The sequence below is a fragment of the Mesoplodon mirus genome (genome assembly GCF_964341445.2).
Source record: "Mesoplodon mirus genome assembly, chromosome: 5".
In the NCBI taxonomy this organism is placed as follows: domain Eukaryota; kingdom Metazoa; phylum Chordata; class Mammalia; order Artiodactyla; family Ziphiidae; genus Mesoplodon; species Mesoplodon mirus.
The window spans coordinates 154,013,921-154,302,278 of NC_138980.1; the positions used below are offsets into that span (position 1 = coordinate 154,013,921).

The 288,358-nt window shown below is 35.7% G+C and overlaps 1 protein-coding gene and 1 pseudogene across 3 annotated transcripts; both read right to left on the reverse strand.

Moving 5' to 3' along the window:
- Nucleotides 1–4,689: 4,689 nt before the first annotated feature.
- Nucleotides 4,690–202,913, reverse strand: NIPBL (NIPBL cohesin loading factor). 2 transcript variants are annotated; one of them, XM_082621433.1, is made up of 47 exons: nucleotides 202,588–202,913; nucleotides 121,212–121,354; nucleotides 118,844–119,009; nucleotides 116,932–117,059; nucleotides 111,390–111,489; nucleotides 110,717–110,868; nucleotides 105,712–105,872; nucleotides 104,712–104,808; nucleotides 101,366–101,992; nucleotides 93,885–95,510; nucleotides 76,980–77,162; nucleotides 72,181–72,375; nucleotides 71,869–71,940; nucleotides 71,682–71,771; nucleotides 70,033–70,136; nucleotides 66,640–66,726; nucleotides 64,180–64,411; nucleotides 63,224–63,375; nucleotides 62,580–62,660; nucleotides 62,131–62,231; nucleotides 60,331–60,469; nucleotides 58,679–58,761; nucleotides 57,958–58,090; nucleotides 56,745–56,888; nucleotides 54,496–54,585; nucleotides 53,189–53,403; nucleotides 52,975–53,077; nucleotides 52,259–52,357; nucleotides 52,011–52,157; nucleotides 49,418–49,552; nucleotides 48,560–48,658; nucleotides 47,673–47,726; nucleotides 34,388–34,496; nucleotides 32,750–32,886; nucleotides 28,184–28,324; nucleotides 27,968–28,061; nucleotides 27,375–27,529; nucleotides 26,822–26,912; nucleotides 24,708–24,881; nucleotides 23,905–24,095; nucleotides 21,866–21,973; nucleotides 21,186–21,386; nucleotides 18,008–18,154; nucleotides 15,837–16,111; nucleotides 13,580–13,754; nucleotides 6,232–6,420; nucleotides 4,690–5,670 (listed from the first exon to the last, which is right to left on the reverse strand). In XM_082621433.1, the coding sequence occupies exons 2-47, from the start codon at nucleotides 121,273–121,275 to the stop codon at nucleotides 5,305–5,307; spliced, it is 8,412 nt and encodes a 2,803-aa protein (XP_082477559.1). In that variant the 5' UTR covers nucleotides 121,276–121,354; nucleotides 202,588–202,913; the 3' UTR covers nucleotides 4,690–5,304. The 2 variants fall into 2 exon arrangements, with proteins under 2 accessions (XP_082477559.1, XP_082477560.1); XM_082621434.1 differs by having other exon boundaries at nucleotides 5,529–5,670; nucleotides 6,191–6,420.
- A 67,787-nt stretch (nucleotides 202,914–270,700) lies between these two features.
- On the reverse strand, nucleotides 270,701–272,650 carry LOC309805241 (zinc finger protein 410-like; annotated as a pseudogene). Its single transcript has 2 exons — nucleotides 271,981–272,650; nucleotides 270,701–271,766 (listed from the first exon to the last, which is right to left on the reverse strand). The product of its transcript is annotated as a zinc finger protein 410-like (transcript).
- Nucleotides 272,651–288,358: the final 15,708 nt, after the last annotated feature.

The window sequence follows — 288,358 nt, forward strand, 5'->3', positions numbered from 1 at the left end:
CATATCCATTTATCTAACAGGATGGTAGGCATCTCAAAAGTTACATTTAGTCATCAAGTAGCCTTCATTCAGATCTCAACGGGTGACTGAAGAATGACCTGACAGACGAAATCTTCCTTATTAAGAACATCTGGAGGGTTGCTCTTGGCTCACTCTTGGCTCTAAGTAAGTATGTAGCTTATAGGTAACAAGTCACCTCTTTGAGCTTCAACTTCACCTTAAAAAGAAGGGTTTGGATTAGAAAGTATCTCTTAACTTGTAACCCATAGATTTTCAAGTCAGGTCATTCATACATAGACCTGGGTGGGGTAACCATAAATCCCTTGAAATTGTATGCACAATTCTGGATATAAATTTGTTCAGTTTTCTAAGGAGAGAGAGTTCATGGTTTTCATTAGGTTCTCAAAGAAGTTCATGAATTACAAAGTGGTTAAGAACATCTGGATCAAAGGATTTCTCAGATTCCTCATATTGTGTAATTCTGTATTTTTAGAACTATGGAATGTGCAGGTCCACTGTTGGTTTAGCTTTTATGACAAACTTAGATTATAATGACTTTTCCCTTTCCTTTATTTCAGAATCTAAATCTAATAAGGGTAAGCCTAAATTAGAATTCTAGGCAAGTTATGATCAAGCCAAACTTACAGGCATGTCTTAGCAGAAGAAAGGCTAATGTCAAAGGTGAAGACCCTAGAACTACTTGACAAAGTAACACAAAATAACTTTTGATTTCTAAGGGTCTAAGTGACTGAGATTAAACAATGACTGAAAAAAGTAACAAATACAAACCCAGAGGCAAAATTCCATTCAGCAAAAACTGTAATGCCTATGAACTATAGAGTAAAAAATAATCAGAGTTTGTAGTCCACTTATTTCAAACAATAATTAACACAAAAGTTTCTAACAGAGGGACTATAATCCTAGAGTATCCTCTGTTATCTATTTAAACCTCTGTTTCCTTACTTCAGTTCTTTATCTCCAATTGCCTGCTTGGCATTTGCCAAGTAGAATTCAAAGGATGTTTATCACCATCTGTCTGAAAACTAGACCTATCTCCTTACTTCATTCTCTCTGTAATGGTACCTCTGTTCTAGTTATCCATGCTCAAGAATAAATACATGAGTTTAGATGAGAGACAATGACTCTCAAATGTACAATAAATTCAGGTAAGAAAAATGATTACAAACCAGAAAATAACTGTTATCCCTCTATTTAGAATTAACTATTTTCTTAAGAATCCAAAGACTTTCTTCATGAAAAATTTGCAAAAGGCAGATGAAGATACATATAAAAACTAAAAAAAGACATTTTTTGAGGAAAGTGAACATATGAACACTTACTGGATACTTGAGGTCAAGGAGTATTTAACATTTAAAGATATTTTTATAGATGAAATAATATGATGCTTGGGATTTGTTTCAGAAAAATGAGGGAGTGTATAGGGTATAATGCAAACAAGCTTGATCAGAAATTCAGAATTGATTGAAACTGAGTGGTAAATACATGGTGGTTCCATAACAAAAAGTTAAAATAGTTAAATTCTGATGAGAAAAAAAACTGTGTGCATATGGCATCACTATGAGCAACGAAGCCATACACAACAGGAATCTTAAAAAGGAAGGGTAGGTTGGTGGTTTTCTCTTGGTTGTCATGCAAAACGTATGAGGATTTTATGACCACTTGGTCAATAAACTATACAAACTGGAATTTGGTCAGTGACCTTTCTATCATACCAAATTTACACACAAATGTTTCTCAGATGGGACCAATAGGACAACTGAATAAAACTTCACATATATAAAAATAAAATCAATTTGTGTAATAAGTATCTCCTATGACAAAAATTAGCTAAGGGTTAAACAAAGTTTTAAAATGAGCAAGGCAAAAGGTTCATACAAGCAGAACTTTTGTAGAGCAAACATTACTATCGAATGTTTCAAATTATTATTTTAAATGGGTCATCTGATGCACTTTATATTTGCAAAAGTAATCTTATTCCAGTTGATATCAATATTTCTAAAGATGCAGACTACCTGGACATTAAGATAGGAACCAGGATGAGTGTTTTATGCAACTAAAAATGGTGTGTGGAGGAGGGAGAACCATACACCTTCCTGGTTAAATTCACTTTCTAAATGAACGTATGATAAATTTGCTTGCTGGTCATGAAATCTATTGGGTTGGCCAAAAAAGACTTACCTGTCTTCAAGAAATAGACTACAGTTGTTAAAAATTGCTGTGTGCTTCAGTTTACCTGCTAACAATTCAAATACTCAACATATTAATAGAATAAGCATATACTACTTTCCCCTAAAAGTTCAGTATTTCTTCTCCTAGAGATTACTAAATTCTATTTTCTGCATTTGTATCTTGGTATGGATTTTTAAAAAACGACCCATTCGTCAAAATAATAACAAATAATTTAAATAATATTAAATTTCATATTAATATAAAAAGTGAAGGCATACTTAGAAAAGTTCATTTCAAATATAACCTCTTTTCAATACAAATCAATAAAACATGGTACAGCTTACTACTTATCAACAAACTATAGATTGAAATTTGTAAATTCCCAATACACTTCAAAATTTTGATTTTGTACAATTGACTGCCAAGGCCTTAACTTATTTTAGTGTTAAGACCTAAAATCACATTTGAGAAATCTTTTTGAAAACCTTGGTTTGTATATTTAAGGGTTTCATCAATTATATCAATATTAATATATTAATAGCTAAAATATTGGAGCTTAGAATAGATGGCAAATTCCTGAAGACAGCAATTCATCTATGACCAAGCTAACAGAAGCAATACTCTAAATAGGATCCCCAAGTATATATACTCCAAGGATCCTTTAAGAACTGATTTACTTTCAAAAAGTATCATCTCCTTTAATGCTTGATGTTCAATTAGCTTAGAGTAGTGAGATGCAATTACTCCAACTCCAAATTTAAATCCTTATTATAACATTTAATTTAAGCAGATTACTGAATCCTGCTGAGCGTTTTCCTTATCTACAAAATGGGGAAAAAAGATTTAACTAGCAGAGTTTTTGTAAAAATTAAAAGACACCATGGGGACTTCCCCGGTGGTGAAGTGGTTAAGAATCCACCTGCCAATGCAGGAGACACAGGTTGGAGCCCTGGTCCGGGAAGATCGCACATGCCGCGGAGCAACTAAGCCCATGTGCCACAACTACTGAGCCTGTGTTTCTAGACCCCGCATGCCCAAACTGAAGCGCACATGCCTAGAGCCCGTGCTCCGCAACAAGAGAAGCCACCTCGATGAGAAGTCCATGCACTGCAATGAAGAGTAGCTCCCACTCGCCCCAACTAGAGAAAGCCCGCACGAAGCAACGAAGACCCAACACAGCCAAAAACAAACAAATAAATGTTCCTTAAAAAAAAAAAAAAAAAGACATCATGCATCACTGAATGTCAGCATTCAAAACTGGCTGTTTTTTTTTTTTTTTTTTTTTTACCCACAACTCTATTCTTTAAAACTCTAGAGGCTGGGTTTTACATTCTACTTTTCCTAACTGGTATATTACTCTTATTGATATATCATTGTTGTTTTCAAAAGCCACCTCAAATCTTTTGCTGATAAAACAAACTCCAAAGGTGAAAAAACCCAATCTATAATAGTTTTTCCCCACGTAGTTCATAGCAAAAAGGAAGAGGAAACATGCAATTAAGTGGAAGAAAAAGAAGAATGAGAAAACATTTCCTTCAAGAAAATGTTCTGAAATAATTCCACATAGAAAATGGATCCTGTAAAGGTATTTTCATAGTGGTTTAATAGGTGTTCACAAAAAGGTATTTTATGGCAATGTCACTCTTCCTCACAAATTGAGTATCTTCATTTATTGGCCAATTTCATAAAACTTAACATTCTAGAGGTCAGATTTTAAAAAGCTGACTTAAAAATAGTACATATTTTTAAAAAGACTTAACTTTGAAACAGACCTCATCCCCTGTAAATTTTAGGCATTACTATTTCTCAGCATCAACTATGCAAATCAACTAATTAAATACCCACCTCCCCATCTGTAGTAACAGATAAACGACAACTGCTCCCAAAAGATGTATAAAACATTTAGAATAGAAAATGAGTAAACATCTCAACTAGTAAAATTACTCCTTTTTCAGCATTAAAAAATAACTTGTGAAAAATGTAATGTTATCATGAAGTGTCATAGTCATCTCAATTCTAGTTTGAAAATAACACATGGCATAATTTTAACTAAGAGAAATGCTAGTTTTCCAAAATAGCATGATTGTTCTTTCCCGAAGACTGTTACCTTTTCCCAAGGTTTAAAAAATAAATATTACCATCATGACATTACTAGAAAGAAATTGAAGCATACAAGGAATAAACTATAGTTTCTTTTTATATCAAAATGTACTCTTGAAAATGTGTTTGGCACAGTGCTAAATCATATATAGTTAATACTAAATATTGCAGGATACAATAAAACCCTGGAATTAATTGTTTACACCCTCTTATGGGAATGAAAATAATAGATACCAATTATTCAGAAGTCAGCCTATACAAACTGTATAAACAATATTTTATGTTTTGTTTTGAAAACCAGTGATATAATAAATTTTACATAAAAGACTGCAAAATAATATAAATGGATTTAAACAGATCTTTACAATAAGAAATTCAAATGGAAACAGACAAGTAACAAAGAGAAGTAAAAAAATTTATTGCAGTATTCGCTCCACCAGATTGCCTGGGGATCCCTTTTCTTGTATTGTTTTCAGGGTGACCTAATACATCAAAATCTACATTTACAAAAACTCCTTCTGCAGATAGGTCATAGATACTGCATGCTTTTTTTTTTTTTTTCCAACAGAATAAATTATATATCCAGGAGATTCTGCCATTTTACAGCCTGGAAAAAACAATGCTTCCCTGGAAACTGGGCTAAGCTAAAGAAAGCCATCCGCTGCTAGGTTAAACTCCAAGAACACTTTATTAAGAACATTAACAGACTAATTTCCAACATTCACTTGTTTATTTTTTAAACAGAAAGTTTTTTTTCCAAGATATAAACAATTTTTGTTAAACTATAATACAGTGGGAGTAAAAATGAACTGAGAATCTGTTTCTGCTGCACAACAGCGAAGGGAGCTCCCACAAAAATGTTTTGCCCAACATTTCCTTCTTTTGTTCCTGCATCCCAGGTTCCATTCTTACTCTTCATAAAATTGATTTTTTTTTTTGCCAGAATGTTGATATTTCAAGTTTTTCTGCCTTTAAAAAAAAACTCCTGTAAATTTGGCTGCATGTACAAATTCATTAGCTGGAAGTCCCGTCCTTGGCGGCATACAGGGATCGTAAAGTCTGAACAACTTTATTAGTCAGCTTATTAGCACTCGTTAGAGCAATTTTTTTGTAAATAATGTCTGACTCTTTAATAGTGTCTACCCAAGGCACCAGTTTGCGGCCATCACGGCGCTTAGCCTCAGTCCAGGAGCCACTGTAGGAGCCTGCCATCCACTGAACACTGAAGCCATTGCTGGTTTTCTGTACTACTCTTGCAATTTGTGGTCGATCTTTGTACTTTGGACAGCAAATAGCGATGACATCCATGACGTCAACACTTTCATTCATCTGTGCTGCCAACTCCGTAGAGTCTGAATTTCGTTTTGACCTTCTCAATGACTAAAACATTGGGAGGGGGGAAAAAAGACCAAGTGTTACACAAAATAATTTTAGTGAAATTATTGTTTTTATTGCTTTTAATCCCTTGACGCCGGGAGTTGGGATTTCCCAGCACACTTCCATTGCCGGCAATGAGACGCACCGTGACCGCCAGCGCCAAGGGGTTAACATATACTTGTAAAACCATGTAACTCTTAATTTGTACCCGTGTCTTTACTCTTATTGATATATAAAATTATATATACATATGAACCATAAAGCTACATAAAACTTATCAACAATAAAAAAGGATAACACACATTAATACAATCCAAAGAAAAATTAATAACCCTTTATGCTGGATAAATCTCATTTCTGTTTTTTCTTTTTTATTGTCTTTTATGTTAAACTTTCTACAAAAGGATGTATAAATGGATAAGTAGAGAATTTCTATCTACAAAATGTTTTCTCTCATAAGTATTACATTACTTGGTGTACATTTAATAGACTGACATATATAAGCACATAAAAATCATTTTACGTAATACGCTGCGAAATACGTTGACTCCTCCTCCGCCTCACCCCTGAAGTGCCTCCTCCTCTATCCTCCCCATCACTTTCATCATCTTCTGTCTCTGCTGCTGCATTATTTTTAGGGCTGCCTCCTCCAAGCAGCGAGGTAATTGCTTTGTTCCGAGCATTTGTGCTAGCTGACACCTCCCCTTCTTCTTCCTCTTCATCAGGGTCCAGATGTTCCATGAGAAGTTTGAACTACAAAAATTAGATATTAATTTAGAATTTTAAGTATATTTTTTCAAACAAGACTGACAAATTCCTAAATGTTTCCTTTATTTAAAAATTTTTTCCTAAATGTTTTCCATGGTAGTTGTTTGGTGTGGGTGAAACAGACTTTAGCTATTGTCCAAGTTAGGGGCTGGCAAACATTTTCTGTAAAGAGCCAGATAGTAAGTATTTTTGGCTTTGCAGGCCAAAATGCAATACAAAAATGAATGGGCATGGCTGTTTCAATGAAACTTTATTTTACACAAACAGGCAGTTGGCCAGATTTGGCCCATAAGCCAGATGTTGCGGACCCTGATCCAAGTTATCAAGCAGCCAAGTGATTACTAATTATTGACAGACTTTTAAACTTTTCTGTCCCCCATTTTCTGCTCTCCACCAAGATAAGAGGATACAACAGGAAACAAAAAATGCTAAAGAATTTTAAAGAACTAAAATAAATGTCAAATTTAGAGTACAAGGTTTGCAGTCTATGAATAATATGAAAATCACTGTGTACATTACATTCTTGGTCAAAAAAATCATTATTAGTTGTGTTCAACTACCAGCTTTAAATAGATTAAAATTAAAGACTTTATTTTAACTTTTTAGGACAATCTCGAAATTTTTTTTAAAACGTTAAAAAATTTTTATTCTGGTAAAATATATATAACATAAAATTTACCATTTTAAAGTGTTTAATTCACTGACAGTAAGTATATTCACACTGTTGTACAATCATCACCACAGACATTTCAAAAGCTTTTTCATCATCCCCCAAAGAAACTCAATCTGTACCCATTCAATACTCCCCCCCCCATTCCTGAGACAGTGGATGCAAGAAGAACTACAATCCTGTAGCCTGTGGAATGAAAACCACAACCACAGAAAAGAGAGACAAAGTGAAAAGACAGAGAATTATGTCCCAGATGCAGGAACAAGATAAAACCGAGAAAAACAACTGAATGAAGTGGAGATAGGCAACCTTCCAGAAAAAGAATTCAGAATAATAACAGTGAAGATGATCCAAGATGACCCTGGAAAAAGAATGGAGGCAAGGATTGAGAAGATGAAACAAATGTTTAACAAAGACCTAGAAGAGTTAATGAACAAATAGAGATGAATACAATAACTGAAATGAAAAATATGCTAGACGGAATCAATAGCAGAATAACTGAGGCAGAAGAACGGATAAGTGACCTGGAAGACAGAATGGTGGAAATCACTGCCATGGAACAGAATAAAGAAAAAAGAATGTAAAGAAATGAAGACAGCCTAAGAGATCTATGGGACAACATTAAATGCACCAACATTCACATTATAGGGGTCCCAGAAGGAGAAGAGAGAGAGAAAGGACCAGAGAAAATATTTGAAGAGATTATAGTTGAAAACTTCCCTAACATGGCAAAGGAAATAGCCACCCAAGTCCAGGAAGTGCAGAGTTGCAGGCAGGATAAACCCAAGGAGAAATATTCCAAGATACACAGTAATCCAATTGACAAAAATTAAAGACAAAGAAAAATTATTAAAAGCAACAAGGGGGCTTCCCTGGTGGCGCAGTGGTTGAGAGTCCGCCTGCCGATGCAGGGGACACGGGTTCGTGCCCCGATCCCGGGGGATCCCACGTGCCGCGGAGCGGCTGGGCCCGCGAGCCATGGCCGCGGAGCCTGTGTGTCCGGAGCCTGTGCTCCGCAACGGGAGAGGCCACAGCAGTGAGAGGCCCGCGTACAGCAAAAAAAAAAAAAAAAAAAAAAGCAACAAGGGAAGAACAACAAATAACATACAAGGGAACTCCCATAAGGTTAAGAGCTGATTTCTCAGCAGAAACGCTGCAAGCCAGAAGGGAGTGGCACAATATATTTAAAGTTATGAAAGGGAAGAACCTAGAACCAAGAATACTCTACCCAGCAAGGCTCTCATTCAGATTCCACAGAGAAATCAAAAGCTTTACAGACAAGCAAAAGCTAAGAGAATTCAGCAACACCAGACCAGCTTTGCAACAAATGCTAAAGGAACTCCTCTAAGTGGGAAAGAGACTAGCAACTTAAAACAATCTTGTACATATACAGACTGCTATATCAAAACCTCATGGGAACAGCAAACCCAAAAGCTACAATAGATACACACACAAAAAAGAAAAAGCAACCCAAACACAACACTAAAGATCGTCATCAAACCACAAGAGAAGAGAACAAAAGAGCAAAGAAAGAAGACCTACAGAAACAAACCGAAAACAATTAAGAAAATGGCAAAAGGAACACACATACCGATAATTACTTTAAATGTAAATGGATTAAATGCGCCAACAAAGACACAGGCTCACTGAATGGATACAAAAACAAGACCCATATATATGCTGTCTACAAGAGACCCACTTCAGACCTAGGGACACGTACAGATTGAAAGTGAGGGGATGGAAGAAGGTTTTCCATGCAAATGGAAATCAAAAGAAAGCTGCAGTAGCAATACTCATATCAGACAAAATAGACTTTAAAACAAAGAATGCTACAAGAGACAAAGAAGGACACTACATAACAAGGAATCAATCCAAGAAGGTATAACGATTGTAAACATATATGCACCCAACTTAGGAGCACCACAATATGTAAGGCAAATACTAACAGCCATAAAGGGAGAAATTGACAGTAACACAATAATAGTGGGGGACTTTAACACCCCACTTTCATCAATGGACAGATCAGCCAGACATAAAATCAGTAAGGAAACACAAGCCTTAAATGACACATTAGATCAGATGGACTTAACTGATATTTATAGAGCACTCCATCCAGAAGCAGAAGAATACACATTTTTCTGAAGTGCACATGGAATATTCTCCAGGAGTGACCACATCCTGGGCCATAAAGTGAGCCTTGGTAAATTTAAGAAAACTGAAATCATATCAAGCATCTTTTCTGACCACAACACTGTGAGATTAGAAATAAACTCCAAGAAAAAGACTATAAAAACACAAATACGTGGAGGCTAAGCAATATGCTACTAAACAACCACTGGATCACTGAAGAAATCAAAGAGGAAATAAAAAAATATCTAGAGACAAATGAAAATGAGAGCACAACGATCCAAAACCTATGGGATACAGTAAAAGCAGTTCAAAGAGGAAAGTTTATAGCAATACAACCTTACTTTGGGAAACAAGAAAAATCTCAAATAAACAACCTAACCATACACATAAAGCAACTAGAGAAAGAAGAACAAACAAAACTGAAAGTTAGTAGAAGGAAAGAAATCATGAAGATCAGAGCAGAGACAAATGAAATAGAGACAAAGAAGACAAGAGCAAAGATCAATGAAACTAAAAGCTGGTTCCTTGAAAAGATAAACAAAACTGATAAACCTTTAGCCAGACTCATCAAGAAAAAAAGGGAGAGGGCTCAAATCAATAAAATGAAAAATGAAAAAGGAGAAGTTACAGCTGATACCACAGAAATACAAAGGATCATAAGAGACTACTATATGCAACTGTATGCCAATAAAACAGACAATCTGGAAGAAATGGGCAAATTCTTAGAAAGGTACAGTCTCCCAAGACTGAACCAGGAATAATTAGAAAATATGAACCAATTACAAGCACTGAAATTGAAACTGTAATTTAAAAACTCCCGGGCTTCCCTGGTGGCGCAGTGGTTGAGAATCCGCCTGCCAATGTGGGGGACACGTGTTCCAGCCCTGGTCTGGGAAGATCCCACATGCCGTGGAGCAACTAAGCCTGTGCGCCACAACTGCTGAGCCTGTGCTCTAGAGCCTGCAAGCTACAACTACTGAGCCCATGTGCCACAACTACTGAAGCCCGCATGCCTAGAGCCCATGCTCTGCAACAAGAGAAGCCACCACAATGAGAAGCCCGCACACTGCAACGAAGAGCAGCTCCTGCTTGCTGCAACTAGAGAAAGCCCACATGCAGTAACAAAGACTCAACACAGCCAAAAATAAATAAATAAATCTATATATTAAGAAACCCCCAAATGATCATCTCAGTAGATGCAGAAAAAGCTTTTGACAAAATTCAACACCTATTTATGATAAAACTCTCCAGGAAGTGGGCACAGAGGGAATCTACCTCAACATAATAAAGGCCATATAAGACAAACCTACAGCTAGCATCATACTCAATGGTGAAAAGCTGAAAGCATTTCCTCTAAGATCAGGAACAAGACAAGGATGCCCACTCTCACCACTTTTATTCAACATAGTTTTGGAAGTCCTAGCTACGGAAATCAGAGAAGAAAAAGAAATAAAAGGAATCCAAATTGGAAAAGAAGACGTTAAACCATCACTGTTTGCAGATGACATGATACTATACATATAAAATCATAAAGATGCTATCAGAAAATTACTAGAGCTCATCAATTACTAGAGCTTTATCAATTTGGTAAAGTTGCAGGATACAAAATTAATACACAGAAATGTGTTGCATTTCTATACACTAACAATGAAAGATCAGAAAGAGAAATTCAAGAAACAATCCCATTTACCATTGTATGAAAGAGAATAAAATACCTACGAATAAACCTACCTAAGGAGGCAAAAGACCTGTACTCCGAAAACTATAACATGCTGATGAAAGAAATCAAAGAAGACACAAACAGATGGAAAGATATATCATGTTCTTTGCTTAAAAGAATAAATATTGTCAAAATGACTATACTACCCAAGGCAATCTACAGATTCAATGCAATCCCTATCAAATTACCAATGGCATTTTTCATAGAACTAGAACAAAATATCTTAAACTTTGTATGGAGACACAGAAGACCCCAAATAGCCAAAGTAATCTTGAGAAAGAAAAATGGAGATGGAGGAATCAGGGTCCCTGACTTCAGACTATACTACAAAGCTTTAGTCATCAAAACAGTATGGTACTGGCACAAAAACAGAACTACAGATCAATGGAACAGGACAGAAAGCCCAGAACTAAACCTACCCACCTATGGTCTATTAATCTATGACAAAGAAGGCAAGATTATACAATGGTGGAAAAACAGTCTCTTCAACAAATGGTGCTGGGAAAACTGGACAGCTACATGTAAAAAAATGAAATTAGATCATTCTTTAACACGATACGCAAAAATACGCTCAAAATGGATTAAAGATTTACATGTGAGACTGGACATTATAAATCCTCCTAGAGGAAAACACAGGCAGAACACTCTCTGACATAAATTGTAACAATATCTTTTCTGATCCATCTCCCAGAGTAATGGAAAAAAACCCCAAAATAAATAGGGCCTAATTAAACTCAAAAGCTCTTGCACAGCAAAGGAGACCATAAACAAAATGAAAAGACAACCCACAGATTGGGAGAAAATATTTGCAAATGATGTGATTGACAAGGGATTAGTCTCCAAAATTTAGAAACAGCTCATGTGGCTTAATATCATCAAAACAAATAACCCAATCAAAAAATGGACAGAAGACCTAGACATTTTTCCAAGGAAGACATATGGATGGCCAAGAGGCACATGAAAGGGTGTTCAACACTGCTAATGATTAGAGAAATGCAAATCAAAACTACAATGAGGTATCACCTCACACCAGTCAAAATGGTTATCATAAAAAAATCTACAAACAATAAATGCTGGAGATGGTGTGGAGAGAAGAGAACCCTCCTACACTGTTGGTGGGAATGTAAACTGGTACAACCACTATGTAGAACAGTATGGAGGTTCCTTAAAAAACTAAAAATAGAGCTACCATGTGACCCTGCAATCCCACTCCTGGGCATATACCCAGAGAAAAACATGGTCCGAAAGCATACATGCACCCCAATGTTCACTGCAGCACTGTTTACAATAGCCAAGACATGGAAGCAACCTAAATGTCCATCAACAGAGGAATGGATAAATAAGATGTGGTACATATATACAATGGAATATTACTCAGCCATAAAAAGAATGAAATAATGCCATTTGCAGCAACATGGATGGACCTAGAGATTGTCATACTGAGTGAAGTCAGACAGAGAAAGAGAAATATCATATGATGTTGCTTTATGCGGAATCTAAAAAAAATGGTACAAATGAGCTTATTTACAAAACAGAAGTGGACTCACAGACTTAGAGAACGAACTTATGGCTACTGCAGGGGAAGGGTAGAGGGAATGGATAGTTAGGGAGTTTGGCACTGACATGTACACACTGCTATATTTAAAAAGGATAACCAACGAGGAACTACTGTATAGCAAAGGGAACTCTGCTCAATGTTATGTGGCAGCCTGGATGGGAGGGGAGTCTGGGGGAGAATGGATACATGTATATGTATGGCTGAGTTGCTTTGCTGTGCACCTGAAACTATCACAACATTGTTAATTGGCTATACTCCAATACAAAATAAAAGTTAAAAAAAAATCTTAAAAAACCCCACGCAACTAACCATTCCTGCCCCCCCTCCCCCCATAACTTCTATTTTCTGACTTTCTGAATTTGCCTTTTTTTGGGCGGTGGGGGGGGCTACACCACAGCTTGAGGGATCTTAGTTCCCTGACCTGGGATTGAACCTGGGCCCTCGGCAGTGAAAGAGCAGAGTCCTAACCACTGGACTGCCAGGGAATTCCCTGAATTTGCCTATTCTTAAAGACACTTTAAAAGCACAATTTATACACTCACATACTCACTCACATACTTCTTAGGTGGGTCTATATGTAACAGATACACAAATACACACACACACACACACACACACACTTGTACTGCTTCTGTAAGAATACATGAAAAAGTAGTCATATTGGTTGCCAGAGGGAAGAGGAATAGAATGGCTGAAGAAGGCAGGAGGATGACTTTTCATGGTTTTTCCTTTGATGAAATATAAACCATGTAATCCACTGAATTAAAGAAATACATATATGGGCACAGCTTTTCTCTAAAACTTGCCTAAAAACTTTGCTTTTCACTAAAATAAAGTTAGTGGTGGGCTGGTATTTCCTAAGAAAAAACAATTGTAGTGCAATTGTAGTGGGTGAAGTGGGAAAGATAAGCTTAAAGTAACTCATTAAAACTACACAGACAAAAATAATGAGTGATGGGTCGCGAAGCATACCTTCAATGAAAGGAGGTAGCTATCTGTCTCAAAAGAATTTACTTTTTAAAAAAGCCGTTATCAAAATGAAATATATTTTGGTTTTACTACTCACATCTAGATACTGTTTTACTATACTCCTCTTCACATCTTCAGTGATTTTGGAATTAGCCATATCACTCCGCAGGAAGTCCAGTGTTTGTTTGGGATGAAAATGAACTCCTGTTTTTCGGTTTATCGCTTTATCATACACTTTTGCAGATTCAGATGGAGAGTATTTCTGAATTTTACTGTTTTGGGAAAACAAAACCATTAACTTAAAAAAATTTTTTTAGGCATTTGCATTTAAATTGATTCTAGTTAAATTTTATTTAGTTATAATTAAACTTTTTGTTATACAGATTTTAACCAGTGAAATTGTATACAAAATAAATATAATTTTAAAAAGGGAAGTAAAGACACAAAATCAAAAGATTAAAAAGAATAATATTCTCTTGTTTCTATCAGTATTTGTCTTGAATAGAGGCATCATTTAAATGAAAGTAGTTTCTCATGTCTATTTCTTAGCACCATGATTGTGACTGTAGGACAGTTTTAACATAATTACTCAATACTACCTAACTGGTTTACCTCCTTCTACTGTTTTGTGCCCCAACTATTCATTCTCTACACAGTGACCAGAATTATTGCTTACAAACCTGTTTGACATTATTAACAACTGTTTCAAAATCTTTCCAACTCCTTAGCACTGCCCCAAGACTTTACAAGGTTTTAAATTATTCCGAATTACAGGCGTATCTTGGAGATGTTGCGGGTTTGGTTCCAGACCATCGTGATAAAGCAAATATTGCAATAAAGCAAACCACGTGAATTTTGTTTCCCAGTGTGTATAAAAGTTACGTTTACACTATATTATAGTCTATTAAGTGTGCGACAGCATTGTCTAAAAACAACGTATGTATCTTAATTTAAAAATATTTTATTGCTAAAAAATGCTAACTATCATCTGAGCCTTCAGTGAATTGTAATCTTTTTGTAACAGTAACATCAAAGGTCACTACAAAATATAATAATAAAAAAAATTTTAATACCGTAAGAATTACCAATGTGACACAGAGACACAAAGTGAACAAATGCTGTTGGAAAAATGGCGCTGACAGACTTGCTTGATGCAGGATTGCCACAAACCTTCAATTTGCAAAAAATGCAGTATCTGTGAAGTGCAATAAAACAAGGTATGCCCGTGGCTGCCAATATTTAACATCAAGATAGTTCTCATTAAAATCTGGATTATCTAGCTTCTCTTGAAAAGATGGAAGCTCTGGCCACATTGTTCCCACTCTCTTCCATGGCAACAAGCTGATGAACATCTGAGTAATATCTAAACCCTTCAGAAGAAACATGTTCTTTTCATTTTGCCACTGACCTACCAGGTCTACTTTACTAATTTCATTATCTGTCCCTACGAACATGTGACTTCATAGGGTTTCAATGAATGTGAAAAATGTCCAAAATTCCATTGGTACAGGCAGAAGACAGATACCTACAGTGATTGACAATGGGTAAAATTATAGGGCAGTCTAAGTTATTAGTACTTTTCTATCTCTTACTTGATAGTGTACATTAAAGACTGCTAGACTGTTAGAACTTAGCCTAGTTGGTCTGCATCTATTCTTCATTCATAGCTCTTTTTTTAAAAATAAATTTATTTATTTTAGGCTGCGTTAGGTCTTCATTGCTGAGCGTAGGCTTTCTCTAGCTGAGAGCGAGCTGGGGCTACTCTTCGTTGCAGTGCGCGTGCTTATAATTATGGTGGCTTCTCTTGTTGCAGAGCACAGGCTCCAGGCACGCAGGCTTCAGTAGTTGTGGCATGCGGGCTCAGCAGTGGTGGCTCGCGGGCTCTAGAGCGCAGGCTCAGTAGTTGTAGTGCACGGACTTACTTGCTACGCAGCATGTGGAATCTTCCTAGACCAGGGCTCGAACCCATGTCCCCTGCATTGGCAGGCGGACTCTTAACCACTGCACCTCCAGGGAAGTCCCCACAGCTCTTTAAAAACTTGAATTTGTTATCTATTTTTAAGGTTAGCCTAATTCTCGAATATCTTTTTAAAGATATTAAGGATTTAAGTCCTCTAATTTATAGTTCATAATGCATTATCTCCAATTAGAGGAATAGTTTTCCTCTCTTCAATAACAGAATGGACAAATTATGGTAGATTATACAACAAAATAGTATATAGCAATTAAAAGGAACAAACTACTTTTTTAAAAAGAGCATTTTTAATATTCAGCATGCAATCAAAACTGGGTTTCACATTTGTTCATTATTTGAACACAGCAAGTTTTTTCTCTCACTGCTTATGCAAGCTTACCTATCAGAAAATCCACAGAGATTCTTCAAATGTTGTTTTAACATCAGAAGCAACAAAATACCCTGGGAGACATTTGCAAACTCAATTAAAGGAGCTGAATTTTCTGGCAAACATTTCATCACTGAATTTATATCATCTTCTGAATCTGAATCTGAATCTGAATCTACACGTTTCCGTGACTTCCGAGGCCTGCAGACTTCTTCTTCACTCTCGCTTGACTCATTTTCCTTACCAGGAGATGATTTTCTCTCTTTCCTTTTGTCTTTTACCATAGACTGAAAAAAAAGAGGAAATTATTCTGTCTGAAAAATAATAAAACAAAAATACCACTACAACTATACATATGCTCCATTTAACAGCTTCTAAAGTATCCTTATATTAATATTTTATATATTGAAACCCTCTGATTTTCCATAAACAACTGGGGACGCAAACCTTGGGGGAAAAAATTATGTTCCAAGACTAAATAAAATCCACTCCTTCAACCACTGTGCCACCCTCCCTAAACCATTCTGAAATATCATTCAAAGGGAAAGAATCTCCTTATAGTAATGAAAGATAAATTAGTTATAGAAGTAACAATTTGATATACAGGTAAGCCATTATAGAGGAAAATAAGTAATTATAATTTTTTTTTTTTTGCGGTACACGGGCCTCTCACTGTTGTGGCCTCTCCCGTTGCGGAGCACAGGCTCTGGACGCGCAGGCTCAGCGGCCATGGCTCACGGGCCTAGCCGCTCCGTGGTATGTGGGATCTTCCCGGACCGGGGCATGAACCCGTGTCCCTTGCATCGGCAGGCGGACTCTCAACCACTGCGCCACCAGGGAAGCCAGTAATTATAATTTAACTGGGGAAAATATAATAGGCTTGAATTCTCCCAGCTTCTATCAAACTCTCCCTTTTAAGAACTTTTCAGCAAGATAATGTGCAACTTTCCTTAAATACTTAAATTCTCATTTTTTGTACTTTATGAAAATGTTAGCTTTTAAAAAGAAACAAAGTCAGCTGGTTTCAAGGTGGAAAAGACCAGATTACAAAGCAATATTCAAAATGTAACTGCTAAGAAATAAAACAGGAGAAACAGATACAAGTATATGTACAACAGTAAGTGAAGTAAAATAAGATAACATGATGGATCAAGTTCCTGGGAAATTATTAACCTCTCAAACTTTAATGTGCATATTAAACAACTAGAGATTTTGTTAAAAATGCAAACTCTGTTTCACCAGGTCTAGGGTGGGGCCTGAGGTTCTGCAGGTCTAACAAGCTCTCAGGTGAGGCCAGTGCTACTGGTCTTGGTCTGCACTTCAAGTAGCAAGGGTTTAGATACTTCTGTAATTCCAACCCTTAGGTATTAAAAAGATCTCCCTGATTTACGAGTTTGACCAGGCTGAGTTTTGAGCACTACGATATTGTAAAATGAGATATATACTTATATCATCAGGTACATGAAAATACTCCAATTAATTTACAAAGAATGTAAATTACTGAGTACACCTACTATGCACCCAGGGCTATACCAGGTGCTTTTACAATGAAACCAATTATATTTCCTTCTTAAAAACCATGAAAGAAAAGATACAAAGTTTATAACAAAAAATTTAGTGAAGATTTTGGGCATACAATATGCCAACTCCATTATGATGCTGGTGTTCAGGGATAAGGAAATCAATAGTATAAATTTTCTGTGTTTCCTTGTAAGTAAGCTACTTATATTTATTCTGTATTTCTTCAAGTGTACTACTATTATCTACACCATTACCAAATTTATAAAATAGCAAAGTGTTTTAAAATGGGGTTTAAAAAAATATATGAATGAACACCAAACACTTAAGGTCAATGCTTGAAGTGAGATAAATAAAGAAGTGGGATGGCTTATCAAGAGAACAATCCACATGTGTGTGTGCGTGTGCGTGTGTGTGTGTGTGTGTGTGTGTATATAAATTCCACCTAAATGATCTGGAATGAAATGGTTTTAAGATCTTTCTTAATGGAAATGAAATGGCAACCCACTTCCTCTCCCCAATTCAAGCACTACCCAGATTTCAGTTAAGTTTTAGAAAGACTTTATATACCTATGAAAAGAATAAAAAGAACAATGAGAAACAAAACAGTGAAAATAGCATGCCTGTACTTTGAAAGATTAAGAATAGTAATGTGTGTAACTTACCTCCTTGAATGACTGCAGTAGGTTACTACCAGAAACTGAGAGTGTAATGTCTATATGATGCATTATAAACAACGGCTCTTCCTGTGTCTGGTATGGAAAACAGGCTAGATTGTCTGCTATATACAAGAGCATATTCACTTCTGTTTTCTGTAAATTTTAGAAGAAAAGGTACACACGTTTAGTGGATAATCTAGAAATCCATCACAAAAGCCTTTTTAGAAAAAATATTACAGGGCACTTTCACCTCAGTTAATGTTTCAGAACGAGAGAGAGAGAGTTGGGGAGAGGGAGAGGGAAGGAAGAAGAAGGGAGGAGGTGGAACAGAAACGGATTTTACAGAATAATCTTAAACCCATTTTAAGAGATTTCATAATGACTTAAACCATGGTACCTTAAGAAGGGAAGGGGTGAACTTTTTTAGTGCACCCAAGTGGGAGTCCCTGAAGTTTTCTTATAGAGTATATAGAATCTTTATGATAAATCCATACCACATCAGAAAGTATACATATGAATTCATAATTATGTCATTGTGCCTCTAAAAGTTTAACCCATATGGAGATCAGTTACACACAGTTACTATTCTGCCTTCAAAAGTAAGTGGTAATTATAGTACTAATATGTGGGTTAAAAAAAAATCAAAGTTCATGTACTCATAAAACAATTGTCAGTTTCCTATGTGTACATAATTTAGAATATCAGAGTCATTCTGACGGTGTTACCACAGTTTCACACCAAAAAACTCTAATGCTGGCAAATTATGATTACTACTAGTTGTTTGCTTTAAAAGAAGTAACAAACTGAGATTTTCAGCATTTACATGATGATACAGAATATAAACAGAAAGACATGTTAATGTTTAAATTCCTTTAAAACATTTATAGCTTAAAAAAAATAGGCAATTAAAAAACTCCTTCCTGCCATCTCCCTTATCCTGCTGTCCAAACAACATAAAATACAGTTATCAGCAGTAGTAATAACAAAAATTCCATAGGACAGATGGAATGAACTTGCTATTAGTATTCATGAGACCCCCACGTTTTTATTTTTAAATATGTATCAATACCTACATGTTAAAGTTGGAAAAATACAGACAAGCCACCCTCATCTCCTTCCTGAAACGTTCTTCCTTAGTTTTCTCTTCCTAGCTCTTTGACTATTCCTCTTCTATCTCCTTCTCAAACCAACTTCTTTTCAAACTGCTTTTAGCAACATTCTGTTCTTTTAGGTGCTTAGGACAAAAATATTTCAGTTACCCTTTGACTATTCTCACAGACTCTCATTTAATTTATTCCTTCCTCACAACATTTCTTCTTTCCTTTCCTACTGTCCATTCTTTTCTTTCCAACTTTCACCATAACAGGTCAATCCCTTATTACCTTCAATGTGAACACAATGCTAAAAAATATGTGTTCCTAAAATGCTCTCTGTCACCTGTCCTCATCACTGAATTTAACACTTTCAACAGTTTTCCACTGTCTACAAGATCCTCCATTAACCATGCCTCATTATGATCTTGCTGCTCCAGTTAAATAACATCTATTCATTATTTCCCACACATTCCTTTTTTAAAAAATATTTATTTATTTATTATTTATTTATTTTGGCTGCACCAGTCCTGGTTGTGGCATGCGGGATCTTCGCTGCAGCATGAGGGATCCTTAGTTGCAGCATGCATGCAGGATCCAGTTCCCCCACCAGGGATTGAACCCAGGCCCCCCACATAGGGAGCATGGAGTCCCACCCACTGGGTCACGAGGGAAGTCCCTCCCACACATTCTTATCTTTGTACCTTTATTCATGTTTTTACACCTGCCCTGCCTTAAGAGTAGATCCATCTCATCCCCTAGGCCTTCAGTGATTTGTTCCTCCTCTGACATCCACTGTGTTATGAGAGATGGATTTCCAGTTTAGCATTTCACATGCTGAGGTGACAGAGCATCCAGCTAATGATATGTAGCAGGCAATGAAACCACGTAGGAATGAAGCTCAGAAAGGAGATAAAGACTAGGGCAGTATCGATACAAACCACCCGGGACTCAGATTATGCTAATCTTAACTGTTAGTTTCTTTATTTAGTGTCCTATCCCTCCAACTGGAGGTAAGATCCAATGAGGAAAAGAGCACTATATCATTTTGTACTCCTATCTAACTATCTTACACACAGTGAAAGCTTAATACTGATGACAGCCCTGATGATGACTAAATTATGGTCCAAGTATTTCTAAAATAGAAGTTTGTTATATTTATTTGTTAGATAGTATATCCAAAAATTCCATGTTGTACTTAAAAAGAAGAGGTCTAATAAGACATCTACATTCTGGTAATTTAAATTTTACTTTATTGAAAAAATCTGGTGTTGGAACAGCAACAAAGTCAAGCTATCTAGTGATTAAAATAAGAAAAAAATATTTTTTTTTTCTTTTTAAAGTTTTACACAATACACTAATTGGTAAGCTCTATGTGGAAAGATACCACATCTGTCCCATTTACTATCTTATCTTCATCTCCTAGCACAATGCTACCATAACGCAAATAGATACTGAATAAATATTGATATAAAATGAATGAAAAAATTAAGAGATAAGCTTAAAGAACAGGATGTTTTATTTTCTTGCCTTATGGTCCTGGCCAATGCAACTTGTGCAATAGCCCCCTTAAGGGTCAAAATTGTAATTACACAGAAGTGGGCTCTTCATTAAAGGCGGTCAGGTTGAACAACCAGGGATCTCAGCAGCCAAAACCCTATTAGAATAGTTACTCTAACAGCATTCAAGTCTGACAGAAACAAGCAAAATTCCACTTCATCCATCCATCCATCCATCCATCCATCCATCCATCCATCCATCTATCTATCCCTGGAAGTGACAGATTAGTAATGTAGCTTATTTAAAGGTATGCTTAAAGCAATTGCTATCAAAGTTTGTAAGACACACAGTATGGAAACACAATTATACTTTATCCCTCAATTTTACTTTATCCCTCATTGTGTTTATTCTCACGCAAAATTTCCCCTTCAATTTTGACTGTATACCTTGCAATTAACATAGACCTAAATAAACACATTTAAGATAGCCTCTGTTATTTACTAAAATGGTAATATTTTTAAAATGTTGACTACTTTAGGCATAAAATTTATAGAACACTTATTTTCTTAAAATAATAAGTTTTTAATACTTACTGCTGTGTCATCAAACAGGTTGAGTAAAGAAATTAGAAAGGCTCGTCTGTGTTGGCGGTTTCCACGGATCATGGAGTAAAGGTGTGAACACAAAGCACTAGAGGACTCATCTTGTCTGAAACCTCTTACAGGATCTTTTAGGCATGTATTGATTGCCTGTTGTACCTGGTAAGACATCTTCATACCAGCCACCGCTTTCATCTGAAATCAATAAAAGCCTTATTTTTGCCACAGAAATTAGAAGAGTCAAATTAAAAATATAATTTTGAGTATTATAGTTCGAGGCAAACTTCATTGTTTGGTTTTCTTTAAAATAATAAAAATCATAGAATGCAAGTGCTGGAAGGAATACTGCAGATCATCTACTGCAATCTGCTCATTTTATAGAAGAAACAAATGGAGACTCAGAAGAGCCATCACTGCCAAGATACATAGTAGGGACTAGAACCCATGCATCCTGATTTTTATCCTGCGTGCGTGCTATACTGTTACCTCTAGCTCAATCTTAAGAGTTAATTTTAAACTAAACACCCTGGGGGACAAACTTAGTTGCATGTTTAAAAGTAACTACTAAGCAAAATATTTTATTCTAATATGAATCTGAGCAGAACATTTGCTAAAGAAATGGTTTACCAAAGAATGATGTTTAAATTTAGGTTGCACAATTTAAAAATACATACATGAATAAATCCAGCATATTTTTTGTCTATTTCCACAAGCTGCTGATCAGCCTTGTTCCGCATAGCTGGTTCTGGGTCTGTGCCCATAGCAATTAAATATGGTACACACTGGAAATAAAAATAAAGAATTCATAAGACATCACCGTAGTAAAAGCTCTATATGTATCTTGACATATGTTAAAACTTGCTATATATCTGGGACATATGAATTTAGCTTTATAGGCTAAATTTTATAGGCCTTCCTATAAATGCCATGGTTTAGTGTTTTTTAAAAAACTATTCATCTTCCCTTAAATCTTTCCCTTAAAGCAAAAAAGCACTGGAGTATCAGCAAGAAAATGATGTGGTGAAATTTAAGCAATTTCAGTGTGATTTTAAGGTTCTTTAAAACTAAAGGGCTCCCAGACTAAGAATATCCACTTAAGATTATGATATATACTACAAATGTATAATTCAATAATTTTTCAAGCCTGACTGAATTTTCTATGTAAAGATAGTTGAGGGGAAAAAGTAATTTGTCTTCCATACTTAAAACTAGAAAAATATAATTTTTTTCTCACAAAGTTGATTTTAAATATGGCTTCAACGGTCAGACAGTTGGATAGCTAGTAATTTGGTAAGAGCCATACTCACTGTACACTTCTAAAAGTCAGGAAACACCACTACTATGTTAAGTGAATCTGAATTAGACAGAGGTGAGGAGGTGAGAGAAATAACAACAAACAAACAAAAAACTTAAAAAAAGTAGACACAGCACTAACTGAAATGGGTCATCACCAATTAAATCCTGAATTGGGGTGGGGTGGGGGGGAGAAGTCCACAAAGAATATTATTAGCTTAACTTACAAAATATGAAAATGAACTATATATTAGATAATACTGTATCAATGTTAAATTTCCTGAATTTGATGACTGCATTATGATTTTGTAAGAGAATGTCCTTGTTCTTAAAAAAATATACGCTGAAGTGTTTAGAGGTAAAGAATCATGATATGTGAAACTTACTACCAAATGATTTGGAAAAAAGTGTACATATGAAGAGAGAGAAAGCAAATGTGGCAAAATGTTAACAAATGGTGAAATATAGGTGAAGAGTATAAAGAAGTTTATTGTACCACTCTTGCAATTTTTTTATAATTGTAAAATTTAAAAGAAAAGCTTAAAAAAAGAAGATATAATAAAAGCACAACCACCTGAGACCATTTAGAATACCAGCAAAGAGCCCTAAGTATCTAAAAAATTCAAGAGTATCAACATAGTACTGTATACTTTATTAAGTAATCTTGCCCTGAATCATGAAGAATAGGCTAAATACACATTACTGTGTTTTGTTTCAGGACACAGGGAAGAACACAGCATAACAACATAGAGCATATTTTAGAAAAGTTCCACAAAACAGAGCCAAAATAAAAATCTTGAGGGTACAGGCTTTGGTTATCTAACAAATTTACTTTTGCCCCCTATGGCACTCTCCTGAACATGTCAGATGGTGAATACTACAACATCAGAAATAGCTGCCAATCCCTTGTAGTACTAATATGTCTTGAGTACATCATCTAGTCTACACATCGGTGTTTTGAGGTGTTGGGTACTTGACATTACTTCCAATTCAAGATGAAGAAACTGAGTTCAGATTATATAGGTTATTTTTCTGTGGACTAAAATCCACCTTGTTTAAGATAGATTATACTCTTAACCCCAGTTACATTACATATTTGACAGTATATACGATTGGTTCTTAGAGATAAGAGTCAATGTCAATTAAAACATATCTATCATTTCAGAAGAAATAATTTGGAGTACGTATTCTACAAATATAAATTGGAAGTTTGTTTAATAGAGACGTTATGAATATATGGGTATTTTGCAGTAAAGACAACCTAAAAGATGGACTAAAACTTGTATTCTTAAGAGTTTGGGACAAAAAAAAATCAACAACTAAGAGGAATAAAGAACTATTTATTTTCTAATCACCGTGTCTTCAAATGGCAACAAATTTGGCTCTTTTGCTAAGTGCCGCTGCTATAAAACATACTTACCTGAACTGGATGAATAAGACCTTGGTTTAGAGTCAATGCAATGACATTTAGGGCAAAGTGGCGTACACTTGATTGGGTGTGAAAAAACGCCTCGAGCACCTGTTTGAGGTAAAGCTGCATGATGGAACTACTCATCCCTGAGGAAACATCACCCATTTCTTTTAAATCTTCCTGTTTTGCAACCTTCTTCCCTACAAAAGGAAGTAAACATACTAAGAACGTGTATATTAACTTTACTAAATACTCTAAATTAGGCCACAACCAAAAGCACAAAATGTTATAGCTGGCCCAATGGTTCTCAAATTTTTTTTTTTTTTTGGTGGGGGATCTGTTAGAGACTCCTTTGAGAACCTGATGAGAACTATAATCTCTCTCCCTCCATCAAAATGTTAACGTCTGGGCTTCCCTGGTGGTGCAGTGGTTGAGAGTCCGCCTGCCGATGCAGGGGACACGGGTTCGTGCCCCCGTCCGAGAGGATCCCACATGCCGCGGAGCGGCTGGGCCCGTGAGCCATGGCCGCTGAGCCTGTGCGTCCGGAGCCTGTGCTCCATGATGGGAGAGGCCACAACAGTGAGAGGCCCGCGTACCGCAAAAAAATCAACAACAACAACAACAAAATGTTAACGTCTGCACATATATTAAATTTTATAAACTACTTCAGGGAGTTTATGAAGGATTCTTCTTTAACTGAACTCCTTTACCTAAAATTCCTTATCTATTAGATATCTGGATTAAAAAAGAGTCATAGATGGTATGCTAACTGCAGCTACACTGTGCATGTTTGAAAGTATGTTTTTACTTACAGTCTCTATCTGCCTGCTGCATACGTGTGTCTTCTTCTTGTAGGTAGGTCTGGAGGTTTTTTAACACCTGTATTTTTAAATTTACTGAGGAGTTTTTATCAGATAAAATATTATTGTATAGATTTTTCACCTCTTGCTCAAACATTAGACTTGGATGCTGAATAAAGGCAAATCCTAAAGAAGAGAGAAAACAAAAATTCTCTTGATATATTCATATTAAAATTAAATATAACATTTAATAAAAATGTTGATAAATTATATAAACAGCTCCTTATTTCAAAAATTAAAACTTAAAATGACTGGAAGAATATGCTGGTGGCCTTACCTAGAGAAGTATTAGAGCAGGTACTTCTTTCCCCATGAATTAAAAACAAGAAATTGTATTTCAAAGGAGAATTTCACACAAGAGGAAACCTTGAGGAGGGAGCAGGGCCTAGTGGCTAGGGGAGTGGATTAGGAGTCAGGAGTCTTGGGTTCTATTCCTGGCTCCACCACTGACTTGTAGTGTGACCTTAGGTGAGTCACATAATATCTCTGTGCCTCAATTCTCCATCTGTAAAATGGGGACAATAATATTTACCACCCACCTAACTCAATGGGATATTTTCAGGATTTAAGAGGTAATGTCTGCAAACATTTTTTAGATCCCTAGCAGAAGGTACCACCTTGGAGCTATTAAAAATATATATATTGAAATATATTCACTTGATGAAATGGAATAATTCTAAAATAAAGCTTAAAATCTTCTACTTATTTCTCATATGTCATTATAATTGAAGCCACAATGCTGAATTCTACAACCACAAGCTAATAAGCAGCAAAATTATATTGTCCATGTTTATTTGTACAAAATGCTTACTTATGTGAGATAAAATGAAGATCCTTGATGATAGCAAGTATTATGGATGCCAAGTAACAAACTAAATTCAAAGCACAGAGTGATCAGATAACTAGCCCAAGGTGACACAGGATAACTATGGCCCAGGCAAGATGTCTTTTATTAACTAGTCTAAAGGCACTATTTTCTGGACAGTGCTGCAAGTTAAAATTTACACTCTTTGTTCTCTGAATTAGATGTAACACTATTAGCTTTTGCCACTTTATAGAATGTATGTCCAGATTGAATATTCAAAGGTATACATTTGACTTAAAAGATAATACTCTATCAATATAACTCTCTAGTAAGTGATATCTGAATTTTTACTATATTTGCTATATGTAATTTTCTGAAAGAGACGAAGAAGGAATAAGATATTAAGATTTAAATTTATTTAACGAAATCAGTAAACATTTAATGAAGTTTGGGTGACTTAGAAATATCAGCAACTGTCCATGCATATTAAATTATAAACCTTGCTAATGCTGCCAAAATAAAATTTCTAAATAAGTTGTTAACCTTACTGAGTAGCTTTACATGTATTTGTACAAAACAAAACAAACAACAACAACACGAAAACCTGGAGAGAGTGCTCTTCTTCTAATTTTTTTTACAGTGCATTCATTTCAGGCACTTTAATTCTACCCTTCTCATATTTCTCCCATATACCAATATCTTTCCAGATAAGCCACAAAGACCTAACTTTCTGCAAAGACATGTATTTATTACATCAATGATCCCTGAACAATAATACAGGAAAAGTATACATCCAAATTGTTCCTGTGGGGTTGTTTACCCAGTGCTTCTAAATAAATAAAAGTTTGGGTAGACTGCCCATTGTTTTCACCTTAGAAGAGGCAGACACATATAATGACAAAACTTTGCAAAGAAAAAGAACAATTTAAAAAATATGCAACAGCACTAATTCTTCTATATTACCTTTCTTTATTAAAATATTTTAATGAATGTTTCTATGAAACCCTATGAATTAGGGGTAGAAGAATGTATTGTCATCTCTATTTTACTAATGAGGAAACTGACAAATAGAAGTTACATGACTCGCTCAAAGTCAATGGAACCCAGTTGTTTTAATCCGCAGACTTATATTCAAGATACCAGATCCTACTTTAAACAGAAACATACTTAAATAACTCAACAATTTAAATTCACTACATTTTAAAATTTGTTCAACCTCTCAAACAACTAAAAAATATGAAGAAATTTAGACTTATCTTACCTAGACCAATGATAGCTTTTGTTTGTACTTCTTCATCTGAATGCTTTGTAAAATACATCAATAGTTCAAGTACCTTATCCTTTATGTTAACCTAAGGGGGGGGGGAAACCATGTTAAAGTGTATAAGGAAGAGTTAACTTAGATTGGTTTTCAACTATAAAGGAAAAAAATACCTAAAAGCAAGCAATGAGAACTTCCACATGTGAACTTTACTAAAGAATAATTCACCAATACATTTATAAATCCATGAATTTTAGAACAGTGGCATTCATTGAGAATGTTAAAAAAAAATGAACTGCTGCTGACATAAGCAGTGTGCCTACTAACACAAAGCTGATATAACTTGTGTAAACTTATCTTATTATGGACCGGTAACAAAGAGTTCATGGATCAGACGCCAGTCTGAGGACCATGCTTCGAGTAGCACTGTTTCAGAATTAAACCAGACTACCCTAATGCCACCTTCATCCTGAGTCATTATAGTCATTTTCAATGCCCAGGGTCACACAGTTGTTTTTAAAGCATACTAAATAATTAATATTAGGATCTTTACCTTACTGTTGCCTTTAAAATCTTCCAGATCAAAATCAAAATGCCGACATAGTGCTCCAACAGTGAAAAGGGATCTAAGAAGTGCTGGTTTGTTTGTGAGCAGTGAAGTGTTATTTGGGTCCTCTTGGTGCTGACTTTTTAATTTTGAAATGGCACCTAATAAAATAAGTAATATTTATTTATAACAAACCCTGTATCCTTAAATTGTTATGTTCAAATAATTACTGCTAATAAATTAAAATTAAATTTTACTAATGGTTCTAAGTATTAAACGTCTAGAAATATAAGGGCATTCCATTGAGTCTAAAAGAATTAATGTAAGAAAAAAATGACATTTAAATTTTATTTTACATAGTAGGCAAAAAACTTACCAACATTTACTTATGAGGAGATAAATTTCTGAAGTAATCATACTGGGTTATTAAGAGAATGTAAGACACCAGAAAATATTGCTTCTGAGAGTAGACCGGAGAGGACAATCATCACACCTCTTATAATTCCCTTGATACTACCTTTTATCAGATGTGTTAAAAAGGAACTGTATACACTGCAGGATCTAGCAGAATAATTTTAAAGCCCAGGCACTGAACTCACCATAGTATCTATTGAAACAGGCCCACACAAATTTAAAATTTTGTGTCACTTTATTTACAACTGCCCCAAGACAGCTTACACAATGTTGCACTACCTAAAAGAGAGAAAATGTTACTGTTTAGACAGAAGTTAAAGAGAAAGGTAAAAACACATGATTAAGTTATCATTTGTGAATTATACACTGATCAACACAGAGATGGTAAAGTAAATGCTTACAGTCATGCCATATTTGATGATGAGCTTCATTAGATCTTCTTCAATAGTGGCAAGGAAAGTTTCACTCGGATGCTCCATCAGTGGTACAACCAGCTCTAGGATTTTTGCAACATTGCAGATAACCATGAAATCATTTTGTGTCTATAAGGATAAAATTAGTGCTTTATGAAAAACAAAATCTGAAAACAAACTATATACAGCTTTACGTAGTTGGGAGGTTTGGTATTATTTATATATATGTATATTTATATAAAGTTTTTTTTTTAAAAAAAACCATTATTAGGAAAGAACTTCTTTAAAGAATGAAGGGAAGAGCAGCAGATAGTGACAGGAACCTGGATTCTAGCTCTGTCACTAACTTACCATGTGATCTTTGGGTCACTTAATCACAATGCTACAATTACTCTTTTTCTTCCTAAAATGCACTAACAGTCAATTCTGAACAATGGGGTTTAACTAACAGAGTATTTTACCAAGACTGGTATCGTTTTCAAGATTAGTATTTTTCAAACTAGGGTATGTTAACTCAGTAGTTCTCAATTGAGGGTGACTTTGCCCCCCAACGGATATTTGGCAATATATGGAGACACTTTTGGTTGTCACAACAGGGGCACGGGGGTGCTACTGGCATCTGGTGGATAGAGGCCAAGGATACTGCCAAAAATCCTACAATGCTCAGAATAGCTCTTGACAACAAAGAATAATCCGGCCCTAAATGTCAACAGTGCTGAGGTTGAGAAGCCCTGTGTTAACCCTTCTATGATAGATGAAAATGTGGAATCCCAGAACTAGGTATAAGGCTCCTTTATTTTAAAATTTAAAATATTATATTACAATTATTTTTTAATTTTAAAAGTTTTAAAGCTGATTAAAAACTAAGCGGTTTAAAAAATAGGTAGAACATTAAGAAGCAAGAAAACCAAAAAACAAAGGGGACTTCCCTAGCGGTCCAGTGGTTAAGACTCTGCATTTCACTGCAGGGGGCGCGGGTTTGATCCCTAGTCGGGGAACTAAGATCCCACATGCCAGGCGGCACGGCCAAATAAAACATCTTAAAAATAAATAAATAAAGTAAAAGCTAGTGATTAAAAAAAAAAAGGTATTAAAGGATTTACAGTAAAAAGTCTCTTGCCTACCCTTGTCCTCCAGTCACCCAGTGGTGTCCCTGCCCATAGGCAAATAAAGTTACTAGTTCTTTCTTTCCTTTCCTCTTCTCTCCCTTCCTTCCTCTTTCTAAGGTTTTAACATATGTTTTTTTTAATCTAGCCAAGTTATCATTCCTTATTCTTTTTTTTTTTTAAAGATTTATTATTTATTTGTTTTATTTATTTATTTTTGGCTGCGTCAGGTCTTAGTTGTGGCACGCAGGATCTTCGTTGAGGCAGGTGGGATCTTTCATTGTGGCGCACAGGCTTCTCTCTAGTTGTAGTGTGCAGGTTTTCTCTTCTCTAGTTGTGGTGCACAGATTCCAGGGTGCGTGGGCTCTGTAGTTGTGGTGTGTGGGCTCTACAGTTTGTGGCATGCAGGCTCAGTAGTTGTGGCACGTGGGCTTAGTTGCCCTGTGGCAATGTGGGATATTAGTTCCCTGACCAGGGATTCAACCCGCATCCCCTGCATTGTAAGACAGATTCTTTACCACTGGACCACCAGGGAAGTCCCTCATTCCTTATTCTTAGCAACAGGTTTTTAACACTCATTTTGAACTCTTTGAGCTTATTATTACCTCACTGGTTAAAAACTTTCTGACCTTACATTCATCCTTCCTTTCAGGATACACAGAGGATTAAATAAAAAAATAGGCTAAGATGAATATTTTATTTCTAAGTAACACAGATATCCTATTGTTCTCTACCATCTCCCACTCCCACCTCCTTTAAGCAACAGGGGATGAGTTAAAGTGGGTGTAGGGATAAATCAGTTTTTGTCAAGTAAGATAAATTCATTTGAGAATCACTGCAGAAATTTTATTTAAAAATATGTAGTAAAAAATTTTTGAAACATAACTGGCTTGAAAAATCAAGTAAATGAAGTAGCTTAAATTCTGGAAGGAAAATTTAAATGAAGACGTAAATCATGAAGGAAAAGAGGTGTAGAATATAAGAAATATTTGAAATGAATATACATAAGATAGTTCAGTATCTTAAACATTTAAAGAGTTTTCAAAAAAAGGTCCACAATTCAAAGGTAAAATGGGCAAATGATAACAACAGTCAAATCACAGAAAATCAAGTCCAACTGGTTAATATCATAAAAAAGATGCTCAACCTTCTTAGAAATCAGGGAAGGGAAACTGAAGCAACAATGAACTATATTCTTTTACACCTGTTAGACTGGCAAAGAGTACAAAAATGACACAGATTGTCATTTACTGGTTTCCAAAGAGGCTATGAAACATGTCCACCAGCAATCTGGAAAGATCTATTCAAAACCAAAACCAAAACCAAAACTAAAAAAAATTCCTTCAATCTGGGAAGTTAATTCTTCAGAATCTATCCCAAAAGAAAAAAAGCACCAGTATTTAGAAGTATATGAATAGGAATGATTATTAAGGAATTGTTTGTAGTGGCTATCAATAGGAAACAATGTAAATAAATACCTGCCAAGATGGGAAATGGTTAAATAAATCACAGGACGTCCATAAGATGAATAATATGTAGCCATTCAAAAGGATGAATTAAACATATATCAGTTGTTTTGAGATTAGTAAAAATGCCTAACAGATATGTATATAACATGACCTGATTTTTTTAAAAATCTGGTCAACCATTTGTATATGTGTCTATGTGTGCCTACAATTATAGAAACATGGATAAAGTGGCAAGGATATTCCAGATTGCTTATCTTGAGAAGAGGAGGAATAAAGATGGGGATAGGATATAAAAAACAAAAACAATTTTAAAATGTGTCTATTATATTTATGAGATGGCCTTATTTATATAAAACTTTACATTGGTGTATATATAAAATATGTATATATGCATAACAAATTATACAAAACGTTTTCAAAGTAACCTTGCTTTAAAAAAATATTGACTGAAATGAGGACAATTTACGAAGGTTCCATTATAGTTCAGATTCTAGAGGCAAGCCATGGTGTTGAATTCTAGTTTTGGGACTTGTTAGCTGTGTGACACTGGGCAAGTTAGTTATATTCTCTAAGCTTTTGTTTCCTTATCTGTAAAACTGAGATAATAATGGTACCGACTTCACAATGTAAATGAGATAATGTATGTAAAATTCTTCAGTGTTTGGCACTGCGCTCAATAAATATTATCTATTATTATTAGCCACAGATTACATATTAATCAATTTATTTCTGGATCTAACACCAAGATCTAAGCCCTGAAGATAGAATTAAATGTTGTCTTAAATGTTGTTTTCAGAAGTACTATATATTGTTTTTTTTAAATAAATAAATTTATTTTATTTTATTTTATTTTTGACTGCATTGGGTCTTTGTTGCTGCACACGAGCTTTCTTTAGCTGTGGCTAGCAGGGGCTACTCTTCATTGCGATGTGTGGGCTTCTCATTGTAGTGGCTTCTCTTGTTGCGAAGCACAGGCTCTAGGCATGCAGGGTCAGTAGTTGTGGCTCACGGGCTCTAGAGCGCAGGTTCAGTAGTTGTGGCACACGGGCTTAGTTGCTCCGCGGCATGTGGGATCTTCCCGGACCAGGGCTCGAACCCATGTGCCCTGCACTGGCAGGTGGATTCTTAACCACTGCGCCACCAGGAAAGCCCTATATATTGTTTTATATATTGCTTTTAATGTATTTATCTTCTGGTACTTTCCTCAGTCTTTAAAATTTTTCAGGACATCCTGAAGACTTTCACCTAGAATTTGTTAATTTAGATTGCCAAAAAAACCTGACCGTGGCAACAAAACAAATTTAGTAAACAGTTCAAATTAGCTCCTTAGGAACACTGGGAACATAGTAAGTAAAAAACGATTTACATTTATAGGTTTTTAGAGTATTTTAAAATTTAGTGTTATAATAAGCCACTTAACTCACCACACTGTCATGTTAAGTTGCTAGATTATCTTACTCAAGTAATATTTAATCTTCACATTTGATTTTAGGAAAACATAGTATGTGTAATATTAACTTAAAATAACAGCCTAGCATCTCTGATGATCCTAGGTCTTCCATATTCAATATACTGATATGTTATAAAAATAAATAAAATATATCAAAAATGACAAATGAAAAGCAAAATCAGAATCCAAAAGACAGTAAATTTCTCAGTGACAGGAACTCTGTCTCATTCACCTTTTAAGTCCTAACAATAATTACAACGGTTATTAAGCATTACTGAGGATTTAGCTTGAGGAGTTCACAAAGAAATGGGACTTGAACTTTATTTATAATACATCAGAAAAATGATGTTTGTAGATAACTTGCCACAAATATTAGAACATACATTTGAGTACATAACCCAGTTGATCTGTCAGTGAAAATGACTGTCATCTGTCAGTGAAAATGTGGATGACACAATGTGAATTTTAAATTTAAAATATTTACTACATGGTTTATATAAGAGAAAAATAGGACAGCTCTAATACTTACACTACATTTAGTGGTAAGATATGGCTGCATAGTCATGGCATGTTTAACCATGAGCTGGGGTCTTATTTTGCTGAATAAGAACAAAGTGGTTATGCAAGCTACCAATCGTCCAGAATTCACACCTTTATTGTCAGAGTCTGGAAAAACAAACAGAGAAATAAGACACTAAAATATGACAAGGCAATGGAAATTATACAGAATATTATTTAAATTACTCAATACTATCCCCTGAACAGATTCAGTACATGCCTGAATACAACAGATTAGCATTTCTTATGATGCTAGACTTCCTGCATTTCATTTTTTCTTTGTTATATAAAATTACATATATTAAGGATAAAGGACAAGGAGGCTGCACTAGGGAAGGCAAGTTTTACACTGAGGGGAGTAGGACTGAAGTTAAAAAGTAGAATGAAAAGTTGGGAAGTTTAGAGATGGAATTTTCAGAATAAACATGGTGTTGATTATATCTAAAACTGGATGGAAATGAGTATGGGAAAGAAAATTAGCAAAGGAGGACAAAGACAATTTAGCTGAGGTGATACTGTGTTTAAGGGTACTGGGGAAAAAAAGAGATGCTGTGGGAGAATAATGTTAGAAGACAGGAATGATAAGAAGGTGGGCCAGTGCTATATTAGAAAAGTAAACAAAATGCTGTTCAGGTGAGAGGAAAATGTTGCTAGTTAGGAGATAAAATGTTTCTTGGTTCTCAGGAGTTTTTAGAGGAGATTAGAAACTTTTTAACATTAAGTGACAACAGTATCACCCTTAAAATCTAGGATAGGGAAAAGTAGGGGAAACAACAAAATATACAAAGAAAAAGAGGTAAACATGGAAAATGAAAAAAAATTAAAGAAAAAAAACTGCAATAAAAATATAAAGAATATCAACAATTTTACCATAAATGATACCTCTGTATAGAGGCAACTGGCCCCCAATTCTCAAAACTGACTGAGGCTGACTATTGTTCCTCATTAACGTACATTAGGGTATGGGAAATAATGTTAGTCTTGTGTGCTTTTAAGCAATAGATATCCATTATGACTTTTATAAGTTTTATATAATTATTTATATTTTCATTAACTTCAATTTTGTGACAGTGTGATAAATAATATAAAATATTAAATATTTAAGGAATTTCACAATTAAAAAAATATTAACAGCTTTCTAGGTCAAGATTAAGCACATTTTATATAATAATTATAAATGATATTAGGTATATACTAAAAATCTTTTAAAAACATTTTTATAATAATTAAAACAATTTCATTTTGATAAAAATTTTATATAATTTAAAAGATATTGAACAGTTTTTGGATGAGTGCATTTAGCTAAATACATATTAGCCCCTGGACTTACTTTAATTCCTGTTCATTATGACATCTAAAATTATGTGCTATTGAAAGATATGTGGAAGAGATAAGTCCTATGCTTTTATTGTACTGCTCTAGATAATATTACTCAACCATAACAATATAACCTAGGATTCAACACCAAACAAAAAACAGATTTCATTTAAAAGTGAAGTAGTTAATTATTAGGCTAAGCAGAGCTAGAGGCAAAAATGAGAAATGTGCCCAAAGTATTTTAAAATATCTTATAAAATCAACTTAACGACCAATATATAAAATGTCTTACCAGCTAGAGATTCCTCATATTTAAGAATGTGCTCAACTAGGTTATCAACAAGTTGAGTACAAGCTTTCTTCACAGGTTTATATGAGGAATCCTCTTCGGACTTCAACAACTATATATGTATATATATAAAAAAAAAAATCCCAGTATAATTATTCATTAGACAATAATAATATAAACGCATTAAATGTGTCCATAAGTAATAAGCTTTTCAATTGGTTATTAACAATTTAATACTGAAAATGCAAATTAATAAACAAAAATATGTAACAAATATTTAAAAATATCTTATAAACCAGTAATTTATAGATACTTTCAAACAATTTTAGTATGAAGTTATTTAAATTGCTATGTGTAGGACTTAAGGTAGAATATGAGAGAAATAAGAACGGTGACTTTCCCTTAAGAGTACCACTCAATGTTAGTTGGAATGATTTTAAAGAATGAGAATTCCATTCCTTATTATTTCAAGTTCTTTGATGTCTCAAAAAAGTATATTATGGGTTAATTACATTTTAAAAATAATTGTAACTACATCTGAATTGCACCTTATAATTCACAATTATAAAACACAAGGCTGGATTTCTTCCCTGTGTTATCTCTTACCAAGTTATTAATAAACAATGTTAGAAAAGTGTTACGAATAATGATATGAGGAAAAGAGATCAGTCTAACTATAGCCAAAAAATAAAACCAATCCAATCTTTCATAATAATCAGAGGTCAATGGTAAAGTCATCTAAGGTATATCTGTTTTGTTAATAAAGAATAGCTAATACAATTCTGGGGCTATTAAAGAAACTGAAATGTTTAATTTCTGTCAAGAGTTCCAGTGCTGTCCAATGTAACTTTCTACAATGATGGATATGTTCTATATCTGTGCTGCCCATTATTGCTGCTACAAGCCACATGCAGCTACAAAACACCTGAAATGTGGATAGTATAACTGAGGAATTAAAAGTAAATAAAAATTCAAGTTAATTTAAATGAAAAAACACGTGTGGCTAGTACAGGACAGCACAAGTTTAAACTTTCACTACAATATGCGTGGATGATTAAAACTGATAGCAATCAGAATAACATATCACACACATTTCCCCTGCTCCCTCCAATTTAAAGAAATAAATCAAAGCAAGGAAACTTCAATTTACCCAGTTACAACTCTGAACAGCAAATTCTCCTTGTTCTGCTCTATAACTCAACCTTAAGCAGCTATTAAAATTATATGCTAGTCTGGTCTTTTTCAGGCAGGAGTAGAAAACAATCTCCTCGCCCGTTTTTTCTTTCTGCTCTCCAAGACATCAAGTATACATAAAAGTATTAACCATAAATTTTAGTTCATGGCATTGCCAATACTGGTTATGTACCCTTTTACTTATAAATATAATGATGCACTATGAACCTAACTCAAGGATATTTCCAATAACTTATATTTCCCAATGTGCTCCTTCCTTTATCCTATCTTCCTGTTTAACTTTCAAGGTACCACTTATCAGGAATTTTACCATTTCTTTGCTTTAAAAAAATTGTCTAAGCTAAATACTGTTTATAGTTCTGCTGGATTTTCAACTTTCTGAAAGGTATCATACTGGATGTAGTCTTCTGGGATGTGCCTTTTTCACTCAACATGTCACTAACTGTAATCCAGGTTGTTGCATGAAACTACTTTTTTCATTTTCACTGCTATACGACAGGCCGTTGTATGTCTATACTGCAGTTCATTTATCCATTCTTCTGAAGATAGGTAAATTAAAATTTTAGTGGCATAATGAACATTCTTGTCTCCTGGTGCACATATGCAAGATTCTCTTGGGTATATACCTTGGCGTGGAACTACTGGGTCATAGGATATATGAATGTCCAACCTTATGAAATAATGCTAAATTTAAAAACTTTTGTTGTAATATTTTCTCAGCACCAGTGTTTAAGAGATGCTATTTAATCCACCTTTTCTCTGTCATTTGTTATCATCGAACTTCAACTTCTGCCAATCAAATGGGTGTAAAATGTGGTCTTGATTTGTATTTCCTATATTACTTATGAGGCTGAATACCTTATAGGCCATGTGTGCTATCTCCTCTATGAACTGCCTATTCATGACTTTCTCCTGTTTTCCTGCCAGGACTCCTGCCTTATACTGGTTTGCAGGACAGGAGTTCTTTACATATTTTTAACAATGATCCTTTGTTAGTTATATGTGTATCAAATATCTTTCCCAGTTTGTGACTTGTGTTTTCTTGATTCATAAATGTTCCTCATTTTAAGGCAGTGAAATTTATCAATCTTTCCAGGTTAATGGCTTTTGTGACTTAAGAAATTCTTCCCTAAGAAAGGTCAAAAATATATTCACACATATACTTTCTTCTGTAAGTTTTAAAGATTTCCTTTCATCTATATGGAATTGACTGCTGAGTTGAAGAATTAAAAAAAAAAAAATCCTTATGGATAGCCACTTGGCCCAGTCTCATTTATTGAAAAATCCATGCTACCTTAATTACTGTATCTCTAAAAATAAGTCCTGATATTTGTTAAGGCACATCAGTGTCCCTGCATTTTCAGAAATGACAATTATTTTCAGCTCTTTACTTTTCCATATACATTTTTTAATCACTTTGACATGTTTGATGAATACTTTTTGTTCTTGATTTTGATGAGATCTTTTAATATCTTTCCATTTTGCATGATTTTCATTTTAGGTTTTATAGTTTATTCTCTGTCAGATTTTATTCCTAGTTTACTAGAAGTTGTCATTCAAGGGTATTAAATTTTATCAACGATTTCTCCTGTATCCTGACATGATTATTTTTTGTTTAACGTTAAATCATACACACGTGTGATGTTAAACCAGCCCCATGATATGCATGCATAGATATATGTATATGTGTGCATATGTATATGTAAACATATACACATCTCTATCCATCTTTTTGATGCATTTCAAAGTAAGCTGCAGACATCAGTGTATTTCCTCGTTTTTCTTTTTTTTTTTTTTTTCGGTACGCGGGCCTCTCACTGTTGTGGCCTCTCCCGTTGCGAAGCACAGGCTCAGCGCCCATGGCTCACAGGCCTAGCCGCTCCGTGGCATGTGGGATCTTCCCGGACCGGGGCACGAACCCGTGTCCCCTGCATCGGCAAGAGGACTCTCAACCACTGCGCCAGCAGGGAAGCCCTCTTTCTTCCTTTTGAGATAAAATTTACATGAAATATATACAAATCTTCAGTGTATACTCGCCCGGTTTTGTTAAGTGTATTCACCTATATGTCAAACTCCCTATCAAGATAAAGGACAGTCTTTCTCCATCTTTAACTTATATCAGAATCATCTGGAGACTTTGTTTAGGTGGGCCCCTACTTCAGAGTTACGGATTAATTAAGTCTGGGGTAAAGCCTTAGAACTTCACTTCTAACAAGTCACAGGTAATCTTGATAACTTTTAGAACCACTGATATAGATTATTACCATCGCCCCTGAAAGTCCCCTCATGTTCCTTTCCAGTCAATCCCTGGCCCCCTGCAACCACTCTTCTGATTTTTTTCCAATATAGATTAGTTTAGCCTCTCCTAGAGCTTCATATAAGTGGAATCATAATATGCATTCTTCTGTGTAAGGCTTCTTTCATTCTGCATGTTTTTATTATTTACCTATGCTGCTGTATGCATCAATAGTTTGTTCCTTTATGATATGGTATACTATCAAGTTGTATGGATACATCAGGTTTTTTTTAACCCATTCACTGGCTGATGGAGACAGAGACAGTATTTGACTGTAAACTCAGGCAGGAGAAAATCAAGCTGCACCTTCAACACTTTGCTTAGAAATCGCCTCAGCTAAACATTCGGTTTCATCACTTGAAGGTCTACCTTTCACAAAACACTGGAACAGAAACACAATTTAGCCAAGTTCTTTGTCACGTTATAACAGAAAGTCACTTTTCTCTGTTGACTGATAGCATGTTCCTCATTTGCATCTGAGACCTCATCAGAATGGCTTTTAACCATCCATATTTCTACCAACATTCTGTACATGATTATATATATGCTTTAAAGAGAAGGAAGCTTTCCCTATAGCTCTTCTCTTTCTGAGCCCTCATCAGAATTGCCTTTTAATGTCTTCACAGCAATATCAGTTTTTCTCTAGTATTCACCTCAAAAATCTTCTGGTGTCTACCAACTACCCAATGCCAAAGTCACGTCCACATTTTTAGGTATTTATTTCAGCAGCACCTCACTTGTTGATACCAATTTCTTAGTATGGGCTGCTTTAACAAATACCATAGACTATGTGGATTAAACAATAGAATTTATTTCTCATAGTTCTGAAGGTTGGGAAGTGCAAGATCAACGTATGGTTGGTTTCTGGTGAAGATCCTCTTCCTAGCCTGCAGAGATGGCTATCTTCTTGTTGTATCCTCACACAGCAGAGAGCAGACAGGTAATTTCTCTCATGTCTCTTCTTAGAAGGACACTAATCTGATTCATGAGGGCCCCACCCTCGTGACCTAATTATCCTCAAAAGGCCCCATCTCCTAATACCATCACACCGGGGATTAAGCTTCAACATTATGTATTTTGGAGACACGAACATTCAATCCACAGCATTCTTTGAAGAATCCTCTTGAGGAAGGAGTTCCATGCACTACTGAAAATTTATACTGTTAATCCTTTCTCCAACCTTCCCTAAAGGAACCTACAGTCTTTTACCAGGTTAACTGTGCATTGGGGGAAAAAAATTATTAGACCTTTAGGGATTACCAGACACTGGCTCTGAACTGACACGAATTCTAGGAGACCCAAAACATCACTGTGGCCCACCAATCAGAGTAGGAGCTTATGGAGGTCAGATGATCAATGAAGGTATAGCTTAGGTCTGTTTCACAGTGAGTCCAGTGGGTCCCCAAACCCATCCTCTGGTTATTTCACCAGTTTCAGAATGCAAAATTAGAATAGATTTATTCACAGGCTGACAGAATCCCCACATTGGTTCTTTGATCAATGGAGTGAGGGCTATTGTGGTGGGAAAGGCCAACTGGAAGCCACTAGGACTGCTTCTACCTAGGAAAATAGTAAATCAAAAACAATACTGTATCGCTGGAGGGACTGCTGAGATTAGTGCTACCACCAAAGACTTGAAGGATGCAGGGGTTGTGATTCCGACCACATCCTTATTCAACTTGCCTATTTGGCCTGAGAAGACAAATGGATCCTGGAGAATGACAGTGAATCAGCATAAGCTTAACCAGGTCGGGACTCCATTGCAGCTGCTGTACCAGATGATGTATCAGTGCTTGAGCAAATTAACACGTCCTCTGGGATCTGGTGTGCAGCTACTGATCTGGAAGATGCCTTTTTCTCACCCCTGTCAAAGGCCCACCAGAAGCAGTTTGCTTTTAGCCGGCAAGGCTGGCAATACACTGCACTGCCCTGTCTCAGGGGTACATTAACTCTCCAGCCATACATTATAATTTAGTTTGCATGTTCTTGATTATCTTTCCCTTCAATAAGATATCACACTGGCCCATTACATTGATGACATTATGTTGATTGTACGTAGTAAGCAAAAAGTAGCAACTACACTAGACTTATTGGTAAGATGTGCGTGTCAAAGTGTGGGAAATAAATCCAACAAAAATTTAGAGGTCTTTTACTTCAAAGAAATTCCTGGGGGCTTAGTGGTGTGGGGTATATTGAGATATTCACTGTAAAGTAAAGAATAAGATGTTGCATCTGGTCCCACCTATAACCAAAAAGGAGACTCAATACCTAGTGGGTTTCTTTGAATTTTGGAGGCAACAAATTCCTCATTTGGGTATATTATTCTGGCCCATTCACTGACTGACCTAAGAAGCTGCCAGTGTTGAGTGGGGCCCAGAACAAAAGAAAAGGCTCTGGAATAGGTCCAGGCTGCTGTGCAAGTTGCTTTGCCACTTGGGCCATACGATCTAGCAGATCCAGTGGTACTTGAAGTGTTAACGGAAGACAGGGATGCTGTTTGGAGTCTTTGGCAAGCCCCCGTATGTGAACTGCAGTATAGGCCCTTAGGATTTTGGAGCAAAGCCTTGCCATCCTCCATAGAAATAGCTCTTGGCATGCTACTGGGCCTCAGTAGATACTGAATGCCTAGCCACGGGCCACCAAATTATCATGCATTCCGAGCTGTCATGAACTGGGTGTTTTCTGACTCACCAAGCCATAAAGTTGGGTGTGAAAAGCAGTACTCTATTATCAAATGTAAGTGGTATATACATGATTAGGTCAGAGCAGGCTGAAGGGCACTTGAAAAAATGGCCTAAATGCCTGGGGTTCCCACTTCTGCTATACTACCTTCTCTCTCCCAGCTTGCACCTATGGCCTCAGCTGACCATGGGGAAGACCCTAGGGTCAGTTGACAGAGGAAGAGAAGACTTGGGCCTGGTTTATAGATTGGTCTGCACAATATGCAGGTACCACCCAAAAGTGGATAGTTGTAGCAATACAACTCCTTTCTGGGACATCCCTGAAGGACAGTGGTGAAGAGAAATTTTCCCACTGGGCAGAACCTGAAGCTGTGCATCTGGTTGTTCACTTTGCTTGGAAGGAGAAATGACCAGATGTGTGATTATATACTGATTCATAGGTTTTGGCCAATGGTTTGGCTGGATGGTCAGGGACCTGGAAGGAACATGATTGAAAAGTTGGTGATAAGGAAATCTGGGGAAGAGGCATGTGGAGACATCTCTGAATGGGCAAAATCCATGAAAATATTTATATCCCACATGAATGTTCACCGAAGGGTGACCTCAGCAGAAGAGGATTTTAAAAATCAAGTGGATAGGATGACCTGTTCTGCAGATACCTTCTCTGAGGATATCAGCCTCTTTCCCCAGCCACTCCTGTCATCACCCAATGGGCTCATGAACAAACTATCCATGGTGGCAGAGATGGAGGCCATGTATAGGCTCAGCAACATGGACTTCTACTCACCAGGGCCACACTGGCTATGGCTACCACTGAGTGCCCAACCTGCCAGCAGTAGAGACCAACACTGAGTCCCTCATATGGAATGATTCCCTGTGGTAATCAGCCAGCTACCTGGTGGCAGGTTGATTACACTGGACTGCCTCCATCATGGAAGGGGCAGCATTTTGTTCTTACTGGAATAGACACTCTGGATACAGATTTGCCTTTCCTGCATGCAATGCTTCTACCAAAACTATCTCCTGTGGACTTACAGAATACCTTATCTACCATAATGGTACTCCAAACAGCATTGCTTTTGATTAAGAAACTCACTTCACAGCAAAAGAAGTGCAGCAACAAGCCCACGCTCATGTTCCTGACTATTCTGAAACAGCTGACTTGATAGAATGTGGAATGTCCCTTTAAAGAGTCAGTTACAGCACCAGATAGGTGGCACTATCCTGAAATGGCTCAGGCAAGATTCTCCAGCAGGCTCTTATGCTCTGAATCAGCATCAATACATGGTGCTGTTTAGTCCATAGCCAGGATTAGTCCAGGAATCAAGAGGTGGAAATTTGAGGGGCATCACTCACTATTACCCCTAGTGACCCATTAGCAAAATTTTTGCTTCTGTTCCAGCTACTTTATGCTCTGCTGGCTTAGAGAGAGGTTCTAGAGAGGGAACGCTTCTACCAGGAGACACAACCATAATCCCACTGAACTGAAAGTTAGTACTGTCACCCAACTACTGTGTGCTCCTCATGCTTCTGAATCAACAACAAAGAAGGGAGTTAGGGTCTGGATGGAGTGATTGATCCTGACTAACAAGAAGAAATTGGAGTACTACTCTATAATGGAGGTATGGAAGAGTATGTCTGGAATACAAGAGATCCCTTAGGCCATCTCTTAGTATTATACCAGCTGTGATCACGTTACCAGTTATAGAAATAAGGACTTTAATTGCCATGAGTATTTCCTACTTATTTTGTCATGAATACATTTGTGTGTGTGTACATGTGTGTGTATTGTGTGTACAGAGGTGGGAGAGAGGGAAAGGGAGAGAGAGATCGAGAAGGAAAGTGAGAAAATATCTTTCTCCCCCCCCCATTCCTTTATCACATAACATAAAGTGTACTGACTTCATATCATAGTATTTAAATGTTGTTAATCTGACATCACAGTACTTAAATTATGGGATATCAAGAAGAGTAAACATCACTCAAGGACTTCTTCTGGGGAATGGGTTAGTGCATTTTTGGTTACATGCATGATAGTTGTATCATGTTAGGTAGAATCATGACCTTGTTATTGTCTTTATTTGGAGATTTAGTATGGTTTAAGGAGATGTATATGGGTACCAAGTTAACAAAGGGTAGAACTGTGACGGTTAATTCTAAGTGTTAACTTGACTGGGCCAAGGGATGCCCAGTTATCTGGTTACACATTATTACTGGACGTGTTGGTGAGTAAAGGTGATTCTAAATGAGATTAGCATTTGAATTCGTGAACTCAGCAAAGGAGACTGCCCTCTCCAATGTGGGTGGGGCTGAATAGAACAGAAGGTAGAGGAAGGGAGAATCCAACCATTCTCTGAGTACTTGAGCTGCGACACTGGTCTCCTCTCACATTTGGACTGGGATTTATGCTATCAGCTTCCGTGGTTCAGGCCTTAGGACACAGACTAAACTACATACTAGGGGCTTTTCTGGGTCTCCAGTTTACAGACAGCAGACTGTGGGATTTAAGAACCTCCATAATGACATAAGCCAATTCCTTATAATAAATCTTTTCTCTGTCTCCCTTTCTCAGTATCTTGTTGGTTCTGTTTCTCTGGAGAAACATGACTAATACATGTCCCTTCTGAGTCAATCCCTGGCCCCCTGCAATCACTCCTCTGATTTTTTCCAATACAGATTAGTTTTGTCACTCCTCGAACTTCACATAAATGGAATCAGAGTATGTACTCCTCTGTGTAAGGCTTCCTTCATTCTGCAGTGTCTTCATTAACCGTCTATGTTGCTGTATGTATCAGCAGTCTGTTCCTTTAAGATGTGGAGCACTATCAAATTGTATGGATATATCGGTTTCTCTATTCATTCACTGATTGATGGCAATAAGAGTATTTGATTGTAAACTTCAAGAAGTAGATCTTGTTCTGGACTACAAAGGCCAGGAACAGATGAAATATAGTTTATTCAAGTTTTTTCATTGCCTGCATTTTCTTGTAAACTAAAAAAAAGGCTGTAGTCTTAGATCATAAGCGATGACAATGAGTGGCTCTGTAAAATTAATTTTGTGTACCCACCATAGGCTATGATAGTGGTTTAAATTAATTGAACCACTTTTTAGAAATAAAAAAATGTAAGGACTTTCATGATAGAACTTTTTCTTTCACATACTACTGAAAAAAATCACAAAAAAGCTATGAATTCATTAAGTTATAAGGGAATTGAATTTCCATACATTTACAAAATGTGTATATGTAGTTTAGTGGACAGAGTTTGATGCCTGTGTAAATATGAAACTATTTCATGTAGTACTTCAAGTTTCCCTAGGAAATCATATTCCATGAATTGGGAATCACTGATTTATACAAAGCCGACCCAACATAAAAATAATAATGAGAAATATCTGAAATTGGACAGAATGGAATGTGTGTACATGAATCCATGTGGAAACAGTAAGAGTGCTAATTATTTTTGCTTCAAGAATTTCCAACAATTCCAGTAGTCTCTTCTTTGTATCCTTCCCAGCTTCTCTTAAAATTTATGCACAGTGCTGTTACTATAACTGCTAAGACTGGTTATATCTCCATCAGATGTATTTATATAAATATTTTTTAGTTTTCTTTATTTCATTAAACTAAACTCTGCTGGTCCAATGACTGTATCAGAAAGTCACAATGTCATTTTGGTAAACTAAATTGTTGGCAGAAACTAAAGTAGGAAAGCAATGAATAGGGAGCAACAGAAAGCAATGAACTAAAAGAGGACTAGAGAGTAAAGATATAAAGAATATAAAACTACTGCTAAGAGGTTATAAATCTAGTGTTCTCTTTTCTACTTCCAACTTGCTAATAACACGTAGGGATATTATCTTAGATTCTTTTTATTAATACTAACTAATGACATTTCTGATAGCTATACTTAATTCTTACTTTAACATTTATTACAATTATCACATGAAACATTGTTGTAGAGCTTTCTAGAAATTATTATGCCCCCTTTGGAATGGCTGACATAAATATAACTAAGATGGTCATAAGGCTCTATAATATAGAGCTAATTATGTGACTTAGGAGGGAAAGGATGTCAAATATATCATGTAAAATTATAAAATGGAAGATGATTGATGAAGAGAGTCCAAGATATTACAGACTGGATAACAGAGGCAAATACCATGAAGATGCTTAAAAAAGGCATCTTAAAAAAATTTTAAAAGCAACATATTACTACATACTACCAGAGGGCTAAAGTTAAAAAGAATGACAATACCAAGTACTGAGGATGTGGAGCAACTGGAATATTGCTGGTGGAAATGCAAAATGGTTCAGCCATTTTGGAAAAACAGCTTGGCAGTTTCTCACTCACCACATGACCCAACAATTACGATCACAGGAATTTACCCAAGAGAAATGAAAACACCTACCCCCACAAAAACTTGCACACAAATATTCATAGCAGGATTATTCATAACAGTCCAAACGGAAAACAACCCAAAAGTCCATAAATTTGTGAATAAAGAAATTATGATACATCCATACTATTGACACTACTCAGCAATAAAAAGGAATAAAACATTAATACACCAGCAACATTCTGCTAGTTAAAAGAAGTCAAACACAAAAGACTACATGTTGTATGATTCTATTGATATGAAATTCTACAAAAGGGACAACTGTAGTGACAAAAAGTGAATCAGTGTTTTCCAAGGACCAAGGGGAGAGGATCAACTACAAAGAGGCACAAAGAAGCTTTTAAGAGTGATATTCTTTACATCACTGTAAATAATTATTAAAGTTAATAAAAATGTACACCTAAAATTGGTGAAAATTTTTGCATGTAAATTATGTCTCAATGAAATAATTCTGATTGATTGTTAAAAATATTGCTAGGGTTTCCCTGGTGGCGCAGTGGTTGAGAGTCTGCCTGCCGATGCAGGGGACGCGGGTTCGTGCCCCGGTCTGGGAGGATCCCACATGCCGCGGAGCGGCTGGGCCTGTGAGCCATGGCCGCTGAGCCTGCGCGTCTGGAGCCTGTGCTCCGCAACGGGAGAGTCCACAACAGTGAGAGGCCCGCGTACCGCAAAAAGAAAAAAAAATTGCTAAATACAGTTTTATTACTAAAAGTATTATTAAAAATAAAAAAGTAAACAAATAGACTTAACAGATAGTAAATTGTTGACATAATCGAACAGAAAAAATTACTTCATGATAGACTTTTAATGGTATATGTTTAGTGAGCTACAGATAAAAAGAAATGCAAAAAAAATCCTAAACTGTATCCAGTAATCTTACTGTTAATATAGTAGGGCAAAGCAAACAGGAAATTATGTCCATTTCCTTGGAAATAAGATTTTTAGCCTAAAGGAAATAATAAAATCAAAGAAGCAGAATCTCATAATCTTAAATTTGAATTAAAAATATCAATATAAATTCTTGATTTATTTTTTTCTTTCTAAGAAATATGTATCTTTTAGCTCTATCCTCTGAAAAGGCCCAAAGCTATGATAACCCGTTAGTAATGAACATCCACAGCACCCAGATTATTCCCACCAAAGGGATTCAAGGCTCTTTGGAAAAACGGTTGATTTCAGGTTTGGGACAGAAAATGTGTAAGTTGAGTCTAGGGCATCTTGTAGAGGCAGAAAGTAATCAGGCTACAAAAGAGTAATGAGTTTATACCAAAAAGATACAAGATCCATTTGAAGGGACTACCACTGGGCAAAGATGGGACAATTTGAGCTCCAAAAAGAATTATGATTGCAATAAATTAAAATACAAAGATACAAAAATCTTTTAGTTCACACTGATATTGACAGGAAAACTCATTATTCTGAAACTTGATTAAGTAATGGAAAGAATAAAGTATTTCCCCTGCCCTTCCTGTACAAACTATATTTTACAGTAGCCAAATATTACGACAAATTCCTCTTTAAAGAAGAATCCTTGCTAATTAATATGGAATAAATAAAATAACTAGAAAAAAATCAGTATTTTGCAACTTCTAGTGAAAATAATGAATCTAGGTAATGATCATTTAAAACCAGTCCTGAAAGACTGTATAATAGATGTACCAGGCAATCAAAATCACTGAAAATGTAACAACCAAACATTATGTGCCTCTTTATGTGAGGCAATAATATTTACCATTGCCTGTGAAGTATTTCTGTCTATACTCCTAAAACTGAACTTCAGTATTAGTAAACCTCTAGATCTAACTTAAGAGTTTACAGAAAAAAATGGTGGACAGAGGAACAACTTAAATGACACCAGAAAGAAGAGGTCTATGAAATCCAGAATGTGGGACACTCTACAGGAAAACATGTAAGTGGCATGAAAAAAGGAGTGAAGGGTTGACTATTATAGACTAAGACTTAACAGTCATGTCAGCCAAAGCAACTGCAAACCAACTATAAAAATACATTTTTGAGACAATCAGGGAAATGTGAACATCGACTAGGTATTAAATATTAGGAAATAATTTTATTAATATTTATTTTGATATAGATGATAAAGATATTCTGGTTATTTTTTAAAAAGTCATTTCTGTTAGAGATCAATACTAAAGTATTTATGGGTGAAATGATACAAAGTATGGGATTTTCTTTAAAAGTATTACAGCCAAAAAAAAAATTAAAAAAAAAAGATGGGGGAGGGATAGAGATAAATAAGATATTAGGAAAGTGCTAACAATTTTTGAAGCTGGGTGATGGGTACTTCTATCTATCTGAAAATTCTTAAATAAAAAAATTCATATTTCAACTTATCAAATTTTTAAAGAACACTAATTGTGGTTTAATCCTGTACTACTATAGGAAATTCTACATATTTTATAATATGTCAAATAATGTAAATATATATTTAATGCAATCTATATACCTATTTATAGATCTCATGTCTATCATCTAGATTAAAGGGATAAAAAAATTATCTAGAAGGATGGGAAGACAGAATATCAATATTAGTGATTTAGAAAACTTACTTGTAGCAAGCAATTGAACAATTCATTAAACAGGGATATTAACCAAAACATTCAGCCTAATATATTGAAATAAATTTTCCCTACCACAAAGTATATACTTAAAAAATAACTGAAAAACTTCTTTTAAATCATAAAGTCTACAAAAACTCACATTTTGAAGAAGTTGCTCAAACCAGTCATAGCCAGTATCTCTGCATGCTGCAACCTAAGGGGAGAAATATGGTGAAACTATCAAAGTTAGAAATTTACTTTAAAATATACTTTTGCTATGCTATAGCCTCAAGTATATAAATATCTAAAGTCCTAAATTAAAAAAATTATTTTTAGAGTAAACTATTTTTTCAGTGAGCCAATAATTTACCATGTTAAAGAACTTTATTCTAAAAATATCTTAGAAGACATTCAAGAAATTAGTTTAATGCATTGAAATTTTAAAAATGGTATACATTCTGAATGGTATTATTGAATCACACACTATCAGAAAAATCTGTAAGGTCTAAAAACAATAAAAATGGAAATGTTTGCTTCTTATTTTCCTTCGAGATAGAAGATTTAAAGACATCAGTGAAACAGAGTTGATCATGTAATCCATAATATAAAATTTCTTATGTTCAAAACATGAACAATATTCTGGGTCAAGAAAAATTGTAGCTTATGTGTATAATTAAACATAATGAAACTAATCTTAATTCATGTTTTCTGAAAAAGGTAGAAATTACTATCTCATTTCAGGCTGCCATCCATGGGTTATTGTTATCTTTTTATCCACTTCTCCTTTCCCTTTCAGTTTTCAATCATTGGAAGAATCTGGAGAATTTTAGTATCAGCGCTTTAACTCAGTGGATGCCAAAAAGTGGGGCTAGGTGAAAACAACACTCTCATCTTACTTGCATCCCTTGAGTACATCCATAAATATAAAGGAAGGGATGTAGTAGAGAATAACCAAATATCTTGTCATTGTCTCTCCCTTTGTAAGACAAGGCAGACCTCAATGAGGTTTGCATCCACAGGGACCACCCTTGTTCCAGTCCTTCTTACCACATCAGTGATATTTAAAATTTTCCTTGTCATTGCTTCTTTGTCATTGTGTGGAGTTGGAGTAAACCAGAGTTTTTGGAATGTTTCATTTACTAATTTCTAGAAGAAAGAAAAATTTCAAACTAAGTAACTACAACGAATGTGGCAAAATTCGTAACCCCCAATTCTCATTAAAGCCCAAAACAGATTAAAAAAAAATCTATAAATAACTAAACAAAACACAAATTACCAGAAACTATTGGTATGACATCCTCAGTTTTTTTTTTTAAAATCAGCAATTAACTTACAAAAATTATAACCTTTTTCAACTTGGCAATGATTTTAAATGGGTAACACGATGCCTAGTATAGAACTTCTGGAGAGTACACATTCAAATGCTTTTAATCAAACTAAAAACACATTTTTTTCTACTTTTGGGGGAGAAGTTGTTAAAAAACAAAAGAAAAAAACCCCCAAAAGAAATATAGGGACAATCATATATACATAAATTCACTAATGAACTCAGGATTAAACTTTCAACAAAGTACTTACTAATTTAGAAAACCAAGCACATACCATTTGAAAATCAAAATAAATTTAATTTGATAATAAACTTCCTATATACAATGCAATCTCTACAATGATATTAAATATTATAATTGCTAAATTGGTTGGGTAAGATCAGAATTTATTAATTAATGCAAGATATGGAAATAAAAATACCTAAGTATGTCTTTTTCTTGAATTTATAATCTAAAATGATGATTCACTTGTAAAGTTTATATATATGTAAATTAACAAAATTTATGTAAAATAAACATTTAAATTATTTAAAACATTAATTAAAAAATTTTAAAGTAGTCAACGTTTTTATCTCACCTTAATGCCCTCTTCATCATTCACTCTGCGAATCATTTTTACACACATTTCTGTAATTTTTGGAAATGTTGGTTGTTCAATACAGATGTCTCTTAGAATCTTTATTACCCTTTTTCTGACACTGATACCAGTATCCTAGGAATAGAAAGGTATTTTAAACGTCAGAAAAATTGAGATGCTTAGGTGTGTGAAATTTGATAAAATGAAATCAGAAAATACCAACAAGCAGTATATACACTATTTATTAACATGGTAAACATGGTCTATATATTTCCTTTTTATATGCTCTTTTATTAATGTTACTATAAATTTAAGTTATTTTATTATGTTGTCTTTGCTTTTAAAATATAATATCTAATATATGGAAAAATATAAAATAGCACTGAACACAAGACTAGAGTATACGCTTGCCAAAATTAAATGGGATAACAAACATGAAACTTTTAGGACAGTGTCTGGCGCTTAAACAGCATATGAAGTATATTTAACAAAAATGTTTAACCTAACTCTTTCAAACCACTGTCACTATATTATGATTTATAGTAAATATAAGAAACAAAGGAACAGATTAAATGAAAAAAAACCATGAGGAAATAACAATATTGGCTTGGCCATTTTATTTTATTTTTATTTATTTACTTTTTAATGATATTTTCCTTTTTAAGATTTTTTGATGTGGAGCATTTTAAAATTCCTTATTGAATTTGTTACAATATTGTTTCTGTTTTATCTTTTGGTTTTTTGGCTCCAAGGCATGTGGGATCTTAGCTCCCTGATCAGGGATGGAACTTGCACCCCTGCATTGGAAGACAAAGTCTTAACCGCTGGACTGCCAGGGAAGTCTCTGGCTTGGCCTTTTTAAATTAGTCAATGTGGATGTGTGTAAAAAAGAGCTAGAGAATACTCTAAATAAAACAGAGATGAGGGACTTCCCTGGTGGTGCACTGGTTAAGAATCCGCTTGCCAAAGCAAGGGACACAGGTTCAAGCCCTGGTCCAGTAAGATCCCACATGCTGTGGAGCAATTAAGCCTGTGTGCCACAACTACTGAGCCTGTGCTCTAGAGCCCACGAGCCACAACTACCGAGCCCGCGTGCCGCAACTACTGAAGCCCATGTGCCTAGAGCCCATGCTCTGCAACAAGAGAAGCCACTGCAATGAGAAGCCCACGCACCGCAATGAAAAGTAGCCCCCGCTTGCCACAGCTAGAGAAAGCCTGTGTGTAGCAACGAAGACCCAACGCAGCCAAAAATAAATAAATTAATTTATATATATAGAAAAAAAGGTGAAATATTGTGGTGGATACTTGGGTGTTCACTGTACTATTTTTCTTTAACTTTACAAATTTTCATAATTCAAGCATTTTTAAAATAAATAAAAAGCATTGAACACTTATTGTGTAAAATTATTTCCATTATGCAATTTAGCAATTGTGAAAATATTTTAGGATACATTACTAAGGCAGACACTGTCGGAGTTCATTATATCTGAAAATCCTGAGGAGTTTGTCCTTCACTCTTGAAAAGAGTGAGGCACTAAAATGGAAAAAATTATTCCACTCTTTCCTTAAAATTCTTTGTTTCCATCAAGATTTTATGCTAGCTGAAGATGAAATTATCTGTAACTCTCAGTCCCACTGTATTCTAATACTGGGCTAAAGGTGATAAAATAAACTCTTGTCATTTCAGAAATACCTAATCCTGTACCTAATGCATCTCTGTTGAGTTATAGAAGAAGTCAATATGTCCGCAGTGGGTGGTATGAAAATTCTACAGATACTTTGTAGTGCCAGTGTTTCATTTTTTCATTCTTTCATTTTCCAGGGAAGAATTCAATGACATAGAAGAAAAGAATATCTTAGAATAGTGTTTATTAAGTTTGGTCTTAAGACTCAAATGACTTTCTTGTTTAACTTGCAGGTATCTGAGCTTGTCATAATTCAGCTTTAAGGAAACGTGAATATATAATGGCCAAAAATACTGTCAGACACCAAAGTTCTATACCTAGTTCTCACTGAAACAATTCTTCCTGTTTATATACATACATATATAATTACTCTAGATTCCTGTCCAAAATATTTAACTATGCCATGTAGCTCCTATCATTTACTCATTGTAAACTGGTATAATCAAAAGGCAAGAGTAAGTGTAAAAAGGAATCCAATTTTTGCCAATGATTTGTTTTACAATATTGAGCAGCCCTCCTCTTGAAATATGTCCTTCTTTAGAAAGTTGCTATAGTTTACAGATTAGGTAATATAAATACATAATTGATATCTACATTTCTAGCTTAACATTTTTTTTTTTTTCTTTTTTTTTTTTGCGGTATGCGGGCCTCTCACTGTTGTGGCCTCTCCCGTTGCGGAGCACAGGCTCCGGATGCGCAGGCCCAGCGGCCATGGCTCACGGGCCCAGCCGCTCCGCGGCATATGGGATCCTCCCAGACCGGGGCACGAACCCGTATCCCCTGCATCGGCAGGCGGACTCTCAACCACTGCGCCACCAGGGAGGCCCTAGCTTAACATTTTTAAAAGTGACATTAGGAAGGCAAAATTATACTCATAAATGACAATAAAAATGACGTAACAAACATACCAATATTCTTTCAATCAGCATATCATAATACTGCTCAGCAAGCTGAGGTCGACAAAGGACAAATCGACCTAGTAATTCTACTGCTGCTTCTCTGACACTAGTGGAGTTATCCATCAGTCGTCCATGAACTCCTCGCTGCATATCCAGCTAAAGAAAAATAAAGCAAATGTAATTTATACTAAGTAGAACTAATATCTTAATTTGAATAGAAAACTCAAATAAAAAGAATCATCTGTGCTCCTCTTTACCCTTGCTAGAATACTGGGGTCTACAGCAACAACTTCAGATAAACACTTCATGGCTTTTGTTCGAACGGCAATTGCGTTTTCACCAAGAACTCGAAGGATCTGCCAAGCAAATATTGACATTTTCATCAATTTTAGAACACATAACATTTAACAAAATATAGAAAGAAAACATGAAAAAAGATTAAAATAAATATCATACTCACTTTCCTTTAATTTTTATATAAGTGAGTAAAAGATCTGTTATCTTACTGATCCAAAGCTTTAACTTAAAACATAGTAAGGCATTCTACGCTTTACGGACTTTCCTTTATCCTGGCATTCTCAATTAAACCTGTTTTTTATTGCTATGTTTCATCTGCAAGAACCTGTAGCCCCACTGAAACCTTCCTATCTGTAACTTTAATCAAGGATATTTAGTATCATTTAAATAATAACTTGGAATTGAATATTTTTATTACATCAATCACTCTACCTATATACCATCACTCTACCTGTACCATACAGATACATATCCATTTATCTGTAAAACAAGAATCAGTAGGTAAAAGACATGCAGAACAAAGATATTTTAACAAATATGGAACACAGAAACAAATGTTACTTTCATGATTTTTTAAAATATCTGTTCTCAATAATGATAGACATCATACTCAAACGCAAGTAACCAGAATTAGAAAAATTAATTTCATTGTATAAGGAATTCTGGTCCAGTTTACCTGTGTCAAATAAATATCAAAGCTCTGGGCAAACGGCCTCATAGAGGCCAAGTATCGAACAATCAAACAAGCATCATCATAGTCCACAGTATCAGAGTTCATCCTGCAACAAAAAGTCATTAAATTTTAATTTATTTAATTATTTTGTAAAGTAGGTAAATAGATATCAAAGAGATAACTGAAAAAGTAAAGATGTTTTCACTTTGGATCTTACTTTAACGTGCTGAACTGAGAAGGTGTGGTTTTGATAATGCTTCTAAGGAACTTTTTCCGATTTTCAGCTCGATGCATAATTTGACCAGTTGTCTCAACTTCCTTTGCATGATGTGTTCCTTCAGATGATTCTTCATCTTTTTGTGATTTCATTGCTTTTTCTGTTTCCAGAGTTGTATCACGGAACCACTGGGCTATATAGAATTTACGAGAAAACTGGAAAGAAATTTGGTGAGATCTGAGTTTGATGAAATTAGTAACAAAATTTCCAACCTACTGATAAAGTGCTCACAATCAGGAATACAAATATCAAGGTTTACTTTCAAAAAACTTCCATCAGATAAAGACAGATTTTAAGAAAGCTAGAACATTTAGAATATCTAAATGATAGAAAACTTATTATTTTACTTTGTCCTAACAGTTATATCAATGATGTCAAAAGATAATTTTATAAACACAACTGTATTAAGTCTACAATACTACTATAACTACTTAACTAAGGACGGTATCACACAACGAGTCAGTAAAATTAGAGAGATGATGGGTCAACTAGAAAAGTTTAGAACACATGGATAAAATGCTGAAGGTAGAAGACTATAGTTATTTTCAAAATTTCACCTTACGTCTTCAAGAAATACATAGCCAATTATTATTGAAATACATTAACACTAAGGCACACCTATAATCTGTTCCTTTTAATCTGTTCCTGTTTTTTTTCACTTTTATTGAGAACCAATTGACATACATCACTGTATAATCTGTTCCTTTTCACAAAGACTGAAAACCTGCAGTAGTTGGCTGAACAGCTTAGTTATCTCCAACCTCTTTAGATGCATATCCCATCAATTAAAAAAAAATTAAAAAGTGCCCCAATATAGTGTATAAATTTTACATATAAACTTCTTTTACTAATATTCTGGATACCTTATAAAAAACAGAATTAAGGATTATAGTTAACAATAAATATAGACATAAAATTCTAATATTCTTTTTATATGCTAACAGATCATCTCATGCACCACCTGGACAAATGATCTCATTTGGTCTCAAAGATAACCTATGGAAAGATTTCCAAATATTTCCCATGTCACACAATTTTAGTAAACTATCTACAATATCTGTACCAGAATTCCATTTAAGAAAAATCATTCCATAATCATTATTTTCTGTTTAGACTATCATGCACCTGTTTTAAAAATCAAGATTCCAATACAACTTTCCTCTTCACAACACTTCTCAATTTTCTTGCAGAACAAGTTTGAAACAAACATGTAAACTCTCCAAAAAAAGGGGAGAACAGAATCCTACCACTAGTGAAGGATCAGTCTCAGTGTTTTCATCCAAGTAATCAAGCAATGCTTTTTGCAACTGCTGGATTTCATCTTCTCCTCCTGAAACCTACAAAATAAACCAAGTAGTAACGAAAAAGATATTACTAATGTTCTTTAACAAATCATCCAGTGGCATACACAAATTTGAGGGGAAAATCTGATAAATGATAAAAATAAAAATATAAGTATAGGAAGAAACAGAAGAATACTATTTTTGAAAAACATTATATATTGATAGCTGAAGTGTATTAATAGCTGAGGTTAGCCTTTATTTTTATGAACTACATGTTAACTTTCTTTAAAGAAGCTCATAAGTAGCTGACATAATAATTATTAGAACAACATGTATGTAAATCTTCAGAGGTAGGAAGGTCCTAGCACTAGTTTTCTGTTTGGTAAGAGGTAACTCCAAACTTTTAATCTAGCAAATGGAAACTAATTATTGTCTGAATTATTATGTGTTACAGGTGTCTTTGGGATATTATTTTAAAAAAACATTCTGAAAGGGAAATATTTTTACTTGCAATTAACATAAAATAGTACTTTATTTCATGTAGGATATTAAATATACAGTAGGTATATTTGAGCTGTGCATTTGATCTAGAATCAGAAAGGGACTGAGTCTTTGGTTCTGTCAAGAACAATACAGAAGCAGAAATTAACTCTGAGTTGACATTAATGTCTGTAGCTTATTCTCTGGTTTACCATGTGAAATGCCAAATATATGGTTTAGAATATATCTAAGTAGAAAACAAAGATTAGAATAACCTATGTTCTTGGAGTATAGTGAAATGGATACATTCAGAAATTAGTCATGGAACTGTAAACTAGTACACTATAAAGTTCCAAAAGGCTTTTCGAAGTATGTCATAAGAGTCATAAAAATATTTACCAAGGATCACTCCCCTCAAGTTTTACAGTGTACGATACATGGCCGTATGTGGCAAATAAGAGGTCCTAGGTCTACTCTCAGAAATACTGAAAATCACCTAGTTACCATTCTTGAATGAAAGGAATCAGCAATACTTGGAGAAATGGCTGATTCCAGGGCTGGCACAAGGAAAGTAAAAGATGAGTCTGAAACATCTTGTGCCACAAAGTCCTCTAGGAAAGATGGGAAGATATCAAAAAGATACAAAAGGCAGTTTAAAGGGGCTCCCACTGGTCAAATCTAGTTCAATTTGAGTGCTACAATAATGATAGCAACAAATGATAATCTATCAAATACAACAGGAATGGTAATATTCCATTAAATGGTAGTATTATATTAATGGTAATTTCTTGCTTTTTCATAGCTGTGCTGTGGATATTTAAGTGAGAGTTCTTGTTTATAGAAAACATACACAACGCAGTGGTTCTCAAACTTCAGCATTCAACAGAATCACCTGGAGGGTCTGTTAAACCAGACTACTTGTCCCCACCACCAGAGCTTCTGATTCAGTAGTTCCAGAGAGAGTCCTGAGAATTTGCATTTCTAACAAGTTCCTAGGTGACGTAAAAGTTGGTGCTGCTTGTCCAGAGAATCACACTTTGAAATTCAGGGGTCATGGGGGCATCCTGTCTGCTCAAAATGGTCCAGAAGAAAATAAAAATGCATATACAGATACACATGCGTGTATATTTTGAAAAAGAATGATAAAGCAAATGTCAACCACTAAGGGATCTGGGTGAAAGATTAATGGGAGCTTTTTGTACTATTCTTAAAACTTTTCTGTAAGTTTAAAATTATTTCAAAATACAAAGTATAGTAACAAGAAAAAAAAAATAGAGGCATTTGTCATGGCCAGCAATGGATATGGTTATGGACATTAAAAAAAGAAAAAAGAGTAGAAAGAAAATGAAAACATTGTGCATTGTGCATGGTAGGATTAGAAATTATTTACCTATCAATTTTCTTAAGTTACTTTTAGTACTACTACCATCTCGTCCATAGTTTAAAAAAAAAAAAAAGGTATTGTTAAACCAAATAGAAAATAGCATCATACATTCATAACAGTAGTTCACCAAAAGTAAATTAAGGATTATATAAATCATCTGAAGGTTCCTGTTACACATAATTCACCCTATGGTATAAATTTTCTCAGTGGAGCTTTCGAAAAAGCCCATTTTTAGGAGTAAGATTTTATTCTGAATCTACAAAATGAAATGCAACACTAACATAAGAATATCTAAAAAAAGTACTTAACTATTACTTATCCCCAAATTTCAAATTCTTTATCTCAATACCTGTTTTAAAATTCGTTCTATAGACCCTTGATCCATTTTGCTTGTAACAGCATCTTTCCTCAGTCGTGCAGCAACAGTTCCAAGGTAATCAAGAGATGCCACTCTTAAAGCCATCTCTGTTGACTTGTTACTGAATTGATGAACCTACACATGAAAAATAATTTTGTTTTAATTTAACCAATTCATACTATTTTTAATAGCAACTTATAAATTCCAAATCTATGTTGTATTATTTGAAATTTAAACACTTTTTTCCCCTGTGATATTGTTCCACAAAGTAATTGACTTTTAAAAAATTTTTACTCTATTTTATTTTTTTGGTTTCACCCCAGTGTATGGGATCTTAGTTCCCTGACCAGGGACTGAACCCAGGCCACGGCAGTGAAAGCCCAGGATCCTAATGACTAGGCCACCAGGGAACTCCCAGTAATTGCCTTTTGAGTTTCTGGAATTTTTAACATTTTTATTAAAAAAATATATCTATATCTATATCTATATCTATATCTATATCTATCTATCTATCTATAAAATTAAACCTTCCTAAGAACATAGCCACTTTCTTTAAATGTAGGCTAAACTCTATAAAATGGGATTATTACTGAGTAAGAATTTGTTAGGCTGGAATTCTGATGCCTATGAAAAATTATCTTGGTTTCAGAATAGTATTAAGTTTTCCAGCTGACAAAAAGTAAGGTCCCCAAAACTTTGTAACAATTGCAGAAGTCCAAATGTAGTCTAAAGATAAAAAGAAAAATCACAATAGTATTTCTTTGCATTTCCCTAATACAATATTACATTAGGACTAAAACGTGTCATGTTTTTAGAAATACTCTTAAAGATGACAGAGTTCACATTAATCAGTTTCATGCTTTGAAATGAATTAACTACAATAACTTATGACTCAGTGTTGAGATGCTTTTAACTAACAATACCTCCAAACAAAACAAAACAAAACAAAAAACAACAACAAAAAAAAGTTTTTTAAAGCACTGTTACCTTATGTAATGAAATGAAAGCACCGAAAGTCACAACATTTCAAAGTTTCTACAAGGTACTGACAGTATTGTGTACAGTTATGCACATGCAAAAAATAGAGATGCAATGGTCATATTTCCTTACACATTTTTAAAGAATTCATCATCTGTGAATCAGAGTACATCCTCATTATGTTGTCTTCTAGTAATCTAATAATCTTTAAATGCTATACTCTTACCAACAGTCTCCCTAACAAACTAAGGAGTAGTTCAGCAGCTGGCCATTCAGGCTTATTGACTGTTGAAAGAAGGTCTTGAACAAAATTTTCAAATAGTGGTCTGTAATCTTCTTCACCTTGCTTACTACCACATCTGTTCAAAGATAAATAATGGAAAGGCTGTGAATTTAGATGACATGTTCACCAATATGACTAAAACTTTGTTAACTAAGTTTTCCTCTTCTCTCATATCTAAACATGGTATAAGACAGTACATTAAATAAAATATGGTTTAAAATGAATCTGTTTCTCAATCTTCATTTTTCCCCTACTACAAGGAATTCATTTATTGACATTAACATAATTTTCTGGCAAGTGTAACACATTTTAAATAATGACCACTGTTTTTCTATGAGATTACTATAAATTCTTATAAAAGTTAAGGAAACTTCTCTCCCCAAACTTTCCTATTCAATTAGAAAGTCCCAAAATTCACTGAAAAAAAATTATAGAATTTCAATCTAGAACTTTAACTTTGGTAGTTCAACATATGAGCAAGTTCATAAAATTTTAGATTTTTAATATTCTAATTTCCTCATTTTAAAGATAAGGAAATCGGGGTCAGTGAGATATAGTCAAGGTTCAGATTATGGCAGGAAGTTGGATTAATCTTTTACATAAAATAAATGAACTATTCTCTATATTGCAAAAATAAAAATCAGATTATGTTAATTTTACTCACTTTTTAAGGAAGATGGAAAGGAAGTTTTGGGCTGTTCGCATGGCTGTTTCATAAGAATTGGTAATGACAACATCTTGGTCAACCTAGATTGAGAAAAATGAATTTATACAGATGTAAGAAATAACCAACATACAAATTATTTCAGTTGCTATAGCCATGTTATTACTGAATATAGGGGCAATACATTTAAATACTAAAAATCTTAACTATTATATATAAAAAGAGAAGCTACAATTAGCCCACTAAATATATTTCAATACTTCATAGAAACTAAATAAAAATATTGATAGAGTCCATTTTTATTTATTAAAATATGTTAAGAGTGACAAATGTGTTTAACAAATGAAATATCAACAGTTGTTTATCACGATCAGAACAATTTTGATTGAAAATATCAACACAAAAAGAATTTCAAAAAAAGTTGGAAGCTCCAAGCTTATGGAATGCTAGAATATAATACTAAAAAAATTCAACTCCTTCATTAGAAATTTAAAGACCAGGATATAAATAGTTAATTCAAATTTGTGGAAACCCCAAAAGTGAATAAATATATGAAAAAGTTCACTAGTAACCAGAAAAATGCAAAATAAAACATGGTATCATTTCATACTAACCAGACTAGGCAAAATCAAAATGTAAGAATGTAAACTAGAACACCACTTTAGTGAGAAAACTGACAAGTTCCAGTGAAGTTAAAAGTGCATGTACACTATGATTTAATATTCTATTTCTAAGTATATCTAGAGAAACTTTTGCTTCAAGTTGTTGTATGTCATATATGATGTGTTTAACCTAAATCAAAAAGAATCTAGCATTAGTTACATGTATTAAAAACAATGGTGAGTGAAAAAATTAGCTGTAAATATGTCACTATATCATTTATGTAAATTAAAAAATTCTGTATCAAATTTATACAGAAAAATAAATAAATAAATGGATGAAGATAAACATTCACCAATGGTAAGGAAAGAAAAACTGAAAAGAGAACAGTAAGATTAGGAGAAGGGGAGAACAGGGACCTCAACATTTTTGATATTCATTTTATACTTTATTAACCAGTCACTTTATTATTTATTATTATACACACAGCCACGACTATAACAGAATTAGGAAATAAAATTATCCCTCTTTCTTTTGAACTTCTTTGAGGTAAAACTATAAAACTTAGAAAAATTTTAAGTGTTGATGGGTAAGAGCTACAAAACCAAAAGCAAATCTTAGCTATAAGTTACTCAATAGTGAGGGCATAAACTCATTTTCTGCATGAATTTAACATTAATTATATTAACGATTATTTACTGTATGTGATTATAGATACTACATATTATAATTATAATATTATTCACTTTCACATTCAATATCTCACTTGAGTCTTACAACTTGTAATAGTAGGCTTGTTAGGTATTATCATTCCCATTTTATAGCTGAAGAAACAAACTCAGATTAAAATGATTTGTATGTTTCATGACTGGTGGATATAATAGTCAGGACAAGAACTCAAGTCTCCTAAAACTTAGTTTAACGCTCTACAACGATCTGTAAGCCCAGTCATGAAGGCCTAATTAAGAACTTCAGTTTTATAACAATGGCAGAGAATATAGTTGCTTCCTCCTATAAAAATACAGTTATAAAACTTACAAATGATTCCTTACTTTTTTATTTGAGTCCTCTTCTGAATTAGAGTCCTTCTCTGATGATGGTAAGTGTACCACACACTGAATTAGTTGTAAAACCAGTGCTGTAACCATCTGAATATACATAGGCTCTCCATCCATATCACTACTGTTTAACCTTTAATGGAGAAGAAAATACTTAAATCTTACAGAGTATGAAGAGAATTTCATTTTACATGTCATCTATGATCTGAAAGTTTCAGGATGCTTTCTTTACCAATATTTCTAGGCATTGTCTTTACTGCTTATAATAGTGTCCTTCAGTCTAATTATTTCTAACTTATCAAAAAACCAACTAAATGCCTATGCATAGGTAATTAAAATAGTCAAAGGAAAAATGCAGTATTTAATATAAAATTCTATACTTTATATATGTACTGCAGATATTCTGAAAAATATCAATATTTTTCAAAATGATTTTTAAAATGAGAAGTCTTCAGGATTTCCCAATGCCCAGGCATTCTGGTATTCATTTTCTTATTAAAATCTGCTACACAGGGGCTTCCCTGGTGGCGCAGTGGCTGAGAGTCTGCCTGCCGATGCAGGCAACACGGGTTCGTGCCCCAATCCGGGAAGATCCCACATGCCGCGGAGCGGCTGGGCCCGTGAGCCATGGCCGCTGGGCCGGCGTGTCCGGAGCCTGTGCTCCGCAACGGGAGAGGCCACAACAGTGAGAGGCCCGCGTACCACAAAAAAAAAAAAAAAAAAAAAAAAAAAAAAAAAAAATCTGCTACAGTCAGCTCCTGATCATATGTTAGAGTATGAGTGACATAGAATATATTGTATGCTATAGAATATTTTATGACATAGAATATAAAATATCAACTTTTAAATCTTTTTGTTTAAAAAGATAGTTAAAAACGTAAGAATTCCTTTAGATGTTGACAGCTTTTCTTCAGGTTTTAATGGACAATAGATGTTTATCAATACACAGTCTAAAAAATTAAGATAAAAACAATTATTTTACAGAAGACAGCCTTCAAAGCAATCTAAATATAACCGTATATGCTAGGTCAACACATTTAATCAGCCAGGAATATTATAATGATAGTTATGAAAATGATGATGATTACCTATGCCAACAAAGGTAATAATGCTGACCACAGCAGTGGATAACATTCCTTAGTTACTCTGTGCTTAGTGATTAAGAGTGTTTAATCATCATGTCTATTTTCTATACTTCTGTTAGAGTAATTTTTCAGCTCTCTTTTTAAAATATTATGTAATGACTTACTACTGTATAAAGGATTAAGTTCAAGTTCCTTCGTAAGGCTTATAAAATCCTTGAACTGCCTCTGACTCTGGAGCCGTATTTCCTATTGCTCTTCTCACAGGCCAATAGTTCTTAACCAGGGATGATTTTGCCCTTCAGAGGACATTTGCCAGTGTCTAGTGAAAATTTTGGTGATCGTAATTTGAAAAGGTGCATTTCTTTTGGTATCTATTAGAGGTCAAGGATGCTGCTAAGCATCTTACTATGTACAGGACAGCACTGCAAATAAATTATTATCTGGCCCAAAATGTCAATAACGTCAAGACTGAAAATTCTTGCCCCAGATCTTTACACTTGAGAATCACTGAATCTTTTTTAAGTCTCTAAAATGTGCATTGTTATTTCTCACACCTAAGGTATTCTTCACGCTGTTCTGAGACTGAATTGCCTCTCTTTTATTTGATCATTAAAATAAAAATCAGACAGAAATGATAAAGAATTAAAATATGATGGCTACAGTACAATGGAGTTCTTCATTATACTTGGACTTTGCTATAGTTAGTTACCTGAAGTTCCTTAAGCTCCTCTTGCTGGTAGGTAATCTTGCAAGTGACGTAAAAATTTCTTCCAAAATTAACTGCCTATGTTTTTCATATCTTGAGAATACCTATTTAGTAATTATAAGATTCCAAATTAAGTTTGTTATAATTATTTGAAAATAAACAAAAATGATACTATACCATGTGATAAAAAATATTATCTGCCATTTAGAATGAAAATGTTTTCATCATTTTCGATGGCAATGACTTAATTTGCTCAACTTTTCTATCATTAATTATGACATTCTTGTAGAAGTCATAGTATGCTAGTTTCATCTAGAGGAATACGATATCTTGGGTATGAAATGTAAGCCAAGATTTAAATGATTTAAAATAATTGATTTTATAGTAAATATTAATAAATTATTAACTGAAATATTTTAAAATATTTATAAGTGTTAACTGATTATACTTACTGCAGTGACTAACTTAATGGCACACAATTGTAATTCACTGACATTTTCCACAAAAAATGGTGTTATTCCCATTGATGATACCTGCACAGACACAGACAGTAATCAGTACACATCTGTAATAGATTTCAGGACCATTCTACCTTACTAAATCCCAAAGCATTCATAAACTTCTGGAAAACACTGAGAGCATTTTCTTTTCCCTCATCAATCAGCACCTAGTTTTTCCTTTTGTTCCCTTTCACCCTCAAGCAAATTAGCACAGACCTTCCTTCATAGCTGCCATTCCTCTGATTTCTAACTTCTGGATTGATAAATGTCGCAGGAATGTAAAAAACAAAAAATAGTTCACTGTTCTGGAAGAAGCATCCTGACACATTTTAAAGGAAATGATCATTTATCTTTCAAATAATTTACAGTTTAGAATTTATACTACATTCACCTGTCTTCTGCCCCAAATGTTTCTTTTAAAACTGCCCTAGACTCTTATTTCTTCCATTTAGATATAAAATACTCTGAATGGAAAAAATTAACATAGTGCTGGTATTATTATTGAGTGAGAGAGGTTATACTGAACTCAGTTAGGTCCCTTATTCTCCTTTATTTTTTTGGTCTAGAAATATGGAAAATGCTTGAAAAAAACTTACCTGAAGAATTGTTGTGTCTGTAAGAAGCTGTATTTCTAGTAGTTCTGATAAGCTGCTAACAATGTCACAAACTTTATTATAAAGCATTACTATTACTCTTTGCTTATGGGTAGAACATTTAGCCCGTTTTGCCTTTGAACTTAATAAGCCTCCTAAAATGAAAAAAATTCAAAACAAGGAATATATCAACTTTTAATAATGTTTATTAAAAAGTAATAAAGCTGCTTTCTGAATTAAAAGAACACACCTTTCCCCCCCCCATATAAAAGTACAATCTGGCAAATAAAGCTGTCTATTTATTAAAAGAGAAAATTATTCTTTAGGGAATATTCAGTTAGAAAGTCAACATTCTTATAACAGATAATTCATGGTACATTTCAATGGCTATTAAATTCTTGTATCTTAAGGATTACTTTATTTCTATTTTTTTCCACTGACTGGAGCAGGATATTAAGATTATACTTCCCTTGAAATCAACTTGCAATAATTAAACAACAGGTAATTAACGGTAGGTATTCGTGATCCACGTTTACCCTCCTCTCTTTAAATGTATACATGTTAATATACATGACTAATTTATAAAGATTATAAATAAGAGAAAGAATTATATATCTTTAATCAATCCATTTTGTAGATAATATTTTGGATAAAATTTGGGGGGAGTGATAAATGGAACCAGAAGCTACTATTATCTGGGAAAATCTCAGACCAGTAGAAATTACTTCTTATTATGTGTAAATAGTTGCTAAAGAAATTATTACTGAACAAGTACTGGATTAAAACAAGTTCTATATTCTAGTCAAATGTAAGTCAGTGTTTATTACAATTTATATAATCAAACAATTTTGGTGCCATTTTAAGTCACTGCATTCTGACCCATCCGACGTGGTAAAATTATATAACAGGTAATTTTGATATTATACTAAAAAACTATCAGTATAAAAGGGCGAACTAACCTCCATGAGGATCTAATCTGTAAACAGGATCATACTGAGGATAAAGTGTATTCTGCAAATGAAATTTAGTGTACTGTATAACTCTTTCGATTACATCCTCAATATATACAGCTTTTGGCATGTTAGGGGATGTCATAATGTTGATAGTCGTAAGACAGGCATCTGCTGATTTTGTCACTCTCTCCATAATAAGGTCTCTCCATAACCTTTCTTCTTCTTCAGTATCATTATTCTATAAAACAGTAGATTGTTAATGAAATGGAAATAAACACATTTATAGGTTAAAATATTTTTAAAAATTATAATATATTTGATTTTCACAGTTGAAAACTTGGTGAGAGTTATGGTGTGTGTATATTTAAAGAATATCAGGAATGAAGTACAAATACTTATATTACATTAAGTATGATTTTTGTTTCAATGTTTTCAAACATAATGTACTCTTATCTCCTAATTTCACCACTAAATGACATTCCAATAACAAACTTATAGTTATGTTTATCTTCTGTGTAATTTATGCAAATCTACGATTTTAGCTAAAGATCATAATTATACATAAATCATTTTGTGTTTGGGGTTAAAAACATTATGATAATATTAAAGCTTTTTAGTTCTGCTTGCTCTTGTGAGACAAAAACAAAAATTAACAACAAAGGATAGACCCTTATTTAAAAGTAGTAAAATGTTATCGACTCAATCACTCCTAATAACTGTTTTTCAACAATACTGTATTTTTGAAACTGAGATTAAAAAGTGGTGATTATGTAGACTACTGAAAACATAATTTATTTTCTAAAATAGGTAATTCAACAACTGACAGACTATATTTTAATTTACACATCAGCAACCTGCATTACAATTGGGAAAAAGTGCCTTTAATCTTACTTTTAAAGTGAAAATTCTTCTATCACATCCTTAGTTAGCAACTTTATGTTCTAGGAATACTTGTGTATGCATGCTATTCAAAGCTTATAACATTGGGAAAAGGAATAAATAAAAGTATAATATTTGTAAAACAGAGAAGGGCTTTCTAAATCACTAATGCCTAAAAACTCTATCTCTAACTTTCTTTCATTTTACTACTTACATACCTACTTAAAAAAATAAATAACTTTTCTTTGATATTGAAATTGCCATTTCAAAGAGTCAGTTTAGGAGGTTCATCACTCGTATCAAACATTAAGGCTTAAATGCAACACACTAAATAGTGCTCAGGTTTTCAGGAATGAAAATAATTTCATTAAAACTGAGTCAGCCAGTTCTCCAGAACTGTAGATTCTTCATATTTACCACAATTTCTTGCCAAAGTGTTTTAAATAAAACTTGCCACTATAGGTCCTCTAATCCCTTAGTTTCTATGATTCAAAAACTAATTTAAAAAGGGCACTGGAAAAATATGGATATATTTAATAAAGCATAGAAATACCACCTGAGATTATTTCTCTACATTTTTAAATTCCATGTAGATCACTTAGCACTCCTGTGGCTTCTGCAAACATCAAGAACATTTCCCTCACGAGATATAATCCAGTGCATGTGCTAAATACATATAGTATGTATGTACATATGAGAATGGAAGTATTATCTACCAAAACTGTTAACAGTGGTTACTGCTGGATGAAAATTGAACCTTTCTGTTTTTTGTGTTTTGAAAATTTTCTATAATACACTACTTTTGTAATCAGTCATTTAAAAATAAAGAAATTTCATTAACTCAAAACATTCCCAAATCCTTATCTCTTACATTAAATTCCTATAAGCATTAGTGTTTGAATTCATTAATGTTAGACACCAAGATCAATTCAAATGCACATATGATTTTGAAAGTCTGCTATAATGCTAGGAAGGTAGATCCCAGTTCATAAATCATTATACCACGTTGCCACTGCTTTTGATAAAACATACTAAAATGTAACGACAGTTGCAGTTAACATTTATTGAGAACTTATAATGTGCCAGACATTGTTAAGCAGGTTACATGAATTAATTTATTTAACATCCTTTCAACAACCATTTGAGCTAGATATAAAAACAATACATAAGGATTAACATTTTAGGATACATTAGGAAATCACCATAAGGTTTCCAGCTATTTATTTCTCCAGGGAAGGTCAATGAAAAGAATTACTACCTACTAACATTTTATAAATGAAAAGACATTTTAAACACTCATCCACTTACAAAAGGATTAAGATTAAAGAATGGTCTTTTGAATTGAATGAATTTACATCTGTTACTATTCTTATTTGTATCAAAGCTGTGAATTGATAATGTGTAACATTAATTTTAAACAGCTAAAAATCCAATTCTAACTGCAAGGCTAAATGTGAACTAGTAAATGTGGTAACAAGCTCAAATTAATGAAATTTGGAATTTTCCCTATAAATCAAATTCCATATGAAAAATGTTACATCTTAACAATAGAAAGGGTAAAATTAACAACATGGATCTTAAACTTACATGATTTAACAAAGTGGAGAGCTTTGACCCATCTTGAATATTCTTCTCCAAGATATTTAGGACTTTCACAGTTTTGTCAGTGGAAAGCTAAAATTGAAGCATAAATTCTTTCATCAATCATTGGTAAATGTAATAAATTATTCAAGAACTATTCTGTACAATTATTCCCTTTGGCCAATGGAATATACAGCATTAACACCCTCTTAAAGAGTGGAAAAATAAAACTTTCCTACTTAGATCCTCTACTAAAATGATTGTGTAGAGAACTTAATTACTTGTTTTCGAAAGACAGATAGCAAACACAGAATGGGCACGTATGTATGTTATTAACTCAAATCTTACCACATAGCTAGTTAAGACTGAATTTGTTCTGATGTCTGGTCCTTTGCTCTTATGAAAGTGACACTGAACATGCATACGAACACACAGGCACAAACACACACTCTCTAAACATTTCATCTGTTGAATTAATTATAACATGGTTTCCACACTACAATGTTATTTAGCGGGTGTCTTAAAATCCCAGGTAATATTTTGAATAACAGAAGCCTGAATCTGAGAATGAGAAAAGTTACAAATGTGATAACACTGCTTTATTTGGTAGAAATTTTTCTTATTTTTAAAATATCTGTTTCATTTCTTACAAATAATGTTTTCTATATTTAAAAAATTAATAGTTGATTTAGAGGTTCTGTGAGGAAGCAACTGTTACTCATTCCCTTGATTGAATACGTCTCCTTTTAGACTCTTATCATGCAGCTAGGACACTTACTGGAATGAGCCAGGAGAGTCAAATGGGAGCATCAATAGAATAACCTGACATTAAGTACATTTTGATTATTCCTATGCTGGCTTCCAGAAAAAATTTCCCCCAAATATTGCTTTAGATAATTTCACAACAGATTAAACTACTGAGACTTTTGGTAAACTGTCCATGCTTTGAAAATATTCAGCAAATTCACCTTTTGAAATAGAAATATTAGCTACATGTAACTATAGAACTTATGAAATAAAACCTAAGATTGGCATTGGCACTTCAGAAAACTGAAGCCATATTCCTGTATACAAAAGAAATCAACATGTCCCTCACTGCACACAGTAATAGCAATGTGAACTAATTGTACATTAATTCTTGGTTAATTATGTGATATGTCTGTATAGCTTTAAAAACCAAACTCAAGGAACCTTTGTGCATGGTTGGTAGGAATGTAAATTGGTGCTGCCACTATGGAAAACCAGTATGGAGGCTCCTCAAAAAATTAAAAATAGAATTACCATATAATCAAACAATTCCACTTCTGGGTACATATCTGAAGAACACAAAAACACTAACTTCATAAGCTATATGCACCCCCATGTTCAGTAGAGGATTATTTACAATAGCCAAGACATGGAAGCAACCAAAGTGTCCACTGGTAGATGAATGGATAAAGAAAATGTGGTGTGTGTGTGTGTATTCATTCAGCCATGAAAAAGAAGGAAATCTTGCCATTTGCAACAACATGGATGGACCTTGATGGCATTATGCTAAGAGAAGTAAGTCAGACAGAGAAAGATAAATGCCATTATGATCTCACCTATATGTGGAATCTAAAAAAAAAATAATTCAGAGATATAAAGGACACATTGGTGGTTGCTAAAGGTGGGAACTGGGGGTGGGTGAAGTTGGTGAAGGTGGTCAAAAGGTACAAATTTCCAGTTATGAGATAAGTAAGTCCTGGGAATATAATGTACAGCACAGTGACTATAGGTAATAATACTGCAGTTTATATTTGCAAGTTGCTAAGAGAATAGAACTTAAAGGTCTCATCATAAGAAAAAAACTGTAACTATGTGTGGTGAAGATGTTAACTAGATTTACTGTTGTATCATTTTGCAATACATACAAATATTGAATTGTTACCTTGTACACCTGAAACTAATATAAATGAATACAAAATGAATAAGTGATTATATCTTAACTTTGGAAAAAAACGTTCAAATATTTCCCAGTCTACTTTAAAACTCAATAAATAAGTTTAATTTGTTAAGAGGATAAATTCTTCAGGTAAATATAGTCTTCTATTAATTCTTTTACTATTCTTGGAGAACAAATCATTATCTCTACATTATAGACTAAGAAACTTAAGACAAGTAGATAATTCTATATAAGAGGAGCCTGATTAGAAGAGGAGGAGAGAGGATTTGTCTTGAAATTATATTTGCATAGCAATCATGCAGTGGTTTAGGGGGTGACTGGTAGCTCATAAAGATTATGGGAAGCTAGCCCTTGATGCTGCACTATTGTTTAAAGTTATTATTAATGAAAAAATATTCTGCTATTCCATTAGTGTAATGAGACTACTCAGCAACACAGAGCTCAGAGGAAAGACAACTCACGAAAGTTATTATAAAGCCTACAGCAATGAGGTTCTGTGCTTATTAACAATTAATGTGTTAACAGACATAGAGAACAGACTTGTAGTTGCCAAGGGGGTGGGGGAGTGGGGAAGGGAAGGACTGGGAGTTTGGGATTAGCAGATACAAGCTATTATATATAGGATGGATAAACAACAAGGTACAGCACAGGGAACTATATTCAATATCCTGTGATAAACTATAATGGAAAAGAATCTGAAAAAGAATATATATAGATGTATAACTGAATCACTTTGCTGTACAGCAGAAATTAACACATTGTAAATCAACTATACTTCAATAAATAAACTAAAAAAAACTCCAACAATTAATGTGTTAAAACCGTGGCTTTACTCTTTCACCAATGTAAATGGCTAAAGGAAATGTCAAAGAAAAATTTAGTGTATTTCTGCATTTAAATCATCTAAATACGTAAGACAATGAAAAAAATAAACAGTGACAAAAATCCAGGACTATGCCTCTTTCAATGCAAAAATGATTTTCTTTCGAATGATTGCAGAATATTTCTTTGATTCAAGCTTTGTTGTTTTTTTTTTTTTTCTAAGAAATAATTCTGGGGACTTCCCTGGTGGCACAGTGGTTAAGAATCTGCCTGCCAATGCAGGGGATACAGGTTCGATCTCTGGTCTGGGAGCTGTGGAGCAACTAAGCTGTGTGCCACAACTACTGAGCCTACGCTCTAGAGCCCGAGAGCCACAACTACTGAAGCCCATGCACCTACAGCCCGTGCTCCTCAACAAGAGAAGCCAGTGCAATGAGAAGCCTGTGCACCACAAGGAAGACCCAATGCAGCCAAAAATAAATAAATACAATAAATAAATTTATTTAAAAATAGTAATAATAATTCTGTTACACTCTCAGAAGGCAACCATGAATTTTCTTTTCATCATTACTTACTTTATGTAAACTTTGCAATTTACCTTTAAAACTTTAATTTCAATTAAGTAAAGTTATAAATTTTACTTTAGTAGATACCTTATCCATTATACCCATTGCTTTAATTTTAGCAGATTCACTGCCAAGTTCGTTAAGCTGATGTTTTCCTAACAGCAGTTCCTGAGGAATTTCATCATCATCACCTGAAAAACCAATCCAAACACACAGTTTAGGTAAAAGAAACAGCTCAAAATAGAAAGCTTTACTTCTTAATAATTTCTGGATATACAAACAAACTAAAATAACATCCTAAGATGCCTCTGTAAACCTCAAGCAAACCCTGAAAGGGGGCAGAGGTTAAAATTAGAGCTCTGGCTAAGATGGGAAGATGAGATATCTTATCTTTACTACTTTATGACCCTTCTCAACCAAACTGTCTGCCCCAGGAGGCTGACCTGTATGGACTACATCAACAGTCTCCCATGCCCTCTGGCTTCTGTTTGGGTTCAGCCAGTGGGTTGCCCTGTCAGAAGATCAAAGAGAAGGAGAGTGAGGTCAGGGTATTTATATCCCTGACTCCTTCCTTGCAAGGTCTGCTCACGCTGCCTATGTCCTCTGACCAAAAGATTACTTCTTTTTTCATGGCAACCTATTCTACAACTTTTTTTCCTTTTCCTATTGACTGAGTTCTGTTGATTTCACTTTACCCTTGTTCCTTTGGGTGTAGGGATGGTAAAAGTTCCAAGTCTGGGTTTTGGCTGTATTCTGCCCCCATCTTTGTAATCAGTCTCTTTGTAAATAACTCCTTCTCAAATTATCCTAATTTGAGAGTGCCATATGACATCCTGTTGGGATCTTAAATGACATGGAAGACAGTTTCCCAGCACAGAATTGGAAAGTTTTAGAAATGATGAGACATATATTTCAAATAATGGGGAAATGCATTAATGATACTTAGGCAAGTAACTGTCACAAAAACAAATACTTTTAAAATAAAGGGTAATATACCTTTTAATGCATTTTCAAATAGATGTACTAATATCAGAATTATTGTACGCCATCTAGCTTTTGTATAAATTAGTGTTTGTATCTACTGAAAGTGGCATAAAATTGTTGAGAGTAGCTCTAAACACTGTAAGCAGTGTTTATTATAATCCTAACACCTTTAGATCTATAGATATGACCTTTACATATTACCGTAAATGTAATATTACATTAATCCTACTGTATTCTGATTGTTTTTCTATTTTGTTTTCCATATTAGATTCTGTATTATTTAAAGCCAGGGGTTGGGGTATTTATCTCTGCACCTCTAGCACTTAACATACTACTGACAAACAGTAATTATTTAATAAATATTGGCTTTTAGAATAAATTAAATATGTTCCTATTTCTGCATCTTTGCTCATATTAGTACCCATCTTATCTAGGGCCCATTCAAGTTTCACCTGCATAAAGGCTTCCCTAATTATTCTAACCTACTGTGGTAGCTGCACTCTCAGGACTCTTAAAAAAACACTATCAACACTTAACTAGTTTAATATTTGATTTTTATATCAAAGTTTTCAGTTACTTGATAACAGACTAGACTTGACTCCACAGCTAGGTTTCAAGTTTCTTAAGAGCACAAACCATGCCTCTGTATCCACTAGAGTAACTGGCAGAAAGCTTAACACATAGGTAAATAAATATATCTTAAATTCAGTTTATATTTAGAGGTAAATAAATATATTTTAAAATGATTTTACCAAATGCAGTAAAATCCATATCTTCTAAGTTATCCAGAATATTCTCTATTGAGGCTGTGAATCTCTTAAAAGTTGAAGAATCCATCATTTCTGGAACAGAGGGAAAAAAACCCCAAAACTTATTATCCACATTCCAAGTAGAAAACTGAAGTTGAAGACTATGAATAAAGACAAACTAAAATGTTACCTTCAGGTGTTAATTTTGGTTCATAAGCTTTCCGCTTCTTCTGTTTTTCTTTTTTCTTCATTTTTCTAGCAACTAAAATGAACAAAAAGAAATACTGAAATGCAGTAATTACAACTTAAAATATATGTATTTGTTTCACTTTCTTCCTGAACATTAAATACTTTAACAATAATCATTGCCAATCCAAACTTTTGTCTTGATTAAAAATTAGTTGTTAATTAGTCCATAAAAAAGGTATAAAAATTCTTCAAAGTTAAAGCCCTAAATTTAAAATCAGCTTATGTAAGAAATCCGTTGACACTGATGAATTACCCTCACTAAGGCTGGGAGGAGGAGAATAATCTTCCATGTCAGAATCTGACGGGCTTCGGTTTCGATAACGACCACCTGAACTCCTTCTTCCTTCATGAGAATGGCCACTTCTCCTATGATCCCCAGAGCTTCTTCTGTCACGCTCTTCATATTCCCAAGCTTTATCATCATCTTTTTTATGTCGTTTCCTAGAGGCTAGAAGCAAATCCCCATGACAAATAATTTACCTCATTTAAAAGACTATTAAAACTTGTACTTTAAAAATGAATTACATGGAAGAAAAAATCTTCATTGTGTGGGTCTAGGAAATTCTGAATCATTCTGTTTAAGCAGAAATATAAATTATGGTACAGAAATGGTATCACTTATTTTAGTATTTATCTAGATTTAGAAAATTTTACATGAAATGGGTTTGCTAATAAATGTAGATAGGAATGTTCTGGGAATTAAACCACAGTGCTCATTTCAAAGAGGTATTCAGTGAGTCAGTAAACATAATATCTGAACTTCAGGGTTAATTAAGACATATAAAACAAACTTTATCTAGAGTTTGGATAAAAACCAGAAACACCTTTAAGCATTTGGATTGTTGATGGGGAGTGGGGTTTGGAGGAAAAGTAAACTTTTGAGAAAGTGTTACAGAATGTGGGTAACCGTGCATACTGTCAATTAACAGCCAAGTTAAGCCCACAACTCTGCTATAAATTCAACAAACTCTGATAACCTAACATCGCAAACTACAAAGACAGAATAAACCTGTATAGTTGTAAATACTCACATATTGAATTCAGTTCTCCAACAACATACTTGCTTAAACCCAAGGAGACAACTTGTAAGCTTATGCGTGCTAGGTAAGCATATTTATGTATGTTACCTTCAATCCCTTCCCCATTCTTCCAGAGGTATAAGCATTCTGCTAAAATCATCAGTACTGACAGGAGCCTCTAGGCAGAACTGGCAAACAGATCTCATCTGACACATCAACTCTGATCAACTGGTAGTAGCTGCCTAAAGCATAATGTTGAGAATAATTCTGAGCCCTGAGACAAAGCACTATATTTCAGCAAGAAAGACTGATTAAAAAATGCCTGTCCGGGGCTTCCCTGGTGACGCAGTGGTTGGGAGTCCGCCTGCCGAGGCAGGGGACGCGGGTTCGTGCCCCGGTCTGGGAGGATCCCGCATGCCGCGGAGCGGCTGGGCCCGTGGGCCATGGCCGCTGGGCCTGCGCGTCCGGAGCCTGTGCTTCGCAATGGGAGAGGCCACAGCGGTGGGAGGCCCGCGTACCGCAAAAAAAAAAAAAAAAAAAATGCCTGTCCAGTGAGAACTGGAGGGAATACAAGTGAAAAATATTTACTATATCTGCTCTAGAGTATAAGCACTACCACGTTAAAACCAGGATAGAGAACTGATATGTTCTACATCTTGGGATCACACACTGGTTGTTGGAGTGACCACTTGTTGCTGACAGTGAATTACTTTCTAGTCTGTTAATCTGAATCTCACTCCCTTGCTTTCTTGTGACTCGCTTCTATTCTGAATCCTTAACTATGATCAATACCCAAGTAATTAAGACAAAACTCTTGCTTGAGTCCCTAGTCCCCCACTTGGCTTAGATTTAAGGATGCCAACCTTTGGCCCATGCACTCTATGCTTATGTCGATGTCCTTCTGTGTGGGTAATGTGTCTATACCTTGGCTAATCTTACCTTTATATGCTGCCCTAGCTATTCCTATTCAAGAATCTACTGACAGCATGGCAAAGATAATTTTGTTTTTTCTTCTTTGCAGTCATAGGTTTGGCATAGCAAGAGGACGAATGTAAATGGATGTATTTAAATCTTCAGTGATTTTCTTCATAATTAGGCAAAAATTTGACTATGAAATATATGAAGGAGAGGCAGGATTTCCCCCCTTTTATGATTAGTGTACCCCGGAATATTCTCTTAGTGAGGGGTTGTCTCATATACTAATAAAAGTAGGTGTGTATGCATGTGTCAGAGAAACAGGTCATTTATGTATAGCATTCACTAAACTTTTTTTCAACAATTACCGAAATACCTACTTTGAGAAATGACAACTAACAAGCAAACTTGTTCAGAAGGTAGTATTCTATGACCTCAAATATGACTTAGTTAGTCTTTTTGAATTTTAATTAATTTAATAAGAAATCTATCTCAATCCTTTAATTCTATGAGTAGAAAATGCTTGAAAAATCTTATAGTTAGCAAGTACATACAATATGCTGTATCGGTGGTAATTTTTATAGGTCTTGGAGATTTTTTTTTCACATTCATTAAACTAAGCAATTTGAAAGAAAAGGAATGGCAAATTAAGGGAAAAAAGAAACACAACTTCTATGATACACTGTATGCTGCAATAAGGTTCTATCAGGATCCCAATTCATTATGACTAGTCTGTTCATTCTCTATATGTCTTGTTACCCTGGAAGAAGCAGGGGAAGAATTCAACAGAAAGGTATGTAAAATATGACTTCGGTGTTTTCCACCCTAACCCTTTCCAAATTTCACCTGTATGTCTCTTTAGCTTCTTATATCTCCCCTCCTTCTTCCCCAGCAACCCAGAGACTTTGTAATTGTGCTATGACTATCCAAATCTTTGTGGCCCAACTTTCAAAGTTAACCCTCAATAGTTCCCCCTTTCAACAAAACTATTTCCATAGTTTTAGATTTTTAGGAAGCCAGCTTGATTAAACTGCAATAAAATTTTGTTTCAAAAAGGTCTCTCTCCCTCAAATCAGGATAATGCTTGCTACTTATGTTCTCATAATATTTTTACATTTTGTATTGTACTCTATCTTTATTACATTGTTTTTGTTGTGGTATAATGGCTATTTGGTTGTTTATGTCAGCTTCTTTCATCACTCATTTCAGTGGCCTCAGAGTCAACTTTTCTATAGTTACTTGTACAGAAATAAACCCCCCCAAACCAGGGAACTATATTCTAAGGTCTCTTGAAAAACCCAGAGAAACTTCCGTTTTTCCTAGCAGGGGCTGAAGCTCAGGTTCCCTAACTAATATTAGCTTTCAATATTTTTGGGCATAGATCCATGGCTTTTAAGATGAAATTATGTGCTCCCTTAAGATAAGACAATATCTCTCATCACAGAAAGCAAAGAACAGAGGTTGCAATGAGGACAAACATGACACATGTGTGGCTCTCTCCTCTATTTTACATTTGGTGGGCTTTTTCTGATTATGCTACCCTTTTTACTTAACTGTGAGGTAGCTACAAAATTCTCATCAGCTTAGCAATGCAGGCAGCCACTCTCAATTAACTGGAGTTGAAGTGTGATTTGAAATCAGTCTGCAATTAAGGAACTCCTTTTTAGTTATCCCCCTTTAGAAATGGGTGAGGTATCAGGGGAAAGGAAGGAAAGTGAAGCAGAGGCATGTATATAAAGGGGAGTGAGTTTCTAGGACACCAGATCTCCTTCCTCCTCTCTCTTTCCAGATCGTATGTTCCCGTATGAACAGAATGTCTGATTATAATAAAAATATTAGCTTTAGCCATTGAAATATACTGCATGTAAACACATCTCATGATAATACAAATTATAACACTAATACATATAATTAAATGTCAGATTAATTTTGCCATATTTTATTTCAATTTTAAAACTTTGTTCAGATTTGTTCAGTATTCATAATCTACTGCTCATAGCTCAAGAGCTCACAATTTTGAGAACATCAGAGTAAATGAACATAGATTAAAAACTCTGGAGGTGAAGGGCTTCCATCAGCGATATACATTTTAAAATGGCAGCATGCATCTGTCCTTCCTGCCCTTGCTTGTCACACCTCAATCTACGGACACTAGGTGGAAAAGGTAGAACACACTGGCAGTCTTCCCACTTCTTTTGGTCATAATGACTAAGTCAGTTGGCACACAAGTGAAGATCTCCCATAGTCTGTTTCCACTGAATGCCGTTTAAGTCAAACAAGGTTGCTGACCCCTCTTGGCTAGGCTCAATTCTCTTGCTCCAGTAGAAGGAAGATAGGGATAAAAGAGAAGAACTTTTTCAGTGGACCAGTAGGAAGACAGGCGAGGTATAGCAAGTCTAGTGCAAAGACAGGTGATCACAGTGTTGTAGAGAGGTAGCTGTGTAGTGAAGAAGCCAGCTCTGGAAAACAGTGAAACAAGGGAGGAATTCCAGGACACAGCTGGGCAAAAAGGAGAAGCCAGGTCCAAACCACACAGATAATTAGCAATGTGGCTAATCCATTCACAATTTAGTGATAGTATGGTTTAAAATATTTCTTCATCTGGCTATCTCCTACGTGTCCTTCAAGACTCAACTCAAGTGTCACCTCTTCCAGTAAGCGTTCTCTGAACCCCAGTATAATTTTGATGCCAATCCAATGTGCTCCCACAGCACCCTGGATTTACTATTATCATTGCACTCTTCTCACTGTACTACAATTGTTTACATATTTCCCCCATTAGACTGAAGGCTCTTCAAAGATAGGGGCCACATCCTATTTGTTATATTTTTATTCTCACTGCCTAGCATATAGTAGGAGCTCAATAAATGTTTGCTAAATGCATACAGAGGCATACCTGTGTTATCTGACACTACTTATAAGTCATTAAAAATTTTTTTCTTGGTGCCAACTGATCTCATCTTTCACACATTTTTAAGTATAAAGAAAAAAACTTGCTATACTATATTATTAAGAATTGTGATCACTGTACTCTTGCTAACCCCCCAAATTAAAATGAAACAAACATATCAATCTGCTTTTTAATTCTAAAGTAATAATAAAGTTATATGATACTTACATTCAAAAGCTTCATCACTATCATTATCTTCATCTGAACTGATTTCAGCGTATTTTGGTTTTTCATTAACTGTGCTACGCTTGCGTTTATTCATTTTCACACGTTCACAAAGTGGCATGGTGGATTCAATTTCTGCCAGGAGTTCGGGGGGTAATTCTTTTAACACTGATTGATCTATACTACCTATTAATAAAAGGTAAGAAAAAATATAAATCTGAAGATAAAAGGGAAATTTTAACTAAATTAAGCACAATGAAAATGAAATACTAATATTTATGTAAGTTTTCTAAGTCACCTTTGTATTTTAATAAAACATGTTCACATTTACAACTGTAACAGTCTTAACCCTAAACTGATAATGCAGCTTTTAATACATATATCATCATATAGCAACTTTAAAAATATATACTTATTATCACAGCAATGGAGGGTAGTTATATCATCAATTTTTGCTACAATTAGTGCCTTCATTTGTCTTCATTGACTAAAAACTTTCTGAAACTAGAGATCCACTTGCATTATAAGGTGTATTTGTAGTTGGGGGTATATCTCACGTTCTTGGTAACACCCAGATTTGTTTTATAGAGGTCTGGAGCAGTTAATTTGAAAGCAATGCTATCCATCAGTACAGATGAGAAGAGTTGGAAGACACTTATCACCTCATTCTCTTCTACTTAACACCTGCTTCTCATCTGCTATCATCCTGGTGGCCACGTGTGGTGGCTGGGACAAGAGTTTTATATGCTTTTACCCATCACTGTCTATTTGTGAGGCACGGTAATGCCTTTACTGTTACGGAAAATTTCCTCAAACAGATAAATCAAAATATGCATTTAACTGAACATAACAGGAACATGAAAGGCAAGATAAATGGAAAACAATACTTTAATATATAAATGTCAATAACTGAAAAGAGTAAATTCAAGCCTGTTATGAAATAAATTCATATTTTTCCATGGAAGAGTAAAGACAGGATAAACATATATCAACATAATATAATTAGAACTATTAATATTAACTATTTAATCCTACACACATATACACAAACACACAAACAGCTGCTATGAAGAAATAAATCCATAACATCCTGTTGAGAGCTTAAAAATAAAGTAGAACTACAAAAAGTTATTTATTCAGGATAATTTGTCCTTGATGACTACTAAAGATGACGATTAAAACTTACCCATTCAAATCTTTGAGTAGAAGTATAAAAATGATGTCTTATCTGCTAAATTTTAAGAACTGGGAGCAAAGAGTACCTTAGTGGTTTACAGCAGGAAGTATTAGTAACTATAATCAACATTAAGACTAGGACATTCAAATGATAATAAAGAATAAAAATAAATCATTCCAAAAATAAATGGGTACTGATTAAGACAATTTAAAAGCCTCAAGAATATACAATACTAATAATTTAAGAATATGAAACATAAATTATTAATCTCAAATGAAGAATAATCCTTTTTTTATTCATCATGAAACTTTTATTCAACATCATGAAGGAGTTATTTCAGTAACTGTTAACCTCTATTCTTCTAAGGACACGCATAGCAACAATTTTACCCAACAAAGATGTAACATTCGTGACTAGTAATATTCTAAAGACTTCATTGCTTGAAATTGTGACACATTCATGTTGAGTTTAACTTATCTGTGTCATTTTCAAATCATGTTACATTTCTTTGTTCTGTCTTTCTTAATTTAGCTGTATCTTATCAGTGAGCTCCACTTTTTAGAATATTAGTAGAGGTAAAAAATCAACTTTAGCTTTGGATCATCAGTATCTTCAACCCCCAAGGTAAACACACTCTTCATCTCATTTAGAAGTCCTTAATGCTCTGAGCACCGCTAACTAAATATGTGGTTTTTTGATGGAAGGATCATGTCTTCTAGTATGTATCTTCCCCTTTCCACATGACCTATAATATTAAGTATGTATATATAGATGGTCAATAAATGATTTCTGACTCTTTGGTTCACAATTTCTTATGTTCACTTACAGATTACTTCCTGTATAATTTCAGAATTGCTATATTTTATACAAATGAAGACAGTTCCAAATTTTTTTAATGGAAATTCTTTTTTGTACTACATGAAATATAACCTTTTGGGGTCTATAAATATGGACAACCCAAAGTATTTGGCTTTTAGTTCACCATGAGATTTTTTTTTTAAGAAGCAGATTTACCTAATTGTTATGTTTTGCTTAAACTTCCATTCACAAAGATATGCTGACTTGATAAAATATCAAAGAATTATTCTGCAGATAAATATACAATAAATAATCAAGGGTTAAGATATGTATGGGTACTTGCACTCTCTTTACAGTGGTTTATTATATCCCAAGAACAAGGACTCTGCTCTCTTCATTCTCTCTTTAAAAAAAAAAAAAATCAGCACAATAGCCAAATATAAAAATTTATGTCTTATATCTGATAAAGCAGGTAACGAAGTTTATTCATTGTAGTTTACCATTTCTTATTCCCTAAATTAAAAATAACACTATCAGATTTAAGAGCTCTACTATTCTGCACATCATTTTAACCTCTGTACAACTCTGAAAGTTATGGCGGTATAATTCAAAGACCAACTGTTCCACTTCTAAAGATGACCAACTTAAAAAAAAAATCCAGCAGTGGTTAATGTCTCTCAGCATACTGTCCTCCAAAAGTGGACTGCCTCATTTTGAATAGAAATATCTCTTCCACGGTTTTATGTATTTTCTGTATTTCTTCCTTTTCATAAAACACTTTATAAATTGACTCAGCCAGGTCCCTTGATTATAAAGGGTAAGCAATAAAATGCTTGACATTCCTATACTCACACTCAGGATCTTTAATACATGAAAGTTTGGATAACTGACTCAGCTTCAACAGAAATGAATAAAGGTGAGTACTGTAAATGATCCCTAGAACATATCTGGTTACATTCTTTTCCCTGAATTAGGTAGGAAATAGTCCTTTAAATAATGCAAATACAGTGTTTAACTGGCTACCTCTTAATACGTTGATGATTTTCGAGATTATTGTTGTTTGCTGAGCTATTTGTTCTTAAAACCTTCAGACTGCTAATACTTTATGATTATCTTTCTCACCTCATTTCTCTCATCCCAGCTACTTTATGCTTTAAATCAGGTTGTTTGAAATACCACAAAATTTTAACTTACTGGCTTGAGGGATAATGCCATTTAGTCACAATTTTGTTTGGCACCACACTTCTGTAGATATATATTCCATTAGATACAGTGTATCTCTGTTTTCTGGCTCTAATAAAGCTAAAGAATACATTTAATTCTAGATGTGCTACATTTTAGCAACCTTGGTTTTCCAGTATAAATCACTCATACTAGCTAGCACATTTATCACATTATTAAAACCAGAAGTCATCAAAAGACTTAAAAGTCCCAAAGAGTCACTGATTTGATAACACTGTGTTTTGTCTGTTTCTTTAAATGGGGAAACAACCCTGAGATTAAAATAAATCACTTCAATCAATGAACTCTTTAGGACTGAAGCTTCAGACAATGGAAGCCAGTCCTGTTCAGAAACAAACCAAGAAACTCACATAAACCTCCAAATTTGGTAAGTCATAAAAAAACCTTAAGTAGGCATAATGTAGTTCAGTGACAATCCTTCCAATAACCTAGCACAAATGGATCTTTTACTTCAATCAGGGGCAAAAAGAAAAAAAAAGTTCAGAAGTGCAGGTTGTCAATCTGCCCCTCTTGGAATCCTAAGTTAATATGGTTTGAAGACACATATTTTTTGGTGCAAATGGTTTCTAAATGCAAGTCAACTTCTTTATTTGCAGCCACTGATAGGAAGTGCATTCAAAGAGTATGAAATGCTGATGACACAGCCTTGAAAAAAGTTAACATTTGGGAGGCAGAAACAAAGGGAGGCAACGTGAAGAGAAGCCGAAAAAATGTGGGGCTTAACTATGAGACCAGAACACTGAATGTTCCTTCCACAGGCACCCCCAAGGTTACCTAACCTGATGCAGAACAAGGGGTGAAGAGGAAGACTGTGCACTAGGAGCCAAAATCCAAAGTGAACATAGGGACACTGAATATTGATGAATAAAAGTTTTGAGGTCACAGAACACTGACCTTAGACGAAGAACTCTGACGTGTATTTTATCAATTATTTGGAAAGAGCAATAGCAAACTAGGAGAAAGGAGATATGACTTTTTGGTGCTAAGGCTCCTTGGTTGAGTGAAAATGAGGGGAGTGAAATTTACATCTTCTACAGTAGATGTTAACAGTCATCGGGATAATAAGGGGGAGGGATCTGTTTATAACTGAAGAGGAAAGAGGGGATCAGGTAGTCTACACCCTCTAGAAGAAGAGGGTCAAGAAATAACTGAAAGGTATGTTTTTTTGTGATGGTTCAGGATAAAAAGAAATGATGCATAATGATAATCAGGTTTAAAGTTGTCATAATTTTGGTAAAGAGGCAGAAATCCTAAGCATTAGCTAGAAGCTTGTTCAGGATTACATTTTTTTTTTTAATTTAAAAAGAAAGACTAGTTATTCATTTGTGGCTATGGAGCAGTCATCAGGGTCAAATTTGAAGCTATACTCTTCCTGATGGTCTCCGAGAAATACTCCTGAAACTAATGTAAATCATCATTATATAATCACTATATAAAGAATGCTGTAACCTAAGAACTGGCAAGTCTCCCTTTAAATTTTAGCCAGCAATTTTTCAAGATGCAGATTGTGACCCATAAGCAAGTTGTGGAATCAGTTTTGCAGGTGTTGACTAGCAATGTGTTTAAAATGAAATAGAAGATGTTAGTGTTATGCCTGTAGTAAAGGTAGGTGTTGTTATTATGTGTTTGTATGTGCATATTAGGTCACAACATGCATCTTATTTGTCTTAGGTCACAATCAAAAAAGTCTGAAAGCCTTTAAACTTTATGGTTGCCATATTTCTCAAAACAGGAATCAATTCAAATTGAAAGGTCCTTCTAACTTAATCTACCCAATGTTTCTTTTTTTCTTTTTTTTTTTTTGGCCATGCCAGGCAGCTTGGGGGATTTTAGTTCCCCAACCAGGGATTGAACCCATGCCCCCTGCAACAGAAGCGTGGAGCCCTAACCACAGGACCGCCAGGGAATTCCCAGCCCATTGTTTCTTAAACTACAGGTTCAGTGAAAAATAAACTATAATTTAAATAATATACTCAAATCAAATTGATTCTACTCATTATAAGCTGATAGAATATTCACTACCTTGTATCAGAGAACTTAATTATCTACATTTTTAAGTCTGATATAAAAGTTGCCAATACTACACTTTTGAAGCCCTGTTACAATAAAACCTTGGATTACTCAGAAATTACTCTTTTAATTATTTTTATGTAAACCTTTCTAAAAAAGCACTTTATGCATCTTTTTTTAACAAGACAAGTTTCTTGACTCATGATCATCGTTGAAAAGATCAAGTTTTCCACTATGCTTTACATGGCAATGCCTTTAGGAGTTAACTGCTATGCATAAGACTGTTCGAAATGATATAAAATGATCTATGCTTCCTTCTGAGTTCTGTAGGTCTACTTGCAATTTGCTGAAATGTGTACACTCAGATTCTGCTAACAGTGTAGAATATATAACACACAGCAAATGGTGTTCAAATCCTTCAACCCATTTATACCATTCTTGGAAATTTATTCCAAGAAAATTTGTATAACAAAAGGTTCTATGAAGAAAGATGTTTAGATCAGTTTTATCTATTGTAATATCAAAATGTCCAACAATAGGGGATCACAGTGGAAGAGTAAATCATATTAAGTATAATTATGAAAAATGTTAGTACAGAGATAGTAAATGTAAAGAAAATAGAATGCAAAATGATAGGTATACTACACTGCACCTTTGTAAAAGATATTTGTAACAGGAGTTGAAGGAAATGAATGCTAATATACCAACTTGAGATGAATTTTCCTAAAGAAATAAAAGTTATACTTTATGGAAACAAGAAAAAGGTCAATGATTATTTGTGAGATTAGGAGGTATTTCATGAACACAGTGGGTTTTCAACAGAGATGAGGTGGAGTGAGGTGGAGGATGGAGAACAGGGGACAAGCACTAGGAATTGGTAGCCATTTTAGAGCATTCCAGCTCTGTCTGCTCTGGACAGAGCATGATATTCAATAGGGAGAAAAAGTAGGTAAGTCCATAAAAGTAGGTAGGGTTTAGATGTTACAGTCTTTTTGAGGAGGGACAGAATCAGAATGTACTTTAGAAATGTTACTCTAGCAGTAATTTGTGGGATGGACTGGAAGGGGAAAGACATTAGAAAGGAAATCTTCTAAGAGATATTCAACATGTCTCAGGAGAAAAGTAAGTAATGCCATGAATTTAACCATTTTCGAAAAGTGGTAATGTTACTATTATATACTTATCATGCCAAACTTTAGAAAGGAATATTTAGCTCAAAATAATATTAACTATTTAACATGTTTAAGATCACGAAGAAACCAGAAAATATGAAATCAAGGACAACAAAATTCACTGTTGATATGTTATTTAAATATTTTAATCAATTTGATCAAGTATTAAACTATGTTTATTAGGTATTCAACTAACTATTATTACATTAGGTTGAATATGTAGAGAATTTTAGCAACATTTATTTTATAATATTCTAGAAAAACATTTTCTAACAACACTAGGAATGGCATATTTTCTGATTGTTTTTACTACTAATGGCTGTAAAACAATGTTTAATTTTAACTAATCTACTCTTACCTTACTTCTTCCACATTGTACTCTAAATGAGCCAAATGTTTAACTTCTCTAAACTTGTAGTGCTTTTTCCTTCTACCCTTGTGCTAAAAACACATGTGATTCCTTATTCCTCTGGATTCATATACACCTTTTTTCTTAAGAATATTACACTGTCACTGTATCTTTAGTTACCCATATCCTCCATGAGATCATAAGCTTGATAAAGTCACAGACTTGTGTTCCAGTTGCATCATCTAGCAGAGTGCATGGGATGTTGAAGATGGCCATAAATATTTATTGAATGATTAGTGTAATCATTAGAATAAATTTGTGAGATTTTTCAAGAAATTTTTCCAGCTGAAAATTCTTTTTTAAATCCTGAAAGCAGTTCTTAGTTGTTCTATATTGACAATTATAGAGAAGTTATCCACAAAATGAAAAGATGGGAGAGAAGATTTCATAATTGACATGCAACAAGTATAAAATATTTAAAGGTAATTTCAGCCTGTATACACTTGTTATATGTTTATATTTAATATATCAATTACATATTAATATACTAATAACATATATAATTCTACTACATAAAAACTAAGTGCTCAGTATTAAATATCCTGGCAAAAATATTATATTTGGCTAATTTCATATTACATTTATAAATATTGGATAAAAAATAGGAAAATAATTCAAAACTCTATCTAGATCAGTCTTTTTAATACTCAAATGATAGTGTGAAATACAAATTTTGAGTCTCATTTGCTACAGAATAAGGAATCTAGTTATCAGATGCCCCTATATAAAATTTCAATTTTATATTTATATTATGTTCAGCAAACTAAAGCCTGTGAGTCAAATTTGCCCTATCACCTGTTTTTGTATATAAAGTTTCATTAGAATACAGTGACACACAATCATTTACATATTGTCTATGCCTGTTTTCGTACTACAATGTTAAGAGATAAATGGCCTACAAAGCCTAACATATTTTACTATCTGGGCCTTTACACAAGAAGTTTGCCTACCCCCAATTTATATCCTGTTATACTTTATTCAATATGAAACAAAGTGCCACCCACCCTGCAAGTGCAGTCATTATATATTTATATTCTGCACAGTTTAGGCCATTGCAAATTGGCTTATTTAATGAAGACAAAATACCAAGGAGTTGGTTTAAAGCAACTGAAAGAAAGAACACTGTTACAAATGAAGAATGCATAAGAAGAGATTTAAAGAAAACTCTTGTTTTAAGCATCATGGTTTTGATATTGTGCAGTTGTCAAATTACCATGAGGAGGAACTACAAAAGGAAACATTTTTTTTAGAAGTTTTTTATGTAAATGACAATTTACTACTACCTAATATAGAAACTAGAAGCAGGGATCATAAGATCCTTTCCTTAATATATATACACAGTGAGAAAAAGAAATGATAGAAGCACAACCTAACTTGCTTCAAGGAACTAGAAAAAGAAGAATAAAGTAGAAAAAGAAGAATAAACTAAGCCCAAAGTTAGTAGAAGAAGGAAGGAAATAACAAACACCATGGCAGAAATAAACAAAAATGACACTAAAAAGAGAATAGCAAAGATCAATGAAAGTAAGACTTGGATTTTTGAAAAGATAAACAAAGTAGACAAGCCTTTAGTTATGCTTACCAAGAAAAAAAAAAAGACTCAAATAAATAAAAATGAAAGGTGAGACATTACAACGGATACCACACAAATACAAAGGACTGTAAGGGATTACTATGAACAATTATACACCAACAAATTGGACAACCTAGAAGAATGAATAAATTCCTACAAATATATAATCTACCAAGATTAAATCATGAAGATATAGAAAATCTGAACAGACCAATTACTAGGTGACTGGTCCCAAAAACCTCCCAACAAAGAAAACCCCAGGACATATGACTTCACTGGTGAATTCTACCACACATTTAAAGAAGAAGTAATGACCAATTCTTCTCAAACTCTTCTAAAAATAGAAGAGGAGGAAACACCTCCAAGCTCATTTTACAAAGCCAGCATTACCCTATACCAAAATCAGACAAGGGCACTACAAGAAAAGAAAATTACAGGGCAATATCCGTGATGAACAGAGATCCAGAAGTCCTCAACAAAATATTAGCAATAAAAAGATCACATACCATGATCAAATGTGATTTATTGCAGGGATGCAAGGAAGGTTCAACATCCACAAATCAATCAATGATACACCACGTTAACAAAATGAGGATAAAGATCATGATTATATCAATAGATGCAGAAAAAAACATTTGACAAAATTCAACATCCATTCACAATAAAAACTCTCAACAAAATGGGTACAGAGGGAATATACATCAACATTATAAAGGCCACATATGACAAGCCCACAGCTAACATTATACTCAATGGTGAAAAGCTGAAAGCTTTCACTCTAAGATCAGGAACAAGATAAGGATGGCCACTCTTGCCACTTTTATTCAACATAGTACTGAAAGTCCTAGACAGAGCAACTAGGCAAGAAAAAGAAATAAAAGGCATCCAAATCAGAAAGGAAGAAGTAAAACTGTCACTATTTGCAGATGACATGTTATTATACACAGAAAACCCTAAAGACTGCACCACAACTGATAGAATAAACAAATTCAGTAAATTTGCAGGATACAAATTCAATATACAAAATTCAGTTCTTTTTTGATACACTAACAATAAACTATCAGAAAGAGAAATTAAGATAATTCCATTTATAACTGCATCAAAAAGAATAAAATATCTAGGAATAAACTTAACCAAGGAGGTGAAAGATCTGTATACTGAAAACTGTAAGACATAGTTGATGAAAGAAACTGAAGAAGACACAAATAAATGGAAAAATATTCCATCCTCATGGACTGGAAGAATTAATATTGTTAAAATGTCCATACCACCAAAAGCAATCTACAGATTCAGTGCAATCCAATCCCTATCAAAATTCCAATGGCATTTTTCAGAGAAATAGAACAAACAATCCTAAAATTTGTGTAGAACCACAAAACAGACAAAGAGTCAAGCAATCTTGAGAAAGAAGACAAAGCTGGGGGCACCACAGTTACTGATTTCAAACTATATTATAAAGCTACAGCAATTAAAGTGGTATGGTGTTGGCATAAAAACAGAGACATAGATCAATGGAAGAGAACAGAGAGTCCAGAAATAAACTCATGCATATATAGTCAATTAATTTACCAAAAAGGCACCAAGAATATTCAATGGGAAAATGACAGTCACTTCATTAAATCATGTTGGAAAAACTGGACAGCCACATGCAAAAAAATGAAACTGGACAGCTATCTTACACCATACACAAAAATCAACTCAAAATTTATTAAAGACTTGAATGTAAGACCCAAAACAATGAAATTCCTAGAAGAAAACATAGGCGGTAGCTCCTTGACATTGGTCCTGGCAATGATTTTTACCAAAAGCAAAGACAACAAAAGCAAAAATAAACAAGTGGGACTACGTCAAACTAAAAAGCTTTTGCATAGCAAAGGAAACCGTCAATAAAACAAGAAGACAACCTACTGAATAGGAGAAAATATTTGCAAATCCAATGTCTGATAAGGGGCTAATATCTAAAACATATGAAGAACTCATACAACTCAATACGTAAAGTAACCAAACAATCCAATTAAAAAATGAGCAGAGGATCTGAACATTTTTCCAAAGAAGACATACAGATGGCCAAAAGTATATGAAAAGGTGCTCAATATCACTAATCATGAGGGAAATGAAAATCAAAACCATGAGATATCACCTCACACCTGTTAGAATGGTTATTATGAAAATGACAACAAATAAGTGTTGATGAGAATGTGGAGAAAAGGGAACCCTTATGCACTGTGGTGGGAATGTAAATGGGTGCAGCTATTATGGAAAACAGTATGGAGGTTCCTTAAAAAATTAAAAACTACCATATGATTGGGCAATTCTACTTTTGGATATATATCTGAAGGAAATGGAACCATTATCTCAAAGATATCTGCACTCCCATTTTCATTGTAGCAGTATTTATAATAGCCAAGACATGGGAAAAAAACCTAAGTTGTTTAGCTCATTGATGGGTGAATAAAGAAAATGTGGCATATATGCACAATGGGATATTATTCAACCAAAAAAGAAGTTAATCCTGCCATTTGCAACAACATGGATGGACTGTGAAGGCATTATGCTAAGATAGATAAATAAGTTAGAGAGGGAAAGACAAATACTGTATGATCTCACTTATACGTAGAATCTAACAAAAACAGAATTCAGAGAAGCAAAGAACAGATTGATCTCTGCAATCTGTAGGAGGTGGATGAAATGGGTAAAGGCAGTCAAAAGGTAAAAACTTCCAGTTATAAATAAGTTCTGGTAATGCAATGTACAGCATGAGATGATGGATGTTAACTAAACTTACTGTGGTAATCATTTCACAATAAATACATATAGTCAGCCCTTCATATCTGTGGATGGGGAACCTGCGGATATAAAGAGTTGACTGTATGATACCATTTTATATAAGGGACCTGAAAGCATCTGTGAGGGGTCCTGGAACCAACTCCTTGTGGATACCGAGAGATGACTGTATATCAGATCATTATTTTATATACCTTAAACTAAAACAATGCTATACGTTAATTTTATCTCAATAAAACTGGAATGAAATAAATGATGGCAGCAATGTTTTCAGATATACACTGAATATAAAGTATGTATACACAAGTGAGACTTATCTTTAAAAATTACTTTATTAGATATATTCAATTAAAAATGGGATGACTGCATTTCTTTATATAAAAAAACTAGACAAATTTTAGCTCTGACTATAAGATTCGCTTTGGTCTTCATAACTGCACAAAGTAGGAAAAAAATTGGTTTCTCTATTTTAAAAGTGAATGAACTTTGAATCAGGGCTTTGAAAGGCTATGATTTGTTGAAGGCTCTGATTCCAGTACTCTTTGAACTACAATGTATAATGGGCTTAACGGAGAATTGTCAAAAGTTAGCACGTTAGTAGTCAAAGAATGCTATTTTTTTGTGGGTGCAGAAGAGGATCCATATTAAAAAATTCTTATTATATTGTATCATATTATATCATAGTACAGTACAGCATATACTGTTAACTCTAATATATATTACTCTAACATACTGAATTCTTTAAAAAACTACTGAAAACCTCCCCATATGAGAACTTGACACAGATATTAAGATAATGAATACCTACTTGATATACTGTAATACATTATAATATGTATTATAACATACTATATTATACTATATACAATAATTTAAAAATATATTAACTATTTAATATAATACTATGATATACATACAATGTTACAGTTATCAAGCAGGTATTCATTATCTTAATATCTGTATCATGCTCTTGTAGGGGTGGGTTTCAAAAGCATTTTTTAGAATGAGAGAGAATTCAGTATGTTGGAGTAATACGTATTTCTTCATAAATAGTAGCGGGTTCTCTCAGAATTAATCATTTGTTTTCTCTCACCCTTCAACCATATATCTATTTCTACAGATAAGAAAACCTTATAGAAGCTATGTCCTTAGCTGGCCTGAGATAATGAACGGGAAGGAAAGAGAACACTGCTAGCAAACTTTAATACATTTAATTTTTATGAAAACTTCTACTTAATGAATCTCTTTAAATCAATATTTATATCAATTATCTACTAAGTAATATTTGAACCAGAGAAATTCTATAAATAGAAATCATGGACAAAATTTTTCAAAGTATTGCTCTAAAATCACAACAGCCAAGTGTGTATTATGCCAACTTCTGTAATAAATATTCTCCAAAAACTTCCTAAAGATATAACTAATAATAAAGTTTTTACGGAAACTAAAAGTTTTATTTTTTTAGAAGAGTATTTTATATATTGTTCAAATGAGCCAAAGTAAATTTCTACTGCAGCATAATTAAGGATTCTGAATATTATAATCATAACTACTTTACTGAGAATTTCTCGATTTAGGAATTCATAAACTATGCCAAAAATTCACTCTCAGAAACAGTACTTTCTCTCAGACTTACGAAGCCTAGAGTCCTAAACACAATCCAATGCTACATAAAATATGAATGCTACATAAAAGGCAAAAACTAATTTTAGTGATCAACAGTTTACTACAGTAGTAACTGAGGTGAAATAACTGCCTCTAATAATGACTGCAATCATTAACTAATCAAATGAGCACTATATTTTAAACACTGTTGACTATTAGAGCTGTTAGATAACTTTTTAGTTTAAAGGCCATGATCTCAAATAACAGATGGTATGTTATATTCTTGAAAGCAGTAAGCGCAAATGATGGAAAACAATACACTATTAAGAAGGAAGTAAGGGGAGGAAGAAGAAAAAGTGATTTCCTTGGATATAAAGCTTAGGTATTTTGAGACACTCAGGAATTGTAAAAAACCAAAATCAAATTGTTATAGTGTGTAATTACAAATAATACACTGTTAGCAACACATACTGCAAATTAGTTGATGATCATGCCCAGACTTAAAGATGGTATAAGTTTATATTTTAATCGGGAGACATACTGTACGTTAGGGTGTATTAGGATAATATTATAAGTAAAAATATTTTAACCATAAAGACATTATTTTTGCATTTAATATACTGCTTGAAGTATATTTTAATAGATAGAAGATTTTTTTTTAATTTAAAGTTTTTACAAAGGTTATGTTGGTTCTCCACTCCCATCTCCCCTTGGCAAGGAAGAAACAAGGTGATGGTAAAAAGACTGGGAAGATAACAGCCCCAGGAAATCAGAACAGAATGGATTCTGAGCCAATCTTGTAACAGCTATAGAGCAAAATAAAGGTAAAGAATAAATTAAACAACATGAATATGAGTAGGTCTCCTTTGGAGCTTAACAAAAACTAGTAGTTGACAGGGTGGAAAGAGGTATTACAAAGTTCAGGGAACAGCTGAAAATTATGTAGCTTTTGAGCTAGGATCTACAGGTGGGAACATAAAAGATAAATATACAATTTTAATCTGCACACAAAAGCCTTTCCTAACATTGTAGCAATACAGTCTATTCATTCAACAGGCATTTAATATGCTCTTTTTATGTACTAGGTATTATGCTAGGTACTAGGGCATACACAGATCCCCACAGAAATAAAATTAAATGTTAACAATGTCACTTTACATTTAATAAGTTCATACAACAGACAAAAATAAGTAACCTATACTGGGAGTCATAAACCTATATCCCTACCATTCAAAATTTACCAGTTTAAAGCATATTCAAGGAATTTAAAATTACCCTAAAGGATGGCTATTTTAAATATGGATATCAGATGAAATTTTATGGCTCTACCAAGAAAGGAAAACCTACCAAGAATTCTGGCCCTAAGAATCAACAAAAAAGTATTCCAGCAATATTCAGTTTTTACTTAGAAAACACCAATATGTCAGAATATGTGATTTTCTGTGACTCTCTGAAGAAAATACCAAGTAATGTGTACTACAAAGGGTCAGTAATCCACAACTGGCCTTCCTATGCATGTAATTTTAAAAATCCACAATTATATACCTCTGCTATTGTTAACTTAGTAGCAGAGATCTAAAATAAAACCAAAATTAGTACATTACTGAAAAGCAGATATTAATTCTATGGTATAAATAAAGCCAAAAAGATATCTACGTGGGATCCTGAAATGAACCTAAGCATTGATGAAAAGGTTCACTTAATATAGTTGCATATATATTGACATATGTGTGTGTATATACATACATGCACATGCATACACACAAACACCATACTCTAACAGGCAGACACACCCAGATTAGTTACTCACTAACATCAACATATCAAGTATATACATTTGTGTTAAAGGTATATTTAGGAAAAACACTGGATTAGTACTAAAAAATTTGTATTCACAAGCAATGAAATTACATGTGGAAAAAACCAGGAGAAATAATACAGCAGTTACTAATTAGGAGCTATATTCATTTCTTGATACTCAGCTGTAAGGATTCTTTGTTAGAACAGAGCTTAGAAAAGCAAGGCTGGCATAAATAAGCTGACAGAGGGCAGGGGAGAAAAAGATGGTCTAGATCAAGGGGACAAGAGGGTACCACTTTCCATCTTTCCATCTGACTCTTCTACAGTTGTGTAACTTATACTCTTTAGTTTATATATATAAGCCACTCCCAAACTTTCAGTGAAAATTAATAAAGACAATCTTTATCTAAAAGACAACAATTCTAGTGCAAGCCACTACATTCTAACAAGCTCTTTTACCTAAACAATTCTGAAAAGATGCATTCAAGTTAAATACTAAAGACTATTAATTAAAGCTAAAATCATAATTAATTTTTATAGATCTGACAGCCGTAATTTAAAATCTGAAAGCTTCATAAAATAGTGCAAATATTAGTGATTCAGAGGCAATCTTTTTTCATTTTTGAAAGACAAAACCAAATAAATTAACAGTGAGACAGTAAACGTTTGAGAAGACAAGAATAAAAACAGATTAGTCGTGACACATTATTTCTTCGAATAGAGTTCTTAGTAGTAATACTATGTTTTCAACGAGCTTTTTTTGATAGAGATGGTACAACGGCATTTTACAAAACTAATAACCAATACACCTTCTGTGTCTCCTAATACGTTAAGTGCAGTTACACAACTTTCTGTGATGATGCAAATGTTCTCTCTCTGCGTTAATAAGTTAAACACTTGTCACATGTTGCTACTGAGAATATAAATTTTTAATTGTACATCGTTTAAACTTAATAGCCTAAAAAGGCTAGTGACTGTCATATTGGACATCATAACTCTAGAGTTTCATGTATTTGTTAATAAGTATAAATCTAAGTTCTTAATGAACTTCTTTCACAGAATGTGAATTTAAAAATCATATAAACTATCACCTCTGTTGCCTTAAAAACTATATCCCAGGGCTTCCCTGGTGGCGCAGTGGTTGAGAGTCCGCCTGCCGATGCAGGGACGCGGGTTCGTGCCCCGGTCCAGGAGGATCCCACATGCCGTGGAGCGGCTGGGCCCGTGAGCCATGGCCGCTGAGCCTGTGCATCCGGAGCCTGTGCTCCGCAACGGGAGGGGCCGCAACAGTGAGAGGCCCACGTACCGCAAAAAAAAAAACCAAACAAAAAAAACAACTATATCCCAATCTATTTATATTGCACGGGCTAAACAGGTCTTACCATACAGCATCATTAAATTTTATATATACATATATAAAAAATAGTATACAAAGGAACACAAAATTATATTTTCTATACAAACTGCCACTGTATTCTCAGCACTTCAGACTTTTTTTTTTCCTCCTGGAAACAATACTATTTATGTAACCGGAGAATTTAACTCAGAACCATGAGAAAAAAACCCACAAAAAAACCCCAAACCAAAAAAAACCCAAACAAACAAAAATACCAAAAAACCTTTAAAACTGATGATTTAACCCAATTTAAGAGGTAACTATCATTCCCTATTACTCTTCCATAGACAAGGGCAAAACTACATATTTTAAAAAATAAAACATTCATAACTAATCACCTCCTACACAAAAAGATGAAATAACCATTTGCATAACTTTCTAAACTATATACACTCAAACTATTCATCAGTAATTAACTCAGAGATAGGTCTGTGGGAAAACAATATTAAGAAACACTTAATATTCTTAAAAGAATTTATAATATTGAGTTTCGTATACCACATAGCTTTACTGAGACTTTAGAAATTAAAACTCAGTCAATTCATTACCTCATTATAGAGAATGGATTCTCTGTACAGTGAAAATAACTTTTTAAAAAGTTGATAAATACATCTATTTCAGTCATCCATTCGAATCATTCACTTGATTAGCAAGCAACTTACAAAAATACTGAAATAATTAAACAGCAAAAGGAACTCTTCTCTGTGAACCAACAGTAAAAATCACAACTACGGTGAGTAGTAGGGGTGGGAGAAAAAGAATTTTCAATGAGAACTTTTTATCTATATTACTGCAAATAATTTCACTGTTGTTTTATACTGTTCTTTTTCCATGCAGTAGTGTTTCAATTTTTGTAAATTTCCATTTTTTTATCCATAGTAACCCTAAAACTTAAAAGAAAACTCACTAGAACACAGATGACATCAGAGTAAGTATTCTTACCTTTATTTGACTTTGATGGTTTATTCTTGACAGGTTTAAGGGAACTTCTTGATTTATCCTCTCTATCTTTAATAAGTTTCTGAACGTCATCCAAAGACAGTTTTTGCAGGACTACTACAGGCTTAGCTCCTTTATTTAGATCTTCAACTAATCCCATTTTTTCTACTTTGTCTTTCTGCTCTCCTTTCATTTCCATTTTCTTTGTCTCCTGAGTAATATTGCCATCTTTATCCCTCTTGATTTTTGGAATGACAAAATTTTTCAATGCACCAGACCTGCCCCCCAACAAATAACTTGGAAATTCTGCCTTATTGTCAGGGTGTGTTTTATTACTGTCTACTTTACTCTTGTTACCCTCTGTCCTTCTGTCATCTTTACTATTTGGTGATTTAAAACCAGGCTTATCAGATCTTGATTTATTAGAATCTCCTTGTTTAACACGAGGACTGTCAGGTCTTGCTTTCTGCTCCCCAGAAGATGGTCTTTCCCGTGAGTCCCCTGATTCATGTCTGTGTTTTCTTTCTATTTTATCAGGTTTTGAACCATCAGATTTAATGCCATGTTCATTTCTACTAGAGGATCTCAATGTTTCTGGTCTTCGAACCCTGGATTGATCCCCCCGATGTCGTTCAGATTCACTCCTGTCATCTGACTTTTGTTTACTATCATGGTCACGTCTTAGTGACTCAGAAATAGATCGCCCATCAGGTCTCTGCTTTAAGGCTTCAGCTCTTTCTGATTTTAACCGAGGTGAATCAGATTTAATGTCCTGTTTATGTTTAGACACTTCAGGTTTTTTCTCTGTTGATGGCTTTCCAGAATCCCTCCTATTTTCATGCCTATGTTTTGGTGTTTCAGGCCGACCTTCAGTTTTTTGCTTTGGAGTTTCAGGTCGGCCCTCACCTTTCTGCTTTGGAGTTTCAGGCCGTCCATCACCCTTATGTTTTGGGGTTTCAGGATGTCCATCACTCTTTTGTTTTGGAGTTTCAGGTCGGCTTTCACCCTTTTGCTTTGGGGTTTCAGGTCTTGACTTTGTTGTTTCTGATCTGCCATTATTTTGTTTGTTGTCATTTAACTTTGTATCAGACACTCTGTTTTCATTCTGTTTAGGCTCGGCTGTGGTGCTCTCATTTTGTCTGGATTCGATCATTCTGTTCTCATTCTGTTTAGGTTCTTCTGTTTGTACCTCAATTTTAGTTTCTATCTTACTTTCACTAGATTTTGTCTCTACCAATCTGTTTTCATTTGGTTTTGACTCCGCCAATCTACTTTCGTTTTGTTTCACTTCACTCTTTAAAAGCTCAGGATCAGACTTTTTTTTAGGAGTCTCAGGATGGTTTTCTGGTGCAGATTTAAGATTTCCAATAATATCTTCCTGAAGAACAGACATAGGTGCATCATTACATTGTTTGATTTCTTCAGGCTTTTTTATGGAGTCTGAATCCTGAGTTACAGAGGCCTGAGAGTCCACTCTTCCTGCCTGATGAAGATCAATGCTAACCATTAATGCTGGCCTTGACCCATTTCCCGTAGAACCCGTCTCCTGAGAAGCTGGTCTATTACCTCCTGTAGCACCCCCAGCCTCCTGTGGGTAAGAATCTTGTTTTCTTTTTTTCAAAGGCTTATCTGAAATTCAAAGATAAATATTCAGTATCAGTAATAGACATATATTCTTATCTTATTAAAAACCATATGGACTTTGACTATTTTTTAAAGTCACATTTTTAAAAAATGTGGTGAATGCAAATGTCAATACGCATATATAAAAAAGTAGGCACGAATGGCATAATACTTTTAAACCAAGGTTTGAGGAAATATTCATGCTTGCTGTACCTCAATAAATATTAGCGAGTATAGTATAAAGATCATTTAAACTGCTAACTGAATAAAAACTACAAAGAGCCCCAAATCTGCCAACATACAAAACAGGGTGCTTTTGTCACATGTAAGAAAAGTATGGAAAATAATAAAACTCAAAAGAAAATAGAAATCATGCCACTGGAAAAAAGGTAAATGAGGAGAGTAAGAAAAAAAAAAGAATAGTTTGTTATTAACCTTTGATCCAGGATTCAAATTCTTCAAGGTGTCAACAGCACAAATGGAATTTAAAAGCTAACACACAGTTAGAAGTATCTTTAGACAAGGAAACATAACTATAAAAATGAGAAGCATATAATAAGAACTTTTTAGATAAACGCTATCTTTCCTAAGCAACTTCAACTGAAGAAAAATGCTTCAGCTCTTCAACATAAAGTTCTAGGGGTCTATATACTGGCTCAATAAGAAATTATTTACAGTATTTATGTGCAATTTAAAGACAAAAATACACACAAACACAAATCTACCACTATAACAAAATGTCATGGTATTTTTAACAGCTATGTATTTCTGTGCATGATTCCACTTGACTCAAGAGGCTCCTAGGTCATTTTCTATAAATTGAATTTCCAATTAGGTCTTGGGAATCATAACATGATATATAACTATAATATTATAGCACCCTGAGACTCTGCCTGCTTTAATGCTACTTGCTGAATTGCCTGGCTGTTTTAAAAGTTATTTTTAATCTTTTTCTTTTATTCAGGAGAATCTTTAGATTCTCTTATACTATTCATTAATGTGATACAGTATCATTTAAGGAAAAGATCACAAGGTGAAAAGTCAAAATGACCACTAAAAACAGCTCCTTAATATTAGGGAACCAAGTACTGAAAAAAATGTTTTTAATAGTAATGATGCTTTTATACACCAAAGTTTCATCATTTTGTTTTGAAAGTGAGAAGTAGCAGTCCCTTACAGCTTACAATCTAATCAAATATTACTAAAATTTACTTCAGATATTTTCCAGTAATTTTTTGAAGAACTAAGCCATTCTGCTTTTTCAGTAATTCAGAAGTCAAATCTATCATCACATATACTCCACTTGCAAAATAACTACATAATGATAATAATAAAGTATATTATCATTAAACTGTTTTCCCTAGTTAAAACTAACCTGGTAAGAACTTATATGAAGCTTTCTGCATCAATACCTAAGAAAAAAGCACTTAGAATACTAATTTATAGAATTTTGCTTTTGAATGTTCTGCCACACAAAATCATCTTTATATCTTGCCAAAGGGCACACCAAATAATTATTACCTCAAAAACAGGATGCTTTGTAACCTTATACTTATCCCTTAAACTTTTATGATAAGCATTTAGAAAAAAAGTTTTAAGGATCTAGAAATTTAAATAGTATAATCTAATCTAAGATTTTTATATTTTTCAATGAAATATGATTCATGAAAGTCATTAAAATGGTAACCTAAGCATACTTAAGAACTATTAATAACATAGATCTCAGGCATCTGAAGATCTCTCTTAGGAGATCTGTGGCTCATCCTTCTATTAATATGAACAATCTGTCTTTCAGAAGAACATTAAAATAACTTGAAGGCTAAATTTTAAAAGATTACAAAATACTTAATAATTAATAGATCATTAACCTCATTCTAATTTATCTTTCATTATTAAAATGGAAATTTAGCAAAGAGTTTAATTTCAAAGAAATTATCATGTTCGATTTAGTTATCTTTATAGACACTATGATTATTTATAATAAAAACATGAAAAGCATTTGCACATGAGTGATATATGAAGATTGGGGGAGATCTTATAATTTTCTCTACTATGCATAAAATATTGCTAAATACAAAGTTTTAATTTTTCAACTATTGAAAGGTACTACACCTCTTCTGTAAAACCTGGAAAAATTCCATTACTGCTGCAAGGACTTTTGGATACGTTAAGAGCACGCAGGTTCTGATTCACTTCATCTTATTCAGTTCCACCATGAACTTATTCCTGTAAAGTGGCTCTGAATCTGCACAGGCCACTTTTGTCTATTCACTTTTGTTATCAGTCTTCATTACATAATAATCTTCACCTAATGATGGAAAGCCATCTCTATGAAGAATAATTTTAATATTTGGGACACTATTACCTGTAAGCCCTCTAAAGCACTGGGAACCATAAAATTAGCTATCAAAATACAGGTGTTCCTGAAGAAAGTGCATACAAAAAGATATAATTTTAAGACCAACAACACTTGTCATCTTGATGCTGGTATTTTGAAAATAATATCTGGCCCTTAAAGAAACTGTGAACTCAGTTGTGCTTGTACGAAACAAACTATATCACTTGCCTAAATCTACAAGTGATAAATGAAAACACTTAAAGCAAAAAGCAGAACAACTGTACACACAATAGCCAATTATAAAAAATGAAAAAGTCCCATCCCTAAACCACAGTACAGGCTAAGTGACTAATTGTCCTATTCCTGTCCCAAATCCCAGTCTCTTATTCCAAATGACAATCGATAATAATTTAGTTCTAATCAGGGTTACAGTGCAAGAATATTTTAACATCATAAAAAACATTAGTGACGCTAGACCATTCCTTATACTTGCTAACATGGAAAGTGGACCTTGGGAAAAGATGAAACAGGCAAAGATGAACAAAGAAACCCCCTCTTTAACAAGAGAAAGCAGGAATTTTCAGCACATGGAGATATTAATGTCTATGACAGCTCATCCCAGAAGCAAAGAAAAAGAGCCTTTTGAAATTAGTTTATGTAATTACAGATGTTAAAAGTTTGAGCAAAAGATTGAGAAGAAGGTCCTTTAGGAATATTATAAAATATTAGGTTGCACAGAATTAACCTATCAGTGTATATAAATCTCTCCAAAGAAGAGAGAACAGGCCAAAGGAACATAAATATCTAGCAGCCAGAAAAGTGTCTTCTGTGTGTGCAACAGAGGTGTATTAGGTTATACCGCAGCCTATGTAAAATATTTCTAAGAGCATTCTATCTCTTTTCCTGAATTCCATAGTTATCTAACAACCATGTCTGCCAAACTTTCTAATCTATTTACAAGGTACAGTTTTTTGATTTCTGGTCTATTGAGGGGAATGCTTCATTCATTCGTAACAAATGAATATAATGGGAAACAAGCTCAGAACCTAGAGCAGAGTGCTCCGTAAAACCATGTATACCACACAAGTAGTCTCGTTTGCTCCTTGCCACCAGCAATAAAATAGTTATAAAAAAAGTACTCCGTGCCAAACCTTAGAATACAGTAAATATCAATCTTACAATATACAGTAGTTCTAAAATGTAGTGGTAACTAGTGATAAATTCATTTCAAAGAAGTATTTCATCTCTCAAGGGCCGACTGTAAGACTACCACTTCAGAAAACTTTACTTTTATTTATGACCTCACCTACAAACTTAGAGAAACATACCAACCCTTTAATCTTTCCAAAATCTCAAGATAACTACTTATATATAAAACACTATCTCATCATACAATGCAGAAATTGAATATAAAATGACAAGATACAAATGTTAGCTGGTACCTAAAATTCCAAAGGTTTTCAAATAAAGCTGTCAGAAGGCAAGTTAGAGATGACAGCACTAATATGAGGTCGGCCAAATCAGCATAACCAATTTGGGAAAAACCATCTAAATCAAACTGAAAATCAGATAGTTCATCTTTTCCCTTAAATCTTTATAGAACCAGATACCTCTGTAAGTCAAATTACATTGTTTCAAAATTCTAAGTCAACTTTGCTCACTCAACCTTTCAATTATCTTTGTTATAGTCACACCATCAGAGATTACAGAGAAAACTGTTAATTAAAATTAAAATATACATAACAAGTGTCAGGAAGAACAGTATGCTGTTTGTCGATTTTGTTTTAATCTCCCAAAGAAAAGTTAGTAGTCTAAAATAAGTTTGCTAGCATGCAATTAGCATCCTTATTTCCATTCAGTTTTTAAAAGTAAAAACTTTGGTTTTAACAAATATGATACAGTAAAGTTAAAAAAAGTAAGAAAAAAAGCTCATTTCCTCTGTTTTCGTTCCTACCAACAATTAGGTCATTAAAAAAAGATTATACTTCTTTTAAAGAATATAATTTTCCAAAACACAGATTAAAACGTCATGCAAAAGTTCAGTTCTCAAGGCAACTAATATTTCTTGGTCAAGAAATTACAATTGTATATGTTTTCTGCAAAACTGTCACAGGACTCAGGAATTTTGGTAAGGTTAATATTATTGAGAGCAGCTGAATAATACTGCTCTCTCCATCTGACATGCATATACTTTTATTAGAGGTTAGAGGAAGAGATATATATTGGAACCCATAGAGTTATTTCCTAAATCCCACACTACTAAGCAAAGAGAAAAAGGGCAAGCAACACTTTATTTCATCTTTAACGTCCATGATTTGCTAGTTAAAAACAAAAAAACAACACCAGTTCCCTAGCCAATAAAATGAAGATTTCTAGCAATCTCTTTATTTGCATCTACCCGTGATTTATGCACTTAGCAAACACTGTAGTACAACAATTACCAAATACAGTCTGTTTTTCCAGTAACATTAAAAAGAGACAAATGATAGGAAACATAATATGAATCTTCAGCATGTTTCTTAGCAGAGGAACACAATTATCTAGAAAGGATCCTGTCACATAATGAACAAGATCACAGATAAAAATGAGCTCTAGTCAACACCACGAAGTTTTGCTTTATAATGACCAAACAGAAACTCTAAGAACTATAAATCAATCTAGAATATTTAACTATAAAATTAAATCTTAAAGTATTCTTTGGTTTGAATGGTCAAATGTGTATATGCGTCTACTGTAGAGACATCAAATTCATAAATTACTAATTTCAACCACTGATTCATTAGTCTCTCTAAAAATTTAAGAGATTGTATACATAATGTTCACCAAATAATCAAGAAATTACAAAACTTACTTTGATTATAATTTTTTATAAAGCACAAAAGAAAGCCCATAAACTCACAGAACAGGTGTCTTGAAAATCCATCCTAATACACTAGTCAGACAAAAGAGAACACTTAACCATAATCACCAACAAAAGATCCCTGATTCTTAAAGCTTGCTATTTCATATTAAAATTCTTTCCTAATTTTTTTACTTAAAAAAAAATTCAATTATTAAGAGATGACAGAATTAGAAACTAAGTGAAAAATCTAATTGCATAATAAACATACAAACTTTTCTTAAATGTACTGATTCAAAATAATTCTATAGTGTTAACCTTGTTTTGGTAGAAAAAAGGTGAAGATGCAAAATTATATTAACATAACTTGTGGAAAACACATGTAATATAGAAATGCTAATGTTCATTTTAGTAGACAAGCACAGATAAAATAACTTGGTATATAATAGGTGACAGATGTGTTATATAGAATTACCATATCTCAGACAGTGGTTTTAGATAAGAAATGAAATTAAGACTAACTTCTGAGGGGTGAGCATTTTAGTAATAAAACCATAATTTTGAGGAGAAACATTAAAAATTATAAAATATAATGAGAAAAAAAGAGTTACTTTAAAAACTTTTTTGACATTATAATTAAATATGTGCCGAGAGCATGAAGTGGTAGTAATGAGACTATTTTACCTTTATCTTGAACTTCTTTTGAAAAGCGCTCCCTTTCAATAGCCGATTCTCTCTCTATTCGCTCAATTTCAGCCAATGCATCCAATTCCACTTCATCATATATAGGTCCCTGTTGTGATACCTGTTGCTGATTCTGTACCACAGAAGTCTGGGGCTGTTTTGTAGCAACTGAAGTGTTCTGCTGTAAAACAGGCACTTGATTTGCTGGAAGGAATGCTGTTTGTTCTTGCTGCGACAAACACTGAGCAGCATTTAGTGGGCGGTTTACATCCTGTGGAGTAATGGGTGTTTTTGAAGTCTGTCCTGGGTACTGCACATTAAAAGGAATATCATTTTCTGAAACATTGCTATTTTCCATACCAGAAAGCATATCCTCTTGCTGGTCCATGTCTGAAGACCTTACTCGAGAAAGTCTTAATGTAAGTTTAGTAGAGTCCTTGGATGGAGAGCTAATGATATCATACATTGCAGCTTTCTCACTCTGGTCTTTTTCATCCTTGCCTAATTTCATTTTCTTTTGCTTCTTTTGTTTTCTTTCTGGAGAATCTAACAAGATGTCTGGTGGAACATCTCGAGGTGATGAGCAAGGTAGAGACTGAGACTGTAGGATTAAAGGTGGTCTTGATCCTAGAAAAACAATTCAACAGGAATGAACAGTTGTGCTAGATTTACATTTTCAGACAATGTGATAAACATATTAAATAAGTGACAATACAGTACCGCTAGAAAAAATGTTAAATTATCTCATCCAAGCTACTTATTTACAGAATATGAAAAGAAAGCCTAAAGATGTGTCCCCCATGGTCTTTTAGCTTGCTGGTAGACGATCCAGGTTTGAATTAAAATATGAGTATTCCATCTTCCAGACCAGTATTATTTCTATTTTTTCACGTAAAAAATATAAATACTTAGCTTGAAAATGGCAAAAGGCTTCACTATTTCTAAAGATGCAACACAAATATTTGGGGTATGATAATCTCTATTCTCTCACTTATTATCTAGGAAAACTGACGTGTCTAAAGTAAAAATAAGACTGTCAAATTACAAAAAAATAAAATAATTAATCCTAGGGTGTACACTCACAGGAATACTTAATGGTATAAGAAAAAGGAAGTGGGAAAAATTACAATGATCAGTCTTCACTTACTTAACAAATTGGTAGTAAAGTATTAATTTATACCTTTATGTGGTCTTCTCTTTCTCCCTCCACTTAACATCATTCACATACTCTCTTCAGCTTGCTAATCCTCCTTTTATTAGAAAAATATGCAGGTCCAGCAAATAAAATATCTTCAGCCCAGATCCCATTAAATTAAACACTATACGATATAAGGAAGTGTTAAAAGTAAGCTAATCGAATGGGAAAATTTTTCCTAGTTAACAAGCTGTCAGTAAGGAAGAACTGCATCAATGTGCTTCAGAAATAAAAGTATAATTGTATCTGAACAATATATACATTTCTTTGAATTAGATTATAAAAATTTAAAAAACCCATAGGAAATTATAAAAATCAGTCAAGCTAAAAGTGCTTTATATGGTTGGCCAAAAAATGTTCGTTCGGGTTTTCCGTAACATCTTACACATTATAACACATCATATTGCCTTTTTATTTAAAGTTTACATGTCACATTATATCTATTTTAGAACAAACTTTAAATTCCAACAATTTATCTAAAAATTAAACTAGGCTAACTGAAGATGCATTCAACCTTCAAAACTAGTTGGAAAACCACCTCACAAACAGAAATAGAGGCTTCTGATGACTAATGTGTTTGTGAGGTTAACTGTTCTAAAGTTTTCTTCTCTTTCTATCTAAAGTTATCTATCCACCTAACAATCCATTCATCCATTCACTCATCTATCCATCCTCAACAGTTAGAGGAAAAATGGTCTGGTTATCTAGAGCAACCAGCTATCCCACTGTTATTCCTCCTTGACACTCTGATTATTTCTTACTCTGAAAATACTTGTGAGATACGTACCTAACTTTGATACCTAAAGTACAAACAGAGTTACTCTGGAAGTTGTTCTCTCTTTCAAAAGCTGGGTTATTTCTATGTCTGGAAATTCATAGAATTATAGAATTAGAATGGCTCATAATTCTAATTATTGTATTAGAATGGCTCATAAAAGTTCGACTTTCACCTCATGAAGAATATCCCTGGATCAAAGAGTTGGAACATAATCTATGAAAAAAAAAATCTTTACAATGAGGCAGACCAGTCCATGTTTTAGACGGCTATAATTAGAATTTCTCACAGCTAGATAAAATTTGTTATCAGCTATATTGCAATTTAAAGCTACTTCTCTAAAGCGGATACAATATTCTCTTCCAACAAACTTGGATGACTCCAATTATTAGACCTTAGTTTTAAGTATTTTAAATAATAGCTCAAACCTGGACTCAGAATTTTTTGACTCTATTATACACAGAAGACCACACAAGGTTCTTTGGGAATTTGAAGATAAATAAAATAGAATTCATGTCCACAAGATAGTACAGGATAAGTTATTAGAAAAACAGAAACTAACGGCTTGGGGAAACCAGGGAAGGGTCCATAGAAGATCACCCATTTAACTTAGAATTTGAAGAATTAATACGATTTTAATAAGCAGAAATGAAAGTAGGTGTAAGAGATCTAGTGAAGTAATTAACATAGAGCTGGCCATTTTGATAAATGACTACCTAAGAAGAGAAGACTTTAAAGATAATTCAGGATTTGGAATAGCATTAAGAGAAACAGGAATGGCAGAAAGAACAGTGAGTACAATTTTGAATATGAATTTGAAATACCAGCTAGATATGAGGAGGTTTTGTCCGGAAATGAAAAATTACAACTTGGGAGACAGGACTGGAAGCAAAAGACATTGATTTGGGAGTCCTGTTCACAAAAGTAACAAACGCTATTACCAAAACTGAGTAAAATAGCCAAGGAAAAAAGTACAATGGAAGATTAAAAATCTAATGATAGAAATCTTGAGAAATGATAGAGCAGAGAAAAGAGCTAATGAAGAAAAAAAAAATCAATGAGAAAAGGATGAGGAAAATAGGTGGATTCAATACAAAATAAGTTTTGGGGGGAGGGTGAAGATTGGGGAAAGCTGATCAATAATTTCAAATATTTAAGAAAGATGAAAAAGATTGTGGTTTGAAAAGACCACTGGATTATTAGTAAGAACGATACTGTATATATCTGAAAACAGTATCAGTAAGTACAGGTTCATTTTTTTCTATAATAAGTGAAAAACAATAGAGAATAATTTTTGGTAACTGAATTAAGAAGTCTGAATTCTTTACTCAATTTGAAATGTGAAAAATTTAAGGAAATTTTTGTTACAATGATACCTTTTGGAGTTCCATCACTTCCAGCAGGGGAACATACTGGCTGTGGAGACCTCAAGGGAAAAGATGCAGCATTCCTCATTGTTGAAGAATCTCCATCCTAGGAATAGAGTATAACATTTATATCTTGAATGATAGAAGAGGTTTTATAGAAATCTTAAAGAGAACCAATAAAAGACATAAATTACTGACAGGTAAAGTGTTGGTATTCAAAAGCATAATTCTTCTGCACTTTCCTGTTTTCTTCGTGGTATATCTTAGAAGAATTGAAATTGTATCCAAAAGAATCAACAGCCTAAGCATAGCAATGAATAAGAAAACTGGTATTACTAGTATGCTTCATTTTTGTTTGCTATTTTCTACCAAAGGAGCTCTGAACATCCCACCAGGCTGTAAATGTAAATGTCTTGAGGGCAGAGTCCAATGTCATCTTTGTTAAACTTAAACACATGTAACTTATGCGATAATACCACCAAACCAATGACAAGACAGATTTCCAGTATGTGGAATATTTCAGTAACATTAAAGCAACATTAAATTTCAGGGAAAAAATTTCTGTACAAGTCTTAGAGGGAAAAAGAGCTAAGCACTAATAAATAAAGGCTCATTATTTAAGAGGACATCTTTGTGTGAGCAAACATTTAAAAATGAAGTATATTTCATTAAGGACCTAAACCTCTAGACCAGAGGTTGGCAAACTTTTTCTGTAATGGGACAGATAGTATATATTTTAGGCTTTATGGATCATATACAGTTTGTCACATAACATTCTTTGTTGTTGTTCTTTTAAACTCTTTATAACTGTGAAAATCAGTCTTAGTTTATGGGTCAGACTACTGGCCAGTTTACCAACCCTGCTCTACAGGTACAGCTAGATTCTCAGACCCAGTATAATCCTCAGTAAAAGGTAGATATCCTTCAAATTACAGAACTGAAATACTAGGTTATGAGACAAATATTAGAACTATTTTATTACCTTAATGATAACTAATATATTACATACGTCACTACTTAGCCTGTGCACCATGTGTAGGTAGTCGTCACTTGAGCCATGTCTAGGATTATCAGCATGATGATTAGCAGAACTGCCAGACAACGAACCAGAAACTTTATTATCATGTAGGTTTCTCAAACCACCTGCAACAATGGGACTTGATACCGATGCTGAAATTAATAAGAATTTTAAAAAAGCTTTATAAAAATAAACTGTTAAAATTCTTACACGACAATAATAATTGTTCACAAGTAATATTTTAGCATACATAAATTACAAAGACTAATATAATGAGCTGGCTGACTATCCAGAGCTTGATCAAATCTTAACACTTTGCCACAAGTCATTCAGATAGATTTTTGAAAAGAAATAAGACATTAGATATGGCTGAAGCTCTCCATATATCTGCATATTCCTCTCCACTATTTCCTTCCCCTTATTCCCTAAAAGTAACCAATATACTGAATTTAGAGTTCACTCTACCTATGAATACCTTTTTACCTTTGCTATAAATCAATACACTCTTAAATAACACACAGCACTGTTTTGCACATTATAATTTTGTATAAATGGTATATGTATTATATATAACCTCCTATAACTTGCTTTTTAATTCAATATTGTGTTGAAATGTGTCCATTTTTATATATGTAGCTTTAAATTCATTTACTTTGAATAAATAATTATATATATTCTGCTGCATAATGTACATACTTTATCCATCCTTGTGTTAGTAGTTTATTTTTTTATTTTTTAAAAATATTTATTTGTTTGTTTGAGCCAGGTCTTAGTTGCAGCAGCCAGGATCCTTAGTTGAGGCTTGCTGGCTCCTTAGTTGTGGCATGCAAACTCTTAGCTGCAGCATGCAAACTCTTAGTTGTGGCATGCATATGGGCTCTAGTTCCTGGGCCAGGGATTGAACCCGGGCCCCCATCATTGGGAGCGTGGAGTCCTAACAAGTGTGCCACCAGGGAAGTCCCTTATTAGTAGTTTAGATTGCTTGAGTATTTTTGCCATCATAAACAATGCTGTAATGTATATTCTTGTATATGACTTTTTTACAAATGTGTCTTAGGAGTGAAATTGCTGGATATTCCTGTTTTTAAACCTTACTAAATATTAACGAATAGCTTTCCAAATTATTTATGTCCACTCTACTGGTAGTAGGTAAGTGTTCATACTGCTCTATATCCTTGCCAATGATTTTCGTCAATTTGAAGATGGAAAATGTCTCTGACAGCCACTTTAATTAGTATTTCCTTCCTTAATTAACAGTGAAGCCAAGCATCTTTTCATGTGTATTAGACATTCAGATTCCCTACTTAACATAAAATCATAAAAATTACTCTGATATTTTCTTTCAAAAGTTTCATAGTTTTGTTTTTTCACACTTAGTCTTTAATTCATGTAAGAACAGAGTATCTTTTCCATGAATGCATGCTAGAACTTGAGATAAAACTGCCTGAGCATTTTTATCCCCACCCCTACTTGTAAGGGAGATAGATTTTTTTTTTTTTTTTTGCGGTACGCGGGCCTCTCACTGTTGTGGCCTCTCCCGTTGCGGAGCACAGGCTCCAGATGCGCAGGCTCAGCGGCCATGGCTCACGGGCTCAGCCACTCCACGGCATGTGGGATCTTCCCGGACCGGGCCACGAACCCGTGTCCCCTGCACTGGCAGGCGGATTCTCAACCACTGCGCCACCAGGGACCCAGGGAGATAGATTTTTAACAACTGAAGGAGGTATATGTATTTTAAACTGGAACAGATATTGTCAAACTGCTCTCTAAAATGGTTGTATCAATTTATGTCCCTATGAAGACTGTATGAAGTTCAAATTTCCCCACACACTATAAAATGTTACTAATCTGATAGATATAAAATTTTATTTCAATTAAATTTTGATTTGCATCTCTTTAATTGTGAGCCAGGTTGACTGTACTTCCGTATATGTATTAAATCTTTCTGAATCCACTTTGCTTTTCTTTTTCAGTAAATTGTTTAATTCTTTAGTTTATTTTTGTCTTATTCTTATCAACCTGCATAAGATCTTGCTATATTTAAATTAATACTTTGTAATAAATATTGAAAAAAATTTTTTCCCTAAATTTACTTGTCCTTATTTGTTCTCTCCTATTACACAGAAATTTAGAATTAATCTGTTTTTTTTTCCATTTCTAGAGTCCAGTCCTGCTTAGAAACAAGGCCTTCTCGACCCTAAGGTACCCAAAATTCACCCCATTTTTTCTTCTTATAATTTCTTTTAAAATTAATTAATTTATTTTGGGCTGCAATGGGTTTTCCTTGCTGTGTGCTGGCTTTCTCTAGCTGCGGAGAGTGGGGGCTACTCTTCGTTGTGGTGTGCGGGCTTCTCATTGCGGTGGCTTCTCTTGTTGCAGAGCACGGGCTCTAGAGCGCAGGCTCAGTAGCTGTGGCACACGGGTTCAGTAGTTGTGGCTCGCGGGCTCTAGAGCGCAGTCTCAGTAGTTGTGGCGCTCAGGCTTAGTTGCTCCGCGGCATGTGGGATCTTCCCGGACCAGGGCTCGAACCCCTGTCCCCTGCATTGGCAGGCAGGTTCTTAACCAATGCGCCACCAGGGCAGCCCCTTCTTTTTATAATTTTATGACTTAAAATACAAATGTAAATAGTTCATCCATCTAAAACATTTTTGCTCTAGATGATCTAGGAATCCAAATAAAATTTCAAAATGCCTAGCCAACCAATCCAACATGATTTATTAAACAATCCATTATCACACACTGATTCAAAATACCATCTTTAGAATGACAAAATTGGAAAATCACCATTTTCCAATGACCAGTGTAAAAACTGATGAAAAGAGAATCATTATTGGATGGTAAACCCTTTAGGATAAAGATTAATAGGAAATAGGACAGTTACATGATCTCAAAATATCACCTGACAGATTGCTCACTGATTGCAAAGAAATATTATGTTCCTTATAAAAGAAGACATGGAGTAGTCATCACCTAAATGTCACTAATAATGAAGCCACTTGCCATTATATGCCCTCTGATGTGATGTAGTATCAAGTGTACAACGTTACTTATTTAGCACCCTTGCCAAAAATATACAACTAGAAACTAACAGAGCCTTTAAAGATAACTTCCAGATGGTAGGAAATATAGGAAGTATATAAGCAAATTAAACAACACAATGAGGAAACAGTGAAGCCTAGAATATGGGATATTCTACAACAAAAGTAGCATAGACTCCTCAAAAACACAAAAATTACTGTCATGGGGAAAGGGTATGGGACTGTTTAGATTAAAAGAGTCAAAAGAAATGTAAAAACCAAATGCAATGTGTGAGAAACTAGATTAGATCATATGTGGGGGAAAAAAGGTTATAAAAGACATATTTGAGGCCAACTGGTGAAAACAATGTAGATGGTATCAGATGATACTACAGAAATGTTCTTAATTCTTTTAGGGGTAAAGTATTACACTTGGTGTTTATAAAGGAGAACTGACTTCCTAGCAGATGTATTTAAGGACAGAGAGGCAGAATGCCTATTGGTGAAATGGTTCACTGTGCTATTCTTTCAACTTTTCTGCATGGTTAAAATTTTTATAATATAAAGTGTTTTTTTTTTTATAAAGTGTTCTTTAAATATTACCTTTCACAAACTCTAAATTCCCACAGACATCTGCCTTATTTCTGGACCCATTTCTGTTCCATTTACCAATCTATTTGTTCCTTACCACATTAAATTTTCTTATTTATAACAATTTTGGTATCTGTGTGGGGCTAATCCCTAGTATTATTTTTGGTCTCTCAAGTATCTGAGAATTTCTAAGAAATGACTCATTACTGAATAGGCCCTCAAACTACATTTTTCTTTTGATTTTGTGATTTCAACTTATTCTTTTGAAAAAGCTGGGTTTATCTTGTTATAAAACAACAACAGTGTTTAGAGTAAAAATTTATGGTTTTTTTCTACACATATTTATGTGGATATTTCCGTATGAAGCAAATGTGTCCTTTCAATATTTTCCCTCTTATTAATTGCATTTAAAATGTTTCACATAACTTTGGCATACCAGAGTAGAAGAGTAATATTTCACAAGTATGAAGAGCCCATATACACGCATACTTCTGTTCAGCACTCACACTAAATTCTATAATTTTGGAGGTGTCTATTCCAAAGGTGTGATTTGTCTCCAAGTTTTTCCTTGACTTACTGTATAAAATAGGCTCAACCTACCATTTCATTATCTAGCTTTGGAAAACCAGAAGTTGGCTGTTTTAATAGATGACACTCAGTTAAAAGTTTATAGGATAAAAGTTTATAAATGAAGCATGTTTTGATCCATGCATAATAAAAAGCCAAGAATACAAACAGGAACTAATGACTGACTGAATGTTAAAAATTTGCTGTTAATTATGAGGGATAAAAACACAGATATCTGTTATATTATCTTCTGTACTTTTCAAAATTTCTCTAAAAAAGTACAATATACTAGGTAAATACATTATTTAATAGCCATGACATAGATCCCAATGCAGTATGATCTTAAAAAGATACCATATTATCAACAATTGACTTCAAATGAGAACTAGTAATCTAATCCCAGAAAATTTTAAATCCAAGTTATTAATTTTCCTCTACCAGTACTGTATCCACTTGATATTAAAATTTTCACACTACATATACTTTACTAATTAAAACGTAATTCTTCTTTGACTTAGTGCTACTGTAAGAAGCCCAATTAAATAAAACAGTTCCTAATTTCATAACTAGATATACTCAGTTGTATAATATAATAAGGTAATCCAAAGAGTCAAATTACACTGATCTTTTTATCTCCCAGATGACTTTCCAAGTAATAAATGTAACATATTTTTAATAATATAAGCCACAGCTTAAAAGAAATGTTCATTGACAAAAAAGTATACAGTTTAGTATTTGTGTTTTAAAATTTATAAAAAGAAAAAAATGAATTTGCTGGGAACTAGAGGCATTCCCTGTAAATAAACAAGCAACTTTCTTACCTTGCTGCATTTGTGGATGTGTTGTATAACTTGAAGGATGGGAATATGGCATGTATCCTGCAGGGCTTTGTGGGGCATATGGACTAGGCACTGGGCTGTTTTGTTGTGGCATAAATCTGTTCCCAGAGCTTGTCTGTGGTGGCACAAACCGGCTAAAACCCAAAATCCAAATAAACAATATCAGGAAATGAAATAAATATGATATTCCTTGATATTTCACTGTCATAAAATTCTCCAAACCCTAATTTGTATAAAATAAAATATATGTACACAGAAAAATTCTGAAAAATAAATAACGTACAAAAATCATTCACAATTCATAATCTAAGAGTTATATTAAGCAGTTTGTAAAAACTGGAGTAATTCATTTATCTCACATGCTCCCTAAATTCTACTCAATTAATTTTCTTATTTATCTCAAACACGCTGGTTATTTTAACACATTCTTTTGTTTGTATGAAATTAAGTTCCTATTTACTTAAATTAGTATATTAGAGCATTTCCACATATAACATTTTAAGGCAAATATTCATGTGGGTTACTATTTAAGGCTAAGCATCTAAACTTTTTAACTACACGTAATTCACCATTACCTAAATGTATGTATACACTGTATATTCCCAGGCATATTCACTACAGAAAACAGTACTTAATAAAATGATATATACATTACCTGGAGGGGCTATGTGAGATAGTGGTTTGTTGATAATTGGAAGATGCAGGACTACTGTGCATGGAATTCTGAGAAAGTTTATACTGAGACATCATCATTCCTACACAACATACAAAAATGGTAAAACGTTATTTTCTTCCAATGGTAAAGCATTCTTTAAGTGATTTATATCAATCATTTTTTCACAAACATTCAAAAGTTCTTTCTGTTCTTTTCTTTTCGACCAAGATGTTAATTTTGAAAAGCAAAATACAGAAACTATAAATTTCAAGTAAAACCAATTTCACCAAAACATCCTTTTAGCATATAACTAATCCAGGGACAGAGATAGAGATATAATTTTTTGTTTTTAAATTTACTTGCTTACCTATTGTCCTATCATTTAGCCTTAGAATTGAAAAGAACTTTCAGAAGTTGCTGTATCTAACCTCTTTCCAAATACTACACACTTCTGTCTACAACAGGCTTTTGGATGGTTTTCCTATTACATGGAATACTTTATTACATACATCTCCCACCTTAGGAGCTTAATTTTACAACTCTATTTATTTCATTGTGATTCAGACCTAAGTTTTTTTTTTTTGTCTTTGTCTTTCTTTTTTTTTTTTTTTGCGGTATGCGGGCCTCTCACTGTTGTGGCCTCTCCCGTTGTGGAGCACAGGCTCCGGACGCACAGGCTCAGCAGCCATGGCTCACGGGCATGTGGGATCTTCCCGGACCGGGGCACGAACCCGTGTCCCCTGAATTGGCAGGCAGACTCTCAACCACTGCGCCACCAGGGAAGCCCCAGACCTAAGTTTTAAAAAGTACTTTACTTAGGGGCCCAAAGTCTGAGGTATTGAAATTACCATCTGAAAGTCTGTTAACGAACAACAGAATGCTCCTGTTCTTTCTTCCACAGTAATTCTTGCCATGAAATAGGATTAAATGAATATTTGTTTAATGAATAAAAGTGTGAGAAGAGCTTTCAGATTCTCACATTTCTTTTCAAGTTAGACATTGTTCCTTCAACTGTTGCATAAGTGGCATTTTGTTATATAGGAGATGCAGGAAAATTCAGCTATTTAGACACTCTAAAATCAAAGATAAAAATCTATGATTAACTTTGACCTTTCTTATGATATGTATAGCCAATCTTTCTGGGAGTTTCGAGTATCACATTATTTCCCCAAATTTCATTTCCTGCTGCTGATATGAAAAGTGTCTTTCACCAGAAACATTCAAACAGAAGTTACATGTTCATTTGCCAGGAACTACAGAAAGGATTCTAGCTCTACCACAGTGGCTGAATGAGATGAGAGCACCTCAAAGTCTAACACTAATAGCGTGTTTTCTATGTAGTCTAAATTTCAATTTACGGATTTTCTCTTCCAACTCAAATTCAGTACCAAATCATATATTCCATGGCTTAATAATTTAATTGCTATAACTACTGTTGCTGAATTTTTTTTTTTGAGAGAAAGGGGGCAAGACTCCATGAGATGTGAATTAAAAAGTATTTTCTCCTGAATTAACAGTCATTACTGTGACAAGCTGGAATTACTAGTTTGGAGGCAGTGGCTTTATAAATAAAAGGGGCAAATGAAATACTAGTAGTCCTTTCTGATTCTCTCAGAGATCCAAAGAACTATGAACGAAGTGATTTGCACATTATTAAATTTTCTCCAAATGTGTGACTCACATTTATATTTAACAACCCAAAATCACCTTTTAAGATTTTAAAACCAAATGGAAAATGCTTAGAAAAAAAAAATCACAACATGCAATGAATCAATTCTTAAATGCTAGTTTGTTTTTACAAAGTAGGATATGGAGAAATGAAACAATGTTTCAGACTAAAAAATAAGCATATATAGTAAAAACCACAAAATATGTGACTGAAAGGTGAATACTCAAAGTTTCTTATTAGAGATATAAGTTATAAAAATGTAGTATAAATAGCCTTGGAAGACTTCCTTTATTCAATCTTACATTTATTTACGTTATCCTATACTCAATGCCCTTATCCTATTTCCTATTACAGGCATACCTCGGAGATATTGCAGATACGGTTCCAGACCACCGCAATAAAGCAAATATCACAATAAAGGGAGTTACATGAATTTTCTGTGGTTTCCCAGTGCATATAAAAGTTATATTTACACTATACTGTAGTCCATTAAGAGTACAAGAGCATTATGTCTAAAAAAACAATGTACATACCTTAATTTAAAAATACTTTATTGCTAAAAAATGCTAACCATTGTTTGAGCCCTCAGTGAGGTTGTAATCTTTTTGCTGGTGGAGGGTCTTGCTCAATGTTGGTGGCTGATGACTGATCAGGATGGTGGTTGCTGAAGGTTGAGGTGGCTCTGGCAATTTCTTAAAATAACACAACAATGAAGTTTGCTGCATTAACAATGAAGTTTGCTGCATTGATTGACTCTTTCCTTTCATGAATGGTGTCTCTGTGGGACGCAATGCCGCTTGACACCATTTTACCCACAGTAAAACTTCTTTCAAAATTGGGAGTCAATTCTCGCAAACTCTGCTGCTACTTTGTCAACTAAAGCTTATGTAATATTCTAAATCCTTTGTTGCCATTTTAACAATCTTCATAGCATCTCAGCCACAAGTAGATTCCACTTCAAGAAACCACTTTCTTTGCTCATCCACAAGAAGCAACTCCTCATCCATTAAATTTTAATCATGAGATTTCAGCAATTAAGTCACATCTTCAGGCTTTACTTCTAATTCTAGCTCTCTTGCTATTTCTACCACATCTGCAGTTACTTCCTCCACTGGAGTCTTGTACCCCTCAAAAGTCATCCATGAGAACTGGAATCAACTTCTTCCAACTCTTGTGAATGTTGATATTTTGACCTCTTCCCATGAATCATGAATGTTCTTAATGGCATCTAGAATGGTGAAACATTTCAGAAAGTTTTCAATTTGCTTTGTCCAGATCCATCAGAGGAGTTACTATCTATGGAAGCTAGAGTCTCATGAAATGTATTTCTTAAAATAATAAGACTCGAATGCTGAGATGACTCCTTGATCCATGGGCTGCAGAATGGATGTTGTGTTAGCAGGCATGAAAACAACATTAGTTTTGTTGTACATCTCCACCAGAGATCCTGGATGACCAGATGTGCTGTCAATGAGCAGTAATATTTTGAAAGGAATCTTTTTTTCTGAGAAGTAGGTCTCAACAGTGGGCTTAAAGTATTCAATAAACCATGTTATAAACAAACATGTTTGTCATCCAGGTTTGTTATTCCATTTATAGAGCACAGGCAGAGTTGATTTTGCATAACTCTTAAAGGCCCTAGGATTTTCAGAATGGTCAATGAGCACTGGCTTCAACCTAAATTCACCACCTGTATTAGTTCCTAGCAAGAGAGCCAGCCTGTCCTTTGAAGCTTTGAAGCCAGGCATTGACTCTCCTCTCCAGCCATCAAAGTCCTAGGTGGCATCTTCTTCCAATAGAAGACTGTTTTGTCTACACTGAACATTTTTTTTTTAGCATAGCCACCTTCATTAATTGTTTTAGTTAGATCTTCTGGATAACTTGCTGCAGTTTCTACATCAGCACTTGCAGCTTTGCCTTGTACTTTTATGTTACGGAGATAGCTTCTTTCCTTAAATCTCATAAACCAATCTCTGCTAGCTTCAAATTTTTCTTCTGCAGCTTTCTCACCTCTCTCAGCCTTCGGAGAATTGAAGAGAGTTAGGGCCTTGCTCTGGATTAGGCTTTGGCTTAAGGGAATGCTCTAACTGGTTTGATCCTCTACCCAGACCACTAAAACTTTCTCCATATCAGCAATAAGGTTATTTAGCTTTCTTAACATTCAAGTGTTCACTGGGGTATAGCACTTTTCATTTCCTTCAAGAATTTTTCCTTTGCTAGGTGGCTGTATGGGACAAGAAGCCTAGCTTTTGGCCTATCCTGGCTTTTGACATGGCTTCCTCACTAAGCTTAAGCATCTCTAGCTTTTGATTAAAGTGAAAGACATGTGACTGTTCTTTTCACTTGAACACTTAAGAGGCCATTGTAGAGTTATTAATTGGCCTCATTTCAATATTGTTGTATCTCAGAAAATAGGGAGGCCCAAGGAGAGGGGAACTGCCAGTCCTGCCAAAACATACATTTATTGATTACACTGTCTTACATGGGCGCAGTTCCTAGTGCCCTCAAACAATTACAATAGTAACTTCAAAAATCACCGATCAGAGATCACCAGAACACATATAATAATAATAAAAAAGTTTCAAATATTGTGATAATTAACAAAATGTGACAGAGACACAAAGTAAAATGCTGCTGGAAAAATGGCACTGACAGACTTGTTCAATGTATGGTTGCCACAAACATTCAATTTGTAAAATAGGCAATATCTGAGAAGCGCAATAAAGCGAAGTGCAATAAAACGAGGTATGCCTATAGCCTTTCTTCCAATCAACATCTCTCCATATTTTCTTTCATTCCGACACTCTTCCAGAGTATGTGTAATTCTAACTTTCCTTTCACCATTCCCATCTGTCTCTTACGACTGACTGCCAGCTAGCTTATTAGTTCTGATGAAGATACAGTCTTGCCCTGCATGCCTACCTTTGATTTCCTGAAAGGAAATTTCCCTGGATTCACTTTGGGAAATGGATAGTAACTATGCAATTGCTTTAAAAACACAGCTTACACACAAATATAAAGAATCAACAAAGTAATACTATTAAAAAACAAAACTAAGAAATGGAATGGCAAGCTTCATGGAGGTACTGTCAATAAATGTGGCAATATTCTTGAATACAAGTAACCAATTAAATAAACCAGACCTTCCTGGGTTCTCTAAACTATTCCCTTCTGACTGTTTTAATCTTGAGAGGGAAGCAAGTACTTGGGCTTGCCAGATTCAGTAAGCTTCAGACCAGAACAATGCTCCTAACTTAAAGGTTCTTCTTGACTACAGAAAAATCATATCTGTGTTGGATATCACATTTTTATGGGTTTTCTAATGCTTACTATAAATAGAAGTTTCCTTAATAGTAATACTTATTATACACCTTGTTCTATTGCTAAGGCAACAGAAGTGTTAAACCAATTACTACATAACCATGAATATAGTCACCATCCATACTAAAACTAATACATGGTATAATTATTTATACATGTACTACATGTTGAGAAGCTCTGCAGATATTTTTATTTATTATTTGATTAATGAAAAGACTCCTTTCATATCTATTCTATGATTTTTTTAAATAAAAAAAATTCCTAAAGCTCTTTCATTGACTGAACTAATAAAGTCTGAAATATCTAGCAAACCACATATTAAGCCTTGCCTAATTCCCAAGAAATTTAGTTACATATTAAACTGTAAGAATGTTAACATCCATTTAGTTTCCTTTTCATTCTTGGCTTCATTCAAGGTATCAACACGGCATTAACAGATGACAAGCTAGCTGTTAAAGGACACACCTGAATTTAATTACATGTGAAACAAGTTCTAATACAGGACACATTAAAAATATATATACTATGAAATTCAATTATTAAAAACCTCACCACTTTGTACATATCTGTTCTGCATACTTTTCTCCCTGAAAACGTTAGGACTCCTCGCCAGGATGGCCTGCAACAAGACTGGTATGTCGCCTTCTGGATCATCACTGCCAAGGTTATCTTTCAACTCTCTGGCATTGAAAAAATAAATACAAAACATTAAAACAGTGATGGATGATTAAGAATTCACCAGTGAAATTCAGAAAATGCTGAGGCAGAAAATCAAGAAGACTTATGGTATAAAAATAAATTACACAAGCATGTCTAACAGTTTCGTGGATTTTTGAAGATGCTAATCCTAGAAGAAAAAGAATTATCAAAAAAATGACAGAGGGGAGCTCTTCTATGGACTTCTCCCCCCCCATTTTATTTTAAACAGAAAAAAAAAAGAACCCCAAACATTATTTTATGGAACTATAAGTTTATTTAAGAATGTTCATATTAGTTTCAAAGGAGAAAACAGTGTCTATTCTAAACTATTCAAAATAATGGAAGGGTAGGGGTGATAACTGTGCACAGAAGTTGATATTTGGGCTTGGAATATATTTTCTCCCTTACATCTGAATGTGAGTGGATCTGTCTTTTTGAGAATGTCCTCTGAATGAAATAATGTTGCCACATTGGTTAAGACAAGACCCAAGGTTACATAATTTTCCCCTCTTTATTCTGTTCTCAAATAAAGCCATCAGGGGAAAAAACCTAAGCAAGTGGTTAAGAATAGCTGCAATTAGTAAGTAGCAAATTAAGTTCACAACTATGGAAGGTAAATGATAAAAAAAATTAAATATAGGCAGTATTTTAAATCTTATATTCTACACGTCACTGTTCCACTCATTAAATCTAGTAAGATTCATAAAGATGGTATCCAATGATAAAATTAATTTCTGGGGGCAATCTTAAAGCAGCTCTCCATATAATAAATCATAACTATACATGTGCTATTTTATTTCCCTTATCTCTTTAAATATGTGGTGAAAACTTTTGATTAAGGATGTACATGTATAAGAAGTGATATAATATTTAGACAGTGTTGAATTTCTGGAGTGACATAACCAATCATCTCTCAGTTTCTCCATCAGAAAATTCACATTTAGTATTTCACCTAAATTCATCAGCTTTAAAAATGGCCCTAAAGTATGTGCTACAGCTAATGGCAGAGACCTCTCCATTATACTGTGCTTTATCCTCATTCCCCTAAATAATGAACTTTAAGTTAAACAACAGTAAAAGAATGGAAGGACACGTGAGTACCGCTGAGTAGTGGGTTGTGAACTTTTTTACATTTTTGTGTTGAGATATTGTAAGTATATACTGCTTTTGTAGTAAAAAGTAAATTTTAAAAAGTATACTCGTGCAAAAGTTCTATAAATAAGCTATGTAATTTAAGTGCATATTATTTTAAAAGTCTATTGTGTGAAAATACACACCTATGTTTATATTGTATGATAAATCCTGGAAAAAAATGAGTCCCAAATTCTGTAGTAGCCTTCCTTGAAGTTAATCTTTGAGTCCTTGTTATACTTTACATGAAAAGCATATAAACCTACTCCAAATAAAGCCAGCATTAAAGTCCCTAGTGCCTGGGAATTCTAACTACTCCAGCAATTCCAGGAAAAAGGGAGCTAACTTCGTGAGCAACATTAGACCTCTGCACAGATCCATCCTGATGAATCCCAAGATTATTATAAGAACCGAAAAGGTCCTCATAGAATCACATGGTCAGAACTACTGTCTCAAAATAACTATGGCCTATTTAAATCTCATTAATATCTCATCACAGTAAGGCTATATTCTCACTTGGATATTCAAATAATTTAAAATAAACTATGCATTAAAAATTTTTTGAAATAAAACCAGGAATACTGATTCTCTTAGTAAGACCAAAACTTTTCATTTTATTTTAGATTGTACTTACATGTGATCTGTTGATACCTGGTTGAGGCTATGGACAAGCTGTGAAACCAAATTATCATCCCTACAGGCCAAAAGGCAGTTCACCTCTTCTGCTATTCGTGCATTAAAGAGAAGGCTCTTTGTAGTTGTAGCAGGTAAAGGGGATGGAAGAGGCAGCTGGTTCAGGACTATTGGGAATAAAATCAGATTATTAGAAACTGAGTGACAGAAAGAAATCTCTTTAGTGTTTAAATGTATTTGGGGATTAAAAATAAGTTATAAATATAAATGTGACTAATTTATTAAAAGGCATTCCGTCTCTCCCCCAACAAACCCCAAACAACTCTATTAAAACTCTCCAAACGTCCCTTGGACCACAATAGATTATATTACTCTCTAAGAATAAAACTCTGTGCTAACTTTTCATGTCTTAAATCTTTATTAATTTAATAAATGAATAAAAAAAGTAGGGTTAAAAACTAAGTAATTTCCAAGAATTGAGACTATATTAATTATTTCTGTTATAAGATTTATCAGAATCAAATAAATAAACCAAGTAACAATACCTGACTCTTCACCAGATAGACAAGTAATGTGTGTTTTTTGTTTGTTTTGTTTGTTTGTTTGTTTTGCGGTACGCGGGCCTCTCACTGTTGTGGCCTCTCCCGTTGTGGAGCAACAGGCTCTGGACGCGCAGGCTCAGCGGCCATGGCTCACGGGCTTAGTTGCTCCGCGGCATGTGGGATCTTCCCGGAACAGGGCACGAACCTGCGTCCCCTGCATCAGCAGGCGGACTCTCAACCACTGCGCTACCAGGGAAGCCCTAATGTGTGTTTTTAAAAGCTTAAATAAATACAAAAATAAAGAGCTCACTTTGGTAGGAGAACAACGTCCCCAGAATAGGATTCTGAAGGAAGAAAAATATCTAAGGAATTTTGCTTTAAGTTATAAATTACTAAATAGTCTCTCTTCATTTTATTCTGACAGCAAACAAAAGGGCATAAATGTTTTACAGTAGTTTAAATTCAGTTATTTAATGTCTTCATATAAATGAAATTTGTTCACTTGTCTAAACTAATAGTTAAGAAAGTTAACTACAGTGTCTTTGTTTTTGGTTTAATTTCTAATCACCTATATAGTATAACTATCATGCCACTCAGCCACAATGGGTAATAACAGGGTTTTTATTAATAAAAACACTGAAAACAAATTATTACTTAATAAGTAGGGCTTATTGGGCAAATTTTAAAAATGAGGTACAGCTGAGATAACGGGCAGACCCCCCCCCACCCCCAAAAGAAATTCCTGGTAGTATATTTGATTCTGTACTCCTACATATTACATGAAGTTATGCCTTACCTATAACAGAGTGATAACCAAAACTAAAGACTGTTTCAAAAGCTTTCTTACCTGAGTTATTCTAACCCTACTGGCTACTTTCTTGTTATGTCGGATTTTGTAAACTAGCCCTGCTGCAAAGCTGTAGGCTGTTATCTACTTTACCCCACTTAAACCAGCTGGAAATTAATAACAGAAAAAAATAGTATTTGGGGGAAAACAGATGAAAACATTTCTTGAAGTTATTTTCTTATAGCTCCTTTTATGAAGCCCCATATCTTGCATAATGCTTGCTATACAAAGAAAACTATGTCATCTCCTCACGGTCTACCCTCCCCCTCATATCTCTTTTTCCCTTTATTCAGGTAGGATAAGGACTAACATTGTGAGGAGCTTTTTGCACCATTACCCAGGGACTAGGAATTAGAGTTGCCTACCAAAAGAATGAGTCCCTAAAATATTATGCTACACTAATTAAATCTCAGGAGAATGAAGATGTTCTTAAACTTAAGTGTTCAGGGTAAAATAGGCTCTTGACATCTATGACAAACTCCAAAAGATTACTAAACATGACATCCAAAATAAACGTCACTAAGAAATCAGATTGTGTTGGGTTATCATATTTTCTTCTTTGAAGGGCAGTTTCAGTTATCATTTCCATAAACGCTTTTTTAAAAGTCTGTAATAGTTCCTCTATGCAAACCCATGCTTCTTTGGTTTTGATTTTTCTTAATGCTTTGTTTCATCTTCTTTGATCCTTACTTTTGCATTTATCCCTTTATCATATAAGACCTTTAAACAAACACACACTACCATTTCTTAATGGGTCCTTAGCATGAAACGGAAATTAAGGTCTTATCTATTATTAGTTGACTACACTAATTCTGTTACTTTCACATTTATGCCAATAAACCAAAGAAAATAATGTTGTGTGTCATTCAAAATCTAAAATCTTTACACATTTTGTTATTTATGACGCTGCAATAATTAATGTTATAGTCTCTTTAAAAATCAATGTCAGAGTAGAACATAGATAGAATAACCAAACTTACGGTCTGTGAGACTAGCAATCCCCGCAAGAGTAGTGATGGGGACATGGGGCATATCCCCATTCATCCTGAAGTTCTGGAATGGTGTTGCCTATGAAAGTACTTAGTTCAGGTGCCAGCTGTCATTACTTCCCATTTCCCAAACACTGCAACAAAAAACAAACAATTATTTGTAACAATATGTCAAATATATTACTACTAGGGAAGTGCTTAAAAAATAAAATTTTCTGCTTTTCTTGTTTGCTCAAACTATATAACAATAATAGCCATCATGCATATACTACTTACTGTATGTTACACACTGCAAAGTGCTTTGTATACAATAACTCATTTAGTCCTCACAACAACCAACTAAAGTAGGTACTATTATTTTCTGCATTTTACTGATGAGGAAATTAATTTACATGAAGTTTCAAGTAATTTGAGAGCAAAGATTAGAACCCAAGCAATCTGGCTCAAGAGTCTGTGTAACTAGTAGGCTATATTACCAGACAGGGATACTCAATTTTGACAAGCACTATTTTCTTTTCCACATCATAAATACATAAAAATTTAGCTTCAACTTGCCTTTCTAGTAAATAATGTGCACATTATTAAAAGATTTGTCTTATTAATATAGCTTCATAAAATAAACGGCAAACAAAAGAAGTCTGCTCTACATCAATTATCTAAGACAGTGCTAAAATAGAAAACTGAATTGTAATTTTTAGTTTAAACAGTTTAAATGTTTTTTTTTTGAGGTTATACCTGCTAGTCATTAACTTTTAAGAGAACCTCTAAGTTTTTTTAATTAAAAACTTCAAAACAGTGTAATGATATAATAGTAATAACTCCCCTTACTCCTACATCTTAATGCAACTTTACAATTTAAGTTTTTCATTAAAAAAGTAGAGGTATATAAGTAGTTAAAATTAAGAACTTTCTTTTTCCTCACTTTTATTATAAATATGAGATATACTGAGAAAACTTCCTAAAACATATATGTATGGTTTAACAGTTAAAAAGTAAGCTTCCATGGAATCACTCTAGCAATCTAGCTCCTTCTAAAGATAACAACTATCCTGTCTTTTTATCAACAGTAATCATTTCTTTTTCTTTTTATTCCTTTAATGACTTTTATATGTACATTCTTTTCTAGTAGCTGGCTAAGGAAAAAACACTGTTTTCCTTTGATGAATGACTGACACAAAACTTGCTAGTAGAAGCCCACTATAGGGAAAAGGCACAGGAAATAGTATAGGAAAGATATAATTACTACTGGCTAGCCTCTATTTTTCCTTTTGCTACACGATGGACTTTACACTTTGAAGTAATTAATTTGATTATTTAATAATCACTAAAGAAGTTTAAGGAAGCACTGCATATTTAACAGTTGCATCAAGCACTTAAAAAAATCAGTTAGAATTTAAAAGCTGACAGTCATCAAAACACAGTACAGTTTTTCTAAGTTTAGGTTAATAAGAAAGTTCCATTTTATGATTAGTAATTGATGGGGAAAAATCATTGAATGCAAATTATGTATAGAACAGCACAAAACCTCTTGTTATTCATATATGACTCACTATTGAACATGTAAATTGCCATATTCATTCAAGCAGATTAAGTAACAAGTGACTGTGTTTAAGTATTTAATTCAGAGGATAGGAACCCATAAAGAATAATACGCTAGGGGATTCTATTGTGGGCTATTTGACTTTATTGTATTTTCCTAAATTTCAGCTGAGTAACATGTAAAGTAGACCCAACCTTAGGCTGGAGGTTTTTTTAGCCTAAAAAGATTTACATATTTAGTTACCACGTGTGAATTGGAAGATTAATAAATCTAACCATAATATTTTTCTCAGTTGATATAATAAAGGCATCTAAACACTCTGATGTCAACTCAAAACTGGGAGTAAGGGGGGGGGGGAAAGTGGGGAGCAACAGTGCTTGCTTGGTGCTTTAACTATGAATTAAGTATTTGGCTACTGACAAATATTTACACCATACTGCTGAACTGTGACAATTTCATGTAATCGAAGATTTTGAAGAACAGAAGACTTTGGTAGAAACAGATTTATAATTGTAGCTAAGGTCATAGATTTTAATGAATATGAGTAATCTATAGAAATGTTGCTGCCTTATGCTAGAAGGTGACCAAAGACCATCAAGAAACAACATTCCTATAACTCTAAAAGTGAATATACACACTCCTAATTAGACATGGCATTTCTGGCTCTGGATTGGGCAGTGTTTGGTTCACCTGCCTCTGTGAAAGTACACTGTCTTTCGTGAAACTACCAAAACTGAAGCTCAAAGTCATTATCTCTGAGGAAGAATGTGTCCAGAATGAAATGGTAACCAAATGGTAAAGGTTATAATGAGTGCTTTAGAACTGTCGCTTAAGGAAGTGCTTTATTTAAAATCTGTGAATGGTGACTGATCAGTAGATTGTAAAATAAATTTAGTGGGTTAAGATCAATACTGAGAGAGGTGGAGAGAATAGAACTGTAAGGCTACACTGCACATTGCTTTGAGAGTCTAGGTAACATGTCTTACTAATGATGGGTCACCAAATCAAAGCAGTTTGAAAGTTGCTGATTTAAAGAAATGGAAGGGTAAAGAAAGTAGCCCACTGCATAAGTGGTAATGAGAATGAAATAAAATAATGCATGTAAATCACTTGGCATACTACCTGGCACATAGTAAGTGATCCAGAAAGTTAACAATGTTACTGCTAACTGGAAAAACACTTCCGGAGAGGCAGAGGGGAAACACAGGTGCATAAGGGAAAAGGGGTCTTTCAATACAAGTACTCCTTGCTTCTGAAAGACCTACTAAAAATTATTATCCAGTATATATTTCACCATAGTATTACAAATATGTGTAATAGTCCTAGGCATGCTCACCTACAATTACTAATCGTTAATTAATTAGTGGAAGATATTTTGGTAAATTTCCATTTCAGCCCATTATGAGTCTGAAGGGAACTTCTAAGCACTTGCTAAGATTTTTAAAGACCCTAGTCTTTCACTCATTTAATTTCACTTCAAAATTTATGATTTCCTAATGTAAATGATAGAAATGAAAATAAAACAGTATTGGTAAAAGTTATAATAATAATATTTAAATTGAAATGGATTTGGAATAAAAGGCAATCTCATAATCTGATGGTAGATAAACTTTCCTGGACAGCCACTTTGTACCCCACAGCCCAAAAATGTGTATAATCTGTCTCAATAATTGCACCTTTTTAGTAGCGAAAAACTGGTAGAAATGATAACTAACATTTGTTGAGGACCTACTATATAATAAAAACTGGTAATAAACACATAAAACGTACTCTCATTCAATTCTTATATAAACCTGAGGTACTAATATTCCAGTTTTATTTAATGAGGAAACTTCTTGATTTGTCCCATTATCTCAGAAATCTTTCATAAATGCAGATATGTCTCATTCTTTTTCTAATATTATTTTATAGCTCGACTGAAATATCAAATTTAAATGAATGTTATTCAGTAAACTATACCATGTAAATATAAAGTAAGGTGACTATGGCTTTATGGAATCAGACTCCTTACTTGATAATTTATAACCACGTCTATTTTGTACTTGGTTCACATTTTATGGTACTTCAAGTACTCTTACTTTCTTCTTGATCAGACTATAGAGCAGTAAGCAAAACTCACGTTGAAGAAAATCAGTCTTTGATAAAAGATTATAAAGAATAAGTTAACACCCTCATACTTTTTATGCTGAGTTAATAACTTCTCAAAATTGGCATAATATAATAACATTTTATTAAATATTGTCAAGCACAAACCCCTTATTTCTTCCATTTCTGAGCATATCATAGATGAGATAAATGTATGCTAAATATAAGATATCAATTTGGTAACTTTTCCCATAATAGCCATTCAGTCTGCCTTAAATTAGTAAGTGAAATTCCATTAAACTGTACTTTGTATTGTTCTCCAGAAAATATGTGTCACCTTTTTTTGGACCTAACTAAAGCATTTTCCTTTTACCTGATAGTTAAAATAGTCTCAAAATGTCATACTAGGTTAGATCAATAGCTTATCCAAACCCACACAGCTAGCTAGCTACTCCTTGAGTTATAAATGGTAGCCAAAAGAACACACTGTGCTTCTATAGTATTGAGCCCTTCATGACGATGCATCCAAAATACGTATTCTGTGTCACACACTATGCTAGCCAAGCAAAGTGCAATGGTTAACAAGATGGCAACAGTCTCTACCCTTCGAAATTTGAGTCTGGCTATGGGAATGTTATAAAGGGAGTATATCTTCCAGGAGGAGAAAAGGAAAAACAATAATTGAATTAAAACCTGAACCATTTGTGACAACATGGACCTTGAAGGCATTATGGTAAGTGAAATCAGTCAGAGAAAGACAAATACTGTATGATCTCACTTATATGTGGAATCTAAACACATACACACACACGTGCGCGCGCAAACACACAACAAAACAAAACTCAGAATAAGAGATGAGAGTTGTAGTAAACAGACACGGGGGGTGGGGGAGTGGCTCGTGAGATTGGAGGAAGGTGGTCAAAAGGTTCACATTTCCAGTTATAATTAGTAGGGATGTAATGTACAACATGATGACCATAGCTAATACTGTTGTATGATATATAGGAAAGTTGTTAAGAGAATAAATCTAAATCCTAAGAGTCCTCAGCACAAGGAGAAAAAATTTTTTCCCTTTTTTCTTCCTTTTTTTAAATTGTATCTATATGAGAAGACTGATGTTAGCTTCTCATATAGTTACTGCAAACTGAAAATAATATCAATGTGTACAGTTCAAGCCCATTTTTGCTTAAAATACATTTTCATACAAATGATAGGCATGAAAAAAGGTTCTTTATATTTTTTAACCATTAACAATGGTTGGGGGTGGGATGTATTCTGGTATTTTGGGGAATTCCCATTTTTGTAATACTTATATCTGTGTTGCTTGGATTAAAAAAAACAGACAATTATTTTATAAGTCAGAAAAACAATGATATAAAATATGTATTAAAATGAAAAACATTAAATGAGCCTTCTAATAGGTGCTGCTATATGTACACAGATTTCTCTGGTATATTTGTATAATTATCTATGAAACCTATGTTAAGAATCTACTGTATGAAGACCCTGTGCTAGGTATTAAAGACTAATAGAATATGCAGCGTACATTAATAAGCACTTTGGCCAGAGCATAAGGCCAGAAAGATGAATTAGACACTGCAAAAGTATTTGCTATGAAATGTTGATTTTTTTAAAATATCCTTGATATAAATGAACTTAGTAAGACTAAAATAAGAGTGATAAGGAAGATGGGGTGGTAGAGAGTGAAAATAGAGGCAGAAAGTTGTTGGAAGAATACTGCAATATTGAAATATAATGATGGTCTGATTTTGGATTCATTCAGATTAAAATGCCAAAGTAACATCCAGTTGTTGAAGATGTCTAAAGTAGGAACTTGGAAATTCTGGAATCGACAAAAGAGGTCAGAACTACAGTTATAAATATGGAAGTGATCCATAGAAGACTGATAACAGTTAAATTATAATAACAGATGAGACAGGCAAGAGACCAGGTAACTTTTGTAGTGGAAATTTTTTTAGCACTTCTTACAGGCCAGACATTAACACATACATTTCCTTAATTACCAAAGTCAGAGGATTGTGAAGATGATCTCTATTTCAGAGGTGCAAAAATAAGGCTAAGAGCCTAAATGTTTTGCCTGTGGCTACACAGCACACAGCAGAGCTGATGTGTGAACTCAGGTGTTTCTAACCAAACCTTACATTCTCCAGCATATCTGAAGGACATAAAACTGGGAAATATCTACATTGCTATGACAGAAAAGACAAACCAATAAAAGGTAAAGGAAATGTTCCTCAGAGAAGCTAAATGTTTGTTGAAGGTCTCACAGCTTGTAAGTGACCTAGTCAAGACTACAAATGTTTGGATTTCTAGTTCAGTATTCTTTATACTACACTGTCTTACATGATTATAACATTATTTTGAATAAACCAACATTTTATATGTGTGGACTATTTAGGTAATTAGCACTTTTCTTCCTTAGTAATGTTAATTTCTTTTTTTCCTTTTTTCTTTGGTGAGGAAGGAGGGAGGGAGGGCTTAAAACTAGTACATTTTTATTGTCTCAGTTTATATTACATTTAATAGAATAAGCTGTCTCAAATTCTTTTGGGAAGTAGGTGGCATGTAAATCCTACGTAGCTAGATAAGTAAATAAATAAATACACGTTGTACTATTTACTATTTTAAATAGGTAACAGTGACTCCCTAGAGTGGCACCTCTCCAGCAGAATCCTTTCACTTTATCAAGCTACCTCCAGATTCCTTTTTGCTGCCTACTATTTAAGAATGAATTTTTCACATTCTGTTTAAAGACACTTCCAAAAGACCTTCTTCAAATCCTAGCTCAAAAACAGTTCCCAATCAGCTGTCTGTAAAAATTTTCACTTCTTTAAAACATTTCTCCCTTTCTATAGTTCTAAATTATTTCCATTAAAACAAAGCTCTAAATCTCTCTCTAAACACACGCTTTGCTTTTGGAATCCTAAGCCCTCTGCAGCCACCATGCTGGATACCAAGAACCATCTGGATACCAATAACAGTAATGTTGTTATATCTTAATATATTTAATATGTAATAGGAGGATATATTTACATTATTGAGTACTATTATGAAGGGAAAGAGAAGTCATTAAGAAGTAAATCCGGTAGAGATTTAGGGTATCTCAAAAGCACTTTATAGAATATGTGTATGTTCATTGAGAAGTAAAACAATTAGTATAACTTTATATATTTCTCTAATCAGTCTTGTTCCTTGTTCTTATCAATGTATTTCACATGCATTTTTATTTGAACTGACTTTAACAAAAGTTCATATTACTTTAAAAGGTCCCCCTTGATTATAACAGTTAAAGTGACTTACAGAGGTGCAGAGTAGTTACATGATGTCTAATGATAACAAAATACACAAAACTGCAAGCTTCATCAGGAGAAAAATAGTCCTGAGCCCTGGAATTTTTTTTTTTTTTTTAAACATAAAGGCCATGGAGGAAATTTCCAAGTCCCACTATGAGTTATCTGGGTTACTAGTACACCTCCACATCAAAAATTTTATTTCTCACATTCTTTTCCACTGCAAAAGAAAGAGCCTCTCTCAATATAGTTTAAGACCGATTATTATATCACAAGATGATTTCCTATACAATGGTATTAGAAATGCAAAAATCAAACAATAGTCATTTTTCTTTCTAAATGAGGTTGAGGTCTTAAAGAACTATAACATTTGGATGTAGGTCTAACCTATAACTTTTGACCATTACACACTTGATGATACACAATTAATTTAATCTAAAATATGAGAGAAAATGCTTTTATGTAAAATTACTGAACAGTCCACAAGAGGGCACACTTTCAACTACTGTAAAAATTTTTAATTCACTTTTTTCTTTCTAGTGCATCAAATATATTGGCCAGGTTCTTCTGAATTGATCATTCAACACCACTAGTAAGCAAGAGATCCTGAAGTCTGTAATTCTTTTTGTTTAAACACACACAAGCAAATTTTTTGGATGCATATAAAATATAAGAAAAGCCTGAATACATGAAGACTTCTACATTAATATTAAATGATAAAAGTATGGAATAGTCTTATTAGCCATCTTGGTCCTGTTAGCTATTTGGACTTTGGCTGCCCTAAGAATCTTTTCAAAAAAACTCTGGCTACTTGGAAATTTATTTTTTATTACCGCAATAAGTTTAGTGAACATCTATCATCTCATACAGAAACAAAGAAAAAGAAAAAAAAATATTCCCTGTGATGAAAACTCTTAGGATCTACTCTCTTAACAACTTTCATATATAACATACAGCAGTGTTAATCATGGTTATCGTGCTGCACATTACATCCTTAGTACTTATTTATCTTGCAACTGGAAGTTTGTACATTTTGACCACCTGCATTCAGTTTCCTACCTCCCAACCCCAGCCTCTGATAACCACAAATCTGATCTCTTTCTCTACGAGTTTGTTTGTTTTTGAAGTATAACTGACCCATAACACTATGTTATTAGTTCCTGGTGCACAACATAATGATTTGATATTTCTATACATTTCAAATGACCACCACAGGAAATCTAGTTACCATCTGTCACCATACAAAGATCTTACATTATTATTCACTATATTCCCCACACTGTACATTTCATCACTGTGACTCATCTATTTGGTAACTGGAAGCTTGTACCTCTTAATCTTCCTCATCTATTTCACTCATCCCCTCACCTCTCTCCCCCTCTGGCAACTACCTGTTTGTTCTCTGTATCTGTATCTCTATTTTTGTTTTCTTATGTTTGTTCATATGTTTTGTTTTTTAGATTCCACATATAAATGAAATCATATGGTATCTGTCTGACTTGTTTCACTTAGCATAATACCCTCTAGGTCCATCCATGTGGTCGCAAATGACATCAGCCATAAAAAATGTGTGTGTGTGTGTATACACACACATACACATAACCACATCTTCTTTATCCATTCACCTATTGATGGGCACTTAGGTTGCTTCCATATACTGTAAATAATGTGATGAACATAGAGTGCATGTATCTTTTCAAATTAGTATTTTTGTTTTCTTCAGAAAAATACCCAGAAGTGGAATTGTTGGTTTGTATGGTACTTCTATTTTTAATTTTTTGAGGAACCTCTATACTGTTTTCCACAGTGGCTGCACATTCCCACCAACAGTGCATGAGAGTTCCCTTATTTGTTGACTTTTTGATAAGTAGCCATTTTGACAGGTGTGAGGTGATATCTCACTGTGGTTTTGATTTGCATTTCCCTGATGATTAGTGATGTCAAACATCTTTTCACATGCCTGTTGGCCATCTATAAGTCTTCGTTGGGAAAATGCCTATCCAGGTCCTCTGTCTGGTTATTTTGATCCTCATCACGTGACATACTCCCTAGGAACAATAAATCTTTAAGACACTCAGTAGGAGAATAAATGGATATGTTTCAAGTACTTTAGGAAATTCTTCCAATTCAACAGTTTAAGATCATTACTTAAAGTACCTAAAAGAACAATTGAGGGGCTTCCCTGGTGGCGCAGTGGTTGAGAGTCCGCCTGCCGATGCAGGGGACACGGGTTCGTGCCCCGGTCCGGGAAGACCCCACATACTGCGGAGCGGCTGGGCCCGTGAGCCACGGCCGCTGAGCCTGCGCGTCCGGAGCCTGTGCTCCGCAACGTGAGAGGCCACAACAGTGAGAGGCCTGCGTACCGCCAAAAAAAAAAAAAAAAAAAAAAAAAAAGAACAATTGAGAAAGTGTACACACAGAAGATATACAAAAAAATCATGATCACTCATGCATAATGTGCATTAATGATCCGTCTTCTGCCCTAACCCATTCAAAGATGTCACTTCCAGCAACTCTCTTCTCTCTCCTGTAACAATTTTCCCTCTTATTGGATCACTCCAATCAGCATATGAACATCTATATGTTGATAACTCCTACTACCCCCCCCAAAAAAAACAAAAACTCTTGACTCCTATACCCTCCATCAAACAACTGCTTAATTTTCTGTTTCCTTTCACAGCAAAATTCCTTCAGTTGTCCATATTCATCTCTAATTCTTCTTTCTCTTGAAACCACACTGTATGTGTTTTTATTCTTATCATTCCACCAGAAGTCTTGTCATGGTTAGTAATGGCATGCATCTACATTGCTAAGTGTGATGGACAAACCTCATATCTCATCTGATTTCACTTAGCATTCAACAGAGTTGATCAATCTTCTGTTTTCCAGAACAACATACTCTTCTGGTTTTTCCTCATAGGACACAGGCCACTCCTGAATCCTATTTTGGTTCCTTCTCATCTTCCTGTCCTACCTCTGCTGTTGATCTCATCTGATCTCATGATTTTTTTCATTCATTTTTAAATTTTTTATTTATTTATTTTTGGCTGCGCTGGGTCTCTGTTGCTGCCTGCAGGCTTTCTCTGGTTGCAGTGAGCAGAGGCTGCTCTTCGTTGCGGTGTGCAGGCTCCTCATTGCGGCGGCTTCTCTTGTTGCAAAGCATGGGCTCTAGGCACGCAGGCTTCAGTAGTTGTGGCAGGTGGGCTCATTTTTGGCGCATAGGCTTGGTTCCTCCACGGCATGTGGGATCTTCCCGGACCAGGGATCAAACCCATGTCCCCTGCATTGGCAGGCGGATTCTTAACCACTGCACCACGAGGGAAGTCCCTGATCTCATGATTTTAAAATAGCACCTGTATGCTGATGACTCTAAAATTTATGTCTCCTACTTTGACTTCTCCCCTGTACACTACACTCATATATCCAACTACCTACTCAACATCTCTGCTTTGATGTCCAGTAAGTACAGGTCTAGAGTAGAGGTTGGCAATCTTATTGCTGACTTCTGAGAGCATGACTTATATGCTTTAGATAAAAGTTTTATTAGATACTATTTGAAAATATTTTATCATCATCTTTTGCTTTGCCTTTTCATCCTCTTAATATCTTTTGGAATTTTGATGAAGTCCAACTTATAAATATATGCTTTTATGATGGTGGTGGTGGGATGTGATTACAAAGAGGCATACAGAAAGTTTCTGGTGTGATCAAAATGTTCTATATCATGGAGAGATATTGGTTACATGAGTATATCCAAGATTTCTATTTTTCAATATATCTAAATATTACCAAATTCCAAAATACTGCAAAAGTAATAATGATCATAATTTAGCAATGGTTAGAGAATGGGTGAAGGTATAGGTGAAATTAAAATGACAGCATGTTGATTACTACGGAAGCTGAGTGATGGACACTGGGCATTCATTATACTCTTCTGTTTACCTTGCACATACAAAGTTTTCCATAATAAACAGCTTTTTTCATATGTATCTTGCTTTTTCTTTTTTTTCTTTAATTTTTACTGGAATATAGTTGATTTAAAATGTATTAAGTTTCAAATTTTTTTTTAATTAAGGGAAATTTTTTGTTGGGTACAAAATATCATTGTCTCATATTTAAGTCAGAATTAAGTAAAGCCTTTTCTTTATCAGCCCTATTACTGCTAAACCATGTGCCATGAAGTGAATGTCTGTGAACAGCCCCCCCAATTCGTATATTGAACCCTAATCCCCAGTGTGATGGTATTTGGAAGTGGGGCCCATGGGAGGTGATCAGGTCATGAGGGTCAAATTCTCACAAGTGGGATTAATGTCATCACGAAGGAGACTTCAGAGAGCTCCTCTGTCCCTTCCGCCACATGAGGACACAGCAAGAACACAGCCATCTATGAACCAGGAAGTGGGTTCTCTCACGAGACAATGAATCTGCTGGGAACTCGACCTTGGACTGCCCAGCCTCCAGAATTGTAAGAAATAAATTTCTGTTGGTTATAAGCCACCCAGTCTATGGTATTCTGTTATAACGGCCTAAATGGACTGAGACACCATGTTTCCCTCAGACTCTATTTCTGTAATTGGTACTTTTAAAAAACCAGTAAAAGAATTCAAGAGACCCAAATATAATAATTATATAACTAATGAATGTGGAAAAGATATTGGGGTAACTTTTCAGGGAAGATAACCTTGTAAAAAGTCAATTAAGACCAATAACAAACAACTCCTTATTAAGGAGCTCAATATCAAAATTATTTTAAATAGTTCAATTTATAGGAAAAGAAACAATAAATGGAAAAAGCAATTTCTCATCCACATTACCTACAGGAAGCTTTTAAATAATTTCCACTAGGTCCCTCCCACTATGCCACTTTATAGGACATAAGTATATAAATTTAAGATGTATATTTTTGAAAAATGAACTAATCATAAAATGCAGATTTTTATAACATCAAATGCCATATCCTTTCTGTATATAAGATGAAAACAATTTTTGGTTATTTAAATTCTCTCATTATCAGTCTGACTAATGTTCCATTAGGAAAAATGGATTTTTAAATTTTAAGTGGAGTTTCTGATTTATATAATGATGAGTTACACAAAAGTAAACTTTCTATGAAAGTTTACTTAAAAAGAAAATGTAACATCAACTATATCCTAAGGTAGAAGGTTAACGGAAATACAGAATAAAATGACTTTGTGTGTTATAGAGGACTTTTATAATTGTTTAAGATATCTAGGTAAAATTGGTGGGGAGGAGGGAGGTGTGCAGAAAAGAGGGATGTAAAAAGATAGGTTTGGGGACTTCCCTGGTGGTCCAGTGGCTAAGACTCCGTGCTCCCAATGCTGGGGGCCTAGGTTCGATCCCTGGTCAGGGAACTAGATCCTGCATGCATGCTGCAACTAAGAAGTCCGCATACATGCCACAACTCAGCCAAAATAAATAAATTAATTAATTAAATATTTTAAAAAGTTTTTTTAAAAAATAAAAAGATTGGTTTCTCAAATAATATTTTGACACGTCACTATTACACATAAACACAAAAGCAAACTAAACTTAAAATGGAAATAAACACTTTCAATTTCAATCAGAATACTGAATTGCCTGGACTTGAGGAAGTAGTTTAGCTTCTCTTTACCAGTACCTGATAATATTAAGTATGCCTATCAGTAGATAATGAAATTTGTGACTCATTTCCTTTTTCTTGATGACCGCATTTCTTGATTTTTAAAACATTAAGTCTTTATGTATTCACTCTTATGCACTTAGCACCTAACACCTAGAATAGGAGCTGACAGATGGTGGGTATTGAGTATAATGTGGTAAAAAAACACCAAAGAAACAAAACCAGACCCGGTTAATACCCTCATAGAGCTTAGAGAGTCCAGTAGGAGTGATATCACCATGTAACATATAATTACATATTGTGATACATTTCACAACAATAATAATGGATGACACAGCATCTAATATATGTCTGGAATTGTTCTAAGGGATTTATATATTTAATTTCATATTAATTTATATTTAGTTCATTCATATTTACATATTTAATTCAGTTAATCCTTATCCTATCAGACAGGTACTACTATTAATTTCATTTAAGATAATAAGACCTGAGGCATATAAAGGTAAGTGACTTACCCAAGGTCTCATTCCAGAGTCCCTGATCTTAACATTCTGGAGTCCTTGCTCTTTTCCTAAATGAAAAGAATTGGGCACTTTGAAAGAAGAAAAGACTGTAACAAGTTTATATTGGAGGGTGGGCAGTAACCATGCCTCATTAAGGAAGTCTCATGAATAAGAGTTAGATAGGCAAAAGGAGAAGAAGAAATGGGGACAGGGTGGGGGGTGGGTAAATAGCATGTTAAAGTCCCTACAGAAGGCCAGAGCCTAGTACAAAGGAAAAGAAGATTATGTGGCTGTACATAATGATGGACTGATACAAGATTAAGGAGAAAAGGTACATACAAATTAGATCATACCTAGCCTGAAGGGACAGGTCGAGGGGCTTTTGATTTCGATTCATGCCACTTAAAAAAAAAAAGTAATTTACTGGCCATTTACATACATATCTTAGTTACTGAACACAGCAACTGCAGTTGCTTAATTTTTGAATCCATTTCTCCGTTTTCACACAGACTCTATTTAGTCCTTGTTAACTTGAATGCATGAATGGTTAAACAAACTGTGATAAATCTATACCATGGAATACTACTCAATAATAAAAATAAACTATTCATACATACAACAACTTGGATGGATCTCAAGGAAATTATACTGAGTGAAGAATGACAATCTCAACAATATATACTGTATGATTCCATTTATGGGACATTCTTGAAATACCAACATTATAGAGATGAAGGGCAGATTAGTGGTTGCCAGAAGTTGGAGATGGGGAGTGCAGGTGTGTGGCTATGAAGTGATCGTACAAGGAAGTGGTACTTGTGGTGATGAAACAGTTCTGTATGTTGAGTACGGTGGTGGTTACATGTAACTACATGTATGATAGAAGTTCATAGAAAGAGAGTACAGGCACAGCTGGCTAAATCTGAATAAACTGCTGGATTGTACAAATGTCAATTTCCTGGTTTTGAAACTGTAGTAAGGTACAATGTTACTATTGGGGGACGCTGTGTAGTATGGGTGCACATGATATCCCTATACTTTTTTTTTGCAACTTCCTATGAATCTACAATTATTTCAAAATAAAAAATCATTAAAAAGCAATTATAATCTGTGTGTTCTATACAATCCCTAGTTCATTCACTTTGCAGGTTTTTATTATGGAACCAAGTTAAAAGTTCAGACTAGCTGATTTAGAAACTTTGCAAAGCAATTTATAGGCATAAAGTTTTTTTAAAAGTTTTTCCTAAATTTTTTAAGGTTTTTTTAGGTTGAAGAGATAATTTTTAAATTTGGTATAATTTCAAACTTACAAAAAGTTACAAAGTTACACAAAATTGCTATACAAGTACAAAAAACTGCCATAACTTTTACCCAGATTCACCAACTGCTTACATTTTGCCCCATCTGCTTTAACTTTCACAATCCCTCTCTCCTCCCTGCCCTACTGTGTGTGTGTGTGTGTGTGTGTGTATCCCTCTGAACTATTTGAGAGCAAGCTGGAGATATCACAGTCCATTCCTCTAAATACTTAAGTACGTACTTCCTAAGAACAAGAACATTCTTTTACAAAATCAGGAAATTTAACATTTATAAAATAGTATCTAATCCAATGTCCTTATTCTGTCCATTGTCCCATAATATTCTTTTTTAACTGTTTTGTTCCCCTTGGTTCAGGAACCAATCCAGGATAACATATAGCTTTTAGTTGTCATGACTTTTAGTCTTCTTGAATCTAGACTACTTCCCTGAACTTTCTTTGTATTTATTGACTTGTTTTGTAGAATCTGTAGATTTGAGATTCAGGTGATGCGTTTTTGGTAGGTATCCCATAAAGATTCTTAGTGCATTAAATCAGGAAGCACCTGATACCAGTCTGTTTTGCTAATTTGGTGATGTTAACTTTGGTCACTTTAATGTGGTGTGGGACATGTTCTCCACTATAAAGGTACCCCTTGCAGTTAGTTAATAAGCAATTTGTGGAGAAAGACTTTGAGAGAGGCTATTAAATATCTGATTCCCATTGAACTTTTACTCCTGAATTTTAACACCATTAACGATTTTATATTTATTTGTTGACATTCTACTGTGATGGAACATCGCTTCCTCCCTATTCATTCATTCATTCATTCATTCATTCATTCATATCAGTATGGCCTGGGAACTTTTTTAATTGAATGGGTTACAATCTATTATTATTCATTTATTTTGATGCTCAACTTGTCCCAGATTTGGACAGTGGCAGCTCCTTCAGGCTGACTTCCTTGTCCTTCTGTTATGCCCTCTCATTCTTTAAGAGATTCCTTACTTCCCAGTGCAAGAAGATGTTCCGACTTCATCTCATGCTTTCCCTGTCCCGGGAGTGGAAACCAGCCTTTTCCTGAGGGAGGCGCTCTGATTCTATTTAGTGAAGAATGATATTCAGATACAGTGCTAGCTGTGCTCTCTGCTACTGGTGCATCGTTGGTAAGTCAAGCACATTCAATGAAAAACAGAGAATCAAGAGAAAATAAATATGTAAAAGCATGGGTCCCAGAATAATACAAACGTGAAAAGCAATTCATAAATTCCAGAATCATACAATTTCACAGGCAAAAAATTTCTCAGGGATAACAAACTCTTGTATTTTACAGGCAAGAAAACCAAGACCTAGTGATGTTAGGTATCCTGAATATGGTCACAGAATAAATTATTAGCCAAAGTCAGCAAATTCTCAATTCAATGCTCATCAAGTTCTGCTCTTACACTGTTTATTCAGCAAATATTTACTGAATGCCTACAATGTGCAATGCACTGTTGTGGCTAGGGATACAGCAGTGGACAAAACAGACAACAATCCCTGTATGCCCTCACAGAGCTTAGATCATAATATGGAAAACTGGATCAATTTTCCATATGAAAAGGTGCTTTACTTTATTAGTCTTTAGGAAAATGCAAATTACAACCATAATGAGATTCACTTAAGATTAAAAAGACTAACCAACTGTTGGAATGACAGCACTGTAAACAACAGGAATGCTCATACAATGCTGGTGGGAGTATATAAAATGGGTACAACCACTTGGGATAAGGGATGTTATCTGCTAGGTGATTACCCTAGGCCCTGCAATTTCACTCCTAGGTATATACGCAACAGAAAACTCGGTGGCTTAAAACAATAGTCTCTCAATCTCCTCCTAGAACCAGTGGGCCAGGCTGGACATGCTGGTCTTCAGACATGGCAGAGGCACCAAAAGTGTAAGCCCAATCCTGCAAATGTTTTTACAAGCCTTTGGCCATGTCACACCCACTAATTCCAATGGTCAAAGCATGTCCTGTGACCAAATACAAAGTTAAGGGGCAGGGAAATATTCTCTGCTTCTTTAAGAGTGGGAGGAACTACACAGTCACTTGGGAAAGGGCTTGGATGCAGGGAGGGGTGAAGAACTGGGGCTATTAATACAATGCATCACACCCACCCAACCCAAGACTTTTCAGAAATGGAAGCTGATATTTTAACAAGCCCCCACCCCCCACCCCCGGTGATTTTGATGCATGCTAAAATCTGAAAACCAATGGGCACCACGGATTGCTGGGCCTCATGCCCAGAGTTTCTAATTCAGTAAGCCTTGAGTAATACCCAAGGATTTAGCATTTCTAATAATTTTCCAGGACGATGCAAATGCTTCTGATCCAGGGACCACACTGGTAACTACTGGGCTGGGAGACATCTTTTGAGAAAGATGTCACCTGTAATGAATTTTGAAAGCTTGGTAGGAATTGATGAAGAGTGGGAAGGGTGTTCTGGGCAGAGGGAAAAGCAAGTGCAAAGGTAGATAGGTGTGAAACTGCATGACAAGTATGTGGACTGAGGAGAGGTTCAACAGATGTCAGATCATTAAAAAGCCTTATGTGCTAGAGTCCAACTATAACTGGACTGATACAGGCAGTCGTAGAAGATTTTTGTATTAAGAAAATGATATGAACAGATTCTGATATTAGAACATGCTCTAAAGCAGCACTGTGGAAGAGGAAAAGGTGCCAGACTTGTAGGAAGGTGCCAGAAGGTAGGCAGAACAATAAGGTAGGAAATAAAGTAATGAAGCAATGAGACTTGAACCAAGACACGGCAAGGTAACAGCAAGGAAGGGATAGATATACAGAGATAAAAGAGATAAATCTGGTGACAACTTGGATGTGGAGAGTAAGTGAGAGGGAATCTAGGACAATTTACAGCTTCTAGCTTGGGCAACTGAAGGTGCAATATGCACGTACCCTTTCATTCATAAACACAGATACCACATCCTGCGTTGCTCCACAAGGATTTGAGGCAGTTTACCAGAAGAATACATAGGATGAAAAATAAATAGGTGAAGGATTCAAGGCAAAAGTTACACTGGGATAAAGAAAATAGACAGACAAAGAAAATAAATAAAAATAGCACAGAGTAAAGCACAGTATATTGCTCTCCAAAACTCCGAGAGTTGGCCTTCAAATGTGGCTTAAGCCTCCTAGTTAGCAAGGCAAAGAAGAAAATATACAGTGCCTGTAAAAAGTGAATCAGTTGCTCAGGAGAAGTACAGCTTTTCTAAGATACTGTAATCTGAGAGAAATTTCACCAGTGAGTCCTCATAAAGAAGATTCTGGATGATATAATGGAGAAAGTCCTTGAAAGCATCCCTAAAAAAACCAAAAACCTGTTTTGAGTTAATTTTTTTTATGTCTTTAAAAAAAATCACATCCTAAATGCACAATTCAGTAAAAGCAAATCTACAAGGGGCCAAAATAATGCAATCTATCCAAGTACACAGATCTCTAATGGTATGGTTTAACCTAGGAGTAAAATTTTAAATATTCAGAGGAATAGACAGAATATCGCCATTAAGCAGTCCTCCATTAATACATTTTCTCAGAACTGGGCTTTTGAAAAATTGAGATGGTCCAGAGTACATGGTGGAATACAAACATGCAGTATTACTAAGGGCAGCAATATATGTTTTATCAATCGAGGCAAGGAAAATGAAGAGAAGATAACATTATGAAGTTTAAGAAGTTTACCCAAAACATGTCCCACTTCTACATAGAAACCTCAGGCAGGTTAGAATCTTCTTATTCAAAAAGAAACTCTGATGCTGCTCTAATACATGGATGAATGAGCAGATCATGGTGCCAAATTTCTACTAACTATAAATTATGCAAAATGTTATTGCAATTTTCAGAATCTGAAAGCCAGAAAGTTAATAAAACATCTTACTCTGGGCAATATTGCCTATAGTATTTAACACATCACAAATTCTCCATTATAGAAGAGTCCCCCCGGCCCCATACACTTACTAGACTGCTTAATTGTAGGCAGTATATGGCCTATATTCTGCAGCATATAGGGAGAGAAAAAAATTTGTATCTACCACTTGCTAGTATGTGCTGGGCACTGTGCCAGTTGCTTTTCCTCTCCTTTTATTTTTCATTTGATCTTCATAATAACCCAATGAATATGTCTCATTATCTTCATTTTAAAGATGAGAACAAACTTAAATGACTAGCCCAAAATATAATAATTAGTTAAGATGTGGAATCAGTATTCAAAATCAATTTGTCATCATTTCGATAGAAAAGTTATAGAATGGCTCTTAAACACAAAAAAAGATGTTCAGCCTTACTCTTAATATATGAGAAATGTGAATTAAAACTACACTGAGAAAGCAAGTTTTTGAATAATAGCCAACCTGATAAATGAGAAATGTTAAGACACTATTGTGGAGGCTGTGGAGAAACAGGCAATCTTATACATTGCTGGTAAGAATGCAAAATGTAGTTGAATTTAGCATATCTAACAAAAAAACATATGCATTTACAAAAACTTTTGCCTCAATTATCTCACTTCTAAAAATTGACCCTCCACAAATATGCAGAACATATATGCACAATGTTATTCATTAAAGCACTGTTTGCAACATAAATATTTGGAAACATTCTAATGTCCAAGCATGGGAAACTGACTGAATAAACCATAGTACATCCGCATCATGGACTATTATATAGCAGTTAAAAAGAATGACAGATAACTATGAACCAGGACAGAGTAATTCCCAGGATAAACTAAGCGGAAAAAGCAAGGTACCAAATAAGTATATACAGAGTACAATCTTTCTCTAATGAAGAAGAAATGAGACTATATATAGGTATTGTTTAATCATAAAAAGAAATCAGGAAAGATAAACTTGAAAGTAATGAAATCATTATCCATAGGGAAGGTGCAAATGGGATTGTAGCAAGACTTCTGAGTATACCTTCCTAATACAGTGTTGACTTTTGAACCATGTAAATGTTACATTCAAAAATCAATATTAGGGCCTCCCTGGTGGCGCGGTGGTTGGGAGTCCGCCTGCCGATGCAGGGGATACGGGTTCGTGCCCCGGTCTGGGAGGATCCCATGTGCCGCGGAGCGGCTGGGCCCGTGAGCCATGGCCGCTGAGCCTGTGCGTCCGGAGCCTGTGCTCCGCAGGGGGAGAGGCCACAACAGTGAGAGGCCCGCGTACAGAAAAAAAAAAAAAAAAAAAAAAAAAAATCAATATTAAATCAAACTGAATAAAAAAGCAGACCCTAAAATCAAACACAGGCAGCATAACTATACTATCAAATAATAACATCACCACACACACAAAAATTTAATCCAAGTAATTCTCACCACAGTGCTCTTACTGTAAACCATTACTGGGTGTGGTGGGTTGAATTGCGGCCTCCTCCAAAATATGTCCACCTGGGACCAACGAATGTGACCTTATTTGGGAAAAGGGTCTTTCAAATGTAAGAATATAAGACTCTCAAGATCATCCTGAATTTAGGGTGGGCCCTAAATCAGGGCCGATAAGGACACGTTCATCAGAACGTTCTGATGAACGTGTCCTTACGAAAGACAGAACTGGGAGACACACTGACACACAGTAAAGAAGGCCACCTGAAGATGAAGGCAGAGATTGGAGTCACGCAGTCACAAACGAAGCAATGGCTGGAGCCACGAGAAGCTGGAAGAGAGGCGAGGAAGAATTCTTCCCCAGAGCCTTTGGAGGGAGACTGAGACTGCTACCACCCTGAGTTTAGACTTCTGGCCTCTAGAACTGTGAGGGAATAAATTCCTGTTGTTTCAGGCCACCAAATTTGTGGTAATTTATTATAGCAGCCCTGGTAAACTAATGCACTGGGATATATTCTAAGGACAGAAAAGATTGAAGAGAAATCCTGAAACATGCCTGGTGTGTTTTATTTTGGCAGTGGTGTTAATAAAGCAATTCAAATACAATATGGTCTTGGAAGTCAAGTGAAGAACATCTTCCACTGTGTCACTTACTACTGAAGTCTGAGAAATGACCACTGGACTTGGCAGCATGGAAATTACTGGTAACACTGAGAAGACCAATTTAGAAAGTAAAGGAATGTAACAGCAAAAACTTGTTTAGGATAGGCTTAAGAAAAAATGGGAGGAGAGGAGTAAGAGTGAATTACAGACAAACTTCTACAAAGGGGAGCTGAGATTTTGAGCAGTAGCAGGAGGGTCAAGAGAAGAGGAAGTTTTTGTTTAAAATGAGAGCTATAACATTATGTTTGTATGCTCATGAAAATGAATGATCAAGAGGGAAAAAAATGACACAGGAAAGAGGGGAGAATACAGGAGTGTGATATCTTTGAGTACACGAGGGAGTGAGACCCCAGTGGAAGGGCTGGATTTAGGAACTTGGACAGCTCATCTATAGTGACAGAAGAGAAAAGAGAGTATACATGTACTCTATAGCATATACAGTATAGAGAGTGGTAAGTAGATACATAAATAAATGTGACGCCAGGTACTTATGAAAACTCTCTTATGATTGCTTCAATATTCTCATTGTTACAGAAAGTAAGTTCATCAGCTAAAATTAAGGTGAGGGAGAAAGATTTTAAGACGGGGAGAAATTATGAAATAGTCACCTAGGAAAGTGAAAGGATCAAATAAGTGTGGTACAAATGCTGAGAGCATTAAGAGTATACTGTTGTCGTTATTATTTTAGAGTAAGACCAGTCGTCATGGTTTTACTATTTTTCTCCAGTTCTATTCAGCTGTTAAGAGCGAAATTTAACCATAGTTGTAGTTTTGCCAAGACAGAGAAAGCCAAAGGAGCTGAAAATGTATGCAAGGGAGCGAGTATGACTGACTTTTTAATTTTTTATTTATTTATTTTAAATTTATTAAAAAAATTTTTTTTCACATCTCCATTGGAGTACAACTGCTCCACAATGGTGCGCTAGCCCCCACTCTACAACAAAGTGGATCAGCTATACACACACATATATCCCCACATCTCCTCCCCCACCCACCTCCCATCCCACCCCTCCAGGTGGTCACAAAGCACTAAGCCAATCTCCCTGCGCTACGCGGCTGCCCTCCACTCTACAGCTGGTAGTGTACACATGTCCATGCCACCCCCTCACCTCGTCCCAGCTTACCTTTCCCCCTGCCTGTGTCCTCAAGTCCATTCTCTACGTCTGCATCTTTATTCCTGTCCTGCCTCTAGGTTCTTCAGAACGATTTTTTCTTTTTTTTAGATTCCATATATACGTATTAGCATACAGTATTTCTTTTTCTTTCTGACTTACTTCACTCTGTGTGACAGACTCTAGGTCCATCCACCTCACTACAAATAACTCAATTTCATTTCATTTTGTGGCTGAGTAATATTCCATTGTATATATGTGCCACATCTTCTTTATCCATTCATCTGTCGATGTACAGGTTGCTTCCATGTCCTGGCTACTGTAAACAGAGCTGCAATGAACACTGTGGTACATGTCTCTTTTTGAATTATGGTTTTCTCAGGGTATATGCCCCGTAGTGGGATTGCTGGGTCGTAGGGTAGTTCTATTTTTAGTTTTTTAAGGAACCTCCATACTGTTCTCCATAGTGGCTGTATCAATTTACATTCCCACCAACAGTGCAAGAGGGTTCCTATGACTACTGACCTTTGAATTTAAGGTATAAGATGAGAAACAGGGGTATCAGGGTAAAGAAAAACAGTACTGAATTGAAACATTCAGTACAGTTGACCCTTGAACAACACTGGTTTGAACTGTGGGGGCACACTCACAGAGTGAATACAGTACTGCACGATCTGCAGTTGGCTGAATCCACAGATGCAAACCTGTGGACTCGGAGAGCCTACTATGGGACTTGAGTATCCACAGTGGGTCCTGGAACTAACCCCCTGTGGATACCAATGGATGACTTTGCTTGTGAATAAGTCTTTCCATCCTGCAATAATTTAATCCTTTGATTTCTGTAACCCCACCTTCTCTCTTGTACCTTATTGATTAACTCTTCACTGATTCCACTTTCTCCAATGGTTTACTACCTTTCATCATTTTTCAAGTCTAGCTACTCGACTCTATGTATACTTCCTCCAAAATTCATTTACTTTCATGGGATTGTGAAAGACCTGTATGGCTTCATTATATGAGAATTCATTCATGATTCTTCACTGGCACTTCAAACTCTTACAGTACCAATGTGTCAATATGTCTGACATTCAACAATCATCTCCCTCAAAGTGTCAGAGCCTCAAATAACACTTCTAAAATGAAAATCAATTCCTGTAATCTTATAATTTCTATCACTGTTCCCATTCATAGTAATCCAAACTCTTGGTTTATAAGCATCAAAACAAAACAGAAAACAAACAAAAAAATCCACCCAAACTCTAACCCGCATTTTTAAAAAATCTCATTCTCAGGCACCTGGATTATTCTGATTACCAACGAACTAGTCTTTTTTTTAAACTTCCATGCTTTTCTACTTTCAGCTGTCCTTCATATAGGTATGCAATGAACTGCCTTTAAACAACTGTTTTTATTATTTATTTCCATAATTAACTATAATAAAAACATCTACAAACTTAATTCCAAAGCCTTTATCCTCACATTTAATCTTTTCCATAATTTAGTTTTTTCTTCAATTATGTTTTCCTTTATTCCAACATAAACTGTCCATTCTTGCCAGACTGGTCTTTTCACTATTTCCAAAACATGCTTATCCTCAAATCTTGTACCAATACATTTCCTTACACTGTTCTTTTTCCTTTCTATACCCAACCATTTCAACCCATTCTTCAAGCTCCTCTTCCTTGAAATCTTCCTCCACTACTGTACTTCATTATCTTTTCCTTTAATGAACTCCTGTGTTACATGCATACAACTCAGGATCTGGCCATGCATAGCTATACTCTCTCTAATCATTTCATTGGCTCCTTAAGGGCAAAATCTTGTCTCATTAATTTTTTCCATTTTCCCATAATACCTAACAAAATGATGGTCACATGGTTAGTAGGTTAAACAGAAATGAAAACAGTGGGAAACTGCTAGAAGATGAATTAGACAAATAACTCAAGGCCTTACAGAATCAAACACAAGGTAAAAAGAATTTGAAATATGGATGCTGAGCAAGTTCATATATAAGGTGATGACAGCAGGGAGTCATAATTGAACATAATCAGATGACCTTAAAACAATGATCTTCACATGTTAAGCTTACATTAGCAGCCTCATATCTGTTTTTATTCAAAAAGGAAACACATTTTAAGAGAAACCTATCAGTTAAACTCTAAAATTCTCCTCCCCCCTTTCAATAACCTTATTATGGAGAATAGAAAAATTAGAGTTGAACTTTTACACAAACTGATAATTTAAAATCCTTAGGAAAATCCAGAATAAAGCCCCAAACAGCTCCATAAGAAGCTAGTAATATTACTAACTTCTTACTTAACAAACATAAACGCTGTGCAGCTGATGAGGGAACAGGAGGGTTAAAAAATCAAATCCCCTTGGTATCTTATCTGTGCTGAATTAAATGGACTCTGGTAATTTTCGCTATTGATTTCTGAAACCACAACTAAAATCTGCTCAGTCTTAGATTTAATTATTACATTAAAAAATTAAATTCTTTAAAAAAAATTAAATTCTTTATCAAAAATTACCATTAAGTTAATATTAAAAACAAACTTCTACTTTTGGCATGTGATGGCTCCTAAATTTACAAGCCTCTTTTTTCTTCTTGAAATTAAGAGATTAAGTTCTCTAAAACCAAAGCCCAGAAATGTCTCTAGTGCTATCTGATCAGATATCAGCCAAAAAATGGGTAAGTTTTAAATAACCACTATGCAAATGTTTCAAATTAAATATTATAATTTCCACAGATCTTTTGATTAAATAGAATCAGAAAATTTTCAAGGTAGCAGAAAAATTAAGAATTACTAGTCCAGGGCTTCCCTGGTGGTGCAGTGGTTGGGGGTCCGCCTGCCGATGCAGGGGACACGGGTTCGTGCCCCGGTGCGGGAAGATCCCACATGCCGCGGAGCGGCTGGGCCCGTGAGCCATGGCTGCTGAGCCTGTGCTCTGCAGCAGTGAGAGGTCCGAGTACCACAAAAAAAAAAAAAAAAAAAAAAGAATTACTAGTCCAACTTGCTTATTTTACATAAGGAACAGGAATGCTGCATATTTACAAAACTTTTGGGGAGCAACAGTGTGGAGAAATATCATTACTACAGCTGTTGTAATGGGGAAACTGGGAATTTATTGTAACTGTGAAACTCACATAATAACAGAACTCAATATAGCTTCTGATACCACCTTTAACCAGATATAAATTCTATTAAATACTGACATATGGGACTTCCTTCCCTGGTGGTTCAGTGGTTAAGACTTTGTGCTCCCAATGCAGGGGGCCCAGTTTTGATCCGTGGTCAGGGAACTAGATTCCATATGCCGCAACTAAGAGCTCACGTGCTGCAACTAAGACTCAGCGCAGCCAAAAAAAAAAAAAAAAATACTGACATGCATAGTTAACTACCATGGAAAACACACTAGAACAATATCATAGCTTAGAAATATAAAATAAACAAAATAGGGAGAAGACCTGAATAAACATTTTTCCAAAGAAGACATACAGATGACCAACAGGCATGTGAAAAGATGCTCAAAATCACTAATCATCAGAGAAATGTGACTCAAAACCACAATGAGATATCACCTCACACCTGTTAGAATGGCTTTCATGAAAAAGACCATAAGTAGGGGACTTCCCTGGTGGCACAATGGTTAAGAATCCACCTTCCAATGCAGGGGACGTGGGTTTGAGCACCGGTCTGGGAAGATCCCACATGCCACGGAGCAACTAAGCCCGTGCGCCACAACTACTGAGCCTGCGCTCTAGAGCCCGCGTGCCACAGCTACTGAAGCTTGCATGCCTAGAGTCTGTGCTTTGCAACAAGAAAAGCCACCACAATGAGAAGCCCATGCACCGCAAAGAGTAGCCCCTGCTCACCACAACTAGAGGAAGCCCGCAAACAGCAACGAAGATGCAATGCAGCCAAAAAAAAAAGAAAGACCATAAGTAACAAACACTGGCAAGGATGTGGAGCAAAGAGAATTCTTGTTTATAGTTGGTGGAAATGCAAATTGGTGGAGCCACTGTGGAAAACAGTATGGAGCGTTCTCAAAAAACTAAAACTAGAACTACCATATGATGAAGCAATTCCACTTCTGGGTATATATCCAAAGCAAACAAACATTAACTCAAAAAGATATAGGCACCCCAATGTACACAGCAGCATTATTTACAACAGCCAAGATATGGAAGCAACCTAAGTGTCCATCAACAGATGAATGGATATTTTGCCATTTGCAACAACATGGATGGACTTGGAGGGTATTATGCTTAGTGAAATAAGTCAGACAGAGGAAAATAAATACTATAATGATATCACTTATATGTGGAATCTAAAACATAAACTTGTGAACATAACAAAAAAGAAGCAGATTCACAGATATAGAGAACAAACTAGTGGTTACCAGTAGGGAGAGGGAAGTGGGGGAGAGTCAAGATAGAGGTGGGGATTAAAAGGTACAAAGTACTATGTATAAAATAAATAAACTATAAGGATATATTGTACAGCACAGGGAATATAGCCAATATTTTATAATAAATATAAATGGAGTATAACCTTTAAAAATTGTGAATCACTATGTTGCGCACCTGAAACTTAAACTATGCCTCAATTAAAACAAACAAAAACACAAAACAAATAAAAAACACAATAAAACAAAAAAAGAAATATAAACAGAATCATCATTGTATTGAAAAAATGTATGATTATTCAGAAAATACTTTACGACTACCATTCTAGACAAATCTAGTTTTAACTTTCATTTTCCACTACTCTATTGGGATAAAAATTCAACTATAAAAGTAGACTGTGGTAAGTTGAGATGCATATTGTAATCCCTACAGCAACCTCTAAAAAAACAACTCGTAAAAGTGGCAAAAAAAAAGAGGAAGAATTTAAATGGTACCCTAGAATAATATTTAACACAAAAGAAGGCAGTAAGATAAGAATGGCAGGCATAAATCCAATCAATAATTACATTAAATGGGAATAGACTGAACATGTCATTCAAAAGGCAAGACATTAAAATAATGGATAAACTACCCAGACCAACTGACATTACTTCCACAAAAGACACATTTTAGATTCAAAGATACAAACAGGTTGGAAGTAAAAGAATGGAAAATTTATTCCATATAAACAGTAACAATAAGAAAGCTCAAGTGGCTATTATTAATAGCAGATGAGATAGACTTTGAGATAAACAGTACTAAAGACAAAGAGGGAGTATTTCATAATGATAAAAGAGTTAATAAATACATCAGGAAGACATCACATTTACAAATGTATTCACTCATACCTAACAACAGAGCTGCCAACATGTGAGGCAAAAAGTGACAGAATGAAATTGAATGAACAAACAGAACTAGAGAAAATCAGCAAGGATGCCAAAGACTTGAGTAACACTATCAACCAGCTTAGCCTAATTTACATTTATAAAACACTCCACCCAAAGACTGTTCAGAATACATTCTTTTTTTTTTCAGAATACACATTCTTTTTAAGCACACACAGAACATTCTCCAAAACTGACCACATGCTGGGCCACAAACAAATCTAAACAAATTTAGAATCATAAAAAGGATGTTTCCTGATTGTAACAGAATAAAATTAAAAATCTGTAACAGAAATATATCTGGGAAAACTCCTGGGTCAAAGAAGATAGAAGAAGGGAAATTAAATATTTTGAACTGAATAAAAATGAAAATACAATACATCAAACTTTATAGGATACAACTAAAGCAGTATTTATTGGAATATTTATAGATTCAAATGCCTATATCAGAAAAGAACAGTCTCAAATCAGTAACATAAGTTTCTATACCTTAAGAAACCAGAAAAAAGCAAATTAAACCCAAAGCAAGAAGAAATAGTAGTACTTCCCTGGTGGTACAGTGGTTAAGAATCTGACTGCCTGCTGGTCCGGGAAGATCTCACGTGCTGTGGAGCAACTAAGCCCATGGGCCACAACTACTGAGCCTGTGCTCTAGAGCCTGCGAGCCACAACTACTGAGCCCATGTGCCACAACTACTGAAGCCTGCACGCCTAGAGCCCGTGCTCCGCAAGAGAAGCCACTGCAATGAGAAGCCCATGCACCACAATGATGAGTAGCCCCCGCTCACCCCAACTAGAGGAAGCCTGCTCACAGCAACGAAGACCCAAAGCAGCCAAAAATAAATAAATAAATAAACTTATTTTTTTTAAATGGTAAAGATTACAGTAAAAATGAATGAAACAAAACCCAGAAAAATAAAAGTGAAACATCAATGAATTCAAAAGTTGGTTCTTTGAAAAAAAAAAAATCAAGAAAATCGACAAACCCTCAGAATGATAAATAAAATAAAATAAAATAAAATAAGAGAACGGCAGATACAGATTACCAAAATCAGAAGTGGAAATGAAGAAACCACTACCAACCCTATAGAAATGAAAAGGATCACAATGGAATATGATAAACAACTTTAAACCAACAAATCAGAGCACTTACATTAAAAAGTAGAAAATCCTAGAAAGACACAACTACCAGAACTGACTACAAGAAATAGAAAATCTGAATAGATCTATAACAGTTAAGGACACTGAACTACACACTAAAAATCTTCGCACTAAGAAAAGTCTAGGAACAGATGGTTTAACTAATGAAGCTTTTGAGATATTTAAGAAATAACTCGTTCCATGAGGTCATTATTACCTTATACCAAAGCCAGACATAAACACAAGAAAACTATAGATCAATATCCCTCATTAACATAGATACAAAAATCCTTCTTAAAAAATTAGCAAATTGAATTCAACAACATATTAAAATGGATTATATGTTATCACCCAGTGAGATTTATCCTAAGAATGCAAGGTACGTTCAATGATCTGAAAATCTATTAATGTAAAACATCATATTCATAGAATAAAGAACAAAAACCACATGATCATTTTAATAAGATGCAAAAAAGCATATGACAAATTCCAATATCAATTCATTATAAAAAATGCTCAAAAAACTAGAAATAGAAGAGAACTTCTTCAATTTATTAAAGGATACCTATGAAAAGTCCACAGCTAACATCGTACTTAATGATGAAGGCTTTCCCCCGAATAACAGAAGAAGGATGTCTGTTCTTACTACTTCTACTGAATGTTGTACTGTAGGTTATAGCCAGCGCAGTGTTGTCAAAAAATAAGAAACTTTAAAAATTAAATTTAAAAAATCAAAGAGAATAAACTGTTATTACCAGATGACATTATCCTGCATATGGAAAATCCTAAGAAACCATTTAAAAACTACTAGAACCAATAAGCAAGCTTAGCAAGGTCACAAGATATAAGATCACAGTACAAAAATCATCTGCATTTCTATATTCTAGTAAATATGTGAAAATGAAATTAAGGAAACAATTCCATTCAAAATAGCACCACAAAGAATATTTAGGAAAAAAACCTTTAAAAGAAGTTTCAGGGTTGGAGAAGGGAGGAGTGGGAGTTAGGTAAGGGCAATAAAAGGGATCCTTGTGATGACAGAAATGTTCTGTACCTTGACTGTTTTAATCTCAACATCTTGACTGTGATACTTACTGTACTATAGTTTTGCAAGTTGTTACCACTGGGAGAAACTGTAAAGGGTACAAGGGGTCTCCCTGTAGTATTTCTTAAAACTGCATGTGAATCTACAATTATCACAAAATTAAAAGTTCAATTTTTAAAATGTGAAAAAAAGGAAGTATAAGATTTATACAATGTTACAAAATACTGCTCAAAGAAAAAGATCTAAATAAACAGAGAAACATTTCATGCTTATGGACCAACAGACTCAATATTGTTAATATGGCAATTTTCCTCAAATTGATCTATAGATTCAACACAATCCCTTTCAAAATCCCATCTGGCCTTCTTAAAAAACAGAAGTAAGCTGATCCTAATTTTATAGGGAAATCAAAGGACTGAGAATAGTCAAAACAATTTGAAAAAGAACAAGGAAGTTGGACTTTTACTACCCAATTTCAAAACATAGTATGAAGCTACAGTAATCAAGACAGTGTAATATTGGTATAAGGATAATTCAATGAAGAGAATGCAAGTCCAGAAAGACACCCTTATATTTATGTTTGACTGAATTTTCACAAAACTGCCAAGATAATTCAATGAGAGAAAGAACAGTCTTTCAACAAATGGTTTTGGGATAACTGGATAGCACTTGCAAAAAAAAAAAAGAACCCTTACCTAACACAATTCACAAAAATTAATTCAGATGGATCAAAGACCTAAATGTATGAGCTACAACAATAAAACCATTTAAGAAAAATGCAGGAGAAAATTTTTGAATCTTGGTTTAGGCCAAGAGTTCTTAGATAACAAAAGTATGATGAATAAAAGAGAAAACTGATAAACTGGACTTCCTTAAAGTTAAAAACTTTTGCACTTTAAAAGACACCAACAGACAAGAAAAAGACAAGCTACAGACTAGGAGAAAATAATAAGCAAATCATATTTCTGGCAATACCCTTGTATCAGAACACAGATAAACTCTCACAACTGAATAAGACAACAATCTAAAAAGAGAAAAAAGACTTGCTTGAATAGACATTTCACCAAAGAAGACATATAAAAATGACTTATAAGCACAAAAATATGCTCAACATTATTAGTCACTGGGAATATGCTAATTAAAACCACAATGAAATACTACAACACACCCACTAAATTGGTTATAATCAAAAAGACTGGGCTTCCCTGGTGGCGCAGTGGTTGAGAGTCCACCTGCCAATGCAGGGGACACGGGTTCCTGCCCCGGTCCAGGAAGATCCCACATGCCGTGGAGCGGCTGGGCCCGAGAGCCATGGCCGCTGAGCCTGCGCATCCGGAGCCTGTGCTCCACAACGGGAGAGGCCACAACAGAGAGAGGCCCGCGTACCTCAAAAAAAAAAAAAAAAAAAAGACCAAGTGTTTGAAGAATGTGGAGAAATTAGAACCCTATACATTGCTGGTAGGAAGGTACAGCTACACAGTTTGGCAGTTTCTTAAAAAGCTAATTTATTATACGACCCAGCAATTCCATTCTTGGGAACCTAAGAGAAGTGAAAACATATGCCCACAAAAAGACTTGTCCATGAATGTTCAAAAACACATTATTCATAATAGTCAAAAACTGGAAATGATCCACATGTCTATCAACTAGTGAAAGAATAAAATATGGTATAGTAACACAATGAAATATCATTCAGAAATAAAAAGGAACAAAATACTGATACACACTATGCCATGACTGAACCTCAAAAACATTTTATGCTAAGTGAAAGAAGCCAGGTGCAAGAGACTACATGGATAGTATGAATCCCTTTAGATGAAACGTCCAGAAAAATTTATAAAAACAGAAAGTAAAAGTAGATCAGTAGTTGCCAGAAGCTGGGGAAGGGGTATAGGAGTGAGAACTGAGCACAGCTTGTGGGGTGTTTTGGTGGTGATGGACAAGTCCTAAAACTGGATTATGTTGATGGCTGCACAACTCTAAATGTTTACTAAAAACCATTAAATTGTATACTTGCAACAGGTGAATTTTATATCATGTAAACTATACCTCAATAAAGTAATAAAAATGCAACTGGAGAAATTACTCTCCCTGAGCTGGCTATATATGTTTTTCCATAGTTCAATATTTTTTTTCTTTAAAAAGATAATGATACATAATTTTTTTAAAACATTGTACATATTAGTCATATACTAACAATTTCTGGGAGTTCAAATACAGACACTGATTTGGTGGCATTAACTAGCTCTAACCTGCACTTGACTAAAAGTTCTAGTGAGGAATAAGGAAAGCAATCATGTTATTTAAGCAAGTTCACTGTCACGTGCATGTAAAGACTATTTCACTTACCCTATGATGGCAGTTACATTCAATACGATTACCTTACTTTGAATAGAATCACTGACACTTAAGAGTAGGAAGGCATCTTTATAAATAACCTAGTCCAATACCTTTGTTTTACATATGAGCAAAGAGATAAAATGACACATTCAATAGCACACTTTTGAAAGTTAATTGTAAAGCTTCCCAATCTTTTCCGGTCTCCTAACTTTCCTGCTCTTTCTGTGCACTGACTATGGTTTTACTGAAAGAAGAAAATGGTAGAAGATTATAAAAAATAATCACAGGGAAAATATCTAGGCAACAGCTAAGCAAATGATTAATTTTTCACCTTATGAACAAATCTCTTGTAACCCCAATTGTTGGTTCCTTTTGTATTCTACAAACAAGGAAGGAAACTTTAGAGAGCCTTCTACATATTTATTACCTCATTTAGTACTCAAAACATCCTCATGAATAGAATTACCTTATTTAATAACTGGAGAAACAGATTCAAAATAGGGACTTCCCTGGTGGTCCATCCAGTGGTTAAGACTCGGCACTCCCAATGCAGGAGGCCCAGGTTCAATCCCTGGTAAGGGAACTAGATCCTGCATGTTGCAACTAAAGATCCCGCACACCCCAACGATGATCCCGTGTGCTGCAACTAAGACCTGGCGCAGCCAAATTAAAAACAAACAAACAAAAAACCTAACACTTAAAAAATTATAATAAATTGCCATAGTTACTAGAAATCTTATAAATAATAAAGCCAAAATTTAAAAGAACTAAATTTATCTGATTTCAAAGCCCATGCCCATTTTTCCACACTTCTTTCAGACACTTCAGAGCAGTGATCTCCAAACAATTCCTTTCGATAAATATTGTTTGTGCTTACATCTCCAATATACAAAAATTATGCTTATTAGAAAAGCCACAATACAGACATTTTAAAAGGATAAGATTTTTTACATGTCTACAGGTTCTAATTTCCTTTGCACAATAAGCTTAAATTACTTTGCATATCCCTAGTCCCACCATACTACACCTTTTCCTGTACACGTTCACCACTTTGGAAATCACTATTCTAGATATTATTGTGTTATTCCAGAACTGAATACCATCCTCCTTTGAAATTTTCTTCTATTCTTGAAACTTTACCCTCATTTAAAAGCTTTAATTCCTGTACTTCTAATTCAATTAATGCCTCTATTAAACTTGTATTTTTCTATTCTTATTTTTTGCCTAGGCTCTTGAATTGGGATTATATCCACTTAAAAGCTCAAATAGCTCCATCAATAAAGCTGGATATTCTTACTTAAAAATCAGAGTTTTTTAGCAAATGTGAAGAAACTGTACAAATAATTGAAAATTATGTTTCTGATAGACTGAAAGTTTTCTGTCAAAAGGTTTACAGCGTTTAGGTAGGGAAAAAAATTTAGGTAACAAACAACAACAACAAAAATATATTTCCATAATACTAACACTGGATTTTAAGTAAAAGCAGCAAGTAATCTGTTAACCTTACAAATAATGTTTGTTTTCTGAGCTACAGAAAAATCACTGAAACAATTGTTGACAGTGTTATATGAAACCAGGAAGGTGGCAATCAGGTTGCAGTATATGCTTCATTAGAAGTATGCTGTAAGACATTTTTTTATTTTTTGCGGTATGCGGGCCTCTCCTGTTGCGGAGCACAGGCTCTGGACGTGCAGGCTCATCGGCCATGGCTCACGGGCCTAGTCGCTCTGCGGCATGTGGGATCTTCCCGGACCGGGGCACGAACCCGTGTCCCCTGCATCGGCAGGCGGACTCTCAACCACTGCGCCACCAGGGAAGCCCTGTAAGACATTTTTATGTAGCTTAAGATGATTAAATAGATTTGGCTTTGGATCACCTTTTACCAAGATGAAGTGCAACTCAATGTAAAGTAAAATATTCCTTCTCAAATTCAGCTTTTGCTGTCCAATTCCTTCCAGATGTTAGAATCTTTCTCCTACCTAATCAAACTTGTTCTCTTTCAAATTTGACTTACAGCCTCTGGTTATAAACCAGTGTTTCTCAACTGTTTAAGAGTCCCCCTTGCCAACCAATTTTCAGCCCCTTTGGGGTGGTATCGCTCCCCATTAAGAACACATTTTCTAAATATCTTTCACAAAACTTTATACTATAAAGTTACAGGGACTGACTTTTTAAACAATTTGACAAACTAAAGATAAAGAAAGCATCTGTTGCCCAAGAGAGTCTATCTTCCTGAATAAATTCCCATAGTATTTTCAAAACATGAAAGAGCCAAAAGCAAAGTTGGAAAGAACTGTAGTCAGGGAAAACTTAAGACAATTACAGGTTAAAAAAAAAAAAAAAAAAAGGAAGGAGGGAGGGAGGGACGGAGAAGGGGAGGAGGGGCCGGAAGGAAAGGAATGAAGGAAGGAAGAAGCGAAAGACATGACTGAGGAAGTTTTTAAAGCCCAAACCACTGATTTTCAGAATACCTCTCCATACGTGGCCTAATCACTTGATTCCAACAACGTTATTGTAGTTCTGTCTGTACTACACTTATCTCTACAGTAGATAGGAAGTAGCACTGTCAATATTACATTCCTAATAATTTTTACTTGGTGTGTTACTATATACGCAATAACTTACTTATCAGGCATCTGCACACAGATCTTCACGGGCAACTCCAATTACAATAGTGCCAAAGTGATCATCCTGCTCTATCTACTTTTTAAAAACCACTGCCTGAGTTATTCTTCTAAAACTGGTTTGTGTAATCTCATGCTACCTCTTGTATCTATGGAGTATTTCTATTTTTGCATTTACACCATGTAATTATTTACAAAATTGAGTTTCATGTTAAATTGTGAATGGCACACGCTATCATTTATTTTTATATTCCCAATGCCTATCACAATACCCGGCAGTTATACATGCTAAATAAGTGTTATGCTTGTTGGCCTATTAAGTACTTTACCACAAACATATATGATATGCAACTAAACTAACTTCTGAAAAAGGCTTTTTCTAATTTTCTATCAAAATAGCATTATCTGATCATGAAAAGCTCTTTTCCTTGTGTTACCTGTGCTTAGAGCTCCTAATGCTTGAGGCATATAAATGTACTAATGTTTAAAGTAGGGGTTGTAAACTTAAATGGCCAGTGACCATGGAGTCACTCTAAATGAGTGAAAGCAAAGATGGATAAGGAGAAGGAAGAGAGAATGAAGAGAAGAAAGTGGGAAGAGAAGGAAGTGGCAAGCTGGAGACTGCCCAAAGCAGCAACTCCACTTGATTGTAGACAGATTATTTAGTTTGGTTCAAGTCTGATTATTTAGTTTGAATTCAAGAATTCAAATATTGCTTTGATTTTTAAAATTTACTTCTTGCCTCCTTCCTCAGGCTCATATCCATGCAACCCTTTCTATCTTTCAATATGATGCAACAACATTGCCTTTTAGTTCCAGAAAGTCTTCTTCCTGCTTCACTGGAAGCCTGGGAAGCTACCTGCTCCTTCAAGTATAAACTATTCCTTCCCCAATCCCTCATGCTATCTTATTTCTACTCTGGTCACTGCCTCAAGAAAGCATTCCATGATCTTTCCTGGACTCGATTATGTCTTCTGTTAAACACATTCTCAAGTATTCTGTGCTTTTCCCAAAAGCATTTGTCAAAACTGTAATGAAATAACCATTTCTGTAACTAGTTGTTTAATTCCTTCTTAGACATCAAGTTCTAAGAGGCCAGAAAATGGGTACATCTTATGTGTTACTATATTCTGATCAAGCATAGCATGTGATAGGCATTAATAAATATTTGATGGAGGAAGGAATTAAAGGGTCATTTCTTACTATAAGATAAAAAACGGAATTAGGTAAAAGATAGCAAAATTTGAACGTTTCCTGAGATTAACGGGGAGATTTCCACTTAAAAGTTTTGAACCTCTGTATATCTCTTTATTGAGCTTGTTACCTACTCTATTTAATACCTCTGATCTTCCTATTGTGTCTACTAGACCTGTCTAGTATTAAAATTTACTAAATCTCCATAATATATACATATCTATCTATCCATCTTTTTATACATATACACATACATACGTACACTGTACAATTGTATTTTATCAGGTTGTATTTACATTTCAAAAAATCTTTTGCTTTATATATTTAACTATTTGCTGGGTTCATGAAAGTTTTTGCCTGATTTCCCAAATGTCTGATACCTGATTTAGTATTTTAACTTTATATTCAACCCTGCCTGGCATTTATACTACCATTCTTGTCTTCCTTTCTTACTTTCTTTCACATCCTTAGTCCAACTCATTGTTTTCATCTCCATAACCACCTTCTTTCTTTACTGTCCCTTGGTGATTTCCCTGTCTCAAGGATTTTAAACATCATATATGCTTATGACTCTAACTTAGACGTCTCTCCTGAACACTAGACTGGTCTATCCAACCGCCTATTTGACAACTACATTTGGATGTCTAATAGCCATCTTCACCTTGAATATTTTTAAAACAAGTTCCTTATATTGTTATTCTCACCAGTTCCTTTTGCAACATTCCCCATTTTGATTAACGACAACTCATTCTAGTTGCTTTGGCCAAAAATCTTGTTATTATTCTTTTTTTTTTTTTTTTTTTTTTTTTGCGGTACGCGGGCCTCTCACTGTTGTGGCCTCTCCCGTTGCGGAGCACAGGCTCCAGACGCGCAGGCTCAGCGGCCATGGCTCTCAGGCCCAAGCCGCTCCGCGGCACGTGGGATCTTCCCAGACCAGGGCACGAACCCGTGTCCCCTGAATCGGCAGGCGGACTCTCAACCACTGCGCCACCAGGGAAGCCCCTTGTTATTACTCTTGACTTCTATCTTTCTCACCCCACTTTTGGATCATGAGCCTCTACCTTCAAAATATATCTGGAATTCAACCATTTCCAAGCCGCCTTCCTCCCTCATAGGCTTCTAATTGGTTTTTTCTAACCTAGCCACTCCTTGTCAATTGGACACAGCAGCCAGATATTCTGTTAAAATATAGGTCAGATCATGTCACCCCTCTCTGATCAAAATCCTTCAATAACTTCCTTTCTCATTCAGGATAAAAACCAGAATCTTTAAAATGATATACAAGTTTTGAATAGGAATTATAATATTTCTTAACCAGAAATGTGCTTTAATACTCTTTTCTTCGCTCAGTAAAATACTAGCCTGCATCTTATTTTAGGAAACATTATTTATAATATTTAAGTGTTATATAAATTGGTGAAAAAGATATAATGTTGGCTCAGAAGCTAAGAAATGGAGCAGGGGATTCTTTGTCTTTCTTCACATCCCATACAGCTAACTTCTTGAACTCAAGACATGTGAGATAAAAGTGTAGGGCTTTATACTGTTATTTTAAAACAAATATTAGAGGGAGAATACACACATTTATAGGAAAAAGGATTTATAGTTCTAATGTTAAAGAACCATCTCCTTTCAAATCAAACCAATAAACATTTTGCTTGAGTTCCAGGAAAAGATCAACTTCAGTTACGGCTGCTCTAACGATAATCATTTAAATCTGTTCATGGTAGAAAATACATGAAACCATTTGCCCTCTCTACCACCAATTCATTTTTCACTTGAATTTGCACAATCTCAGATAACTGGTGTGATTCACTGTAGCAGACTAAAAATGGCCACAGATTCTTTGCTAGATCTCATATTGAGGTGAAGTCTAATATCCCTCCCTTTAAATCTGGCCTGACCTTAGTGACTTTCATGACGAATAAAATATGGCAAAAAATGACCTGAGACTCCCAAGGCTAAGTTATAAGAAACCTTACAACTTCCACACAAGCATTTTATTATACTCCCTGGGCGCTCTGATCCACTATGTCAAATGTCAGACTACCATAAATCAGTCATGCTGGTGATACTATGTCTGTGATTCTGTGCTCTGGTTGATGTCCCAGCTGAGCTTAGCTTTCTGGCCATCTCCACTAAAGTAGCACTCATTGGGTGAGCCCACCGTGGGCCATACAAACCAGTCAGTTGAACACCTCCCAAGTAATCTCCATCAACACCACATGAACAATGCTGAGCCCTACCTCAATTCTTGACACATAAGAAAATGATTGTTAATTTAAGCCACATTAAATTCTGGGGTATTTTGTTACACAGCAAGAGATAACTGAAATAGTAACATTTTTATTAAATCAGCAACAAAGGAATTTAATAAACCTGTGTTTTCTTTTCCTTTTTTCTGGAAACCAAATATATGTACTATTTCTAACTTATTTCCCACTTTACTCCTTAAAACTTAAATGACAACATATAACTACTTTAACTTTTAATTTTCTGCGATTATGACAGCAAATTTCAATATGTAATAAAATATTCTAAGGTTTTTGTAAACAGCAAAAGAACCATAATCTCGTTTCTTTTTTTTTTTTTTTGCAGTATGCGGGCCTCTCACTGTTGTGGCCTCTCCCGTTGCGGAGCACAGGCTCCGGACGTGCAGGCTCAGTGGCCATGGCTCACGGGCCTAGCCGCTCCGTGGCATGTGGGATCTTCCCGGACTGGGGCACGAACCTGTGTCCCCTGCATCAGTAGGCGGACTCTCAACCACTGCGCCACCAGGGAAGCCCTTGTTTTGTATTTAAAGAAAATTTTGTACAATGAGCAATTTATAAATTACAAAGAAACAAGCAACTTCTCAACATTTAAAAATATTTAATCAACCAAAGCATAAAGATGTAACTTCCATCTAAAAAACAAATGATGTGATTAAGAGAAAGTAGTACTACTGCCCTAGGAAGAAGGTAATGAAGTGATACACAAATAAGAAAATAATGAGAATAATGAATGAATAAAAATGCAGAGTCCACTGTCATAATGCTATCTAGCCAACTGGTTTTTAAAAATTACTTGATGCATGCCTGAAAAAAAGGTTAAAATCCAGAACATTGAAATACCAAATGCTGGTGAGGATGTGAAGCAATAGGAACTCTTGTTTACTGCAGGGGGAATGCAAAATAGTACAGCCACTTTGGAAGCCAGTTTGACAATTTCTTACAAAATTAAACATACTATTATCATACAATCCAGCAATCGCACGCCTTCATATTTACCCCAAAAAGGTGAAAACATATGTCCACACAAAAAACCTGCACATGGATGTTTATACCACTTTTATTCCTAACTGCCAAAACTTGGAAGCAACCAAGATGTCCTTCCATAGGTAAATGGATAAACTGTGGTATATCCAGACAATGAAATATTATTTGTGCTCAAAGAAATAAATTATTAAGCCATGAAAAGACATAAATAGAGCACAGATAATTTTTAGGGCAGTGAAAATACTCTGTATGATATTATAACGATACGTATATGTTATTATACATTTGTCCAAACCCATAGAATGTATAACACCAAGAGTGAACCCTAAGGTAAGCAATGGACTTTGGGTGATTATGATGTGTCAATGTAGGTTCATCCTTGGTTTAAAAAAAAAAAAGAAAAGTACCATTCTGGTGAATGATGTTGCTAATAGGGAAGGCTACACATGTGTGGGGGAAAGGGGTAAGTCTCTGTAGCTTCCTCTCAATTTTGTTGTAAACCTAAGACTGCTCTTTTAAAAGTCTTTTTAAAAATTGCTTGATTTAACAACCAAATAATGGTAATTTAAAAATGACAAGTACCTTAGTGAACGTTAGGGGATGAACACCAAAGAATACAAATATAATACACATATTACTTATGCAAGTCAATTAACCATGTTGAGGTCTATTTCTTTATCTGAAAGCTAGGATAGTTGCCACAACCTTACATGGTCACTGAGGATCAGAAACAACATACACAAAAGCACCTTGCACGGTATGGGCCCCAGTGGTGAACGGGAAGTGCAGGAAGTCAGCTTTAAATTATTACTATTACTATTAGAAAAAGGCATAAAAGGGCTTCCCTGGTGGCGCAGTGGTTGAGAGTCCGCCTGCCGATGCAGGGGACATGGGTTCGTGCCCCGGTCCGGGAGGATCCCACATGCCACGGAGCAGCTGGGCCCTTGAGCCATGGCCGCTGAGCCTGCGCGTCCGGAGCCTGCGCGTCCGGAGCCTGTGCTCCGCAGCGGGAGAGGCCACAGCGGTGAGAGGCCCGCGTACCACACACAAAAAAAGAAAAAGGCATAAAATAATATATAAGACTTATAACATAGCAATCAAATAATTAAAAACAAATTACAAGGCAACCAAATTATATTTTCTCTAAAATGTAACTAACATAAAATGCTGGAATTACTGTCACATTCATTTGACTAGTATTCAGAACCTACTATAATTTCCAGGTACAATGCTACCATAAGAAAGGCACAGACTGACAGAAGCATTTTAAGGCTAACTCAATTCTAGTTTAGGTTAATCTAAGAGAACATGATAGATAATTATAGAAGCGGCTTTTTGTCACTGACAAAAGTGAAATCTCCAGAAGAAAAAGTGTAGTTAACTAAAATCAACATCAAATAATTAATTTCAATAAAAAGAAACAATTCTCACCTTGCAAAACAGGTTACTAAAATGTCAACAAAGATGCATCTGACAAGTGCTCAAAAGTGGATGATTTTTGTGGAGAGAGCCAAAGGGATTAAGTCAGGAAGGATGTTTATTCTCACAGGAATAAGGGGATGAGGAAGGTACTGAATGAACTGGACTTAGGAATGCATATGAGAATGAGAAGAAAATATTCATAAATGAACACCTAGCAAAATAAGCAAAGTAGAAGATTAAAACAAACTTATGACCTAGAAATCTAGAAGATAGAGTATGGAATACTGTGTTCTTGGTCTATTTGGAAAGAAGGAAAAAAAAAATAAAGCAGGAAATATGAGTGGAACATGGGAAAATGAACATAGAACAGGAACCAAGAATGTACCTACTTTCTCTTAGCTCAGCCTCAATAAGAAATAGCCTTCAAACCACATGGAATAGTAGCAAGAACAGAGGTTTTAATTATAATTCCGCCACTTATTAGTGAATGACTTTGGATTATTTACTTAGCCTCTTTAAAGGTTTTCTCAAATATAAAGTGAGGATACTAGTACCGAATTCACAGTTATTTTAAAGATTAAATGAGATACTGTATCTAAAAATCAGTGAAGACAGTAAACATTGTTAATAGTTTTGAGATGATACAGTAGAAAAAGTGTGTTTTAACTTTTCCACTTTACATTTATGAAATACCTGTGTACACAGACAAAATAACTTGCTTAATAACACTGTAAAACATTTTCCTTTAAAAAATGCAGTTATTCTCTCTTAACCTGATGATAGTAAGGATATAAGATATATAAAATTACATTAACAAAGATACCGGTGTGCTGAAAGTAAGCAAAGAAAGGGGGCTTTGGCAGAGGCCCCTGGGAAATATAGAAAACGAAGCAAAATGTAAACATCTGGGATGAGGATGGGGAAAAAAAATCTTGAGAGGGAACATGAGATGAGAATCTAAGAAAATCTATTTCATGTATTAGCTAGACTGGGAGTTTTCTGTTATTGTTGATAACAATGGCAGCTAATAACTCCTATGAAAGATACTAGCTGCTTTATATTCATAGCACCACTTAATTTTCATGGCAATCTTGCAATGTAGGTATTATTCATCATCAAAACTTTATTGAGTATCTACTAGGTGCCAGACACTGAATACAACTGTACACAAGACAATATAGTGTCCCTGCCCTTACCAAGCTTGCAGACTACTGTAGAAACTGAACCTCTTTCAAAGAGGTTAACCAATTTGCTTAAATTCATACAGCCAAAAGGGACAGAGTGAGGATATGGACTCAAATCTAAAACCCATGCTCTTAACCACTTAACACAATTTTTCAAAAACTTCTATAATGCTGACCAACTATGAAACTATATGAACTTATATAAAATTTCCTTAAGAAACATAAAAAGCAACCACATTATTCAAATGTTTATTAATAATTTATAATAAAATAATTTTATTTAATTTTTATTCAATAATATTCTGTGCTAACTTGTTTTAACACTTAAAAGATTAAAAATTCAGATATTAGTTCAGGAGAAAAATAGCTGTTATCCAAAGTTAAAAGCTATATTCATAGAATTCTGTATTATCTGATCCAGTTTGATTAATCACTTAAGCAAACATTAATAAATCAGAAAGTCCTAAAGATGAAAATAAGGGATCTTTGTGGAAAGCAAAGGCATGAGCAAACAAATTATAACAATGCCATCTATAGGACAATTATTAGAATGCAGACAACTAACTTGGAACTTGCAAACAAAATTCTTAACCACCTTCATTAGGAACTTCTAGAATGGAAATTAGTCATCAATAAAACACTCTCAAAACTGGATCTCACCTTACACCTTATAAGACTAAACACTGAAAAGACTCTATTTGTAATTCTCATATACTACTATATTACAAGTTTCTACAAATAGTAGTGAACACTTTGACACCTACCAGTGTTAGCTGGGTTTTATCACTTATTAATAAATATCCCTAGTCTCATATTCAAGCCAAACAGCTGGCATATAACACAGACTTTATACAGAAAGCCAAAAGAGGTTAAAAGACTGAGCTAAGTTATAAGTAACTTCTGTGCCTGCAGAAAAGGATTTCTCCTGGATATGAGTTTTCACAAGACGAGTATTTATAAGAATACACCTAAGTTGTAAAGTAATATAACCAAATACCGTATGTTTCAGGTCACAGAAAAAAGAACTATACAAGAGAGATACGGTCAATTTCTGCAGATGACCCTGATAAGTAGTTTCTAATAAAAATTTTTTTAAAAATGTAAAAATAACCCAGTTACCAAATTAAGAGGTATCAATAAAGATAATACCCTCAACTTAGAGAACAGCATCACTGGCCCACAGAAGCCAACTTTAATCAGTTTAGTTATAACAAATATTTTCTTTCAAATGTATTTTTCTTTAACTCTGTCTACAGAAATATTACTGGGAAGTACCTAAAAGTACTGAAAGGTGGTGGAAAGAAAGCGGTAGTTCAAATCTACAGACATACTGCCTACCCTGTCACCACTCACATTCTTTAAAATCCCCTTTATCAAAGGAAGGGTAAAGAAGATAAACCAATTTACAAGGGTCTGCGTTTTGACATTTCATTTATCTTGTCAACAAAACTGCCATGATCCATAAAATTATCAACTCTAGGCATAACAACGCTTTCAGATAAATTAGGTGATATATTAGAAAAGCAAAAAAAAAAAAAATTAATCTCAGAGAGACTGTTACTTGCCCAACTTCATAAAATGAGTAAGCAGGAAAGTCAAATCCAGGATTTTCTAGAATAAAACCTAATATAAGTTTTATTTCACTGTGTAGTAGTCCCAAATACCACAGAAAGAAAGCCAGAGTGAGCCCAGAGAAATTAGATAGAAGTGTGCTTGATACTTCCCACAGCTTACCCTAGTTTAAGAAGTGTAACACTCGCTAACGACCAAAGGAAAATTGAACTCCAGTTTTCACACGTAGCTCTTAATAGACTCAAAAATTTCTTTCTAAGAATATACTCCCAAATTGGGTAACCTCAAAATGAGATTTAACCTATACTATGAATAGCAGATTTTCCTTATTCAAAAATCAAACTAACAGGCATATTTACAGTAATAGACAAGTACAGAAATTACAATAAAGAAATTACAATTACAATTTTTAAGAAATGGGTCAAAATCCAAGGTCATATGTAAAAAACAAGAGGGTAGGAAATGGGCAGCAATAGAAATTTTACCTGACTCATGGTAAAATGTAATTTACATAGGCCCACAATGACAAAATCAAGGGATAACTTTGCAGTAGTTAAAACAAAGAACTGGAATGGAGAGTAAAGTGCCTATGGCACATGTAGAGAAGAGGCTGGGGAATATAGATCTCTATTTCTGAGTCTAGGTATGACTTAAACATCTTCAAAGTTTGATTTAAACATTATGGTTAAACCTTATGGTTAAATATTATGATTTAAGCTTTTTCAAAAGTTGCTAAAACTAGTCAACAAAGTACTTGAAGATGAGAGAAAAGGCTCAGGTGGTCTTTGAAGAAAATAGGAAACTAACAAAAAGATATGTAAGATCCCAGACACAGGTTAAAGATGCCATTGAAAATATATAAGGTAGCTTGGGACACCCCTGGTGGCGCAGTGCTTAAGAATCCGCCTGCCAATGCAGGGGACACGGGTTCGAGCCCTGGTCTGGGAAGATCCCACATGCCGCAGAGCAACTAAGCCTGTGCACCACAACTACTGAGCCTGCACTCTAGCATCTGCGAGCCACAACTACTGAGCCCGCATGCCACAACTATTAAAGCCGGCGCGCCTAGAGCCCGTGCTCCACAGTAAGAGAAGCCACTGCAATGAGAAGCCCGCGCACTGCATCGAAGAGTAGCCCCTGCTCGCTGCAACTAGAGAAGGCCCGCGCACAGCAACAAAGACCCAACGCAGCCATAAGTAAGTAAGTAAGTAAATAAATAAATAAATAAAAATTGGGGCGGGGGGGGGGGGAAGAAAGAAAATATATAAGGTAGCCAAGCCATTGAGATGAGGAATGCAATGGTGGTGGTGGCCATGGCAACAAGCAAAGTTATTCTTTGCTGGAAAACAATTATTAAATGAGTCTATTAATAGCCAAAAAACATAATGTGCTGTGTCCATGCTTCAAAATAGATATGAAAGTCTTGTAATTACCATTTGAGAACACTGTTTCTTGTTCTACATTAATGTGTTCTTTATTATCCAAAGAATAGCAGTCAATAAATCCCAAATTCACCCCACTAAAAAATTAAAGTATCAGCTCTAAACTTTCATAGTCAAATATCGAAAGTTGAGAGTCACATATGTCCTAAAACGTTCACTTCTAATGCAAGATTTACCTGTACGACTTCACCATATCTGAGTATCATCTGTGTACTATTATTTACCTAATGTTTTTCTTTAAAATGGCTATTTGTTGAAATGCTTGCAGCACAAATCGATAAGATGCTTGCAACAAGTGCTTCTTAAGTGACACAAACCTAAATGCCTTTCAAGTTCTGCCATCAGATCTATTTATGTCTTCCTAGTCTTTGAAAATGTTTGCATTTGTGTCACTTGTGAAGCTTTTTCTTCTTTTAACTACTCCTTTTTTACCTATGAAATCAGGGACATAATGTGCAATATTTATATTTTTCCAATATTTGCATCCCCTATCCCTTCCAAAAAGGCTACCTAATGTAACAGCTAAAAATGATGAGAGCCTATATCCTGAAAATGGCAAAAGAATATTACTAGTAACATCAAATGTGCAAGAGAAATTTTAGTGAGTTTCAAATATAACAATCCATTTTATCCAAAGTTTCATATAATTAGTAAGTGACAGAGCTGGGATTCAAACCCAGGGAACCTGGCTTCAGGGTCCAAGTCATTAAAGACTACACTATATGGACTCCCTGTCACAACCCATTTTAGAATTAATAAGATAAACTAGAATATCTGACAACAAATTTTAAAGGATAATTTTAGAAGATAACCAAGATAGTTCTGTTAAAGTCTGTACTTGGCTTAATGGGTATTCAGCCCAGTATTGATGGCTACCAAACACCTGGTTTGTGTGGTACTTAAATTCTATCCCTGTGAACACTGCAGTTAATGAGAATCTGTATGTCAATGTCATCAGAGGATTTTTCATCATGCATATGGATCAATTTGCTGTGTTAGGAAAAAAGCAGTGAATTCTCTGCTTATGTAAACAAATTTACTTCAAATGAAAATATTGTGTTTTACTAGTCATGTACTTGCCGCATACTTTCCCTACAAAATCAAAAGCTCCTTTTCTATTGCAATAAGCACTGTAAAGTTCATCACAAGATACGTTCAAAATCATGATTTTCAAATAAGGATGAAAATAAAGTTCACGGAAGCACATGGTGAAAAGAATAAAGATAAATGCAAGACATAAATATATCAATGTGATACTGTCAACTAACATATGGAAGGACTGTCTTTGATTCTGAAGTTTTATCTTTCCTACTTTACCCTTTTTGTGTTAAATATGTCCCCTCCTGGGGGGAAGGGAGGTTAACAATTCGGTCCCACAATTTCATCTAGTGAAACACTGGTATTAAACACCTTGACAGGGGCTTCCCTGGTGGCGCAGTGGTTAAGAATCTGCCTACCAATGCAGGGGACACGGGTTCGGGCCCTGGTCTGGGAAAATCCCACGTGATGCGGAGCAACTAAGCCGTGTGCCACAACTACTAAGTCTGTGCTCTAGAGCCCGTGAGCCACAACTACTGAGCCCGCATGCCACAACTGCTGAAGCCCACGCACCTAGAGCCCATGCTCCGCAACAAGAGAAGCCACCGCAATGAGAAGCCCGTGCACCGCAACGAAGAGTAGCTCCCGCTCACCGCAACTAGAGAAAGCCCATGGGCAGCAACGAGCACCCAACGCAGTCAAAAATAAATTAAATAAATAAATTTTTTTAAAAAACTTAACAAAAAAAAACCTTGGAATGTCCAATACAAAAATAAAGAGATGGCTTTACTTTGGCGAGGTGCTTACTTGTACTTTTGAAAGTTTCAGAGAAAGCTGTCAGTTTCTTCTCAATTAAAGCAATACTTTAGTGAATAACTTCGAAAATAGGGGTCATCTGTCTAACTTACCAGAAAAACAAATTCAAACATCAAAATGAACTTGTACCTTCCAGAAGGCAATTATCTACTTTTACTAGGAAACTTCAAACTTGGATAAAGTATTCTGAGAGAAGAAATTTCACTAATTTTCCTTTTCTTCAGGAAATAGATGGTTTGGGGGGAAAAGAAAGGAAAACTGCCACAAATAAAATGACAATGACAATTCATTTGCAACTGAGTGCAGTCATTTCACATATATTTTCCACTGAAGATAATGCTCTGGGTAAAGAAATGGATACCAGCTGCATTTCTTTTTAGTCTGTGTCCTACCAATGATAATAACTGATGAAATATGATTTCACTGACTTATAAGCTAACAGTTGGATCCTTAGGGAGTCTGATACAAATGCAAGGAATTTCTGATGTGTTCAGTCAGCATCACTTCCACAAAAGATGAAGGCGTGCCATGGAGAGCCTTAGGCATGTGTTACCGCATACTACCATGCGATAAGATTTATACCATCTTTCTATGTCAAAAGAAAGGTCAGAAACTACTTAAATGAGAATGATGAATAGGAGTGGCTATTTTTTTAAAATCCTCTTTTGACTATGAATGAACAAAAGGTAAAGAAAGTTTCTGTTTCAAGCATATAAACCTTAATACATTCTTAGTATTAAAATAATTATCTCCCTTTGATTCTACAGTTATGATACAGCTCCAGTGTGTTTTCATAAGGGTATTGTTTTGAGAACAAAACTCCCAACAAGAATTACTGGGGCAAGGCTTCCCTGGTGGCACCGTGGTTAAGAGCAACTAAGTCCGTGCACCACAACTACTGAGCCTACGGAGCAACTAAGTCCGTGCACCACAACTACTGAGCCTGCACCCTAGAGCCCGCGAGCCACAGCTACTGAGCCCGTGTGCCACAACTACTGAGCCCATGTGCCACAACTACTGAAGCCCATGCACCTAGAACCTGTGCTCCACAACAAGAGAAATCACCGCAATGAGAAACCCGCGCACCGCAACGAAGAGTAGCCTCCGCTCGCCGCAACTAGAGAAAGCCCGCGCACAGCAACGAAGACCCAACACAGCCAAAAATAAATAAATTAAATAAACTTAAAAAAAAGAAAAGAATTATTGAGGCAAAAAGACTGTACTGAACCCATACTGACCTCAGAACTTCACCTAACAAGAGCTTTGGCCTATAATTTACCTAATTTGGTCAACCAAGGAGTCTGGTTAACTGATTTTGTTTGTAATAGATTTAGAACGAACATCCTAAGGTTAGATATTCAAAATGAAGTTTTCTATTATTTGTAGTTCTACCCAAAATTTTATTATTAGAAATTAATTTTGAACCATACCTCAGAAATATGTTACTAAAGTTTATATAAGTTTAATTAATCTATGTAGCCTTTTCAAATGCATTTAAGATAAACATTTTGGATATTTGTTCAGAAATACATTAGAATGTTTACCTCTGAGAAATGTCAAGTTAAATGCCTAAGAATAAAGGAATAATTATATACAGGGTTATATACAAGTGGTTGATAGACCACACTGAAAAAACATTGCCTAATGTTAGTTTAAATGTAAATAACGCAAATTTTTAAATAAAAAATAAAACCTGAGGAAACCCCCTTTTTACAAACCTCAAAAAAAGTCTGAGGTTAAAGTAGTATTTAAAAGTAGCTATCATTAAAATTAAAATGGCAGGGACTTCCCTGGTGGCACAGTGGTTAAGAATCTGCCTGCCAATGCAGGGGACACGGGTTCGAGGCCTGGTCCGGGAAGATCCCACATGCCGAGGAGCAACTAGCCCGTTCACCACAACTACTGAGCCTGCGCTCTAGAGCCCGCGATCCACAACTACTGAGCCCGCGTGCCACAACTACTGAAGCCTGCGCGCCTAGAGCCTGCGCTCCGCAACGAGAAGCCACCACAATGAGAAGCCCACGCACCACAGCAAAGAGTAGCGCCCGCTCTCCGCAACTAGAGGAAGCCCGCGTGCAGCAACAAAGACCCAACGCAGCCATAAATTAATTAATTAATTAATTAAAAAAAAATAAAATGGCAAAGCAAAATCTCAAAACACAAGTTCTCCAAATGATATACTCTGTAACTGGGCAAATTACTAAACTTCCCTCAAATTCAGTTTACATTTACTATACAGTTTTGAAGGTAATAAATAAAAATGGGTTATGTGAGAAATAGTTAATATAAAAGTAATAAGCTACTTCCTGACACTAAAAGTAATAAAAACTTTTCCTACAGTTTAATAAGCAGAGTTATGGCAACAATGGCCATTACCCATAGGTTTAAAGACTATCGACGCTCACTACTTCTTGAGGTGAGCTACAAATTTTGAGACATTTATTGCTCACCAAGTATCCTTGTGCTGTCCACATGTCCCAGACCCTTACCAATAGGGTAGGGCCATATAATTGGTTCTGGTTAATGGGCTGCAAGTAGAAACAACCTGTTTATCATTTCATGGCTGAAATATTTAAAAGCCAATGGAAAATTGGAAAACTAGACAATTTTATGAAAATACATTTTCACATAAGTAAAAAAACTCTTACAATACAAACCCAATTTGTTTTACACCTTTCTCTTTACCTATACACTCTCTTTTTTTGTATGCTGAACCACTTTAGTTTCACTATGACACTTCACCCTAAGAAAAAGGACATTCTCCTGCACAATAATAAATTATCACACTTAAATTTAATGTTGATAAAATTATCTGCTATATAGTCCGTATTCAAATTTCCCCAATTACCTAAATAATGTCCCCTAAAGGGGCAATCCAGGATCATTCAATCAATTAACCAAGGATGACATTATATCTGGTCATTGTCTTTTAGTCTTCTTTAACCCAGAACCGTTTCCCGACCTATGTTTTTAATCTTTCTTTCTTTTTTTTGGGGGGGGGGGGGCGGGCCACGTGGCTTGCAGGATCTTAGTTCCCCCGAGCAGGGATCAAGGATCAAACCTGAGGCCCTGGCAGTGAGAGCACCTAGTCCTAACCAGTGGACTGCCAGGGAATTCCCATTTTTAATCTTTCAAGACACTGGTATTTTGAAGAGTTAATGTCAATTGTTTTGTAGAGTTTTCCTTAATTTTAATTGCTTTGCTTTTTTTCCTCATGATTACAGTCAAGTTAAAAGAGATTGTGTTTTTATAAAAAAAAAATATAGAAAGTAAACCATAACAAATCTTGGCTAGTGGGGTCATCACAGAAAGCACTGAAGAAGAAACGGGTTTTTGAACTCTAGAATACATACTCTCCAGGCAAACATTAACCACTCTTACTTTGAAACTGCATGCTGATGACTCTCCCTAAGCCTGAGGCTTATATAACCAACTGACTGTTGGGTATCTTCAACTGGCTGTCCTACAGACAATTCAAATTTACAGTAGCATGCTCAAAACTCAACTCAGCCACAAAACTTAATGCTACTCTCTCCTTCCTCCTATATTCCTTCTCTAAGTCAAATATCAACACTTCACCTAATCTCTAAAGCCCAGTCAAGACACTTCTCTCTGCCTTAACCCACATCAACTAAGACACCAAGATGACCTATCAATTTAATCTATATTTCTTTTTTAAAAATTATTAATTAATTAATTTATTTTTGTTGTGTTGGGTCTTCGTTTCTGTGCGAGGGCTTTCTCTAGTTGTGGCAAGCGGGGGGCACTCTTCATTGCGGTGCGCGGGCCTCTCACTATCACGGCCTCTCTTGTTGCAGAGCACAAGCTCCAGACGCGCAGGCTCAGTAAGTTGTGGCTCACGGGCCTAGTTGCTCGGCGGCATGTGGGATCCTCCCCAACCAGGGCTCAAACCCGTGTCCCCTGCATTGGCAGGCAGATTCTCAACCACTGCGCCACCAGGGAAGCCCTAATCTATATTTCTTAAATCCATTCTCTTCTATCGAACTATACTGCCTTTGTTCTAGAATTTTAGGATTTTTTTCTTTACTAGACCTCTTACGATAGCCTAACTGGGTCCCAGCTACCATCTTAAGATATACCTTCCTCACTGTAACAGTTTAATGTATTCAAAACACAAATTTGATCAAATGACTCACCTCTTAAAACCTTTTGATGGTTCCTCTTTAAGGAACATAACAGAGTTCACACTCCACATCACCTACACGGATTTACAAAGTTGATTGCCTATCTACATTTCTAGACACTTCTTGACTGGCACTGGCACTTGTTTCAGTTACATCGCTCTCTTCACTTTAGTCACTGCATAACAGCTTTACAATTTTTGCCATAATTTTCCTCTGGGGCAAAAGACATTTCATGGAGATAGAAGAACAATGACATTTGAAGTTCATGAACTTTATGTAAATTTCACAACAAATACTTTGATCAGGAAATATTTGCTTAGCCTCTACAGTATGTGCAAGGTATTGTATTAAGTACTGTGAGAAATACAGAAGTTAGATATATGCCCTGCTCTAGCAAGAGTTTCCAGGACAGAACATAGATTTTTTTTTTAAGGTACACATACAAGTACAGGTAGGCAGAAAACTACCAGGGTCATAAATAAGATCCAAGTAAGTTCAGAGGAGGGAGAAATTATTTCTGAGTGGGAAAGGCTGGAAGGAAGTCAGGGAAGATTTCCTAGAAGAGGTGGCAACTGGCAGCCTTGAAGAATATGAAAGGTTTGGGCATGAGTGTGAAGAAAATAATCGTAATTATTGCCAACTCACTTTCTCTAAGGCAACTATTCTAAATCAGTTTTCTGCCCCTACATGCATGAGGAATATGACATATTATTTTAGTAATAATGGCTCATTAAAACCGATTCTCAAAGGGAGAATGGTAATAAATGGGATGCCATCTCAGAATCTGCTAAGTGTCATTTGGGGAAAAGCTCTTGAGGTTCTTTTGCCCTCTAAATGAGAATCTGCTCTCAAAAGGACACCTGACCATTTCTAAGCAAGTTTCTCCAGATTTCTAGTCTTCATACAATGCTAGTCAAGACACAGATCACAATAACAAAATCCTTTTTTCCTCTTAGTTTAGCTAAGAATTCCACAAAGGGAAGATGAATGACATCAAAAGAATAAACCAAACCAAGACTTTAAAAGATATTAAAAGAGCAGACATGCTTATTCACTATAGCATTTCTATCCTAAAACACAATTCACCATGCAAGCTCTTCCCATAAATAAAACTACTTTAAATCTTGGTTATAATAACATCCTTTCCTCCTGGAAGAGCTGAGTTAGTGTATAAGCTTATATAATCATTATTTAGGGATGGAACCCTGGTACTGAAACACAGTAGTAACAGCTTCTATATCTCCCTTTTCTTTTACCTTTTCTCCCCACTACTAAAAAAGGTGAGATAAAAGTTTATTTCTTTACAGAGCAAAGAGGTACAAATTGCAAAAGCAATATTTTTTATTGGGGTATCCTGTGCACAGCTGAAAATACACAACACAAGACTGCTTCTGCAAGCGCATTTAAGATAACAGTACTAACCCTGACTATCATATGCTCAGAAGTCACTGCTTAGCAGGGAAATGGAATGGGCTGAAGCTGAAAGGAAACCAATTTCATAGGCTACTATAATAGTCCAAACATAAAGTAATGAGAATATGAACTAGGGTAAAAGCAGTAAGAACAAAGGTACATATGAGAACAATGTTTTGCAGGTTGGACCCAGCAACTGAAGTGACGAAGAGGTACAAGGAAAGATAGAAATAGTCAAAAAATAATTTTGAGCCTAGGGTGCCCATGAAGAAAGTGCTGACCCATTAGCTACTAGATCTTTTTCAAGCCTTCTGATGTAGAGATTCAAGAAGCAAGCTTTTCTATTGAATGTAATTGGGTTCTCTAAAGGAGGAAAAGGATGAAATGAAGGTTAAATGATAGGGGAACTAACTGTATGCTAGAACAAAGAAAGTATTACACTGTCTCTTTCTCAACCTTTGAAAGTCTTGGTTCTACTTTTTTAAAAAAAAAATATCTTTATTGGAGTATAACTGCTTTACAATGGTGTGTTAGTTTCTGCTGTATAACAAAGTGAATCAGCTGTATGTATACACATATCCTCATATCCCCTTCCCTCTTGCATCTCCCTCCCACCCTCCCTATCCCACCGCTCTAGGTGGTCACAAAGCACCAAGCTGATCTCCCTGTGCTATGCAGCTGCTTCTCACTAGCTATCTATTTTACAATTGGTTGGTTCTACTTTTTAATTTATTCATTTAAACAGTATCAAAAATCACCTTCCAGGCCTCACATATACTTGAATGCACACACAATTCTATTGCAAAACTGGGACTGCAATAATCATACTGTTCGAACTTGTTTTTTTCCTTTAATGGTATATTATTTGTTAACAATTTATCCAGTATATAGAGTCCTACTTCCTTTAAAAAAAAAAAAAAGTAGATGTACAGTATATACTATCAACTATTTAACTGCTATTTATATCTACTTAGTTGGGTGGGGTTTTTTGTTGTTGGTTAATTGTTTTTTTCAACTTCCGTGTATTTGTACTGCGTTATTACCAATACTGCAAATGCACATCCTAAAACATGAATTTTTATGCCCTCCAAGATTTCTATTGGCCAGATTCCTCAAAGTGGTGTCAGTGAGTAATGGACATTTAAAATTTAGACTGACACAGTAGTGCAAAATCACTCTCCGAAAAGACTGTAACAAGTCCTCTCCTGCATTTCTAAACCATCAATTGTTGGAATGAAAAAAGAAGACGCAAACCCCTCCCAATATACTGAACTCTAATCCTTTTCACTCATGTCCAATGTGAAGTTTCAATTTAAACTCTACAACATTAAGTTAATCTATTTTTTAAAGAGCTAACTGGCATTCTTCTAGAGACTAGACTGATAAATTCTCAACGGAAGGTGGTACTCACTCATCAACCGACAGAAAACTGTGAGAGAGCATTTTTGGTATTCGTAATACCTGAGGGATGCATCTGGCAATAGTGAGTGAGACACTGAACCACAGAGCAGTCCAGCACAATGAATGTCTTGCCCAAAATGCCAACAGAACTCACCCAACCTGTGGTTGGGAAATATACAGTTGGGGTATGCTGCTCAATTTCAGGTTTAAGAAGCCTGGAAAGACAGTCGAAGAGCTTCAAGTGGGGACACAGTAACAATTTGAGCTTTGTGAACTATCTGCAATATTATAAGTTTCTTTTCCTTTACCTAGTTCCTTAGGTAAGGCTTCAAGTTTCTAAAGAAACTGCATCTGACTTACTACTTCTGAAATTCCCTGCTTCAACTTTTGACTGCTGTGGCTTACTGGCATAGATTATTTCTCTTTTTGCGCTCCAAGATTTAAGGTATATGTTTGTCAGTGGCTGCACTATTTTGGATGCAACCTTGGATACTGGAAAGAAGAAACTGAAACCAGAACTTAGAGATTATTTTTTAAAGATGCCCAAAGTTCTTCAGTCATTTCTGAAGCAATATCTTTAATACCTTTTTATTTCTTAAAATCTTAATTTCTTTGTGGTCCTAATTCTGTGTTCCCTACACAGTACCTGGACAATAACTGTACCACATACAAAGTCAGCTCAGAAAACCTTCACTAGGGGATTCCCCGGAGGCACAGTGGTTCGGAGTCTGCCTGCCAATGCAGGGGACAGGGGTTCGAGCCCTGGTCCGGGAAGATCCCGCATGCCACAGAGCGGCTGGGCCCGTGCGCCACAACTACTAGAGCCTGCAAGACACAACTGCTGAAACCTGCACGCCTAGAGCCTGTGCTCCACAACAAGAGAAGCCACTGCAATGAGAAGCCCGCGCAACACAACCAGGAGTAGCCCCTGCTCGCCGCAACTAGAGAGAGCCCTCACGCAGCAACGAAGACCCAATACAGCCATAAATAAATAAATAAATACATATATACATACACAAAACCTTGGATAAAAGATTGGCTCTTTAATATTAGGAAATTTACAAACAAATCTCGATGAAAATTGGTTTATTATTTAGGAAACTTCTATAGGACATAGACTGAAGAGGGCCAAAAACATAAAAACAAATAAAACCTAAGCATCCATAATATATAAAATGTGGTTTGTTCACCCTATAGTCAGAAGGCTATCATATGTAAAATTAACTTAGACATACTTGATTTTTTAAGTTGAAGAGACAGTTTGCAAGATTAAATAATTTTTTTGGTAAATATTAAAGCATTTTGCAGTCTCATCTCTTTACACTCAAATCAGGGCTTTTACTTCAAAAAATTGTCTTTCAGTGTGTAAACATTCTGCATAGTGGCAGCTGGAGTGTGTACAGTACTTTTGTATTTTATTGCCATTATATTAAATATAATCTTTCTTTGCATTAACCATATTGCCTTTCAAAAGGCTGCAGAGTGCCACCAGAAATTAATGAATATATTAGCTTTGCTGTACCTTGTCAGCATCTGGAAATCAGCTCTAAAGCACTTCTTTTAGGAGAAAGTAGGTACCTATTCTTTGCTCATCTATTGAAATCTTGGTGATTTTCATATGAATTGTCAATTATTTAGGCAGGCCTGTTCTTCAGAGGCATTTTTGAGAAGTCTAAGGTTTTTTTCTTTTCATTGTGAAGGTAATATATGCACGTTATAAATATTTTAGACTGAAGATAAAAGGAGAAAGTACCTATAATTCTGTCACCCTAATGTACTGTAACTGCATTATATTTTGGAATTTTTTTTTCTGGTCTTTTATGAGCAAATGCATTTCAGTTTTAGCCATATTGCTCCCACAGTATTTTGTTTTCTTTACCTAAGGGGACAACATAATGAAACGCTTCTTAAAGTTCTTTTACCTGGAGTCTTAGACAAAGCTATAAAAAAGTATGATTTTAATTTCTGGTAGGTACCTAATTTTATTTTTCTTCTCATCACTTATCTGAATTTTTCATAATGAACATGTCCTACACTCTTGCAGGTGTGTTGTGAAGTTTAAAACAGAAAAAGAATATGGGACTCACTTAACAAAATATCTTGCAATTATGAGACCAAGAACAGAATAAAGTACTTTTTGAATAAAGACATCAAAACAACTAAAGTCTATCTAGGCAATTTAGTACTCTGGAACCTTGCTACTCTACGTGTGGAATACAGACCAGGAGTATCGTACCAGCTGGTAGTTTGTTAGAAACGCAGACTCTCGGACCCTACTCCAGATTTACTGAATCATAATCTGCATTTTAAAAGATGCTCAGTGAGCACCTCTCAAGAGTGTTTCTTAAACTTGGCTACATACTTGAGTCACTTGGAAAACCCTAAACAGGTACTTGTGCCTTGGGTACCACCCCTGTATATATTGATTTCACTGTTAGGAGTATGGGCTGGGAACCAGGATTTTAAGTCACCCTCCTGGTGACTGTAACATGTAGCAAAGTTTGAAAACCACTGCTTCAGAATGCAGACACCTGAAATGGCTCACCAAGACAGGTGGAATCTATAGTTTACCACAATCATTACCTGTGCAAAGAAACACACCACAGCATTTTAGCACTACTCTGAAACTCATTTGTATTTCTTTTTTTTTTTTTTAAGTTTTTGGCCACACCCCGCAGCATGTGGGATCTTAGCTCCCCAACCAGGGATCAAACCCACGCCTCCTGCATTGGAAGGCAGAGTCTTAACCACTGGACTGCTGGGGAAGTCCCTCATTTGTATTTCTTGTGGATCAGGTTTCCCATAGCAATACAGTGCTTAATAAGCTATCATTCCCTCAAAGAACATAAAGGTTAAAGTTCTAGAAAATATTCAAAATCTAGCACTCTTCAATTTTGTGCCCTTTTCTCCAATACTCAGACTTAGAAATCACTAAGTATTAACTATACTTTCTATTTAAGACTTAGTGAGAAAGATAACTACATACTGACAAAATAAAAAGTCAGGTTGCAACAAAGTCAATTAATTGGTTTTTTTGATCAATGTAGGTAGTTAATTTAAGGAAAATTATTAGAGAGAGAGGAAAAGTCCATATATTGTAATCAAATTTTCACCTCACTTCCTTCTGCAAAGAACAATTTTAAGCTAAGAATAAAGAAAACAAAATCTGTTCAGGTTACAGTGGTATGTTTCATATAAACAAACAAATAAATAAATAAAGGAGAAAACCTTGGGTCTGAGGCTACAGTAAAAGAAAGATTACCTAAGAGGACTACTGGCTTCCGCTTCTAAGATCATTTTAACACCATTGATGAAGCTATATAGCCTTATACTGTATACTGGGCATCTTTCTATGCTGTAAGCTGGGGGGTGGGACTTTGAGAACCTGAATCATTTTAACATTATAAATCTATTTCCCACTGGAGCAAGACCTGGAGCTGAATGGAACAGCATCAGGTAGATCCTTGGTTCCTGGACATCTCACTTTGCCAAAGAAGTTATTTACTGAATAACTTTTAAAGTGGTCAGTGGAGATGGAATCCGAGTAGACAGCACTGAAGACTCGGAGCCACCAAGACTTATTTTCATTGATACATTCAATGAACACAGAATAAATTTTAAAAAGCCACTGCATTAGTAGTTTGATAGGAAAAAAAAAGTCATTCTTAATATAAAGACTAATAAAGACAACACAATGATTTTAACAGAGGAAAAATTACATAAACAGCTCCCAAGATTACGCCTAACATAAATTATTCTTTTTAAAACTAGTCTTAAAACAGTCCCAAGATATCATAATATTATTAGTATCACTATCATTATTTAAAATTGTTCTGGGAGAGCTAAAAATACACAATTCCTTTACATATTTTATGTATATTTATTATATATTATATACTATATATTACATATTATACTGATTATATATTTAATTTGCAGAGATAAGCTGATAGTAGGATTTATTTTAGGGTTGTTCTGTTCCACTGACTTACCTATCATGATTTATTGTACAGTGATGTTTTAGCTATTGTCACTTGATAATATGCTTTAACATATGGTAGAGCATGTCTGTTTTCCCCTCCCTATTAACTCATAGTTTTCAAATTTTTCTTATTTATTTTTAGATAAATTACGTAAATGTTATTTCAAGTTTCCCCAACACCTCACTGAATTTTGATTGAAAATATATTAAACCAAAAAATAATTCAGAAATAGGTATCTTCAAAATATTTTCTCTATTTGCCTTTCTCAAAGTTTTAAAGTTTTCTTTATAGGTCACATACATTCCTCATTAAGACTAATTTAGGAAAGAGGGGGAAAAAAGCACAAGGGAAACTGCCCTTTTCGTACATGAAAAACTAAATTTAAGAAGGTATTCCATAGTCAAGTCTAACCCTGATCTTATAAGCAAACTGTAGGCTTTTCTGCTCAGTCACCCACTATTAAGTTTCATATCTTCAAATAAGAATCCTCCATTAATGGATCTCCTTCAACCAGGAAAACACTTCTATATCAGAACCAACACAGAAACGAGAAATGTATACCAAGAGAGGACCCTATTCCATGAAGGCACACTTTGTAGTAATACTGTCTTTAAAGTTAGATTACTCAAATTCACTCCTTATTACCTTTTCCAACTGATTCCTGACAAACTACATATTTTTTATCTTGACTAATAATTTTAGGCAATTTATCCTTTATGCATTAAAGCATGTTTAAAAAACTCAACTTGTTCCTTTTTTTTTTTTTTTTCTTGGCCACACCATGTGTCTTGCAGGATCTTAGTTCCCCAACCAGGGACTGAACCCGGGCCCCAGCAGTGAAAGCCCCGAGTCCTAACCACTTGGACCACCAGGGAATTCCCGACCTGTTCTTATTTTTGTTGCATTTTTTTAACTTTTGCAATACTCAAATCCCTACTCTAATCCCATAGGGCACTGTGGTAGGAAGTCTCCAAGATGGCCCCCAATGATGCCATCGTCCCAGTACTTATGCCCTTGTGTAACCCCCTCGTCTTGAGTGTGGGCTAAACCTAGCGATTTGCTTCTAACAAATCAATAACAGAAAAAGTGACAACATGTCCTTCTGAGGTTACATTATAAAGAGCCTATTGCTTCTGTTAGGAGAACCCTCTCTTACTCTAAGGGAGGTCAGCTGCTGTATTGTGAGCTGCTCTACAGAGAGGTCCATATGACAAGGCACAGAAGTCTCCAGCCCATAACCAGTGAGGAACTTGAGGCCACCAAGAGCCAAGTGAGTAAGCTTGGAAGCAGATCCTCTGCTAGTCGAGCCTTGTGATGATGGCAGCCCCCAATGATGCCTTGACTACAGGAGGAGTGTAGGTATGGGAGACACCCAGAGTTTACATGGCACCCAGCTAAACCAGGAATTGGGAGATAATAAGTGTTTACTGTTTTAAGTTGTGCAATTTTGGAGTGACTTGCTATATAGCAATAGGTAACTAACATGGTTTTTGACAACATTCCTAAGAATCATTTAATCTACGGCATCCTAATAGTTTAATAAAATCCCTTTTGCAGAAACTAACATATAGCACTATCCTATTTATAAGCACTTCTATTCTTATTGTCTCTACTGAACCTCATAAACAATTCCATGTGCAATGTGGTATGTGTAAGAACAAATGTAATTCTGACTTATGCCCTGTATTTAAGGATCCTAAAATTTAATCTAATATACTCCTTTCTATACTCAAATTCTTAAATAACTTGTTCATTCCTAGATATTTGGCTTATCTATGAGCACAACTTTTATTAAGTTTTTTCCTCCTTTCTTAAATCTTTTTCCCCAAAGGGTAAGGATGTCAGAGAACTTCTTAGAAAGCCCTAGTAACAATCCTGAGATACTACAGTATCTCCTCAATTATTATTTCTGAAAGAAAGTTTAGAGGAATGATTTTTCATAATCTAAAGTCACAAAGCAAATGACAGTAATTCAGAGAGGACAGCATTGAAATAAAGTCCCTCAACATTCACCTACAAGTCTACTTTTAGCTTGTTTGTATAAAATCATTCAGCCCCATTTAGTGAGCACCTAAAGTGCCTGAAATTATACTCATTGTTGAATTTAATTGTGATGAATAAGACAGTCTACCACCACCCTTCTCCTGACCTATAAGGATTCCCAGGATAGGAGAAGAAGATATTACAATATGATATAATAGGTATTATAATAAAGGCTAAACGGAAAAAAATGGGCAGATAAAGAATGGAACAACAAATCTTGCCTAAAAGAGACAAGAAGGGGTAATAGAAAAGATGGAATTAGTTGGAACTTGAAAAATGAACAGAAACGTGCCAGGTACACTGCCAGATACAGGAAAAATGGTGATCTAAAGAAAAAGAACAAGTATGCAATGCAAATGAGATTTGTATGGATTCCGTCCAGAAGACTCATGGCTAAGGCTAATGAACCAGCCTCTCACAACCTCATTTATTCATTTAAAAAAACTAAGTATATACCATACGTCTGGCACTTGTGCAAAACTCAAATCCCGTGTTAGGTAATACAAACAAAGCAATAAACATGCTATTAAGCTCTCGACCTCAGGGAGCTTAGAGTCTAATTCAACTTAGGAGAGCACATTTTCATTTTAATTATGCCAACTCCAAATTGCTCATGAGATTTCCTTCCCTCTCTTATCCTTTGGGCAAGTCACATTCTTTGTAAGCATCAGTTTCCTAATTTGTAAAGTGGGGATAATATTATATGTATACTTCAAAGGATTGTAGTGAGAATTAAGTAATGCAAGTAAAATATTCAAAGCAGCGAGCTCAATAAATATTAGCCATTATTGCTTTTACTGTTATTATCCTCATTGCTAAGAATAAGGCAATTAAAGGTTTTAGTAAAGAATTCTTCTGTTTTCTAAATCATTAAGGAACTGAAAAGGACACTTTTCTGTTTCGCTCCTTCTAGGTTTTACAAAGTATAGGAAGTAATAATGTCATCAACCAAGGCACTAAGTACCCCTAGTCTGTCACAATGTCCCCCCAAAAGAGTACTAAAAATAACACCTAATCTATCAGCAGACATAGTCTCTGATGATACAATCTGGGATTGATTCTATTAGTAGCAGGACTTTAACCTCTGTGTATAAGTTTACTTAAGAAGTAATACTGGACTTCCCTCGTGGTGCAGTGGTTAAGAATCTGCCTGCTAATGCAGGGGACAAGGGTTTGAGCTCTGGTCCGGGAAGATCCCACATGCCGTGGAGCAACTAAGCCCATGCACCACAACTACTGAAGCCCGCGTGCCTAGAGCCCCTGCTGCGCAACAAGAGAAGCCACTGCCACGAGAAGCCCATGCACCGCAACCAAGAGTAGCCCCTGCTCGCCGCAACTAGAGAAAGCCCGTGCGCAGCAACGAAGACCCAACACAGCCTAAATAAACAAATAAATTTATTTTTTTTTAAAAAGACTTCCTTAAAGAAAAAATATTGAAACGCTGTAAAGCAACTATACTCCAATAAAAAAATTATTTTAAAAAAGAAGTAATATTGAATAACAGACAGAAAACCTTAATTAATTCACTATGGGCCTAAAATCTAAAAAACTAAGAATTAAAAATAAGAAGCTGATATACATTGGAAGGGATGTTCTGAACAGTATGAAATAAGAGACTTGCAGTAATTGATGAAAAAAGAGGAAAGGAAAAAAATAAACAAATAATCATTGAGGCTTCAAATTGAAAAAGTTCACAAAATCAGGAGCCAAACATGTCTCTGACCCAAGATTCAGAAAGCAATCCTTTGGAAGGATTATCAATTATTTCAAACCTATTTAAAAATTCATTTTTAAAAGGGCACAACACCATCCAAAGTTTTGGATGATTCCTTTAAGCTAAATTTCATTCTACAAAATCCTATTGTTCAAAGCTCAACAAAACCAAACTCAAAACAAAGATGTCCACTGAATGTGGAATTCCGCAAGAAAGGTATAACAAAAGAGCAAATGATATAAAACTTCCAGAGGCTCAATCAAAAAGAAGTATAATACATATTAATTTTTAAGTACTTATAAGGTAACCACATTACACTTATTTTTTTTTACTCTGGTTAAGATCTAAGGTAAAACAAGTTTTCAAAACAGAGAAAACTCAGAATTCTTTTACCCTTAACTTTTACCCATCATCTCTTTAAGCTAAACTTCTCATCCTAAAATTATTCAAGGAACTCTCCCAGGACCTCCTCTTTTACTGAGTCTATTCGCTTCTGGACTCAAAGCCTGACTCCGTGAGTTTTAAGAGCCAACTTTCCAAAGTGAGGACACTAAAGAAATTTTTGAAACCACAAAAACTGAGTGATACAGCAACATTAAAAGAATGGGCAAACACTATATTTGATTTCCAAAAGCAAAGACTTGAGATTTTTCTGAAGTAAAATTAAAATTCAACTTTAAAATTCTACTTTAAATCTTATTTAATAGTTATTTATAGTTTAAGGATCCAAGGAGTATTATGTATAACATTATCAACCTCAGTGTAGGCTCCTTCCTCAAAGGAACTGGAGAAGCAATATTTGTATAGTAGTTAAGATTTCAAAACTAGGCTTTAGAATCAGAAAAACTTGGGTTCAAATTCTCCTTCCTCCTGTGTAAGCTGCATAACCTTGACTTCCTAAGCTTCAATTTCCTTACCTGGAAATGCAAATAATATCTACTCCAGGAGGTTTTTTTCTAAGAGTGTTAAATATGACAACGAATAATATATAGAAATTTTTTGATAAATGTTTGTTTAAAGAGGGGGAGGGAGAGCAGGGGAGAACTACCCTACCCATTTTTATATGTATTACAACACCTAAAGGTTAGTGATAAGAACAGTATTAATGTGAATGGAAGCTAAAACTTATAAGAACAATTTTAAGGTACTTTTGCATTTGATTAATCCTTGTTGATCAACAGAACACGTCATAAGCTAACTAGAGTATACCTCTTCATTTCTCTAATTGCCACTGATGATGAACATCTTTTTATATATGTACTTGCCATTTTAGGTTCAATTCTGACTCAGGTTAAAAAAACAGAAGTTTGAATTTGAGGAATAATAATGCACTATCACTGTTTCTCTTGTTTCTAATCAGCAGATATATTTTTTATATCATTATATTGCTTGCATTAACAAAAGTCAACTTACTAATCTTGTCTCCTTGCCTCTCTTCTCTCTTACCTTCTTTTCCTCTTCCCTAATACTCTTACCCTCTTTGCCTAGTCATTCTTTTTATCCCCCCACCCCACATCCCGTGTAGTTCAAGCTCTCCAGATGCACTAATGAAAATCACTTATTGACCAGTGGAAGACAAAGACTTTAGAAATTACTAACCAACAGAATTTATTCTGCATCCATATATACACATAGTTATCATAAGCATTTATTTATTCCCACAACAAACATGTGAGATGGCCCTTACTACAGGTAAAGCACACTGCTTTAAGTTCTAGACCACAATTCCTCAATTTTTAATCTTATGCTATAGCCAGATAGCACTAAATGAAAATTTTGACATAATGTGACCATTATTTTTCTTCTGAGCTATCTAATCTTACTTTCCATATATGTACAAGTTTGTTTGTTTTTTTCCCAGCCCACAAAGCAGCAGAATTGGACAACAGGAAAAATTCTGTCTCGTAACTACTGTTGGCATGTAGTGTCAATGGAGAACAGAAATGAACCATATTGAACAAACGTAAATTGTCCCTAGAGAAAGGAGTGTAAGTTAGAGCTAATAAAGGAGTTCAGCAAGGTTGCAAGATACAATATCAATATATAAAAATCAATTGTAGGGCCTCCCTGGTGGCGCAGTGGTTGAGAGTCCGCCTGCCGATGCAGGGGATACGGGTTCGTGCCCCGGTCTGGGGGGATCCCATATGCCGCGGAGCGGCTGGGCCCGTGAGCCATGGCCGCTGGGCCTGCGCGTCCGGAGCCTGTGCTCCGCAGCGGGAGAGGCCACAGCAGTGAGAAGGCCCGCATACCGCAAAAAGGAAAAAAAAAAAAAAAAAAAAAAAAAAAAAAAAAAAAAATCAATTGTACTTCCATACACTAGCAATGAACAATCTGAAAAATGAAGTTAAGAAAATAATCCCATTTACAGTATCATCAAAAAGAATAAAATGCTTAGGAACACATTTAACAAAAGAAGTGCAACACTTGTACACTGTCCACAATACTAAAACAATCTGGAAGAAGAACAAAGTTGGAGGACTCATACTTCTCATTTTCAAACCTTACTACAAAGCTACAGTAATCAAAATAGCGTGATATTGGCAAAAGGCGAGACACACAGATTTTTTTTTTTTTTTTTTTTTTTTTGCTGTACGCGGGCCTCTCACTGCTGTGGCCTCTCCCGTTGCGGAGCACAGGCTCCGGACACACAGGCTCCGCGGCCATGGCTCGCGGGCCCAGCCGCTCCGCGGCATGTGGGATCTTCCGGGATCGGGGCACGAACCCGTGTCCCCTGCATCGGCAGGCGGACTCTCAACCACTGCGCCACCAGGGAAGCCCGAGACACACAGATTGATGGAATAAAATTGAGAGTCCAGAAATAAACTCTTATATTTACATTAAATTAATTTTTGGCAAGGGTGCCAAGACCATTCAATGGGAAAAGCAGTCTTTTCAACATATTGTAGTGGCACAACTGGATAGTCACATGTAGAAGAATGAAGTTGGATCCCTACCTCATACCATATGCAAAAAATTAACTCAAAATGGATCAGACTTAAAGAGCTCAAACTAAATATAGGTGTAAATCTTCATTATCTTGGATTAGGCAATGGTTTCTTAAACACGGTATCAAAAGCACAAGCAACCAAAGGAATAAAACAGATAAATCAGACATCAACAAAATGAAAAGCTTTTGCACTTCAAAGGATACTATCAAGAAAGTGAAAAGATAATCCACAGAATGGGAGAAAATATTTGCAAATCATACATCTGATAAGGGACATATCCGGAATATATTAAAATTTTAATAATTTAAGAATAAAAAGATAGATAATCCAACTTAAAAATGGGCAAATGATTAGAATAAACATTTTTCCAGAGATATATAAGTGACCAATAAGCACAGGAAAAGATGCCCCAAATAAAATCATAGCCAAAATGAGACACCACTGCACACCCACTAGGATGGTTATACCCAAACAGACAATAGCAAGTATTAGAGAGGATGCCAAGAAAGTGTAAACCTCAGTGTTAATGGAAATGTAAAAACCCTGTAGCCTCTTTGGAAAACAGTCTAGCAGTTCCTCAAAGAGTTAAACATACAGTTAGCATATGACCTAGAAATTCCATTCCTATGTGTCTGCTCAGGGTAACTGAAAACACAGAAGCTTTATTCATAATAGCCAAAAGGTGAAAACAACCCAAATGTCCATCAACTGACAAAAGGTTAAGCAAAATGTGGTATACCCACACAATGGAATATTATTTGGCCATAAAAAGCAGTTAACTACTCATGCATGCTACAACATGGATGACCAAGTGAAAGCAGCCAGGTACAAAAAAGCCACATTGTAAGATTTCACTTATATGAATAAGGAAATCCATAGCAACAGAAGGTAGATAGTGGTTGCCGCGGGCTGTGGGAAGAATGGAGTGGGACTGCTAATGGGTATGGGGTTTCTTTTCGGGGGAATGAAAATGTTCTGGAACTAGATAGTGATGATGGTTGTACAACTTTGTGAATATACTAAAAACCATTGAATTTTTACCACTGTACACTTTAAAAGAGTGAATTTTATGGTTTTTAAGAATGTGAAATAGTTTCCAAACCTTTTCAAACTAGTTCAGATGAGCCACTTAATCAGCAAACACTTGCTAAAAGCCTGCTCCAGGCAAGACACTTTATAAGGTACCACAGGCATATCCTGCCCTCAGAGAGTTTATAATCCGATTGATAATATAAATAATGTGAAAATGAAACAAAATAAGCCGTAGCTTGATATACAATATGAAAATGTGATGAGTCAGCATATAACTTGCATTACTAACTCCTACACACAGGTATGTATTAGAAAAGGAAGAGATCACGTGAATTGGGGCAAGAGCAAAGAGAGAAAATGTAAGCTTGGGAAAAAAAAAAAACCCACAAAAACCCCAGGTGACTCTAATATGCTACCTCCCTCCATTACTACCCAAAACCCCTAAGATCTTGATAGAAAGAAGGTAGAATTTGGATAGATGGAGAGAAAAGGAGGTAAATGTTCTGACTAAAAGGTGTGAAGCTGGAAAATACAAAATGAGCTATCAAAATATAGTGGATATATTTGTATATATTGTATATATATGTATATTGCCATACACAGCAGTACAGTACAATACCTTTAGAGGCATAATTAACTTTAGATAACAGAATGAGTTAAATCAAGTTCCTTGTATAAGTAGAGTTATTATTTGGGATACTTCACTTGATTTGGGGTATATAGCCAAGTTGTGTTGTGAAGGAGTACTTATCACATTTCAATACCAGATGAACTTGAGTTGATTGGATACCTTTCTGTTTCTTATCCAATACCTTCCTAATAATTTATTATGTCACAAACTAGCAGACTTTTATTTAGAAATATACTTGACAAGTACGTTTTTCATCAAATCACCAATTAGAAAGGTAGCTGTCAACAAATAAAAAGAATAAATATTTGCTGAGGACTTACTGTAAGTGCACAGCACAGTTCCAAGCATTTTACACATCACTTTGTAAGAGTGTATATCCAACATATACAAAATAAGGCACTTTGACTTTTTGTTTTTTTTTTTTTTTTTTTGCATTACGCGGGCCTCTCACTGTTGTGGCCTCTCCCGTTGCGGAGCACAGGCTCTGGACGCGCAGGCCCAGCGGCCATGGCTCACGGGCCCAGCCGCTCCGCGGCATGTGGGATCCTCCCGGACAGGGGCACGAACCCGCGTCCCCTGCATCGGCAGGCGGACTCTCAACCACTGCGCCACCAGGGAGGCCCCGGCACTTTGACTTTTGAGTAAACTTTTTCAACATAAGCCACCGTTACAAACAGATCAGTCAGTTCATCACTTTTTATTTTATTCTAAGTACTGTTGCTAACTTGTATTTGAGTTTTTAACTTCAATTTTTCTCACTAATTCTTTTGCCAAATTCATTTGTAGTATCTGCTACTCTTCTTTCCTTGATTCTACTACATCCTCTCTCATATCCAGAAACTCCACTCCATTCTACCTCTATTTTTAATTTTGTCATTAGTAACTCTGCTCACCATAGTTCTTTGCTCCTTTATGCCTTGCAGATGATATTTTTATAAAATAGAAGAAAATAAAACAGAAATAGAAAAAATAAATAAAATAGAGGCATCTCTTAGGCAGCCATGTAAACTTTGAGAGGGAGGCTGAAAAAAATTCCAACATCAAATGCCTAGAATTCATTGCTGAGAGCACAATAGTTATTCAATTAATACTTGTGGAATGATTACTAAGGAACTACCTAATAGAGAAACTTATAAAACTTACCTTACATCTCCATAAAAGGGTTATAGTTCGAAAAAGTTCCCTAGGTGATTCTGACACACCACCTCTCTAATCCAAAAGAAAAAAAAAAAAAAAAAAACCAAAAAGTACATTTACTTAAATGTACTTAGATCCTGGGAAAGCACTCATTTTCATTTTGATATTGACCTGGTAAATTATTTTTGACAAATCAGTTTGATTCCTTCATAATTATTCCTGCATATAATACTTCTGAAAAGCTACTGCTTTTCATTTTTTATTTAATTATTCTAAAAGCAGGCCTTAAATTATATCTGTAAAGACAATCCCCTCATGAGCAAAGCAACATAGTTCTCACTAAAGATCTCATAATATGTATGCATTTAGTATAAAACCAACTAAAGAAGCAGTCTTCAGATTATGTTGGATAGAGAAATACACCAGGAAGGCCCTAAGAACAGCCTTATACAATAGAAAATAGTCATACAAGAACATTCATTTTGTTATCCTAAGTTCATAGTAATAGTCAATACACTGGAAAACAAAGCCATAAGAAGAAATGGTATTATTATCTTCTGGTAATTTAAACCAAGTAAGATTTTTTTTTTTTAAATACTACTTTTAACCCTGATTTAAGACTGTTTGGAGAGATCTAGGTCAGCCTTGAAAGAAATTTTCAAATAACTATTAGTATCTACAACAATTTGACCAAGTCACTAAATTTTTTAATATCCATTCCATCCAAAATGTGAAAAGTGATACAGTGTTTGGTAGACTGTATTCTTATTAAGCAGCCAAAGTTATTCAACTTATGTTGGCTTTAAAAGCTACATGCTAGTGGGCTTCCCTGGTGGCGCAGTGGTTCAGAGTCCGCCTGCCGATGCAGGGGACGCGGGTTCATGCCCCGGTCCGGGAAGATCCCACATGCCGCGGAGCGGCTGGGCCCGTGAGCCATGGCCGCTGAGCCTGCGCATCCAGAGCCTGTGCTCCGCAACGGGAGAGGCCACAACAGTGAGAGGCCCGCGTATCGCAAAAAAGAAAAAAAAAAAAGCTATATGCTAGTACGTCAGAAAGAGGACAAACAAATACCGTACGCTAACACACATATATGGAATCTTAAAAAAAAAAAGTTCTGAAGAACCTCGGGGCAGGATGGGAATAAAGATGCAGACCTACTAGACAATGGACTTGAGGACACGGGGAGGGGGAAGGGTAAGCTGGGATGAAGTGAGAGTGGCATGGACATGTATACACTACCAAATGTAAAACCGATAGCTAGTGGGACGCAGGCGCATAGCACAGGGAGATCAATCAGCTCAGTGCTTTGCGACCACCTAGAGATATGGGGATATATGTATATGTATAGCTGATTCACTTTGCTATAAAGTAGAAACTAACACACCATTGTAAAGCAATTATACTCCAATAAAGATGTTAAAAAATAAATAAAATAAATAAATAAAAGCTATATGCTAATTCTGATTTGTACATCTATACGAGAACTATAATAATAAATTGAATATTGCCTTGGATATTCTCACTTAAGGTAATAAAAGAAATTCTAGGATTTCAACATGGTTTTAAACTTAAATTTTACATATCCTTTTTAAAAGTCTACAGATTTAGAAATGTCTTCATAAAAATAATTCTCTAATAGACCAATTCATAATTATGACTTTGCCAAAGAAAAGCCTAATGTCTTCTCAGCTCTGAAGTATTGAGACTCTCATATCTACCACAAACCTGAATGTCCCACTGACATGCCTAAAACTGTAATATCATCTCCTTCCCTTCCTCTACAACCCCATCTTCCAATTCTTATAACCTTCTCCTCTTATATTCCTGATCTTTAGTGAATGGAACTTTCATACTTCAAGGCCCAGAAATATGAAACTTGAGAATCAATCCTCAACTCAGAAGCCAATGCAGAATTCTTTTTTTTTTTTTTTGCGGTGCGCGGGCCTCTCACTGTTGCAACCTCTCCCGTTGCAGAGCACAGGCTCCGGACGCGCAGGCTCAGCGGCCATGGCCCACGGGCCCAGCCACTCCGCGGCATGTGGGATCCTCCCAGACCGGGGCACGAACCCGTGTCCCCTGCATCGGCACGCAGACTCCCAACCACTGCGCCACCAGGGAAGCCCCAATGCAGAATTCTTAAAGGCATATACATTCCTTCATAATCTGGACCCTGCCCCTCTCTGTAGCTTCGAATCTTTTTGGCATGCTCCTTTTCCAGCCCTATGCTCCAATAATCAAAGCATCTGCAGTTTCCAAAATCAAACTGTTGCCCCAGACTCCCAAGTCTACTTAATGGCCTTCTAAACTTACTTTATACACCACCTCTAGCCTAAATTAGGTGATCCCCCTCAGTGCTCCTACTGTATCCTCTTTGTTAATCTTGATATTGTAACAAAATCTTTGTTTACCTGTCTACTATTAGACTGTAAGATCCTTGAAGGCAAGAGTGAAAAATTTTATTTCACCACTTGTAATGCCTTATAGTTCCTGAGATAGAGGAAACACTTGATGTTTGATGAACAAGAGAATGAATGTGAGATCACAGCCAAGTCCACATCACACTAGATGTTTCATATCTCAAATATTAAGTCTAAGTAATAGGACCTACCAAAAAACTGATTTTTCTTTTTCATACGTTCCAATCTAAAATCTACCTACTACTTTTCTGCAGATAAAAGACTGATGATGCCTTAACTATAACTGTGTCTCTAGGACCTGCCTACTCTCTTCTTTCATTTATCTAAATTCCTTTTTTTCCCCTTTGCTTTGTGTTTTTATTAGTCCACAAAAATCCTAAAACCTGAGAACTCCTTCAGTTTACAGCTGAAGAAATGGGCTTAATGACTAGTCTAAATGTCACTTGGCTAGTAGCTAGTTCAGACTAGATTCTATGCTAATTTCACTATATAATACCTCCAAATGATATACCCAGTCTGAAAAACCCATTATTTTTATTACGAAGAAGTTCAAAAATATATTGAAAAGAGACCACAGCCACAACAGTGGAGAAGGTGAGCATTTAAATGACCTAAGAATAATCTTAATAGGAAAGGTGCATCATATGAAAGAAATGAATTCACTGAATGAATTACGACATGAATGAAAATAGAGATTATGGAAGGGTAAAACTACTTTTGGAAATACATATCAGGCGCCACAGAAAGGTTCAAACCTTTTGGCCTAACTACCACTAACGGAATTCTACTCTAAATGAATAAAGTCCCCAAAGGGGGAAAAAAACTGTACATATAAAGATGTTCCACTGCCTCGTTTTCGTACAGAAAGTGACAGCAAGTAAAATGTCCAAAGTAGAATACTAAGAAAATTACGGTTCATCCACTGACAAAATGTTGGGTAACACTTTAAATATTTATGAACACTATATAAAAGATTAGAAATATCTTTACGATAAAACCTTAAGAGAAAACAGGGCTAGGTACATATATTTATACCATAAATACATATTTAACCATAATTACATTCATATAAATATTTTTATTAAAAACCTAGTAGGGAAAAACATAAAATATGAGATTATATGTTTTTTTCCTATTTTCCAAATAGCATGTAGTTTTTTTCCATACTGCTTCTATAATTAAAGGAAAAGAGAGAGGGAAAAGCTTTAGCTTTGAGATTCTTAAAATTTTTTAAGCTCTAAATCCCACAATTTAGCCTTACCTAACATACCAGCAAACTATAAGGAGTTTTGGTTCCCAAGAAAACTAAGGGAATGGAGAGTTGCTGAAGTATGAAATTTTTATAAAGAACATTAAAATTTTGGTGGCTATCGTCTAGTTGAAAACAGAATCACTAAAACCATATGATAATTAGCATAGGTAGCAACATGGCTCAGCATCGAGGTAGCACAGTAACAAGCATGTTGTAATCTCTAAGTCGTTTTAAATTCTAGTGTTTAGGCCCCCTCATCTCAATACTGAGGACAATGGCACTTTGACATAAGCTAAAAACCATGAATAATTGGAAACGACTGAAGAACTATAATATCTCTCTCCCTTCCCCACCAACACCTCCCATGTCCTAATATGCATATCTGGATTGTGCAGGTCATTTTATCCCTGAGCCTATTACATTGTCCCTTACCACTGAAGATGGAAGTCCAGAGCTAATACTTGAAATCAGAAGCAAAACTGGAGTGGGAATAAAAGAATAGAAAGAATTCAAAAACACTTCTGTACATAGATCTTCCTCTTATCCAGCTAAACAAACCTAATTATCCAAATACAAGTAGTTAAATTACACAATTCTTTGCTTTAAAGGCTGTCCTACCTTTTACGGGCTGAGTGTTCTCTTTCTTCTATCAAATTTGCTTAATATTTAGCAAGCCCCACCTATCATCTGTCACTCCAACCAGTCCTATATCTCAAAACTAAAATATAATTCAAATTCATGTATTCAACAATTGTTCGTTGAATGCTTACTATGTGCAAGCCACCACAACTCAATAACTAGGCAAGGTTCTTGGTCAGTCTTTGTGAACAGCCTTTGGATTGATCCCATTTTCTCAAAAACATGGCAATTAGCACTAGAACAAAATACAGCACCTATTATTTCTTTAGTTATAAGTTCTAGATACAGTGAAGAAAATGTTTACTTCATTTTTCAAGGTAGCATCACATTTTAAGATGCCCTTCACAAGAGATACTTAGGGTTATTTAAATCAGTAACTCTAAGCATACCCTTCTGTTCAAACTGGGGAATAAGGAGATAACTTCTTATTCTAAGGAAGAAACATTGCAAGGTTATACAAAACCATGAGCAACAACTTCCAAACTCACAAACAAGTAATACAGCTACAGTATATGTGACTCTTGCCATTAAAAATGTTTGCATGCCTAGCAACTGAACAGTATCATATCCCCACTGCATTTGCTTCTTTAGTTTTGTTACCTTCAATAAAAATGAAAATGTTATTCAAGTAAACTTGCTTCCACAGTACAGGAAAGTCAATTAAAAAGCCTTCCTTTGCTCCTACATTCTCATTTTCTTCTCAATTCAGACTCTGCCCCTGAACACATAAACATGCAGTATTTAAATGAACGTACACATCCATGAAATGCAGTGCTCTAAAAGTAAGGTATGGAAAGAAGACTGAGTTCAAACTGTTCTACTTGATACACTGGGTTCTAAGGTAAGAAGTTCTGGATTTTAGATATGGAAATGGGTACAGAAGACACTGACATGAAAGGTACTGAAAGTTACACCTTAATTTTAAATATCAGAGCCCAAGCATATGGGCAAAAAGTATCCTAACACTAAATACATCTTTCACAATTACCTCTAAATCTTTCTTAAAATGCTATAAGTTATTCCATCCAACAAGCTGTATGTACACGCCCACTCTCAGAATCAAACTGTAAAGGAGGGATGGATTCAAGTGATATTGAGGGAGGTGCTATGAATGGGTAAACAACTGGGTAAACAACTCGTTTGGAGATACACTAAAGAAGGGTCAAGCATTATCACCAAGTTTCTAGTTTAGGCAACTTGAGTTAATGATGGGAACATTAACCTACTTCACATAGTTCTACGAATACTTTTTCTTTTTGAGTGGGAGGGGATAAGGTTAGGGAAGAACTGACAGATGAGTTCAGACTTCTACACTACTTTTGAATTTATAGTATTTATGGGACATCAGGAGGTGCCTGGTAAGACAGCTGGATCTGTCTCAGAAGAAAATTATATTCTGGAGATAGATATGTGAGTCATCAGCATGTATAAAAAGTCAAATGAATAGATTAAATCAATAGGAAGAGAGAACAGAATGAAGGTTGAAGAACCACCTTGGGAATACCAATATTTAAGGAGTGCGCAGAGATGGAAGAGCTAGCAAAAAGAGTCTACAAATGAGAGACTGATATCCTTGAACTCAAGAGAGAAGGCGGTTTCAAAAAGGGAGGAGGGAGGGGGGACAAAATAGGTGGTCAAATAAAATAACTCTTTTTCATCATTATCTGCCCCAACTTTCAGGAAATAGCACTACTTCTCTAACTTTAAGCATTAGAGGAGAAGCAATGACTGTTCTTCACTATAACCTATGCTCTATTTTTAGTATAAACAGCAGTTTTATACTAAAGTGTAAACTCAATTTCTGGATAAATTATCACTGCACCATTGTTCCAGTTTCTATGTGCTGTATGTTCAAAATACACGATGCTACCTATTTTAATTATGATGAAAAAGAGGGCAATGTCTATTTTACCTACTTGGTAGAGCATCTAACCTAACAGAATTAACTAGTATAAATGCATGCCACTCAACAGTAATGTAAATTACAAGATTTTTGGAGTTGAGGGGTAAACATGGGCAAGTAAAATTATGTCCAATAATAAAGCAGCTGCAAAATCTGAGACAAATTCTAAAACCATTCAAAGTATTTTTTGACAGGGTAGTACCAAAGTTAAAGAGTATATCAAATTCAATGTCAAAATTCAGATACCAACAAACTACTCATACAGGCAACAACATGGATGGATCTCAAAAGCCTTATGCTAAGTGAAAGAAACCAGACCCAGAAGCCTATATAAATATGATTCCATTTACGTGACATTCTAGAAAATACACAACTACAGGGACAGAAATTAGATCTGGCTGCCAGGGGCTAGACTAGAGGTAGGAAACTGATTACAAAAGGATATAAGGGAACTTTTGGGGGTGATGGAAATATTATATGTCTTGATTAAGGCAGCAGTTGCAAGATAATGTTTGTCAAAACTCATCAAACTGTACACCGGCAATAGTGAATTTTATAGTGTAAATTATACCTCAATAAGCCTTACTTAAAAAAAATTCAGTCACCATATCACTATTATATTTAAACAGCATTTTTAATGTGCTGTAATGTATTTCTAATTATCTAAATTGTTATTATATATAATACTTAAATTAGCAAAGAAAACAAAAACTACAATAAATCAATCTTAAGCTTAAAACAAAGTATTTAGATACTTTCCCTCTTACAATAAATCCCAGTATCTTACTCTCAATTCTACTGCCCAAGGGAGCAAAACAAAAGCTCCTTCCTATGCTTTACAATCTTAACAGCTAAAAAAATAACTGTTTTAAGTTTTTCTTTGATTCTTTTAATACATAAGTTATATGATGTATGTATTGATTGGGATATATGTAAATACTATCATATAGTTTAATTCTAATTAATCAGTTCAACAAAAATGTAATGAATACCTATAGCACAGGACAAGCACTGTGATGGTGTTATAGACATAAAGATGGAAATGTCTCCTTGCTCTCATAGAGCTGGTGGTTTAGTATGTCTGAAAAACATAGGAACAAATTATTTTATCAAGAGATATAAGCAATAAACTGACAAATGCTATGAAATTAAATGGCCAGGGAAACTTAAACAAAAAAGGCCATGCTTTCTCTTTCTCCTTAAAAAAAAAATTCTGGTCCTTGAGCTGACGTTTTGAGAAGTAACACACCTCCAGAACAAAGTAAGAATGCTACCCTAATATACATGTTCACAGTTAGTGTCAATGCTTTTTCACCAGCAATATTTTGAACTTATGACGATCTCAGAATCTGAGGCCTTTTAAACTGCTCTAGGTTTCATTAACATTAACAATACCACCTATATTCACCAAGCTGTGTAAAAATCTGCTTGGGGGGGAGATAAAGACTGGACACTGACAGAGAGAGAAAGAGATATACAAGAAAAGGGAAAGAGAATATTAGTAGAGTTAAATAAAAAGCATATTGCATATATGTCTTTCAGGATAACCCGGAGTAGGTTACAGCATGAATACTGGATTCTCAATTCTTTTCTCAAAGGGAAAAAAATGATAGCAGTAGCTTTTAGGCCATTACATTTCAACTTTCAACCTTAAGAGTTTTCTGAGACATAGGCAGAACCCTGGGAAAAAGATTATGTTATGTGCAACAATTTTTTAAGAATAGTACTTTTTTTAATGGGAGTTAGAGCCAATATATACCCATGTAAAATTTCAATTTGGTCATTACCAAAGAAAAACTAAATTATGTATAGCCTATACTCATCATCAACTTCTTTAGGTAGAAACTGGCAATCCTATCAAAGAAAACTAAAAGCAGATTTTAAAATCCTGAAAGGGTTAAAATAGATAAGCAACAAGGATATACAGGATAGCACAGGGGATTATACCCATTATCTTATAATAACCTATAATGGAATATAATCTGCAAAAATACTGAATCAATATGCTGTACACCTAAAACTAACACAATATTGTAAATCAACTATACCTCAATTTAAAAAAAAACAAATAAAATAAAACATAGCAAATATAGGAAAAAACCAAGCAAAACAACAAATAAAATAAAATCCTGAAAGGGTTGCCAAGTAGCAGTGCTGAGAAAACTGAGTGTTGAAAAAACTCCTATTTCCTTACTAGGACTAATTTCAAGGACTTGTTTGTTTGTAAATAAAAAAATTAAATATACCATCATAAATATTAATATTTTTACAGTAAACTATAGTTTGAATTTTAATAATTCATTAGTGTTTCAAGCACTGCTAGTTTTTAAGGTATCTAGAATCAATGACTATTTTTAAAAAACAGTACTTATGAAGTACATATGCATTTTATTGGCACAAGACTAAAGAATTGAGAGTAGAAGTGACCCAAATGTGTTCATTCTAACGAAAAGGAATCCAGTATTTCAAAATTATGTCATAGCTTCTGAATTTCTCAGGAGAGGTAAAAGTATACAAAATTATTTTAATAAATAAATTAATCAATGTTGCTAATTCCATGTTTTTCCATTCTGTTAAAGTTTTTCCTTTCTGCCAAAAGGCAAATACATACAAAAGAAAATTTTTAAGAGTTTGCTATATCATGTTAAACGTTACACACACATAAGATGGCAAAAAAATTTACCTACATTAATTATGTTAAAAATTTAGTGTATTCTTGAGAATATTTTTTAATGCTTAACGTTTTTATAAAAAATAATTCAAGAATCACAATATTATGAAAATAAAGTGGCTTTTCCACATTTTCAAAAAATACAGCATGCATTATATTTAACATCAATATTCTATTTAAATGCACATCTGTACATAGAAACATTTTGTATATTTTGTATAGTGTAAAGTTAACAATGTGTGTTTTAAAAGACTAATCAGATAATGAATCAGCTATAACTGACCAAAAAACTTTAGAATTGCTCTTTTTAAGCCACAGGATAGCTTTATAAGCCACACAAGAAAAACAAGTCTCACTACTTTATAATCAAGCCTACTATTTTTTATCAAAACAAACAAACAAAAAAAAGTATTATAAATCTTGAAGAGACAGAGTGGTAGAATGGAAAGAATAGAAGTTTTAGAATTAGACATATTTGAGTTGGGATCCTATCTCTAACACTTGCTAGAATCGCCACCTTGGACAGGTTATTAAACATGATGAGCTCCAATTTCCTTGTCTGTAAAAAGAGAACATTATCACTAAAGTCATTGGATGGTTGGGAGGTAATCACGATAAACAGTGTAGTGGTTAAGGTTGGTGGGTGAAGCATCAACTCCGGAGTCCTTTCTCCACTTTCTTCCACTTGTTAGCTGTGTGACCTTAGTCACTTAATCATTCTATATCTTAGTTTTCTCAAATATCTTAGAGTAATAAATATAACCAAACTCATACTATACCTTGAAGAATTGAGAAAATCCATATAAAGCTCCTGGCACAGTTTTTGGCACATGGGAATCACTCAATAATATTACATATTACAAATGTAAGGCACTCAACACAATGCCTGACACAAAAAAAGATTTTAAATCTTAGCTTTCCTAAACTAAGTTCTAAATTACTTTTTTACTGTCTCTAAAATTCAAATTCACCCCTGAAGATAAACATATGCCATTAAGGATGAGAAAAAAATACTAGCTCAAGGTCTATAAAGGTATTCACTAAAAGACTCCCCATAAGAATGTATGTAATGGCAACAGCTCTGGAATAAGTGCACAACTTCCCAAGCTGAGAACTTCAAAACGATCCACATTCTTTGGCTATATAAATACTAGAATTTTTTAAAAGTGCCAGTCATACTAATTTATAGATTCATCTACTACAATACAAATTGGTCATATACATTTCTATGAATAAAATCACTCTAAAGCTCAATTTTCCCTTTCTAAAAAGATGCTTTGACAGTTTCAACTCAATATAAAAAACTTAAAAGAAGTAAAAAAAATTCAGATTAACAAACTCAAAATTAAAATGTAAGACAGTAAAGATGTGCTGACTTCAAAATTACTGAAATTATTATTAATATATATAGCATATATAGTCTGGACTCTATTTTAGTTCTATGCCTAAAGTACATTATTTCCCTGACAACATGACTTTTAAGTACTGATTCAACTGAGCAACTAAAGGATAGTAATTAAGAATTTACTAAAACTAGAAATGTGGAATCCTAAGTCCTTAAGAACAAATATAAATCAGACTGATCATACTAATAAGACAACAGACAATTTTCTGACATTTTCAGCCCCAGTTTCTTCATCTATAAATTGTGGATGATAATTGTTCCTATTTCAGGAGCCTGTTAGAAGAATTAAATGAGATAATATTGGGGGGTCATACACACGTTAACACAATTCCTGGAAAATAATAACCTCTCAAAATCCTACCTAGCTGGCAATGCTGTAACAAGAAATGATCTCTCCTAGTAATATCACTTTGGGAATAGAAAGAAACCTGCCTTAAAACATAATGCAATCCGACGAAACTCAATTCATTAAAACTGACTGCAGACTTGGTGTTTAAAATAGCATTTAAATCAATTAGAAACACTAAAATTCCACTCTGGCAGTTAAAAAACAGAATAAGAATAAAACTTTAAGGAGTCATTATTTACTACACATACAGTTAATTCACTTACACTCCTGAAGAGGGACATATGTAAATAAACTTAATCACCTGAACACCAAATATATACACACAAGGTCAAGATTTCTAATGTAAAAGTACTATTTTCATACCAGGAAAATACAACCAAAAGACAAGTATCATATCTCTCTATGGAGATGAGAAAAGCACCTTGGACTCAGATAACTGAAAAAAATCACAAATGGTATCAGTGTCAGCACTGAGCAATAATACCTAGCTTCATGACCAAAGCTCACAGGTTTCTTAAAGCAACATAATCTAATAAGAAACTCTTAAGAGTCAGAGAATACCTAATCTCCCACTGAGTCACTACATGAATCTCTACAAATCATGTGGCCTCTGAGTTTTTCATCAAAAAATGGAAATCACACTGGTCGTCTACCTTGCAGGGAAATGAGAATATTTATGAATGAACTCAGGTCACCCTGAAAAAGGACCGATTTAAAAATACAGAGAATAATTATTGGCATCCGCTAAAAATAGAAAAAAACTTTGTTCAAAAAGTATATTTTTAAATGATTTTTAAAAGCTACGTAAGACCATACATTACCACCAAAGCCAACTTAGTATGCTCAGGATATTAAAGATGTCAACTAAACACTTAATTACCAGGCTTCTATAAAATGTTCCTAGTCAGTAATTTCCTATTCGTTTTATGGCAAATAAATGTGATAAACGGAATTGAAGTTACATTTCTATGAAAAGAATTTTTATTTACCTCAGTCTTCCCAGTCACTTTATATAGAACTGAAATCTAACATTATTTTAAAAATTTCAGAATTACTTACAAATTATGCTTTTCCTAATAAGCAACAGAGTGCGGAAAGTTAAACGAAACTGTGTAAAACACAGATTCTTTAGTTTTTATTTACTCTTTATTATTAATTTTTACACCTTATTTTGGAAGAGTAAAAATACCACAATAGAGTATGTCAAAATATAACACAGATGGGTTCAAATGTTTCTATAGCAGTTTGATGATGAACTGGTACCAAAAAATTAAATATGAAATTAGTTTAGGAAGCCTTAGAAAATACATGTTTGAGTTGGGTAGTCTGGCTCCAAATAAAGAAAACTTCATGTTTGAATTGGTACAGCTTTGCTCATAATATTTTGAAATTTAATAATGATCATTATGCAGAAAACCAAAACTAGGCTTACTACCATACTGAAAACTTTCACTTTTCATCCCCAAAGAGAATCTGAAATAGCCTTTCTTCGAAGATAACTCTTTTCTTCTTAAAGGTGGACAGTATTATAATGATCCGTAGCACAGGTTCAAAAAGCTTTCGAATAACTTTAGTAAACAAATTTGTTGAATGGCTTTCAAAAGGAAGCATCCAATATACTCATCTCAAAACACTAGAAATAATTATTTACTATTCAACTTTAATTTGATTTACTAGACTTTCCTGATATACTTTAAAACTACTTCCTTTTCAAGTAATTATTATAAGTTACTGGTAACTCTGCAGACTCAAAAGAAACAATAAACCATACTGTTGAAATTTCCTCTAAGTATATTATGAAATATTTATCCTATAATATAACCAGCATTATAAGATTTCTGGAACACTTATAGTTGTTTCCTTTCGCTGAATTAAAAAAAAAAAAAATGGAAATACAAGATTAGCCACGGGTGACTATCCCGACCAATACAGGGGAGGTCGAGCAGACTATTCCTAATCTCTAGGGAAACACAAATTATTCCTTCCAACTAAGTTATCAAAAAGGTAAAGCTCAAGTTTAGGTTTTACTCAAGTTTCACAATGTCTCCTTTAAAAATAATCTATTTAATTGGTTTGGACTGAACAAAAAATATTTTCAATGTAATTTAAAGAAATATTTATGGTATCTGAACGAAAGCTATCACACAACCTATATTACTTACAGATTACTAAATATGTAGAATTAGGAAAATAAGGTCTGATAAGAACTAATTTACTTTAATTCCAAAGTCACAATAAAAAATCAGTCACATAAACAGACATCTAATATACTGATTTAAACATCTGTGTAAGAAAGCTCCCTTTAACTATATAAAACGCTAAAGATAAGTTGTTTCTGCTGATGAAAACTAAGCAAGCAGAACTCCTCTTTCCATTACCTTTAGTAGAAGTATGTTCATCCCTTGACATAGGTCTCAGTATTTTAAGTTGTAAAGACAATCGCAGGTTCATAAAGGGCCTTTTAAACATTTACATTGAAGCCCTTACCCCGCCTCCCACCCCCAAATCCTCCGCTTAACAAGTGAACTGTTCCTACCTTCTGTATTCTTCCCCCCCTCCCCAGCCCCCATTCGCGTGCCCCCCACCCAGTGTAGGCCTGAGGCCCTGTAGCAAACAGTGTCTAACAGGAGCAGGCAGCACAAAGACAGGAATGGGAGATTAGTGGGAGGGAGGGAGGCCGGGATTGGGGCTCAGCAGGAGCTTCAGGCTTTTTAAAATTCAAACTGCTCCCTGACCAATACAAATCACGGACACGCTACTGACTACTACACGGATTTATAGCATTAAAAACATGCCTCGTACGTGACAGCTATATTAACTTCACTCTTTTTAACATTTATCCATACGTTTGCAGGAAATGTGGAACAATTTATTTTAAGCAGAGGGCCAAACTCAAAAACAACCTTCAGAAAAGTTACTTCTACAATGACAATAATAATTCAATGAGACACAAAAAATTCGAACCAATGTTAACACCCACTAATAAAACAAGGGACTTTTTTGATCAGTGTTGCTTCATTTTAAGCAATGAAAGTTTTCCTTCAGTGACTATGAGACAAAGTATCAAAACGGTCTAACCCAAGTACATTTATTTTTCTGTGCAACTTGTATGGCTGAGGACTTTTAAATTGGTTTTTCCCTAATGCCAACCTACATTACCAACGCCTCCATAAGCAAGACCTAAACACTTATTTGTGAACTAGAATTTAAGATAGAACTGATCTTTTTCTCCAGCATTTACAGATACATTTGACCTATTAAAATGACACCTCTCTCATTACACAGTCAAACATCATGGGCACAAACAGCCAATGACAATCCTGGGACCTCAAGAAGATCTGCCCTGACATGAAAGGATGGCACCTTCTACATTTTTTTTTAACCTCCCAGGGATTTTAAGCATAACTTAATTTCTATCCTTCTAAAGAAAATTCGTTGTACCTGTATCTCAGCACAATTCTCAGAACATTTAAAAAATCTTTTTTAAGCTTCTACACGTTTAGATCAGGAAGTACCTAAGTGTGTTATGTATAATCGTTTAAAACTGTCCTTATACAACGCACACAAATATAAAGTGGCCGGGTAAACCTGTCAAGTACTTTATACTTGTCTTTGAATAAAAAGTCCATGTGCAACACACTGTCAAACACCAACATAAAAGCTCTTTGCGTGGGTGGGGGTCATATGCAGTGTCTACCACACTACGGGTTCCTATATGAAATATTCATGTGGACGACTTAATTCTTTTTAAAAAGAAAATGAGTCTTTATTAACTTTCCAGCGTCCAAACAAGTTTTACACAGGAAAAGAATTACCACTGGATCCGTGTCTGAGTATTTACATTTGTCTCACTAACTGAAACTACTTCCTCCCTTCATGGGGTCACAGGGGGAAGAAGGGGGGTTGTTTGTTTCACTGGGACGTTCCCCACTCCCGGACCAGGAAAGTTGTAAATATGGGGACGGTCAACGCACATTTGCTGTTAGTTGTATTGTTTCCGCCTCCTCACTAGCTACGGCTCCTCTCCCGGGCGAGGCCTGTCACCGACCAGCAGTAGCTCCGCTCAGCCCGAAGCTCTCCTAATCCCCGAGCTCAAGTAGATTCCGCTGGCCCGCGGCCTGCACTCTCCGCCGGGCCTACGCCTCCCCGGCCGCCCGGCAGGAGCCCAGTCCCCGCCACCGGAGCCGGCCGGGAGAGGGTACCAAACCACCGCCACCCAGGGCGGCTGCCACCAGAGAGGAGCGAACTCTAGACTCGCCCGTGGAGGAGACCTGGGGCCGCTAAGGAAACGGCGGGGAGGGGAGCGAGGAGGAGAGACGCTGAGGACCTGGCGCCGCCGCCGCCGCCGAAATAAAGAGCAGGAATTTACCTGGGCGAATCGGCGTCTGAATCCAAGGGGAGGCCGAGGCCGCTGTGGCGAGAGACTATAATCCGGGCCGGGAGGGGGGGTGGCTACGGCTCCTCTTCCGTCTCCTCAGTGCGGGGAACATGTAGAGCCGGGGGGAGACCAGCCGAGAAGACAAATCGCTGCTTCTTCTTCCTCCTCCTCCTCCTTCTCCCACATAGAAACACTCACAAACACCCGACCGGGGGCCCGAGCTACCGGGGGGGCATCGCCGCCGGCCCGGGAACCAATCCTCCAGTCGGCGGGGGCGTCCCTCCCTGCGGCTTGGTGGTGTCGGGTGAGTCGGTACCGACGGAGGGAGGGGGGGAGGGCGGGGGGGGAAGGAGCCCAGTGTGTGTGTCTCTCTCGTTTCGTCTCTCCCTCTCAGAACAAAATGCCGACCGGAAGTGCAGCTGCAGGAATGACTCCCTCCGCCGGCGCCAAACACTAACAACCACCCCCTCTTCCCCACTCCACTTCCGCCACCGCCGCGCCGCCGCCGCCACTTCGGCTCGCGTCTTCGGCTGCGCCGCACCGCACGGCCCGCTCCGCTCCGCACCGCACCCGGGGCCGGGCGGCGGCCGGCAGCAAGGCGGCGGCGGCGGCTCTCCTCTACGCTCTTCTCCTCAGGGCGGCTGTGGATGTTACCTTTTAGTGTCGATCCTGCGGAGCGGCGTTTTCGCTGCGGCAGGGGCGGGCCGGGTCTTCCCGGTCTTTATTTTCCTGGAGGCCGACCGGAGCGGGGCCCGAGTTCGGTGGCGGTTGAGTGCATGGGGGGCGGTCAGGCCCGGACCGTCTCGCAGCCCGCGCACGCCGCCCCAGCTGCTCGTCTTTAGCTCTCGGGAGCCGAGCTCGGGGCGGCCACGTAGAGGACGCCCGCTATCCGACGGCGACCGAGCATTTTTTAAATGATGTCCCTGCAGCCGGGTGGATGGATGTATCGTATTGTACACCTTTCTCTCCTTTGAGAGGCCAGACTTTACGCCCGTCTCTGCTTTATTTCTGAGGAGTGAGAACGCAACGCGTGGAGGAGACGAAGATTCTCAGCTGGATTGAAATGGAACCGTGTTTGTGATGCATATATTTCTGGAAATATGTGGTCTTTTCTGGTCTTGCATTTTGTTGCCGGTGGTTTTGGCTCTTGCCTAGCAGTCGGGAGAAGGGCCTGTAGGCGACGCTGTTCGAGCGAGGAGCCGGTCCGCGCCCCCCTCTAGGTGTGGGTGGAGCCGAGCGCGCGGGGAGAGCCGGCGGAGTGCGGGCCGCGGGGGGGCCTGGGGCCAGCCGATTTCAGACTTCGTTTTCCTTTACGTTCGAAACAGTGCGGTACTGGCCAAGGCTGGAGTACAAATGTGATTATGTGTACAGTTCCAAGCCTCCTGTAGTCTCTGACTGAAACACGTGAAATAACTTTACCGTACAGGTCACTATTCAGTTTACTTCTGTACATTAAAAGGGGGCTATTCTTCAGGTAAAAAGTGCATAGGTAAGCGAATTTTACTGAAACGGGACGAAATTTGTGTTATATTTTCATGAGTTTACTTAAATGGTATGTTAATTATATATGCATATGTACCGGTACGCTGAAAGTAAATAGGAAAAATTTTCCCCACAGGTTATTCCTTTTGCCTCACATCACTCGAAGGACTAAATCAGGTCTTGTCACTCCTTGACTCTAGACCCTGCCATTGTTCAGCTGGGAGTAAAAGCCAAAGCCTTGACCGCGGCCTAAAGGCGGTGCGCGCGGTGGGGCCGGGGGAGGCTGCCTCGGCCGCCTTGCAGGCAGGACGTCTGTCCTGGCTTTGCCTTCGGCCAGGCTCTTTCCCCAAGGACCACAGAGTTGGCTGCCTCACCTTCAGGATTTTGCGCAACTGTGTCCTCGGGGCTCCGTGGCCACTCTTTAAACTGCAAGTGCCCGGTCCCTTTTCCCCATTTTTATCCTTCAGGCGTTCTGCATATCTTACATGTTTATCTCGTTATCTGTTTTCACCAATAGAATAACGTAAGCTCTAGGAGGGCGAGGTTTTTTTTTTTTTCTCCACTGTTGTTTTGTGGAGAAAATAATTCCTGACACACACAGTAGATGCTTAATATTTGGTTAATGAATGAATGACGATTGTAAGGGCCCTGACCCCACCCACACATACACCAGTTTCTGAACTCTGTCCCTTACATATGTATATACTTACACACTACAGAGAACTTTATGAAAGATTTGTGGGGGAAAAAAAAACCCTAGGGGAAAAAAAGTTTATTACAAAGTTCTAGGAAACGGTACTACTTCTAGACATTGAAAGCCGTCCACAGCAACACCAGAAGCCCACAAACTGTGATAATTATTTGTTTTGGGGTTTCTGTAAATGGGCTTGCTAGAGGACAGTGCATTATTGGGTTATATGATCGTATGCATACTGGGGCAGTTAGCTTTCTCTCTTCCTGAATGACAACCTGCGTTCTTCATCCAGTCTGTCCTCTTTCTTGCAAAATCGTTTAATCATTTAATCACTAAATTAAAGTCTGAAAATTTGGTTGGCTTAGCCCAAATCCAGCACTACTGTAAAAGTTCATTCAGCAAGTATCTATCGGGCACAAAATGTGTGCCCGGCACAAAGATTCAAAAGGTGCTGTGTTTCTGAGGCTTAAAGGACCACATATGGCTACTTCGGTTACTACTCAGTTATGCTGTCAAGCAAAGCAAACGCTAGTGAGATTTATTTTTACAGTTTCCTTCTGAAGAAAAGGTTCAGTGAATGCTGAGGTCAGGCTTAGTGTGGATATTTTAATCCACCTCTTAGTTTGCTGTTCATTTACATTTACTTACTTTATGATAAGCACCAGCTATACCAATAAATTAATTGATAAATGATTTTTGAAAACTGAAACAAATTGAGAATTTTTATTTTCTAGTGGTTGGATTAACAGGGCTTTTAAATTAAAATACAAATGCCAGGAAACTAACAACTATGCTATAAGCCTTTGGCAGTGATATTACAAATAATCATATTTCATGTATGGAATTTTTGGACAAGAAAAGGTATTTTATAACCATTAATACAATTAATTAGACACTGTTTAGTAAATCCGTTTGTTCATTATAAGTGTACCTTTTAATCTTAAAGAATAGCTTTAATATATGAATGGTTCAGAATATGTTTTTTGTTCATTTTCAAAATACTAAAATTTCAGTTTGCTTAGAGAAGCACCATTATCTTCTTATATACTTCCTTAAATGTTACTGGTAAGCTGATAATTTTGCATGTCCAGGTAACAAAAGTCTTGGCATTATTGTAGCATTTAATTTAAAATTGTAGATATTTTTTAGTTTCTTCCCTCATTTATTAAGGACTTAACTAGGTGCTATAATTAGCTTTACAATAGGCACCTCCTAAACATTAGTGAATTAAAAATAGACAGGGTCCCTGCCTTTAAGTGTTTTAACTTGTATATAGTTTATACCAATTTTGTTCCAAATCATAGAATTAATGAAATTGTTTCAATGCATATCAGGATATTTCTCCATTAAATCAAGTGTTTTGCTTGCTTAAATTTAAGTATCCAAGTTGAGATCTTGTGTAGACTATTAATATAATCTTAGTTTTCTCTATTTCATTGCTTTGTTTCTTGGTGTTTGTTTTTTGGGGGTCTTTTTGCTTAATAATTATTTTCCTCACCACCATCTATTTATTTTGCTCTTACATTTTAAAACCTTTATGTCCAAAATCAGTTGATTTATGGTGGGCTTATGTTTCATTGTTAGATCATTGATGTATAAATTCTTAGTTTGTAGGGTAGCCCAGTAAACCTTTAATCTGACCTAATATTGCCTCCTTGCTTTAAGTACTGGGTTGCACTACTCATTTTATTTGCCAAGGAGATTCCTGGATATTCCCGTATGTATTCTTGATCAATAAACTGCAAAAGATTTTAATAAAATATTTTAAAACGGATTTTAAGTATTAACTACTGAATGTCATCAACAGGAATTGGTACAATTGGCAAATTATGAATTATTTTTATTGAAAATATTTTTCTTTAAGATAAATACAATTTGCCATAAAGTGATAGGAATAAAAAATTTTAGAAAATAATTTTCTTCTCATTTTTTTCTACCAGTTTTATCATTTGTTAGTGATAAAATTAACTTATAGGAACAGATTTTGAAAAACTAGACATGTAGTGTATATACGTTTCATAGATTATTTCAAACTACCAAAATTATTTCACATATCGGATAATTAAAGTTACTTTTAGGATGATTTTTATCTTAAACTTTGACAAAGTATTAATTGTAGCTGTTGATTTGAGGGTGAGCTACAAAAATATCAAATAGTCTGTAAATATTTCTATTCACGTTCTCAAAGTAAATACCTTTATCAAATTTGTGATAGTGTTTATGAAGGTTATTCAACATATCTTATCCATTTTTGTTAAGATGATAGAAATGAATGGTTTTTCCCCTGAATGACTTAGTTCATGTTGGCCTTGGAGAACAGGCTTTGTCTTTTCATGAATCCTTCTCGCCTCTAATTAAGGATTTTCTCTAAATTCATAGATTTTATTATTCATGCTATCCATTTATAATCCTGTGACTTTCCTATATTGTTGTTTATATTTTTGTGTAGCTATTCCTTATGTTCCTGGATCAAAGTGACTAGTTCTGTGTTATACTACATTGCAAGTTTCACTGTGCATTGCATTACTGTAGGGCCCTCAAAAAGTGTACTTCTGAAATATAAATTCAATATAAAATTATTTAGGGTCATTAAATCATCATGAAAGCCTCATCTTAATGGAACCTATGCATATGCTGAATGTGAACCAGAGAATTAAACTCTACACACATTTTAATACTAAACTAATCTGGAACAACACTGTTTAAAAAAAGATTTTATCGATGAAGGAAAAATACAAAATCCATTAAAAACTTAACATCTAAAATAGGTATGAAGGGAGTGCTTATTATGCACATTTCAAAGCACCTCCTCTGGACCAGTGTTTTAAAACTGGGTCATGTACCATTATGGGTCATGAAATAAATTCAATGGGTTGAGACTAACGTTTTTTATTTGAAATAGAGGAAAGAATAGAAAATCTAAGAGTACATCACACATGGTAAAGTCTGTATTTATAAACATTCATTCCATTTATGTGTGTGCATGTGCTGAGTTACCTTGTAAAATATATTTTTTATTCTGGGTATAGGCCAGAAAAAGTAGTGTTTTATCTACCGTTCAGATTTTCCTTTACTTCCCCCCTTAGAAAATGAAAAAGAAAAATGCTAGAAAGTTCTGATTGCCTATGAAATAGTGAGGAATTTTAGAGGAGGCACTAGGATATTTTAGAGAAGTTTGATATTGGTTACAGAAAGGTGATCTTAAGGTAAGAGGTAGGTAATAAACTATGTATCAATGGAAACATCAAATTTGGTTGAAGTTGTGAGAAGGAATTATTTTCCTAGTGGAGCTAAATTTGGTGTGTTTAGGTCCATAACTATTTTCTTACTGATTTGTTGTAGCACATTTTCTAGTCTCAGATGCCCAATACAGCAAAATAATAAATAAAAGGCAAAAAATGTTTATCTGTTTCTTCCCACCTTCCCTTCAATCTCAAAACAAATATTAACTAGTCATAGGAGTACAAAGCAAACTGCTACCTTCACAAAGTGATTATCATACAAACAAGTTATTCCCTGAAAATGAAACTCCTCCTGAAAAATAACAAACTTTCAATAAGGTTTTTCTCTCTAGCCAAAGTAAATAATTTCTTTAAGTAAATAGTTAACTTTCATTTGCCACCTAGCTCATCTATATATTTAAATAAATGTACTTAAAACTGTGTACAGAATTTAAAAGGGAAATTTTAAAATGAGAGAATTGTGTATAGAATTAAAAGGGAGGCAATATACTGTGATCAGTGGGATGAAAACTACCTACCAAACAGAAAATGAGAATTATGTTATACTGAAATGTTTTAATAAAATTTAGACATTTTGAAAAATTTAAACATTTCATTACCATTTCACCTTATTTCATTATAGATTTCAGTATTGTAATGTTGGTGAGCGTTAATGACAGGTTTTTTTCAGACATATGATACCAGCTCCCTTTTGATTATAGATGTTTAAGGCCTAGTTTGATTAAAACCTTAGCTAAACACAATATTTTCTAGAGAACTGACATGAGAATCTCGAACTCAATTATTGAACCAAAGCTTATTCACCCCAAATATTTCACCAATACAAATATGTATCCTATTGAACTAAGAAAGGAATTATATTACTAACCAGCAGAGGGAGCCAAGTCAGTCCTGAAAGATAGGAGTGTAAAGAAAGACCACATGACTTCCTGTTGTGAGTTTGTTGTGGCAGCTGTTCAGTTTAGTCTACCAAAAAGCCAAGTAGAAGGCTAAGAAGGCTACCAATGTATCAGATGTGGATAGGGTGACAATTCTGTCAAAATTACGTTGCAGGAAGCAAACTGAAAGGAAACACTTATGCTTAAGTTAAGGGCAGCCCTGCGAAGAATGTGTAGTATAAGAATTCTTTAAAAACAGATGTTAAAAACTAAATGAGTAAAATATGCAAACTAACTGGTTTTCTTTCTACTATAGGTGGTGAAACTTAGGTGGATCAGAACAAAGCAATGATAAGCTTATCAACCATTAAGCAGAAGCAATTCAAGTAGAAATAGAAAAGTGGAAATGTCTCGGTGTTATAACCTAAGATGGAAAACCAAAGAAAAAGTACCTAGGGCCATGATGAATTACTCACTAGATGTAACAGTAAGCCATTTCTTAATAATTCCATCTTTATTGAAAGCTGAAATTAGTCTCTAATAGGCACATTATAAAATGATCAAGTTGGCACAAATAGATTGATCTTACATTAAAATTGTATGTACTTTGATAATCTAAAAAAGGATAAATTTTAATAAAGAATGATTACAGTGAATTAATATGAGGTGATTTTTCACTTTAAAAATAAAAAATAGAATTGTTTCCATTACGCTTTATAAACAACAAAAAGTAATACCTTGATTTGTGACATGTTTGGAGGAATATAGTAGCTAAATGACAGTTGTATTGTCAGCTTATTTAATATCTTCTAAGTACCTCAAAATCCCTGATAGAATGATTATTCAAAGTAAAATTGTAAGAGCTGGGTGTTAGCTAACTGTATTAAAATTTAAAAATTTAAAGGCCCAAACAATTTTAGTTTAATAAACTAAATAATGGTAGTCTAGCCACTTACTCATTGTAAGGTTTGTGGAAACATACTGTCCAAAGCATAGGACAATGGATTCAGGGAGATTTTAGCTATAGGTATATTTACTTATGTGTTTGTTCATTCTAAAAATATACTTCTTGAACACGTACTATCTCCACAGGACAGGGAGCATGTATTCATTATGAACTAGACAAAATTCTTACATCTTGTTGAAAGATTTCATTTCATTAATATTATGTGAATAGTCATAGAAATTCAATATGCAGCCCATTGAATCCAAGGAGATGGCACTTAGAAGTAAATCATTTAATATTGAGTACCAGAAGGTAGACTGTAAACCTCTGTAAGTCAGTTCTTTTATAATACTACATTATACTGACATTATATATTGTCATCTGGTGTCAAGTCAGTTAATCACAGCAATAATATCCAATAAGTAAAATATATCTAATAGCAGCTGTAGAGACATTTTAGTGCTAAAAAAGAATTCAACCAGTATTACTACTAATTATGTGCTTCTTTTACACATAAGTTGCTATAAATATGGGCTATTAGAATTGCATAAACTGACTTCCCTGGTGGAGCAGTGGTTAAGAATCCGACTGCCAATGCAGGGGATATGGGTTCTATCCCTGGTCTGGGAAGATCACACATGCTGTGGAGCAGCTAAGCCCGTGAGCCACAATTAGTGAAGCCCGTGAGCCACAACTAGTGAAGCCCATGCTCCGCAACAAGAGAAGCCACTGTAATGAGAAGCCCGCGCACCACAATGAAGAGTAGCCCCTACTCGCCACAACTAGAGAAAGCCTGCGCGCAGCAACGAAGACCCAACGCAGCCAAAAATAAATAAATAAATAAATTTTTTAAAAATTGCATAAACAGCCTGACCTTTTAATTATATTTTAAATTTTGTTAGTGTTTTCACCCATGGAAAATGCTATACTGATCTTTTAAAAATTTCATTAATAAAGTGGCAATAGCTTTGCCGTGAACCATTTTTTTATTGATAAGCATAATAATGGGTTAATTCATCAAAATTCAATAAAAACTATTAACTTTGTCACCAAAGTCAACATTTCAGAGTCTAAAATACGTAGTATGTTTTTCTGCTTTATCTAGTTTTTATTTAACAATCTAAAGCTCTGTAAAGATAAAACCAAAAGAAGGAAAGAAAATAGCTCATACCTTATCTTATTCCAGAGTAGGGAATGGTGACAGATTAGGAAAAGCACCCAAACACTGACTTCCAGTGAACAAAATGAGGTCTGAGTAAAGAATTTTGCTTTCCCTAAAAAAAATTAAATACAACATTTTAGTCAGGAATTTATACCCACACATGAATACTGTTTTCAATGCTGCACTTGAGACATTTGAACTATTTTATTTTCTCTTTGAAAAAACAACACCAAAATCCAAATTGCTTTAGTAGTCATGTTTCTAGTTTATCAACTTCTTTTGGTCTTACACTGTTGAATTCTGCATCTCTTCTAAAGCACCTCTCTGGTGTAGCCTCCTCCCTAATTCAATCATCAACATTCATTAGCTTTCTCCAATATATTCAGCTGATTTCTCATGATCATATCCAGACAAACTATGTAACTTTTGCTTTATGTAAGGAGAAATAGCTTATTATGAATTTAGAAGAGCTATAGTAGTACTTGACAATACTTTATATATGCAAAAGTATTTTTAATTTGAAGAACCTACTGCACATCTTGTAGGCGTTATGTAAAAAATTTTAATGTCTATTTTGTTTTAGTTTAGAATTGATAATGATTTAATGTTTAATCTTGTGTTTACATTAAATATTTTGGGCTTTAATTCTCCCTATAATATTGCTGTAAAAACATGGTTGTGAAATCTCGGTTTAATAAATGCTCACCAGAAAACCGGTTTGAAATTATTCTGACTACAATGTAACTATTATATTCAGTATGGCAAGAGTTAAGTGTGACCTCTGAATAAATGTGTCTTTAATTCTGAGTATCAGAAGACAAGGTGCTTCTTAAAGAAATTTTGAATTTGTATATCCAAAGTTAAGAGATAAGTGTTTTTTACTTACATTTACAACATTTTTACTGTAGATCCTTCATTTGACAAGCATGTACCCAGCACCTATCTACTGGAAACAGTGAATCCAAATGAATAACCTTGTCTCTTTCTTCATACAACTCACAGCCAAGAGGAAGACTAGATCAAATACCCTTAAAACAGTGAAATAAATGACTATGAGTTGTATCAAAAGTGCTATGAAAGTACTAAAGATACCTGGAGGTTTTGAGAAAAGCTTCACAGGAGAGGTAAAATTTGAACATTAGTAGAGGAGAAGTAATTTTCCAGGCAAAGAAAGACAGGAAGAAAGGAAATCAACCATTCTAAAGAGGAAGAGGAACATATAAAAAGGTATAAAATTGGGAGATTGGGATTGACACATACACACTACTATATATAAAATAGATAACTAATAAGGACCTACTGTATAGCACAGGGAACTCTACTCAATACTCTGTAATGACCTATATGGGAAAAGAATTTAAAAAAGAGTTGATATATGTATATGTATAACTGATTCACTTTGCTGTACAGCAGAAAGTAACACAACATTGTAAATTAACTATACTCCAATAAAAAATTTTAAAAAAAAATAAAAAGGTATAGATGCATAAGTAAGTTCCTTGTATTTCATAATCTGAAAATTGGTTTGGTTAGAATGCAGGTTAGGTAAGGAGTCTGGGATCTGCTTACTCCAGTATAGTGTTTGGATTTTATCCCACACTCAACAGGTAAACATTAAAAAATTTTACACCCAAGATAATATGATAAAATTTGCATTTCAGAATCACTCTGCAAATTAACATTAAAAAGTACCTATTGGGGCTTCCCTGGTGGCGCAGTGGTTGAGAGTCCGCCTGCCGATGCTAGGGGACATGGGTTCGTGCTCCGGTCCGGGAAGATCCCACATGCCGCGGAGCGGCTAGGCCCGTGAGCCATGGCCGCTGAGCCTGCGCGTCCGGAGCCTGTGCTTCGCAACGGGAGAGGCCACAACAGTGAGAGGCCCGCATACCGCAAAAAAAAAAAAAAAAAAAAAAAGTACCTATTGCATTACCAAAAAAATAAAAGTATGAACCTGCAAGTTTCATACTATTTAGAAATATATTCTGAGTATTCATACTCTTTGTACTCATACTCTTTGACACAGAACTTTCTCACTTGGACTCTTGATGTGGCTTTTTAAATTTCAATTAAAGCAGAAAGAAGCTTAGGAAACTGAATGAAGGAAAGATGCTATGTGAGAGAGGCTGGAGAAATGTGAATAAGAAAGCTAATGTAATTATTCAAGTGAGACAATGAAGGCTGGGTTATGGGAGCATGGCTAGAGAGATGGAGGTAGATTTGAAAGATAAACTAGAATTGAGGACTCCTTGAACCAATGAATGTGTAAAGTAAGATAAAGTGGGGAGGGGAGGACTCAAGGATTACTGACAATTCAGATTTAGTTCTTTAAAAGGGCTCTGGTGTCAACAAATGAGATAATACATACAAGAGAAAGTGCAGGCTGAGAGCAGAGAGGAGTAAGAATAAATTTGAGTTAAATTAAATCCGAGTTGCCTATTAGACTCCCAGTAAGAAATATCCAATAGGCAGCTGAAAATATGTGTGGATACTTGGGAGCTAGGGATAAAGACGTGAGAGTCATCTTCACATAGATGATAGCTGAAGCCACAGAGTTGAACCCAGGGAGAGTTTATAAAATGAGAAAGAGCCAAAGAATTATAAGGACTACGAAGGAAAAAGCAAGCTACCTAAGTTTGCTATGGCTTAATAATCCACCACTTTCCCCCTAAAATATTTGAAAAGAACCCTTTTTATTTATAACACATTTAGTTAAATATTATTAAATATTATAACAGATGCTTGGCTCTAAAACCAATAACTTATAAAATATTACCTAATCTTGGAAGTACTCAATTACTGTCTCTTTCTCTTACATTTTACTTGGAAATGGGGGAGTAAGAGAACAGAGGTTGATTTCTTAAAAGAGAATAATAGAAAAGGTTAATGACATTTTATTTTTAAGAAGCAAATTATTCTTAACATTATATAATATTTACAACCCAGATCTAGAAAGTTTAGTAACAGCGTCCAAACTTGCCAAGTAGTTTCTGCTATACTAGCCCCAATGTGCCACTCCAGTCCAATCCGCAAGCCTATCTACCTGACTATTCTTGCTGTTTTCACTTAGATCATTCCTTCTTAATCCCTGTTTCTCTTACGACTAACCCTCTCATAATATCTATCTAGTCATCATCGGTTTCCACTGTCTCCACACATTTTGATTCTTTTAGTCAAGGGTAATATCACAGTCTTCGTTGTTCCTGCCACCTAATTTAGTAAGACAGAAAACTAGCATAACAGGGTTGAAATGAAGATTATGCAAACATAGCATAGTCTAGAGATATCCATTTTTTCAGTAGTGAAACACAACAATCAGAAATCCATAGGGCTTCCCTGGTGGCGCAGTGGTTAAGAATCCGCCTACCAATGCAGGGGACACAGGTTCAAACCCCGGTCCAGGAAGATCCCACGTGCTGCGGAGCAACTAAGCCCGTGTGCCACAACTACTGAGCCTGCGCTCTAGAGCCCATAAGCCACAACTACTGAGCCCGGCTCCACAACTACTGAAGCCCGTGCGCCTAGAGCCTGTGCTCTGCAACAGGAGAAGCCACCGCAATGAGAAGCAAGTGCACCACAACGAAGAGTAGCCCCCACTTGCCGCAACTAGAGAAAACCCACGCACAGCAACGAAGACCCAATGCAGCCAAAAATAAATAATGATAAGTAAAATATTTTTTTAATCTTAAAAAAAAATCCATATATCTCTGGGCCACATACATTTTAAATCATAAAAATAATGGAATTATAATCTATTAACTTTTCAAAAGTATTTAGCTTTATAGTGTCCAAATAGTTTACTCAGCTTTCTTCATATAATAGTCCAATTATGGGCCAATTACTAGTCTTCAATCAATTTTAAAAAGTCAATGAGAATATTATTATACATCAGATCAAACTGTGCCCTCAAGAACAAAGGGCTGTTCAACAAATGGTACTGGGACACTGAGATAGCCACATGCAAAAGAATGGAGTTGGACCCTTACTTCATACCGTATGCAAAAGTTAACTCAAAATGCATCAACGACCTAAATGTAAGAGCAAAACCTACAAAACTCTTAGAAGAAAACACAGGGGGCAATCTTTATGACCTTGGATTTGGCAAAGGATTCTTAGATATGAGAAAAAAGCACAAACAACTCCTCCCCCCCGAAAAAGATAACTTGGATTTCAAAATTTAAAACTCTTGTGCTTCAAAGACACAATCAAGAAAGAAGATGGGGAAAAAAACCCATAGAATGGGAAAAAGTACTTGCAAATCATATAGCTCATAATGGATCTGTGTCTAGAATATATAAAGAACACTTACAACTCAATAATAACATAACGAATAACTTGCTTTTAAAATGGGTAAAAGATCTGAGTAGATATTTCTCCAAAAAAGAAAAACAAATGGCCACTTAGCACATAAAAGGATGCTCAACATCATTAGTCACCTGAGAAATGCAAATCAAAACCACAATGAGATACTACTTCAAACCCACTAGGATTGCTAGAATAAAAAAGTCAGATAATCGGACTTCCCTGGTGGTCCAATGGTTAAGACTACACCTTCCAATGCAGGGGGTGCAGGTTCGATCCCTGGTCAGGGAGATAAAATCCCACTTGCCTTATGGCCAAAAAAACCAAAACATAAAACAGAAGCAATATTGTAACAAATTCAATAAAGACTTTAAAAATGGTCCACATCAAAAAAATATTTTTAAAAAAAGTCAGATAACAAGCATTGGCAAAGATGTGGAAATATTGGAATGCTTATACACTGCTGGTGGGAATGTAAAATAGTGCTGCTGCTTTGGGAAACAGTCTGGCAATTCCTCAAGTGATTAGGCCTCTAGTTACCATATAACCTAGCAATTCTACTCTTAGATATACCCAGGAGAAATGAAAACATATGTCCGCCCAGAAATTTGCACACAAATGTTTATAGTAGCATTATTCAGAATCACCAAATGGTGGAAACAACCTAAACGTCCACCAACTGGCAAATGTGTAAACAAGATGTACTATATCCATACAATGATGTATTATAGGGAAATCTATAGGGGCATAAAGTAAATTAGTAGTTGCTTAAGAGCTGTGGGTGTCAGGAATGAGTGAATGGGAAGGGTGATAGTTAAAGGGCATAGGGTTTCTTTTTTGTGGAGAAGAAAATATTCTAAAATTAACTGTGGAAATGACTGAACATATCTGTGAATATACTAAAAACCATGTGATTGAACACTTCAAGTGCGTGAATTATATGGCATATGAATTCTATCTCAATAAAGATGCTAAAAATTATAAAAAACAAAACAAGGACTCTATACAGAGACGACACATCTCAATTTTCACTCCAGGTTTATATTACTGAAAGGGGCCCTCAGATTTGATTTCCATGGTTTCAGGAAAGGGAATATAATACACATTAGCAGAGTTGGAAGACTCGTATATTGCAAGAATTTGGCCACAGAGCCAGATATTTCATAAGGGTCACTTATGATGTATATATTCATCCTCAATATCCTAGAGATTCTAAGGGTTCTTCGTGGACCTAGTTTGCTTTCAGCATAATCAGTACTTCTTTAAGTACAGCGATGTTACAAGGCAGAGGCTTAAAAAATTCAAATACATCACTCTAAAGTCAGCTGCAGAAACTTAACGCATAATTCATGCTAATGAAAATTTGTGAATTTCTTTAGAAACCTTGATTTTATTTCTACTACATAGCTCGGCAGTTCTTCAAATTTTGTGATTCCATTTAGCGCAAGGCAGTTCTGATATGGGACATGAATGCACACTCCAAGTAACATCTACCCACTCCCCATGTTCTGCTTTGAATATTAATAAGTATAGTTCTTTCATCAACTCATCAGTTCTTTTATATTTTTCCCTGCAGTCTCAAGCTCAGTATATTCAGTTACCCTGCTTGCAATACCAAACAAAATATAATCATGTAAGCTATTTGGGCTCTATTATGTACTGAATGTTTGTGTCCTTCACCAAAATTTGTATGTTGTAGCCCTGACCCTCAATATGATGGTATTAGGAGATAGGGCTTTTGAGAGGTAATTAGGATTAGATGAGGGCGTGAGGGTACAGCCCCTATTATGAGATTAGTGCCCATAACACCCCTCCCTTTCATCTCCCGGCCACCCCACCAATTCAGTCAACCACCAAATCTTCACTTTGTCTTCAAAGTATCTGTTGAAGCTGTCACTTCCCTGTCTCCAGTCTTTGTCACTAGTTATCATTGGTAGCCAGAAATGATTGCCATCATTTCTCACCTGTTACTGCCATAGCTTACTTTCTGGGCTTCTGGCATCCACAATGACCCCCCTCCAACTCTTTCTCCTGCTGCCATGGCAATCTTTTGAAAACATGAATTTGATCATGTAAGCCTCCTGCTTAAAAATCTTTAAATGGTTCTCATTACTCTTAAGATAAAGATTAAAATTCTTAATGTGCAGCAAGGCTCTGCATAGTGTGTCCTTGCCTACCTTTCCAGCCTCATCTCCCATTAATCTCTACCTTGCAATCTGTGCTTTAGGCACCCTGGCTCTCTTCCCAGTGCTTTGAATGATACCGTGCTCCCTGCTGCCAAGGACCCCACAGTTCCTTTCCTTTAGGGCACTAATATCAGTTTGCATTTATTCATTTACTGGTATGATTATTTGATTTATGTCTGCCTTTACCATCTAAACTGTGAATTCCACTACAGCAGGGACCATGGCTGGTTTACCAGCACCTAACAATATATACTTGATAAACATTCACTGAATGAATAAATGAGAAATAAATGAATGAAAAAAAAACTAGATGATCATATTCACTAAAATAAGTTACAGATAAAATTCTAAATTTTAAATGTAAAAAAAAAATAGGTCCACTTAAAAATTATAGATTACTTGGGTAAATTAACAGAACTCAGGATGTGAACAGACTTTTGAAACAAGTATTTTGAAGGAAATCATAAAAAAACAAAGCACTGCTTATAATATCAAAGATGTAAAAACTTAAATGTCTACCAATTGAATGTTATAAAAAGTATATATCATATTTTTAATTAGATTATAGGAGAACAAGCACATAATAGAGTATAAAAATCAGAGTATACATATATATATGCATAAATATTATAATTCCAACTTTATAAATTAAAAATTCGTTAAGAGAAATACACCAAATGTTATCTCTGAAAGGTGGGCTTAAAAGTAATTTTCTTTCCCATACTTTCTTTTTAAATACAAACTTTTTATTATTGACCAAGAACAACCAACCAAAGATACATACTTTTAATGTTATTTGAAAATTATACTGAAATATTACTGAGTCTTGACAGATCATCTTAACTTTTATGGAATGAAGGATTTCTATGTTTATAATTAATTCAGAACTTAAAAGTGATTTAAATTACCCTGTTTACTTTTCTTAGACTAATAGAATTCTGAGACTAAAATATGACCAAAATTTCTTAAAATGGACATTAAAGAAAATCCTCAATTAAATACTAAAAATCTCAATTCAATAATTATTTAAATAATTCACCATAATAATTATGCTCATAACAGAATTGCAAAGATGTGAACTTATTAATATAAAATATAATACATCATATCAATCAATTAAATCAGAAAATATACAGGATCATCTCAACAGATGCCCAAATCGGTATTCATCATCCATCACATGTACAATCACTTTGAAAGCAAGACAGCGGGGATGAGAAATTATTCAATAAATGGTGCTATGAAAACTGACTGGACATCTGAAAAAATCTATTCAGTGTCTCACTCATTTCCACATACCAAATTCTACCTATTTCAAACAGGTAGAGTTGAAAATCAAGCAGTACAATATGGATTAATGGAACAGAATAGAGAACCCAGAAATACAGTCCACACACTTACAGTCAATTAATCTTTGACAAAGGACGCAAGAATATCCAATAGAGAAAAGAAAGTATCTTTAGCAAGTGGTATTGGTAAAGCTGGACAGCCACATGTAAATCAATGAAGTTAGAACACTCCCTCATACCATACGCAAAAATAAACTCCAAATGGCTTACAGACTTAAATATAAGGACACCATAAAACTCCTAGAAGAGAACATAGGTAAAACATTCTCTGACATAAATCGTACCGATGTTTTCTTAGATCAGTCTCCCACAGCAATAGAAACAAAAGCAAAAATAAACAAATGGGACGTAATCAAACTTATAAGCTTTTGCACAGCAAAGGAAACCATAAACAAAACAAAAAGACAACCTACGGACTGGGAGAAAATATTTGCAAATGATGTGACTGACGAGGGCTTAACTTCCAAAATATACAAACAGTTCATACAAATCAATAACAAAAAACCCAAACAACCCAATTGAAAAAAGGGCAGAAGATCTAACTAGACACTTCTCCAGAGAAGACATACAGATGGCCAATAGGCACATGAAAAGATGCTCATCAATGCTAATCATTATAGAAATTCAATCAAAACTACAATGAGGTACCACTTCACACCAGTCAGAATGGCCATCATTAAAAAGTCTACAAATAACATATGCTGGAGAAGGTATGGAGAAAATGGAACCCTCTTACACTGTTGGTGGGAATGTAAATTGGTGCAGCCACTATGGAAAACAGTATGGAGGTTCCTCAAAAAACTAAAAATAGAACTACCACATAATCCAGCAATCCCACTCCTGGGCATATACCTGACAAAACTATTATTCAAAAAGATACATGCACCCTTATGTTCACAGCAGCACTATTTACAATAACCAAGACATGGAAACCTAAATGTCCATCGACAGATGAATGGATAAAGAAGATGTGGTACATATACACAATGGAATACTACTCAGCCATAAAAAGGAATGAAATAATGCCATTTGCAGGAACATGGATAGACCTAGAGATTATCCTACTAATTGAAGTAAGTCAGACAAAGACAAATATCATATGATATAATTTATGTGGAATCTAAAATATGATACAAATGAACTTATTTACAAAACAGAAAAAGACTAACAAACATAGAAAACAAACTTATGGTTACCAAAATGGAAAGGGGGTGGGAGAGGGAAAAATTAGGAGTTTGAATTAGCAGATACAAACTACTATATATAAATAGATGAACAACAAGGTCTTACTGTATAGCACCGAGAACTATATTCAATGTCCCATAATAAACCGTAAGGGAAAAGAATATGAAAAAGAATATATATATTTACGTATAACTGAATCACTTTGCTGTACACCAGAAACTAACACATTGTAAATCAACCATACGTCAATTAAAAAAAAAAAAACAAGCATTACGAATCTTGAAGAAAATATAAAGGTTTTACTCCAAATATTTTAATGAGGAAGGATTTCAAAACTAAAAAAAAAGTGTGAAATATTTTTAAAAGAGAAAATATGGATAAATTAAATTATAATATTCATAACCATAGGCCAAAGAATCCAACATTTTTGGGATTAGTGATCAAAAGTAATCTAAATTCTAAGTAGAAAATTTGTCCTAGTGGTATAAGCTAAGCAGACTTTTACAGTAAGTGATAAATCAGAGACTTTCTTCATTTGTTCCTTGGTAGTTTGTGCAGGACTTAACACATACATATCAATATGTTCTTAATATACCTACTCTTTTAAAAATATATATCTTTTCCTCCAGCTACTCTTGTAGTTTCAGTAGCAACACAGTGCTTGGCTAGGCACTCAATAAATGTTTGTTGAATGAATGACCCCCAAATAACCACATTTCAATAAAAAATTAAGAGTTTCTGTTTTTTTCCCCCAGGGCAAAAAATATTCCATAGCTTGGCATAAAAACTAGGGAGAAAAATCAAGAACTGTAAATTGGGATAAGGCTTACTAAATTACACATTTTGGCAAATCACTGACTTTTTTTGTGGACAGGTTGACAATATGATATTGCCTGTGCCTAATCAATTTTAACATGAATTAACTAGACTGAGTCACTATAACACTATTTCCCAAATTAATTTACAGAACATTAGTCCTGCAAAATGATCCAGAAATAAAGGATTCTTAGGACTTCTCTGGTGGTCCAGTGGTTAAGATGCCGCGCTTCCGATGCAGGGCGTGTGGGTTCAAACCCGAGTCGGGGAACTAAGATCCCACATGCGGCACGGCCCAAAAAAAAAAAAAAAAAAAAAAAGATTTTTTAGCCATATTTCCATCTTGAAGATTTATCATGCATATCAACATATTGAATGTTCTGAAAAGTTCCTTGGTAAAGAAGCCTGTTGTTAAATTTTGTTTGACACAACATTTTTGGTCATGAAAAGTTTTTGTCATATAACTGCTCTTAATATCTTTAACATTAAAGTACTTTTTTTGTGGAAAACCACATGGAGTGAATAAACATTGTTCAAAATGTGTTTTTTAAAATAAACCAAATAGGCCCACATTGTTAAAACAGAATTGTTAACTACATATTGTTAGAGCATATGGAGTTTTGCTATATAAATAAGCTATTATTTAAGTCAACACATATTAACATTTACTGTTATTTTTTCAATACTTTTAACAAATTAAACCTTCAGTTTTAAGAGTAAGTTGTGGACTTCCTTGGTGGCGCAGTGGTTAAGTGTCCACCTGCCAATGCAGGTGACACAGGTTCGAGACCTGGTCTGGGGAGATCCCACATGCCGCGGAGCAACTAAACCCGTGCGCCACAACTACTGAGCCTGTGCTCTACAGCCCACAAGCCACAACTACTGAGCCCACGTGCCACAACTACTGAAGCCTGCATGCCTAGAGCCCGTGCTCCGTAACAAGAGAAGCCACTGCAATGAGAAGCCCGCGCACCGCAACAAAGAGCGGCCCCCTCTTGCCGCAACTAGAGAAAGCCCGCGTGCAGCCACAAAGACCCAATGCAGCCAAAAATAATTAATTAATTAATTAATTTAAAAAAAGTAAGTTGTGCAAATGTAAGTAATTTGTTCCGGTAAAATCAATAAGATTTTTTTAAAAATCTGAGGTGGCAGGATTTATACGGAAGGAGAAATACAATATTGTAAGAATGGGTCAATTTTTAGCCTATTTTAATAAAATAGAAGCAAATGTTATATTTTAGTCTAATCTTTGTTATTGAAATTTCATTTCTAAAAGAGAATTTCATCAAGCACACACTGTAAAAATTTAGATTTAAATAAGTAATTGATAGGACTTGGGATAATCATTTAACTCTTATCGATAAGTCATTTAACTCTAAACCTTTGTTTCCTCATCTATAAGTTAGAAATTATAGTTGTGGCTAACTCACACGGCTAAGGGTACAAATTAAAGGACATAATACTTGTAAAGTTTTAGCACAATGCCTGGCACATAATTCTAAATAAATGTGATTATTGGACTATCTCAGTTTTCATTCTAACTCTGATATTAGGCAAATTACCCAAAATAAACCAGTGTTCATATTTTTTTTGGTGTGGACTATTTTTTAACGTCTTTATTGAATTTGTTACAATATTGCTTCTTTTTTTTATGTTTTGGTTTTTTGGCTGAGAGGCATGTGGGATCTTACTCCCCATCCAGGGATGGAACCCGCACCCCCTGCACTGGAAGGTGTAGTCTTAACCACTGGACTGCCAGGGAAGCCCCCCAGTGTTCATATTTTTAAAATACTACCTAGATCATAGGACTGATGTAAATATTTTGCAATGAAAAAACAATATTTAAAAAATTATTAGATACCACTTGAGAATTTAAAAACTGCTTTCCATCTTTGATTTCTCCCCTCCTCCAAAAATAAAGATTAGCAATTAACCTTTCACAGATTTTTCTGAATCATTCCATGTTCCTGAAATTATAAACCAAGAAACATCCTTGGCTTTACTAAGAAATGAAAATGCAAAAAAAAAAAAGAAAAAAAAAGAATATGCTGTGACTAAGCTACATAAGATCATACCAATTTCACTGATGAATAAACTATTTGAAAATGATTGGCCCAAGTCACAGAGAATTTATATAAAAGGCAAAAAGAAGCTGTGCAAGTCCTGATACTCAACTCATCATCACATGAAATAAAAGCCCAGGCTATACACAGCTACTTATATCCAAGTTCTCATAGAAATAGTATATGTACTACTGCATTCTTGGTTATTGCTTATTATATGCTCTAGAGAAAAAAAAAAGATTACTAATATTCTTGACTTAGTTGGTTCAAAGGAAAGGACTTAAAAATGCTTTTCACGTCTTCAATTCTGCTTTGGTTAAAAGCAAATGACAAAATGGTATAATTAGTATATGCTGTGATGGGAAAGCATCCTGAATCTCAACATCTATATTTCATTTTGGTTCTACGATCAACTAGTAATCCGACCATTTAAAATTGGTCTTTCTGGTTAAATTGTTTCAACTTAAAGCAAGGTAGATAACCTAAGTAACTGCTGCAGTCCTTTACTTAGAGGCAGCAGATATTGTGGAAAAAGCATGGATTTAAGGAGTCCGATCTGGGCTCCCATCCTTATGCTATAATTTCTACTAGTTCTGTATCTTCCAGCAAATTAACTTCCCCAAATGAAAATTTTCAGTGAACAGTAAATAAGATAAAGCATGTAAAGTCCCAGGTAGGTGCCCAAGTAGCTACTTGAATAAAATTTAATATCTCCCTGTCAAACCTACATTTCTCTCTTTCCTTGTAGAAACCGCAAATTTGGGGGTGGCGCGGGGTCTGGCTTCAGCTAATAACCAAAAGTCTGGGCACGTGGATATTTTTCTATTTATTTTCGACATTAAAAGACATAAAAATCAAATTACATTACATTTATTTACACATTTAACAGGTAACCTTCGTTGAAAACAATACATTTACGTGAAACCAGGTCTATCCTGATAAATCCAAGACGTATGGTTTTCCCCCTCCCATAGTACACAGCCACCTCGTCAGGAGTCTAAAATATTTCAAGTGTAAAGTTTAAATTCAGGTTCTATGTACAGTATGGGAGCACATCCCACGTGCCTGCCCAGCCCTGACCTTCTGCACACCTGAGGGACGAGGTCCAGAACTCAGCATTTCTGTTAGCTGTTGATTGTTTGGGGCAAATTCATGAAGAGGGTCGCAGAAGTGCTTGTATTTCTGGAAGCAGACACACTAGCAGGACCTTGGTGTTATTAGAGAATTATCTAATTAGTAATAAGGAGGAAAAAACTGTGAAGTCGCTTACCTGAGCGGGACGCTTCGGATTAAACCATTCTTCCTAACGAGTTCCTGTATTAAGAGAAAGAGAACACCAACTTCAATTTTTTACCTCAGATTTACTTATTTCATTGCACAACTTGGTTTGACGCAATTTATTCTACTGATTTCATTGTTTCTAGTGAAGTTATTTTATGAAATATGGGGATAAGTAAGTTATATTTCTAAGAAAACCTCCCCCCACCGCTCGGGGAAAATGGAAGCGTCCACGAGCTGTGCTTGCGGGTCCACGCTGTGCTGGGCGAGTAGTCCCACGTGTGGCTCTCTGGCTGTAAGTTGGTCTGTATTTGGCTACGTGTGAGTCTGGGCGGGGGGCTCTGTGTGTGAACTGGGGAGCAGGAGGGCAAGAGGCTGTAAATTATACTAAAGCAAAGACAGTTTTCTCATTTAAAGAGTTAGCTCATTCTAAGAGATTTTTTTTAAACGTAATGAAAAAAAAAGGAGGAAAATATTAAAAAAGAAATCGTACCGGCATTACGCTACTCAAACTACAATGACCTCGTTTAATTTTTACTTTTTTACATAATTGACAATAATAAGAATTAAGTGGATTTTCATGAATAGTTTTCTAAATATAAAGCATTTCTAAATATAAAGGTAAAGCATAAATTTCATACTATGAAGCATATAGAGTTTAAAGTTTGTGAAAAATAAAACGTGAAGTATATTTTTTCAAATGAGAATGGCTTTACATTTTTCTGACTATAATTATAATACGTGATCATAGTTTAAAAAAATCAAAACACAAAAGCATAAGAGAAGAAAGTAAAATCACCTGAAATCTCACCACCCAGTGATAAGCACTGCTAAAACTTTGTTAAACAATTTTCTAGTCATCTTATAATACACACACACACACACACACTCACACACTTACGTATAATTTTACATAACTGGACACTCTATATGCATACTGCTTTGTACACAGCTTTCTAATGAAATAGTATGTTGTGTATATCTTCTTACATCATTATTTTTCATAACTGGGTAGTATGGTTGAACAATAAGTTGTTTAATCAACCCCTGTTAAAGGATAATTAGATTGCTCCCAATTTTTTTATAGTAGATAATACTGTAGAGAATATCCTTATGTATAATCTTTGAGTACTTGTTAGGTTATCTCCTTAGGATAAATTTCTAGAAGTGGAATTGCTGGGAGCAAAAAGTTATATCCATTTAAAAATTTGGTACATATTTTCAATCATTCCTCCAGAAATACGATATCAGTTTACAATCCCACCAAGCACAAGAGAATATCCATTTCTCAACACTCTCAATGTCGCTGAGTATTATAAATCCTCTTAAACTTTAACAATCCATCAAGTCTGTCTGTCTTTCTTTCCTTCCATTTCTTTTATTATTAATTAAGCTGAATATCTTTTCTTATATTTATTGTCCATTTGCATTTCATCTTCTGACATTTTTCATGTCATTTACATATTTTTCTATTATAGCAGCCATCTATCTCAATTATTTATAAGAACTCTGTATATTATAAACTTTAACCTTTTGTTTATATTAACAAATATAAACATGCTTTTCTAAGTTATTTACATTATAATTTTGCCTATGATGTACTTCTGACATATATTTATTTAAAGTGATCAAATCTGTATATTTTTACTACCCTTACTACTTGATTATAGAGTTGTATTTTAAAGTACAAAAATACATGGATTATGAAATAGATACCTTTCCTTGGGTTGTCAGCGCCACCATTTTCTGAGGTATGTCATGGTGATTCGTTTGACTGATTTATCCTTTGCCCTCCTAAAAGTATTTTTACAAAAGTCTTCCCATTAAAATTTCATTACAATGTACAACCTAACAATAATCTAATCATAAAGTAACCCTAATCTGAGGGATGGCTTACATACAATAAGAGAGAATTCATTTTCACATTATTTCATCTTTTCCAGATACTCAGCACCTTTACAAAGACTCTAGTCTGGCCAAGGAAAGCATCCTACCCTGAAGCCTCCAGCCCCAGAAAAGCATACCAAGCTGTAGAACCTCTCAACCTTTTATATCCTGAAAAACATCACCAGGTCTGTGCCTCATTGCCTTAGGACATTAATAGTCACTATCAACTGCCACCTGAATAGTTTTATGAAAAATTTTTTCCTTCTTTTACGTTGTCTTTGAAAAAAATCACAAAGGTGGGATTGTTGGATCCAAGGATATAAATATTTTTTTAGCTCTTGTTATCTTGTACTATATTTTTCTCCAAATGGACAATACTACTAAAATTGTTTATGTTTTCATTTCATTTCAACTTTAATAGTTTTGAGTATTATTAATAATTATTTTAGTTAGTTTAATAAGTGTAAAAGAAGTGATTATAGTTTTACATTCATATTACTTTGATTTTCCCACATGCCTTAGCTGTCCATTTTCTTCTGTGTATATTTTATGTTAGTTTTTTTAAATCATGATAAAATTTGCTCTGGATCTCTAGAGATTTAAACTATGCAGGAAAAAACCGGAATAATCCCATTTTAAAAAATAAAGAAAATGTACCTTTCTGAGCAGAAAAATAATAAAAATACAAAACAATACATTCTAGTCTCAATCCCTGGATTCATTTTCCATTAATCTTTGCAGGCATTTTACATGTGTAATCAAATTTAGAATTGAGCCTAAAATTTTCCACAGTGCAGCTAGAATGATCTTTTAGAAACACTAGCTTAAGACCATTAAATAAAAGTCTCAAATCCTAAGCATTGCTTTTTAGCCTCACCATGATCCGACCTCTGTCTGCTCTTCCAGTTTCACTGTCAATCCTGGCCTTCTGTTATGTTAGTTCAGGAAATCTCTTGTCGTTAGTACCCCATACACTATTCCTTCTGCTTGAAAGCTTTTCCCACATCCTTTTTACCAAACAGATCCTCATTCTTCAGAGGGCTCTTGGAATATTGTTTAGTTTGGTGAAGATGGTCAAGGAAGGATCTCTAAAAAACATGGAGATCATGTTAAGAAAAATAATACAGAAACATATACCTTGCACCTCTCCCAAGAAGCCTCATGCAAATAAAGGGTCCTGAAATTTAATCGTCACAGTAAATCCACCTCTGGGTATTAATACCTGCTTTACCTTTATTACAGGGTCATAGGGATCAAAAAGATAGCATATCTGGGTACAAAATGAAATTTAAATTATTCAATTTAAAGCAGTTATCACTTTTCTTAATATTTTTCTTTTTATAGGGACAACACAATAACGAACATTTAATCTCAATAAATTGACAGATTTTACCTATGTTGACAAACAAAGCTGATTATCATTTGTTCGTTTAGTTTATGGACCACTCTAGTCTTTAGGAGATGTTGACCTGTCTGTACTGTACACAAGTCAGCCACAAGAAGAAACAAGAGGAAAGATGAGTAAGATCTTGGCATGTTTCAGGAACAGTAAAAAAAGCCATTTTGTTTCTGAAAGAGTGAACCAAATGACAAATCCCTGTTCTCCTGGAACTTACACCATACCAGGGGGAGAGAGACAAATAAAGTGAACAAACCATCACATAAGTATATGTTGGGTGGTGAGAAGTGCTATGAAAGAAAGAGCAGAGCAGGAGAAGGAGGAGGAGAAGAAAATGAGTGCTGTCTTAGGGTGGGGAGAGAAGGCTCCTTAGAGGAGATAACAGAAGCTTCAATGAAGAGGGGGAGCGAACCACGCAGATATCTAGGGAAGAGTGAAACAGGCAGGAGAACAGTGAGTGCAAAGGCCCTGAGATGCTTAGAGAAAAGCAAGGAGTGTGAAGGAGAGTTTGCAAGGAATGAAATGGTAGGAGATGAGGTTGGATTCGTAGCCAGGGTCAGAATTGCTTGGTGCTTATAGGTCATTGGGTTCATTCTCAATGAGATGGGGTGCCAGTGAATAGTTATAAGCAGAGGAGTAACATGATATGACATATTTTAAAAGGATCACATTGCCTGCTGTGTTTAGGGGATAAGAGTGGAAGCAGGGAGACCAGTCAGGAAGTCACCTGGGTACTCTAGATGGGAGGCAAAGGTGATTGGATTATTGGAGGTGAAGGAAAGGCATCAGAGTCTGGATATAGTTTGAAGATAGAGCTGACAGGATTGAAGAATGGATTAGCTGTGGAGTGTAAGAAAATAAGTACCAGTGGGAAGGCACTTGAAAAAATCCAGGTAGAATTATGTATTTATAAATGTAATTCAGTTTGAAATGGTTACATTTTAATTATTCAAAGATGTTGTTAATAACGCAAATATAGATTTGACGAATCCATTCATCTAAGTTCCTCTAAATGTGAAGGTTTGATTAAAATGTGAAAAACAATTCTCTGGTTTTGGCTTTTATTTAGCATCTGGCCATAGGAGTAACACTGAAAGTTAAACCACTTGGTGACAAATTCACCAAATACTTGTTGAGCTTGGTTGACACTGTACCGAGAACTAAGGACATATGATCCATAAGGTACCAATCTGGATTCATATTTAATCTTCAGAATTACTATTTTTTAGGTAGATACTCTGACATTAATATCCATGATAGTGTCTGTGACATAGTATTATATAACACCACAGTGTACTTTTAAAAAATAAAAATGTTTCCTATTATAATGCTGATGAGAAATAGGACTACCTCATAGGCTGACTTAGTTATTCTGGCCTTTTTTTGTAAATTGCTTTAATTTCCTTGGTATAGAGTTTGATTTAAAATCCGTGTAAGGGGACTTTGCTGGTGGCTCAGCGGATTGCCTGCCAATGCAGGGGACACAGGTTCGAGCCCTGGTCTGGGAAGATCCCACATGCCGCGGAGCAACTAAGCCCGTGTGCCACAACTACTGAGCCTGTGCTCTAGAGCCCGCAAGCCACAACTACTGAGCCCTTGTGCCACAACTACTGAAGCCCACGTGCCTAGAGCCCATGCTCCGCAACAAGAGAAGCCACCGCAATGAGAAGCCCACGCACCGCAACTAGAGAAAGCCCGCGCGCAGCAACGAAGACCCAGCGCAGCCAAAAAATAAATTTATTTTAAAAAATTCATATAAGGTAATAATGAACCATATGACAAAGAAGTTTTTGTGTACATTTGATTCAAGTTAATTATGCCTGATTTAGGTTTCTTCTACAGTGACCAGATAGGAATCCTATTTGAAAGTAATCCGTTACTATATAACTTTTAATACCTAGCCAAAATTGCTATGTAATTATTTTGGTAACATTCTTAATTCATCCTGTGATTATTGCGCTACCTTTTAGAACCACATCTCTTTAACACCACAGTATTTTCAAAGAAATATTTCCTCACTTTTTTTTTTTAAATAGTGTCTATAGTATCATTGCAGGCCCTCTTTTTCTAACAATGGTGTGCTATCTCAGTGAATGCTTCTGTTAGTGCCACTTAACTAATTGTTATGGTAAACTTAAGTCCAATTTTAGCTTATTTTACCAAATTACAAAGATAAGGTAGCATATATTTTTAATAGATAGATTTCTTTAAAAAATTCATCTGCCCTTTATTTTTGTTGTCAGTCTGTACTAATCAATGAAGAATTGTTTTTTGATGAATGATTTAGAGAGAAAAAGATGGGTTTAGGCTTATAATGTATGCCTGTCATGCTTCTAATGGATACTTTGTGCATTGTTTTTATACATATTATAGGGCCAATTAATATTGGGAAAGTGTTCAAATTATTAAGTTTTTCTTTAGCACTTGTGCAATTCTTTTTTTAGCATAATAATTTATCTGGAACTGGTTTGTTATTCTGATACAGTTACTGTAAATCCTTGCCTATCCAACATCCATCCTTCAACAACTCTGAATCTTCAGGTACAACTCTTAGCCCATAATTAAAGTAAACATTACAGAGAAAGTGTCAAATCAGAGCTTATGCTTATGCCTTCTGCATCATGATGGTTGGATTGACCACACCAACCAGCCAACAAACAAACAAAACAAAAAACCACCAGAGTACTCTGATTGATTAATCCCGCCCATAAAAACAATCTTGCTAACTTTTGCTTGTTAAATCCATAAAGCAGGGGATTAGTGGAGGGAGTTAGAGAAGAAAGAAGATTGGAGAGTAAAGGTAGTAACTGCAGAAGTGGCAGAGGTTAGAAAGGGCAGAAATGATGAGAAGAAGCTGTGGGCATGGGTGGCAACAGAGAGCCCTTAATGAGTGAACAGAGATTAGTCAACTCTGCAGGCCACCTTCTCTGGAGCTCTTGAAAGCATACGATACCTCCTTCATGGACTGTTCGCTGGAGAGAAGAATTGCCATGTAGGCATAACCTTTCTTTGTTTTTTTTTAATTGAAGTATAGTTGATTAACAATATTATATTAGTTTCAGGTGTACAGCATAGAGATTCAGGTTTTTTACAGATAATACTCCATTAAAAGTTATTACAAGATAATGGCTATGATTCCGTGTGCTATACAGTATATCCTTGCTGCTTATCTATTTTATACATAGTAGTTCTTAATCCCATTCCCTTAATTTTCCCCTCCCCCCTTCCTTCTCCCCTTTGGTTATCATTGTGTAGTTTGTAAACTGTATATATAGTTTGTTTTCTGTATCTGCAAGTCTGTTTCTGTTTGCATATACATTCATTTGTATTATTTTTTTTAGATTCCACATGTAAGTGATATCATGCAGTAGAGGCATAACCTTTCTAAAGGCACATATTGTATATCTGTAAGATGTAGTAAATTTCTTTCAAGCTAATATGAATGAGAGCCATGCTTTTTTCTGTGGTTGTTCAGTTGATGAGAAATACCAAGTAATACACAGTTTAATATTTCACAAATAATTATATATGCCATGCATTTTTGGTGAAAGAAAGCACCTGTAAATGTCTTCCTTTTTTGTAGAAATACTAACCATAAATAAAACAATTTTCTCTCCTATTGGCTAAATGCAGTGTCATAAATGGCAAACTTTTAAAGTCTATCTGCCTTAAATAATATTTGTAGAATAAGACAGGGTACAAATAAATACAAATAAATAAAATCATGCTAAATGTAATTTGTATCCTTTGTAACTAGCTTCATAACTTTTGTAATTAGCCAGCCAAAATAAACATTTTTGTACTTAGCTTAAAACCTGGACTGTACTGCCTTCCTTTTTTCCCCCCTTTTACTATGTGACATCTTTTAAAAAAATATATTAATGTGAAAAAATCGGTTTGTGTATGATTCACTTTTCTGTAATCCACTAAAACGTCATCAACTTTCAGTAACTAGAAAAAAAGTTAGTAATGTTTACCCTAATACTGTGGCTTTCAAAATGCTGTGTTCTGTGGAGCTGTGGTAGGCAGAATACTGCCCCTAGCCTACCAAAGATGTTCATGTCCTAATCCCACACTTTGCAGATGTGATCAAATGTATAAACTTTAAGATGAGAAGATGATCCTGGGTTATCCCGGTAGGCCCAATGTAATCATGTGAGTCCTTAAAATTGGAGAGAAAGTTCACAACAGGAGAAGGGTCAGAGAGACGTGATGTGAGAAGAACTCCACCCCCTGTTGCTGGCTTTGACAATGGAAGAAGTGAGCCATGAACCAAGGAATGCAGACAGCCACTAGAATTTGGAAGAAGAAAGGAAACAGATTCTCCCCTAGAGCCTCCAAAAAGGAATGCAGTTCTTCTGACATCTTGAATTTGACCCGTGCCAGACTTCTGACCTACAGAAATTTAAGATGATAAATTTGTGTTGCTTTAAGTCACTAAATTTGTGGTGATTTGTTATGGCAGCAATAGAAAACTAATGCTGTTTCTCAAACCCAGCTTGGAGAAGGGACTTCTGACCATGATGGAAAGGCCTGGGGAAGGCCACAGACCCACCCATGATCTTCCCATTTTCTGCTTGCATCTACTTGTCCCTTCAGTCACATCTTATCTGCTTCATAATGTTATTGGAATTCCACGTGAGGTTTATTTTGGGGGAAAAAACCTACTGTTTAAACTTAACACAACATAAATACATATATTGGGTTGGCCAGAAGGTACCTTCGGTTTTCAGGTAAAAATAAAAGACACATTTTTCATTTTTACCAAGAATTTTATTAAACAACGTATTCACCATTTTGTTCCACTAACTTCTGCCATTTTCAGGCAACTTCATAATTCCATCTTCCCAAAACTTTTTATCTTTTTGAGCAAAGAACTGTTCCAGGTGCCATTTACAGTCTTCCAGGGAATTGAAATTTTTTCCATTAAGAGTATTTTGTAGAGACTGAAATAAATGGAAATCCGAAGGTGCAATGTCTGGTGAATACAGCGGATGAATCAGGACTTCCCAGCCAAGCTGTAAGAGTTTTTGCCTGGTCATCAAAGAAACATGTGGTCTTGCGTTATCCTGATGGAAGATAATGCATTTTCTGTTGACTAATTCTGGACACTTTTCGTCCAGTGCTGCTTTTTAGTTGGTCTAATTGGGAGCAGTACTTGTTGGAATTAATTGTTTGGTTTAACGGAAGGAGCTCATAATAGAGGACTCCCTTCCAATCCCACCATATACACAATATCACCTCCTTTGGATTAAGGCTGGGCTTTGGTGTGGTTGGTGGTGGTTGACTTCACTTGCCCCACGATCTCTTCTGTTCCACATTTTTGTACAGTATCCACTTTTCATTGCCGGTCACAATTTGTTTTAAAAACGGAAAGTTTTCTTTATGTTTAAGTAGAGAATCGCTTGCTGAAATATAGTCAAGAAGGTTTTTGTCATTTAACGTATGTGAAACCCTCACATCAAAGCGATTAACATAACTAAGATGGTGCAAATGATTTTCAACGCTTGATTTGGATATTTTGAGTATGCGGCTATCTCCAGCATGGTATAACATTGATTGTTCTCAATTATTATCTCAATTTGATTGCTATCAACTTCAACTGTTCTACCCGACCATGGAGCATTGTCCAGTGAGAAATCTCCAGCACAAAACTTCGCAAACCATTTGTGACACGTTCGATCAGTCATAGCACCTTCTCCATACACTGCACAAATCTTTTTTTGCATTTCAGTTGCGTTTTTGCCTTTCTTGAAATAATAAAGCATAATATGCTGAAAATGTTGCTTTTTTTCTTCCATCTTCAACATTCAAATGGCGACACAAAAATTCACCAATTCTGATAAGTTTTTTTTTTTTTAATGCACGCTGATATGGCAGCTGTCACAATACAATCTAACAAAATTGTTTCGAATGAAGTTAAAGACACCTAAGCACTGTTAGAGCCATCTTACGGAAAAAACTGAATGAATGTTTTTGCCAACCCAATATATGTATATACAATATCTATTCATACATGTATTTATTTATAAACATTTTATTTAAACAAACATTATACAATTTAAAATAATAAGTACATATTTTGTTTCCCTGCAAAAGTGGTTATAATTAGTAACAGGGGCTTAGACTTCAGCACTGTACTGACTTGGATTCAAATCACTGCTCTGACACTTACCAGATATATAATTCTGAATCTCAATTTGTTCATATGCAAATTGTAAGTAATAGCAGTACCTATCATTTATTGAGCATTCTATGCACTCAGCACTGTCCTAAGCATGTTTTCTGAATTAATCATTTAACCCTCTCAAACTAAAACTAGTAATAAGGTGGTAGGTACTCTTATTATCACCATTTTACAGATGGGGAAACTGAAGAACAGAGGTTAAGTAAGTGGCAGAACCAAGCAATCTGGCTGTGAATCCTGAGATCTTAAACAAATATACTTTCCCTGGACTTTGCCTCCTCCTATGACATAACTAAACAGAAAAGAAGCAGCAACTGAGGCACTCAGGCCAACCACAAGGGTAAAATTTTCTTCACCTCACACATCTGAGCTGGAACCAGCGCTGGAGGGGAAATGGCCTTGACTCAGGAGATGACGGAGCACTAAAATTGGCTGTCATCACCAGAAAGAGAAACTAGTCAGGGCTGAACACAATGAGGAATTAATGAGATGATCATAATGACTAACATGAATCTAATACTTACAATATGTCATGTACTGAACTAAATGCCATACATATATTATCTCATTTACTCCTTAAAGCCTATGAGATAATTACTACTGTTTTCTCCTTTATACAGAGAAGGAAATTAAGCCTCAGAGAGATTAAGTACCTGGATTAAGGGTCAACCAGCTAGGAAGAAACAGAACAGAGAATTTAATTGAGATTGCCTTACTCCAAAGACTGGGCTCTTGGCCAGTTCTTTACATTGTATTAGACTGGCAGAGTAGAAGCTTGCAAATCTATGAGCTCCTCATCCTCCCAGCCCCACCCTGTGATTTGGGCAAATATGAATAAATGTGATGACTGTGCAAGACCTGTGGAGTCTGAATCCCAGGAATCCTTAAAATATATCTCCTATTTGCTTGCTAGTGCATGAATATAATGTAGGTAACTATCTAATCTGGTTTGATGGGATCCTTTAAAATGCCTGAACTTAGCTACGCAAAGTGCACCAAGATTTTTCCAAGCAGCATCACTCTGGAAACTTAACAACTGTCACCTTAGTACCGAACCACAAGCTTCTCTTGCTTGAATCTTGTGAGGAACCATTGTGAAGTTGAGACTTGTCTCTGTTACTTACTTGCTGTGTGACCTAGTGCAAATCATTTGTATTTCTGAGAAAGTTACTTGCCCCATCTGAAAATGGGTGTATAAATACCTTATATAGAGTAGTATAAGGGTTAAAGTAAGATCATAAATTTGAAAATGCCTGGCATGTAGTAAATGCTCAGTAAAATGAATTAAATGAAATAAAATGGCCTTCTTATTTCCAGCCTCGAACTGTTTTTCCAGCCTCGGACTGTTTCTCCAGCCTCTCTCTGCTTAAGTTCGGTCTGACCTGCAGTGATTGTTTCATCTCCCAACTTTTTTTCCCCTCTGGCAAACTCTGCAACCACATTCATAGACAACATGGAGGAAGGCCTGGACTCAGGAATAGAACCTCCTGACTCCTGAGCGGGACTTAAGTCTTTAAAACCTAGTTCTGACATGTTTAATTATGGCATTGCCTTTAAAAAACATAATGTACTTCCATTATTTTTCCAAGTGAAAAATTTTCTAAATTTAATGAGAAAAGTTGGAAAATTTCAGAAAGAAAAAATCCCACCATAATCCAGTGACCTCTAAGTAAACATTATTAACAGTTGGAGGCATATATTTAAGTGTTTTTATTGATATATCTTGAGAAAGGGAGCCTGGTCTCTTTTAAAGATTTTATTCTGAATCAGAAATTCAGCCATAAAAAAGTTAAATCAGCCCAAATTAGCATTTGATATGGAGGACCTACTGTGTGTGAGACATTTGACTAATAGTCTACAGAATTTAAAGTGAAATAATCAGTGTGTTACTTCAACAAAATGTAGAAAGGCAGACTGGAGCACACTATGAAAATTTAGATGAAAAAACAAAGGGCCAGATGGTAATATATACAAAAGTAGAAGAAATTTCACATGGCAACTCACGAAAAAATTCCCAAATGAGTGATATCAGTAGTGAGTACTATGAGTTCAAACTTGCCAGGATCTTTCAGCGAACAAGAGCAATTATGAAAAGATGAAGTTTCTGATAATAAAATGAGAATAACATAGGTCCTGTGTCAGGTTGGGGGTAATGTCTGAAGGCTTTTCCAAACTAGAATAAACAGGTTCAGACTTAGAATTTAGATGCCAGGGAATCCATTGATTTGAAAAAGACTTGGAAAGAATTTTCTAGGCTAGAAATCATTTTTTTTCTATATTAATATTTCAATCTTATCCTCCTGGGTCACAAATAAACAGAGGGAGCTGAAGGAATAGTAGGGGATCTTGAAGGATAAAATCAACTTTTCATTCAGTTTATTGGATGTTTATTGAACACCTACTATGTGCCGGTCACCTAGAGAGCAAGGTGCCATGTATGTACACACATAGACTATGACCTGATTGTGCAGTACACGATCTATACAACTGTTTGTGATAACCCTGAAATAAAGATACAGCAGTGAACAGGTTCCTGCTTTTGTGGAGTTTACAGGTGAGGGAAGAGTGGGGAAACTAACAATAAATATGTCAAAAATAAGGGTATTTCAGACAGTGATAATTGTTTTGAAGAAAGTAAAATAGGGTAATGAGACAGAGAGTGATGGGAGCAATATCACAAGAAAAGCCTCTTTAAAGAGGTAACATTTGAGTCGAAACCTGAATGACAAGGAGTCAACCATACAAAGATTTGAGAGATGACTATTCTAGGTAGAGGAAAAAGGAAGGGCAAAGTTTCTGGATGGGAATGATTTTGCCATTTATTCCAGTGTCAGTAACATAGTGAGTGAGGGGTAGGCAACAAGGCTGTAGCAGTAGGCAGGGACTAAATTATGTAACTATGGTAAGAGGTCTAGATTTTACTTTAAAAGAAATATTAAACCTTTAATAATATACGATAAGAAAGAGTCAGATGCTCCATGTTGGGGTGAAGATTTGGGTGAACAAAAATTCTAGCAGAAGGATGGATATAATAGTTTTGGGGGTTTTTTGTTTTGTTTTGTTTTGACTTGATTTTTGGCATTGAGCCAGCCTGGCTAGAGATCTTGGAACCAAGAACAAGCTGTGGACCAACTGCTATTCCCAGGTCACCCCATGAAAGCCTCAGGTTTGGTTACATTGACTAGTGATGCAGTAGTCTAAAAGACTGGTGACAAAGGTATCTATACAACAAGGAGATAATACTACACACCCATTAGAATGTTCAACATCCAGAACATTAATAAAGTCAAGTCCTGGCAAGATGTGGAGCAATAGGAATTCTCATTCATTGCTCTGGATCTATGACTCTGTTTCTATATTGTTATGTTTGTTCATTTGTTTTGTCTTTTGATTCCACGTATAAGTGAAGCTGTACAGTATTTGTCTTTCTCTGTCTGACTTATTTCACTTAGCATAATACTTTCTAGGTCCATCTGTGTTTTTGTAAATGGCAAACTTTCATTCTTTCTCATGGCTGAATATTATTCCATTGTAAACAAATATACCACACTTCTTCATTTATTCAACAAATGAGAGTTCATTCAATGGGAATGAAAAATGGTACAGCCACTTTGCAAGACAGTTTGGTGCTTGCTTACAAAACTAAACATACACTTATATGATCCAGCAGTCATGCTCCTTGGTATTTACCCAAAGGAGTTGAAAATTTATGTCCACACAGAAACTCGCACATGGAGTTTAGAAAAGATTTATTCATAATGGCCAACACTTGGAAGCAACCAAGATGTCCTTCAGTAGATAAATGGATACGTTAACTGTGGTACATCCAAACAATAGAATATTACTCAGCACTAAAAACAAAGGAGCTCTCAAACCCTGAGAAGACATAGAGGAAACTTAAATACATATTACTAAGTGAAAGAAGTCAGCCTGAAAAGGCTATACACCGTATGATTCCAACTATATGACATTCTGGGAAAGGTAAAACTATAAAGACAGTAAAAAGATCAGTGGCTGGCAAAGGTTGGTGGGGGAGGAAGGAATGAATAGGCAGAGCACAGAGGATTTGGGGGGCAGTGAAATTACTCTGTATAGTGGTAACAGTGTACACTACACTACACTGTATAGTGTAGAAATTACTCTGATACTATAGTGGTGGATGCATGCCATTACAAATTTGTCCAATACACAGAATGTACAACATCAAGAGTGAACCCTAATATAAACTATGGAAGTTGGAGGATTATGATGTGTCCATGTAGGCACATCATTTGTAACAAATGTACCCCTCTGGTGTGGGATGTTGATAATGAGGGAGCCTATGCATGTGTGCGGGCAGGGTGTATATGGGAAATTTCTGTACCTTCTGTTCCATATTGCTGTGAATCTAAAACTGCTCTAAAAAATAAAGCCTATCAAATACTAATAAATATATCTTATTATACTTCAGTGTTTATATTTCTTTTAATTTTGCTTTAAATTTTCTTTTTAAATTTTATAAACCTTTCTTATTCTCTCAGCTCTTCTATCATTCTAGTAACCATAATCAGGTATAGATTTCACTAACCTTCTCTATTTCTCTAACTTCCCTTTCTGTGTGTGAAGACCTAAAGTGGCCCTCCAGCTTTGCCACAGGGCAAAGCCTCCTTCCTTACTTCATCAGGAAGTGTAGAAGAGTGTGGACTCCATGCTTGCCAGCAGGGTGACTCTGGGGTTCTGACTTTTGGACTAACAGAAATACAATATGAGATACATATGTTACTTTAAATTTTTCTAGTAGTCACATTAAAAAGTAAAAAAACTAAAACAGAAACCAAAAACCCCAAAACAGGTGCAATGAGTTTTAACTATATTTTATTTAACCCAATATACCTAAAATATTCAATACTATCATTTCAACAAGTAATTAAAATAAAAAATTATTAATGAGACATTTTATATTCTTTTTCATAACACCTTCTAACTCCAGTGTATGTTTTAGGTTTATAGCCCATTTCAATTCAGACACATTTAAATGCTCACTAGCCACATATGGCTAGAGGCTACCGTGTTGGATAGGGCAGTTCTAGATCTTACTTCCATTGACTTTTGAGGCTTGGTGATTCCAATCTACTTTGTCCTGTGGTGACTGGGCCTCTTGTCTTGGCTCTGACGTGACTTCCTGTTTCTAGATTTCTGTTCACCTTGAACCTTAAACTCCTGAATTGCTGATACTAGAAATGGTCCTTTGCCTGACTCTCTTACTACCTGCTCCCTGGGACTAACATTGCCCTGCTGCTACCTACTAGATGCGACATGAGTAATTACCTAGACTTTTCTGCATTAGAAGAGAGTTCTATTTTATAGAAGTATCATTGAATGGAAAAACATGCTGAATTCTCTGTGGCTCACTTAAATTAATCTGTGGGGAGATTAACTACTTAGAACATAAAACTATTATCTAGTTATCACATCTACCTGTGGCTGCTTACTGCTTGCTGGCATTGTAGACAGAGGAAAACCATTTTTGAATATCAGAAGCTGAATATTACCTTGGTCTTTCTCTTTGAATTTTTTCTGTGAAAATTCCTAATCTTTACCCCAGGCCAATGGATGATTCAAACTTTCAGGTAAATTAGGGCCAATGTTATGTGCTCAGAAAGGCAGAAAAAAACAAAAACAAAAACAACACAATAATTTCCAAAATATACCTAACTCGACCCTTCCCGGTTAAGTTGGAAATCTCAATAGTCTTTTACTCTGCTATTTTACCTTTGAAGGCAAAACTCTCTGGTTGCAACTGTATGCTCAAAAGTGAAATTCAACCCTGAAAATGTGTTTTGTTGACACACACAGTGTTTAAAATTGTTTTGGGCCACTGTTTAGAAATTAGGAGCTTTCACATAAACATTCAGTTTTCTAGCTTCCCTTAAAAATTTTGAAGACTCATTCACATTGAGCCATCTTCTCGCATGGTACCTTTTGGCTGGGCTAGATTTGAGAGGCTCTATTCTCTTTCTATCTTGAGATGGTCAATTACCCCTGGCTCATTTCTTCTATATAATAGATAGATCTGTCCTCATCTGGGCCCTTGAGTTGGCAACCTCCATAACTCATCACACCTGTCTGCCCTTTGTCTTCCACTATTCTCTAGGGTCCAGGCTGTCTTCTGGTTTTTTTAAAATTAATTAATTAATTAATTAATTTATGGCTGCGTTGGGTCTTCGTTGCTGTGCACAGGCTTTCTCTAGTTGCAGCAAGTGGGGGCTACTCTTCATTGCAGTGCTCGGGCTTCTCATTATGGTGGCTTCTCTTGTTGTGGAGCTCAGGCTCTAGGCACATGGGCTTCAGTAGTTATGGCACACGGGCTCAGTAGTTGTGGCTCACAGGCTCTAGAGTGCAGGCTCAGTAGTTGTGGCACACGGGCTTGGTTGCTCCACAGCATGTGAGATCTTCCCAGACCAGGGATCGAACCCATGTCCCCTGAATTGGCAGGTGGATTCTTAACCGCTACGCCACCAGGGAAGTCCCTGTCTTCTGTTTTTGAGAGGGCTTCTTTTTAGCTCCTGAGTCTTCTGAAGATCCAGGGGGTGCAGAACAATGGAGATAAACTGGTGAAGTCATTTGGGTATCTAAGTCTCAGGTGCAACTCAACCGAATTCCTTGATTGCCATGTGTTTTAGGGGACTTTTTGGCCAATGATCTGGGGAAATTCCTTTTCCTTGCTAGATCCCTGGAAATAATTGGTCATTTTGTAAGCTAGTGAGTGAAAGTTTCAGATGTCAGTCATAATTATTTTTCAGCAAAGTCTCTTTATTGTCTGCTCAATGTAATATTAATGAATAATGCAATATTACTCATATTAGTTACTCAACCCTCTGGTGGTGAAGTCTCTTTTCTTAAGGGTTGAACTATTTTAAAACACCAGAAATTAGGGATCCCCTGCTCTCTATCCCACCCCAACCACTTATCTTAGGGGAGGCAGAAAGAAAAGAGATTTGTCTAGGTAGAAAGCCATATCCACAAACTGGTTGTTGCTTCCTTCCTAACAATCTTTGATTAATAGTTTTACTTTCTCATGCGGAGCACTGAAAGGCAGTTTCTATCAGAGATGACCCAATGTAAGTTAAAAGAAAAATTAGTGTTCCATGAACTATGTTATTTCCTTGTTATCATTTATATAAATAACTTCATTAGGAGGGGGAAGACTTACTGTGCTGTACTTTCCTGATGAAAATTTAGAAGTTTGTAGGTTCACTGGCAAGGAACTTGGCAAACGGCCAAGAAAACCCCCAGCTGGCCCACTTCAGGATTATTTAAGGGTCTCAGGCATCCCATCTCAAAGTCTCCTTTACCTCTAACCTAACTCTATTCAAAATAAGTCACCTTAAGCCTGTGATTCTCAATCTTTAATGGGGGAGCTTGTTAAAATACATATTCCTGGGTCCCACCTTTAGAGACTTCAGTTTCACCAGTTCTAGGATGGGACTGAGTACTCTGTTTTAACAAGCCCTGCAGGTGATGCTGATGCAGATGATCTGTGTATACACATTGAAAAATCACTGCATAAGGGAATCCAGCATCTTGATTTTAAAATCATACTAAGGTTATAACTATCTAATATTCCTTTCTGAAAATACATTCTAATGGTGGTGGTGGGGTTTGGGAGGAGACTGAATACTTTAAAACTTGGCATATCACAATGGTAGGGGAAGGGTACTTAAAATGGGGACTTTGCATGTACTTAATTCCTTATGATTTCATAAAGCTTCCTTTCTAGTAACAAAATCTTGTTAGAAACAAGAATAGGTGCACAGCATAAGAGAGGAAAAAGAATGGGAGATGAAAACATTTCTCCTCAAAGGGGGTGTCATTAAAAGGCTTTAGATAATGCTTGAAGTTAGGAGGAACAGGCAAGGTGTCATCTTTTAATTTTCAAAAAATCAGTTAAGGGGGCTTCCCTGGTGGCGCAGTGGTTGAGAGTCTGCCTGCCAATGCAGGGGACACGGGTTCGTGCTCAGGTCCGGGAGGATCCCATGTGCCGCGGAGCAGCTGGGTCCTTGGGCCATGGCTGCTGAGCCTGCACATCCAGAGCCTGTGCTGCGCAACGGGAGAGGCCACAGCAGTGAGCAGCCCGTGTACCACAAAAAAAAAAAAAAAAAAAAAAAAAAAAATCAGTTAAGAAGATTTCTGCTGCAAGTAACAGATTACCCAGCCATTAAATCTATAATCCATAATCCATAAAGACATTCAATTATCTCAGAAAACAAGGAACCTGCCTATAGGGTGTTCCAGATGTGGAGCTCAATGATCCAGGCTCACTCCTCTCTGTCATCCTCAGAATGTTGGCCTATTGTTCCAGACTTATCACCTCATGGTCGCAAGATGGCTGCATCTTCAGACTTTCAAGGAAGAAAAACAGGTTCATCTTTCTTTGAGCAAAATTCTTCCCTAAAGTGCACCCAACAGATTTCCCCTCATCTCGTTGTTCAGAACTAGCCAGAACTGACTCATACCAAACATTAACAAAGGAGAATGAGTTTACACTCTTGGTTTATGACAATTATGGTCCATGTCCTGGCCTGGAAGGAGAGTCCACCTTCTATGAAAATGCTGCTGCTAGAAAAAACTCAAGGTCTCTTATATTGATATATAAACTATAAAGAATTGGTGAAATAACAATAGATAGGCAACTAATCATATCTGCCTTGATTTTTAATTAGCCTTAGGGTTTTAGTGGTTGCAGAATCCTAGGAATGCATTGAGAATGGGGTGGTAGAGTGGGAGGGAGGGATTATGGTCAGAATTGCTTCTGAGGATGGTGGGAGGGTGGAGTGGGATGGGAGTGGGTACGTAGCAGATGACCTGGAGAAACAGTTGGCTTTCTTTTTTGATATTTTGATCAGTCATGCCTTAGTTGAGGATGCCTTGGTAAGAACTAGAAGAGTTTGTAAAGCTTGTATTGCCACAAAGAATAATAAAATAAAAGTGAGAGCAAACTTGTAACTCTTCTGTAAGTTAATAATCTTTAGTTATATTTAGTTATATTTAGTTATATTCAAACCCTATCTGTAAGATATTGCTTATTGCAATAATTTAGTATCTTACCACCTTCTACTTGAATATAAAACAAAGTATTGTTTCAGCTTCTTACAACTCCCATGAGAGACTGTGGTAAATAGAACTGTATAGTGTTTGCTTTTATCTTCAGCTCTGGAGATCACACAAGGCATTTAGACATGTTGGGGAAAAAATGTCAGCCATATATGTAATGCATTTGTTTATTTTATGCTTTGCCTTGTTCCGAAAATACTTGAAGTGGCTTAAAAGAATGCACCTAATACGGATAATAATAAGTAGAAATGTCAGCCTATCACCAAAGTAGGAGAAGGTTACTATTTTTAAATTATATATAATGTAAAATGATAAAAAATGCATTTAATCTTTAAAAAATGAATTTAGTCTAACTAATGTTAGACTTTCAAGGATTATTCTTTCAAAATTAAAATGTAAATTGTAATTGGGAAGTCTTTGCTTTCAACTTTGTTCTCATTAGAGTTGTTTTAAACAAAGGACTTTATTTCTTTTGTAACAATTTCAGAATAATAAACATGAACATTAATATTCGTGTCAATATACTTAATGGTTATTGGAATTTTTACTTTATAAAAATTGAATTTCTATTTCAGAAATAGTATATTTAATAACTATTGACATTTTAAGCACTTAAAGTCTCTATTGATATGAACAATATTGAAAATATAGGTATTGGTTTATCTGACATTGTAATATCTTAATGGATATATTTTAACATTTTATGAGGAAGTTAAATTTCATTTAAGTTAACTGGAAATTACTGTTGCATCAAAGTGGTACAATGCAATACACTTTAACTTTAATAACTGTTTTAACAATATCTTGAAATATATTGAAACAATATTCTTGAAATATGAAAGAAACAGACAACACTGTGTAATATAGTCATTTTAAGCTAAAACCTTGCCTTTGGAAAATAAATCCTGGAAAATGGCCCAACAATAGGGATTCTCTTGAAATTTCTTTCAATTAAACAGCGGTAAAGATTTTAATCTCCTTTCCCTCAGGAATGAAAAACATGCCATCTGTGTTAATGGTTTTAAAATTTTAACGTTAAGCATTTTGAAATGGTTAGAATATCAAGTTCTTAATACTGGACTTTTGAATGAAAAACAAGTTAAATCTAAATTACAGTGTTTTAATATGTGTATTATATGAGTGTGTGTGTGTGTGTGTGTGTGTGTGTGAGAGAGAGAGAGAGAGAGAGAGCGAGAGAGCGAGAGAGAGAGATCTGAGAAACTTTTCATAATCATTTGAAATATGATTTTGAAGAACTGAAAAGTGAATTAATTGAAATAGCTATCTGATTAATTCTCATTTATTCAAGAGCTTTTAAAATTATTTAGGCTAATGACTGACAAAACCAAAGCACATAAATCAAAGAGCATAAAAAGTTAACCTATGGAGGTTGAGTTAAAAAAAGAGCATTCTAATCAAGTCTGGGCAAATGGTTAGATTAAGCAAAGACTTCCCAATTACAATTTACATTTTAATTTTGAAAGAATAATCCTTGAAAGTCTAACATTAGTTAGACTAAATTCATTTTTTAAAGATTAAATGCATTTTTTATCATTTTACATTATATATAATTTAAAAATAGTAACCTTCTCCTACTTTGGTGATAGGCTGACATTTCTACTTATTATTATCCGTATTAGGTGCATTCTTTTAAGCCACTTCAAGTATTTTCGGAACAAGGCAAAGCATAAAATAAACAAATGCATTACATATATGGCTGACATTTTTTCCCCAACATGTCTAAATGCCTCGTGTGATCTCCAGAGCTGAAGATAAAAGCAAACACTGTACAGTTCTATTTACCACAGTCTCTCATGGGAGTTGTAAGAAGCTGAAACAATACTTTGTTTTATATTCAAGTAGAAGGTGGTAAGATACTAAATTATTGCAATAAGCAATATCTTACAGATAGGGTTTGAATATAACTTGAGAGTTAAATGTTAATGAGAAATGCACTAAAGTGTCTATATACTTTTTTCTTCAAAATTTACTGTGCATGATATTTATCATTTCACTTAGTAATGCTATTGAAATATAACTATTTTATAAGAAGTTATATTTTGGAAAAGGGGAAAAAGGGATTGGAAAATTCACTATCTAACATGGTTCTTGGGTAAATATACCTAGGGTAAAAATATCATGTGACTGATACATAGTAGGCGCTCAATAAATACTTATTGGAAATGAATGAATATGATGGGTTAATTTGGGCAGCAGAGCTATATGCAGATTCAGTTCTTCTTATTTATGAATAAACTCCCTGAACATTATTAATGATAGTAATATCGCTATTACCAAAGGGCAGCCACTATATTACAGTTATTTGACAATGCCATACTTTAAGGAAATGAAGAGAAACTCTTGGGAAACAGAAAGAGATATTATATAATTGTTGAAGAGGGATTTGCCCAGAATATCAGAAGTAGTAGTTTTTATTCTTCTATCTAATAATGTTTGGCATGGTTGAATCATGTGTATTGCAAAGGCTGGTAATACTCAAATTATTGTAATCATGTTAATCTTATTTCAAAGTTCATCTGATATACATGTGATGATAGTCATAATTGTACTATGCTACCTGATCTTTGGCAACAGTAGTGACATAGGGATCACAAAAATGGATATATGAATTATTATCCATCTTACAAGATTGGGCTAGGGTTAGCAGAGGTGGATCAAGGGGATGGGAGGTGGTGGACAGGAAGGAGGGTGGGGCAGTGACGGGAGACTGAATGGTTCAGGAAGTTACTTAATATCTAACTTTCTCAAGAACAGGAACTGGGAAGTCATAAAACTTCCCCTCCTCCTCACCTAGGGTTGTGTTTACTTAAAGGAGAAATCTGTTTGATAAAATTAAGCGTTGTTCAGCTGCTCTCAAATTTCCAAATCCAAGAAGGAGAGAGAAAGAGATCCCATGGGTGTTAAGGACAGAGGAGTAGCTTTGGGAAATGCACTGAAATATCTGCAGGTGTAAACATGCTAACACCTCTGAGAGATCGAAAAGGAAGTTTTCATTCATTCACGTTTCATTCATTCCTTCAGTGAGCATTTATTGAGCATCTAGTATTTTCTCCAAGCCACTGTATAGATATAATGCAATTCCAAGGAATCTAATCTCTGTTGTCAGAGGCCAAGAGGTCACTATTTGTGTTTGCCATAAGACTATCCCTTCCTAGATGTCTTCGCTTTCATCTGTACGGAAAAGAGGAAGCCCTAAAAACATTACTCCCTAATCACAGCTTTGCCACCAGTATCTGCTGTGAACCCACAAAAATTAATTTCATATTAAAACTGCAAGTAGCCCCAGACTCCCCTTCCTAATCATTTCCCACTTGAATTCATACACTGTTCACACCCTCTATTTAATTTCTTTCTCCCACTTCTCCCTGACTTCTGAAACCTTTAACACTATGTCCTTTGGAACTTATGGATCCATCATCAACAATTTGTTCTATATCCTCAAACTTCTCTGAAGGTTCCCCTCACTTCCTTGCTCTAATCGAAACCTGACTCCCTCCTGAGTCTACTTCTACACTATCCAGTGATAAGATGTTTTTTCTCCCATAGGATTGGGGTTAGGGTGGGGGGAGTACGTGGCCTATTCTTTATCACCACTTTTAGAGCATTCTCACTCTCCCTCTTCCCTAAAAAATACTCAGATGTGAATCTCATGTCATCAGACTATCCCCACTACCGCCCTTATTGCTTCCGTCTTCTGGCCCCCTGGGTCACAGCTCATCATTTCTTAGTTTTATCTCCTGACCCACTGTACACTACTCCTATCTTAATTCTTGGTAATGCCAATAAACATGTGGGTGATCCTTCCAACCTTCTGGTCACTTAGTTCCTTCACATCTCTCTTCCAATAATCTTGACCCTACCTTAGTTCCTTATCCCATAATTATAGCCTAGACTTTCTCATTACCAATAATTGCAATGGCTTCATAATCTCAATTTGCTGCATACTATTCTCTGACAACCACTTTTCTAACTCATCTCTCTGTACAGTAACTTTAACAAGCTTTGGATCTAACCAGAACCTCAGTCCATTGATCCTATATAATCACTATGTAAATCACTATATAAGCACTATAATCACTTACTTTCGTTCATCCTCAAATCCCTTGCCCTTCTCTCTTACCTCATCACACTGCCATAGCAAAACCACAACCCTGATTAATCTAGCCATTGCTGCTGCGTGCCTGCAACCCCACAACTGAACAGAGCTAGGAAACAACACACAGCTGTGCTTTTGGTCTCAATTGAAATTCATGATCATTAACCTCATTGGGCCCTTAATGATTTTTGAGAATCGTCCTGTGTTCTCCTAGTCCATTCACTTTACCACTCTCTTAGGTGACAAATTCATACCTTCTCTTTTCTCCTCAAACCTCTAACATCTCCCTTTCATATCTTCATGCAAGTGAAGTGTAATTTTTCAATGAACAAACAGCCTCCTTTTAAAGGCCAATCTCATCTTCTCTTCTATTAAAGTACATCTCCAGCAACTCTTCTCTCTCCTACATTATCATTTTTTCCCTCTTCATGGTCATTCCCATTAGCATGCAAACATTCTATTTGTTCTTGCATTTTTACTTTAATGGAAACATTTATGGAGCATCTACTTGTGCTGGAGGCATGAAAAAGAAAAAGAATCATTGTCTGTTACCTCTACAAGTCAGAGGTAGCACTTACCTGAGAAAGATTTTAGGATTAAAGACTGTAGATGTAACGAGTTAGCTTACTTTAATAACACCGGTGAACTTCCATAATACCAGCTTCCTATTGACCAGGTAATATCTATAATAGAGGTCATTTTGCTCAGAGTAGAAGACTTTTGTGAGGCTTTGCACACTTTCTGTCACTAGAGATGATAATTGAACTTGATTGTGAATTCTCATGCATAGTACCTGGCTATTTTCCTTGCAAACAACAAAGATGACCCTGCTCCTTAAATTAAGGTTAGGGTAATAATAATTGCCACAATTTATTAAATGTCAATAAATTTACTGAATGCCAGACTCTTGGCCCCAAGTTTTTGTACATCTGTTCATTTAATCCTCACTGCAATCTCGTGAGGCAAAGGGTGATCCCTTAATTCAAAGGTGGATAACTGAAAAACAAATAACTTTTTACATGTAATGAAGACCCTCCCCATGGGTTTTATAAAATTTTTATTTTAATTGGAATAACATACAAATTCTGGTTTGAATAGTCAAAGACAAAAAAAAGCATGCATGCAGATGGTCTGAACTAAATAAATTATGGCACTTGAGAATGAATGCTGTCTTATGAAAGAGAACACGTCAATAGCTACAGTGGACTTATTGTGTGAGTGGTTTCTGCATGACACCAGAAACCCTGGGCAATGACAGGACAATTTAGCCAACAGACAACTGGTACCATTAGGGGACATGCAGGCAGGAGGGCATGGGTGAGAAAGGAGGAGGGAACACCCAGTTATTGTTAGATAAGGAGGAGGGAACACCCAGTTATTGTTAGATAAGGTATACTTTTAAAATTAGATGGTTTAGCTTTTTTACTCTCAATTTTATACTTTGAAATATTTCAAACCTATAGAAAAGTTGAATGACTAGTACAATGAACAACCATATGTTATTTATATAGGTTCAAAAATTAACATTTTGCCATATTTGCTTCTCTTTATATATTTATATTTTTTCCTTTTTTTTTTTTTTGGCTGCGCAGCTTGAAGGGATCTTAGTTCCCTGACCAGGGATTGAACCCACACCCTCGGCAGTGAAAGCCAAGTCCTAACCACTGGACCACCAGGGAATTCCCTTACTTATTTTAAAAGTTAGTTGCAGATGTCTTGATGCTTCAGCATGTATCTCTCAAGAACAAGGACATTCTACATAATAACAAGCCTATTTGTCACACTTACCAAATTTGACATGAATCCATTATTATTCTCTAATATGCAGTCTATTTTCAAATCATTCCTACTGTCCCAATATCCTAATAATATCTAGTATAAATCAGGTTTAACTCTGCTTTAGAACCCGATCATAGATCCTACATTACATTTGGTTGTCAAGTCTCTTTAATCTCCCTTAGTCTAGAACACTCCCTCAATCTTTTGGTCCTTCATGACATTGATCTCATAGAAGAGTCCAGGCCAATTGTTTGGTAGACTGCTCCTCAGTTTGGATTAATATGATTTTTTTCTCTTATGATAAGATTCACATAAAACATTTTTGGTGGGAGTACCACATAGATGATGTTAAGATTAATTTGAACACATTTTCTTAATAAATGTATTACCATAAACTATGTTTCATTTCAGTAATTTATATGCACATTAAGATTTTTTTTTGCTTATAATGCAATTTTACTCAAAGCCGTTAAACATGAGATGAGGGGCTTCCCTGGTGGTCCAGTGGTTAAGACTTCGCCTTCCAATGCAGGGGATGTGGGTTCGATCCCTGGTCAGGGAGCTAAGATCCCACATGCCTTGGGGCCATAAAAACAAAACATAAAACAGAATATTGTAACAAATTCAATAAAGGCTTTTAAAAAAATGGTCCACATCAAAAAATCTTAAAAAAATAAATGAGATGAAATGTAGTCTGTACTAATTGTCATGAATAAGAAATCCTTTGCAGATTAGCAGATTATATATTTTCATAGAAAATTTTAAAAATTAAGAATGATGCAAGCTAAAATGTGTGGATGTAATTGGTTTAAAATATTTATGTATTTACTGTGTGCAAGACTAACAAGTGCACTATATTATTTTTATCTCGGTGATAATGAAGTAATGTGAACCCTTTTTAGCAAGTCTTAATAAGTCTTTGCTGCAATGTGGAGTAAAACTAACAAGGTGTTTGGTGAGAAATGCCAAAATTGTAAATTATAGAAACAGGAAATAGAGAAAATCTCCTGAAATAGGCTAATGCTTATTTACAATATTTATTTACAAACTGTTAATGCATGGTTTACAATAACAATGGCTGCTGTTTACTGAGTGTGTGCCAGATCTGTTACAAGTATCTCCTGTAATTAGCACAACAATCATAGGAGAAAGATATAACTATTAGCATTTTATAGGTTGGAAACAAAGCAGCTTTTAGCCATTATTCTAAATCCCTTTGGTTTTATCAGTCTACAAAAGTGCTATATTTTATTGCCATTATTGATGCCATAGTGTATTCTAAACTTCAGGGTTTGTGTGTGTGTCTCTCTCTTTTCTTATAAAAAAAAGAGAAGAATAAGCTTAAACTTATATCTTTCTAAAATTCATTTTTACTGTTTTCCCCTGGCAGAGTCTGTTATGTTCTGGATAGAACTCTGAGGATAGTATTATTTTTCTTGTTTATCACTTTATTTTTTCAATAAAAAATGCTAATTTGGTATAATATAAACAGTTATATCAACAGCCAAGATGGCTAAGAAAGAAAGCTGCTGTTTATATTCTCTTTCTTAGTAAGTGTTATGCTTGCTTTGGCTACATTTTCATTTTTACAAATTATCAGTTTTTGTTATTTTTCCATGTAAAAAGTGATGTGGGGACTTCCCTGGTGGTGCAGTGGTTGGGAGTTTGCCTGCTGATGCAGGGGACACGGGTTCGCGCCCCGGTCCGGGAGAATCCCACGTGCCGCGGAGTGGCTAGGCCCGTGAGCCATGGCCGCTGAGCCTGAGCATCCGGAGTGTGTGCTCCGCAACAGGAGAGGCCACAACAGTGAGAGACCCGCGTACCACAAAAAAAAAAAAAAAAAAAAAGTGATGTGAAGACTTAATTTTAACTTCTAAATTTTGAATCGAATTCTTAAATGAACATTATAATGATTAACTACAATATTTCTTTATTTTATTATATAAATATCTTAAAAATAACACGGTAAATTCATAATATTAAAGTAAACATGGAAGGCAGGGACTCCATACAGTAAACTCTCTTAGTTTTTATAGTGCTTAGTTGTCAAAATGCCTTTATAGTAGGAGTAATTTTTAGTTCAAATCTTCACCCAGCATCTGATTTTAATTTCTGCATGATCTTCTACACCTAACTGGATATATAGAATAAAAAAATGGAGTGTGTAAACAATTGTGCTCCAATATTACTCCTAAAAGAAGGTTTCCCCAAATGTCTGGCTAAGCAATACAATGAAGGCAGGTCTGGGAAAAAAAGACTTTTGGACACATGTACATGCCTCAGGGATCAAAGAAAACCAGTGTCTAACATGTAATGCAAGTGCTATGATTCGACACACTTATTTAATTTGGTGATTTAAAACTGTGATAAGAGGCATGCGAAATGTAGTGTCAAATTCAAAAAGTGTGGTGATCTGCCTTGTTTTCAACTTGTTGTTATCTGATGAAAACACTTTTCCACAAGCAAGACTGATGAACAGATGGTGCTAATAAGGCCAATTAAGTGCTAAGCTTCTGGAAATGTTTTTGTTGAGTGACATCTTCAGACTGGTTTCTGCTAACATGCATCTTAAGCCATGTGTTTCTAAGGTGCAGTAGCATTAATGCTAACGGTCGCTGGAATTTTCATTTTCAAGAACATGCAGTCATAGGCTTCCCTGGTGGCACAGTGGTTGAGAGTCCGCCTGCCGATGCAGGAGACACGGGTTCGTGCCCTGGTCCAGGAAGATCCCACATGCCGCGGAGCGGCTAGGCCCGTGAGCCATGGTCGCTGAGCCTACCCGTCCGGAGCCTGTGCTCTGCAATGGGAGAGGCCACAGCAGTGGGAGGCCTGCGTACTGCCAAAAAAAAAAAAAAGCCAACAAAAAAAACATGCAGTCACTCAAGACACATACAAACCCTTTGCCCCAGTTCCAAAGACAGTATGTGAAGTTGAATGATGAGATTCTAACACTTTTGGGATTTTGGGGGGCTCAGTCTAGGTCACTGGTTTCTAGCAATTGGGGCATGAAGAAATTTTCTCTAGTCTGCAATGAAAAGAGGAGTATACAAAAAAAAAAAAAACCTAAAAAAATGTAATAGATATTTGGGGGTGCTTTTCCATTTTCCCTCTTAACTTTTACTTTCTTTTTTTTTTTATTCTTGTAGTTTGGAAGTAATTGACCCTATTCTTCTTATTTTTTTTTTTTTTGGCGGTACGCAGGCCTCTCACTGTTGTGGCCTCTCCCGCTGCGGAGCACAGGCTCTAGAGAGCAGGCTCAGCGGCCATGGCTCACAGGCCCAGCCGCTCCGCATGTGGGATCTTCCCGGACCAGGATACGAACCCATGTCCCCTGCATCGGCAGGCGGACTCTCAACCACTGCGCCACCAGGGAAGCCCGACCCTATTCTTATATTGATTTCTATCTGCATACTATGTTTTATTTAGATCACAGGTAAACAGAATTGAATTAACCATAATACATTGCCATCACTGATCCATGAACAATCCTTCTTTAACTTTTTATTTTATTTTTAAAAATTTTACTTCCCATCCCCCCAAAAGATATGACTAATACTCACCCAAGCCAATAACTACCAATAATTTACCTCCACCTATATATTCTTCTATTATCTGTCTACCTACATATATCTCCCTGCCTGTCTCCCTCCCCCATGTATACATTGCCTTCTCCATGTACTGGTTGGCCAAAAAGTTCGTTCAGGTTTTCCCGTAACATCTTATGGAAAAACCCGAATGAAATTTTTGGCCAACCCAATATGTATGAATCTCCAAATTTCTCCTTTTTTATAAAGACACCGGTTAGAGTGGATTAGGGTCTACCATAATGCCTCGTTTTAACTCGATTACCTCTGTAAAGACTCTGTCTCTAACTGTTACATTCTAAGGTACTGGAGGTTAGGATTTCAACATATAAATTTTGGGGGAATACAATTCAACCATAACAATAGAGAACTTGCTTTTTTGTTTATTACTATCAAGTTAACAGTGAGTCTCTTGAAAAAGTTCAAAGAGGACTTGGTTCAAGTCCTTTCCCAGAAAGGAAAGTGAGGGAAGAGAAAAAATGGAGTAATAGGAAAAAAGAAATTTTTTCTCCTTCCTTTGGTAGCATCACCCTGATTTTGCTCCATACAGGGTTCAACCAGGGGCTGAATTGGAGCATACCATTCCATCTTCCTATGCTGAGTTATTGGAGTAGGGATGGCTACTTGACCTAACATGGGCCAATCTTAACATCTCAGAGTGTTATCTGGGACTTTCGTTGGAGCCCTTGACCTGTGGTATGATCTGTCTCCTGGGGTTGCCAGTGGCCAACTTTGACACTTCTTCGAGAGAAACTAAGTCAGCACAGGAGAAAGTATAGCTGAATGATGAGGGAAAGCAGAATTATAATGACATCATCTTGAGTTCTTAGATTCAGCCATGCCTGAAGTTCACCTTTTAAACTTCCAAGTTACATGAGCTGGTAAATTTCCTATTTGGTTTAGGTTGGGCCCCTGTTATTCGTAACCAAGAGTCTTAACAGATGCTCAGTCAGTTTTTGAGGAAAGATAATAAGAAGTAGGCAATGACAGAAGTGGCATAATTTGTCACATGCTTCAAGTGAGTGCACAAATAACAGGACAGCTCTACATCTTTCTAAAATGAACTAATATATTGTCTCCCCTTTTTTCTCTTTCATTGATTGCTTCCTCTCTCAAAATAATCAAGTGAGAAGAAAAACACTCACATTGCCTTTAAGTGGCTGGATATGAGCATCACTGATGAGCTTTAACTCATGTGTACTTATTAAATATTTTGTTATTAAAACATATTTCTAATAAAGTTGCCATTCTATTATTAGTAAGGCCTTGAGCATATATGCTCTGAAATTCCATATTCCAGATGGAAGTGTATTAATCTGTGGGTAGTTACCAATTTATGAACAGGTTGTATTCTAATAGAAATTTGCAAAAAAGACTGGAGATCAGAATACATCTTCCCACAGAAATAATGTTATATAAAGTTGTTGCATACCCAAGCTAGCAACTAGGGAGAGAGGCAGTATAATACGTACTAGATAAGAACTTTTCTCCCGGACCCAGGCTACCTGGGTTCAAATCCTAGCTCTGCCACTCACAAGTTTGTCCTTGTAAAAGTTATGCCCACTAGAATATCTAAAATTAAAAAGACTGAACATACTAACTCTTGGTGAGGAGGTGGAGCAATAGGAATTCTGATACACTGATGGTGGGGTATGTAAAATGGTACAACCACTTTGGAAACTGCTGGTAGATTCTTAAAAAGTTAAATTTATACCTACCATATGATGCATCCATTCTACTCCCAAGAGAGATGAAAGCGTATTTCCATATAAATATTTATATGTATATATTCATGACAATTTTATTTGTAATAGCCCCAAACTGTAAACAATCCAGAATTCTATCAATAAACAAGTTGTTTTCTGTCCATACAATGGAATCCTACTCAGCAATAGAAAGGAACAAACTACTGATACATGCGACAACATGGATGAGTCTCGAAGTAATTATACAGAGTGAAAGAAGCCAAACAAGAAGAGTACTTATTGTAGCATTTCATTTGTATAAAATTCTAGAAAATAAAAAACTAGTTTACAGTGATAAAAGCAGATCAGGGTTGCTTGGGGATAGGGATGAAGAATAGAGAGGATTAGATTACAAAGGGGGATGAGGAACTTTGGGGGTTGATGATTTCATGGGTGTAGTTATATGTCAAAATTCATCAATAAATTCATCAATAAACAGCACTTTAAATATATGCTGTTTATTATATGTTAATTATACCTCAATAAAGTTGTAAAATATATTTTTTAAAGATTCTCTTGTTGCTTCCTAATTCCTGGAAAGTCTGAAAAGCAAAGTGTTATATTTGTATTCCCTTCCCCCATCTTTTATTAAGACAATAATAAAAAAATCCCTCACATTTGAACAAAAAAACAAGAAAACAAACAATTCATTCTATTTTTAAAATAAAAATTTAAAAAATACAAAGGCAAGAAATAGTCATTTATTTTATAAATCATATCAGCATATATGTCAACATTACTATAAATGCAACACAAGGTATTAGGCACTGCTATTCTGTACTTGACCACACTTTTATGTGTTTATATAGCAAATGATATATTTTGTACTATTAAAATTTTTCAGCTTTTCATGACATTTTAGGAATACTAAGGTGTCATTAAGACAGAGCCCTTGTACACTGTAATCCAAGAGTGAACACTCTGCTGACACATTAGTTGCTGGTAGTTGGTTAATCAAAAAAGTGGTTAATGCAATGAATAGTAAATAAGTAAAATCAAAAGAAAAGATAGAATTATCACAGAAAAAGAACAAAGGATGGCAGGAATTTTAAGGTAAAATTGAGCAGAATACGATGACAAAGCAAGATGCTAAAAAGAGTGATTTATCTGAGTTAAAATTGTGAAAGAAATAAGTATTATCTTCGTGAAATATTAACCACATTAACATATTAAAATGGTTTATATGATCTCAGGGGAAATAATAATCAATATTCCATACCCTAGATGGCTAATTCTAAATATAGAAGCAATTACCTTTATGTATTGCAAAAGCAACGTTTGTGTCACTGTGAATATTTCAGTTAAGTAATAAAAACAAAAACATATGGTTGTTTTGTTATACTGTTTATCAGTTCTTCCACACATCCTCTGCACCAGTTTATGAGTGCATTTGCATATTTTCTACTATTGCAGGTTATATGGCAGAGTTTTATCTTTGAAATTTCTTGTGAAATTACACAAAAGAAAAATAACAGATCTTGCATCAACAGCGAATTTATCATTTTTGTCAACCGCTGAGGGGATTCCCAAGAAATACGTTGATGCACTTAGACGAAGAAATTACTATACTGCATAGGAATACAGAAGGGAACTAACTACTCATGGAAATTTTTTGAAAGACTGCCTATGCCCTAAAAGGTGCAAAACTGGTAAAATTCATATTTATCTGGCATGTATAATTTCCATAGCTGGATTAGTGAGTAATGAAATACATACTGGTTCAGTGAATAATTTTGCTATCACTTTCAACTTAATTGTGCAATGGCTTATTCTTTTTTTTTTTTTTTGGTTTTTTTTTTTTTTTTTGCAATGGCTTATTCTTATCGTATGTAGTGTGTTCACATGTAGAGATAAAGCAAGTGGGAATCTTTTTATCCACATTCTAACTGGTATTCCAGAAGGCTATGCCATTCACAAATGGAACAAAACTGTAAAACTCCAGTAAATTGTCTTTGCTTTGTCTAATTTTCTATCTAATTGTATCCTTGATAACAAGTAGGTAAAGCATCAGTGTCATGGAATTTTTATCTAGATGTACTATTTTTAACCTTTTTTGAATTTTTTATTGTGATAAAATATACATAACATAAAAGTCATTATTTTAACTGTTTTGAAGTGAACAATTCAGTGGCATTAAGTATATTCACAATATTGCACAACCATTAATGCTATCCATTTCCAGAACTATTTATTTATTTAATTTATTTACTTTTGGCTGTGTTGGGTCTTCATTGCTGCGCGGGGACTTTCTCTAGTTGCGGCGAGTGGGGGTTACTCTTCGTGTGTTGTGTGGGCTTCTCGTTGTGGTGGCTTCTCTTGTTGCAGAGCATGGGCTCTAGGTGTGTGGGCTTCAGTAGTTGTGGCACACGGGCTAAGTAGTTGTGGCACGTGGGCTCAGTAGTTGTGGCTCACGGGCTTTGTTGCTCCGTGGCATGTGGGATCTTCCCTGACCAGGGCTCGAACCCATGTCCACTGCATTGGCAGGCAGATTCTTAACCACTGCACCACCAGGGAAGCCCTCCAGAACTATTTCATCATCCCAAACAGAAACTTTATATCCACTAAAATAACTTTCCATGTCCATCTTCCCTTAGCCCCTGGTAACCTCTATTATACTTCTGATCTCTATGACCTTGCCTGTTCTAAGTACCTCATGTAAGTGGAATCATACAATATTTGCCCTTTTGTGTCTGGCTTATTTCACTTAGCATAACACTTTCTATATTAATGCAGGTATCAGAACTTCATTCCTTATTAAGGATGACTAATATTCCATTATATATACACAAATACACACACACAATTTTGTTTATCCATTCATATATTGATGAACACTTGGGTTGTTTCCACCTTCTAGCTATTAAGAATAATGCTGCTATGAACATTGATGCACAAGTAGGAGTCCTTGCTTTAAATTTTCTTGTTTATATACATGGGAATGGAATTGCTGGATCATATGGTAGTTCTATGTTTAATTTTTTGAGGAACCACCATACTATTTTCCACAGTGGCTGCATCATTGTGCATTCCCACCAGCAATGCACAGGGTTCAATTTCTCTACATCTTCCCCAACACTTGTTATTTTCCATTTTTAAATAATAACCATCTTAATGGAAGTGAGTGGTATTTCGTCGTAGCTTTGATTTGAATCTCCCTAATGATTAATGCTGTTTAATGCATTTGCTTGCCATTTGTATATCTTCAGCTAGTCCAGGTTGCTTGACTGCATTGGGGGATGAAGGTGACTCTGAGGGGTCTGAGCAGTGATCAGGCCATGGTGGACTATGGCTGCTGCAATTACCTATTCACAACTTAAGTAGGCATGGAAGCACCAAGAGATGTCCCCATAAATCCTTTGAGCTACAGAAATCCTGCCTAGCTTCTCATGGTAATCAGAGTCTATTTTTCTCTAACAGTAGAGTAACCTCTGCCTTTTCTGGTCCACTGGCACAAGGAGCCCAAAGAGACCAGATGGTATTCACAGTTGCAAGTTCAGTGAAATTCTTATTTCATTCTCTAGTACAAGTGTTCCCTTGAGAATGAGAAATTAATCTGACAAAGCCCAAAATTTCAGAAAAGAGAAGCACAAAATCTGAAAATATGTCACTGGTAATGATGATGAGAGGGACTAATCTCCCTTCTACCTCTTGTTTTCTGCATCTATGTACATCAACCATTGGGAATTAGCGCCATGTGTAGGTCACTGATTCAAAGCTTTCCCCACATTTCTGGGACTGTGCTCTCTCCCACTTTCTCAGAACATTGTCCTTGAAATGGAGAATTGCCCAAACCTATTGAAGGTCATTTAACCATCTAATAGGCTAGACACTGCGCTAAAGAAGTATGTGACCAAGCGAGTGTGTCTCGTGCTCATGTACCCACTGACACACCACTTTTGCCACAAAATGGGTCCCCTCATTAAAGGTAATGTTGTGCTGATAGACCAGTCATTCTGTAAACCTCTGAAACTGTCCTTCCAGCCCTCAGCCAAGATTGAATCAGAAGTAATACCTAATCCAGAGAAAAATGCAGTGACTGTTGCCTCCATCAATATTTAAAGAATCCAGGATATGTCTAAAGCCCAGGTCCCTGACCCCCGGGGCCTGTTAGGAACCAGGTTGCACATCAGGAGGTGAGCAGTGGGAGAGCAAGCGAAGCTTCATCTGCCGCTCCCCATTGCTCGCGTTACCACCTGAATCATCCACCCCACCCCGCCCCCGTCCATGGAAAAATTGTCTTCCACGAAATCAGTCCCTCGTGCCAAAAAGTTGGGGACCACTGAAGACCAGCGGTCATTACATCCCTGTGCAATCCACTTGTTTAGTCTTTACAAAACCTTTGAAATCAAAAATATTTGGGGCCACCTTGACAATCGTTATCATTAACGTGACCACCGTGACCACCACTAAGTACCACTGCTACTGCATGTCCCAGCACTTCGCCTTCCACCTGCACTTCATCTCAACCTCTGGCAACTGAGTCTCAGGAATTGCAATGGGGTCTTATTGCTGTGAGTGATGCAGTTCCTAAGTCCCATCCCAAGGGCCTGTTTTCTAGGTCTACTACTGGTACCAGTTGTCTTGGTTTAGTATCTTAGATCATGTTTCCTAGGAAACATAGTCTGGGGTGGATATTTACCTGCAGGAGGTATACTGAGGAGTGTTCTCGACAGCAACACCTGTAAGGGAGTGAGGAAAGCAGGAGTGAGCGAGGGAGAGGCTGAACTGTGACACAGTTGCAACAGAGGGTTTGGGGGTTCCATGGAAATCTCTGGAGCTGAGCTTGCCTTTCGAAGATGTCTTAAATTGAGGCAAGGCTACTTTACCCCCAACTCTACCAGTCATTGGGTTGGGCTGGGGGGATGGGCTGTCAGCTTGGGGGAAGCAGCTCCTTTTGGCCAGGGCCACACCTGAAAGGTACTCAGCTGTGAACCATCAGCCGGCAACAGTCCCAGCGACCGAAGGGGCGGAAAGCGAGATCTGGGGGTGGGGGGTGCACCCCTGCATTTACTACTTTTAAAGAGAAAGCAGGGTCAAGACAAATGCTTTGCTGCAGATACTCTATTTGGGAAGTGATGTCAGGGAGCAAGAGTGAGGCACAGGAGAGTGAAAAAGAAGGAAGAAAAGCCAGTGCAAAGACGTGCTATATGGTTGGTTGCTGCTTTAGAAGACTGCTGCTCAGTGCGTGAGATCTCAGGAGCCTTAGGAAGTTCAGCCCAGAAGTTTCTGCCTAGGGCAATAACAGAGAAGAACTTATCAATTGGCTCCCACCAGTCAAGGTTGGCGCCATGGGTATTAAACTTCCCTGCGCTTCTGGGTTTCCCACGTGTGAGCGCTGAGAGTGCCAAGAAAAGGTGCTGTAGAAGCCAGCATGGCTTCCCTAGAAGTAGAGTGAAATTGAAGGCTATCTAGTACTTCTGAAAGTATCTGGTAGAATTTAAAATGTAAGCACTCTATGATCCACAAATTTCACTTACAGGAGTTTATACTAGAGAAATTTGTGTTTAGAGGTGCAAATATCTATGTGAATTTGATAGGCTTTGGGCCTCACTGCCTGGGTTGGAGGCCAGGCTCTACCACTGTAAATAAGACACCTGTAAATTATGTCATGTCTCACATAGGGTTGCTAAGAGGGTGAATTGAGTTAAAACATACCATAAGCTGGGCTTCCCTGGTGGCGCAGTGGTTGGGAATCAGCCTGCCAATGCAGGGGACGCGGGTTCGTGCCCTGGTCCGGGAAGATCCCACATGCCGCGCAGCGGTGGGGCCCGTGAGCCATGGCCGCTGAGCCTGCGCGTCCGGAGCCTGTGCTCCACAACGGGAGAGGCCGCAGCAGTGAGAGGCCCGCGTACCGCAAAAAACAAACAAACAAACAAAAAAACCCCAAAAACATACCGTAGGCTTTGAACAGTGCCTTGCACGTAGTAAAGTCTCAGTGTCTGTCAGTTATTATTAATATTACTCTTTCAAGGATATTTATTACAGCTACTATTTGTAGTGATAAAAGATGAGAACCTAAATATCTATTAATTAAATACTAGATAAAGAAATTATAGTATGACCACACATGGAGAAGTATCACACACACCATATGTGGAAAAAACAAAGTAGAGAAAAGTGCGCCTAGTATGCTCCCATTTGTGTAAAATATGTGTGCAAGTACATATGTGATACAGATTTATTAGTGTTTACTGCTAGCCGGTTCTCCTCTGCTTCCTGGGTACGCAGAAGATTGATCTTTCCAGTTAAGTGAACCATGTGATTAACTCTGGCCAGTGTGAGTCCAAGTAGGAGAGAGAAGCCTCTGTGTAACGTCCCAGCTCTCTCTTCCCTGGAAGCCACATGCTGAGATGGCAGTGTCACAAGGTGATACAACTTAAACATATAGTTTGATGGAGAAATGAAAACTTTGTTCTGTCTAGCCACTGAGATTTTGGGTTAAATTTGTTACCACAGCACAACCCAGACTATCCTGGCTATTTTAATATGATGCCACGAAGGAGATGAAAAAATGGAAAATGCTGGTTGCTCCTGGGGAGGAGAACTGGGGGAACAAAGGGTCAGGGGTTGGAGGGAGACTTATTTTGCCCTCTATACCCTTTTGTATAACTTGAAATTTTAGATTACAAGTGCATAAAATTTAAAAATTAAGGGGACTTCCCTGGCGGTCCAGTGGTTAAGACTTCACTTTCCAATACAGGGGGTGCACGTTCAATCCTTGGTCAGGGAGTTAAGATCCCATGTGCCTCGTGGCCAAAAACCCCAAAACATAAAACAGAAGCAATACTGTAACAAATTCAATAAAGACTTTAAAAAATGGTCCACATCAAAGGAATCTTAAAAAAAAATTAAGATAGTTTGGGTCTGATGGAAACCATCAACCTTCCCTAAAACTTAGGAGAACCTGAAGCCCTTAGCCCCCTGAAAACAAGAACAGAAACAAAAGACAAAAACCCTCCACCCTCCCCTCCCCGAAAAAGACAAAAACCACAGATCATTTAGCCTGATTACATTGTTTTCTCCAAGAATGTTCAGCAGCTTGAATAAAGATGCAGAAAAGGACCTTTTGGGCAAAGAAAACAGTAAAGGTAGGAGGGAGTGGAGTAGTAGATTGTGAGGAAGTGGAGGGTCATTTCACTGGATGTCTCCAAGGGCTGGAGTTTATGCAGTGGTGCCAGAGAAAGTAATGAGGAAGAATAATTGCTGGTGATCAGGAGTTAGACACTTGAAGAAAAGATGTACTAGTTATGAAGGGGTCCAGGAACTGGCAGCTGAGATAGAGTAAAGTAAAAGGTAACGTAATTTTGATATTTTAATACAAGTACTCTAAACGTTGCTCTTCTTTCATATTTCATTATGCTTATAATATTCTGACTGATTGCAAAATACATGGCATATTTCATAACATAGAGGGTAATGAGGAAAGAAATCTTTATCATTTTTCCCTCAGGAGCTTTTGCAAAGAAATTTCTGATTTTTCTATAAATTTTATATGCAAAGGATGGCATGACATGTTGCTGATCAATAGAGACCAAGCCGGATATTTGCAGAACAGTTATGACAAAAGAGGATGAATAATGATGAAGATAAAAGATAACCTTGACAGATAACTCAGTTAAGAGGGAAACTGGAAAGTGTTTAAAAATCCTGATTCATACCAATAGGCCATTCTATGGAATTACATCTAAAATAATAAACAGTATTTATATAGATGATCCCCTTGAGTCAAAGAAAATTTTTCTTGGTGACTAGAGAACTATGGCATTTTGGAAAATAGATGAAGGATTTTATTAACATGAAATAACAGAACCCTCCTCAATAATACTGTAGCAAATAGTGTGGGAGAAAATTAATTAATCAAAGTAGTTATTCAGCAACTAGACAACAGGATGGGACTGTTTGATCCCAGATCTTAAGGTACTTTGGGTTCATTTGGAGAGATGTGTCATAATGAGATATTCCTCATAAGAATGATGGAAAGAAAATGAGATAGTACTCATTGATGAATTTCAAGATAAAGAGTAAAACTGGTATGGAAACTCAGAGAACAGTGAGCTCGGGGTAGATGAAATATGTAGTGAAGACTCAGTGGACGTTATCATCAACTGGATTTGGAATTAGAAGACCTGGATTAGAATCTGGTGCCGTCATTTACTAGCTTGAACAAGTTTACTTAATTTGCCCCTTCTTAATTTGTAAAGTAAGAGTGATAATATTTACCTTGCCCTATTGTGAAGTACTTTTCCTATTGTCCTTAGATCTATTTCTTTCCCTTTCTGTATCACAGTTGAGTGGGGGTGACGAGCAGCTGCGTGTTCTGGGTGCTGTGGATTAAAATGTGTCCTGTCAAATTGATATATTGAAGCATATATTGAATATGACTGTATCTGGAGATAAGGTCTTCAGGAGGTAATTAAGGTTAAATGAGGTCTTAAGAGTGGGGCCCTAACCCAATAGGACTGTGGCCTTATGAGAAGGGGAGAGAGTAATCTCTACCCGCCTGCTCCCACTGGCCATGTGAGAACACAAAGAAGGCGACATTCTACAAGCCAGGGAGAGAATCCTCACCAAAAAATGATCATGCTGGCACCTTGATTTGGGGCTTTCCAGCCTTAAGAACTGTAAGAAATACATGTCTGTTCTTTAAGTCACCCAGTCTATGGTATTTTGTTATGGCAGCCTGAGTTAAGACACCAGGTTCCCATGTCAGGAGCATCAGGCGAATGGCAGTTACAGGAGGAGGCTGAAAAGTGGGATGAAGGGAAAAGCCAGAGTATTTCTCTTCTCTCTGCCTCAGCAGCATCTCCAGCCTCTTTCATGACTCAGCTCCCTGCATTTAAGCAGACTGTGCTTCTAGCTTTTGTTGGGGAAGTATGACCCTGGGTTCCAGTAATGCCACCTCCTCCTCCTTTTGTCTCTCAAGCCCAGCAGCTCTCTGCTTTTACTCATCTCTGAGTTGCTTCAACTGTCTCCCATTTCCCTTTCACCTTTTCCATCACCTGTATTATCAATTTCCTGTATTAAAGTCCCTCTGTTGTTAACATGTAACTATGTCTTCTATTCTCTGGTTGAATTTTGAGTAAGACAAAGAGTAAATTTTAAAATGTAATATTGTGAAGCTGTATGTAATGTGCCATACAAGTAATAATTATACATGCATACAGATGTCATACTACACATATCTGTTTTTGCTTGTCCTGCCCATTATGGATGTGGAACCATATTTGTGATGTCTTTTTTGATCTAACTGATAATTCCAGAGAGCCCAAAGAGGGCCCATCACAGGGCACAATGTTGATCTAATCACAGTCCCTTTCTTAATAATTGGAACTAAGAAACATAAAGGAACATTCTAGCTGGTGGTTGTCACTGGAGCTGAGAAGCCAAGCTATGAAGTCATGTCTGATGACCATGTTCCAATAAGTAGAAGAATCTAGTTAAGAGAGAGAGGACCAAGTGATAGGTCACATGGCTCCTGGGAAATAGAGAGTGTAGCCTTGGTTCCAGATAACTTTCCATTCCCCAGTTCCAGTTTTATACAGGCTTGGTATATTCCTACCACAATATTTTATGAGATTCTTTCATATGCTTTGTGTATCTGCATTAGGGTTAGCTTATTTGGATATCTGGGTTTTTGAGTCCTAACTAGGACATCTCTGTACACACACACACACACACACACACACACACACACACACACACACTCTTCAGATGTTGAGTTGCCTTTAAAAATATTTAGCTTGTGATAGGGCAAAGAGACAGTTATATGGAATTCTGTTTAGAATGCACAACATGAGCAAAAGTTTATAGATAAGAGAGATTAGACTCTAGAATACCTTGTTGACTGCTCTGCTTGTTTTAACTAACTGAGAATTTATCAAGATGTCTTAAAGGTTTGGGTGAAGTTGTTTTTAACCTAACTTTAGTAGGAAGTTTATTGTCTTTATTCTGTAGTTACCTAATAATGTTGGTGTTCCCTGATGCTTGCTTTAAAATAACTTAAGTATATCATTCAAAACAAAGAATCAATGATCATTACATTAAAATGTATTAAAAACTATATTTATAAGCAGCATGTTTCCTCCATGCCCTGAAGGTCATGCCACCAGGTTTCTGCAAAATCAGATCAGGAAGAGAATACAGTAAAAAAGGGCTCTCTGGAAACTATCTTATTTGTCATTTCCTGAAGATAAATTTTTGAAACTCACTCAGACCACTTAATGGATCTTAATGACCAGACACAGCACAGTTTTTGTGTGTTGGTTTGTCTTGCTATGAGGTATTTTGCAGTTATTCATTCCCTGCCCCGAAGCATCTTGCTACTGAGATGAACAACACTCCTGTGTTGATCAACAACTACATTCTAAAACAGGCTGAAATGTTTTTTGGTTTCAATGTAAAATATAATCAAAAAGTGACTTGGATGGAAACGTGAAATGTGCTGTCAGAGGAAAGTCCCAGTTACAAAGTTTTAAAAGACATTGGTCAACTTCACCAATATCTGGAAGTTGTTTCTTTTAAAACAAAGGATATTTTCTGGACACAGTATTTGTGTGTACTATAGTGAGTTTTAGCTGATTACACAAATCCACTTGTTGTCAAAGGGCAACATATATTTTAATGAACTTTATGATTAGAGATAGTCATGTATGTTGTATTATCTTCAACTATATAATTTGAGCTAGCATTAAAGATCACATAGCCCATGTAAGAAAGCATAAGAGTTTCTCCCCACTCCAAGTATTAGATCATATTAATGATACCAATAATCATTTATATGTTATGTATATTTTGCTGCTATTGTAAAATGGTCAAATATTCAAATTAAGATATAGAGTGCTGTCTTTCATGTTATCAGAAACAATCAGTAGGGTGGGAGAGGGTTAGATTGGGGGTTTGGGATTAGCAGATGCAAACTGGTATGTATAGAATAGATAAACAACAAGGTCCTACTGTATAGCACAGGGAACTCTATTCAATCTCCTGTGGTAAACCATAATGGAAAAGAATATGAAAAAGAATGTATATATATATATATATATATATATATATATATATATAACTGAGTCACTTTGCTGTAAAGCAATAATTAACACAACATTTGTAATTCAACTATACTTCAATTTAAAAATAAATTTAAAAAAAGAAAAAAAGAAACAATCAGTAGTTATTATTAGAAACAAGACTCATTCTAGGTTTCTAAACCTGTTTCTTTGTCTCTTACAGAATCATACTTCTATGAAAAGGTCATAGGGCAAATTTTCTGAAATCTAATTTTGATGAATTAATTTATTAATAATTTAGCTTTCTATTGAATGCTTCAATAATATAACGTAAAATTAGTATCAGAAAACATTTCTTTTTTTAATAATTAAAAAAATATATATATATTTATTTTTTTATCTTATTTATTTATTTTTGGCTGCATTGGGTCTTGGTTGCGGCATGCAGGATCTTTGTTGAGGCATGCTGGATCTTTCGTTGTGGTGCTTGGGCTTCTCTCTAGTTGTGGCATGCGGGTTTTTTCTCTCTAGTTGTGGCACGCAGGTTCCAGGGCACATGGGCTCTGTAGTTTGCAGCACGTGGGCTCTCTTGTTGAGGCATGCGAGCTCAGTAGTTGTGCTGCATGGGCTTAGCTGCCCTGTGGCATGTGGGATCTTAATTCCCTGACCAGGGATCGAACTCACGTCCTCTGTACTGGAAGGTCGATTGTTTACCACTGGACCACCAGAAAAGTCTCGGTACCAGAAAATACTTCTTTAAAAGGCATGTGTCTTACTCAGCCATAAAAAGGAATGAAACTGAGTTATTTGTAGTGAGGTGGATGGACCTAGAGTCTGTCATACAGAGTGAAGTAAGTTCAAAAGAGCAAAACAAATACCATATGCTAACACATATATATGGAATCTAGAAAAATGGTACTAATGGACCTAGTGGCAGGGCAGGAATAAAGACACAGACATAGAGAATGGACTTGAGGACACAGGGAGGGGGAAGGGTAAGCTGGGATGAAGTGAGAGAGTAGCATGGACATATATACACTACCAAATGTAAAATAGATAGTGAGTGGGAAGCTGCTGCAAAGCACAGGGAGATCAGCTCAGTGCTTTGTGACGACTTAGAATGGTGGGATAGGGAGTGTGGAAGGGAGTCTCAAGAGGGAGGGGATATGGAGATATATGTATACATAGAGTGGATTCACTTTGTTGTACAGCAGAAACTAACACAACATTGTAAAGCAATTATACTCCAATAAAGATGTATTAAAATATAAAAAAGTAAAAGGCAGGTGTCTTATGCATTTTACAATTAGATGTTTTAAAATAAGAAAATTATGTTTAAAAATTGGTCCTACTGGACCTTTTAACCATAACAGGTGCTGTACTAATATTTACTGTTTTGCATTTCATTGCTGTCCCGATCTGTCTTTTAAGTTCTGCCACTTTTCTTGTTTACAGATCTGATATCGCTTCTGACATCACCATGAGATGAACCTGCTCCATAAACCCAGTGGCCCCAGAAGGTAGATGAGAGACATATGGAGCAGAGCTGCCTCCTGTGAGCTGCCCAACCACAAGCCCAGCCAAGGTCAGCCAACCACAAGCTCATGAGCTATACAGATATCTCTTGATGTAAGGCTAATGAAGACTTGTGGTCGTTTGTTAAGCGTTGTTGTTGTAGTCATAGTTAACGGGTGGGACAGTAATGGTAGATTATTATTGAACTCAGTAGTTTCCAATAACAACATTTTGGCTCCCTCTTTTGTAATTGTGACAAATGTAATAGCTTCCCTAGTGGATCAGTTTATGGTGTTCTGGGAGTCATTCTGGAAACTCAGTATAGAGTTTGCTGCTCCAGTACGTCAAACAATTTTTATCTAATTCCCTTTCTGCTTGAAATAACTATACAACCTCACATCTATTAGCGTGGCTACTATAGAAAAACAAAACAGAAATAACAAGTGTTGGTAAGGATAGGGAGATACTATAACATTTTCACACTGTTTTGGGGAATGTAAAATGGTACAGCTGCTATGGAAAACAGTATGGTAGGTCCTCAAAAAATTAAAAATAGAATTATCATGTTATCCAGCAATTCGATTTCTGGGTATATACCCAAAAGAATTGAAAGCAGGGACTTGAGGAGAGACCTGTATACCCATATTTATAGCACTATGCACAATAGCCAAGGGGTGGAAGCAATCTAAGTGTCCATCAACAGACAGATGGATAAACAAACTGTGGTATATACAGACACTGGAATATTATGCAGACTTAAAAAGGAAGGAAATTCTGACACATGCTACAACGTGGATGAACCTCGAGGATATTACACTGAGTGAAATATTACATGATTCAATTTATGTGAGGTACCTAAGGTAATCAAATTCAAAGAGATAAAAAATAGAATGGTGATTCCCAGGAACTGTAAGTAGGGAGTTTGGGGTATTATTGCTTAATGGGTACAGAGTTTCAGTTTTGCAAAATGAAAAGAGTTCTGGAGATGGATGGTGATGGTGGTTATATGACAATGTAAATGTACTTAATACCACTGAACAGTACACTTAAAAATGGTTAAAGACATAGAAAACAAACTTATGGTTACCAAAGAGGAAAAGGGTAGGGAGGGATAAATTAGGAGCTTGGGATGAATAGATACACATTACTTTATATAATATAGTTAAACAATAAGGTCCTACTACGTAGCACAGAGAGCTACATTCACTATCTTGTAATAACCTATAATGGAAAAGAATCTGAAAAAGAATATATATTTATACATACATATATATATGACTGAATCACTTTGTTATACACCAGAAAATAACACAACATTCTAAATCAACTCTACTTACATTTTTTAAATTAATTAATTAATTAATTAATTAATTTATTTTTGGCTGCATTGGGTCTTCGCTGCTGCTCACAGGCTTTTCTCTAGTTGCAGTGAACAGAGGCCACCCCTCGTTCTGGTGTGCAGACCTCTCACTGCACTGGCCTCTCTTGTTGTAGAGCACAGGCTCCAGACACGTGGGCTTCAGTAGTTGTGGCACACAGGCTCAGTGGTTGCGGCTCATGGGCTCTAGAGCGTAGGCTCGGTAGTTGTGGCACACAGGCTCAGTTGCTCCGTGACATGTGGGATCTTCCCAGACCAGGTCTTGAACCCGTGTCCCTTGCATTGGCAGGTGGATTGCTAACCACTGCACCACCAGGGAAGTCCCAACTCTACTTAATTTTTTAAAAAAATGGTTAAGATGGTAAATTTTATGTTGTATGTCTCTTACCACAATTAAAAATAACTTTAAAATGAAAAAAATAACTAAAGAGATTTACTTGTCTGTACTAAAACCTGAATGATTCACCAGATGAGAGCAGAGACCTCTGGGAAGGACCATACCAATCATTCACAATAATTCCCAAACTGGGCCTCTGCATTTGATGTCATTCATGGCATTCCACATGCCCCCACCCAGTAGAGGGAGCCTAATTAAAGTTGAGGAGGGGACCCTCTTTTTGATCATGAAGGGGTGTTTCTTCCCAATCTGAGTGAAGAATAGAAAGTAGAGAATTCAGTCTTATAGTGTCTCATATCTGCAGAGTTGTTTTCCTTATTAGGATCCTCTCTGGTGGCTGATACACACGGGTTATCCCACCTAATAGCTCACTGGGATGACTGACTGGCCACTCAGATGAGGGCATTATAAATACCACATAATGAGACCCAGCAACTCATGGAGCCTTCCTGGTGGGGCTCCGTGTTCCACGTGAGGCCACGCATACCTGCCTCGACTCTTCTGAGGAGAAGAGCAATGCCACCTCTTCAGCTTTCCTCCAAATCACTGAGATGTGGGATTTGAGTTGCAGAGAGATGCATTATGAAGCCTGATAATGGACCAGGCTTCAGTCCCAGTGATTCCCAGTGGAAGAAAGTCAGGAAGTCCTAGTGTGATAAACTGAGATGGGTGTGGGGCAGGTTGCGGGAGCAAAGCACAAATTCAGGAAAAGCAAAGTGAAAGGGTGGAAGACAGTTGCTAGAAGAGGAAGCATGGGACCTAGCTTTCAATTTTACTGAGCGCTAGTGCTGGTTACACAATGTGTGATGAGTCAGCCTGGGTTCAAGGCACAGTTGGAGATAAACCTTAGATTACCTTGATTTTTGTATAAGAATATTATCTTACTAACATTGGTAAATATTTTGGCCCTGAACCTTACTCCTTTAACCTTCTGCATTAAAACTGAACACATTAAAAGGAAAAAGTCACTGCAGGTGAAGGTTGGCTTGAGGACTTACTCTGGGTTCTGCCTCCCACTCTCCCTATCAAACTTTGTTCTCCCTGGCTCCTGTTTTGTGATTCCACACCCACATTATCCTTGCATCACCCAGAGGACTGATCACTCTGGCCCTAACTTTGAGGAACTCAATTTAGTTGAGGAGACAGCCATATAAACAGATTCAAATAGTAGATAGCAAGTGCTGAAACAGGGACATAACTCAAGTGCTATGGAAACAGAAGACAAAGCAGCTAATTCTACCTGGGGCTATTGGAGATGCAAGAACACAAAGGCTCTGAAAGATGAAGAGGGGATATTCAAGCCGAGAGGTTAGGCAAGGACACTTCAGAAAGAAGGATCGCAGGTCTTCTCTATCTAGTTGTGATTCTTGGGATCTTCATTTTTAGGCAAGTAAACATTCTGGGCTGGTTGTGAACTTGGAAAGACTCCTCATGTGTTCCTTGACAGCTATTGGGGAAAGAGAGCCCATTTGGAAAGTTAGTGTTTTGGAAAAATTTTTTTTAAAAAGTTAACTCCTCTTTGAGAAACCATCTCTGATAAGTAACTTCTAAAAAGATAGGCATTTGCTTCTTATGAGTTGAGAACTTTAATGGATGTGGCACATAATCTGAAAGTAATAGCCACAGGAAATATTAGTGAGGATCAAATCACAAGTACAAAGTCAACTTGATGTATATATTGCTTTTTCTTTTTTGGGATTGGCTGTTTTGTTTTGTTTTTTAAAGGAAAAACAATTGAACCTCTGAATCATGTGATTTTTAACTTAAAAAAACAACAACAAGCAAAATCAAACAACCTCTAAACATGCTACTGTATGTTCCATAAACAAAGAAAGCAAAGTGGCCAAGTAGAGGTGTATAGGACAAGATAGTACCTCAGCCTGGACCAAGCAGGAATTCAAGTAATTAATGTTTTTGCAGACCAGTGACAGAGAGTCTCTTACGCAGGTTGCTAAAGGGAGAATGTCACAACAGAACTGACATCACTCCCTTCTCCAAAGCAACAAGGCATCTTGAAAGCTCAACTTCTTGGTGAAGTTTTATGGTTGGTGGCAGGATTTAGTTCACCCACGTGAAAAGACAGCTCAGTCTACGATGAAAACTCTTCAAAGGAAAACTTCCCCTCAACAGTCTTACTGAGAAACTTGAGCCAACACATAATCAAATTCACTTTTGTGATAAGTCTATACCAAAACTGTGCAGTGGGAAGAGAGGTAGGTACAGTTACCCAGCCCACATTCACTGCTTTCTTCCTTGACTGAATTAGATGGTAGTCGAAGAGAAGCTCTCCTACATTCATCTTCTAGGCCAGGAAAGATGAACAGAGGCAAAAGTGGGGTCTTGTCCTTCACAGATTAATTTTGGTTCTGGCAGATTGTGAGCCATAAGCGTCCTGTTCCCACTACATGCACTCTGGGATCAGAGAAGTCAGCACCCATGCTCATGTCTGTCTGTCAGTTAGATCTCCTTGGTTTAGTGACTCCTGTGGATCTATGGCAGTTGAGACAGAAACCTCACATGTGTGCTTCCATGACTGCATGGTCACCAAATGATGTGTCACATCAGGCACTGAAGACAGAGGACAGGGGGATCCTTCAGTGAGCACCTCATCATCAACTCCTAGGATAGAATCAGTATTCGGTAGTTTCAAGGACTCTCCACCAAGGCTGGGCTGAGAATTCATAGACACCAGGTTTTTGCTGGTTACTGAAGCCTCTTCAAGCAAACTACTGCCCATTAGTGGCTCATCAGTTTGTTCCTGCTCTTGACTCCCAGCTGCTCCCATCTGCAAGTGATGCTTTCTCACGTACACGTTCCTGCTCCTACTCTGATAGAAGGTCTTCCCACGGACTTGACACTGATGTGGCTTCTCTTCTGACTGAAACACCAGATGTTTTGGAAGACTAGAATACTCACCAAAGGAACTGCCACATCCTTTGGCTTCACAAAGGAAAGCTTTCTCTCCTGTGTGGACGCGCAGGTGGTTCTTCAGGTTTCCAGCTGTAGTGAACTGCTTACCACAGTTAGACTCAGGACACATAAAGGGCTTCTCGCCATGTGGGTCCTCATGTGCACCTTCAGCCTCTGCAGTATATAGAAGCTTCTTCCACAACCTGCTGCAGGGCAGATAAAGGAGCAGTCGTTCTGATCAGTTTTGAGGTGGTACTTAAAGTGAGCTGGCCACACAAATGTCTGGTCCCATCCTTCAACTGTACACTTAGCTTCGTCTTCATTTGAGGAAGGGGCCCAGAATCTTCCGGTTGCCCATCATCAGAACCAAGGTGGACATTTCTCCATTGCTGCTGGTTTTCGCATTCTTGGCCAGCTGTGCACGAGTAGCAGCAATCAAGCTGTCATGGGCCAACTCCTGAACCCGGAGGAACCCGGAGGAACCCGGAGGAACCATGGAATGCTACCGTCTGTGCTCTCACTGGAGAGGAAGTCATTCCCTGAATCCTTTGCCTCATCTTGTACAAACGCTAAGTGTTCAGCTGAAGAGCTCAGACTCTTGTTAGGTTAAGAAGAATAAAAGAAGTGCTATCACTTGGCTGTAGATCTTGCAACAAGCTAAGAGACTCCGGAGTGGACAAAGACTCCGGAGGCTTCTGTACAATCTGAGCCCTCGTCTCTTCTCTGTCTGGACCCACATTCACCTGAAGGCTTCTCAACACAGCTCAGGAAGGAACCTCCCTGGAGGAGTTAGTATATTTAGAGTATTACCTGGTAACATTAGCCGACTGCATTCTGAGGCCTCAGTCACTGGAAGGAGGGACAAGCAAGTAATGTCTTTAGCTTCTGATTCTGCTAGTCCCTGTCCCAGTGTGATGGACGTATTCTGAACAAACTGTACCAGGAGCTCTGGTTTGAATTCTAACTCATCTGATAACATTGATTCAGCTTCCAAATCCTGTAGCTGTTCAGAGCACAAGTTAAAATTTTAATTCAGAGCCAATGACACCTTCCTGTTATGCTCATATTCCTCTAGGAAGTGCTATGCTTTTCCTGTAAGATGCTGTGCTGGGTGGGTAATCAATTCAGCCCTTCTGTCCCGGGCAGCTGGCCGGCCGTCAGTCGGTCTATTGCTTTTTTTTTTTTTTTTTTTAATGATTCCAATAAAATTTTATTTATAAAATCAGGCAAGGGGCCTACCAGCCTAGTTTGCCAATTCTTAGTCTTAGGGAGCCCTGCACTATCTTTTTTTTTTTTTAACATCTTTATTGGAGTATAATTGCTTTACAATGTTGTATTAGTTTCTGCTGTATAACAAAGTGAATCAGCTATATGTATACATGTATCTCCATATCCCCTCCCTCTTGCGTCTCCCTCCCACTGTCTCTATCCCACCCCTCTAGGTAGTCACAAAGCACCGAGCTGACCTCCCACAGGTGCTCCCTGTGCTATGCAGCTGCTTCCCAATAGCTATCTATTTTACATTTGGTAGTGTATATATGTCCATGCCACTCTCCCACTTCGTCCCAGATTACCCCTCCCCCTCCATGTCTCCTCAAGTCCATTCTCTACGGCCGCGTCTTCATTCCTGTCCTGTCCCTAAGTTCATCAGAACCTTTTTTTTTTTTTTAGATTCCATATATATGTGTTAGCATACGTTATTTACTTTTTGCTTTCTGACTTACTTCACTTTGTATGACAGACTCTAGGTCCATCCACCTCACTACAAATAACTCAATTTCGTTTCTTTTTATGGCTGAGTAATATTCCGTTATATATATGTGCCACATCTTCTTTATCCATTCATCCGATGATGGACACTTAGGTTGCTTCCATGTCCTGGCTATAGTAAATAGTGATGCAATGAACATTGTGGTACATGACTCTTTTTGAATTATGGTTGTCTCAGGGTATATGCCCAATAGTGGGATTGCTGGGTCATATGGTAGTTCTATTTGTAGTTTAAGGAACCTCCATACTGTTCTCCACAGTGGCTGTATCAATTTACATTCCCACCAGCAGTGCAAGAGTGTTCCCTTTTCTCCACACCCTCTCCAGCATTTATTGTTTATAGATTTTTTGATGATGGCCATTCTGACCAGTGTGAGGTGATATCTCATTGTAGTTTTGACATGCATTTCTCTAATGATTAGTGTTGTTGAGCATCCTTTCATGTGTTTGTTGGCAATCTGTATATCTTCTTTGGAGAAATGTCTATTTAGGTCTTCTGCCCATTTTTGGATTGGGTTGTTTGTTTTTTTGATATTGAGCTGCATGAGTTGCTTGTAAATTTTGGAGATTAGTCCTTTGTTAGTTGCTTCATTTGCAAATATTTTCTCCCATTCTGAGGGTTATCTTTTCATCTTGCTTACAGTTTCCTTTGCTGTGCAAAAGCTTTTAAATTTCATTAGGTAACATTTGTTTATTTTTGTTTTTATTTCCATTTCTCTAGGAGGTGGGTCAAAAAGGATCTTGCTGTGATTTATGTCAAAGAGTGTTCTGCTTATGTTTTCCTCTAAGAGTTTGATAGTGTCTGGCCTTACATTTAGATCTTTAGTCCATTTTGAGTTCATTTTTGTGTATGGTGCTACAGAGATTTCTAATTTCATTCTTTTACATGTAGCTGTCCAGTTTTCACAGCACCACTTATTGAAGAGGCTGTCTTTTCTCCATTGTATAGTCTTGCCTCCTTTATCAAAGATAAGGTGACCATATGTGTGTGGGTCTACCTCTGGGCTTTCTATCCTGTTCCACTGATCAATATTTCTGTTTTTGTGCCAGTACCATACTGTCTTGATTACTGTAGCTTTGTAGTATAGTCTGAAGTCTGGGAGCCTGATTCCTCCAGCTCTGTTTTTCTTTCTCAAGATTGCTTTGACTGTTCGGCTCTTTTGTGTTTCCATACAAATTGTGAAATTTTTTGTTCTAGTTCTGTGAAAAATGCCAGTGGTAGTTTGATAGGGATTGCACTGAATCTGTAGATTGCTTTGGGTAGTATAGACATTTTCACAATGCTGATTCTTCCAATCCAACAACATGGTATATCTCTCCATCTGTTTTTATCATCTTTAATTTCTTTCATCAGTGTCTTACAGTCTTCTGCATACAGGTCTTTTGTCTCCTTAGGTAGGTTTGTTCCTAGGTATTTTATACTTTTTGTTGCAGTGGTAAATGGGAGAGTTTCCTTAATTTCTCTTTCAGATTTTTCATCATTGGTGTATAGGAATGCAAGAGATTTCTGTGCATTAATTTTGTACCCTGCTACTTTACCAAATTCATTGATTAGCTCTAGTAGTTTTCTGGTAGCATCTTTAGGATTCTCTAGATTTAGTATCGTCATCTGAAAACAGTGACAGCTTTACTTCTTCTTTTCTGATTTGTATTCCTTTTATTTCTTTTTCTTCTCTGATTGCTGTGGCTAAAACTTCCAAAACTATGTTGAATAATAGTGGTGAGAGTGGACAACCTTGTCTTGTTCCTGATCTTAGAGGAAATTGTTTCAGTTTTTCACCATTGAGAACGATGTTGGCTGTGGGTTTATCATATATAGCCTTTCTTATGTTGAGGTAAGTTCCCTGTATGCCTACTTTCTGGAGGGTTTTTATCATAAATGGGTGTTGAATTTTGTCAAAGCTTTTTCTGCATCTACTGAGATGATCATATGGTTTTTCTTCTTCAATTTGTTAATATGGTTTATCACATTGATTGATTTGCATATATTGAAGAATCCTTGCATTCCTGGGATAAACGGCACTTGATCATCATGTATGATCCTTTTAATGTGCTGCTGGATTCTGTTTGCTAGTATTTTGTTGAGGATTTTTGCATCTATGATCATCAGTGATATTGGCCTGTAGTTTTCTTTCTCTGTGACATCTTTGTCTGGTTTTGGTATCAGGGTGATAGTTGCCTCATAGAATGAGTTTGGGAGTATTCCTCCCTCTGCTATATTTTGGAAGAGTTTGAGAAGGGTAGGTGTTAGCTCTTCTCTAAATGTTTGATAGAATTCGCCTATGAAGCCATCTGGTCCTGGGCTTTTGTTTGTTGGAAGATTTTTAATCACACTTTCAATTTCAGTGCTTGTGATTGGTCTGTTTATATTTTCTATTTGTTCCTGGTTGACTCTCAGAACATTGTGCTTTTCTAAGAATTTTTCCGTTTCTTCCAGGTTGTCCATTTTATTGGCATATAGTTGCTTGTAGTAATCTCTCACGATCCTTTGTATTTCTGCAGTGTCAGTTGTTACTTCTCCTTTTTCATTTCAAATTCTGTTGATTTGAGTCTTCTCCCCTTCTTTCTTGATGAGTCTGACTAGTGATTCATCAACGTTGTTTATCTTCTGAAAGAACCAGCTTTTAGTTTTATTGATCTTAGCTATTGTTTCCTTCATTTCTTTTTCATTTATTTCTGATCTGATCTTTATGATTTCTTTCCTTCTGCTAACTTTGGGGTTTTATTGTTCTTCTTTGCCTAATTGCTTTAGGTGTAAGGTTTGGTTGTTTATTTGAGATTTTCCTTCTTTCTTGAGGTAAGATTGTATTGTTATAAACTTCCCTCTTAGAACTGCTTTTGCTGCATCCCATAGGTGTTGGGTCATCGTGTTTTCATTGTCATTTGTCTCTAGGTATTTTTTGATTTCCTCTTTGATTTCTTCAGTGATTTCTTGGTTATTTAGTAATGGATTGTTTAGCCTCTATGTGTTTGTAGTTTTTACATCTTTTTTCCTGTAATTGATATCTAGTCTTAGAGTGTTGTGGTCAGAAAAGATAATTAATACTTGATTTCAATTTTCTTAAATATACCAAGGCTTGATTTGTGACCCAAGATATGATCTATCCTGGAGAATGTTCCATGAGCACTTGAGAAGAAAGTGTATTCTGTTGTTTTTGGATGGAATGTCCTATAAATATCAATTAAGTCCATCTTGTTTAATGTGTCATTTAAAGCTTGTGTTTCCTTATTTATTTTCATTTTGAATGATCTGTCCATTGGTAAAAGTGGGGTATTAAAGTCCCCTACTATGATTGTGTTACTGTCAATTTCCCCTTTTAGCTAACAGCCATAAGGCAAAAGACTGTTAGCATTTGCCTTATGTATTGAGGTGCTCCTATGTTGGGTGTATATATATTTACCATTGTTATATCTTCTTCTTGGATTAATCCCTTGATCATTATGTAGTGTCCTTGTTTGTCTCTTGTAATAGTCTTTATTTTAAAGTCTATTTATCTGATATGAGAGCTGCTACTCCAGCTTTCTTTTTATTTCCATTTGCATGGAATATCTTTTTCCATCCCCTCACTTTCAGTCTGTGTGTGTCCCTAGGTCTGAAGTGGGTCTTTTGTAGACAGCATATATATGGGTCTTGTTTTTGTATCCATTCACCCAGAGTATGTCTTTTGGTTGGAGTATTTAATCCATTTACATTTAAAGTAATTGTTGATATGTCTGTTCCTATTACCATTTTCTTAATTGTTTGGGGTTTGTTTTTATAGGTTTTTTCCTTCTCTTGTGTTTCCTTCCTAGAGAAGTTCCATTAGCATTTGTTGTAAAACTGGTTTGGTGTTGCTGAATTTCTTAACTTTTGCTTGTTTGTAAAGGTTTTAATTTCTCTGTTGAATTTAAGTGAGATCCTTGCTGGGTAGAGTAATCTTGGTTGTAGATTTTTCCCTTTCATCACTTTAAATATGTCCTGCCACTCCCTTCTGGCTTGCAGAGTTTCTGCTGAAAGGTCAGCTGTTAACCTTATGGGGATTCCCTTTTATGTTATTTGTTGCTTTTCCCTTGCTGCTTTTAATATTTTTTCTCTGTATTTAATTTTTGATAGTTTGATTAATATGTGTCTTGGCATGTTTCTTCTTGGGTTTGTCCTTTATGGGACTCTCTGCACTTCCTGGACTTGATTGAGTATTTCCTTTCCCATGTTAGGGAAGTTTTCAACTATAATCTCTTCAAATATTTTCTCAGACCCTTTCTTTTTCTCTTCTTCTTCTGGGACCCCTGTAATTCGAATGTTGGTGCATTTACTGTTGTCCCAGAGGTCTCTGAGACTGTCCTCAATTCTTTTTATTCCTTTTTCTTTATTCTGCTCTGAGGTAGTTATTTCCACTATTTTATCTTCCAGGTCACTTATTTGTTCTTCTGCCTCAATGTTCTGCTATTGATTCCTTCTAGAGAATTTTAAATTTCATTTATTGTGTTGTTTATCATTGTTTGTTTGCCCTTTAGTTCTTCTAAGTCCTTGTTAAACGTTTCTTGTATTTTCTCCATTCTATTTCCAAGATTTTGGATCATCTTTAGTATCATTACTCTGAATACTTTTTCAGGTAGACTGCCTATTTCCTCTTCATTTGTTTGGTCTGGTGGGTTTTTACCTTGCTCCTTCATCTGCTGTGTATTTCTGCGTCTTCTCATTTTGCTTAACTTACTGTGTTTGGGATCTCTTTTTCGCAGGCTGCAGGTTCATATTTGCCATTGTTTTTGGTGTCTGCCCCCAGTGGGTATGGTTGGTTCAGTGGCTTGTGTAAGCTCCCTGGTGCAGGGGACTGGTGCCTGTGTTCTTGTGGGTGGGGTGAATCTTGTCTTTCTGGTGAGCAGGCTGCGTCCAGTGGTGTGTTTTGGGGTGTCTGTGAACTTAGTATGATTGTAGGCAGCCTCTCTGCTAAGGTGGGGTTGTGTTCCTGTTTTGGTAATTGTTTGGCATGGGGCGTCCAGCACTGGAGCTTGCTGGACATTGGGTGGACCTGGGTCTTAACTTGAGATGGAGATCTCTGGGAGAGCTCTCGCAAATTGATATTATGTGGGACTGGGAGGTCTCTGGTGGTCCAATGTCCTGAACTCGGCTCTCCTACCTCAGAGGCTCAGACCTGACACCAGTCCAGAGCACCAAGACCCTGTCAGCCACATGGCTTGTAGCTTTCAAGGCTTTTCTTCAAGGCTCTGTCCTGAGGGTGCCAGGTGGGGACTGTCCAGGCCTCCCCATTTTCCCATGGATGCTCTTGGAGGTGATGTATGGCTGCCCTAGAATCCCTGAGCTTTATTTTCTTCTCTGACGTGGTTCAATTACTGAACCCACTTCACGGTATCCACTGCAGGAACACCACCTGGGAAGTGGATGTGCTCAGACTACCAGTTGTTTCATCACTTCTGGTCTGATTGCTTTTTGATTAAAGGAACAAAATACCCAGAGTTCAAATTTCAAAAGTAATTATCAAGCAAGTTTGGGCAAGGTATAAATTCATGCCAGGATTTTTTATCCAAAAATCCATGATTTTTTTAAATGAAATCTTTCATCTTTTAAAGTGTTATTATAAAATGAAGATTTTGGAGAGTTTTGAGTAAGGAATGATGATGTTACTTTTGTTGCAGGGCTGAACAAATATTGGAGACCCTTTCCATTTTCTTTTTTTGATGGAAAAGTTTTAAAAATTTAGGTATATTTTTCATTGTAATTATGGGGTTAACGTGAAAAAAATTTTTCACTTCAATATTTGTATTTGTAAGAGATTCGATATTTGAGGGAGATTAGATACTGTGAAGGAAAATGTTAATATTGAGTATGTAAATCTCCCCAGTTCTACCATTTACAAGGAGTCAGTGGGTTAAATTCTGGGGTACCATAAATGGTAAGGTCCTTTTCGGCCCCAAACTCTGCTCTTTTCTCCTTCTTCATTCATCTTTCTATTGCTAGTGGTGAGAAATTATTTTATCTCTTGGGAGTTATATTGAAAAAGTAATATATTAGTTAGGGAACAGATTAGGTTGCTGTAAAAAGAGGACCCCAAATATAGTAGCTTAAGCAAGACAGCCTGTGTCTTTCTCACATGGAATTCTGGGGAGGCATTCTAGTGACAGTATGACTGTTCCATAGTGTCAGGAGCCCTATCTTGTTATTCAGACAAGATCAACACTCAGATTGTATCCCTTGTTTGAAAATGCTGTTTCAGCTACAACCAGTGATCAATTTGTTGTAACACTAATGAAGATTCAACTTCAGGATCCTTTACTTGCATGGGTCTTTTCTACGTGTCATGTAATGTTGGAGGGGCTGCAGGCTTTTCTGAGATATGACTGTAGGGGTACTTTTAGTGCCATAGACACTTTTGGCCCTTTGGTGAAGTCTATAGACCCTTTCTCAGAATAATATATTTTTTAAAATATTTATTTATTTATTTGGCTGTGCCCGGTCTTTGTTGCATCATGCGGGATCTTCTTTGCAACCTGTAGGACCTTTAGTTGTGGCATACGGAATCTAGTTCCCTGACCAGGAATCGAACCTGGACCCCCTGCACTGGGAGCGTGGAGTCTTAACCACTGGAGCACCAGGGAAGTCTCTCAGAATAATATTTTTTAAAGTTTAGTGTAAAATACACAGGATTACAAAGAAAACCAATTATATTAAAGATCACTCATCAAAATCTTAAAAAATTTTTGTACTTCCCTGGGGCGCAGTGGTTAAGAATCTGCCTGCCAATGCAGGGGACACGAGTTCAAGCCCTGGTCTGGGAAGATCCCACATGTCGTGAATCAACTAAGCCCATGTACCACAACTACTGAGCCTGTGCTCTAGAGCTCATAAGCCACAACTACTGAGCCCGCATGCCACCACTACTGAAGCCTGCATGCCTAGAACCCGTGCTCTGAAGCAAAAGAAGCCACCACAATGAGAAACCTGCATACCACAACAAAGAGTAGCCCCTGCTCGCTGCAACTTGAGAAAAACCTGTGTGCAGTAATGAAGGCCCATTACAGCCAAAAATAAATAAATAAATAAATCTGTTTTTAAAAAAACAAAAAAACAAACACTTAAAAAATATTTTTAAAATTTTGTTATATAAAAACATATATATGCTTCTTTATTAATGCATTAAATAATAAGATCTAGTGATGGGACTAATAACTAGTAATTCAGAAGTAGTAATGAACATTAATGATATTTCATATATTTGTATTAATTGCAATGTCATATGAACATATCTAATTTCTATTGGTGACAAAGTCACTGGTAAAGCACATATGACTATGTTTTATTGTTTACATCTATAGTAGAGGGAGGAATAATAAAAATTATACTCCCCACGGTAAGAGATCTGAGTGGTGCATTTTCATGAATTCTACACTGGTTTTCTAAATAAGAGAGAATAATTATATCCTTGTATTTGATTGTGTTTATTTTCCATCTCAGCTTCTCTCTGTGTTCATTTCTTTTCATTTTCATCAATGTGTATTGTGATGATCTCAGGGCTTTCTCTTATGTCAGTAGATCAGTTTTTTTAGCTTATTTTGTTTCCTACATATTTATTTGTTTTCTAATGATATCATTTTAGTCCTCAATTTTTCCTTAGATCCACAAGCCCTCTTTTTATTTCATTTTGATCTTTTATTTGATCTCTTGCTTTCTTTAGTTTATATTCTTTTTTTTTTTTTTTTGTGGTACATGGGCCTCTCACTGTTGTGACCTCTCCCGCTGTGGAGCATGGGCTCCGGATGCACAGGCTCAGCGGCCATGGCTCACAGGCGTAGCTGCTCCACAGCACGTGGGATCTTCCCAGACTGGGGCACAAACCCGTGTCCCCTGCATTGGCAGGCGGACTCTCAACCACTGCACCACCAGGGAAGCCCTATTCTTATTCATTTTTATACAGTGATGTTAAGTTCAAGGAATTTCCTCTATTCCTTGAATTAGGTTTTCTTCTGGTTTGAGCTTTTTATCTGTTTCTTCAATGTTACCTTCCTCCCCAACCTGTGCCCAACTTTTTGATTTTCACCCTTTCCTTCTTCCTTTTAAAAGTTTTCCAGATCAGCTTTTCATGGCTGTCACGCTATTCTTTTTCATGCTTGGCTTTGTCCAGGCATACATTCTATTTGCTCCCATATAATGCAAGAGATTTCTTGACTCTCTTTCAGCTCTGAGACCACGTTTTCCCTCTGAATTTTCATGTGGAGCTGGGGGTTTGTATTCTCCATTTTCTCTTCTTTAGCTTGAGGAAATGTGGCCTGTAGTGTGACTGTCTGTGTGTGGGAGGAGGTGGTGTCTGTGTTATAGCACCTAGGTTTTGCTGAGAACCAAGTTTCACTCCACCTCTTTTGGATATGTGTACCGTTCCAATGGGGCAGACTATGTACAGCACTGAAGTCTTCATTTGTTAACTGGTTAAAGGAAACCAGCCTCGCTATTCACTTTCCTTGTTTTATCCTCTTCTTTTCCAGTTTCCATAGCTCCTTACTGAAAAGAATGATTTTAAAAAAAGAAGAGAAAGACAAGGGTGGTTGCTCAGTTTGCTTTCCTCTGGACTTGAGATAAGTGAGAATTCTCAGGATTCATTAAAATGTCTGGATGGTGGAGGTGGTGTTAGGAGGTGAACCAGTTGCTCCTTTGCTCAGCTCCTGAATCTCCTGTTTCTTTCTTTGGACACCTGTTACTGAAGTTTGTAGCATTAGCTTAAACACCTTTTCTAGTTTGGTGGTTGCTAGTAAGTTTTTTGATCATTCTGTTAGGTGAAACAGGATAGAATTTCTTTGAAGAAGTTTCAGTCTCCCATCTTATCCCAGGAGTCTGAGCCTCAGTTTTCTGAGTAATAAAATGGACCTATGTATATCTAATTCAAAGAGTTGCTATGATGATAAGATGGATTGATGTTTGTCAAATGCCTAGTACAGTATTTAGCCTGAAGAATGTAGGTGATAGTAGATGGAATGCATTTAATTTAAATAAAATGAATTATTTGTCAAGTATACCCATAAAGCTGGAAAAAATTAATTAAATGAATAACTATAGTAGTATCTTTATATATATTATAAAATATGAGGGCTTCCCTGGTGGTGCAGTGGTTGAGAGTCCACCTGCTGATGCAGGGGACGTGGGTTCGTGCCCCGGTCTGGGAAGATCCCACATGACGTGGAGCGGCTGGGCCCGTGAGCCATGGCCACTGAGCCTGCGCATCTGAAGCCTGTGCTCCACAACGGGAGAGGCCACAACAGAGAGAGGCCTGTGTACTGCTAAAAAAAAAAAAAAAAGAAATATGTACATTATTTACAAATCTTCTCCTCAAGATATGTTCAAATTTCTAATACTTAAAAATACTACTTTTTAATACTATTTTAAAAGTAATACTTTTATTACTAACAAAGAACACATGATCAATTCAAGCATTCAAAGTAAGTGTCATGCTTAGGCCATTAATTTAAGATTGACCTCTAATTTATTTCCTAAATTGTCATCTTTTTAAGTGAGTTGGGAGAATCAGGAGAAATCACAGTCGTCTAGGAAACATGTCAATACATTTGCAACCAATTCTTGATTATCCACATGGGGATTTTCTGCATGTTCAATTATCAGTTCCTTCCAGATGATGTCTAGAAAACAAGAAAAGATCATACTTTAGTATTATGCAGATTAATGGGTTTTTCTTCATATTAGTGAAATTTAGGCCAGATGGTGATTCCCAAGCAAACCCTCCTACTTAGGAGAGTCTGTAAACAGACGATCTCTTTCCATACCAACCCAATGTTAGAAATCTGTGCTGTCTCTTCCTTGCACCTTTTGGAAGAAAGACACATTTATCTTTATTAAATGGAAAGTTAAAGGAGATAGGGAAAGCCTTATAGAACTACTTGGTCAAAGAGTCAAATACATGTGTTTGATAAAAATTAAAAATATAAATTTAAAGAGTCGCATGTGAACTTTTCCCTCCATGCTTTCTTTCTCCCTTGTTTTTCCCTTGTATGATTGTAAATTCCTTTGCAGGGAGGAATTCAGTCTTATGCATCTTATTATTCTTCTTTCTGCTCCATCACCTAGCACAGTGACTAACATTTAGTAGACGTGTAAATATTTGTTGAAGAAATCGACATGTGTATTTAATGTGTGAGCTGAATAAACACTCCAATCTGAATCACAGACGTCCTTTATTGAACTTGTCAGATCCAAAAGCATATTTTTTATTTTTCTGAGGAGCTATGCATGTAATTAGAGGACTGTACTACGAGCCATTGTCTAGTACTACCAGAGAAATTGCTGTCACAACTGTTCTTGGAGACTAGACTATGTCTAAGCTTCCTTACAATTAGGGTCAAGGGTATCATTTTGCCACATCCTACCAGGAAGACTAGATTCTGGAAGCCATTTGGAGAGGACATTGTGGAGGCAGTCACCACATCTTCCGCAGGTATTGATGGTATTTATAGTATGATTATTAGAGATTTCTCATATTTCATAGATATGCCCTGACGATAACCTTTTGTCAAAAAGTAAATGACTCTTTTTGTTATTGGGGTGTGTGTGGGTGTGTATTAAACAATACATTTGACCAATGACGTTACAGCTAAATAGTCAAGAAAATGTTATGACTCATACTTCCTTGGGCGTTCCCTTTTTTGGTTGATGGGTGGCTTACCTAAGTCAAGGCTATTGCATTCTACAAAATTAACAGGTGTGTACCTACATACTGTGTTTTAATATACCTCCTTTCACAATTGGTAGCATTATTTACTTAGAATCAAAGGGTATCTAAGTGCTGAAAAGGTTTTGACTTCCCAGTCTCCATACATTTGCTTATCCTCATCCTTCTACAGTGAATGCCATCTGTTGTCTCCGTGTATCTGTTGAGGTCATTTCTATCCTTTAAAGCCCACGTCAAATGCGCTCATATCTCACAGAGTGCTTTTCATTATAGCACCGTTTATCTTAGCTTTTAAAATGAAAACTACATATATGTATCTCAAGCAAAGAAGATTCAAGAACAGCAATAGGAAGCCAACCAGGTACAGGGAGAGCAGCATGAAGTATTTTGAAAAGACCAATCAGTAATAAGAATGTAATGATACCTGCGCTGGGAATATATCTTTAGAATTCAGCTTCCCTACTTCATTTGCTATTATCTTTCATGTTCTAGTATTTTCCACTTATTAGGTAGGTTGGGGTAGGGATGTGGGCTGTATCTTGTGATACCTTGCACATGACTCTTGAAAATTGTTATGGGCTCACACACTTAGGACATAAAAGAAAACCCATCAGGTCAAGTGAAATGAGCTGGAAGATTTTTAATTAACTTTGAAACGATTGCCAGCCAGGCTGATACTATTTTTCTTCAGGTGACAGATCTCCCTCTCATTAGCTACATTAATTCATTAATTAATACAAGGAAATTTAGTGGGCACTTATTCTACACCAATAACTATGCTTGTTTCTGGACACTGTGTGAAGTGCTATATTACCTTTACTGACATGGGGACCTGTGGAAAGAATTATGGAACATACATAGTATTTAAATTTTTTTAAATTTTAAAGTCATGGTTTGGGACATTAAAACGAATATGAATACTTAATGCAGTCTCTCCATTTTTGTGACATAACTATAGTTTCATTAGGAACTTTTGCTTTGTCAAAATAATTCTGAAATATCTTGCCAAGTGTTACTGTTGCATGAGGGTGGTCTCTGTTCATAAAAGGGAGGGCATGTATTTTTTCAGGGGACCCCTTTAAAAATAATTTTACTGCTTCTTTAAAAATTATGTAATAGGGCTTCCCTGGTGGCGCAGTGGTTGAGAGTCCGCCTGCCGATGCAGGGGATGCGGGTTCGTGCCCCGGTCCGGGAAGATCCCACATGCCGCAGAGCTGCTGGGCCTGTGAGCCATGGCCACTGAGCCTGCGCGTCCAGAGCCTGTGCTCCGCAACGGGAGAGGCCACAACAGTGAGAGGCCCGTGTACAGCAAAAAAAAAAAAAAAATTATGTAATAAATTGAAATTATTCTTATTTGTTCTGATTCACTTCTTCAATGAATTCAGTAAGATAATTCAAGCCCTTTTTACTCCCTTACCCTGACACTTTTAAAGTGACCTACCTATATTTTAATTACTTGTGGGGATTCCTGTCATGAAACAATTGTAGAACTTTATTTTTCACTCATAAAAAAGTAGGTCTGTTGTCACTGGTAATAGTGACTATGGGGACAAATCTTATCTTTACATTAGCTTGAGTAAGGAGAGGCAAATTGACCTTCATGAAAACTTGCCTTTGAAGGAGAAAAATTAGGATGATAAAAGAGAGGATAAATAAATGTGACCAGTTGACAAAAGGGAAGAGATAATCTTATTTGGGGTTATTGGAATTGTTACTAATGATGAGAAGTATTTTGCAAGTGTTACATATTATATGCAAACTGCGTAAAATTTATGCAAAATAATACACTTTCACATCTGTAGAGGATTATGTGGCAGCTTAAAATATGTCCACAAATTCTTTGACACTCCTCCCTTCAAAGAGTGGAGCCTAAATTCCCTCTCCTTGAGTGTGGGCTGGACTTAAAGATTCACTTCTAACAAATAGAATAAAGCAGAAGTGATAGCCTACAACTTAGGAGACAAAGTCATAAAAGGCACTGCAGCTTCCTCTTTGGTTTCTCCCTTGGACTGCTTCCTTTGGGGCGATTTGCTGGTTGCTAAATCTTTAGGACACCCAGGCAGCCCTATGAAGAGACCCATGCAGTGAGGAAGTGAGGCCTCCTGCTAAGAGCAAGTGGAAACTGAGGATTCCTGTCAGCAGCTTGTCAGTGAGCCACCTTGGAAGTGGATCCTCCCACCCCAGATGATTTCAGTCCTGTCTGATATCTTAATTGCAACCACAGAAGAGGCTTTGAGCCAGAAACACTAAGTGAATCTGCTCCTAAAGTCCTGCCCCACAGAAACTGTGAGATAATAAATATTTATTATTATAAGCCACTAAATTTGGGGGAAGGGGCAATTTGTTACACAGCAATTGATAACTAACGCAAATTCCTATGAGGATTCTTTTTCAAGAAACAGAACTAATTCCAGCTGTTTTGAGCTAAAAGAGGTATAATATAAGTAGTTGAGAGGACTAGAGGAATGATATTTATGCCATATTTGCAGAATAACACCACTATTTTCACCTATAAGGGGAGCTACCATTGCCACTATTAGGAAAGCAAAAAATTGAGAAGCTCCCCCTGAAACTGCTGACTTCAGTGAGCTCTGCTAAATGAATCAGGAAGCCTCTGCCACTGTTGCCACTGCTACAATACCCACAAAGTTTCCTACATGGATAGAAGAATGTGACTGAAGAAAAACAAACAAACAAATAAACATTATGTATATCCATAGCATCAACCAAAGTATCAAAAAAAAAAAAAAAAACAAGTCTCTGCTACACTTTTGCCTTCCAAGTCACATGAAAATATATCTGGTTGGCAAAAATATAACACAAAACAAGAACCAAACAAAAACTTGTCTTCGGGATCCCAGCTGTTAGGGAATCTGAGAAATGTTGTTTATAGGTTTCTAGCCTCTACAGTACAGGAAGGCATACTTATTGGGTGCAGGATTTTTTGTATTTCTAGAAATACTCCTGAGCTTTGTTCTTCAACATAGGTAAGTTACTTGAACACATTTAGATTCTTTAGAGTCTTGCTTTTAGGATTTGTTAAGCTAGGGTTAGTCTAGGGCTAATTATTTCCCACTATTGAGGCAAGAACCTTCAAAGTATTCTACCCAATGCCCTGTGGATTATGAGGTTTTCCAGTCTGGTTGGTGGGCACTGTTTCAAACCCTATGCAGGCACTCCTTTCTCTTGCCTAAGGTATTTTCCTCACACACATGAGATATGCTGAATACTAAAGGAGTAGCCTCTGTAGATCTCTGGGGTTCTTTCATATGTGCAGCTCTCTCATATCCGGTATTCTGTCATGTGAACTCTGTCGCCTTAGTCTCGCTGAGCCCTCAGTTCCTTCTTCTTAACTCAGAGACTCCATCCAACTCTACCTGGGTTTCTCCTCCCTGCACCACAGCCTAGAAACTCTCTCAAGCCAGTAAGCTAGGACAATCATAGGGTTTACCTCATGTGTTTTTTGTTTCTCAGGGATCACTATCCTTTATTGCCTCATGTCTAGTGTCTTCAAGACTGTTTTTTCAAACACTGTGTCCTTTTGTTGTTGTTACAGATGCAAGCATAAATAGGGTCCCTATTATTCCATCTTGGCCCCTTATTGATTTTTTGATCAGAGTATATATCCCACCGTGTAGGAAAGCATTCCAACCTAATTCAGTGTTATTTCCCAGGTGACACCATAAGCAAGTCTTCAATAAGTCACTCTATTGTTCTATAAGACTGATTGCTTCTGGGTGATGGGATACATGGTAAGATCAGTGATTGCCATAGGTATCGATTTATCACATACCTTATTTTTCTGCACATTTTAGTTCTTTGGTCAGTAGTTTCGTGAACAAGACATTTAGTAAGTGTGGTAGAAATATGAGAGAGAGGAAAGATAATCCATATCCAGAATACATCTCTATTCCATTAGGACAGTCTGCTTCCCTATGATGGAAGGTTTCCCATGTAGTCAACCTGACTCCAGGTACTAGTTTATGGTACTACATTGTGGGTTCGTTGCTGGGTTTTGCCATTGGCAATGCTTAGCTGTGGATACCAAGCAGATCAGCATTGGTGAGACAAAGTTCACCCCTCCCAGCGTGGCTACCTGTTCATAAGCTCATTGGACAAGTACAGGTTGGCTGGAGAAAAAGTCTGAATAATATCCCCAAACAGTTGTACCTGTCCACAAAATTTTTGAGAGCCTCATCTTCAGTGGTTGACTTTTGGCTAGGCTTCAAAAGGGCACATACAATTTTACACTTTGGGCCAAGTCTGAGAGGTTATCTATCTGTTATCTATTGCCGTGTAACAAATCATCCCAAACTTAATGGCTGAAGACATTAATTTTGCTCATGAATCTGCTATTTAGGCAGGTCTCACAGGAATAGCACATCTCTTTTCTACTTAGTGTCACTTGCAGTGACTTGAAGGCTGGGAGTAGGATTACTCCAAAGGCTTGTTCACTCACATACCTGGAGTTTGATACTGCTGTAGGCTGGGTCTTCAGCTGGGGCTGAGACTGGAACATCTGTCTACATGTGGCTTTTCCATTTGGCTGCTTGGCTTCCTCAGAGCATGGTCACTGAGTTGCAAAGGCAAGCATCCCAAGAGGACTAGAAGCAAGCTGTATTGCCTTTTATGACAGCCTTAGAAGTCATGTGACATTGCTTCTGCCATGACCTGCCCAGACTCAAAGAAAGGAAACATAGACCTCATCTCTCTATGGAGGGGTGTCAATGTCACATTGTAAGGAGCACATG

Bases quoted from the DNA above. Each gene is read 5' to 3' on its own strand.
- NIPBL (XM_082621433.1), bottom strand. From the start codon at position 121,275: ATGAATGGGGATATGCCCCATGTCCCCATCACTACTCTTGCGGGGATT. The intron at 71,941-72,180 runs GTAATTCATCAG...TGTTCATTTTAG, and splicing joins TCCTCCCAGCCTTAGTGAGG to TTGCTAGAAAAATGAAGAAA. The intron at 34,497-47,672 runs GTGAGTTTTTGT...ATACATATATAG, and splicing joins TTGAGCAACTTCTTCAAAAT to TTGTTGAAGTCCGAAGAGGA.